Below are 288,358 nucleotides of genomic sequence, written 5' to 3' on the forward strand. Positions count from 1 at the left end.
ATTCATCCCCAATGAGGGCAGAGAGTTTTCTCTTTATGTAATCTTTTTTTTCCCCAAGACTTTATATTTTTCTTGATTCTCTGAAGGAGATTACCCCTTTTTAGTCCTCATACTGCATTTTCAGTTATTGGTCTTAATGTTTACTGGTTTTAAGTACAAGCAGCAATTTATTGTTCGCAGATTTTTAAAATAAAAATATATAAGTACATATTAAAATATATCATTATTATTGTATATATAATATTATGATATATACTTTATGTATATATCATATTATTACATGATATATACATAAAGTATATATCATACAAACACGTATTTAAACATGTATATATATTTGTAATTTTAAACAACAAATATGTATGTCTGTAAATATTTTGAGTGTAAGGCTACATGAGCCCCGAGACAAATCTCTATGTGTCTTTATATCATTTGATTAAAAGTCAAACCCCAAAATCAAAAATTCTTTCTGCACTCTATCCCCTCTAACATAAACCTTCATACAGAATTTTCTAATCTCATTTATTCTATTTACAAACCTGAATGTAAGCATGTCAGATAGCCTTAAGACTCACACAAATTTTTCCAGATCACATCTAAGTTCTGAATTAAAAGTGTCAGAACTCAGTGGAGAAACCACTCTTGATCTTTGGATACGGGACAGTGGGATTCAGTACAAGAAGGAGAAATGTTTTAAAATGTAACAAATCAATGTACTTTAAATGCCATTTTCCTCTGGAAATATCTGACTTTTTAAACTGTCCTGCTGTATCTTGTTTTGGATTTGCCTAGGTGGAGTTTGAGGGCTGTGGGTGGAGGTAAATCAAATCTGCACCAGCCAACAAGCCATAGTTAAATCACTGTAACATAAACCATAGCTATACTGACACACCTGCACATCCTGCATGTAGCATATGCTCCATGACAAGCCTTCTTCCTTCAAGTATTTCTTGGGAAACCCAAACAGCCCTTTTGCTTTCAAACTTGAATATTCATATGACTTCAAATCTGGTTATTGGCTCAAATAATGACAGTTTGTTGACAGAAATCCTCTCTAGTAATGTTTCATTAAAAAAAGGAAGCTGTACCACTATCACATCCAAACATAGCTGGCCTCAAATCTTACTGTTAGAAAGATAAGTATGGAGCAAAATATTTTCACCTCTTCACTGATTTTTCAGTATGCTGTTAAAACCTAGATTCAAAGAGCATAGGTGAGCTTGATAGCAAAAAGGCAATTTTTATTGTTCTCATTGGAGGGGCCATGTAAAATGGGGATTGTGATTTTGAGAGCTGCACAGTTTAATATTAACAAAAGTTTGTTACTTCCTCTTCTGTGAAAGTGACAAAATTACTTGAACACCATTCCCATTATAAAGAACAGGCAAAGACATCTCATATGAATAGTAATTCTGGTTCTTCTCTTTTCTGCTTGACACACAATTTTTAGGAAAGCTGTTTAAGTCAGTGGAAGCCTATTAACATAAGTGCATTGTGGAGAAAGATTCACAGTTTCTTTCAAGTTGCATTTCAATTCTTCACTTTCATTCTTTTGAGATCCAGTAGTAAAATTGTATGAACAGCACCTCTGTTTTGACTAAATTATCATGTCAAGTCAAGAATGGGAGGGGCGGAGAGGGGGGTTTTATAGTTTATATTTACCTATTCATTTATATTTTCATATCAATGAAAAAAAACCCAACAAACCACTTTGTTTTCTCGTCTTCCAAATGCTGTTTTCTCCATTATACAAGAGCAAACTCAGTTATACTAGAATATTCCCACTACTGATCTTCTGTCAAGATTCATGGGTTTTACCTTGCATTTGCTAATTCAAGAATTTTTCATCATCAAGTACCATTACTAGGTATTATATGGATAAACACGCATGAATCTATGACTAAATGCCATGAGAAGAAGCAAAAAGCAGGAAAGATGGCCTTATTAATAAATGAATAGCATTCAATTGAAAGACTATGCTTATGGAGAGCACATTGTAAAAAAGCAGAAATGGCAAAAAAAAAAAAAAGGCTATCAGGTCTTCTGCTGTTTTGAGTGCTTTTTGCAACATTGTGCAATCATGTTATTAAGTACTTTCTAGGTAAATCCTTGGCAAGCAAGTGTGGCAATGCTTGGCTTTTAGACATCCTCTACTTAATGAAGAGATACATGTGCATCTCTGAACAGTGTTGTGTGCTCCACTGAAGAATGACACCCATAGGTATGTTGATCTGGGGAGCCATTCCTAAGTGTTTATTTAAAGTCCTGAAATAAAATGTTGGGTAAAAATCTTTACTTTCTTGCAAATATAGCTACATCTGGAGAGACACACCTCTCTTGCATACACTACCACTGATGAAGTTGGAGCCTGTGCACCAAAAAATGCTCTACAGTCTTCATTATTTTTAATGGATTTGAAGTCAGTCTCTGCCACATGCTGATACCACAAATAGATATGACTGGATTTTCTTCTTAGAAAAAATATTTTTAAGAGAAAAACAACATATATTTTGAGGCTATGGAAGAAATCAGAAACTTCTGTATAGCAAACCAAAATGTCATTGACATTTCATCTAGAAGTTATTTCAATAAAGAAAGGTTGGGCACATCTATAGTGTTGCTAAGGAGAAATCAATCGTGGTATAACAACATGCCATCACATTGCCTGAATGCCTTCTGTCCTGAACTCATGCCCATCATCCAAGGGAGTTCATAGTGCAGAAGTCCACTCCCTCTCAGGTAAATCCTATTCTTTGTGTTATAGAAAAATACTTCTTCCAAAGCATCACTGTTGCCTGCAGAAATGAGCTTTTGATCTGTTTACAAAATCTGAGCAGGATGAAGAAGTGAATCCGTAAGACATTTGCATATAAAAATCCAAGAACCTGATTATTGAGAGCTGGATCATTTAAATGGGAACAATTCCAAATCTTAATAGAATGGGGGGAGATGGGGAAGAGGGAGGGGTGTAGAAGAAGAAGGAAGAAAGAAACAAAACTTTATTTACTTTCTTTTTCACCCTCTTTTCATTTTCTTTTTTTTCTATTTTTTTTTAATGCATATGTTCTTGGGTATGAAAGAGAAGAGTGTGTAAAACCAGATGTGGGACTACAAAGCCTCCCACAGACTCCTTGAGAAGGAAGATGTACATGAAGAGCAGTCTGTGTGGCCATTAATGCACAAACTGATTCAGGGAAAGGGCATGATAAATGTTACAGCAAGCACATAATTCTTTACAAAAGCTGAGATGTATATGACTATCCCAGGGAAGCAGGGAATCAGTGTTTCTTGCATGATTAAATACAGCTAGTGTTCACAAACATGAGGAAATCACTGCCTGTCTTATCTAGGGCACACAAAGTTTGTCAAGAGAAGTAGCACATTTCTGAGACAAATCTGATACAGCTGTAGCAGAATGAGACAAGCTGGTAGGCTAACTAGCAGCTAAAACTACACTATTATGACATTATTGATATATACATAAGACCTTCCTTTCATCTGAGAGTCTCATTCAATCTTTTAGCACAGAATGATGTGCAGTTTTTAATATTGTTTAAGGCAAATTCCTATGGTAGCTCATTCTCACTGTTGCAATTGCAGTAGCCTCTCTAAATGTCAAGGGCAGTTTCCTACCACAGTTCTGAATAACCTTAAGGAAAATGTCTTCATATTTTTCCTAAAAGATTTTCAAGGGTTGTAGAATTTTCCTCATGAATTTACAGTCTGAATTTTTTTTTTTTCATTTGTTTGGTGGTTTTGCTCTGCAGCACCATTCTCACTTTCACATTTGCAGTTCAAAAAATAAAGCTCCAAATATCCAAGGCTTTTACCACATCTAAATGGTCTAGTGGTCCTTCCGTTAGTTACTGCGTCTTATACAGTGCTTCTACTGAATTTCATGTTCTATTCCTCCTTTTTTTTTCATTTTTTTAATATCTTCTAACTCTGAAGATTGATGGATTTTATTAGTGAAAGGCACTAAAAACATACACATTAACTTTATAGTAAGTAAAAAGTGTGATTTGTGTCTGTCTTTTGACTGTTCATTCATTAACCATTATATCTATCACTGCTTATAATGCAGTGACTTTTTTATAAAGTTGTGGTTTTCATGTCATCTGCTGCTGCTGTGATCTCCTCACTCCCTATCATCCTCATAAGCTTCTGTTCATACCAGCCCATTTCAGTATGACATGAAATGTTTTGGTTATTTTCTGAATTTCCCTGACCAATACATCAGATTTACCTCTTCTTTACAGCATATATTGCCAAAAGCAGTTTCCCACTCACCATATCATCCCATAACTCAGAGTTCCCCATGTCATATTACAGGAGCATATGTTCTGAAATGCATTTCATGTTGAATTCATGTTAAATTCATTACTTCTTTCAAATATCCATACATTCAGCCCAAGAGGAATGCTGAATTGTGCGGTTTCTACTGCTTGTGGTAGAGGCAAGAGCAAAATGTCACTTGTGATTTCAACATCATTAAGTTCTTTATTCATAATGCAGAAGCAATTCTGAATTCCTCTCTAAGAGGTGTCAGGTGTTAACTCTTCTGTTGCCTATCACCATGCACAGAGCAGAGACAGAGCAAATCCCTATTCTGTCATCTCTTTCAACTGAAAAGCTCTAAGAAGTCTGTAGAGGCTTTGTATCAAGAATGACAGCAGTGTCTGTCCCTTAGGGAATACTTGTCTTTGCTTTCCTCCACATTTCAATGCTATATAATAAAAGTACAACCGAAATTAAGAGTGATAGCATTTTTGACTCAGACTGTCTTTATTTTCCAGACTAATTATACTACCTCACTCTCCTACTCAGACTGCCTTAAAGCTTCTCCAGCTGGCCATGTTCCTCATACACAGCATCAGACAATACTACTGTCTCCCAAACTGTTGGTGCTATTATTCACAGGGCAGCTTCCAAACCAAATGTAAAACCATGGCAGACTTCTCATTAATTATAGTAACAGTTTGAGTGGAATGCTGCTGTATATCACAACAGCACATGTGAACTAAAACACTGACAAAACACAGTTCTGTTTAGAGATTGGTAGGAGCAGATGGGTGCTCATGTGCAGCTATATCTTAACAAAAGGCTGAACCCTTTTCTGCTTTACATAGCAGAATTGCACACTACTTAAGCTGGAGCTGAACTTATTCACAATTCCAACCAGGTATCTGAACTGTTTGTGTCAAAGACCCTGAGGTAATTTTCACTCACTTATTCCCACATAGCTCTGCCAAAGCTAATAGAGTTTCATAGGTTTGATCAGAATTTGATTTCAGTTTTCTAAGCACATTTGTTTGTTTCATGACAGACATTTCTTTATTGGTTATGTTAGTTAGAACAGATGCTGATTCCTTTCATAAAGCAACTTATATTTTGAGGGATCCCACTGGTACCAGCACCTTGCTTTGACTAAAAAACAGCCAACTAGTGTGTGACAATGACTCACTATAGGTAAATGATCTAGTGCATTTAAATTACCTGTTCTTTCCACTTAGCCATCAAACACCTTGCCAGGTACAAACAGTGCCACTTGGCACCAGCTAAGTGCTATTGAATCCTGAGAGAAGGTGAGACACAGTTTACCTCTATGTTCAGATAAATCCTGTTTATATTGCTAGGTGCTCTTCAGTTATGTGCTGGCAAAGTAAGCTTCAACACCTGCCAGGAATTTATGGCAAATCTGGCAGAAATGGACAAACAGAAGATATTCTTAATCAATATACCCCTTTATTCAATTTCTTCCCTTGCTTCATAGACTCAGTAAGCCAACATCATCCACCTCTGCAGGTGACTGCAGAACTTCTGGCTCTGAAGGAGACACAGATGTCTTGAGCCACTAACTACCCCTTGGGTATTTTTTAAATGCTGAGGGCTCCATGCCTATGCACCTGGTTTGGGATAACACATTTTCATTCAGCTGTTGATAATTTTGAGTCCATTTGAGAAAACAGCTCATTTGAATTCTCCACAGCTTGTTTGATTCTACATCTAATTCATTACCTGATCACTTCTAATTAGAACATTGCAATGGAAGAGTTGTTTTGTTCTATGCAGTTAGCAATTATTTCTTCCCAGTCAGGACACAGGATCTCTCCTCACAGGGTGATCTGCAAGAGAATACTGAAAAATTTAGGTTTATTTGCAGATCAGAAGGAAAATGTTAATGTAAAAATCTTTCTGTCAGAGGCATTTTTCACAGTAGTCAGAAGATTTTACTTTTACATGTTCTTCTGGTGTTAGAAATTTCTATCTACACCCAGCACTTATTTTGCAAAATACATTTTTTGCTGTAATGATAACATACTACTTATCTTTTTTTTTTTTATGTCTGCTCTTTTTCTGTAATCATAGCCAAATTTGCCTACACATTCAGGATCTTTAGACCACCAAGATTTCTCAGTGAGAAAATGTTATTTTTGGCTTACAACAAAAACGTAGGAAGACAGATACTGTCATTAAACATAAGAACTGTTTGTGGCAAATATTCAGTATTTGGGCATTATGGTCATTTTACAAGGGCTCTTGCTGTTGCCATGGATGAAGATCAGTAGCACAGAGGAGGAATGAGGGCTTGTTGAGAAATTACATTGTTTGAAAGCATATATAGAAATGTGCACACAAGCAGGAGGCAAAATGAAACACTATATGTGGTTAAAAATACAATAAGAATAGTAGGTGTTTGAGTTCCACTAAGTGATAATAATTACATTTAAAGCACTCTGCAGACTACTGGCTTTGAAGAGTGTAGAAAGAAAAGTAATGACTGATAAGTGTTTGCCAGTGTTCAATTTTTAATGGTCAGAAGCAATAACAGCTCAGTTTGATACTAATTAAGGACTTGTTAACTCTCTTTCAGCTCTGCATCCAGTTGTACACTAAAATTATATATTTGACATAATTTTTTCTACTTGCATTATTGAGCATAATGAGTGAATGTTCACAATACCACAGTAATTTATGTATCATTATACAATTAGAAGTACTTGCTTCCATAATTGCAGTTCAGTTGTGTGGGTTTGAGTTGCATGTTGCACTTGTAACTGATTTGTGTCTGTAATACAGCCAAGATGTGAGACAGTGTCCCAGTTCTTTGCTCATCTCCTATTCGCTCTGAAACAAAATTAGATTTATAAGAAACAGTAGAATTAGGCTGCTTAATTAATCAAACTTGCTTAAAGTATCTGAAGCATTATTCATCTGGTAGATGTATTATGTGAATCAAGATAAATCTAACACCATAACTTTCAATTTGTATCACATGCCTTTCTGTTAGCCTGGCTCAGGTTTTAATTGAGATATGTATTAAAGATTCAAGCTCAAGTCACGTACAGCACTCTCCCTAAATCACCTGTATTGCGGCTGTCTCTGAGCAAGAGGATTCTCGTCTCCTGGGTTTGCTTCTGTAAGGCTCCTTTGGCTATTTTTCAGCTACACTTGCAAGTTTAGTCTCAGGTCCAAGAACCCATGGATTGGACCTCTTTATACCCCCCCATTATACTATTCAGGACATAGCAGGATTTAAAAATTAGCTCCCAAATTACGAATCTGAAAAGCTCCATTGAAGTGACTGGAGCAACACCTCCTTTCTCCAGCTGGTGACCTGGCCCTCAAGTTGTTTCTCAGTGTTTCTGTGCTCCTGGTCTATTTCACATAGCATCATATCCCCAGATTCACCTTAGGAGGGCCCAAGATCAGCTTTGAGCCTTGCCTCAGACCCCTGAGAGAAGTATCAGCCACATCCACCTCGCTGCCAAACAGTGGTTTCAGTGTGTAGCCCAACAGAATATGTGATGTACCTGAGTTTCCTGCTCAAATCACTGCATGAATGCAAGGAGATGCAGCTGTTTGTTTGGCCTGTTACAGCTGTTTGATGGGACCTTCACCCATGAAAGCCCCTGGTTCTGTACCCAGAGCACCAACATTGCTAGAAACTGACTCAAATGCAAGAGAAAGTGAGAGGATGTTTGAAGGTTTATGGATCAGCATCAAAATCTCCCACAGAGGTCTGTCCACATTAACAAGCAGTCCACACTGGAGCGATGGCTCACCCTGAGGGCTTCAGGGTGAGATTGCCTTTTGTTCCAGAACATTTCCCTTGCCATTCCAGACTAAATGCCAAGTCTTAGCAGAAGCGCAGGCAAGCAGTTAAATTATCTGTAAGTGATTGCACATTTAGTGTACTGTACAAAACAGGTAGCCAGCACAACATATCACCTCTGCTTCTCCTTTTCTCAGAAGAAAAGTGCTTTCTATAATTTAGACTAGCTGCCATGTGATTTTGATTCATATTAGTTATTTCTGGACCTACCAAGCAAGACCTAAAGACAGATAACATCAGCATATATTGCATGATAAGCACATTGGTTTTCAGGAGAATGCTACCTATGCTTTTAAATTCCACTCTTGAACTAAGAGCAACAAGAATTAGCATGAAAAAATATCTATATTTTCAGCATATTCATGTTTAAATTCCATGCAACCCTACCACTTAACAATATGTTTTTGCTGGATATGTCAGAAAATTATATGACTTTTCCTTGTTACCTTTACCCTTACCTTTTTCCTTTTCAATACTACTCTCTCTTTTCCCAAGAATCACCTCTTTTTTTTCTTTATTTAATGGATGAGGACAAAATCTGTGAAGTGGTTATTCTCCAAACTGGTCGTTTGTATCTGTATCTGTATCTGTATGGTACCTCTCTTTTTGTTCTCACAAGTTCCAAGAGACCTTGCCCTCATGGAGCCTTGCATAAGGGACTTATATATAAATTTTCTTCTTTCAAGTCCCTTGTCTCTCCTCGATAAATGAAGGGAGAGGCCTTCTGCTAGGGCTTCCTGCCCTAGAAAATTCTGAACATTGATTTGGACTATTTTCCCTTTTTTGAAACAAAATTCATGAATAGCAGCACACTATGTCTTCTTGTCAGTTTTATCTGTTGAAAACTTCCAATTTAGACTTCTTGATTCCTAAATAATGGAAAAAATAAATTTCAGTTTTAGAAAATGTGGTTTCTTTGGGAGGAAAAGAAGTTGCTTTTGTCCTGAGTTCAGAATAACCTGTGGGTGGCCCTGGATTCTCTCCATGATCTACTGGGGATGAGATAAAACGGCCTGACCACCGTGAGAAGAAGAAAGTGGGTGAGAGGAAAACATAAAATTGTGGGGTTTTTTTCACATATAATTCCTTCAGAAAAAAATAGAGCTAATCTTTGCCACTGATCTCCTTTGGCTGATTTGTCAAAGACAGTAGGTGTTACCAATTTAGCATTTCTTCTCTGCTATATGTACTTCATTAACTAAAACCTTGAAAACATAATAAAGCATTTCTCTTATTATTCAGATTTTTTAAACTTTTCTTATACAAATAGCCAGAATTAATTTAACTTTATTTATGTAATACTTCCCCAGCATGGAACAAGATTAATTTTGATTCCACAAACATTTGGTGCCTCACATCTAGATATTACAAAATCAAAGTAAGATGTGACCTAAGTCAACCCCTCTCTGTATTAATCCCTTCCACTTTCTACAGAAAGCCAGAGTAAAAAAAATACCAGATAAATACTTCTCACTTTGTTCCATGTGGGCTTTTGATGTCCCTTCAGAAAGTGTTTTTAAATTTAAAAATGGAACTTTTCCTCTGCCAACAGGATATTGTGCACAAAGACTCCAAATACATCTAAACACCATGTTTTCTGCTCAAAAGTGAAAGTGGCATCATTGATGACAGAAATACTATTTTCATTTTAATAAAGCCAGGATTTCTTCTGAATACAAAAACTTTGAATATGTGTTTTAATTTTCATGATTCCCCCTATGCACCAGAATCATATGATGCTACAGCTTCCCAAAATTTCATACCAAATAAAACTGGGTCATAGATATCTTACAACAGACAGCTTTATAATCTTCAGGTGCTAGAACAGGGGATCTACTCACTTAATAGGTCTCATTCAGCATTTTGAGTTAACTCTGATGCAAAATTCCACGTAATGGGACAATTTCTACAACAGGAACATATGTTCACGGTCCAGAGTATTTGTGATTTTAAGTCACCCAGATTGTGTTTCACAGTTTAGTCTCTCTTCACTCATCACACCTTTCTGCAGAGAGGCTCATGAAGAAATTTCATATGATCAAAAAAATATCGAAAAACCTACAGCCACTGAACCACTTTTCTCAGTGCTTGAATGCCACTTTGAGAGAGGCCCTTAGCATTTACTAACCCTCCTGCCACAGCAAGCTGGCTGCCTCATTGTCTCATCAAGTAAAATGAGCACTGGGAAAAGTGGATGTGGTGGAACAGAAAGAATACTAACACTTAAAAGTGGAACTTCATAAAAAGCAGGACCTCAGAAAGACCTGGAAATGCAAGTTACTTTAGAGTTATTTACAACACAAATATGAGAAGAATAAGCCTACAAGCACTTCTCACTAATAACTCATTACTTACCATTGGACATCCAAATCCTTCAGAAATTATGGGCTTGCAGGCAAACCTGGAGCCTTTGAGGAATGCTTAAAGATGTCTGAATTACACAAAATATCTTAAAATCTCATGTGGACAGAACTCTTCCCACTGAATGCCTAGGTATAAATTATTCGAACCCAGGCATAAATTATTCCAACAAATGTCAACTGCTGGAGACCACAGGGGATTATTTTTATGAAATATTAAGTGTCACTTAGTGTAACTGTGTGATCTTGGTGGCTTAACTGACTTCAAGGGATTAATTTCTGTTCAAAGATACTCTCTGGGATTGAGGAAAAGGCAGTCAATGGGCTAATATGTGGCACACTAGCAGGTCTAGGTTGGAAGGGTGAACTATCTGGGCTCAATGACATTTGAATAGACTTGACTGTGCAGTTCTGCAGGTCAATCAATCTTATTATGCCTTGTGGGCTGGTAGCCAGCATGTCAGGAAGGAACTTAATTACTTGAATGGGCTGACTAGAGAAACTTTAGACAATGGTATATGTAACAGTTATAAAATAAAGTGTCCTTTGCCCTGTGGGTGTTTGTACACTAAAATAAAGAAGTAATCGATAAGTAGACAAGGCTCTCTGATTCTGTGGCTCAGGGAAGAAATTATGTACCAGGCACAAAAGACTCCCAGTAGACTTTGACTCACTTCCTAAAAGCTGACCATTTTCCTAACAGGCTAAACCATGCTGAATGATATGTTTATTATTTTGGCTAGAGCTATTTTCTGTCCTATTTAAAGTAAAGGGTAATTGCGGTTAAAGTCTCTTAGAAAATCTGAATGCCTTCTCTCAACTAACAGAAGCTTTGCAGAATGCACTGTAAATCCAGCACAGCTAAGCACTCAAAAAGCATTGCAGAGCCCAGGTATCATCAGGAGTCTTGGGAATCATGTGAGAAGGGAGATGCTGCAGACAGGGAGCCTATGCACTGAGGATTACTGCCTGCACAAGACAGCCTCAACAGCACATGTGTGTAATAGTTAAGGCCCTCTTGAATATCTAGCCAGTGCTGTGACATACCTACAAATGCCTTTGTTGTTTTATTAACCACCCCTATCTTTAATTTAACTGTTTTTATAGGGGCAAGTATCCCTATAAAATGCATTTGATTATATTTTCAAGTTGGAGATCAAAATACTAAAAAAATCTAAAAGAAGTATTCTTTCCCAGTATGTAATGATTCTACCTATTTTAATTTTATAAGTGTAGGAAATCCCTACAAGCAAAATTTTACATAGAGTCACAATGTGTGAACAACTGGATTTAGCTGAGATAGATCACAGAGGACATTCTTGGGTTGTAAAATTCAAGAGAGGCTTTTTTATTCGCATCTTGTATTTCTTAAAGCTTTGTAAACATCCAAACTGTATTTTACTTCTGCTGACATGGTGGCCATATAATGCTTTTTATTTGAATATATTGCTCTTGCTGACACCAACGTGTTACCACCAGCATGCTGTTGACAGAGCTTGGTAAGTTGTTCGTAATAGCAGTTCTACTCTTCCTCTTGCTCCCTTAACACCCACTTATACATCGTAGCTATACTATACATCCAATATAACAAAATTGTTGCACTGAAGTCTGACAAGGAATAATGCATTTCATCTTCATAGCATATGTCAAACACATCGTACAGTGCAGCACACAACTGACAGGTATATGCCTACGCTCTCACATAGATCCACTCCTCACTAAAAACCTCTACTTACAGGAAAGAATTCCAGATTTAGTAAAAGTTTGTCAGAATTCCATTTGGTTTTGCCTACAAACTAACTCACACATTTTAAAAATTATTTTTGTATTCATAACTGTGCTTAAGTTTTATTATATGCAGGTCAGAAGGCAGTTTGATAAATATAGAAATGGTACATTTTGTACTCCTCCACTGCAACTATGGAAAAATGTTATCAGGCAATTAATTTTTTCATTAGGAAAGCCCTAAATATTTTTCCATTTTCATTATCAAGATATTGGGTTCCATAGCAAGGGAAAGTAATTTTTAAGTAATTTTTTATTGGTTGTGCAAAAGCAGGCTCGCTTGTTTATATTTACCTTTTCTTTAATATTTTATTTTTATTAATAAAAAGTCACTTTGACCTTATTAGAGAAACAAGGACTATCTACCTAGTGTTGCATGGCAGTAAACACATATGCAAGCTGAATCTGAAAACAGTCAGTGAGTGTGTGAGAAGCCTGTTTCTTTCTCAGCTTGTTCCAAGGCTGTGGAAGTTCCTTGCATCCATACACGCACGTGCAGACATCACAAACCCCCACGCACATGTGCTGATGCCTGAGCTCTGCAATGCCATTGCTATATCCCCCCTCAATTATCGCTAATCCTAAAGGCAAATCCCAATACTGGCTGGAAGCTAGATGTATTTCTATGCACCTTGAGATCCCAGAGAGGAATGTAAAGGCATGAACAAATTATGATGTGCTACAAGACTTAGCCCTGCGAAACAAACCAGGTACTTGAACCCCCAGACACGTTTGTCCCACAAATGCATCTGTTCTTTACCATAACAGCCACTACCCTCTGGAGAGGACGACTTGCTGGAGAAATTAGGCCCATTCAAACCCCTTCTACTGGGACCACATTCAGCTTCAGCAGAAAGAAGTAATTTTCAAAAAACTTTGGCACTATACCATGCTAATGGTAAAATATCAGAACCTTAATTCTGCTTTGACCTTTCCTGAGCACATTCCACAACTGTCTGGCCACTTCTAAGGAAATAATGCAATGCATTTATGTAGCAGATGTCAAAAACAACAATATTATCACTGATTCAGCATTTCTAGAGAGATCATGAAAGCATACATAAGTAAGACAAAGGATATCCTAATGTTCACCTCTTTAACCAGTCCAGAATGGAAGACTTTTTTGAAGCATGCAGAATTTTAAAGCTACGCTTTGAGAAAGTTTGGCCATCCAGATAAAAGTTTACAAATCAATTTAAAATGCAGTGGGGAGAAAAAGTACCAAGCACACAAACATAACACCCAAAGAGACCTGCACTTGTACACTGTTTGTCATTAATCTTGGTCAGCTCCTAAGCTGCACAGAGTTTGCCCTGGCTCTGCAACAGGACTAATCTCAGATGGCCAGAGTCTTCCAAAACTGCAGAGAATGTTCAGGGGGTGTCAGTTCAGCCACCCAACTGTTACCCTTTTCATCTCACTTCTCTGTTAGCACTGATATTGGTGTAACTAATGAAGCAAAAAATGTTAACGTTATGAAAGAAAGTATTAAAAATGCCAACATTCATATTTTCCATGAATTTTCTTTAGACCTGTGAATGACATTCTAATTTATTCTTTTTTAATAGCAGGAGATAAACTCTTCTAAAACAGAATTTCTGTTTTATTGAAACATTATACTGTATCTTGTTTGTTCTGTGTAAATATATATTTCAGCAACTTACTTTTTGTAAGTTAGGTTTACACAAAGAAAAACAATGTTCAGGTCTGTTCTGTATTTGCATGCTAATTTACACAAGAGGCATGGAAAAGCTTCCATTTGACCTTGAATCTAATTCATTGGTCAGAGCACATACTTTAGGGGTTTTTTTGCCATATTTCTTCCTAAATGCATACCTTAAAGTCATCATGATTCCTAATTAGATGAAATATAACAAGACATATAATTACTTTCTTTGCATCTGTTCATACATACACATTTCCTCATCAGTGGAGATTCCATTTCTTGGCCTTTAAATGTTGAAGTTTTTTAATTAGAAATGAAATGCTCTTTTTACTTCACTTACTTTTAGTTGCTTTTTTTAATGTACCACTCTGCCTTTGGTTTCTCATATCCATGTTCTTTCCTTTGATTTTTGAGGCCTGTGATTTTCTGTGGTGGTTTCTAAGATAAATACTCCCTTAGGAAAAGATGGTAAACACTGAAACACAGCACAGAAAATGTCAAAACCAGGCATTTCTCTGTGTCTGATCTGTTTGGTTTCCCACTTATAATCAATAAGAAGAGCTTGTGCTCCATTTCCAGTCAGTGTGAAATAGGGCAGATCCCACAGCACATTTTCCTTATATTTAACCAAAACCTGACATTTTAATAGAGATAATTCCTAAAGGTTTTATGTGTGAATACAGGAGGTATTTCACTTTATCTGCCATTCCTGACAGCTTCTTTAACTTCTCTTGAAACAGACTTTAACAGAAAACTTCCAATGTTCATGTGTTCCCTTGCCCTTTCATGCTTTTGTGTGCAATCACATTAAGAGCTGAATAAAGCATGAAAATCAACAGCATCCATGATTTCTGTGCCAGTTTTGACAGCATTCCAGCTCAAGCTAGAGTTTAACAAACCAACAAATGCCCTCTTCCTCTTTATTCCTTCAGTGTCCTCTGCTAGGGGAGGAAATTGATTTTCTAGTTTGGTAGTTATTCTGAAATGTAAAAAAATTTACTGGTCCAGGACAAAAATGGAATGTCCATTTTAAACTGAAAATAAAAAAAAAAATCTATGGCAGAAGCAAAGGAATTCTTGTTTTGATATTTAAGTATGATTTCAAATTAACAATTAATTAACAGAAAAACAAACAGAAATTTCAAATATATATATATTTTAAAATAGCAAAACTAATCTGATAAGAATTTTAGTGTGTAGAAAAAGATGATGCTTACAGCAAGTGTTTTAGGGTTGCCATATATATAATTTATTTGGACTTTTTTATCTACATTGTGTGACCTAACATATTTAACAAGAGCGTTGTGTCCTATTAAGATATTCCAATCCTCAGCTGCTTTCTTGCAAAATAAAATGGGTTTCTATATCACAGCTCAACCACTTTCTCCAACTGAAATATTAATTGAAAGTATGAGTGAAAACACTTTAGTTCTAATCACTGCAAAGCACTGATAGACTCAGTCTAAAGTGGTGCAAAGATTTCTGCTCAGGAGCATGGAGAGGAACTTTATTACCACAGTGACAAGGGCTTGGATGCCATTGAGTCACCTTCGTGGTGGAGGATGAGAGGGGAAAACAGGCAGCCAAGAGAGGAAATGACAAAAACCAGTAGAAGGGCCTGGCTACTCACTGCAGCAGCTGATGTTGACATTTCCTTCCAGAAGCAAGGTTTCTGCCATCATCTCCAAACTGTTTGAAGTAGGGCACCATGCCACAGCATCACCTGCCTCCGGAGCAACAGCAGCCACCAAATGGATTTTCCAGGACTGCTGCAGACCACAGCCATTTTGTTGCTGCCAGCTCTCTCCCTTCTCAGAAAACCACATAAACTTCTCTTTAGAGCTGGCTCTACTCCCTCTGCTTAGGGATTGGGAATGGGTCACTGAGGGGTAGGTAGACAGACAGAAAACACTAATTTCTTTAAATAAAGCAGCCATTTGCTTCAAAGCATCAGGCTCAGTCACCTTATAAACCCAATGCTGTTGTGAGTTCTAAATGATGCTTGCCTTTGTAGCCCATACCTGCTAAAGCTGATGTCTCCATTGCTGGATTTCAGTCCTCCATTCCCTAGCAAATGTGCTTGGCTCCACATTTCCATCTTCATTTTTCAGTGTACACTCATATTTGTTACCACCTGTGATAGAACTAGATTTCATTGCAAAGGACAATGACTGCCATAAAGTGGAAATATTTCTCAATTTGATTAATTATCTATTCACTCAGAGGCTTTTTCCAGATGGCCTCCAATCTGCAAGTTCATGAGCAGCTTTGCTTTTCAACCTGAAGTACACTGTAGCTAAGCAGGCAGTCTTCTTTCCCTAGAAATATCAGACCCACATTCCTACTTTTCTGGTACTCTTCCTGAAGTGTTACATAGTGGTTCTTGCTCACACTAATGATGCATGTCAGGCACACAGAGCTGCCAGCTTTAGAGCATTTAATGCAGCAATTCTGAAATGTTTGGCTTGCCAACCTCTTATCATTAGATCATGATAATTACATTTATGTGAAGAGTAAATCAGTTCTTCAGTCTTCACCACTTCATTACTAACCATTCTGTCTGTTTTCTTTCTGCTGCAGAAATGTAATTGATTCAGCAGAAATTGTTTCATTTTCCTGATGTGGGCCATTCTGTTTTATGGGTTCACATGCTCAGACTTATGGATATCTATATTGCTATGATCCATGTGAGTTGTGACCCTTAGTATTTCATGATGATGCCCTCAGTATTTTGAAGGTGAGATAAAGGGGCAGAGTATATAATCTAACTGCAGCCTAGAAGCAGAAGAAAATTGAGGAAGAAAATGGGTATTTCCCACTGATTATATCCCCTGAACTAACCATGGTTGCCAAATACACCCATCTTTGTAAATATTTTCCTATTTCTAGTACTGTTGAACACTTGGAGGTATTAGAAATAATAAAGATATGGGCACAGATCCACAAGAAACACTTCAGGCATGTCGACAGTTAAGATGATTTCTGTTGAGTACCAACAAAACAAGTTTTTTTTTATTAAGAACTATGTCTTTCTGGTACATTTCTTATTCAGTGTCCATTCTCGAATATTTAATTACACACACAAATGCAAATATTTTAAAAGAAACAGGAAAACAAAACACCTTTCTACTACTACACATCAACCAGCTGCTTCTCCATCTGGTGCATTCTCCATTCTCTCTGCTTCCTCATAGTCCCAGCCATATTTACCTGAGTCCTGACTTTACTGAGGCTCCTGATAACCTGTTTCTTACTGAGGAATTGTGCATGGAATTATCTCTATGTCTCCTTATGCTATACAATTTCTCAGATAAAATATGACTTTGAGCTCATGTAATGTTAGCTTAAGTGTATATTAGTCTGCTTTCCTAGATCAAACTCTCATACTATGATAAAACAAAAATCCCTCTGACACCCAGTCAGAAATATGCAATGAAAATTGCCATAACCATTTTTATATATTCTTTCACAGAAAAAATATGAGTTGATGCAAATATTAAGAATGCATCTTGAAAGCTGCAAGAAACTGTTAAAAGGCTGTGCAGTGTTAGAGGTGCTGAGATGGAAATGAGGATAGAGAAATGCTTTCAGAATCATGCTTCTGTGGCAGACACCACAGGGAACTTGGCACCTTGGACTCTGCCAACACACAAAAGCAGGACTCTGCTTTTCTACTCACCCTCCAGTGCTACAACCAAAATCAGATCTGAAGAAGTGGCAAAGGAATTTTAGGCAGCAGGCTGGCCAACCTGCTGAGGCAAGCTTTAAGCTGAAGGATTTCAGGGCAGTCTGCACCCACAGTGGTTTCACTTGTGCCACGTTCCAGCCTACTGGGGGATAAGCCAGGCCAACCAGAGCAGCAACAAATGTTCCTTAGCTGCTTCCCAGGTGAGGAGCAGAAAACATCCACCCCAAGTGTTGGTGTACAGTGCACACAGCACTTGGTGCACTGTTTGGGGACCAAACAGGAGGAACTGGAGCTCTGCAGCCACTCAAAGTCACACAACCATAGGAATAACTGAAGCAAGGTGGAACAACTCACATGACAGGAGGATCGTGAGGGATGGCCATAGGCCGTAAAGAGAGAAGGAAGAGGAGCAGGAGTCACTCTCTGCATTAAGGAGAACTTGACCGCATAACATTCAACAACGGCAATTTTGGAATTCCTATTAAATGCCTCTGAATCAAGATCAGAGAGGTTGTCTCCAAAGAAAAGGTAGATAGGCACCTGCCATGGATCTTGAAACCAAGATGAAAAGGCCAACATGGCAATATTTGGGTCTCTTAAGCAAGCTTCAAGTCAACAGAGCATGGTTCTTATAGGTAACTTTTTTTGGGAGAACAATACAGCAACTGACATGACATCCATCAAGATCCTGGAATGTGTAGAGGACTGCTTCCTCATACAGATGTACCAACCAGGAATGAGGCACTACTGTATTTGCTACTCACAAAACAAAGTGCACTGTTATTATGAATTTCCATGTCACATTCATCTCTTTTCATCAAAAAGGACACACTTGTATTGGAGGACATGTGTTAAACTCAACATCATCAATAGTAAACTGTTTCCACTGTAACATTTTTCTACTAAAATTTTAAAGAAACCTAATTGTCAACTCAGTTGAATTAATATTTGTCATCATTTTCTGATGGATCAGAAAATTTTCATTTTCTCATGGAATATATAGACTGAAGGTAGAACTGTAAACATTTGGTAGATTTGAAAACCTACAATTTTTTTAAATTAATACCTTTACAAAATATATGACTTACCAGTTAAACACATCTGTACTCTAATACACACTGAAATAACTAAAAATAGCTTGTAGTGATTTCAACAGTCTGATCTTTAATTGTTATCTGTGTATGTGCATGCATAGGTATATCTGTACAATTTTGTGTCTTAAAAAATATGTATATAAGGGCCAAACCAGTCTTCCATATCAATGATTATGATGAGTTTATTTTCCCAAACACATCTGAACTTGGCTTACTGAAAAAATGCAGACAGGACATACTATTCTAATGTTAAGTCTTCAAATCTACAGCTTGACAGATCTCCACAAAAAAATACATTAAATCCAAAGGATGAAGTGAATCCTCAAAAGGAAAATTTGAAAGACAAAACACCTCAGCAGATAATTGCTGTGCAGATTCTACATAAGAAATAAAATGTAATATAGGAAGATAAACCAAAGACTCACCCTGTAAAAATATGTATTGGTAGATTTTCTGTGGCAAAGGAATCAGTCAGAGAATGGTTGGGATCATTTTAAGAAAGCAAAGTTTAGCCCTGAGAATGAGTGTAGACTTGTGTTTATTGGTCTTGATCATACATAAGCCATATTTTTTTCTAATGAAGTTGAGATAAAAAATACATAAATACACTATGATATTGCATAAACTCCCTGCACATATTTACTGATGGAATTTACAGATTTTCCTCTCTCTTCCAATCTTCTTCAACCTTTTAGTGTTCATTATCTGGCATTTCATTTTCTCATGTGAAGTGTTTGTTAGGAGCACATAGACTTGCCCGTACCAAGAGGTTGAGCTGGGTTCAGTCTCCAAGAAAAATACATAGCAATTAACAGAAGATTAAAAATTTTGTTTTGTGACCTTTCACTATTCTTCAATAAGAAACAAACTTTACATGAATCCTCCCATTTTCCTCTGGATAGCTAGTAAAACCAACAATTAAACATCACATTTTTTGACTATTTCTCCAAAGTTCTTTCTTTGACTTTTGACATAAACTGTCTGTGGGCTCTTCAATGGTGAGGGAGACAAGGAAACTGTCACCAAGGTTGGCTAAAATTTTGAATAAATATAAGGAAAGAACTCCACATGAGCAGTATCATAAGAGAGAAAGGTAACTGGAGAAGGTGAATATTACACATATTTGCTTCCTCAGACCCTGTTAGCCATACTTATAGGGCTCTAACCCCAAAAATTCTCAGAAAGTTAGTACAGGAAATGTATCTCAAAAATACACCCAGAAATTGTTTTCTTCACCCTTATTTGCATCCCACATGGATTCTTCTAATACAATTACCTTTGTCCATTGGAGGTTAAAACATAGATCATTCTGTATGCATAATATTTTTATTCTTACTTCCTTTTCAAAAACTACCTTATTCTACAAGGCTTGTTACAATATTTTGAAAAATAAAGAAGCCCAGAAGAATAAAATAAATATTCATCTTTGAATGCATTGATTCCAAAATTCTAATACCTGGAAGATAGCAATCTGGTAAATGTGAAATCAGTTATATAAATGTATAATGAGTAACTGTAAAAAAAAGGCTGATATTTGTTTACTTTCATAGAAGAAAATCCATAGACAAAGGCGGAGATTAAAAATTTTACAAACTGAAAACTTTGGTTTGCTTAATTAATTTTCTTTAAATTTTTAAAACTTTTTCAAGGGATGGCCATTTTATCAGCAGATAAAAAAAGAAACCAATGTCCTTAGTTGTTCTATGGGTTTACCTGTAACACACGCCTTTTTTTTTTTCTGATAGCAATGTAAGCCAAAAAAAGTTATCAAATTGCCAGGATTCTTGGGTTAATGGAGGAAATAATGAAAACCTGCTGCTTCTACCTATGCACTAGATTCCAGACTGTGACTCCCTTCCAACATAACTGTCTATTATTGAAGTTTTTATGTTTTAATTTAATAAATTTTTTCTCACAGTTAATAGCATTAATATTAGACATCAAGATCTAGTCATCTCCCTCTTTTTAAAAAGGTTAAGTCGCCACAATATTAAATGTCAAAGTCTTTTCTTAGAATGACCTTGAAAGCTTGATCTTCAACTATACAAAATCAGAATAGGATCCTTACAATTTGCTTGTATTCCCATTAAACTGACAGATAATATTGAGATGGGAGCAGAGCCAGAGCATGAGGCATCTTTCTCTCTGCTTGGGAAATTGTCTTCTGCACATTTGCACTGCTGATATCCTCAAAAGGATGACTTGTAACCCAGCATGCAAAGGTGCAATCCTTTCAGCAAAATTACAGTCAAGGAGGTTCTTGTGTACTATTCATCAAGGGCAAATATTGAAAACACTTACCCTGGAGGTAACAGAAAGTTAGTGTGTATCTTAAACGACTCAAGAAGTGAGCAATAATGCCTAATAACGTTTGTAGTCTGTACCTGATCTCTTCAGAATAATTAGTTGGAAATTTTTCTCTGTCTTGAGCAGTACCGGTGCTGGGCCCTGCAGTTTCTAAATGAACCTGTGATAAAATAGTTCCTACCCTTTTCCTCATTAGTGAGAACACACAAATATTAAACCTGAATGTTTCACCTGAGTGATTTTGTTCAGTTCTACTACACTAAAAATAAATTAATTACTTATCTATGCAGTCAATCTATTGACTATCTCCAGCTGACAATCAGTTTTTAAAGGTGGAAGAACAGCTCATTATACAAATACAGTTGAACCTTTTAGGATCACACACCAATGGGTATCATGGGCTCTTACCCAAGAGCTTTATGCATGTAGGTTTGAAATCATTCCAATTTTTTTTTTTTTGACAACTGAAATGTGCATGCGCAAAGAGGATTCACAGAATAAACAAAATCCCAAAAACCAACCAAACAAAGAACAACAAAAAAAAGTGCATGTAAATGAACCCAGTGAGGGTGACATTCCCCAGAATAATACATGTTGTTCTGTCAGGGACTCCTTGTAAAATGGCTGCTCCAGGCATAAACCTGATGCAAAATAGATTCTATAATCCAGCCTGCATTAGTTAGATCATTAGCAGATTTTGTAAACACTAGCTGTAAGCATATTTATGAGTTCTTTATTCCCTTCTATTACTTAAAGAAAAAAAAAAAGAAAAAAATGAATGCATTCCACCAATAAACATATTTTTAAAACTAGGAAACTTCTGTTCTAAAGAAAATGCAAGTATTGCAAAAGCTTTTGTTAAGTTAGGCAATAACTAGCCTATTTAGCCCTATTTACACAGTTTCTTTTACTTAAAGCCAGGACCAAAATACTTGTGGTCTATACAAATGCTTTCAACATTTCACACTTAGCAAAATGGGGTGAGAATGTAAACAAGGATATCTAAATTAGTATTGTGAACTCACTAGTTTGTGTATTTTGCAAGTTTGTTTGAATTTGTTGCTTTGAACTAGAATGGCATGATTTATATTGAAGAACCCCCTCAGAAATATTCTTTGTGAAGTGCTTCCAGTTTAGGAAAAAAATACTCCCTTCCCTCTCACCCTTGTCTTAGATACATTACAATATTCTGTACCTTCTCCTCTTTATCCAGCTGATCTATTATCTTGAGGGATTTTGTATTTCTGAAAAGCTAAAAGAAACATTCATCCATCAGCCATAGATCACGAAGTTCACATTGAATGTACATGAAATGTTTAATTTTGTGCTCTACAAAATATCACAGCTTCCTTATCACCCTATTCCACCCTTTCCATCCCTGTTTCTTCTCTCACTGAGATATCTGCACAAGGTTAAAGAGACAAGGTCAAAAAGAACCAAACAGTAGACAATCCTCTACCAAACACTTAGAAAACAATCAGTCTTATCCCCAGTTAATTCTGAAATCTGGGCAGGTGGTTAGTCCTGTAAGGGGGCTGACCTGCAGAGAGTGCAAATCAGTGTCACTTCACTGGAATACAATTAGACCAACTTCACACCATCTAAGAATATGCTTTGGGATTTAGTTTAGCTAATGCCAGAGCTAAGAAAAAGCAATCCTTGATTCTTAAAACCAAGGTCAACTTAGGCAAGCGGTAAATTATTCCTTGCCTTCTTTGTTTATCATTCACAGTGTTGTTATTTTATCTTTTATTAAGAAAGGAAAGATAAGTGCTTTAAGGTGTATCTTTCAATGCTTTAAGCATTTTAAAGGTCTGTGTAGACAACTGATACTATCGTAAAAGTCAATAATAAGAAAATGTACTCTGTAGATTGCATTTTATTCTCACAGTTTAAGGATTTTAGGGGTTTTTTAATAGCTGCAGGGATTCATAATGCAGGTATATGAAAATTAGAATTTCTTCTTATTTTGCAAACTTTTTATTATTCATGCTATAGGCAAGCTAGAAAAGATAGGTACAGCAGTGATTAGGAAAGGATATATTATTGCCACATTATAACACACAAACAAGTTTATGTTTTTCTGCATTGTACTAGAAGTTCAAATTTATTGAGTCATCTATATGAGAATCTAATCATCACTCAGCTTTTAAATTAAGGCAGCATTCATTGATTTATGCCAGACATAAAGAAGTTCCCTTCTCACAATTCTTTCTGATACATGGGGCATAATTCTGATAAAGTATGAGAGTATGTAATAGGGCCATTAAGAATTATTTGCATGTATGTAAAAAGGAAAGCAAAATATGTTCATTTTTACTGCTGGCCTCTTCAAAGTGACAACTTCTTATTATCTTCTATTACATACTAAAAAATATTCAACAAATATGATTAAATTTTTTTTTACTTCATAGGGTTTACAGATAAAATGTAAATGCAATATATCTAAAAGTCAGAAATACATCTATGACAAAGGGATGCAATCATATCTTCTCTTTTTAAATGTGACAGGGTAAAGAAGATCATGAAGAGATACTTTAATAGCTAAAAGTTCACTTCACTTGTCTGGCTAGCATCTTAAACTATTTTCTAAAAGTCATTAACAAATTCCAAGGGAGTAAGTTAAAATATAGGTTAAAGTGTGTGGTTAAATAATTTTCACTTTTTTTGAAGCTGCAGGTTGTACATATGGGCATTCTTGTGAGATCTATTTGCCCCCATGAAGAAAGCTTGCAGATCATGGTTACTGTGTATATGCATAAATTCTTGGTTATAGTTTGTATTTACTGGGATCCTCATATTCACAAAGAATAGTGAACACTTTCAGAGGTGCTGTAGTAAATATCAACTGTAGAAAAGTGCCATTTTTTTTTGGCCCAATACTCATAATCCTCCTTCAACACCACCTCCCCCAACCCAAACTAACAATCAAAGCCAATCATTCATTTGAAACTATTCAGAATGTTGAAAAAGACCTCCAAGGTCATCAGGTCCAAGCTTTGACCAAAGACCACCGTGCCAACTACACCATTTTAGGAAGTGGCACTTGTCTTCTGAGCACTTCCAGGGATGGTGACTTCACTTCATTACCCTGTTCCAATGCTCAACCACTCTTTCAGCGAAGAGATTTTTCCTAACATCCAACCTGAACCACACCTTGGCTCAACTTGAGTCTCTTTCCCCTTGCCCTATGGCTAGTTGTCTGGGGGAAGAGGCTAATCCCCACCTCCAGCCTTGCCACAACCGCCTTTCTGTGATTCTACATTTTTTAAAACATTTTAACCAAGATACCCAAAAGAGAAATTAATCCTATATTTATTCCAGAACTTTATTAAACTAAATGCTTACTTCTGCAAACTACTGTTGATTGGGGAAGTTGAATTTAAAAACTATTTTTTCTTGTTCTTTGAGAAGATTATGGAGAAAGCACAGATCAGAATGATCAAAATTCAGAAAGTGACAATATTGGAAACATTCTGTACTATGGTATTTTACCCAGGCAGCTAATTTTAAAAATCACAGCCCATCAATGCTAAGATATTTCCTCATAATAAATAAAAGCTTCCTACAAAACAGAGTGCCCATTAATTAGATTCTAGTTTTTGAATAAAAAACTCAGATCAATATAGTATATGATTTTGATATTGCCTTTGTAAACTTTTGATATGAAGCCTACTGCTATTGTTTCAAATAACCCAGGTACCATATATGTAAATGTCATATAAAATAGACTCCAGCTAATTTCCAAGAGGGGCTAAAATACTCTCTCTGATTGAAGAAAAGTGCATGTGAAAAGAAACATACAAATTGGGGCGGTTTTTTCCCCTAGTAATTTGATTTGACATTGTGCTGTGTGCTTGCTATTATTTCTTATTTCAGTTGTCCCCAGTTTTCAGGAAGGAATTATCATCTCTGTCATTTAATGCATTGCAATTCCATAAATATGAATGGGGATAATTCAATGAATATTCTGATGCTAGGTGGATCTTAGTGGTGAAACTGAACTGAACAGAATAGGAATTAGATCAATAGACTTGCAAACATTAAAAAGAAGGAAATTGCTTGACAGTTATAGTACTAAGCTCTTCTAAGTCATATTTTGGTCTTGTAAAACACTCTTCATGCTATTTTAATTAATAAAACTGTTATCTACAGTATCATTAAATAAATCCATGTGTCTATTATGCAGCTTGAAAAATGGTGGAAATCCCTGAAATAATGGAACAACTTGATTAGAATAAGAAAAAAAACCAGAAATGCTCAATCTGTAATTACTCTTTCTTTTCAAGTCAGTTTAGTTAGTTTAGCCTGCATGGGAAAGAGTATTTAAATTAACTTTGCTGTCTTTGCATGAAAGATGCTATGAGATGATTATGTGAGCTCTCCAGCTTTCCAGCAGACTGGCAATAACAGCAGACCGGCAATAACAGCCACCTCATTTGTATCTTAATAATGACATATCTATTTCTGTAATCAATGATTGTGCATTACTTCCTTTCAAAAGAGCCCTGTTTCTTAGGATTGCTTAGAGATAAGTGGTGAAGGAGTTGGAGAGGTGCTATATTACACCAAAGGAGAGAGAGAGCTACACTATATTATACCTCAGATTCAGCTAAAATTGTCTTTTATGCTTTTTGGTGGAAGTTAAATTGCCGTGTTGTATAGTCTTGAACTATAAATTAGTATATGGGTGGTCTTTTACAGAAGATCTTTCTAACATTAAGACATTTGCATGTCACCTGGAGTCAAGCTGTATTTTGCTGGTTTTCCTCCAATAATCCGGATAAAATTCAAAGGACTTCACGATAAATTACAAAACTCCAAGGCTGAGTCTAAAGCAGAATTACTGGCAAATAGCATGGTGATTTACCTGACATTAAGATGAACATATGCAAAAAGATTATGAGAATAAAAACTTTTTTCATCACAAGGCTAACTCCTCCATTTGCTAACAGTCCTGGAATTTGACTGCCTTAGCTAATATACAGCATCTGGAAAACTTATCATCTAGGGTATAGAATTTTTCTATTGTACCTCATTTGAATTTTACTCTACCACATTCATTTGGAGACACTACTGGAAACCACACCCTTGACTTTATAGATGCTTTCCAATGCTTCTTAATAATGGTGTTTATTATTTTCAAATAAACCACTGCTGATCAAATTAGAAACAGATCTAATTTTACTTAAGAAATTTTTGACATTAAGAGAAAAATTATAGAATTATACCATAAATCTTTATTAAAATACATGATTTAAAGCAAGAACTTTATCCCATTGCTCTGTGCACCTATTTATATATATTATACTCATATTATATACTCATATTATACTCATATATATTACACTCATATATTTTCCAAGTTTTTATTGGAATTTCTTTCAAACCAGTTTTAACTCTGCATTTGTGTCTTCACCGACAGGACCTCAAAATGACAAAAAAACCCAAAATGCATAAAATTCATAAGCACTTTAAATTCTGATACAGTTCAAATACAGTAATGCCTGTATTTCCTGTCTCAAAATGTTTTTGCCTGCACTGAACCTTTTACTTACAGTTTTAAAGCTAGGATGTAGAGAATTAAGTATAATATATGCCTTAAAGCCCAATTCAATTTCCTAAGCTTCACAGAATATTACTCTATTTTTCAATGACACATCATATTGTTTGTCACAGGGAGCAGAATGATAGGAGAAATATTTTGTTTCATTTTCAGCACAGATCATACAAACCTAATTAGAATAAATATTCTTCTTAAATTAAGTTCATAACAGGATTTGTCACAGGCAGTTAAGAAAATTTGTAGACGGTACGTCTCACAGAAAACATTGCTGAAACTATTATAAGTTTTATTTATTTTTGCATAATTTACATATCGTTTAGTCTATGTTATGTTTGTATACATTAACAGGAATCCAAGCTATATTAGGGTTTACTCATCTAGTCATTTGTAGTTACTCTTCACATGGTGTATTCATCTGTTCATGTGAATTGTTCACTCAAGATTTATATCTGATAAAATATAGATTGGTAATTGACAACCATGACATGTCTTTCACATAAATTGGGTGACTCACCCATGGTAACAGTTTAAAGATAGCTAAAATGGAAAACACTCTGAAGAACTTCCAGAGTTTGTGGTTTGCACAAGAAATGCAAGTGAATATAACAGTTTGTAAACTTGAATTTTTTTACAACTTTTGGTGAATCACTGTATCACTCTAGGTGATTTAGTACACTTACTATAGGAATCAATAAATAATTTTAGCTATTTTCAGTATGGCAAAAAATCATTTTAACAGGAAACTTCTGTCAATGATAATAAAAGATTTTGTATTTAAGATTTCTCCTGATGACAGAATTATGTGTTTCCCATATTTTGAAATAAGTGAAACGTATTTCATAAATCCAAACAATTGAAAAAACCCTCCAAACCCTAACCCACTTTTATTTTAATGACTGCCTGGCAGGGTAGGAGATAAAAAGCAGGCATGATTTTTATTTCTCCTTGCTAGATACAATTGCAGATTTAGAGAACTGCATGCTTTCCATTTGGAGACAACATTTTTACTCTGTCAATACACAGAATTCTGAAAGTATTGAAAGAACTAAAAAAAAAGAGAGAGAAAGGAAACTGGACAGCTGTTATTTTTGGTTAAGGATATTATAGTTTATAAAGAAAGCTCCCAGAGAAGAATGTAATGTTTATGTGCACATTCCTTACAGATGATAGTCATTAAAGAGAGGCTTTGTGGTTAACCCCTGTCAATGGGAATGTATGGAATATGGTAGGAAAAAAAAATATATTACCACAATTTGTAGGAAAGTTTTATTTTTAAAGTATTGACTACATATTTATGAAAAAAGCTGTTTGAGGAGAGCAGTAGTGAAATGAAGATTTGCTCTTGCTCCTCCTTAAATCAGTAGCTGAAGTAAGCCCCTCTGATTTAATATAGGAAAATTTAGTTTGGAAAATTCTATGCTAAGGTAGACAGCCTTTTCTAATTTTATATTCAATTTACAGTACAGTTCTACAGATTGAACTTAGGACACCTTTTAAAAAATTAAATTCAATTAATTTTAAATATTTTACAGCAGCTTCTCTAGGTCAGAAAGATATTTTTGTAAATAGCTGATGTTTGACTGACTCAACTAGGGTTTACTTTGCATCAACAGCTCAATAAATTATTCTGTAAAAGAAGCTAAATAGTCACATGCAATTATTTAAAATTATAGAATAATAATCACTACTGTCTCAAATAAATCATAATTTTACAGAGAAAAAATTGATGGATTGACTTTCTGAAGAAAAAATAAAATCAGAATCACTGAATGAACGGATAGAATCATGAGAAGAAGTCCCTTTAGGGTTTTCATAAAAAATTTTACTTTCTAGCAGTCATATAGCCCTTCTGTCACTTCAGTTAGTATGAATCAATAGAAAATAATTTGCACTGTATTCCATATGTTACTGCATGTTGATACACCTCCCCCAGAAGTCTGAACACATACCTAATCTTAATCAGATGGTAATAAGCTTTAAAGAGAAAGAAGCTGAAATGCGAAGTTTAATCTCTTCTTATGTATTAAGAAGGACAATCAGGGCTAAGTTTCCAAAAGACATTTTAAAAAGCCATGCATTAAACTGTAATGTGGCAGAAACAGTCATTTTTGCAGACAAAAGGAACAAGCATATGAATGCAGAAATTCAACTATTTGTAGGAAAAAATAACTTCTCCGGTTTTAACTGCATTTGATATTTCTTACAGCAAAAATCATGAAGATCATGGAAAAATTAATCTACAGCAGAAAGCATGCATGAACAGAATTTTGAAAAAGCACATTCCAAAAGAAAAGCTGAAATTCTGATTTTAAAAATTATTAGAATATCTCTGAAGAATCATCTAATCCTCTAGGATTCTCATTAATTGAGTTACATTATGAATTCTTCCTAAGGTAATTGTCCCATTCTCATTTAAATCAAAGCCAACTCAACCAGAGTAGAAAAGACTCAACCAGATTTAAGCAATTTTTTGCTTTTTGTTTTTAGTGCTGTCTTCACTAAAAGGATAATTAAGCATTGGAATGGGCTGTCCAGGGAAGAGGTAGAGTCAGCATCCCTGGAATTCAAGAAATGACTGGATGTGGCACTTGGTGCCATGGCCTTGTTGACAAAGTGGTGATTGGTCTAAGACTGGACTCTGAGATTTGGGAGACTCTGTGATTCTATTCTGTGGTCTCCAATCTCCTAGTGCAGCATCTTAACCTGGCTATGGGAGGCACTGCTTTTTTTGTGTGAAGTTAACGGGGATACCTTCAATGACACATGGCACAGTGTGGTGTAGAAACATCCTGCTGAAAATCAGCAGTGGGGGAAGTGACCAGCTGCTGGGGCTGTCACTTGCTAGTGCTCTGGAGCGTGTTGGACAATAGATCTTCTCATTTTTGAAGATCAGAGCAAGTTAAACAAACTAAATACACAATGGGTTTCAATCCAGATACACCTTTGCACATAGGGTTGATACAGGCCCTGATCCTCAGCTGTTACCAGCGGCTGTCAGTAGAGAAATGTGAATTTGGAGCTGCCTTGATTTACATTTGAAGTATGTTTGGATTTGGGTTGATTGCTTAGGGGTTTTTGTTTGGTTTTTGGGGTTTTACTGTGTTATTTCTTGAGTTGGTATTTTTGGATTCTCTCTTCGTTTTTCTTCTTGTTTTGTTTTGGGGTTTTTTGGGGGTTGTTTTTTTTTGGGGGGGGGAAGTTGTCTTTCCGATTCTTTCCACATATTCTGTGTTTTTCATATCTTTGGTCTGCCTATCTGCCCAGCCTTCTGTTCACCCATTCACCTATGTTTGGACACTACAAGTTGTTGCAGGATGTGAATGAACTAAATATTTAAACCTCGAAAGGTAATAATCCCATTTTGCAAGACTTTGTTTACACCTCATCTAAAATCAGCAAGAACAGGATATGTAAGCCTGGAAAAAAAGATTTAATGAGAACAGACTTAATAATATACAGGTACATGAAGGGTTAGTGGGGGAAGTGAAGGTCTGAACCAAGAATGAACTTGCTTTCATTACTGTATTCAAATATAAATTGTTTCCATAAGCTAAAATGATGAACACATACATGAAAGGGGAAGAAAAAGGGGAGTGATTAAAGTTTGTTGAGACAGAAAGAGATGTCTGAAAATTTTGCATACAACACTTATTATTCTTATTCTAAACATAAAATAACTGTATTATATCAGTTCATTCTTACATTAAATAGGAAAATACTGAGAGATGGGAAGGCAAAGCCTGGTAAAAACATTCTTCAGTTACAAATGAAGCACTGTGTTACATGGTGTTGCTGCTTAAGACAAAAGAATTATTTCAAACCCTTTCTGCAGTTTCTAAAAGGCCCTTCTTTAACTGCATTAGCACCATCAGACAAATCACATCTCCTTCTTACTAACTGGAAGATGCAACTTTATAACTGAATTAAAAAGCTACTGTGAAACAATGATCCAGAGCACTGTCTAAGAGCATTTGTTAGGACAGTTTTTCATTCTGTGGTTGTACATGCTCAGGGCATAGTTTTTGACAGGGACTATTGGAAGATTGAATTTTGATGGCTAAAGATAGTTACAAAAACAGGACAGAAAAAATTGAAATGTCTTTTTTGTTTTTTTTCAATATATCACAGTGCTTTGTAGTGAGGAAAGAACAGCTTTTAAAATAGTTAGATGCAGATGAGGGTGTGAACTCTTACAACCTACTCGTTTAGAAGGCGGACCAGAATGATAGCAGGGAATTAGAAAACTTAAAAATCAGAGATTTTTCATCCTTTTAAGAAAGGATGAAGAAATGTTCTTCCCCAGAGAAAGCAGTCAGTGAAAAAGAAGATATCTGTCATTTTACAGCTGAGTAGTAATTAACCAGCTCTTAGTCCTTACAACCATACTTACAGGTTAATCAAACTTTTAAGTCCTGGACTTCCTGGGTTTTGCTAACTTCTTCTATAAGAAATGTTGCTACTAAGCAGAGATTCTTGGATTTGTTGTCTTTTTTAACTAACCTTTTATTTAATTTTTCACGAGATCTCTCTGGAAATACAAAGAACATGCCTTACATCTTTCCATCACGATGAACTTTATTTACTGTATGGAATTTCACCAGTGTTCACTTTCTGAAAAAAAAGAAATATACAAATATTTATATATCTATATAACTCTTTAGCTAAATATACACATATATGAAGATATATTTATACAGTAAAAGATATGCATAAAGCGTTTCTGGTAATTGAATATCAACTAGAAGAGGAGGAGATGCAACTAAAAGTGACAAAGCAGATCACTCACTTCACTTCTCATACTGAGGAATAACATGGTTTGATAACAACAGACAAATGGTGGAACTATACCCGAGAACATAGACTACAAATTAGACTGGAGTTTCAAAGGTGGGCAAGGGACTGGGCAGTAATCCAAATTTTGAAGTACCTGACCCATGCAGCCTCTCACAGGTCACAGCAGTGGAAAATGTTCCCATTTGGGGTCTCAGTGGCTTTTCATGCAGCTCAGATGCTGAAGAATATGAAATAGGACTAAGAGGTGCTTCTCCAGTTTTCTAATAGTTCTATTTTTATTTTTTTTCTCTCTTCTGAAGTCCCCAGAGAATTCAGGACATAAAGAAGTTTCCCACCCAGACCCATTGTGGAGAGACATTGTCTCAGAAGTTCAGCTACCACACATTGATCCTTTCTTTACTTATTGCAGTTTGAGATCACCATGGCAAATGTGGGAGATCTTGAGCACTGGAAAGAGTGCAGATAAAAAGAATGAGAGAAGACCCAGATGACACACAGAAATACCCATTAAATGAAAACTTTAATCTAAAAATCTCTAATGTAAAACTACATTATGCCACAGAGTTTAGGCATTTGAACATGAAGAAAAAGCAGAGAAAGGTCATCTAGAAACAGATGAAAATGGGAAACAAAACAAAAAAAAAAAAGCAAACAAAAAAATCCCTTATTAAGCCTTTTGTAAACAAGGTGAGACCAAATACAGTAAACTCTTGATTTTATTAACCTGAGCCACAAAATGAGGGCCAAGTTACTGGTATGTCACTTCTCTTTGAAATTAATTTTATTCTGCAGTTCAGGACAATTAAATCTTTGCCCTTAAGACATCAGTGGAAAGGAATGGGAGTTATTTGCTTTTTTTTCCTCCCCCCTCAATGACATCTCTTCAGTAGCAGACAGGAATTTGCCCTCTGTTTTCAGTTTGTATAACATCATACTGTGCTTAAATAACCTACAGGGTGAAATTCAACCTGATGTAGCTTCAGTTCCTTCAGGAAAATACAGCTATATTTTCCTTAGCAAGTTACTCTTCTGAGGTTTGGTATAACATCTGAAATATTGCATTTTAAGGATCAAAGGAAATGTCACCCATCGGGTACAGTGATGCTGAAAAATACAGAAACCACAGCTCCTCACAGAGGAACAAAGTTTAAATAAAGATACAACAAACCCAACAATGATGGGTCACAGTACACTGAGAAAAGTCAAGCAAATACAAATGGGTCATGCTTCACTTACAGTGCCACAAACTACACCCAGTAAACATCTTTTGAACAACAACAACTTTAGTCTACTTTTCTAAAAGTTCAATGCATGCATTTGCTTTAGACAGAAACATATAAACAGGGCACATTTTCTTCTCTTGAGAGTTGCTCTTTTCTGTCTATCTCTATCATTTCTATGCACTATGGAGCTCTGTTTCAGAATGAAATTCAAGTAATAAGGACTAATTAGTCAAATTTCTAAAAGGGTTAAGCCAATCCACATAAGTCTCAAGTACAGGCAGATAGGGCAGTCCTAGAATGTAGAGATGAAAATCAAATTTAAAAAAAATTACAGAAGATAACTTTTGAGACTTCTTATCTTAAAGTAACTGTACAAGTAGTACATAATTGCTATAAAAGTGGGGTTTTTTTCACAGCAAAGGATGTATCCAATGAATGCATCCTTACTTTGCCTTTTGTCCAATATCAAACATAACTTCTGCATCTGTATCCCTTATTTAGAGGAACAGTATGTGGATCTGTAGCCTGAAAAGAGTTGACCTAAGCAGAATGCTGTTTACAAGTCTGCTTGGTCAGTCTTCTCATATTATTCACAACAGGCACTTAGGTCACATGGTGCTTTTTTGCATCTCGCTGGATGATTTGAATTTATTTTAAACAGGAGGATAATAATAAACATCAGGCAGTAATTAAGAGCAAATGCTGTTGTATCTACTAGTTCTTTTAAATGTGAAAATCAGATATGTTTCAACTAATTTGTATTTTGAAGACTTAATAAGTTACTTGGATTCCAACTACACCTTTTCACCTGAGGAGAAAGAATATATTGTCTAGTATTTGGGAAATATTTATTTCTACTTAGAATTGAACTATAGATTGAAAGTCTACAGTATTTGTACTGGAGAAGCATTCATATTTCCAACATTCATTTTTCTCTTCAGAAATCTCATACTTGTTAGAATCATGTCCTCAAGACACTGTGAAGTCTGTGCTTCTCAGTGAGACTCTTCACCCTTCAAGATCTTCCTTCTAATTAAACTTCATATTAACAACTGAATACAGACAGGTTTTCCTGCTTCCAGTTAAATGAAGTTAGTAATTCACTGGCTATATGCACATTAATTTACCTAGAACTTAATGGAATTTGCCTACCCAGTTTCAATTGATACTCACATTCACAGAGCTATGCTGAAACTCCATTCACATTCCATATATTCTTGCCTGGTGAAAAAATAGTTGCACATGCATGTGATTGCCTCTTTGGATCCTTTTCAAAGCCTTCTTTAGGAATCTGAATACGCCCTTCTGTGGGAAAAACTGCAGAAACAAAAAAAAGGAATGAAAACTCTTTAAGACCATCCTTCCTCCCAGAAGTTTCTCAGAACCTGACTGAAGGCTTCAGATATAAGTGATTCTAAAAGAGCAGGAATGATCAAAGCCTCCAGCATCAAAACATTTTGGTTTCACCTTTCACTGCACCTCCTACTTACAGCTTTTGGTGTAGAAGGAGTAAAGCACAGAGATGGAGGAGATGCAGCTCTGGGAAAGGTGGTTAAATGGGTATTCCAGCCTGGAGGAAGCCTAGCAGAAAGGTTATCTAAGTTGTACTATTTTTCTACTTTGATCCCTGCTGGGAAAATACACACCTTTCACTTTCTCAACGCCTGTTGTCCAGAGAAGCTGCAAAGTATCTGTAGCTACAAAAGAATTGTATGTTCTATAGATGCATACACACAAACATTCTCTAACACACTGAGAGCATAAATCACAGTGATTCATTCACTGTGAAATCATACTCAGCCAAATCAATGAGTTACTGCACTGAGGGTAAACTTGGTAAACTTCACTCATTGTGTATGATTAATATCTATTGGGTTTGGCAGGATTATGTCAAAGAGTAATTGAAAAAAAAACTGTGTAGTATGCATGAATGGTATTGTAAACATCACAGGCTATATGGTGAAGAATATCTTAAAAAAATTAGTTCTGAACCATTGAATTTTGGAAACAGTGAAAGAAGTCAAAGCATTTGGTTACAAGAAAATTTTCATTAGAAAAGTAGTTTATTGCATACTTCCTTTTATACCTAGATCAAAGAAGCATGTGATATGCTTCTTGATTCTAAATAATATTACATTTGTCCCCAAGGTGGTCACTTATCCCAAGGGAACTGGCAATTTAAATCAATTGCTGTATAGATGTAAAGCATAATAAATGGATCTCGGTGTACCAACTATTATAAATTATTGCTCTGCATATTTTACTGACAGGGATGAGAACATCTATACGGACTTATACATGAGACTCAGGGAAGTGCATGTATGTTCTACCTGCTTAGGAGCTGAATTTGAAAAGCTTTTGTAAGAAGAGTGCTTCTCAGACCTGACATAGCATAAAGAGCTGTGAAGAGGTCAGACATTTAGGCTCTTTCCTGATGCTTGAACTGTAGGTGTCTGTGTTTTTGCATTTGGAAGGGATGAAGAAAAAACAAACAACAGTTCATCCATTGTTATTAATCATTTACAGTGAAGTAACTATCCCACATTTGTATGAGCTAAATCTAGGCAATGTGCAATTAATTAGATGTGAGGATCAAAGCTGCTTGTTCCTTCTGATGTATTATTTTTATAATATATTTTTAAATGTTCTGTCTTTTCTTTTTATGCCATCAAAGACTAATAGAATGGTATGTGACATGTGATCATTGATGTTCACACTGTTTCAATGCAGCACATGCAGAGGTTGAAGCTAACTAAGAAATTTTGTACTAATTTATTCCTTATGTAATTTACAGAAAATTCTGGTAAAGAAGGTCAATCAGAAGAACATAAATTTATTTCTATGAACTTAGCTCATAGGTTAGAATTTTCAAGGAGATTTAAAGGACAAAAGTTCTCAGCAGAAAAATTAAATAAACAACTGGATATTCATGAGATCGGGGTGGGGGTGTTGGGTTTTGTTTTTGGTGGGGGACAGCTTGTTTTTGTTTTAGGTTGTTTTAGTTTGGGGATTTTTTTGGCCAGGGAATCCAAAACATCACAGCTTTATTACTTTCCCATCTTTTTGATATCAAAGAAAGGGCACATTGGTCCAAGTGGTTCTCATTATGTGTTTGGAATATGATTACAGAAAATCCCTTCATGGCAGTTCTTGCTTTGCAGGCCTTGGGGGATGTTTGGGAGAGCAGATGATCTTGGGACTATCGGATTGAAGAACCATCTCCTTCTACCTTAGTTACTAACAGAATAATATAAGAATGGTCTTAATGGATCCATCTGGCCCAGCTGTCTGTAATCTAACTGTGAATAGAGATGCCAAGGGAAGAACTGATTAGAATGAATTAAAAGAATTAATATCAGGCAACAGCTGAACAGGTGGGCCCAGAGGGTTGTGAACAGCGGTACACTGTCCAGCTGGAGGTCAGTCAGGATACACCTGAGAGGCCGATACTGGGGCCATTGCTCTTTAACACGTTCATTAATGGCCTGGTCACTCCTCACGTGAGGAGAGGTTGAGAGCTGGGACTGCTCTGCCTGGAGAAGAGACAGCTCAGGGGGGATCTTACAAATGTGTGTAAATGTCATATGTTAGGGAAAGAAGATGAGGGAGCCTAATGAAGTACAAAAGGTAGTGGGCACAAAGTAAACACCTGAAGTGCCCTCTGAAAACAAGAAACACTTTTTTACTGTGACAATTGTCAAACACTGGCATAGATTACCCAAAGAGGTCATGGAATCTCCACTGTTGCAGATGTTCAAGACTCAGCTGCACACAGTGCTGGACAATCAGCTGCAGCTTGCCCTGCCTGGCCAGGAGGGTTAGACTAGGTGATTTCACATCCCCTTCCAACCACTCAGAGACTCTGTGCGATTCTGTGACAACAGAAATGTGTTGGGAAGAATATTAGTGCAAGGTAAGCATATAAAGATATTTCTCCTGACAGTCTATCTTAGGAATCTCTTTAAGGCAGAAGTGATGTTTTGATATATAATAGAACAGCCATAAATTTCATATGTTCCCAGAAAATTCTCTCTCTTTCTTTCTTCCACCATTCAAACAATGATTATTTAACAGTCTAAAAAGGCACTAATTTCAACCTACCTGCCGACTTGTAAGAACGACTCATTAATTTCAGTCTAGTATTTTTAACATTATCCCTGCAATCTGTAAGTATGTTTACAGTAGAATACAATTTATATATGTGTGTATGGATGAGTTCAGGGGCAAATCGCCATTTGCATTAACCTTTTGAACAAGGTAAATGCTTAATTTGCTATGGTACCTTTGGGTAACAATTCCTAATATCTTAGATAAGAGCATGCTAGAAAGCAACACATAGCAAACTGCACTTGCTTGCTGGCATAGCCTGTTTATTTAATACATATATTTGTGTCAAGAACACTTAATCTACTAGATCTGTTCAAGATCAGTTGTAGTAAAACCAAGCTTTACCAACCTGCAAGACTGCAAGATTTTTAAAAGTTCTTAGTTTGAGAAAATTTTCATGGAATCTAAAATATTCTCTAGGGATTAATACAGAGTTAGTCTGGAGTAATATCTTGAAGTGTAGGTGCTAAGAAGGCAGACAGTGTTTGATTCTTCCTCTTCATTCTTTGCTTTTTCTTGAATTATGTCACCCTTTAAGACTCCAGCCGCCAAACCATAAACCATCAGCAAAAAATGATGTTACTACACTGGAATAGCACATTACCTTCCTAAGTGATGGTAGTATGCTTTTCCAAACCATGAGAGAAAAGGTTTTTATTAAAAGTCATTCACAATTTTCACTCTTACATAAAAACATACAGAAACATGTAGTAGCTCCAATGTTGTCTCCCATAAATGTTAATTATTGTTGTTCTGACTTTTCTGAATTATTTTTGGTGTCTCAATATTTCACAACTAATAATTTAGGTTATGGCCCCTAGGTGCTTGAATATCAATAGTATTTAGTGACATTTTGGCATTGAAGCAATTGTAATATATGACCTGGGCATGCTAATAAAAGGTGTTCTTTGTATTTCTCTTTCTACAAAATTAATATACTGAAACCTTCTAACCACAAAATGTTATTACAAAAATAAACACGCTGAAATTGAGGAGTAAACAATGGTTACATGATATGTCAGACGGTAGTTACATAGACTCTTAGCACTGGATTTAGAGAGGGATCAATGATGTAGGATGGTTCCATGGTGAAAGGATTTATACTAGAAGGGTAGCTTTGCTACATTTTTTACTTTTCTTCTGCAAAGGAAAAGCAGAAGAAAAACTGCAAAGCTAAAGTGCCAATTTTCTAATTATCCAATGATCTAATTATCCACTATCTATTATTAGATATTGGATATTATCTATCTATTAGAATATTATCCAATTTTAATTTTTATTTATCCAAATTTAATATTATCTATCTATTAGAAAAAATTTAATATTATCTATCTATTAGAAAATTATCCAATTTTCTAATTATCCAATGAATTTAAAATTTCCATTCTTATATCTTGCTATTTTTAGTCAGATAAAGAAAATACTCAAATTGTAAGTTTCTCTTGCCCAGATAACTTTCTATCCCACATATTCCCTAAAGACATCCAGGAGCCTTGTATCATGCTCAGATAGTGATTTCATCTGGATTCAGGGAGCAATGAAGAAGTGTGTTTCATGGCCACAGATCTAGGAAAAACAATGTAATGAGAGAGAATTAATTAAAGCAGCAGGAACTGAGCTTCTCAAGAAATTGAGGGTCTTCTTGTTCAGATAGGTCACATAAAAAAACATCTTGTCAAAGCAGACAATATATCAACCCAGCTGTGATTAGAGGAGCCAAAGGAAAAACTTTTTACACAGACCAAACCATCCACTTCTCAATGGACACACCCAGGCCAATAGACACACCCAGGCCAACCATTAAATCCTTATCAATAACTACTTTTCCTATGAGGTCACTGAGCATTACAGTGGTAGCAGTAAATCCTTGTCCTTATTTCCTGCATGTTCCCTGGCATGAACAAAACCCATTTGTATTCTGGAATTAGTTGCAAAGCTTTCCTCACTGGCGTTGTCTTCCTCTCAGTTCCTCTCCTTTTAGTAATTTCTTCACCTTGATGACAGAAACATGGAGGAAATCATGGAGGGATCTCTTTTTAGCACTTTAGGATGAGGACGAATTGCAAATTCCATGTAATATATTGTTGCTTTTACAAACACTCTGTCATCTGGAAGGCAGCGCAGCACAACACAATGAAAAAATATTTCAAAGGATAAGCATCCCTCATGCAGTTTCTGGGGTGGTGGGGAAATAATTAAAGAAAGCAGGGGTTTGATTTTCTTAAAAAAAAAAAAAATCCTGACACTTGAACAGCAAGGAGGAGCATAATTGTGTCTGTCTTTCTGTTATTGTGTCAGGATATATATTAACTAGTGAAAGGGTCATCACGGCATTAAGAAGACAAACAAAATATTTCTTTAATAACTGGATGAACTGCATACACAAATAAACTATGGAGGTCTCACTTAGACTAGAACATATTACACAGACCAGCTTAAAGAAATATTTCAAGATCTTAACCAAACATGAAAAGGCAGTTAAATAAAGCTCAGTCATTGGCTAACTCTTTTTGTTTTTAATAATTCACAACTGGTAATCTTATAGATGTCATCTCAACAAATAAATCATGAAAAGATTTTCCTTGGGCTTGTATATGACATTTTTTCTGAATTTACTTTAATCAAGAAACATTGATTTTTCTATGGTTTAAGACCATAATGAACACTTTTTGATCTTGAATTTCATTTAGGGTCTAATTCTGCAAATGGATTTTTCTCATGGAAGGAGCATTGTCCAGTAATAGAAACAGAATTTCTCCTTACATTTAACCAGGTAAGTTTAAGAAAGGATCATTGTCTGTAATGATCTGCAAATAGTTTGAAAAACTCAAGTCCTCGATCTCCAAAGCAACACAGAGGCATGGCAGCACAGGCTTCACTCTATTGCTATTCCCCACTTATTTGCATTTTCAGCAAAAATTTTAGTCTTTTGATAAAGTCTCTAGAAGTATCCCTTTTTGTCTTCTAAAATGTTAAACATATATAAAGCCTTTTTTTTTTTTGCATCCTAAACACACATCTACACAAAACTAGATTAATTCACAAACAAATTTCTTACAGCCAGTGATGAGCTACCAAAAGGTCAGTATAGTCAGTCTGCACTGAAATGGGCCACATTCAAGCCAGTGACTTGGCTGTAAAAATTCCATTCTCACTCCCTGGTGTATCCTTCATCTCAGATAACCTTTTTACTATGTAATTATTTTTTTCCACTAAACTCTAAACTACTGAATGATGATTGGGAAGATACAGAAAATTTAACTTCTATATTTGATATTTCATCAAAATGCAGAAAAACTCTTCCATGATCAGAGCTTTCACTCTTCTGTGCAGTGATATTTGCAGTTAGAACACAATTGGAATAAATACAAAATAAGAAATACAGTCCACTGTGTTTGAAGATACTCTAGCAAAATATTTTAATCAAAACTGAAGAGAGAAGTCAGTGCTGTCAAATATTAAAAAGCATAAAATCTTCATAACATATTTTACAAACACAGTTAACATAATACAATCAAGTAGTGCTTTGTTATAGCCACTGAAATTTAATTATGTATAATCTTTTTTCAATGTGCCTGCCTGATTGAAAACATTTTCATCAGACAGAAGGACAAAACCAAACAAAATTTTAATAAGTACTTTTATATATGCAGTTAGATAGTTGTACAGCCCTTGTCACCACACAGACTAAGCAGTTAAACAATGTATTTTACTGTTTAAATCGTGCAAGATGAGAAGACTTGAAGACAAGAAGGCAGCAATACAGTTTCACATAATGTAGTTTCTGCCTGCTGCCTCTGGTAATGAAAGGAGATAGCCAGAATATTTCAAGCAGTTCGGTAAAAAACTTATCTCCTTCCAGCACAAACATAGTTACTTACTGAATAAACAAACTTTTTCCATTGCTGGGAAAGTAGCAAGTCTTTCCAGTCTGCATTTTACTTTCATTTTGCAAAGGACTATGAGAGCATTGTGGCAGTTATTTCTGACAGATAATCACTCAACTGCTTTTGACTTCCTGACATACTTCTACCCTGACATGAAAGTAAAGGTGATGATAAATTCTTGCATTTATTTTATATGGTTTTCTTTGGGTCACCAATTAGAAATGCTACTGTGAAAATGCTTCTAGCCAAACACATGCAATCCTTTCATGCATGAATTGTTTCATTTGAATGGTGTGTCGATAATGTAAACATAAAAATGGAAGTGATGGGCTTTACAGCTCAAAAATGTTAAAAAAATCAGAATTCAGTGCATTTGCAGGAAGTTTCAAAACCAACACCTCCTGTAACAGAGAGGCTCTTATTTATAATGAGGAAACACTTGATAAGATATTTTTCTGATCTCAGTTAGATTTTCAGAAAAAGTTCAAATGAAAGTGCAATGGAGTGCCCTATTCCTGAACACTTATGGTGGTAACAGTAATAGGAGAGAAAACTAAGCAGGAAGAAAAGTCAATAACTTGAGAGCAGAGAAGGAGTTATCATCAAAGCCAGCCTTCCATCGTGTACTCAGATTCCTATTACAGTTATAAAGTGATAAGTACACAGAAAAGTTGAGATAGACAGCATTAGCAGAAATGTCCTTAAAACCTGTTAGAATGGAAAGAAGGGTGGTTGAAGAGAAGAGAGAAAATACAATGCCAAGCCATGAAAAACAGGTTTAGGTATGAGTTTTCTTCAAAATCATTTTATTTTACACAATGCCTTGAAAATGTCAAATTTAAAGTTATCTTTTTCTTTATTACCCAGCTTTATTGGACTGATCTTGTTTAACTGAAATATATTTTATTATTATTATTAATTGATCAGCTTATGTTGGATAAAATACATGTGGAAGTACTCTTTCTTCCAAATTTTGGGCAGCACGGCAGCACTGTGATTTATTTGGAATATTGTGATGGGCCTGGTAGAGTATTTGACTCATCAGTCTTGAATAATATATCTAATGCTGCTTCCACAAGTCTGAAAAATTCCATCTGTGCAAGATGCATACAGAAGAATGAATCACCACAAGAATTTATTACTGGTTACATCTGCTTTCAAGGTACAAATCGACCTAATTACATTGGCTAGTTGAAATATCTCCATGAAATCTGCAAAAATTCCCTGGTACAAGGGTGAGTTCAAACATCTGAACTGAATGCCAGCTCTGTAGCTCACACAGTACCTTTTCTGAAAGTGAAAATATGTCCTTCTCTCTCTCCCAGGAGACTCATCTGTTGAACTCTACCCAGTCTACCTCACCAATCCAACTTCCTTCTTTCTGCTCCCTATGTAAGACCCTCTTGGCAGATATGTCTTTCTCTGTAGTTTGGACTAAAACAAGGACAATTTATTCTGAACTTAAAAAAACTGCTAAGGAGTTGTGTTTAGGTGGCATGCAAGTTTTATTGCACAGCTTCAGCTTCCAAGACACTAGCTTTATAAAGATTGTCAATATAAAATAATAGTACAATAGAATTTTATTTTAAGGGCAATTCATGCCTGAAGGCATGCTCTGTAACTCGCTGTGGGTAAGCAATGATGTTGCAATTACAAACAGAAAAGGACACAATATATTTCTTGTGACTGACACACTTATATACACTTATGTTGTGAAAATGGGATACATTGATATTGATTCTTAGTTAGATCCTATTTTGATATATGCATTTATTTAACAGGCATTGCCCTTTATGTGATCCCATTTATATGAGGGAATTTTTCCAGACATTCAAAGGGATACAATATTGGGCTGAATGAACACTTCTATGGCATTCATTATTCGGCTAATTTAAATACTAATAACCTATCTGATGTGCCCTAAGAGTACTAAAGATAGCACAGAGTACTAGAAATAGCATAAACTAGAACTTAAATATGGCATAGCTTTATTATGGAAGATGATGCCTTACATTGATTTTAGACATTCTGTGAGGCTTGTAATGATTTAGCTATTTAAAATACAGAACTTTGGGGAAAAAATGAAATTGTTGAGAAGGCAGCAAATTATATTCTCTTTTTTCATTATGAAAGAGAGACAGAAGGTTAATGTGTGCTGAAATATAAGAGAAAAAAAACCAACAGTTTGTCTAGTCCTACTGAATAATACAGAGCATATGAGACAATAGATAGTTTTTATATGGAATATAGATATTCATCCTTTTATTTTGAAATTTTGTTTTGGCAACACAATTCCTTTGCATATACCAGAAAAGAAATTACACTGCTCTATGACAAGAATTGTGATGGAAAGCCAAGTCAGGTAGAGTGGATAGACCAAGACTTTTTTCTTACACAGAGCTTCCAAAAATGGATAGTAAATTACCTTCAAATACAGGAAAAGTAGATTTTATTAGCTTTTAAAATAGAGCAGTTGACTTAATGGTGCCTAGGCAAGACAGAAAACAAATAAAAAGAGTTCGTAAAAGATTCTTTCTCTGCCCATTGTCTGCTCTTGTCTCAAGGAGAGGTTCTTGTTTCACAGGCTGGATTTATTTCAGCTGGAGGAGCAATGTTTTGAGAAGTAGAGAACCGCCCTCAGTACTCCTGGAGCCATTATTCTTTCTATGAGTCATGATGGGTAACTGTGTATCCTTTGGATAAACCATCTTTACAGCATGGTTTATCTTCTCCTTGCTATGACACTCTGCTTGAACTAGAAAGCTAAAAGGAAGGGGACTTGTCCTGCTGAGCACCTTGTTTTTGTCCCTTAAATATTCAGGTACTTCCAAGATCCAATAGCCTTTCATTGGACTCAGATTATTTTCATTGATTTAAGTTGGATTTTGATTAATAACATAGAGAAGAACACCATATAAGCAAAGGAAGAATGGATTTTTTAACATATACACTCTTTCTGGGCCAGACAACTCAGTTTACAGTAGATAGGATATCATGTGGAATGGGAATGTCTAGTTAGGAGAGTCCTCTGTTACACTGGATGAAATAATATTCCCAAATACATTGAACTTTAGAAACTGGATACACATACCCAAAGCTTTATCAGAAATTAATCCTAATATTAATAAAATGGGATAACAACTACCAGTAAAGACCTGGAATCTTAATCTTGATTAAATCTAAGGGCTCTTAGGTGTATGTCCAGATTAATTGTAGCATACAATAGTCTATTCTGTGGAAAAAACATTGAGCCTTAGTGACAACAGAAAACAGCTACCTTTCTATCAGCTTTTCAAAATTCTGAAGTTATCTAGGTTTTAACTATTTGGATTTGCAAATCCTAAACCAAACCTTAACCTAAGATTAATTAAATTTGGACAAATAAGTTATCTAGACTTAAAAAACCATGAAGTTTGTGACATGGTGGATGCCAGCACAATTAAAATCTCTTTGAGACACACAGTAAACTGAAGTCAATTGGATTCTAGATATACATACTGTATATTCTAAAGCTATAGATTAAAAGCTGTAAGCCTACAGCTAGTCTATTAAAAAGGACTGATGACCAAAATAAGAGACATGACGACTTGGTCTCAGTAGAGACCTATGCCTTTCCTTTTTCTTAAAACCTGAAAAATTTTGAAGATATTCAGAGTAATACATTCCACTATTAATCATCCTATGCTAAATTAAAGCCATCCTACCAACGAAGGAACTTTAGGTAAATCCATCGCTTATGCAGAGTCCAAAATAATTTCAGATGTTTATGAGTACCAGTCACTTTGTTTCTCTACTTTTCTCCATAGTTCTTCACACCCTGATTTTGTATTTAGGAGCAAATTTATTTTAGGACCAAAATCTTTTAAGTTTAATTTTTTTTCCTCTGTTGCATTGCTCCAGGTTTACTTTAATAGTGCATATATGTGTATTTAACACATATCCATAAATAGTTCTAGCTTGTAGGTTTAATGATTGAGTAATCTCAGTAAACTCCTCTTCAGGTTCACAGGGCACACAATAGATTGTCAAGTAGCTGAGATTGCTTAGCATTTCATTATACCAAAGCTGATATATGACTATTATTTTGACATTGGTGCCTTGGAAGTCTTGAATAGCACTGTGAAAGACTACCTAATCAAACAGTCAGTGATATTTTACGGAGTAATAATTCTCTAGGGTGAAAGAAAGTCAATAAAAATAATTAAAATATGAAAAGTTAAATATCCTTGCACAAATTCTGTCAGATAAAGAGATGTATGCTAAGGTAATCCTAAAGATTGTAAGGGGTTTTTAAAAAGTTTGGTTTATGTAAGAAAATGTCAGCACTCTCTCAAATGTATGTTTCACAGAATTTGCCCCCTTTCCTCCTGTAAATGGCAGATGGGGGGAAGGGAAGGGAAATCGACATTTGTAGTTCAATTCAAGTTTTCAAAGAGTAGACAACAACAGCCAGAAAGACAAAATTAGTTTTTATTGCCCAGGTCTGCATTTACTAGACAGGAAACAAACTTGAGTGGTAAAGGAGTACATACCATTGACTGCAGGCCAGGGAAAGGATAATTATGAAGTTTTGGGAAGTTGTTTTTGTTTTGCCTTCCAAAGGCTACAGCTAATTGAGGTCTGGGGAGTTCTTCCTAAAACCAGAAAAGGAAAAGAACCAGAACAGAAGTGTTACCAAACAGCCTCCTCCTTGTATAAATGCAGTTCAGATAGAGTACAGGTTTTGTGCTGGCCTTTTGTACTGTACAGAATTTAGTTCTTACTGTAAAACTAATCAGGTCAGTTCATATTTAACTGACAGAGAACTCACTGGAAACTGTGTCTGACCTCTTTCCTGAAAAGATGTTTTTGCCCTCTGTCACAGACAATCGATGTTTATGGCCCCTTTATTGCCCCTGAGTCACAGGCTGTTTTGTGTTCAAAAGTGCTTTTTTTTTTTTTTTTTTTTTTGAAGCTGCACTTTGTGTAGCAATTGCAAGTGGTTTACCCTCACAGAAACCAAGAGAGAGTTATCCTTGCCTTGGCCATCTCTGAGCCGGTGCAATTCCAAGTGCCAGTTTTGATCTTCAAAGGTTTATGCAGCTGAAGTCACAACAACTTAAAATTATCTTCTCTTTAACAAAATGGGAGCTGAGAAATCAGTCCAAAGTACTTCAGATATCACTCTCCAAGTGCATAACTTGGGCTGGGAGCAGGAAAATTTCTCTGGAGGACACTTGAGTTTGGTGTTTACTTCCGATCTCACCCAGTTAACAATCAGCGCCTCTTGGTTAAATATACAGCAAACAAGAGTTTAAATCTGCTAGGTTTTAAGATACATTAGTGAGAAGAGTGTTAGTGCCATAATGCCTTAGAAGAATATGGTAATGGCTATAAATATGATTATGGGGAAATGTAATTTCTGTTTCAGTGTTTGGGAAATTCCTAAGTTGAAGGATTCATATTTCTCTTGAAAGAAAACAGTCAAGTCCAGATAACTCTTTTTTTTTTAATTGACAGCTGAGCTGAAACTTGTTTCATCTTAGGCAATTTGATAAGGACAGACAAATGTTAATACATGACAGGGAGAACCAAACATATTTTGCTACAATGGTTATAGGACTGGAGGATTTTCAGCAATGTGGATGGTGTCCTACACACCCAAGTGTGATTTCAAGTATTGTCTTTAGTACCTTTCCTATAGGTTAGCAAAATATAACAGAATATATGAATTTTCTTTGGGATAACATATCACAAAATACCCTTTCTCATTATAGTGAAAGTAAATGATAATTATAAGAGGTTTATTGACACTATTTGTAAGAAAAAAAAAACTAAAGGGCAGAGAAAACATAAAATGAAAATTGAATATTCAGTAAGTATCAAAATGGCTTTGTCAATATTATTTAAGATGTTAGAAACCTGTTTTAGAAGGTAAACCTATATATATTAAGCAGACTTATGAATATGCTTGCCTGGACATCATGGCTCCATGACTTTATCTGAAGTGCTCAGCACCATTACCCACAATTGGACAAGGATGGCACATCCCTTTATTCATCTTCTCAATTTCTTACTGTCAGCATAGCATGTCTAGTAGGAGATCCAAATCAGAAACCTCTATTTTTTTGTTATCTTTACCAGATACTTTTCACAGATGTTCCTGTCCAACTTTCAGGACATTTTTGCAATTCTACCACTTCTACGGGCATTAAGAATTAAAGTTTAGACCAAAATGTAAGCAATCTGTGGTCCTGACCTTTTATTACTTAACTCAGCAATCAACCACAATATGGTAATGAATCTGAAAGGTAGGAAATTTCATACTCCAAAATTAGAAAATATTTGCAAATGTAGGGAGTAGAAGTGTAGTTTACATTTGTTTCTAGCCCTTAGCTATAATAGTCTAAAGTGTTTCCCTTTTAGTCCTTTTCTGGAATGCTATTTTCAATGCAGTTTATTTTATGCAACTCACTTTGAAGCAGTTTTCACAGAAGAAAAGGTCATTTGGCCCAGTGGCACTTGGATAAAGACTCAGTATAATTCCATTTAGGGTCTTTAGAAAGAAGATGAGATGCTAAATAAATCAGTCAGCTGGGTCTGTTGTGGAAATCTATAAGGACAGAGAATTTTGACATTAAACTTTCCAGAGGTTTGCTCAAAGTGAACATTCCTAGACTGAAATGGCATGTATGCGCTATTTGGAAATGTACTTAATATTTATATACTGCAGTTTGTATCTGCTCTTCCTATCCTAGAATCCTGCATGATCATTTGGCTGATAGATTTTAGTGGTCTATCTTATAGGAAATAATGATCCAATGTCTTCAGAAGTCAATTTGACTTCTGGAACAAAGCCATGACTTTAAAGTCCTTAGGGATAAATCGTTTAGAAAAAGAATATTTTACCTTGTGAGAATCTCAGAGTGCTTTACAAATCTACTGTTACTCTCTCAGACAAATACCTTTTAAAGCATTTTCTGTAGTTTTCCCAAAATTTCATAAACCATTCAGGACCTACTGAGGCTGCTCCTTTCAGGTGATCCCTGCCACTAGGCAGTGCAGCATCTCCTGAACTTTGTCGAGGAAGAGTAATTGGTTGGGGCTGACTTTGGATGAGGGAGAACCACACTATAAATACACCTTGCTGGCTTGTGATGCATTATTTTAGGGAAGGAGCTGCCATTCTGCACTGTTTTTTTTGCTGTGCTTTGAGAAATACACCTCCCTTGAAGAAAAGAGAAAGGAAAAATAAGAAGAAAGGGGGAGGGGGGGAAGAAAAAAGAAGGGAGGAGAGGAGAGGAGAGGAGAGGAGAGGAGAGGAGAGGAGAGGAGAGGAGAGGAGAGGAGAGGAGAGGAGAGGAGAGGAGAGGAGAGGAGAGGAGAGGAGAGGAGAGGAGAGGAGAGGAGAGGAGAGGAGAGGAGAGGAGAGGAGAGGAGAGGAGAGGAGAGGAGAGGAGAGGAGAGGAGAGGAGAGGAGAGGAGAGGAGAGGAGAGGAGAGGAGAGGAGAGGAGAGGAGAGGAGAGGAGAGGAGAGGAGAGACTATTCTTGACTTAACGTGGCTGGGAGAAAGTGGGAAATTCCCGTGCTCGGAGCCTCCCGGGTGAGCTGGCGGCTGTGCCCCGCCGAGAAGGAGCCGCCGGGCGCAGCTCGGGCGCCCGCAGCGAGCGGCGGGGGCAGCGCGGTCCCGCCGAGCCGAGCGGCGCTGCGGCGGCGGAGCCAGCGGGGCCCCCGAGCGGCGGCGGCCGCGGAGAGCTGGGGCGGCGGGGCCGTGCCGGGCACAGCGCGGCGCCTCACCTGCGGGAGGGAGGCGGGCAGGGAAGGAAGGAGGGAAGGAGAGAAGGAGGGAGAGAAGGAGGCAGGGCGGCCGAGGCAGAGCCCGCGCGGAGCCGCGCAGAGCTGCGCGCTGCTCCCTCTCGCCCCGACTGCAGCGGCGAGGGCAGGGAGGGGGTGGTGCTGCCGTGAGCTCGGTCCGAGGGGGACGGACAGAGTGCGAAAGAAGACGGAGAGAGAGGGAGGGAAGGAGGGAGGGAGGGAGGCGGGGGAAGGAGAGAGGGAGGGAAGGAGTCGGCGATCCGGCACAGCGTCTCCACTCTCACTCTCTCCGCTGCTGTAACTCCTCAACTCTGCCCGTTCTTTGCCTGGACATGTCTTAAGAAAGTTGGATCTCTCCCCCCCTCTCGCCTTTATTCTTCTTCTTTTTCTTTTTATATTTTTTCTTTTTTTTCTTCTTCTCCTCCCACTCCCCGTGTATTTTTCCTTCCTCCCTCGTTCAAGTTTCAAGCAGCGGATGGGTCGGAGCCGACATGCCGCGCTGTGGCGGCGGGGCCGGGCGCCGCGCTGGCTGCGCGCCGGGGCCGCGCTGAGCGCCAGGGCCACCGCGGGGTTCACGCTCTAGAGGCGTGTGGGCACCGGAGCATTGCTCGTGCTTTCTCCAGAGGACAAAAAAGAAAGCGGGAGGAGGAAGCGTGCGGACATGAACTGAGCTGGAGCGGACTTTGTGAGAAGAGTGCCGAGTCCAGCTGGTCTGGTGAGTTCTTTGTTTAATGAGTTTATTATCAGCAGGGTGCTGAGAGGGATGATTCCCTTGAGAGTTCTAGTGCTCTAATTTGCTGCGTTATTGAAAACAGTAGGGTCTGCGATTCAACCCGTGGTTTTTAACTGTGTAGAGTCGGTATGTTTATGTATATATCAGTACGTGTATATATACCCGCACATCGACTCTGTGCAAAGCTACGTGTTCCTTGGAGCGGAGGTACCCAAGCTTTACCTCCCCCTTCACTTGAGCGAGGCTCAAGTTTCCCGACGCGGACCCGCAGCCGGAGCCGGGCTCTCCGCTCCGGGCTCGGCTGTGCTCCCTCCGGCGGAGCCGGGGCCGCAGCCGTGCCCGCCGCCCGTGCGCTGTGGCGCGGCGCCCCCTGCCGGCCGCCGCGGAACTGCACCGCCGCCGCCGCCGGGGGCAGCCGGGGCCGGGGGCTGCGGGGCCGGCCCGGGCAGGGGGCGCGGGGCTGCGGGGCGGAGCCGCCCGGCTGCGGGCTGTGACCCTGAGAGCCAGCGCTTTCTGACCGCGTTGGCTTCTCCTGACCTGCAGCCCTGGGCGCGTGAGGCTGTGCTTGGAGAGGGGCTCCCTCCGCCGCTGGCTGTATTTATTTATGTGGCTAATAAAAGACTTGGCGGGGCTAATGCGTGGTAAATGCGCCCCCGCTGGCGGCTCCTACCTGCAACCCGGCTTCGTCGTGAGTCCACTGGGACAGGATTCCCCAGACTAACATTTGATAGTTATTAAGTGTGATCACTTATTAATGAGCGGGGAATCCTTCAAGGACTTTTTCGGAGTATTAATCTTTAATGGGGGGCTGACAGCCTGCCAGATAACCCTTCAGCATGAATCCGGCAGGGCGCTTTTCCCTTACCGTCTCCGCGGGCCGCAGGGTAGTCGCCCCAGCGCTCCCCCCGCTGCATACCGGCTCCGCTGGTAGCCCTCTCACTGCCGCCGCTTTTCCCGACGCCGGAGCAGGGCGCCGTTCCTTACAGCGGTGCCGGGGAACCGCGAGAGACGCCAATGGCTTTTGGCCCCTGCTGAGACCTCCCTGCTCCGCCCGGCCGTTCAGCGGCGGCTCGCCCAGCCCAGCCCAGCCCAGCCCAGCGTGAGCCCGGCCGCCTGTGGGAAGGGCAGCAGTCGCCGAGGCGCTGCGGTCGCCGCTGGGCGCTCCTGGGTACCAGCGGTGCGGGCGGGCACCGGGGGACTTGTCCGGGCCACCCGCTACTCCTGGGACAGCAGAGGACCGCGTGTTCCCGCGGGCTCTGATGGTCTCCCTTGCCATCCCCGTAAGACACCCCCGGCAGCAGCTTTCCAAAGTTTCTGAGTAGCCTTTCTACTCAGAAAGTACGCGAAGTCGCCCCCGTCCCTGGACCGGCATTCGATTCTCTGCCGCTCCCGTCGTGCAGGAGCGAATGCGGCGGAGGTGAGGCGTTCCCCGACCTCGGGCCACCGGGAGGAGCAGCTCGTGGTTGTGGTTCGCCCTTCCCCCGCTGCTCTGTTCCGCGGCTGGTCCTTCCACGGCGGGGCCGGGCAGGGTGCGAGGGCTGCCGCCGCTCCAGCCGAGCGCTGCAGAAACAAGTTCCGGAGGGGCGGCCGTCCAGCGCCGCGGAGGAATCCGGCGGCGGGGGGCGCCGCGGCCCGCGGGGGGTGGGGAGGCACCGGCGAGGCGCGCTGGTGGCCGGGGAAGAAAGGGGCAGCGGCGCGGCGGGCACCGTGCGGGGCTGGCCCCGGCCCGCGCCCTCTCCCGCAGGCAGCGAGCCGCACAGAGGTGAGCGCTGGGCCGGCCGGAAAGTTGGGAGAAGTTCTGGCCGTGGGGGAGGGCTCTGGGCGGCGCGGACCCCGGAGAAAGTTGAGCTCCGAGGCGAGGCCGGGACGGGGGCGAGCGGCCGCCTCGTGCTGGGCCCCACTGGGACGGGCTGCGAGCGGCGCCGGCCCCTGCCCTGCTGCCCACCCTGCCCGCTGCCCGGCTCCTGCCCTGCTGCCCACCCTGCCCCTGCCACCTGCCCCCTGCCCACCCTGCCCCCCTGCCGGCTCCTGCCCGCTGCCCGCCCTGCCCTGCCGGCTCCTGCCCCGCTGCCCGGCTCCTGCCCCGCTGCCCGGCTCCTGCCCCGCTGCCCACCCTGCCCGCTGCCCGGCTCCTGCCCCGCTGCCCGCCCTGCCCCCTGCCCACCCTGCTCGCTGCCCGGCTCCTGCCCCGCTGCCCACCCTGCCCGCTGCCCACCCTGCCCGCTGCCCGGCTCCTGCCCCGCTGCCCACCCTGCCCGCTGCCCGGCTCATGCCCCGCTGCCCGCCCTGCCCCGCCGCGCATCGCATCGCGGGCCCGGCGCCCCGTTCCCCCGCGGCTGGCGGCGGCCGGCCGGGCTGCAGCGGGGGCCCCACTCCCCGGAGAGCCAGCAGGACTCTAGCGGGCAGGGTCCGCCTGAGCTGGGCAGAGGAAGAGCTGGCGGTGGTGCTGTTCCCTGAGGCAAGGTGTCTGAGTGCGTCTGATGGGCCATTGCAAACTTCATTCCCGGGTGAGCCGGCAGGGGCGGTTCGCGGCGGGTGAGAAGTACCTTAGGATGATTTCTTCCTTTGTTCGCACTTCCACACCGCGTCCCTCGTTGCGTTCCTCGCCGAGTTGCTCCGAAAGGTAAAGGGCAGTGCCCGCCAGGACCCGGCGTTTGGCAGCGGCTCCCCGGAAGAGCCCGGCCGCAGTCATCAGTCGGCTCCTGCTGCTGCTTTTATTCTTCGTTAGGGCAGTTGGAGCAGAACAAAGTTATGTTTGAAAGAGGCACTTTTTAATCTCTCTCGTCAGTAAGTGACGCCGTGTTTTAGCGCTGTTAGTATCCCCCTGTTGAAAACTTTTTTTCGGAAAAGCATTAGTAAGTTAAAGAATTGCTGCCTTCTAGCAGCAGGTTTTCCTGCGGTTTAAATACTTGCATACAAGTTGTTCCTAGGGAGTGGCATAGGAAATACTACCTGTATTCTTTTACCACCTCTGCTGTCTCTATGTAAAAGAAAAGAACGTTGTATAATAGATGTATATTTCCTATTTACTTTTCTAACTGTGTGGAAGTAATTCCACAGTATTCAGTGAGTAAATATCTTACTTGCACGCTGTAAATAATTTTAAAACTTTTTGTTTTATTCACTGTGAAATCCTAAAATCTCATTTAGGAGAATGAAAGGTGTGCCTTAGTAGTCATCCCAGAAGAACTATGATCTGATTTTTTTAAATTAGGCATGCTGTTTTTCACAGAGATTGGAGGTTTGCTTTTCCTTGAACAGTTGATGAGTTCATATTAGATACACCAGTAAGTAACTGCCTACAGATAAACAGTTGAAATTCTTCATGTGAATCTTTGTTTCATTCTGGTTTCAGAATCTTCGCCTGCTGCTGGAGTATAGCTGCTGCATTTTCCTTTTAGCAGTTAATACTTGAAAGCATGAATCGAAGTATCTCATGAGATTAACTCATGATGTGGGGAATACAAACATAAAACTTACTGGACTTTAGTCACAAGTTGAAACTGTTATGTTAATCTCTGCGACAATGTACATTTTTTGAATAACTCACCAGCTTTACTAAAGTAACACTACCATACACTCTCATCATGTGTTTTCTGAATACCAAAACAGACACCTTCCCCCTCTGAAAAGCAAAAGACACTGTTAATTTGTTTGATTGGAAAGTTATGCATGTTGAAACAGCTAAACCTGGTGTTTCTTTTTTCCCATCAGACTACGTGAATAATTCCTTTTAAACAATTGAAAGGGTAGGTGTAACGACAATTAGTGCAGCTTGCAAAGTCTCACGATCTCTCATGGACTGCTACACTAGAAATCCTGTCATGACAGTTTAATTTCACAGTGCGTTTCTGTCAGACAGCATCAGTTGGGTGTGCTGATCAAAACTGACCTTTGTGGTAAATAAATATGGTTAATGTTTTGCTTGGCAGATAGGTTATTCTGGACTTAATTGATAGAGCTTGCATGTAGAAAAAGAAGAGCAATGAGACTAAGACTAACTTGGGTATATTGCCTGATTTAGGTAGTTTTTCTACCTGTGACTTCCATTGGTGGGGGAGTCAATATCTCAGTGTATGCTGCCTATGGATAACTTATGTATCTGTGTGTGGTAAGTTGGTTCAATGTATCTATGGTAAGCAAGATAAGCTTGATTTGGTCTTTTTTTTGCTTGCTTGGCATTGAAATTTTTCCTTACTAAGTTTTGTATTTTATGCTTTAAACTTTAAAATCTCAAACTATAAACTTTGAAATCTAAGTACTGTAAACTTTGTGCTAGGAGAAACAGTCTTTCTTGTGAGTGCTATCTTATCCAGTCATCTTAATTTGTAACTTATCACTTTGAGCTCTGCTTGCTCCAAAATTATGTTTAGGCCTTTAATGCAAAGATAGTTCATATTTCTAAGTTGCATTAATACTTTTTTCCATGTACAAATTATGTTAATGTTTTAATACGTTAATAGTTTTGATGATGTTCTAACTAATTAGTAAAACTGTCTTACATATCCCAGTGCTGAATTTGCATATAAATAAAAATGACCTGGATATGCATAGAAATAAAAATTATCTGAATAATAATTTCTAGATAGGAAATCACAGTTTGTTTGAAAGTAGCTTTTCAGAATAATATGGTGTGCACTTAGGAGGTTAGGGCTGTGATGTTTTGCTAAGCAAACTGTTGCCTTGTGTATTGAACATGGATACAGAAAATCCTGAACTGGTTGTATTCCAAAGATAATAAAAATTTAGGAGTTCAAAGTGTAGCCTTTGGCTAAAATGTTTCTGAAATTCAGTCATTTTGGCACGCTGTAATGAGCCATCTGAGTTTATATCTAACACATTATCACTTTATCTTAATGCTTTCATACTTTCTCTTAGTAGTTAATAGTTTTTATTACTGGAGCTGCTTAATACTTTAGATATTTTCCAAGAATATGCTATGTTGATTTTTGGATAATCCTAGTCAATGTTTTTTAGTTTCTAGTAACTGTGTAAATTGTGACAAGATGGAAATAGTTTTGTGTAAAAGAAATTGCTAACTTTTTATGTGATGTGGTTAAGTGTTCACTTGAGAGAGACTTTTACATTCTTGTTTGTAACTCAGCAAGTCATAGGGGTTAGTGCTGGGGAGGGGATTCTCTTACTGTGGTTGTGTTATTGTTTGTAATGGGCAGCCTGTTGCTGGTTCTGAGCAGATTTGAAGGTGCTACAAAAGAGCAGCAAAAAGTGCTCAAGGTATTATGGCACAGAAAAATATTGCAGTTATAGTAAAACGTACAGGTGTTCAACTTTGAATATTAATGAGAAGTTTGGATATCTTAATGCATCTTAGTGGTGTACCTGTCCTGTCTAATGTGCCTGAGATGTGAGCAGCAAAGGATAAGAGATACAAACAGATACAATGTTTTACATTACAAATCCACCACTTCAAAAAGCCTGTTGCCAAACATAAGCATAGGCCGCGAGTTAGATGCTGCAGCATCAGAAGTAAAGCTGGGTTTTGGACTTCAGTATAAATTAAAAATAATAGCAATAAAAAATCCTAGTGTAACTGAGGGAGAAAACAGGGAAGCATCTGATCAGATCAACATAAAATTTGATCACTGAGTAATAGATCATTAGTAATAGATGGCTACCAAATTCCAGCAAGATGAAGGAAAAGCTGGGTTTGTTGATTGCTTAAAAATGATGTTTTAAGCAATCTTCTTAACATTGCCTTTTAGGCCAGTCTGGTGGCTTTTTAAAATTTTCAGAGTTTTGGAGTTGGTGATATCAGTTATTTGTTGCAAAGATTTGGTTGTGTGTAAGAGTTTTTGTTTGTTTGGGGTTTTTTTTTTTTTGGCTTTAAGCAAATATTTGTTAACTTGGCAGTATACTGGGACATAAAGCCCTGGAGACCCAAGTGCCTCTGTATTCCTAGGACATATCATAGCCTGGGAAGGAAAGCAGACAGGACAGGAATAATACTTTTAGTCATTGAAATGGTGACTGTTTAGCCAATACATTTAGCCATTGAAATGGTGACTGTTCCAACCTCACTCGTTTGCCCTCCCAACCTTTTCTTCATTCAGTGTTAAGAACTTGTAAGTATTGGTTCCAGCTAGTGACTAACTTCAAAGAGCTTTAATGCTTTTTATTGTTTGCTTATTCACTTTTTGTTTGCTATGTTTATAGTTTTAATTGTGCAACTTAATGCCTAGATTTGGAAGACAGACACACTTTTTTTTTTCTCCTTCCAAAAGGATATTCCTTTTCAGTACTCCTCTACAATACTTTGTATGGTTTGTGTGAATCTGAGTCTTAAATTCCTGTCAAAATCATTGACTTAGGAATATCTGTGACTGAATTCCTTCTGAGGTTTTGAAGTGAACTGTTGACACAAGCAGATTAATTTGCTCTGATGTTTGCTAATGGGCAGAGCCAGTCCATGGAATGTCAGCCAGTGTGATCTTTTACATATCTACCTGAGCAGGTTGGAAATAGGGAAGAGAAAAATTACTGTAAGACAAAATATGAGTGGAGAAAGGAGACAACATGTGATATTATTTTAGAAGAGGTGAACAGAGCTAGCATGAACATAGGCGCTTAGAGATTGACATCCAAAGAATAGGATGAGGGCAAACCGGGGCTTAAATGTGGGGAGAAAAAGGTCAGGAACAATAAAAAAAATGACATAGTGAGTAATTAGTTTGATTTGTATAGCAGATTGGCCAGGGAAGAAAACTCAGAATGAGAGGTAAGGGAAAAAATAAAGCATAAATAGTGAAAGGAGAAATAAATGAATGTGTACTACTTAATCAAAGTAATTAAGAAAATGTTAGATTGCTTTCTACTTGCTGGGAAGAAATTTTGCCCCCAGGTTCTTGTTGAAAGCTTAGGCTTGTCAAGGGAGCCTTCTGAGGCTTTAATTTGCTGTACTGTGAGACTTGAAGGAATGAAGACAGTTGCTGTAAACCCAGATGAAGAAGGTGGTCCCAGATGTCTTGTTCCCGAGGTTTCTGCCCTTCTTCCTGCTGCAATCTTGTCTAGATTTAGCTAGCTGAAATATTATACTGACTTCAAAAGGCAAATCCAGTGAAGGTGTGCCTTTACGACTGTCTTGCTGTTCCAGGCTCTTTCTCTGTCGTTTCTAGAGTGTGTTGGAGAAGCCCAAGTGAAATGTTCCTCCAGTAATTTTGATAGATTCTTATTCTTATAGCTCTTGATACTTATTTGTTTCAGATCTGTTCTGAGAGGGGAATAAAGGAATATGTCTTATTCTTTATGGGCTTTACACCTTAGTGGTGCTTGACTTTTTTTTGTTTTTTAATGATAAGCACTACTCTTGCAAGGGCAGTCAGAGCTGCAGGGAATACAATACAGAATTATTCTCTGTTCTGTTAATAATATTTATAATTCTTGTAAAGAATTGATGGTGATACCCAGCCAACTCTTGTAGTTTACTTCCACATAGTTGCATATCAGTCATTTTACAATCTAAATTAAATGAGGGAGGAGAATTTTCTACTGGACATAATTGTCATATATGAAGTAGAGAACTGGAGTGAATGTTCACTACTCCAGATTAGTTCTGACCTACTTTGTTTGCTCATAGCAGACAGCATTGATATATTTCTTCTAGCATGTTGCTTCATGGGAATGTTCATTTGAACTTAGCTCTGTGTTCCTCTCGTGTTGTGTTAGTAATTCCTAGAATTTGATGTAATGGATTCTTGGCATTTTGTAGGAGTTTTTAATTTATCTGTGTTTCTATTATTGCAAATAATTTTGACACTTTCTTTAAGAAAATTATATAGTCTAAATGTGTAACCTACAGTTTTCTTTCAAGCATGAATTCTGAACTAAGCATCATTGTTTATTTGATAAACTTTTGAACAATCCTAAGCCTTACTACATCTGTTTCTCGTTTCAGGGTTTCTTTGTAATTGCTGCCATGGGAAGATACTTGACTATGCTGCTGCTGCTGATGCTGCTGGTGCAGCATTTTGGAAACTGTGAAGGAAATCAAAGGCCACATCATGCTCCATCAATGCAATTTACAGAAATACAGTATAATGCCACTGTGTATGAGAATTCTGCAGCCAAGACTTACGTTGGGCATCCAGTGAAAATGGGCATTTACATTACAAATCCACTGTGGGACATAAGATACAAAATTATTTCTGGTGACAGTGAGAACTTGTTCAAAGCTGAAGAGTATGTTCTTGGAAACTTTTGCTTTTTGAGAATACGGACCAAGGGAGGCAACACAGCTATCCTTAACAGAGAGGTGAAGGACCATTATATGCTGACTGTTAAAGCAGTTGAAAAAAATACAAATGCTGAAACGCGCACGAAGGTCAGGATACAGGTACTGGATACAAATGACTTGCGGCCTTTGTTTTCTCCAACATCGTACAGCGTTTCTTTGCCTGAGAACACAGCAATAAGGACCAGCATCGCAAGAGTCAGCGCGACAGATGCAGATATAGGAACAAATGGAGAGTTCTACTACAGCTTTAAAGAAAGAACGGATGTGTTTGCCATACATCCAACTAGTGGAGTGGTAGTTCTGACTGGTAGACTTGACTACTCAGACACAAAGCGTTATGAGATGGAAATTCTTGCAGTGGACCGTGGGCTGAAGCTGTATGGTAGCAGCGGCATAAGCAGTATGGCAAAACTAACGGTTCACGTGGAGCAAGCAAATGAACATGCCCCTGTCATTACAGCTGTTCCATTGACTCCATCAGAGTCAGACCCAGATCCCACGTATGCAATTGTAACCGTAGAGGACAATGACCAGGGTTCGAACGGGGAAATAGCATCATTAAATATTGTTGCAGGAGATGCGCTTCAACAGTTCAAAACAGTGAGGTCTGTTCCAGGTGGCAAAGAATACAGAATAAAAGCCATTGGTCCCATTGACTGGGAGAGTCACCCTTTTGGATACAACCTTACCCTTCAAGCTAAAGACAAAGGGAATCCCCCACAATTTTCTTCTGTAAAAGTTGTTCATGTGACATCACCACAATTTAAATCTGGTCCTGTCAGATTTGAAAAAGAGATATATAGAGCTGAAATAAGTGAATTTGCTCCACCAAACACACCTGTGATAATGGTGAAAGCTGTGCCTAGTTACCCACATTTAAAATATGTATTTAAAAACACACCAGGAAAAGTAAAATTCAATTTAAACGCTCACACTGGTCTTATTACCACATTAGAACCCATAAAAGCACAATATGCATCCCATTTTGAACTTGAAGTTGTGACAAGTGACAGAAGAGCTTCTGCAAAAGTATTAATTAAGGTACTAGGCATGAATAGCAATCCTCCTGAGTTTACTCAGACATCCTATAAGGCCTCCTTCGATGAAAATGTGCCAATAGGTACAAGTGTCATGAGAGTGAGTGCAAAAGACCCTGATGAAGGGGAAAATGGTTATGTGACCTATAGCATTGCCAACCTAAATCCTTTGCCATTTGTGATTAACCATTTCAGTGGGATTATTAGTACCTCAGAAGAATTGGATTATGAATTGATGCCAAGGGTTTACAATTTAAGGATTCGAGCCTCTGATTGGGGTATACCGTATCGCCGAGAAGTTGAAGTTCCTGTTACTATTATTTTAAATAACTTGAATGACAATATACCTCTGTTTGAGAAAATAAATTGTGAGGGAATAATCCCCAGGGACCTTGGTGTTGGAGAGCAAATAACAACCGTATCTGCTATCGATGCTGATGAGCTCCAGTTGGTGAGATACCAAATTGAATCTGGAAATGAACTGGATTTATTTAGCCTAAACCCAAATTCTGGAGTACTTTCTCTCAAACAATCACTAATAGATGGCCTAGGTGCTAAAATGTCTTTTTACAGTTTGAAAATTACAGCTACAGATGGAGAGAACTTTGCACAGCCATTGTATATCAACATAACTGTAGCTAATAGTCGCAAACCAGTGAACTTGCAGTGTGAAGAAACTGGTGTTGCCAAAATGCTTGCAGAGAAACTCTTACAAGCAAATAAGTTGCACAATCGTGGAGAAGTTGAGGATGCTTTCTTTGATACTCACTCTGTGAATCTGCATGCACCTCAGTTTAGAAGTACTCTTCCCAGTAGCATTGAGATAAAAGAAGACCAACCTGTGGGCTCTAGCATAATATCTGTGAATGCTGCTGATCTTGATACCGGCTTCAATGGAAAGCTAGTGTATGTTATTTCTGGAGGTAATGAGGACAGTAGTTTCATTGTTGATATGGAAAGAGGAGTGCTGAAAATTCTATCTCCCCTTGACCGAGAACTAAAAGATAAATATACTCTCAATATTACTGTCTATGATCTTGGAATACCACAGAAGTCTGCCTGGACCCTTTTAGATATAAAAATTTTGGATGCTAATGACAACCCACCGGAGTTCCTCCAAGACAGCTATTTTGTTGAAGTAAGTGAAAACAAAGAGCCCAACAGTGAAATAATTCAAGTTGGAGCTACTGATAAAGATTTAGGGGCTAATGGAGAAGTGAAATACTCTCTTCTTACAGATACAGACAAGTTTACTATTAATTCTGTGACAGGAGTTGTGAAAGTTGTAGGGGTCCTGGATCGGGAGGAACAGCACATTTATTTGTTGAAAATTGAGGCTAGGGACCAATCTACTGAAGAACCTCAATTATTTTCAACAGTTATTCTGAAAGTGGCTGTGGAAGATGTAAATGACAATCCTCCCAAATTTATTCCTTCAAATTATCATGTGAAAATTCGAGAAGATCTTCCTGAGGGAACAATTATTACATGGCTAGAAGCCTACGATCCTGATTTGGGCCAGTCAAGTCAAGTACGGTACAGTCTTTTGGACAGTGGAGATGGCACCTTTGATGTTGACAAAATAAGTGGGGCAATACGTGTTGTACAAAGACTGGATTATGAAAAGAGACAATTTTATAACTTGACCGTGCGGGCCAAGGACAAGGGAAAACCCGTTTCATTGTCGTCTACCTGTTACGTTGAGGTTGAGGTAGTTGATGTGAATGAAAACTTGCACCCCCCACAGTTCTCCATATTTGCAGATAAAGGCTTCATAAAGGAAGATGCTCCTGTTGGCTCCTCAGTAATGACAGTTTCTGCTTATGATGAAGATGCAGGACGAGATGGGGAGATCAGATATTCCATCCGAGATGGATCGGGTTTAGGAGTTTTTCGAATTGATGAGGAAAAAGGTAAGGTGGCTTTCTGTTACTTTTCTACACTAAACAAAATCAAATGCCAGGAAAGAGAGAAGAAAGAGAAGCATTGTCACAGTTGATGTAGGTGTTCTTGTTTGGACTAAAAGATGCCACCAACAATATGTATAGTTCTGTCTGCTACTTAAGTGAAATTATTTTTATACATTTAATAAGTAATTTCTCTCTAATACTCCCACTTCCATTCAGCCTACCCAGAGCCATGCTTAAGTCTTAAAATCTATACCACCCAGAAAAAGTAGGAATACTCTTGGTGTAAAATGGAGGTCTGCCTCATGTGAGTGCATACTCTGTCTTGTGGACAGTGGGGCTGTTATACTCTCCAATTAAATTACATTCAATTAAATAACATTATCTTTTGCTCCTTTTACTGGAGGTATGCATGGGTGTGATACTGCCATAGTGCTGGTTTAGGCAGTTACTTTCAGAGTATACGGGTACTCATGTGGAATTCAGTAAGCAGTGCCATCTTCATTGGAAGGCTTCTGCCAAAGAGAGCATTGATGCAACCTTAGAAAAACTTCATGTGAATCAAGCAGACTGAACTGTTGACTTATTGCATAAATAATCCATACATTGATGAGCAGTGTGAGAATTTTTCCAGTCTCATGTGTTCAGAAGAAACATAATTTTATTTTCAGTAAAATTCTAGTGCTGACTTTTAACATTTTGATTTGATTTCTATGTATCTGTTAAATTTATGTCTTTGATAAAGAGAGAGTATCGATATTCTGCAGTTATCTAAGCATCTTGAAATAAATTGAGGAGGAGTCTGGTGCACAATTTGTCTACAGGTTACATATAGGTAAATGATGTCATATGTGATCGATGTCTTAAAGGAAAAAAAGCTTGTAACTGAGAATAAAAAGTGGGAATTATGTCTGATTCATCCAGTAGTCATTCGGTGTGTTCTCTGTGCTTCCCACATTTGTGAATGTGGGTAATAGAGACTTATGAAGTCACTTTGCTCTGTAGGGTTTGGGTGAACAAACTGTTGCTCACTATTTTTCTTCTCTAGAAAGTCTGTTATTAAATTATGTGGTTTGTGGCTAAAGAACCAGCTCTACAGGTTGAAATGTATCAATGCTTCTCTTAGCTTTGCTTTTAACAAAGCACATAGTTAAGGCAGTGAAACAGATTTTGTAGAAGTGGAGAATTTAATACTTTCTTTCCAAGACCTTGTAGTTTCACTTTTGGCCATTTGGTATGTGTGCAGAATATTAATTTGTGTATCATTATGCATTTCTTTTTACATAAGTGTATTAAAGTTAACTGTGTGTTATGGTATTTTAGAGGTGTCTCTTGTTGTCCTATAGAATGAGTCTGAGTTGGGCAATGTGTTATATGTGTGACAGGGAACAGTAAGTGAGAATGAACCTGTTTATGGGTATGTGGACAGGTGTGTGTGTTTTTGTGATGGTACTACCATGGCACAATTAGTTGTCTGCGTGTGTTGCCTCTACTTTTTTGGCACAAAGCTAGTTTACTTGACTAACAAATTGGTGTGAGTTTAAGTTGCTTTTTATCAGCTGGGTTTACAAAGCAGAGCTTGGGGCAAAGCCAGCTTCTGTTCAATAATATTGTCCAGAACAGTGGCTCTGTATTTTCAAGGCATGGGAGAGGCATTGTCTCTATTCATATCTGGTATCTAGTGTTTGCACTTCTTTGGGGATGAATATAGAAGGATTTGGTGGGAATGGGATGGTGGTGGAGAAAGGGTTGCTAGTTTTTGATATTATTGAACAAATTCCATTTATGACACTGGTGTGGGGAAGAAAGTGTTTATTTTGGGTTGCTTGATGTGTTTATTCCATCAAATGGTGAGCTAAAGGAAAGAACATTGAGTATGTACAAACTTAACAATGTAGCTTAAATTTTGGATTGACCATTTTATTTTGGTGAAAAGCCATCAGAATTATTCTTGAAGGACTCTTTATACTGCAGTGTCTGAATATTTGTCATATTTTTCAAAAGGGACTGGCCTTGATACAGGGAGCAGACTGATTATCAGCAAACAAAGTACATTGAAGAATTTGTGAAAGAGAAATTCTTTAAGCAACTTGCTAACTCTTTCAGCTTGCTGAAAAGTTCTTTTGACTTTACCCCTGAGCTACATGTCTCATCCTGCTGTCTTTGAAGAGCATCATACTACACTGTCAGTTCAAAGACAGATAAATCAGATTTAAGAACTTATTTCAAGTCAACATGAAACTATTCAGTGGTTCAGAGGGGCTCTTTTATCCCTTGCTTATAAGAAATTAAGGACAACAATCATATTTGCAGATAGACTAGATGATGATAGAAGCATTGAATAGCTAGTTCCATGCATTGATTTTTGTTGACTTTTAGGTTGTCTTTCCTATGTTAAGTTTGTTTTAATTTTACAGTTCAAAAGGTAGGAAATAGTATTGGCATTTGATATTTGTACCTGTAATTCTGGTATTTTCACAAGGGACCTTAATACATTTTTGCCATGAAGTCTTGAGTTCTGTTTTCCAAGACTTACCTTTATTTTCAGTCATTGGTTTTCATAGGTTCTGTTTTCTGCAGTTGTGCCCAAATCATTAGCAGTCAATGTCTTAACAGGGAGCACCAAACACCAATATTTCCAAACTCAGGAGCTGCTTTGAATACTTAGTTCCCTGACTGCTCTGTTGCTTTTCAACTAGACATAGAAAAAAAGATATGTTAGGGGTGAATTTGGTAGTCAGTCGTATTTTAGCTTTCTTAGTATTCTTAAGCCTGAAAAGGCAATAATGGTCAGAAAAGGAGTAGAATAAGATGATAAAAGTCTAGAAAATTGCAATAGTTTCTGTAGCACCTATATCACTGTCTGTTTTTTGTAATGTAAAAAATAGGGCACACACAGTTAACAGGTTTTAAAGTATTCTTTCTTTCCTAAGCTAAAAGGAAGTATTTTTCACATGAAGTGTAATAAAGTCGTGAAACCCATTTCCTCAGGAAGTTATAGAGATTTATAAAGTATGACTAAAGAAAATAAATGATACTAATGAGATTACTTTGAGGTTCAGCCTCACGCTTTCTTCAGCTCATAAACTGTTAACTGGAAGCCAAGGGGGTAAGGGAGAGAGTTCAGAGGTCATCGCTCAATGTATGATTCAGAAGTACAGCAGTGCATTGTGCCTGATATTGTACAGAAATAAAATTTAAATTGCGTGGTAAATGAAGACTTTGGGATATTATATGAGAGGAAAAATGTTAAAATGAGATTTTTGTGCTGTGAATTTATATAACAAAGCCATTTGTTTATCCTTCTAGGTACGTGTTCAGGAAAACTTGGAATTTAAGATAGCTTTTTATTTGTGAGTGGAGCTGAAGGCTGTAAATTGAGGTGATCAATTGGCTATATAAATTGCCTGCTAAAGCAGCAGTAAAATATTTTCTCAAAGAACTTGACAAGGAGTTGAGCACATCGGTGTGTATTAATAACAGAAGGCATTGTGTTGATGCAGATCTCAGTGTGCCACAGGAAAAACCCATGCACCATCTAAATCCCATTAGTACTGAACAGTAAAAGTGAGATAAATCATGTCAGTACCATGCTGCTACTTCGATTGAGAAAAACTCTAAAGAATTACAGAAGCAATTGCTGGAGCAGAACTAAAGCAGAGGCTCTGTGGGACCAAGGCAATACTGAAATTTCCTTGTCCCAGTTTTTATTCCAGTGGGCAAGGAGGGAAAAAGAATAATGTTTTCCTGTTTACTTTTTGGTTTTCAAATACAAGAACAGAGCCTTTTGGTTGAGTATTGGCACTCCTCTAAGGTTAACTGAAAGATGGAAGCTATAGTTTGTAAAAACTGTGTTGGGAAGAGCTCATAGTACTTCTTCCAGTTGTTTAGGCATGTGAACAGTGGCTTTCACTGGGCTGGATGGGACATTATCATGGGAGCACCAGCATGTGCTGAGCAAGTGTCCACACTGATTTTCAGCTGTAAAAATGAGGCTGGGAAAAACTCATAGTGGTTATCTGGCCTTCTCCAAAGAATTTTTCCAAGCAGATTGCTCTTTTTCTTGGGATATCAGGACTTCTAGCTTATGACTGAGTGCTGTTCTTACCATATTTCAAGGTTGATTTTTATGGTTTTACTTTTCTTTCTAGTGCTCAAAATTTAGATAGCTAAGGGAGCCAGCAGACTCTGGATGTGTAGATGCCATGGGTTATTTTGCCTAAGAAAGGTCTCATTGAAATGCTTAGGGAAGTTGGAAGCCCATCCTGGAAACGGAGGTTCAGAAGTGAAGGAAGGTTTAAGTAATGAATTCCATGGTGTCTGTTATAACTAAGCAGTTGCATTTACAATCCTTATACATGCAGAGGCTGGATGTTAGATGTAGGCCCTGTACAGTAAGCTTTCAAGACGCAGTGAATTTTATAAACTGATTATCAGAAACTTAGCAAGTAGTTCAACTTGCAAGGCTACCAGCAGGTGATTTCTAAACTTCTGCAATTGAGGAAATTTCACAGTAGGTACCCTAGTTCCAGAATGGTGTGAAGGATGAAGTGATAGTCGGAACCTTATACATGATAACCTTGTGTACTGTTGCCTTGTTTTTACAGTATGTAGTTACTTGTTACCAGGAATCTTCCTGCTCTTTCATTAACCTGATTTTGAGTTATTAGGCCATAAGTGTTACAGAATAACAGTAATTCTGCTTTAACAATATGGACAAAGTTTAAGGTGATTAAACTAATTTGCTGACTTAAAAAGATGTATGACTGTGATTTTTTAAAACAAAGATCTGTCTAGCTTGAGATACTGTCTTCAGTAGCACAGGCAGGGCAGGGAGATAATGCTTTCTTCTAATACTTTCCCAGTCTCTGGTTATTTTGTATTTGGGGAATTTTGAGGTCACATAGTTGGTAACATTCACATGCTTATCTTTCGTGTGTAGTCTTCCCTTGGAACCATATAACTTTGAAGTGTAACCTTGCTACTGTGATAAGGAAAAATGAATCGTTTTGGTAAAGAATATTAAAGGAACAAGTAAAAAAAAATTAGCAGGGGCATATGGAGGAAAATTATTTTTATTGCACTATCTCTGTATGCATAAAATAGTGTCAATAAAGCTTAATGGCCATAGGATGCTATTTTTAATATTACTAAAACTATTTCCAGCTGGGAAGGCATTCATTAAGAAGAGTGAATAGGATTTTAACTGTGTGAAGCAAAGTACAGAATTATAGTCAGAAAAGGAACAGAGCATGGCTAACATGTAATAAGTATGTCAACGTTGCTTTGTAGAGTTCATGTAAATCCATTAACTTAAATACAGGATATCATTAACATTTGTACATAAGGGATAGCTTCAGGCTCCATTTCTTCGGTGGTCCGTGGCTTTTGAGCTTTTCAAAGACTGGCATTAGCAGAGTTTAAATGCCATGATCATCAGTGGAGCAGAACACATGAGCATCCAGTGGATAGCTGTTAAACCAGCACCATTTTCTGGAACAGGAACCAACTGGCCTGCATCTACACCAACAACTCTTGTACCTTTAGGAAGGGTGACTGTACCCAGATCATCTATTGGGGGTCCTAATCCTCAATTCACTCCTAGCTGTGACCCCTGCTCTTTGAAAAATGGTACAAACCAAAAGTAGTTTAACAGTACACAATTTCAAAAGCTTGGGAATGTTTTCTGTCTGTTTCTTGTAAAGATACAGTCATAAAATACTTGGAGATAGGGGAGATGTTTCTAATCAAAACTGAGATAAGTATGATTTGGTTTTAAGTTAATTGTAGTTAAGCAACCTTACAAATACAGGACTTTCTTCACATTCTCATGTTGAATGCTTCATCTTGAAGTTGCTCCTTCTGTATACTTTGTCACTCTTATTGCATAAACCATGGATATAAACATTAGGATGTGCAAAAACTTAGTTTCAGTTTAAATTTAAAAAAAGGGAAAAAAGACATCAAGAAGTTCTTAATAATTTCCATTCTACTATACAAATTCCATGTTATATGTTGACTTACTGTTTATTCTGATTCTTTGAAGATCTGTCAGATTGTAGTCACTGAAAACTATGAACAGAAAAATATGTTGAGCAAATCTTATTGTAAGAAAGCAATGAAACATTAAAAATAGTAATTGATCAAGTGATGTTGATACTAGGGAAAGAATATTCTAGGTGGTTTTAATATGATTGACTAATTCTTAGAGTATCTTCACATCATAGACTAAGTTTGTTTACTAACATTGTGACAATGGCCTTTCTGCCTGGCTTCTGCCCACCGATGCAGTCTCATTAGCACACAGGATTTGCAATTAAAATTCCTTGTGTGAATAGTTTGACCAGTTAAAAGTGAGAAGTAACTAAGAAGAAGACCTCATAGAATGGGGTCCTCAGATAGCATTTTTTTTCCTGCAGAGCACAGTAGTTCTTCCCAGTAGAAGAGAGAGAAGGGTTGACGGGGTCTCTAGTTCTGCAAAATGCTAGGTGGCTGCAGCTTTTTGCACAATGAAGTTTTACCCTAGCTAGCTCAGGTACATTATGAGTAAAGCTCAGAGCACAGACTAATCTTCCAGGTATCTAATTAGCTTTTCAGGCACATTTCTTTCGTCCTGCATTGCATTCTGTACAGCTGCATTACATTGTACTGAAGTTAATGATTTGCCCATGTAGCTGTAGCAGTTAAATTTCTTCAGTAGCTGAGGCATACGTGTCCTAGAGTAAGAATTTAGATTATTCTGATGCAGTTTGAAGAAAACCCACAAAACCAACCCAAACTAAAAAAATTCCCAAGAAACCAAACCCCAAACCTAAAACAACAACAAAAAATAACCTGAACAACCCTCAGCATGCAAAACAACCAAAACAAAAAAAAAAACAAACCCAGAATGATTACTAGGTTCTGTAAACTCCAAGTTAGAATTAAATTCTTAAGCTTATAAATGTTAATTTGGAAGGTTAATCGTTTAAATGAGGGGTTGCATCAGCACTTCAGTTTGCAATTAAGAGAAGACCTAATTCTAATGTATGCTGGAGATTTGAATGACATTTTAGTCAGCAGATGGGAGTTTTTTCGTAATCAAAAGACTCACACAGATTATTTTTGGATTCTGGAGTTGGTGGTTAGTTGTCACACTGACATCTGGAACAGAATTTCAGGTCAACACCTGGAATTTGAGCACAAGCTGTTAAACTTATTTCTTTGGGAAATTGAGAAACAGTACAAGGGCAAGGATCTATTTGTTTGAATACTATGTAATTAAAGCTCTTGAAAGAGTTTGAGAGATGTATTTTTGTGTGTATCTCTGTAAAAGTGAATGTGGAATTGGGGGTTTTTTTTGTGTTTTGAGAAAGTTTGGGAACATACCTGTTCAAGAAATTTTAGTTTATCTGTCCTAAATAATAAAAAATGCCACTGTTCTGGAAGCATTAAGCAGTGTAGATCAGAGATGCAGAAATAGTAGTTTCTTTAGCCCTCTCTGTGAGGCTAGTTTTGTAAAAATAGCACTACTTAAAAAAAGGGGGCAGGGCAAGTAAGGATTACTTTAGTAGTTAAGTGCTCTGGAAAGATACTTTAATGCTGATACATGTTAAGGATTTTTTTCTAGTGGTATATTTTGTTCTTTGTCTGGGCATTCTCTCCTTTTGGTGTTGAATTGAGAAAAATGAGCAGCATGAGAACATCTCCACTGACTCTAGACCAGGTCTGCACATTTCAACTCTCCTGCTGACACTTTTGTGAATCCTTGGCAGGAGAGTCCTTATCAAGCTTCTCCAGAACTACCAGAAAAAAAGGTTTTGTTGTGACTATAAATAATGAGGCCACTTATGGTACTGTGCCCACCCAAACACTATGACCTGTTTTTTAAAGCATTTATCCAATGTTTTTATGACCTCTGTTCCCTACCATAATTTTCAGTGGTAGTCAAGCATGCTATATATGGAGCAGAGGTTAAATTCTAGCTTAGTCTGCAAGATGGGACAGACAACCATATCTGTGTGGGACATTTAAATTGAGGAGGCATACTTGTGGTTGTTAATTACAGATACTGAAAACTTGGGTAGACTATTTCTAAAATGGGGTATTATTTTCTGCTTTCTAATTAAGGATAACCCAGTGGGTTTGTGTTGTGTTCAGTATGATGTTGAAAAGAGAGTGAAGCTGATGCAGAAGATGGTCTGTTTCATTTTGTTTTTATGTATTTTTCTTCAGTGGCATTAAAGCAAACTTGTGCCATTATGCAAGAAAAAATCAGTTATGTTTTTAAAAAGTGCCTAAAGTGAGTAGTATTTTGAGTTTAAAAAACATTTGCTTAAAATTTCATGCAACTAAAATATATTTTCCGCCAATTTGTTATGGTTTTAAAAATTAGTCCTTTGGCACATAGATTCTCTTTTATGAGACAGTACAAATAGTTGCAACACCAGCTTAATAATAATGATTTTTGAACTTGTAGATCTCCTCTAGTATTAGGAGAAATCTAAGAACTTTTAAGAGTATAGACCGAATTTAATACAATTTGTGTCTGAAATAAAAGAAATACAGAAATAAAAGACCAAGGGATGCACTATCTGTAGACTGAGGACAAGGCCTGAATTTGCTGCTATTCATAGAAAGCAATACAGAAAGTATATTACTAGAAGATGACGAAATCCAGGTGTCAGATAGCCATGGTACCAGCAATCAAATAAAGTATCTCACATTCAGAAGTTAGTTTAAGTGCGTGTTAATACTCCAGTTCAGAAGAGGTTACATGGTTAATCTGTCAGGGACCATCTGCTTTTGACTGCAGTGTGCAGTTTTCTACTACTCCACTGAGGGTGTGATTATGTGCATTCTAAGGTCTAGAACTAATGGTGCCACTAGGTTAAACTGTGATATGATGCTGTTGCATTTGTGTTTCCTTTTAGATGCATAAAACTAAGCCTGGCCTTTGGAACTAATGTTGAGTTTCAGTTTGGCAGGGGTTGAGGAGGCCTGGGTTTGGACCAAGGTCCTGAGCAGCCTGGAGCTAGGGAATTACTTTTCTTTCTTAGGCTTGAAGAAAACCATGTAATTTGCATTTGTGATGGTGGCAACTCCCAAAGTGCTATTAGGTTGTTAATGCAGCTTTTAGAATGTGTCTTTGGAAAAAGCTGAATTAGTTTTAGACAAACATATTCATCTTATGTTCTCTGTTGGCAGGGGCATCTTCCAAAGTAGTTTGAGTTTTCTTAGGTATCCTACTGAGTAAAACATCACCTTAGCTGCCAAATAGGGATCCCACACAAAAGCTGAGGCTCCCCTGCTCTGCTGCAGGCATGCTGAAAGTAAGGGATTGTTCCTTTCTGAAAGGTGTTGATTGGGTTACAGCTTGGTTTGATGAAAACAGAGCTGCCTGGGGGCTGTGTCGCTGTAGGAGATGAACTGGGGCTGAGCCACATGTGGTCCCAAAGATTTACCTTATGAACAGCAATCAGTTCGGGCAGCAGAATAGATACTAAGGGCCTATTAAGTTACTTGGGTCTCTCTTTGACTTGAAAAATACTTGTGAGCCGAGGAATAATAAATAAAAGGGAAGGGTCGCCAAAAGCTATGGAAGGTGCATCTTGCTATATCACTCTTGGGACATCTGTTAAATTGGGCATTTATTTCCTACTAAGCATCTGCTGAGCTTTTGAAGTACATATTAAGGTCAAAGGAGGGGAGCTTGAAATGATTGCATAATGTTTATTCTTTTCTTTGAAGATTTTAGACTTTAATCATACAGCATTTGGACATATTTAACAAAGGACAAACCTACATGAGCATTTGGCAAGCTTCCAGAACTTATTACATGCAGTAGTTACGGCTTTAGAACTTGGATTTAAAAATACTTTGGGCTTTGCTGAAGCTAGGTTTTGCAGGTCCATTTTTTAATCTGTCTGTGCATCTGTGACTTTATTACACTGGACATCTGAATGTGACCAAAAATGAATTTTCAATTCATCACTCTCCATGAGGCTCAAGAAAAAAAAAATCTCTAGCATTCCAGTGCCATCAGAGAGGGATTTTTGGAAAAACTGAAGTATCCAAAGAATCTAGCAGCAGGAGTGCAAGAAATCGTTTCCATGTTCAGAAATGAGGTTTCCCCAGGCTCCTTGTGTTCTATTCATGATTCTAATTGCAGCTTCTTTTTAATTTAAAATCATTTGTGAACAAGGATAGTCAATATGTTAATGGTTCTTATAAGTAGTTGCATAGTTTGGATTGGCATTAGGGTTACAGAGCAAACTGCTGGGTTAGTGGCTATAAATTGACTTGACCTACTAGTAGTGGTGGTCATTAATAGTTCGTTTGGCTCAGAGTTCTGTCTTTGCAAACTTGTCAGTGTGGTATTGCTGATAACAGAACTGAATAGCTGCTGTATGTTGGGAAGGTTACACATAGAAAATACAGTAGTTGCATTGCTTTGTTGACTAATCTTCTACCAAGAATAATCCTTTCTGACATGAATCATTTCCAAAATCTGCATGTATCTTGAATCAATAATTTTGGGTGTTTGTAATAAAGACAGTATTTTATTGTGCTGATGCAAAAAGCCTGATACCACCTCTATACACCAGAAAGTGAAAATGACTGAGTTTTGGTTTTGAAGTTGCTGATCATGGAGTGCTTGTTCATATTTTTTGTAGGATTTAAGGCTTAAAAGGTTATTATATTACAAATTTCAAAATACAAGAAACATAATTATGGAATAGCCTTCTAATTTTAGTATTACTGGTAATGTACATGAGCATTGACAGAAGTGGTACAGTCGTGTGAGTGAAAAAATGAAGATTCCAGTAACATAATATGCTGTAAGTGAATAAGAGTGAACAAATAATATGCTAAAAATTGAATACAGACTTCTGTATGTGTTGCCTGTAGTTCTGGTTGTATTTATGATAGAGAATGAGTTTGGTAGTTCAGCTTGAAAGACTTTCACTGCCAAGAAGTTTATGATGGAGTTATGGATTATGGAATTATGAATGTGATTTTAATGTTGGTATGTTGTCCCCTCCATTTCTCTAAACCTGTGAGAGTGGCATGTATAGCTCTTTCGCAGGGAATACATCTCCATTCTGCAGGGGGTTTGTATTTATTTTTTTTAATCCTCCTCCCCCCTTTGCCTGTAGATTTGCCATGACAGGGTATATCCTGTCTCTATGAAAATTAGAGATTGCTGTGTAATGATAAGGGTTTAATCTGCAACGAATCAGACATGTGGAAACTTCTGTCTGTGGAATTTTCTGTTTGATCTGAGAGGAATGCCCTTGCTGTGCCCTTCCTGTAATGAAAGCAAGGTATAGTGAATCAAAGTGATTCTAGATAAGATTGGAATGTGTGCATTGGTTATGCCTCTATTATATTTGGTGTTGCAATTCTGGCCATATGTATTATCTTATTATTCAAGATATTAGCAGCATAGTTCATCTTCTTCAAAGATATCTCTCTCTGTTTTAGCTAAAAGTGCTATAATTTTATTGATGAAATTTGAGTTAATTACTTAGGTTTGAACACCGAAATTCTTGCTTGCGACAACTAATACTGTCAGCAAGATATTGAATGAGCTATGATAATACAGCATCTTTTTCTTACCGTAAATAATTTTACAGTATTCACTTAATCTTCTGTTTTCAAGATTTTGTTGGTGTGCCGTTGTGAGAAATAGCTAAAGTTTCCCTCCATCATTATTTCAAAACCAGTTAATGATTAACAAATGTGCAGCTGCCTGTGCAAGGAATGTTACTTACTTTGGGAGGGGGGAAGGAAAGATTATTTCTTCACATAAGAAGTCTGGTGTGATAGTTCACTTTAAAGGTAATTTAAATATTACAGGATCAATTTCAGCAGATTAATCAGAAATGGGAAAATGACCTGTGCCTTTCTTTGATTTTTGCTTATATCTATGTTGTTTCTACCTGTACTATTAGTTGGTTTAGTAATATTTTGTGTTGCCTATGTTTGTCCAGACAGTAGTTTTAAAGTAAAAAACTATGTAAGAAGACATGGCAATTTATTCTTAAGTGTATGGATATGGGCAGAACATGGCTTAAAAAAAAAAAAAGTGATAACATTTAAGCAGTTCATAGTCCAAACTATTTTACACCATTCCTAATCAGATTTCTGAGTTGGGCCTTGTCTGTTAAGTACAGAGACCAACAGATCAGGAACTGTGCTTGTAAATGTAAAAACAAAAACTATCATAGAATTTGGGCTTTTCAATTAGCTTTTTGCTTGCTTCAGAATGTTCATACTGAATGGTGAAATTCTGTACTGAAATTTTGAACTGACTTGAATCTGTACAGTTAAGGTAGAGCAGGAAAGTGTTCAAAAATTGTTAGTGAAAAATGAGTTGTCAAGTTGCCATTGACTCAAATGACACATCAGCTTTAATGTGCATTGTTTAATAAGAAGTTAAGGGAGTGACAGAGTGAGAGCAAGATTACTGCTGATTATTGGAGTAAATGTTTGAGTGAATATTGATTCAGTATGTGATGATGGGAGGAAATGGAATAAGACATACATGCCATTCTATTTCTGTAATTCCAGGAATGATAAAAAATACTTTGGAAACTGAGTCATTCAGTCTAGTCAAACACAAGAATGACCAACATTTGAGAGTCTCTTTTTGACAACAGCTATGCACAGATACAGAGATTTGAGGAGGTCTCCTGGTGCAGTTGCTGTGTATTCTGTGAATTTCTTAAACAAGGAAGAAAATCCTCAGTGGTTAGGACTACAATGCATTTTGTGTCTAAATAGTCTACTAATTACCTACAATATCATATTTTTCATTTACACTGTTCTAGTGTTGACAGAGTTGATCTACTTCTTTATGACAAATTATTGGTTTATGAAGCAATTATTCATCACACTAATTTTCTTTGGTATTGTTTTGAAGGGTGCAGTTATCTTCAGCAAAAAACGTTTCTGTGGAGAATAACTAAAAGCTTTTTCAATGGAAATTCTCTCAGAGAGACTCTGTGGTCTTTGTTCATCCAAATGCTTGCAGGTTTGCCTAGTAAGCAATAAAATGAATTAAATTTATAGATTTTTATACTTTTTAACTGTAGCTTGCATGAATTTCTACTACCATTAGTAATTTTTTATTCTGGAGAGTGTTGATTAAGACTGCATGTGCAGTTGTCCATTGTTTTTATGAGAAAAACTGAAACTATTTCCCAGCAAGCGTCCAGGGCTCCCACAAATAAGTATGCTTGACATCTGATAAATGATCTCTAGTTTTCTAGTTACAAGTCTTCTTTTTAGATGTTATGTATTGGTTCTTCAGTGTGCTCTAAGAATTTGCTTGCAAATGGAAGATTTCTCATTTGCTTGATACAGTAATCCTAACCAAAGAGAATAAGCATCATTTTATGATACCAAAACTCTTTGCTTTCAGGATTCCTCTGGCTTTAAAATTTTAGTCAAAACCAGAGAAGTTCAGGAATGTTTCTCTGTATGGCCTTGTGTTTAATTTGATTCATATGCAAAGGCAAATAAGGCTAATTAAAAATTAGTTTAACAGGTACTGATCAATGTAGAATCCCCTCTGGAAACAGGACCAGAAATAAAGTCTGAATAAATAAATGGATGCTTTGTAGGTTAATACATCTGACTTTGTCAGAGCAAGGATGAAAATGTCTTTTGATGTCACTGAATCCCAGATGCTTTCATTCCATGACTTTGTCAATTTGCTTTGTTCCCCTTGCATTAGCATGCCCAGAGGTGTATCAGATCTTCTTTGTACACAGAAATCTGCTTGGGAGCAGCATTTCTGTTGGCAGTAATTAAGTGCTTTTGTGTCTATAGCTACCTGGTGCAGTAATATGAACAGCAGTAATAGTCTGATTTCCAGTATTCCTCAACATGATACCTCCTTTTTGATAGATACCAGTATCTTTTCTTGCTCAGAGCTGATCTGGAAACTATCATTGCTAACCAGCAGTTTCTGCAACTGAAAATATTTTGGAGACTGAAAGCTTGAAGCAAAATTGCAGTAGTCCAAACCACAGCCATGCATAAATAACACACACATGTGCTAAACAACAGTTTTTTTGTGGTGGGTTACTCATGAGCCAGAGTTGTTGTGGAACACAGCTGTAACAGCTTCTTTCTGAAGGATAGGACTGCTCTGTTTGACTTGCTGGGCCTTCAGTGTTTCACAGAAGTAATAAGGGGTAAGCTGCAGTTTCAAATTTCCACCAAAAAGGGAATCTGAGAGAAATGCAGTGTGTACAGGAAAAGTATTCCTGGGATACATGGAACAATTTTTCCTTATTTAAGATGGTCACTAACCCCTGAAATTTACAGAAAAAAAACCCCTGTAATCTGTTAAGTTTAATAGTTTCAAAGCATAGTTGTTGCAGAACTGTCCAGGTTTTAATAGTTTGCAGAGGTCTAAACAGCTAGATCCTTCTGGATCAACAAACCAGTTTCTGAACAATTAAATGTGTTGCTCTTGTGCATAATTGGCTTCCCGTGCGTCTCATTATTTTCCTTGTAGACTCTTCTTCTGCCTAAGGGGGACCAAGGTTAATCTGTCAACTCCAGTTAGTTTTGAAATTCCTGGGGCCATTTGCAGAGGAATTTCCCCTTCAGAGGCTCCCCATTTCCCAGCTAAATTATGAGACTTACCACACTCATTGTCAACAATTCCTTAGTAGTAAGAAGACTAATAGAGAAGTTAAGAGGGATTTCGCAGTCACTGGTGAAGCCAGAGTTCTAAAGAGCATATATTTTTTTCATTTGTGTGTTTAAGAAATTCTTATAAACTTTAACAAAGAATATAGAAATTCATCCTTTGCGTTTCTCATGCAGAGGCAAGTACACATTCTTTATAAAAAAATTGATTAATTAATTTCCTTCTTTGTCCTTGATGTTCATAAGTAAACAAACAGTGGACCTGTAAAAGCCTTTGCTTGTTTGTGAATCACCTACATTTTAGTAGAAATTTTCTTGGTCATGAAGGTAACTTAGCTTAAAACAGCTCAGCAATATTATCCCAAAATGTTTTGCTTAAATAGTTTCTTATTCTAATTTTATTTCTTGGGACATAGAAACTTGTTAGATCTTTATCTGAAGACAAAAAGCTGTCCTGAATAAGCAGGGTGGGTGGCCAGAGCAATGGCTTGCCTCATATCCTACAAACCTTGCTTGTGTAATGCAGAAGCTGCTTTTGTGGGTTCTGAAATCCCACGTGCTGGCCCAGAACCTGCTGGCAGTTTGTCCTGCTTTCTCTGGTATTTTGTGAACCTGCTGTAATGTTGATGTTGAAGTGCAGTCATGTTTTCTTCAACAGGTTTTCTCTCAAATCGTGAATGACTGATCATGTTAACAGCAAAGCATGCTTTGCTTGCTGTCTCTTCAAGGCAGTGTAGATCCTATGTGGTTGTATTACAATAATTTTTGCTATTGGCAGAGGAGTTAACATTACATTTCCCTAATGTGGACGCATCAGGGGGTTTTTGTGTCTCTCCATATCGAGCTTTAGCAACATGGTACTGTTCCTCTGTATAGCAATTATATTGCCTGTCCAAAAGCTTGACATACAAGCCGCCTAGCTGACAGAAATAAGCTGGAACTATTAAAATAACCATAAATGAGGCTGACAATGGGAGCTGTCTGCCATTGTCCCAAAAGATTTTTTGAACTGGAAGTAATCAGTTGAGTTCTAAGGCAGCGCCATCACGGATCTTCTAATTGCAAAAATTCCCCCTCGCCAACCCCCAACTTCCTGAAAGGAAGTTCACAATCTCTGTGGACCTTAGGAGATTTATTGCTTGTAGCCCAGACTACCTAGTACCAAATCATAATTTCTGGGCATAATATTTTATGTAGACAATTTTAGGAACATACATAAAAACTATTTTTCTTTTATAAATGGTCTGAACACTGTGTTTTTGCTGTTCATTTGACTTTTTTTTTGTAGAGATGTGCAGGAACTAGAAGTTAAAATGTCACAGCGTTTAATTATTTACAATTCTCTTTTTGATAATTTCTTATTTGACTTTACCCATTTACATGATAATGGTTTTTTTACATGATAATCTGTTTTTTCAATGCTTTAAAATATAGTCTCTTTTTGGCGTAGAGCTTTAACTATGCACATCTTTACTTCTAGGTCTTTGTACAATCTCTACATGCTTATTTAAGGGATAGCTGCACTTACCCGATGAACATTCTGTATTTCTTCAAATCTGTCTACCTACCTGGTTTGTGAGCTTGCATAGCAGAGGGCAGTAGTGACCCTTTGTCTCTCTCCACTTGAGCACTGTTCAAGTTGCTGCTGTTCACTCATAGCACAGAAGGGATGCATTAACTGTTCTGTGTTTGTAAGTTTTATGTCAGGGTTTGGATTTGACCACATGCTGAGGCTCTTTGGATGCCAAGTTTTTGTCCCCAAAAAATATTTCAAAAGACAGCTTTGATAATTTCTATGGGCTTGGAAAAGTGAGACAGGTTTCACTGGACACTGATAGTGTCTGATTGTTTCACTGACTGCTCTTGCTGTTGTTCCATTGGTGTCATAGAAATTCTTTAATTTCAAATACAGTCGTTTTGTAATGAAATCTGGGGGGTTTGAGAGCTTGTACTAATATCACATTTACTTAAGCTACTGCTACAAAACTAGATTTGGCTATATATTTTGCCATATCTAATCAGTGCAGTGAAGTTGAATTTGAGAAATAAAACATCATTTTATTATGATTGAGGTTTTGCTCTGCTTGTGATGGTTCCTTTACTCTGCTTAAGGGTGGGTTCTGTGTGCCTTGCAGTGATATTCTTCCTCTTCCATCTCTCAGAACTTGCAATAACTGGTCCCTGGAAAGAAAGAAAGCAGTGGTGAACTCTACACATTTCAGGTCTTGCTACTGCTGCAGTTCCATCAACTTACTGATATTGATTGTGATTTTATTTGAAACTTTCCAGGCCTTGATTTGAGTAATTGGTCCTTGAAATAGCAAGAGGAGTTGCTTTCCATTCAACAGTTTTAGCTAAGCATGATTTCTCAACTGGTAGTACACAAAGCACAACCTGAAATATGTATAGCTTTCTATGTCAAAGAGCTATAAACAAAATTTAATTACATTTGATGGGATCTGCCCTTATACATGCTGAGAAAAACTTGTAGTTCCAGTATGATATTTTCAGCTTAAGTACTTTTTTTTTTGGTAGCTTTTCCAGAGAGAAATTTTTCAGTGCATTCTCTGAAGCTGAAATTGTGAAGTTTAGATTTTTTCATTGCCTTTCTTATAAAGAAGAAATTTATTTATGATAAAAAAGAAATGTTATAAACATATAAAAGCAAATCAAACCCACTGTATAGTAACTTACTGAATATTTAAAGAAATGAATGTGTAAAATCTGTAAAATATATGTGGCAAGCGTTAACTTTAAGAACAAACTAAATAATTTATATTGATTATGTTGTTTATATTGTATGCTAGACAATATTATCTTGGAGTACATGAGAAACTCTTAGGTTGGTTGGTTGATTTTTGGTGTTTTTTTTTTTTTTCCCATAACATTAAAATGCAATTAGCGAGGATGCATGTAAAAGGTAAAGCACCAAATTATTTAAAAAATAAATCAGAATGTGTTAATTTGCATTTCAGGTTAGGCCAACCAGAAGAATTTCTGAGTGGTTGAAAAGGGAAAAATGAACTATTTCAAACTAGACTGAATCATTAGTTTTGCACATTGATATTCCTCAGATGTGTTTGCAGACAAGTCACCTCACTTTGAGGTATGGAAAACACAGTATCGATGGTTTGTTGCCAGGTTACAGACTTTCTGTCTTTGCCTAATTAATGCTTCTGGAGAAGAGGTGAGTGAAAAGCAGTGAACATCTCTTGTTCATGTGTGGTTCAAAGGCAAGCAATAGTTGCTACAACTTTTCACTCTCCTTCAGAGCTGCAAGAAAGGATTATTTATATTCTGAGACAGTACTGTTTAGTCTGTGTGAATCTTCAGATGCAAGAAGTCTGAGTAGCTTGCATTGTCCCTGATAAGTTTTAAATTGCTATGGAGGTGAAAAGCAAATTGTATTTCTCTGGGTGGCTTTTGCACCTTGTTCCGTAGAGGCATAATCATGTAATGCTTCCTGTTCAGAGTGCACAAACAATAAAAGTAAGGAACTTTTCCAGCTCAGCTTATTTGTCAAAAATAATACTTTTCTTAAAAGAAGAGATTGTATGTACTTTTAAGAAGTTCACACTGCCTGCCACAAGTCTTTAATATTTCAGGAGTTAGATTGCTGTGCCTTTCGTGGTATTCTGCTGTGTTTATAGGGTGGATGAGCTGACATTTCACTTTTGCAAGAGGAATCTCTTGCCATTCCTTCTTTAGAGGGAGATTGTTTCATGGACTTACCAGGATGGAGATTTTGGGCTTTTCATATGATGTTTCATGTACTGAAGTGTTTGTTGTCTTTGTGGCAGGACATAAGTAAAATTTTCAGTGCTTAAGGATAGATGGTTTGTGTAAAATTAGGGCTGATGTGATACTGTGCTGTCTTTGTTTTGGTTTTACTAAGTGGTTATTTATTACACTTGAGTGATCAAATACTATTAAATTTTGTTGACATTAGCATTGGCTGCTATTTTAGAAGCATGGTAGGCTTAAGGTTTTCTTGTCTCTAACACACTGGTGCTTGGTAGAGGCCTGAGTTAAAGTAGCACAGTGGCCTGGGGGAAAGAATAATTTTTTTTCTTCAGAGTTCAATAGGTTACATGTTTCAAAACCTTCAAATTATAAAACATTTTCTGGTATGTAGGGTTGTGACTGCTGCTTCAAGGCATTTCCCAATGTCAGATTACAGTCATGACCAGAAGCTTCGGTAGTTATCAGAAGGAAGTTGGGAAGTTAACAGAAACACAGATAGAGGGTTTTTTTTTAATTGCTGTAAAAGTGGAAAGAATCTGAACTATGATACTGGCCACAATTAGTATTACAGATGGATGTAATACTTGTAAATCGTGCAGTATACTCTGCTGTAGTCTGTTTTATCTTGCATAGGTAGATACCATAACTATTAATGAATGCACTTTTTTTTCCAAGTCACCTTCCTACTTCTTAGCATTTCTGACAGGGATCATAAAGTGGAGGGAAAAGAAACCAAGTGAAAAACCCATCTGTGTAACACACAGGAGCACGCAGGGTTGCACTTGCCAACTGTCCTGGTTTGGCTGTGCCTCTGGGAGTTACTCAAGGGGAAAAGGAGGGTAACACAGTGTGGATGTGTTCCTCTTCAAGGCCTCTGGGGTCTGCTGAGAAGCCGACAAGCACTGCATCTTTTCCTAGGCCAGATGCTCTTTCCTGGTTTCTTGTGGGTGCCAGTTTTTGAGGGGAGGGACTGTTTGTTTTCTGGATTTTTAATCCTGTCGTCTCTGCTGTAGCCTCTGTGTTTATACAGCTCAGGAAAATGCTAATCACATCATGATAGGTAATAAGTAGGAAAAAAATCTAAGAAAAATAGAGCATATAAGAAGAGATGAATGGGAAGTAATTTGTTTTCATCTGTGTTTGATCTGGATGTGTTTGAAGAACTGCACTGTCATTAACAAAGTTATTGGTTAGAAGAGATGCTATTTCAAATAAAATGACCAGTGCAAAAAAACAGAAGTTGAAAATACCAACTTTATAAAATATCTTTGTTCTTCTGGCCTATTCTAGCCATGTAATTGTGGAAATTTTAGTAACAACCTGAAAACTGTCTGTTTTGAATTGGATAACATTAGAAGCTAAAATATAATAATATTTTATTAAATAAGACTTGACTTAGGAAGGTAGCCAAACCACTAACAAATTCTTTGTTTTAACAACAACTTAAGCAAATTTTCTCAGCAAGTAAACTTCTGGGAGCTGGGATCCTTTAGACCCTTGTTCACATAGTAACTTCTGAAAAATATATGTTGCCTATCTTGAGGTAGCAGAGATTCACAAAGTAAACTGCAGAATGTGCTGAGCAGCTTTATCTCTAGTTTAAAAGAGTGTGCAGGCCTTAGTGGTAATTTACCCTGCAGTGACTCGTTGTTTGTTTAGAATTCAGGACAGTTGCAGTCTGGGTTGGTGTGCTGGCACTCTGGTGCCATTGAGGACAGCGTGTCTCCGTGTTTATAACAGGCTTAATCCACTGGCTTTTGAAACTTAGAGTTGAATTGGTTGTTTGTTGAAGGTCATATTTGATCAAAACTTTTGTTCGTGCAATTTGTAAAATACTGCTTTCCCCCTAGCCCTCAGAATGGCTTTTAAAGCAGCTGAAGAAGCTTTTTGATTTACCCAACTTATTAGAACTTAGATTAATTGAGTTTGTAATCAGATTTCAAGCATCGTGTTCCAGGCCAGGGATTTCTTAGTTTGCTTCAAATGTCATGCTGGGGGCAAATTCTGCTAAACTGCATTTTCATGCTTTGCTGAGAAATGATTGCAGGTTTTGATTTCCATTATGGAATCATTAATATTGTTAATTAGACTTCTTATGGATAAGCACACTTAAGGAGGATCATCCCTGGGAATTGGGAGTATTATAGTTTGAGCATTTTTTAATTAGATAAAATTGGCATATGTAAGAGTATCAGATTTGAGGTGTATTTTATGCTTATTTTTTTTAAAGAATGACTTTGGTTGTAGTGATTTGTCTTGTGGGATTTAAACTGGGGGAAGTGTTGCTTCTTGTTACCAATGCAGTTACTCTTTCAACTTTTTCCTCAGTTGCTGTATTCATATATCATCCTATTCCTCCACATTAAATTCTGTCTAAATTATATTCTGCAGTAGTCACTTAGGACTTTTGCCTTCCTTTAATGAAATTGATGGAAAAGTCCTACTGCATCAAGTGGGAAGAATATCTAGTCTAAAATTTCAGAATATGAATATTGTAAAATCAGTTCTGATGTCCTCTTGCAGATGACTGAGAAACATTTCATCAGAGCTCTTTTGTGCTCCCCTCTGGTGGTTAGTGACTGAATTTAAATTTCTTTTTATCCTGACCACCTGGAAGGTTTCACGATTGCACAGCCAGTCAAGTGAAAAATGCTTTTTGAATCCTCACTTCACCTTATGTTTTGAATAACAATGTTTGCAAGTGTTTGGGATTACCATACATGTGAAAGACTCATTAGCAGATTTCTCAACTTGTCTTGCTACATAAAAAGCAAATGGTTTGTAAAAGTCAAAATTAGCTAACTGTCTTAGCATAAAGGATGGATGGGAAATCTGCTGATTAAAGATATTCTGTGAATGGGGAAGAGTTAGAACAGAGATGGAGCTTTTACAGCATTGAAGATACAGTAAAGGCACTTCAGGTGTATTCCTGAAATGTGCCTTGTACCACTTGAAGAGAAAAGGAAAAATTCTGTCTAGGAGCCAAAACATGCTCTTGAAACTGATAATATGATCAATATCTTACTGATGCTTAATGGATCTAGATGTTTTCAAGATTAAAACAAATTAATTCTTATTAGATTGTTTTATTATTTCTGTTTGATAGAGGAGTCCTGATCAGTTTTTTCTCTGTTACCTTGAGAACCACTGGAACTAGAAACCAGTGAATTTATTAACACCTTAAATGCTGAGTGCTGGCTTTCAGGCAGCATACAGTCTTGTGCTGCCCTAAAATGTGAAATAGGCTACTGTAGTCAATATTTGCAAAAGTAGAAAACTGATGTGCTTAAAGGACTGGTTCTTGACTTGTGATTTGATAGGAGAATGATTGTTATCATTGTTAACAAAAGTAATCAGTCATTTTTTTTAAGCTTCTGTTCCTTAGAAGGTGTAGTAGGCTACTGAAGTTTTCATGCAATTTTATTCATTATTGTTCAATAGAAATTAAAAATGAAGCTATTAGTGTTCTCATAGGCAAAATCAGGAAGGATTTAGTGTTAAACTTTTAGAAGCAGGAGCAATTTCAACTAGAGTAACGACAATAGGATTGTGTTTTGTAATTACTGGTGTAAGATCAGATTGTTGAGGGGGCAGAGAAAAAATTGAAGTACTCCTTATAGTTATGTGTGTTTAGTTTTTTTTGTACTTTGTGACATAAAAGCTGACATAGAACCAAAAGAAATTCAAGTTTTGATTGTCTGAGCCTGCCCCCACCCCTAGATGTGTGCTGGATTAGTATATCTGTTCCATTTTATTGCCGGGTTCAAACATCATGAAGAAAGCTGAGTCATATTAATAAACCAGCCATCCCTTCCTTTGCTATATTGCCTGCAGCTTTGAGCAATGAGCAGAGCTAGGTGTGGTGGCCTTTCCTCCACAGCTCTCAATATGTGAAGGTTGAAGGGAAATTTTTGTTCTGTACCTTCCTGTTCCCTTTTTCATAGCTTTTATGATGCAGGAATGTTATTTTGAGTCTTCATTTTTGATATTGTCAAAGTAATTAATCCACTTACCTGCAATGCCTGTCTCTAGTAATCATGGAATTGTAGAATGGTTTGAGCTGGAAAGAGCCTTTAAGTTCATCTGGTTCCAACTCTGTGCCCATGGGCAGAGACACCTTTCACTTTCAGAGACCAGGTTGTTTAAAGACCCATCCAAGCTGGCCTTGAATGCTTCCAGGGGTAGGACATCCACAAGCATCTGCTTCCCAACTTGCACATTCGTACCTGTCTATTGCATCTATTTTAAACTGTGTCCTTTGTACCTTAAAAAAAAAAATCACTCAGGAATTAACCCGTTTATTAGTGTTAAACAGTTAGGTGACTGATCATAAAATTGTTTTTGTGGATGCTTTTTATTTCAGATTGGAATTATAAGAGCCACATAAAGAAAAAAATGTTCATCCTCAAATTCAGGATCCGTTTAGTGAGAAACATGAGGAAAATGAAAAACCAATGAAATTCCCCGTTACTTTGAGTAATGCATGCTCAGAGTTTATGTGAGTGCCCCTGTAGGAAATTGGGACATTCTAATGAAAGCAGAGCTATCCTATTGGGGAACCTGTGTTAGATGGTGCATCCAGTGGTCAGATCATCAGACAGATTCTGAGCCTTTCTCTACAATGTTTATGTAAAATACAGAAGTAACATTATAAATGCAGATCTAAATTGAAATTAAAAATTAACCAAAAGACAAAGTTGCCCATGTGCGCTGTATCATACTGTAAGTTTTCCCACATATTTCTTTTTGAGATAGTAATTTTTTGGGTATGGTACTGTTTTTTCCCTCTTCATCTCATCTGATGGATGTGACTTAAGGGAATGGACATTTGAGAACTAATACACTACAAAAGTAGAATAGGTTTAGTCATCCTTTTATCTGAGGAGGGCTTTGATAACTAGGGAGGTAGAATTTGTAGATGTTAGGTGAGCATATTGCAGGAAGTGAGCTTCATTTCCACAAGAGTGTCTTTTTATCTTTCTTTAGAATCAGTCAAAGCAGTTTTAAATTAATATGCCTGTTCTGGTGCAGCTACTGTTTAGAAAGTGGGATGTGTAAAATGAAAACAGTTGCTCTTTTCAGCACGAAACACAAATAAAAAAGCAGCATTGCTGGAACCTTTGCTAGAATGGAGTTAATACAATCCAGTCTTCTCTTTGGTAGGACATGAAGGACTTACAGAACTTTCCAAGGCATGCATAGAGTCCATGCAGATTTAAGTTAAGTGTTTGTATGCTACATCCAGCATTTAGATTTAGAAGTGAGGCCACAGTAAGTAACAAATTTCATTACTCTCAAGCAAGTCTCCTGGCTGAGGTAGAGTCACACAAAAAGTGTGCCATAAGTTACAAAATAGAATCTGGGTAACTGAGTGCTCAAGGCTGTGTCCATTATTAAGAGGAAATTTGTGCAGAAACTGTTCAGGTAACCAGGGCACAAATCCAATGACTACTGGATAGTATTACCTTTTTGTTGTAGTAGTAAAACTGTCATCAAACAAAATGTAAATACTGAGGCAGAGGGACCAGAAATGTGAAATATCAGTATTAATTAACACCTAAACTTAGTTGTTGATGATGTTGTTCTGCAAAAAGATAAAAAAGGAAATTATAAAGCCAGTAGTTTACTTTCAGGAAAACTTTTATAGACTGCACGTAATGCATGCCTATTTTGAGATTGCAGTGCCCCTCCATTTTACCCCATTTCTGTAGCCTTTGGCGCTATGTTAAACCAATTTCCACACTGACATCTGGTGGTAGTTCTGAAGTGCTGTGTTTCTTGAAATGCTATATATGGGAGTTTGCAGATCTAAGCATCAGTTTCAATCCCCTCCAGCTCTTCTGAAGTGATCTTATTGACATCCTAAAATTTTAACCTGCCATGGTCAGACCAGCTTCTCACAAGGCAAACAAAGTAATGAATAAATAAGTAATTCATTAATATTTTGCTCAGTCAGTATAATGTATCCAAGAAAATGTCTGTTGTATGTGAAGCACACAATACTTAGAGTTAATTCCTTTCCCAAAGAATTCCTGTGAAAACAGTGGCATAGTTTTATTGAGATCCTGTTTGACTGGTGGTGTGTATATGTAAGTATATAGAGATATATGTATCTATGTGAAGTAAATGAGCTCAGTAGAAGTGCCACATCATGCATACTCACATTATGTGGCTTTATCCAAAGTCCAAAACTGGCTGTCACGGTGATAATTTGACTCATCTTGGCTCCAGTTCCGATTAGTCCTGGTGTGTGAGTGTACAACAAATAGTAAGAGCCGTGACAAAGCCCTTCAAAATTTCCACTGAAATGGTTTCAAGGGCTTACTCGGTTCCTCATCCTGACATGTATCAGGTTGATCTTAAGTTCTCTTAAGAAAATATCTCAAATCAGACACCCTGTAGGAGTGATTGGATCAGGAAAAGGAAAGTGCGAAGTTTTATTCTGCCATGGTTCCATGACTCTATTTAATATTCATCCCCCATGGGTTACACCATAGCACATAGCCTTGTGACACATGCATAGCGTGGCTGTACATGTAGATTAAGCTGCTTGTAAAAATAAAGTTGTATTTCTTCATGCTGTAAATTCTTTAGTCATTTCTGCCCTAGACAATCTCCTGTAGGCTCAGCAGACAGCTTTTTATTAAGTTTGCAAATTACAGAGTAGCTCCTTATTTGGTAATTCATTTTATGTTTGTAAGATTGAGCAGATTTTTGCCCCTATTTTTACTTCCTTCCATTTCCAGAGTAATGGCAACCATTGGTTAGTCCTAATGTGGCAAAAGTTACCTTTGGTATAACGTTTGGTTTTTTTTCTGTGGCATGTCTGTCTGAATATAAATCAGCATATAAAGGAAGTTCAGTCAAACAATTCATTTGGGCACAGAGATAAAAATGTTTCACATTTAAATAGTTATTCATTAATATAAATAATAGTAAAGAGGTCAAGAATTTGGCATCTAAACCAGATAGTTTAATGTGGTATACGGTTTACCGTAATGAGTACAGAGGGTCATTCAAGTCCCAAAAGATTGTGAATTACATATTTAATTTAATCTTTTAGGCAAAACCAATTTTATGAACAGTGCTGACTGGTCTGATGTATTTCAAAAGATGTTGGAAAGGAAATAAAGTAATATATTGTTTTAGTAAGTGATGCATAATTGCTTAAAACTCTTACAGTGATTTTATTTTTTGTGGTTTCAGAGTAGTCTTAATGTGTGTATGTATATTAGCACACACTGTGGAATCAATGTTGGTTGTTTAGAACTTGTATTCATTTTGATTTATTAATTTACTTAAACTTGTTGCTTACTGTATTTTTACACATTTCTGCATACTTATTGAGCATTTTCTATTTATCTTTCTTCCTATTAAACAGGCATTATTGAGACTGCAGACCACCTGGATCGTGAGACTACTTCGCATTACTGGCTTACTGTTTATGCAACAGACCAAGGCGTTGTGCCTTTATCATCTTTCATTGAAATCTACATAGAAGTTGGGGATGTTAATGATAATGCTCCTCAGACCACGGAACCAGTTTATTACCCAGAGGTCATGGAAAACTCACCTAAAGATGTGTCTGTCATTCAGATTGAGGCATTTGATCCAGATTCGAGCTCAAGTGAAAAACTAACCTACAAGATTACAAGTGGAAATCCACAGGGATTCTTCTCAATAAACCCCAAAACTGGTAAGTACAATACAGTGTTTTATTTTAGGTATTAATAAATTAATGTGTTTGCATAATTGCATAAACCAGGTGAAATCAAAATCTTTGGTTTAATGTTGAAAACATGCTTTCACAATAGCTGGAGTTAAGCTGATGTCTTGGGCCATGTCAGTATTAGTAAGTTATATAAACATGTAGAAAAAGAGCTATTAGAGTGGAGCACTTGGTTCCAAGTACTTGACATCCACATCAGGCTTGTTTTCTGAAGGCTTACTTCTGAGTAGCTCCTCTCTAGACTGGTAAATGTCCATGCATTTTTATAGTGCAGTAACTATACAGTAAAACCCCATATTTTAATTTAGTTTCATCCAAATTGTTTTTAGTTGTCTTCATAGTTTGTTTTTTTTTGTCAGACCTGTTTTTAAAATTATTTTTTGGTGGCCAGAGGGAGGGTGTCATGTTTGTCTAAGCAAAATAAGCCACTTACTCCCTGCAGACTCACTTGTCTCACAGTCAGAAGATACTTTCTTTGTAATTAACTGTTGCTGCTGTTAGAAATGCAATAATCTGGAGGATTATTTTCAGCTGTGGTTTTTGTGCACTGAAAATAAAGAGTCTGAGTTCACTGGTTATTTGGAAAGCTTCAGAAAAAAGCACTGAGGTTTTAGCAGGGGAGTACAAACAAAGAACCAGGTAACCTTTTAGGAACTGAATTGCAGGTACTGAAAGGTGTGTAGAACAGACAGATGGGAAGCAAAATAATCAATCTTAACTAAAGCCACCTAGTAATTTTGAAAATATTTTAAGTGTTGCCTATCATCCCTTTCTTCTGAATGTGGAGAAAATAATACACATACTGGATGTTTTTCCCACAATTTATGCCTAGAGAAGAACTTGGGGTTTTTTTGCAAGGTTGTGCCCAGCTCAGCTTTTCATATGTTGTGTTTAGGTATTATTTCACAGCAAAAATTATGAGAGATGCTTTTGGTTCACTGAGCCATTTTTTTTTTTAATCACAATTCAGAGAGTTTAAGATTAGAGGTCCTGCAGAGGCGCAGTGAGAGACTTTAATCTATTACAAACCCATTAAGTACAAGGGAGAAGTACAGACTTTATTAATTTAGCTCTTGCCCATTCATGGAAGCAATTTCAGGGTACTTAAAGGAGCGAAAATGGAGTGAAAAAAATGTTTTGAAGGCTATGGCCTTCATTTTGTTCTGTAGTTATTTTAGCTCAGGGTATGAAAGACTTGTGTGCTTTATCAATTGCAATTGCTGTGTCAGCAAAGCTCTGAGTGCAAACACAGATATGTTATTTGGGTTATTTCTGCCAATAACTTCTTTGTCAACATGTGCTGCATCTGTGAAAACACTGCCAAGAGGGGCATATGGAATAGCTATAGCAACAGAAGATACTTAGTATAGTTAAAGCCTTCATCTAAACACTGTACTTGCAAAATGTTGGTTTTAGAGAAAAGGGAGCCTGAAAAGTAAAGCAAGAGAAATTCAACCACAGTCTTCTGAAGTGAATGCAGAAAGTGTTTGTATGCTTTATTTCTATTTGCTTTGCTCTGTGTCTTTTTTCTCATTTTACATGATGCAAAAGGAAAAAAAAAATCTGCTTTTTTATCTACTTCCTTGTGCTTTATGATTTTGAAAAAGTTCTATTGCCTGCCACTTTGATTTTTTTTGTTGTCTCAGTATAATACTGAGAAAATGGAAATAAAATTGCATGTGAGTTGGGTGGAAAAAAAGTGAGTGACTGCAGTATTCAAATTGCAAAGGAATATAAATTCTACCTCCATTCTTTTCATCATTACTCTATAATTGGCCAGTTATTTTTGGTTATTGTTTCCTTAAATATTCCTGCAAAATATACAGGATACAAAACTACAGGTCATTTTCTCTTTCTTCTGTTCTTTTCCTCCTCTTTCAGCCCCCTGTATAATCAAGTGGCATTTTCCAAACTGTGTTTTGAAAAAAGACACTACTGTACCTCCCTTGCTGAAGTTTTGACATAAAGAAATATCTTTATTCCTATTTAATGGGTAGAATTAGGGCACTGGGAGGTTGTGACTTGTCTTTGGACAGAGTTTGCAGTTTTCTATGTCAGTAGCTTACTGTGATCTCATTTATGTTACAAAGGGACCTTGAGTGAGAGAGCTCAGCACAATAGATGGTGAAGTGATAAGGAGCACTTAATAGAAAAGGAATAAAGATTTTCTGTCAAGAGATCTTCTTACCTGCCTCTATTGTAGCACACATACACTAGAAGCAAGCAGTTCAATCCACAGTCCTCAGTTTGGTGTTAAAGAATAAAAAGCAAAAGAGCAACTGGAAATTATTAAATCATTATATTTCAGAACACAAGCACTGTGAATAAAAGAATCTCCCTCTGATTTACATTCAGCTGAAGAAATTTTTTTTTCCCTCAATATAATTAGAGGCCCAGGCTTAGGTGTTCACCTGTCATGTGCCATTCATGCTATTACTGTTAAAATTGTAATGCTAAATAGACATGCTTCTAGACAGACATCTTAAACATAGTGAAAGGAAAAAGGTGGGCAGAGCAGAGAAGGGAAGCTTGTTCCTAGAGTGCACTCAAATAATTCAATGGAGAAATTGTAAAGCTAACTCATATATATATTGTCTTCCCATTTTATGTGCTCTAATGGGACATACTGCCTATCCTGTACATGACCAGTCTGCAGTGGGCACTAACATAGGGGCTGGGTTTTGACTAAGATTATCAAGTTCTTAAGTTCTCAAGTCTCTCTTCTATCTATAAGAAATTGAATGTATTTAATCTGAATAGATCTTACTTGATGTGAAAGTGTTTTCAATGGAATTGACATGCTGAGGAGTTGAAAAAACTTTAAAAGACACTGGTTATTGTTCTAGTTATAACACAGTGCATTCTATCTTCCCAATAACTTAAAAGAGGGCTCAGCTGAAGAATACATTTGACTAGAACGGGAGAGATCAAGTCTTGTCTTGTTTGCTTATGTGTATGTATTATCCTTGTTATCACACTGAAGTTATCACACAGTAAGGTATTTGTCCAAGGAAGAGAAACCTTCCCCAGGGCCCTCAGTTTCCTTTCAACCACAGGGGAGATGGGGCTGGAATATTAATCAAATCTTTTTAACTGTATCCTGTTGAAACATTTACAGTGACAGTATGAGTTTAATATCTGCTGGTGTGCATCCCCAAAGGTGAATTGAAGACTGTAATGACATTCAGTTCAAGTCAACTAAAAGCTAGTGTTGGGATTCTTAAAATATGTGGTGACTGTTAAAATACAGCTCAGGTGGTAGTGTGTTATTATCTCTTATCCTGGTCAAGGATCCATTGTTTCCTTTCTCTTTATAAAATTAAATGCTATGGTACTGTGGTCCATGGCTGAAATTCCCACACGTAGTAGTAATACAGATTATAAATAGAAACAACCTACATGTAACATGTATCAAGTGAAACACTGCATTCTGTTCTCCTGATGTAGCTAATGCATTTCTAGAACTTTGTGGGCTCCAGACTGAAATTGTCTTAATGCAATAATCCTGAATTTTTAGAAACTTGCTGACATGGATCTTTGTAGGATATACTTCTTTATTCACAAAAAGAAGAAATTTCTTTTCATGACAAGAGCTATTGACTGAGTGATTAGTTTCTCAGAAATGCTACTGGCTTACGGAGTACCTGATGCTTCTTACTGCAATCTGTTTCCAAGCACCCCCTTCAGTATATCTTCACTGACACTTAAAAATGTCTTTTATATTTCAAATAAATTATAAAATAACTTAAGGAAACACTGCTAAGTTTTTCTTCGCATGCCATTTCACTTCTTGGAACAGGATATATAGCAAGGTACATCACAGGACATTTTTTAATCTTTTCATGTACATTTAGTCTTTCACTAAAGCAAATGAAATAACATTTTGTTTACCTTTGGAGTTTCCATGCAATGAGAAGAAAGTGTTTTACGTATGAGCTGTCCAGCTGTCCAGAAGAAAAATAGTTGTCATAATATTATTAGCCAGAAAGAATGAGAACAGAGACTTAATTCCACAACTTTCATGCTCAATCTGAGCACAACTGTAGACAGACCTGCAAATTATGATAACAACTTTTTATCTGCTGAACTTCTTGCAACATAGCTTGTAATTAAATACAGAAGTAATTGACAAAGTGGAAAAGTTGCAACTCGTGTTAATACATTGAGGTGGAGAGAGTTGAAGTTGCACGATTTGGTGGCTGTTTTGAGTGCATGTCCTGGGACTCTGTGGTTAATCTCAGCACTTAACTCTAGAGCTATTGCACTGAGGCTCAGAAAAGATTTGCACACTTACCAACACTCATGTACAGCAGAGGATTGTATAGCAGTAAACAAGTTCTGAGATTGGTGCCTGGAGCTTAAAATACATATACAATGCTTTTATAAGCACATGTAATACATATGGTGTGTATAATAGTGCTTTAGTACTATTTCTGTTTCTTGCAGGTGTAGTTTATTTGCTTGTGAGCTATTTGGGTACTTGTAGAACTGAAAAGTTTCATGTATCATAGATGTAAGCTCCATGTTTGTATTTACAAAATACAATTTATTATTTTAATGCTTGGAGTAAACTACTCAATGCTTCTATTTTACATGAACACAGTCCTGTTGAGTAGAAAAACTTCTGGTTTTCCTCATCTTTGTGCCTTTCATGTTAAAATATCTTAATTTGCTTTTTTGCTTTTGAGAAGTGTTGGAAGGATGACACGTGATAGCAGGATTGCTTTCTTAGAGAAAGTGGAACAGATAATTAGTATGGTATCTACAGGTAGTAGCTGATGATACCATTGCATATAAGTGTACATTTATGAGTCAATGAATTATGATTTTATAATTTATAATCTATTTGGATTTAGAAATTATATATTTAGAAACTGATCTGCTGGTTCCTCTTTAAAAGAGTTATTGTAATAATTTTACTAAAAGCTTTCAATCAAACCATTTAATTTTTTTCTGTCTGAGGAGGGTAGGACATGAATGCAATAGGAGCTTTTTGTTGCACTCAGTAGGAATTGTAAGGGTGGTTTGCAAACAAGCTCTCCAACTGAAAATGTGTGCTGACAGTTCCCCAGAATGACATTGTCAACCAAATTCTTTTCCTGTCATTGTTTCTCATTTTTCCATTTCATATTTTTCTTCTAGCTTTACTTTTTAAATTAAGGGATGGCAAACATCATGTGAAATTAGAAGAAAGGTAGTAACTTTTAGATGACTAACAATAACTCAGCAAGTCATATGTAAAACATGAAAATTGAAGAGCTAGGGAGACTAGCTCTAAATTCCTAAATTGCTGTAGAACTAGGCATAAGACTGAATTCTCTCTTAACAAAAAAAGCTCACCAAATTCCCTAAACTCTGTATCAGTTTCCATATGGATGAAATAGTTTTGCTATGCCATGTTTTTTAAATATGGCTGCTGCTCAGTGTTACAGGCTCTCTATGATTAATATCTCAAACATTGCTGAGTTAAGGTGCCTGAAAGAAGGTTATATTGCTTTATAAGTGCAGCATGCACACAAGAAGGGCAAAATCTGCATTTGCTTAGAGAAAGGAGTTCCAGCTCCCTCTAGCATTACTGAGCAAGATAATTGAATCCTAACCAGGTATCCATACAGGGCCCTTATAATCATTTTGTATTACCTTCACATATATTCAGGCTAGAAATAATTTCTGAACTTTTGCCCAATTAGTATGCTTCTTTGCACTTCCCTAGGACTTCTGTTACATTTGTTATGCCAACCAGATTTGGCTTGGGGAGGGAATCAGGGCTGGGTAACAATAAAACACTTTCTTGACAAATCATGCCTTACCTCAGAAATTTAAAGCAATAATAGCAAATGAGGAAGAGAGGTACCAAATATTGTGCCATGTAACAATTTTGTTTCAGATTGGCAGAAATGCTGATCACAAAAGTATAGCTTTCTATGCTTTTAATGAAACCTGGTATGAAAGTGATGCATACCTCTGAAAACTAGACTTGGGTTCACAACCTGGACTGGAGAATGCCAAAATAAATTTTGAGTTGTTATTTTTCGCATACTTAGGTTTTGCAGGTGTAAAATAGAAATAACTGTGTGATCTAATTACTTGGGAGTGTTGTAAAGCTATAAATATTTATATATTATAAAAATAATAATTTATATATTAAGCAGTTTGGTATTTATTATGAGAATATTATGGACGTACCTTTGAGGAAATTAGTAATCCTATGGTGTAGGAGATAGTCCATTTAGATAAGGATATTAGTTAGGGAATTCAGCAGAAGCTTTGAGTAATTGCCCATTTCAGAACATAACTGTGTCCTGTGCATTTGACACAGTAACCTTTGATGGAGAGAGTGTGTGTGTGTGTCTGTTGGTCTGTCTGATTTGGAGACCGAAGTGGAACGGGAAATGGGTACAGCTGCAAACAACTTCCATGGGTTCCGATAACACTGGAGAATTACTTAGCGAGGAAATGAAGGGTCAGTGACCACAGAGGAGTATTGGCTTCATTTTAACAAAGGAAATCTTTGTTGTTTAACTACTTGTGGGTTTTAATCCCAATTGACGTAATATTTTGGAACTTGGATAAAACCAGTGTTAGTATATTGCACGCTTATGTGATTTAAAATTAAATAAAGATCAAAATGTTGAATTCTTTCATGTAACTTCTGTAGCTGGTAAGCAATGCCAGGCTGAATTATTGTTCACTTATGTCACACAGCTCAATGTGTATGTAGCAGCTCAAGTGTTTACCTGTGACAGGCAGAGAAAGTAAAGTATTTGATTATACTGTCTCTAGAACAGATTTTCTTCTTTATGAAAATGTAACCAGAATTAGCCCAAATGTTTTTAAAAAGAGTTTAATTCTGCAAAAAGCTACTTTGATTTGTCTTTTTAAAAGCACTTGAAGTGCTAGGTCTTTTTTGTAACTGAGAAAACAAGTTAATATCTGAAATTTCTAATAATATTTTCATATCCACTCACTCTACACTATTTAGAGAGTATCTGCAAATATAGAAATTTTGCTATAATAGAGGCAGCTATTTTTAAAATTACTTGAAAGCATTTACCTAGAGAGCATTTCTTTTAACTGTTAGGTAGTGGTGTTCAGGCTTTATTTATTTCTTTTATTTGTTCTCTTACGTCTCTTTGGAAGAAGAAAAACTGTTAGTAAATCCAGATTAAAAATAATGTAGTCAGTGGCTAATTAGGGGATACAAAACTACATGGTTTACTTTTAGTTAGATACATTTGTGGAATTTTCTACAATTATATGATCAATAAACACTAATTTTACACTTTATTTGAAATTTAGTTGAAATTGAAGTTGTGCCGTGTTTGTCATATTGGATGGCTTAGCTGTTTATGGAAATTATTTATTTTTTCCTTATGCTGTACATAAATAATCTTTGGAGAGTTGCTTGTCATTGCTTCATGCTCAGATCACAAATATGATTAATGAGTATTCTGCTCAGCAAATTCCAGGTTGCTGTAGAAATAGTTCAGGTAAGTGACTCAACTGAAGATGTGCACCTTGCAGTTATACTTTATGGCAGTAGGATTGAGTAGTTAAATTGCCTGGTTACAGACAAACATGGTGCCTCATGGTATGAAATATTAGCCATAGTTTTTGATGCTGTATACAAAACTTGCAGTCTGTCTTGGTAACAAGCAGCAAGCTCATAAACACTGAGATGGACTTGATGATCCCTGTGTGTCCCTTCCAACTCAGCATATTCTGTGATATTACTGTACTTCAGTAAAAGTGCTGCACAAATACGCCCTTATGGACAGGGTGTTACCCCTCGTTTGATACAGTCCTGGCTTGGGTAGGACTGAGATCTCAATTATTGCTTGACTTTTCATGGAGTACTATTCAAAGAGCGAGAAGTGTTCATCTGGGACAAATGTGCCAATGTTTTTTTGTGGATGAAATCCGGAGCATATGCACTAGCATTTGAAACAGGAATAAGGAAATATCTAAGTAAAAAGAAAAGGTGATCTGAAGAGCAAACACAATGTAGTTCTTAATGTGTTTCAGACTTTTCAGTCTGGAGTTTACTTAGGTGTCTGTACACTGTGGGAGTGTCCTGTTGGCTTTTGCTTGAATGGCTACACATGGGAATTGAAGGGGAAAAGGCACCAAAACTGTGAAAGACTGTACTAGTTGAGTGCCATCATGCTATACTTAACAAAAAGGGAACAGTGACTTCATCAGAGTGTACTGCAGTAGGTTTCCATTTAAATTTTTTTAAAGCTAGGGTGTTGTAACTCATTTGTGTAATTACCCTCATCAGGAAGTAGAAAATAAGTCCTTTAGCCCCAAAAGTGCATTTAGGCAATCCAGGAAAGTCTCCTAGCCACAGGCTGTGCACTCTGCTAGGCAGAATGAATCTTTGTTCTACCTAAAGAACTGCATAGCAAAAAAAGGTAAAATTCAAGAGGCCAGAGAGAGCAAGCAAAGAACAGCAGAGCTAAAGAAGAGAGTATATGGCTAGGTGAATGGAAAGAGGAACCCAGACGCTCAATTCTTGTTGAAAAGTGGTACTATTTTTGAGATCTTTGTTGAAAGAACTGTAATGATTGCTTTTAAGTGTTGTACTTGAGCAGAAGAGGCATTTGCAGCCATTTAAGGTGCTTTTAAATTATAATCCTAGTTTCACTTGGGACTGTATATTTACAATCATATTTTGGCATTAGAAACTTACTGGTGACAATTCTGTTGCTGGTTTCGATGAAAGTTATTAAGGTGTGTAGAACAAGGAAGAGTTTAGGAATGAAAAGCAAGTGAAATTGCTAAGGAATTATCTTTAAGACTATGTAAACCAAAGTTCAGTTTCTTTATGATATATTTGCTCCAGTATGATAGCTTGTTAGCACTATGTTGTATCTTTTTTAACTCAGCAGTCTGCCTTCATGGTGATGTAGGACAGTGGTGATATGTTAGACTTTGTATCTTATAATAGTCGTCATTAGTCATTACATGGCTCATAAGACAGTTTATTTTTTGCCAGCTGCAAAGCTGGAATCTTGTCTTCAATCCTCTGCTATTAATTTTTATTGACCTGCTTTTATTAACCTGTTCATTTGGTTTGGTTATGAAGAGGATTTTTGGCTTATGTAGAAAACAAGTTTTGACTGTAGTCTTCCCAGAAACTTACCTGAACATCTTCAGAAAGAAAGTGTGGGCCTTTTCTGATGGTCATTGATTGTATGATAAGTTACATGTAAAGCGCAGTTAACTTTTAATCAGTTGAAAGAAGACTGAATAAAAAGTCATCTTTATGTGTCAAGTGATGAAATAATCATGGATTATTGTTTTATCGGTTATTTTCTTTGTATTTTGGAAAGTGCTGAGATATCAGAAGAAGTTTAAAATGATCTCATAAGAGATCTTTCAGACAGTGAGAGACTCAATGTATTATGAGAGATGTCTGAGACATGATTTGATCACACCTAGTACTTCTGGGAGGAGGAAACTGCTGATTTCTGTGAACTTCTTAGTCTGTCATACAAAAGAAAGATATATTCCTCTGTCTAGAAGGGAAAGCTGTCTTGAATTGGATATAATGAACTACTTCTTAAATGACAAAGATTAGTAGGAAACCCTGCCTTGAAGTGAGACAGTATCTCTATCACTTGAAGAGACATAATTGGTGTTCAATTTACAGAATATTTTTTTTGCTGTAATTTGCTCAGTGCTTTTGGGCTGTGTTATGCAGTAGTTAACATGATTACCATTACAGCCACATGTGAGTTTAAAATTCATGCTTCCTTCAAATCTTAAACTGATTTACATATTAAGACCTTGTAAACAGATCTGAAGGCATTACAATATGTTAAAAAAAGAAAACCTTTAACATTCACTAGTAATTTGTTGGTTTGGAGGTTGAAATGGGGGAACGAGAGCTAAAATAATAATTGACTAAGTTGCAGTAATCATAACTGAGAGTTTAAGTGATAATTGACTGATGCAATCCAGAGCAACCATTTCTGCTGGTTAGTTATGGTTTGCATTTGACACAGAGGACAAAAGCCACATTGACCAAATATGTCCTCCCTCATATTTAGTTTATGACCTGTATCTGTTGAAGTTAGTGATAAAAAAATTTGTAGCTGCCTCCTTAATTCTTCAATGCCAATGCATTCAAAGATCAGAGAAACTGTATTTATTTTTGTATGCCGCAATGCAAATAATGTTATGCTAATTCAAATCAAGCCTATCAGTTTGAACTCATTGGAGGCAGCATAGTACACTTGGCATCTGCTTTAGTCTTGGTTCATTGTGGGGGTTAGCCTAACAGGCAAACTCCCTCCCATCTCCAGAATCTTCATCCTCTCAATCTGAATGTGCAGTTGGAAAGTCTCCAGGTATTTGTGAAAGCACAAATGCATGGGGATGCATGATGTATACACAGCAAAAAAAAAAACTTTGAGCCTTCCTCCTCCCCCTGCAAAGACCACTTTTTCTGATGCCACTTCTTTCATCACTGAGATCATCCATGCCATAAAGATAGCTAATAGGTAATTCTTAACACAATGCCCACCTAATATTCTATGGTTTTTTTAAGGATATTGTCATTTTGGCATTGAATGAAAATTCTTGATGTGTTAGTCTTCAGAAACCGAGATAGTGTGATGTAGCTGTGAACCAGTGTGAAATAAATCCCTGCTAATATCTGATCTCTGGTACTAATTTCTACTCCAAATGTAGAGTTTTATTCAGATTTGCATAATTGTACGTTGCAGTTGCATTTCTGTATATTTGTTTTGCTGTTATTTAAAATGGAAATCTTAAGTAAGTTTTATCTGAATGCAGCTGTAATTCTCTTAGTTTTTGGGTAGACATCAAATAGACAGCAGGTATCCCCAGAATGTAAACTCAGATACAGAATGAAGAGAGAATAGAGTTGTATTTGCTACTCGTGTGTTTTGTTTTGTTTTATTTGTTACAGATGTTTACAGTTAGTATCAGTTGATTCTAGTCACTCTCCAGCTAGTGAGGCAGAGCAGCTATGATTTATCCAAAGACTCTAAATTATTGCGCTGCTGTTCTGAAAATGTTTCTGATGAGGCAAGTTTTTAAATGTTACTAAATACAAAAATGGCACCAATTCACTAGAGATACCATTTCCTCATTATCTTAGAAATGTTTTTATGAACTTGCATTTCTCAAGAATGCTTGACCTATCTTGCCATAATGACATTGATTTCAGGTGAAATAAAAGTCAGTGATGTAACTTACTGGAGCTTACTGTTCCTGTTGGTTTTGGGAGAGGGGAGCTGATAAAAGGATGCAGAAGCAAAATGCAGGAATATGGCTACAAAACAATGCTCTGAGTCAGTTTTGCTTTGAAATAGAATGGTTTGTCACAAGTGACCTGTTTCTCACACATGCTGTTATTTCATTCAGTAATAAACACATTCTCCCCACCTTGTAACAAAGATTTCAAAACTGAATGTTTTACAGACTTCTTCAGAGCTTAATTGAAATGTTTTACTTGCCACTCCTTTGGGGATGTGGCATGTGCAAAAATGTGATCATGAATTTATTTTTGTACAGGGAGGGGCACAGCAAGGATATATACAAAGTGTTACAGAAAATGGAAGGAGTTCCATCTAAAAACCTTAAGAACAGAGCAAAGTGGTGACTATTGTTGCAGTGAGCTAACTTACATTAGGCCCAAAGATTGTCCCCAACCCTCTTAACAGGCAGTTACAGTGCATAGGAACACTTGACCTTATTATCACAGCGGTAGTTCTGGAAAGCTCTTCAACAATGGATAAAATCTGTTGGTGCAGCATTAAACATTCTGTAATATAGAAAAAACTGGCAAAAGTAGAAAAATGTAGTGATCGCAATAATCAAACCTTTTATAGTCTTAAGCTGAAGCGAGACACTTCACTGAAGCTAAATTTGCACTTTGGAAAGTGTCTATCAGTAAAGAGTTAAATAAAAAGAATGTCATGCATGCGTATGTGATTCTAAATCCAGAAGTGTTACATTTCCTTTGTTGGCATTAGTTTCTGCTGAATATACAGGATATATATGGTGAAGACTAAGCCCTTCTGTTATTGGTCTGAAGTGTTTTAACAGAAGTGTGGCATGCTTGGCTGAAAAGACTGGAAGTTTTAACAGATCAAAGCATGTATATTTTGTTCTTGCTGGATATTTTTCTGCTTACCTATTTATGTTGTATTGACCAGCTTCATTAGCAGGAATTTTATCTGGAGCAAGACTTCCTTTAAGAATCATTAGTGTCTAAAGTAGTGGTGCGTGGTAGAATTTTGTTTTGAGTGCTTAAAGCAAAAGCTTTTGAATGGTCTTTTGATTGATATTTGGTTTTCTCCAGGTATTAATTGCCATTTTTAGGATGGCTCCAGTCTTCATGGCTCTTGATGAAAAATAAAATGGATAGGAAGCTATTGAAACATGCCATTTTTCTGATCTCATGTAATCCTCTACTTGCTGCTGTTGTGAGAGATGGAGTCGTTTATTGTCAGAGGATGTAGACTAAGTGTTGAATATTCAGGGAAATGGAAGCATCATGAGGTATTTCTGCTAGGTTGCTTTATTTTTCCTGTGTTTTTTTTTTAGGTTTTCCCCATTTTCAACTCAGCTAGTCCGACAGTAGTTCAACAAAGCTTTTAGTGGCTGTGCTGCAGTGTACCCTTTTCTCTTGTAACTGTGGTGAGCCTTGAGATTAATGCTTCATGGGAGGGCTTGTGCTGGCTTTTTACAGAGGTACTCAGTAAAAGAGATTTTAGGAGAACTTGTGTTTCCTGAAGTGACCCGCAAGTCCCTTTGCTGGAAGGCAGCAGATGAGGTGGCAGCTGTGCCACTTGTGCCCTTCCAACTAACAGTCCTATTCTGTTTCCCATAGTGCCTGTAAAAAGAAAATGTGTTATCTAGACTTGGGCAGAAAAGCAAAGCTTTTTAGAATGTGTGACAATAAATATTTTCAGTTGTCATTGTTCACAGCTCTGTAATATCCATGTAGACATATTACCTCCAGAAGGTTAATAGACAACTGTCACATCATATTCTCTTTCTTCCCTTACCCCTTCCTAAATTCACAGTAATTATGCAACCTTTTTCCTTGTAGTTTGGTTTGTTTGTTTTAGGGTTTTGTATGTTTTAATTTTCATCCCCCCTTTCTTTGTAACAATGGACAATTCATAATACCAAAAGATATACCCTAACAATAGCAAAGGTATCTTCTATGTGCTGTAAAAGCATAAAAATAAAGCAGGAGAAGATGACATATCATTGTCAAGAATACTAGATAAATAATACATTTGATATGATGGCAAACAAAATTGCAGGAAAAACAAGGGCAGATTTGACCATAATTGGAACAGCTGTTATTTGCACTGTCTGTTTTTTGCAGGATAGTTGTTTGAACAGTTGACAGCTGTAATATCGCCTTATATAGGTTTTGTTCATATTATTTAGTGTGGGCTGTCTGTTTTGTTGGTCTAAGTAGACTACAGCTGTTTTTGTCAGAAGCACTGAGTAGCTATTCACCTGGTATACAATCCTGTTTCTCTTGGCCTTTCTTGATTGCTTTTCTTACAAACTCTGCTTTTTATCAGCCAAGAGAAAATTGAAGGCTTTTTTATTGTAGCAGACAAGCTTTGAAAATTTTTAAGTGGATTTTAATTTTCCTTATGTAAGGTCATATTAATAAAGAACTTATTCTCTAGTTAGAAAATGGAACATGAAGTATGCCACTTGTATTTTGATCTATTTCATTCTTCATTGGGTAATTGCTTTTCTGTTTTCCAGTTTGACATTATGGATCAAGGTGGCAATGCTTTCCTCTCACAAAAGCTGAGATAGTTGCATAAAATGTCTTCTGACATTGCGTTTTCCTCTGCGTTGCTGCTTCAGAGAATATGGAATGCTTTGCTCAGTAGTTGCTTAAGCTGGGCAAATCCAAATCTTGGAGTTTGCTTCATGAAAGCCCAGGTTGGGTCTAGCAAGATTTACTAGCACAGGCTCAGTACCATGTGAACACAGCAATGGTATTTGTGGGGCCAACTTTTACCTCTGAAAATGTTAATGCTCTTTGCTTTTGTGCACTAAAGAAACTGAATTCTCATGTAGCTGCACCCGTTGCACTGTTAACTCCCCCAACAGCAAATCATTCTGCTATAACTGAGAGTTGAGCAAGGTTACTTTTTGTGAAACTCAATAGTTAAAATTCTGAACTAACTGTTAGGGAGAATGAACTCAAATAAGATCCTTCTGTATTAAGTTTTACTGTCTTTTTGTTACTTCTTTCTCTGTGATTTCCTTCATTTAAAGAAAAACCATCATGCCTTCCTAATCTTGCATCAGGAGTGTATCAGAGTCTTGTGATAAAATGTAGCATCATGCATCAAAAGCTTGTGGTTCTTCTCTGCTATTGTCAAGGGCAACTGTTTGACTGCTTGTCATTGTGAAATTAAGTGAACAAATTGCTCTGTTTTTTTCAATTATTATTGCATCTCTTCAGGTTATCCTTCTTTTGCCTTTATCACTAATATTACAAATAGGTGTTTCTCCACAAGAGATAGGTAATTAATTCAGTTAATGTCCCTCAGCACCCTTTGAAAAAGGCATTTAAAAACAAGATTTCATGTGGGAAAATTGCATTCATTACTCTGTCAGAAACATAACACACACAGGTGTGTTGGAACACTGAACTGTGTTTGTCTTAAGTGTTAAAACAGCTTAGTTTTCAGATTGCAAAGAATATTTTCACAGCTTTTAAGGATTGGAAACCCCTCACCCCTTCCCTTAATGAAAGCATAAATTCTACAAAAATGGAAGTGGCCACCTAAGAAGAAATTGATATTGAGGATACCAGTAACTGCTGATTTAACCTAACCTTCATTCAGATGATTTTCTTGAAGGATCTGATTAATTATTCTCTTACATTTGCAGGGCTAATTACAACCACATCCAGAAAACTAGACCGAGAGCAGCAGGGAGAGCACATACTGGAGGTAAATAATTTATTTAGATTGCCGAGAAACAGTGACTGTGAGTTCGTTGCTCTTTTACAGAGAATTAAGTTTGCCATGAAGAATTCAAACAACTGGATTTCAGAAGTAATTTCCTTCTGTGCTCATTATGTTGCAGTGCAGATAACCACCTATCTTATAAAAACTGTGTGTTGAGGCTTTTTGCTAAAAAAGAGTAAAGGTACAGATTGAATGCAATTTTTTTTCTGTATCTCAAAACAAAGATTTACATTCAAATGGTACAAAGGCATGATTGTTAAAAGGAGTGTGATTCCTCTTTTTATCTTCCTGTGTAATTATTGGAATAGCTATTTCAGCCTAACTTTTGCTGAGTATAGGCGTCTGCAAAAGAAGTGCAGAATGTTTTTGTAATACAGAGAATGCAAGAGGATAGTATATGAGTAGCCTTATTTTTCTGCATAACATTTTTACCAGTCTCATCAGTTGCAAGACATGCATTGTAGAGCCCGAATCCAAGAGCATGAAACTTGAGACATAATGCTTTTATTTAACTACATTTAATCAATTGCCTGGAGCTTATTTAAGAGCTTTTGTCATTGTCTGTCAAACAACCTGAAAGGAAAACACATAGAGAACTTTGTCATCCAGTTTCACAATGTTGTCAAGCAGTGTAATGGTGTGGTACTTCTCCTGTAATGAAGACTTAATATTCACAGTGATCCTTATGTCCTAAGATTTATCTGGAATGTTTATTGTGCCTCTTGTCCTGGATGACAGATAAAAAACTATAATGGGAGTTGGCCAAATTAGTGTTAAAGACAGAGAAGCACCTCTAGACTTACTCAAAACTTCCAATAGGAGACAAATGACTGCAGAGGCGTGGAGATGAATGTATTTATTCCCTGACAGCACAAACTATCCTTTTGCATAATTGCAGTATATGTGCAGTATATGTGCAGTCTTCCTGGGCCTTTTGTATCCCTTTGGTGCATTGTGAGCTGGATTAATGCAGCTGTTGGACCAATTTTTTTATCGTTATTTAAATTTCTGTATCAGCTTTGAAAAGAATGCTTTGTACCTAAGTAGCAGTGGGGCAGAATTTCTTCTGCAGTGTGTTTCTAGAAGTAATAGTAACAAAATTAATTAAATGGCAAATCTGATATAGTACTAGACATACTATTCCTGTATATTTTAAAGTAATTATATAATTCTCTTTTCCAATTTGCCTCCTCAGATCGGGTTGTCTCAGTTTCCCAAAACACTCCATGTCCATTATGTTTTATTTCTTGACCACTGCTATGTATATTGGTTGTAAAATTGGTAAATCATTATTTTTACTTCTCTATATATTATACTGTATTTTTTAAATTAGATTTTTTCAGTAAATAAAATGAGCTGTGGATTGTTTTCTGATCCTGAGGCGACATGGCCCATATGGCTTTGATTGCTTATACCTTATCCTTGGAACAGAGTGACCACATGTTGAAAATTGTGTCTGAATTGTGTGAATTCTCAGGCTGCAGCTAAACAACATGTGTGTGCTACTTGTTCTGGGCCAAAACTTATGCCAGAAGTCACACTCATGGTGTACTGTTATGGGCAGTTGTCTGCTTGCAGTCATGCTAATTTAAGCTTAACTTTATAACCTTAAGCTAACATGTACAGAACTCAGAAACTTTATTTTTAGGATTACAATGTTACTTAACGGTACCTAAATCCTCCTGCTTTCATCATTCGGTATAAAATAGCAATTTAAGCTCATTGCTCTTTAGTTTGGAACATTGTTTATTGCCTACTGGTGTAATTTATAATTCTTTATTCTTTGTTAGTTTTGAATCCCAACTGGTTGCTAAAGTTTTAACTAAAAGTCTGTGAAATATGTGACAGAAGAGCTCTTAACTACAGAGCCACACTGACAGACAGCCTGGCCTAAAGTAACCATTTTCCCATGTGTTAGTTTTATGTTTACAACTCTGATAATAGGTTGGAAAGAAAGCTGGAAATGCACAGAATGGTGGACAGACTCAAGTGCTAAGCTAATTAATTGAGCATTGAAATGTTGACCAGATGGGTTGGTGGTTTTATTCCTTTTTAGTATTAAATTTGATCTTTGATTGAACTTCTACTTACATAATAGTAACTAATATGCCCCATTTTTTTATTCCCAGTTTGTGTTTTTTGAGTTCCAATTCACACTTTCTTATGCATTTATTTTAGCTTAGCTTCATGTTATTCTCTCATATCTTAGTGTACTCTAGGTCGTCAGTAATGCCTTCAAAACTGATGTTGCATTCAAATCAAATAGATGTTTCTCAAATTTGCCTTTGTTATTTGCTTGGTTCAGGGCAATGCTAATTTTATGTTAATTGCCATATTATCCCATTCGCCTTGTAATATCCTCATTTGGGATATGCTTTGATTTTCTCATCGGGTGTGGTTGGGTTTTTTTTGTGAACTGAAAGGTATGTGGTGGTGTTCCATTACAAGTCCTAAAGGGAACAGATATTCAAATATGTGGAAATCACCATCTGTTAGAGATGAGCATGAATATTTGCGTTTCATGTTGCATTAAACGTGTCAAAATATTAGGATAATAGTTGAATATACTTTTGAGTACCTTTTGTAAATACTTAATAGCTTTAGGCAAGTGCTTTAACTGAAGTTAGGGGATAACTGTACAGTTGTTTAGGCAGCTGTAGGAAAACCTCATTTATGGAGGAGCATTGTTGAAGGAGCAAGTTTGAGCTCTAACTTTACCCTTGTTAATAAAAACAGGTAACAGTAACAGACAATGGTACTCCCGCAAAATCAACAATTGCACGGGTGATTGTGAAGGTCTTAGATGAGAATGACAACAAGCCTCAATTCTTGCAAAAATTCTACAAAATTCGGCTTCCGGAGCGTGGTAAGCCTGAGCGAGAGAGAGCTGCCAGGAGAGAGCCAATCTATCGAGTTATTGCTGCAGATAAAGATGAAGGCCCCAATGCAGAGATCTCCTACAGCATTGAAGATGGTGATGAACATGGCAAATTCTTTATTGAACCAAAAACTGGAGTGGTTTCATCAAAGAAGTTTTCTGCAGCAAGGGACTACGATATCCTTTCAGTGAGTGAAAATCCTGTATATCATGAATATGTAACATGTTCTTTTATCTGTTCATTTCTTATTCAGTAGCTGACAGGTGAGTGACTGCAGTATCTGAAGGAAGAAAGCTTCTACAAATCCAGAAGTATTGTTTTGTGTGTTTGTTTGGTTTTTATTGAGGGATGATTTGAGATGTTTATATTGTGTATTAAGAACTGCCGTTCTTTCCCAGAACTTGGCAGATAATTTATGTGATGAGGGAACATAAGCAGTCAGTTTGACTCACCTTCAGGAAGAAAGCAAAATAAAAGTGAATTTATGGTAACAGTTTGTGCTGCTATCAGGTGCTGCATACTTTTTCTCCATTTGCTGCCCAGATAATGAAGGGCAAGTGGCACTTTGAGAGACACTTAACCTTTGTGGAAATATCTCACACGAGCAAACATGCTTGGAGCTTATTACTGCTTTCTATTTATGTGACATAATGATTTATGTGATCCTGTGGCCTAAAAGATGTGTCTGTTTCGCAGATTAAAGCTGTAGATAATGGTCGCCCACAAAAATCTTCGACTACGCGGCTTCACATAGAATGGATTCCAAAGCCCGTCCCACCCACAGAGCCTATTTATTTTGAGGAATCATTTTTTTCTTTTACGGTGATGGAAAGTGACCCAGTTGCTCACATGATTGGTGTAATAGCTGTTGAACCTCTTGGAACACCACTTTGGTTTGACATAACGGGTAAGGATGCCTTAAGGGCCTTTATTATTAGAAACAAATGCATGGAGTCTGAGATACTGGAGGGCTCATTGCAGCTTGATTTTAATCACTCTTCAAATAAATAATGCAAGGTTTTGACATTCCTTAAGTGCAAATGTGGATTTTATAAGTCAAAATTATTTCATTTTTATCAATGCCACTCTGTATCAAAGATTAAAATTAAGTTGCAAAATATCTGCTGTGTTGCAGTTTTAAAATTGATTTCTGAATATTGAGTCGCTTCAATGAAAACTAATGAAGTCAATCTCATAGACTGTATGATAGGAAAGGAAGTAAGAGGCTAATTTTCTGCAAAGCAGGATAGTACGCTCAAAAAGAAATTTTACTCATCACATGGATTTCTTCTCCTCTGGGCTGCTACTCAGTTTGCTGTCCTTTGATTCAGTACTAAAAGGAAAGCTTGCAATGTTCCTAACCCCAGCAATCTTCTTCTTGTACATATTCTTTCTACTAAATTATATCTTAACCTCTACTACTGAAAGGTGATTTCTAACCAGTAATAATGACTACATGTTGATTTCAAGGTAACAAAATGAACAGTACTTTTCTGAAGTTCAGACCTAGTCACTAGACTTATGAGCACCAGTAATACACAGTGTTCACTGCATAGCTGATAGTAAAACCAAGTTCTGTTCTGTGCTAAGTGTGTTAGAATCAAGGAGAATGGCATAGCTTTGTTTCAGGAGAGGTGCCTTGTAATGAACTGCTTCTAGTCTTAAGTGAACTCTTTCTCTCAGTCTGCCAGACTCTTGATAGATTTGTGATTTTTCTACTACATTCACAAGAGAAGGATCCTTTTCATCTTGGTTATTACTGAGAACTTCAGCCATTATTATGATGTTAAGCTGCTGGGAAGAGCATATTTTAAATTAATTAATTTATTGTTTTAATTTATTTCTCAATAATTTAAGTATTTTAAACATCTGTTTTGCTGGTATGTATTTCCTGAGGTGTACTGAGAACAGCAACAGTTAAAAATAAGGTTTATGAAACTAACACATGTATCAGGAATATACAAATGCCAAATTTCAAAAAATTTTCAAGGACATGCAAACAGATACAATTCTTCCCTAAAATCATGCTTCATGCATGAACAATCTGTAATGAAAGTGATAATCATTGCCAATGCATTAAATACTTACAGAATTACAATATAAATTTTAAATGGTTCTTTTAAATGTATTCTTGAAAAAAAAAAAGTTCCTGTCCAAATAGATTATAATTGATAAAAAGTGTTGGTGTTTAGACAAACCTAGATCTGTACAGCTCTCTAGAGGGACTAAAAAGTGAGGATGCTTTCTTGCATTCTTATAGGAGCAAAGTTCTGCATTCGATGTATTTTGGAACTGAGGCTACTTTTTCATTGTTCTCCCAAACACACTCAGGGATGTGGGAGTAGAAAAGCAGAAAGTATAAAAATAACTGAGCAGGAGAAATGAGAAGGTATTGTGTACTCCAATTCGAATTAGGGAATCCATAGCAAACAAATATCTGTGGACCGAAATGAGTCCATTAAAGGAAAGGTTAAGAAAGTGACATTGTCAGAGAAAGGTGAGCAGTTCATGGAGATGAAAGAGAGTAGATAGAATAGGCCTCAGAGGTTTCTTGGAATCTGAACGCAGTACAGCAGTGATTTTTTTTCTGGAGCCTTTTATTAGCAAAATTTGTTAATTAAATTGGGGATGTACTTTGCTATTGTTCTTAGCATGCCTCAGTTGTTAAGCACTGTGAACAGTGTGTACATCTGAATAGAATTCTAATTGATAGTATTATTTTGATCTTCTCCTTCTAAGTGTGCAGCACAGTTGGACATTTACATATTCTTATTGTATGCCAAATGCAGAAAATGAATGATCTTTTCCTGCTCTTTTTAGAAAGACATATACAGAAAACTCCATGGGGAAAGAGCATAACTTGTCCAAACATTGTTAAATAAACCATTTTATTTTGACAGTTTTCTTAGTATAAGTGTTTTGGAAAATTTGATATATGATCATATTGTGAAGTTATGGGCTACTCTTACAGGTGGTCACTTTACCACCCTCTTTTACTGTTTCTAATAGCATGAATGAATTTGATTGACAGCTTTCCTTTGTGTTCTGTGCTTGCTTTCCATGCTTTCTTTCTTTTTGGCTGAGCCAGGAGACAAGCTTGCTAGTGAAGTATTTTACATCTTACAGATGGCTTGTGACCTGAACTGTACAGCAGAAGGTATCTGCTGAGATCACATAATTTATTACCAGATTATGAGATCTGAAATGAAAGCGTACATTTATAAACTATTTATTTTATTAACCCTTCGGAAATCAAAGTGCTCACGGTTGCATTTGTGACAGGTTCGTTTTTGTTTTGTTTTGTCATCATTACATTTATACAGCATCAATTCTGAGCATCCAGTTTTGGCTTTGGCCAAAATTGTTGCTGTTACACTTCCAGTGTACTAGATGCAGAAGTTTGGGTTGAGTTCTGCTTCAGCGGATCACCAGATATCACTGCTAATACAAATACAGGCAAGGCCCTGGTGATTTTCTTGGTAAGGAAGGGAAAAATGTTGGTTAGAGAGCTTGTCCTTGTGTCGGGAAAAGTGGCTGAACCAATTCATGCTCACTCACTTTACTCTTCCCTTAAAATGTAGAGGACTTCATTGAGACATCTGAGAAAATGATTTTGCCTGCCAGCTATGAAAGGAAAAACTAGATTCACCTTCTAAAACTGACATACTACACAAATACCATTAGAAAAATTCATGTTAAGAAAAAAGCTGCTGCCTTTCATCATGTCCAGTTTCTATCCATTTGAGTGATTCAGAAACTGCTGCTGGACCAGAAAGAGGAGTTGGCTTTCAATTGAACTAGAAAAATTATGTGATGTTGGTCATTACCAAATATCTCAAATCCAGTGAAGCAGAATCCAGCCCATCTTTCCTAAACTGATATGTTTGTCATGCAGTGGAACCTTCTAAAAGTGAAATCCGTTTTACATGTGAATGGAGGCTCATTTCAGTATTTACTGTTTTTTTCTTGGACTAAGTTCAAATTTGCAACCTTTGGAACTTCACCCTCTCAGTTCTAAGCTTGGCTTTTCATAAAACGCATTTAGTGATTTGCAAAGCTTAGCATGTATAATCTTGTTAAAGGAAAAAAAGCACTCAGATGATATCTGAATGCTATCTGCTAGCCTTGTAAAATATAATTAGAAAAACACATGCCCATAATTAGGAAAAACTGGTTTGCCATATCTAGCACTGGCTTGACCAAAATAAGAATTGATTCTTCCATTTTAGGCAGTTTATTGAGAGGTCTAAAGCAATTGTAGTTAAATGGCAGTATTCATCATCCCTAATAGTATTTGGACTTAATGGACATTGCATTCTCAGGGCAGTCTGCTCCAAGTGGCAAGATGATGATCAATTAAATGTTTAAACAACTGAGTGTAGCTATTGATCTACACAGTTATTTAACTATATTTCAAAGAGTAATTTGAAAGTTTCACAAGGGAAATTAAGATAATTAGTTTCAGAAAAGGAACTTGACCATATTTAAACATTGGACATTTAAACATTTAGTACTATTCTATCTCAGTAAGACTGAGATAGTGAATTCCTTAGATGCTCAACATTAAGATGATAATCCTTTGGAGGTACTGCAGCTTTTTCAGCCTTATCTATAATCATATATGAATATAATAATATGTATTTTGCTCCAAAAGACAAAAATTTGACTGTATGTCAAATGGGATTTTAATATATTTTGATAAAAAGTATGTTTTTCACTTATTAGCTGATAATCTTCCCAAAAGAAACTATTGCATTTGATGTAGTAATTCTCAATTTCCTGCTGTATGGAATCATTAAATTCCATGGTTTTGGTTTTTTTTTATAAGTAGAGAATCTTGCTAATAAGAATGTCCCTTGACATTCTTATTAGCAAGAGCTGGGCAAGTCAGCTTTGTCCAATACTCTCAGTTTTAAATATCTATTAGCAGCATATCATGTTACCAGGAAAAAAACCTAAAGTATTTAAACTAAATGTATGCATAAATATATGTATATATATTTCCACCTTCATTAAGCATTGGAAGACAGAACATGATCATACATAAAAATGATGATACAATAATGCATTTTATTAACTTCTCCCTCTCACAATTTCCTGAACAAGGTGGCAACTATGACAGTCGATTTGATGTGGACAAGGGCACAGGAACTATCATTGTTGCAAGACCCCTTGATGCAGAACAGAAATCAAATTACAACTTGACAGTAGAAGCAACAGATGGAACCAGATCTATCAGCACTCAGGTAATAAACTTTCTGACGAAGCACTTATAAAAAGAGTATGTAGCTGGAGAGTGGGGAAGCTGTTGGGTTTTCTTCTCACCATTTTTTTAATCCTAGGCAATGAACATGGTTTGTTCAAATTAGGGACTTTGTCTAAAATAGAAGTGAATTCTGATATTCACAGACCCATGTTGTTTGGTGGCTTAGGTGTAAAGGTGGTGTGTTACTATACTGTAGTCTGAACCAACAGTTTTTAAGTTATAACATGTTCCTGCAGCTAAATAAATGAGAACAAAAACTAAGCCCCTGCATGCATGACTCTCTTACAAGAAAAGGATTTATACTACTCATCTGAATTACTCCTCCTTACAAGCTTCTCCAAAATCACCACATGAAGTGATTACTGTACTTGAAATTTAAAGACAACTATTTTAAAATTTTGTGGTTCCCCTTCCCCGGAAGATCTGTGGATGACCAGTTGTACAATATCCAAGAAACTAAGCTGCTTTTTCTGCATAATGTACATATAGAAACAAGGTTTAGATTATAACATCTCTTTGTATTCTCCCAAATACTTTATTTTAGTTTTGGTGAAAGTAGAGATTGCTTAGCAATTTCCAAAAAAGCAGCAACCTCAGACAAACCAATGTTTTTAAATTACCTTTTTACTGAAGCTCTCTCTGAAGGTGGCAATTCTTTGCAGTTGGACTAATAAGTTCACTTAAAGCTGCAGAAGCCTTTTGTGACAGTATTGTCTAATTCATAGTAATGTAGTTTATGAATGTATATCCCACCTGTTTTTGCCATCTAGTGTCTTTCCCCATCCCAGAACCTGAATATATTTGAGAATACAGCTTAGCTGAGGTTGGTGTGAGTAGAGGCATGATTAAAGAGGAGCTTCTCTTTTCTTCCAGATAGAAAGGCAAGGTTTTATTTACTGATTAAAGACTGTTGGGCTTGGACAGTGATGTGTCTGTATTACCTACCCCTATCATTGACCTTCCCTTCAGGCACTCAAAGAGCAATAAGTGGGTTGCTGCTGTCTTTCCTGTACATGGAGATCTGTGCTACAAATACAATTTCTTCTTGTTCAGCTTCTGTGCAGTGCATATGTTTTTCTGTAATGTTTTCTAATGTCTTATATGTTGTCTTCTGCTTTTAGCCAGAAGATGTTTTTTGTCAATGTTAAGGATTTTAAACAGAATCTTTATTGAGGTGGCTGCATGTCTGGAGGCTTGATAGGTGAAATAGAGTAAATTTGATAGTAGAAGGTGACTAAGTTTAGCAATTTCCTTTAAGAAATGCCTTCTCTTAAGAGGTGACAATTGTGAGTGATTTTTCTAGACCATGACTCTTCAAAGACAGCAATGTGTTTCCCAGTAGGAGCTTTCTGTAATCATAACTGTGGTGCCATTGCCTCTGGTGCTGATAACCACCATAAACAGTTTGGAGAAGAATCCTGCTGTAAATTTATTAAATTCGCCTACTTGTAGTAAAAATATTGAGCAGATTCTTTTCCAGTGATTACAGGATGCTGGAGAGAAGGCAGGAATTTCTCAGAACAAAAAAATAGAGGAAACACAAATTCAGCTAACATTCAAAAAGACAGCAAGAGGCTTCTCCATACACACTTTACCCCCACTACCAAAAATGCATTCAAAGATGCCATCATACAGGGTGTTGGGGTAGCCTGGGGACTAGGCAAGGCTTAATGTAGGGCCTTGGTGAATGCAGATAGCCTGTCCAGTGCTGCTGCTGGCATAGCTGAATTTATGTACGTGTCCTGGGCTGTCACAGTTGAACCATAACCTGCGTTGTCTTTTAGAACAACCAAGAATGGGAAGGTCAGAAAATTACTTTAACCCTCACCCCTTCTTTTCCTCTGAGTTATGTGATTCATTAAGTTCTTTTTGGGGAATGCACAGTGTACTTTTTGTTCCTTAAAGGAATTTTTTATTTTAACATTTTGTAAAGCTAAGTGATCATTATAAACATTTACTCCACAGCACTCTTCTCCAGAAGAACTGGAGTAGTAGTCTCACATTTGTAATTTCTGTGACTGCTTTTTCTGTGATTGTTTTTCATGTCTTTCTCTTCCTCTCTCAGGCTTGGCAGGATCAGGGTCTGTGGTTTCTGTTACAAACAAGCACAAAGGCTTCCTTTGCCTTGTCTTTCTTTTGCCCTACTCGTGGGATAAGCACAAGTTATACTGTTGTTGCTGGAGTCTCAGTGTGGTGTATTAGATTGAGGTGTGGATTTATTCAAACTCTGCAACTGTTGGTGCATGATCCTGATTTTAATTGATTCTCTTATCTCCCCCATAACTCCTGGCCCACCCAAATGCACTAATCTGTTAAAATAATGTTGGAGATTTTTTCAGAGATGGCCTAGAAGGCAGCTGTGAGGAGCAGGTTCTCACAGCCTGTTTCTGTGAACAGCAGAGGTTCTCAGGTTATTTTTAATTACAAGTAAAGGTGACAAACATGAAGGCCTTGAGAGCCTTGCACATCAGAGTTCTCAGGCAGCTTTCTCATAACAAGTGGATGTTCTATCTTTGGCTGTTTTGGGAAAGCAAGAATAATTTTGAGAACCCAAATCTTGGTATTGGAAACATAAGGTGGAGTTGGTATGTTATCTCTGACCTATTGTGAGCTCAGATTTTGCAATATGCATGAACTTGATTAACACTGTTATAAAAAGTGATTGATGGATGAATAAAGGGGAGTCGATGCTGACCAACGCAAGGTGGGTCGTCTCCCCTCCAACTTCAATAAAATAATCCTCAGGACTATTCCTCAAAAGATGCATTTCAGATCAGGCTTAAATTAGGGGATTAAAAATGTTGATACAAAATCAAATTTGAAGGTGTGATTTATGGCTGCCAGTGTGTAAACTCCATTACTCACTGCAAAAATACTGATGATTGAAATTTAAGTGCTGATGTGGCATTGGATTCTTCTAAGAGCTGATGAACAGTTAAAATGGAGTGACAGGCAAAAGAAATTCTGAATTCTGAGTGCATACATGAGGAACAACAATATGCCATACAGAGCTTTTAGCTTACAAAGTAATTGCTATAAACACTGGATATAACCAATTTAACAGATCTTGATTAACAGCAGAGTAAGTAATTTTACATTTAATTTGAAAAAGGAAATGGCATTTGCAAGAAATTGGGGAGGGGCACAAGAAATGAAAACCTTACTGTGTAAAAGCAGTGTATTGAATCTGACTTTAAACTGGAAGGCATTTGCTGGCCTCAGGCCATTAACATCTGTAGAGCATTTGACTCTTTCAGGACTTCAGTTAAATAGCTTTTTTGAAAAATAAAGCTATAGTAGGCGTGGAGTCTATTAGAATTTTGCATGCATCTAAATGCCAAATGCATGAGGCAAAACAAGGACAAACAAATTCCAGGCCTACAGTAGTGGTGTTTGACATGATGTTAGAAAATACTAGTGTCAGGCTTGGGAGGATTATGATTAAAAATAAAATAAAAATACAGAAACTAAATAACTAAATCCCACAAGTCAGCGTACCTATGTACTGAAGCAGAAAATGTTATTCACAGGCTCTAAGTAGTGATAAATGAACTATTGAATTGATTTTTGGGGGAAAACCAAAAGAAATGGTCCTGTTTCTAGCTATAGCCACTTGCAGTCATTGCTATATATATCGATTTCTTTCATTGAAAGTAATATTTCAGATGGTTTACAGCTAATTGCAGCATTTTACCTATTGCTTTGCTATTGCAGAATATTTAATGTTACTTTTTTGCAAATCTATATGGACATGATATTTTGGGAATGAAGTATAGAATAATCTTCATTTACTACATCTTTGCTTGTAATTTTGCTTGCAATTACATTGCTCTACAGAGACAGAGCTGGAATGAAGTTATATCATCTCTGGATAATACAACTTTCTATATATGAAAATTTATATAAACATGCCAATGTAACTGTAAGGTAATTGTGGGACAGGAGTAGATTTTAAACTCCACACAGAATCAGTAAATGAAAAATGATATTAAAGTAACCTAAAATCCAAACATTATGTTTAAATAGTGCACATTGAGTGTGTTTTGTCAATCGCACATATCTCCTCTTACTAGCAATCAGTACATCCCTATGCAAATTTAGGTTTCACCTGTCAGATTATTAATAGATTTTTAAGTCCTTCCTCAAAGTAATCCTTCTTTGTTCTCTTATAACCAGTGTACATAGCTCTCAGTGGGATCTGTGGGCAGAAGGCAGCTGTGCAACACAGCCCTTGCATATTTTTGCAAAATAAATGAAGCTTCTTTAGTTCCAGAGCATTTTGTTTCAAAGATCACGTTGTGGTCTGCTGATGTTAAGCTTTTCTATATTGTGCCTCTTTAATGTGCAACTCTTTCTTAAGAGATAATATTAGCATATTTCATTTGAATTGAATCTTGTCATTTCATTGAGAAATGTTCAAAAGTTAGTTTTATTTTATACTGCATGTTATGTTAGAATAACACAAGTTCTTTGTGTGTTCAGACACACTAAACCATATTTTTCTGTATGGGTCTTTAAAACTGCACTCACAGTTATTTCTGCAAGTGCTTTCCATTTAACTTCAATGTCTTAACAGTTTACATGAAAATTTGGTCCTCTTACAATTAAAAGGTAATTGCACATCTAGCACCTGTCACTTAGCCTCAGTAAGAACTCCTGAATTGAAAATAGGGTTTCCTTACTAAATTTATTAAATATTTATTTAATAGTTCACATTGGAAAGAACCCTGGAGTTCTTGTTAAAACTCCTGGTCAAAGCAGATCCAACTGCAAAGTTGCCTAGTTTTTCAGTGACTTGCTGTAACTGCCTGGGTTGACTTAGCACAACACCTCTCCCTTGGACTTGCTTTTATACTGATGTTTAACCACTCTCCTTGAAAAAATAGTTCTCTTAAGTCTAGTTGTATTTTCTCTTATTGGAGCTTGTGGGTATCACCTCCTGTCCTTTCACTGAGCACCTCTGAGGAGAGTCTGGCTCTCTTTCCTGCGCCCCCCCGTGGAGAGATTGCTTTTCAATCCCCACTGATTTTAATGACCTCTCTCTCATTGGATTTGTTTCCTTTTGTCAAGGTGTCTCTCCTGTACTGCAGGAGTGGAGGTAGTGAATCTACCTTCCCACCAGTGAGTGTCAAACAGAAGGGGGTAATTCCTTCCCCCTGCCCTCATTAAAGCAGCCCAGTGTGCCAAGTTAGACGAGTTACCAAAAGGGAGCCCATCGGGTCACATCATGCTTGTCCACCAGAATTTGTGCAGGGGCATAAAGTAATAACGTCACTGAGAGAAAAAGGAATCCTAGAGTGTGTAGATAAAACTCTCGAGTTTGAAAGAAACTTTGGGTTTTGCATACATTTAAAATGACTGCACTAATATATGAAGTTGTGTATTTGTGGTGTTTGTCAGTGTGGAGAAAACTGCAACTAGTGTGACAAGTAATGGAATACCTGAGCTAAACATTTGTAGTGACTGAGTCACTATGTGTATTTCTTAGCAATATTTTTTTTAATAATTCATATTTAATAATGTTGTACATTTTGAGGAGCTAACTCCTTATCTGTTTACCCCAACAGTACTTTCTGGAGGATTTCTCCTTATGTGTCATTTTAATTGCTTCCCTAGCTAATACCAGATTTGATGCCAAATCCTGATCAACAACTCACTTTTCAGTTAAGCTGGTTCATTGGATATATGGCTAGTCCTGTAGGTACTGATGCTGCTTTTAGAGTCACTACATTCCTGGCATTTAACTTAGTTGTTTGCATGGGGATTTTGTGGTGCTCCATTCTAGTAATGCTATTTTTCTTTATTTGTTTTGTGTACTACCAACAGCACAGGTGGCCATGTCTTCTGCTCCAAAGATTTGCTTAACAGAATTGCTCTGTAGTTGCAAACCTTCTCAGTTCCAATTTTAACCTATGTTTCTGTGTTTCCTCATTTGGGAGTGGAAATAGACATGAAATTAAATAGAGATTTTAATTTAAATTCATTGCATTTGACACTTCATCTTTTCACATTGGTGGGGTTTTTTTTATGAGTCTGGCCTTAATAGTTTCTTGGTGATGGAAAGTTAATAAAATAATTGGTGATGAGTTCATTTTGAAAGCACATTATCCATTAATGAAGTGTTGTAATTGTATATGGCCTTTAAAACTTTCATTTATGCAGAAGTTTTTTTATAGTTTGACTTGTATTGAGTGTTGGGGCTTTATATTTTTTCAAATTGTTTGTTCATCTTCATTTGGTATAATTTTTAATTTTCCTGAGCACAGTTTTTTCAGTGAGCAGCTATTTTTACTCAAATACTTTGTAAGTGTATTAGAACTTTTTGTCTTCTTCCACAAGGCATTATAATGTATTTCATTTATACAAGGTTTTGGTTTATTGCATCCTGTTTAATCATGACAATGTAAAAAGATCACATTTTTTATGTAATACTTACTCTTCATTTTCCAATTTAATTTGTTAGTTAATGTATTTAAAAACTTGTCCTAATATGTATCCTGGGTCATGTACCATTAATATTTCTCCCCACTGAAAGTCAATATTTAGTCTAACTCTTTGTTTCTTTTCTTTAATCTGTTTCTAATCTGTGACAAAACCAAACTCCTTAGTCTCCATAGCAACATCTTGCAAGTGATTTTATCAGTGTGCCAAACTATTCTGTTTTAGAGTAAGATGCTGGTTTTGCAAGGTTGACATTTCTTCTTCCTGTAGCAAGAGCCTTAGCATTTCCTAATTATTTGACACTCTCAGGATTCATCTAATTTAGTTTCTTCTGCATGCGGTTTGATACCTTGTCTAAATTACACCTGCAGACTCCACCAGTTAGCAATGGAAAGCAGTAAGTGTCTCCAAAGAGTAATTTAACCCACTTACAGAATTGAAGGTCCCTATTTTAAAAACCTGTTTATATATAGCCCTTAACAAATGTGTACAAAGCTCCTAGCCTTTGGATGGATAGAAGCATGGCTGTACGTGCAGCACATAAAGAACCCGAATTTAGCTGTGTGTTGCTGGAGCTTTGCTGTCTACTTGCCAACTCCTTTGCATTCATGTTGTCTGATGTTATTACTGTAGAAGGAACAGGATGATGGCTGTCTGTCTCACCCTTTTCATACAAAACTTTGGTGCTGTGTAATGCAAGTGGGGCTGCAGGGATCTCGTGTGGTTCCAGTGAGCAATATTATACAAAGATGCAAATTGAAGCATCAGATTTAATTTAACTGTAACTTCAGAGAAATCGTGTCGGTGACCAATGAGCTATGCTGAAATTGGGCTACATTGCTAGAGAATAGTAAACAAAACCACCTGCAGTTCTTCAAAATAATGCACTTCTATGGCAATTCCACCACTTCTCTATACTTGCCTTGATTTGCAGATGTGAGGGGCTGAAAGAGGACTGGTTTCATGTGAGGGCAAGAAGGAGTACTTGCATGCACTGCCTTGAGAAAACATCACTTAAAATTGTAAATTTGCACCCCAAAGCAGTACTTTTACCTACTCTAGGATCCATATTGTATATTTTAAATTTTTAATTCCAAAATTAGCAAGGAATTTTGTTTTTTGTCTTCCTTTGGACAAATATGATTCCCTTTAAGATGTCTTATCTAAGATGCTTCTGGTTGTATAGATTTCTTGTTTGACTTCGGGGAAGGTGAGGCAGATTTGGCTTTAGTGACATTCTTCTTCCCTACACATCTTGAATGTCTCCTCCTCTCAGCAAAATAAAATTGTCTTGAGTTGTTATTACTTCAGTATCATGGTCTAATTTTTAATAAAATATCCTCCTTTCATTTATTTTTACCAAATATCATCAATGTTTTCCCTTTCCCATTGTATCATTTCAGGTGTACATCAAAGTTATAGACACAAATAATCACAGGCCTCAGTTTTCTGCTTCAAAATATGAAGTTGTTATTCCTGAGGATACCTTACCAGAGACAGAAATTCTGCAAGTCAGTGCCACAGACAGGGATGAGAAGAATAAACTGATTTACACTATGCAAGGCAGCACTGATCCCGTTAGTCTTAAGAAATTTCGTCTGGACCCTGCAACTGGCTCCCTTTATACCTCAGAAAAACTGGATCATGAGACCATGAACCAGCATATTCTCACAATAATGGTGAGTATGCATGAGATTTCTTCTGTTGTGAGTTACACGCAGATACTTTTTAATGTCCTTTTAGTTTGTCCCCATAATTCAAACGCTTATTTGTACCTTCAATTTTTGCGCAATCTTTGACTCTGTGGCTGATTGCACCATGAATTACTGCTAGTATCTGGTGAACTACTGAAATTCCAGTGGTAATTCCTGGTGATGTGCTGACTGTTGCAGGTCCGAGATCAAGATGTTCCTGTGAAGCGCAACTACGCCAGGGTGGTGGTCAATGTCAGCGACACGAACGATCACGCCCCGTGGTTCACCAGCCCTGCCTATGAAGGACGAGTGTATGAGTCAGCAGCTGTGGGATCAGCAGTGCTCCAGGTTACAGCATTAGATAAGGACAAAGGAAAAAATGCAGAAATTGTGTACTCCATTGAATCAGGTATAGTCACTTTCGTACATTTCCAGTCTGTTGAACTCGCTGGTAGTTTTTCAACTGTAGACGTGTGGAAACATATCTGTGAAAAAGGGGAGACAGTTTGTGTGGCAGGTTTATGTGCCATATTCTGAGAGATGTATTGAAGACACAGCCTCAGAGTATTTAAAAGAAAATTAAAAATATTCATCTACATCCTTTAGCTATTTATGTTATCCTCTCAATACATTTGGCATATTTTAGTAGTAGGGGAAGAAAAAGCCATCTTGGGATGCTCAAAAGGAGTAATTTCTTTAGAAATTACAGAATCTGTAATTTCTGTAAGAAATCATTCCATTCAGGTCTAAAATTGCATTCTATTTTGATATTGTCGGTCTTATTTTCTGTGGCTTAGGCAAAGCAAGGATTTGATGAATAGAGTAAGAGCTTGAGATAAGTGCTTTTGTGTTTAATATAATGCAGAGGTAAGAAGCTCAAAAATAACTTAAATATGCATGTACCAAACTCCTAATTAATCCCAGCTTTTAAGGTAATTTTTTTAATAGATGCAGCAAAGAAGCGGTTGCTTTCTGTACTTTCCTGTGGCTGATTTTAGTAGTGGGACTGCTATTTAAGAAATTCCTTAATAGTTGGTCAGTTTGGCATCAAGACTCCTTCCAGATTGCAGGCCAGAAGAGAACTGCTCCTTATTTTTAACCTCAGTACATCATTCTGAACTTGCCTACAATAATGTGGTTCAAATTGTGGCAATTTTTAATATTAGAAATCAGGATGACATGGATTGAGTTCTCTTACCAGACAGAAGTAGATTTTGATTCAGTCCATTAAATCTGAATTAATACATGTTTGCCATTATCAAGGTCCTGAGTTTTGTAGATACCATGACTATAAAAAAAGAGTTATTTAAATTTCATTCCTTATGTGAAATACTATTTTCAAGGTAAAAAATAATTTAAATAAAAAATCCCAGTAAAAAGCATAAGAGACTATATATTAAAGAGGACAACAAAAGGCAAAAGGTTATTCACTTTCTGTTACATGCAAAGTGATATGTGCTTTTTTTTTAATTTTACATAAATTGCTCTGTAAAGGATAGGAATTATTTACTATAAATATTTTCCTTTATTTCCTCAAAGTGCTGTTTTCATGTGAAAGCACACTTCAACACTGTATTAAAACAAAGCTGTGGTTATGATACTCTGACAAGAATGAATGGTTTTGAGTGTCTCATAACTTGCTTAAATTACATGAGATTTTTCTGTCATTTCTAGAAATACGTTTCTAGAAAGACATTTACTAAGCAAGGCACCAACATCCATGAAATTTTCTCTTTCCTTCCCATTTTGTTAGTCTTGTTTTCTGAATGCCAAACAATGGCAAGAAAAAATGTGTGTGCCTGCAGTCTAGAATGAAGTGACATGCTGTTCTGTTCCTTCCTTCTAGGTTTTTGTAGGAGTAAATGTAAGACCTGTAAGTTTTATTTTATAGGATGGTGATCTACTGGGAGGTTAAAGAATTTAATTACTATTCTAAGCAAATGGAAGGAACATTCCTTAAATGCTTGTAATGGCTGCTTAGATATGTAATGGGATATTCTAAGAATGCCATTGTGTTTAGAGTCTGCTCTAAAAAACCCGAAAATACCCAACCAAAAAGAACCAACAGTGAAAAAAACTCAAACAAAACACAAAACCTCCTTCTTGCCTATTTGTGTGCAGAACTGAGAAGTTTTTAAAGATTTTTTTTCATGCTGAGATCATGGCTTTGATAATGTCATTTTTTAGGTTAGTAAAATGTTAAATCTTAGCATATTTTATACATAAGCAGGGTCTTGTATGCAGTGTAGTTCATCTGTATATTTCAAAATTTGAAGCAAACAAGTGTTTATGTTAAATGGCAGCTGGTTCTTCTCAGCAGGCATTATTTTTCTTCTGATACAGTCCCAGGGAATAACTTGTCTGTGTATCAATAGGAAATTAAGAGAGAGGTAACTGTTTGTCCAATTTAAAAAGTTTGGTTTTGAATCAGTCATTTAAACAATACTTGTATAAACAATTAAGATTCACAATTGTTTGTTACAACCCTTCTTTTTTTCTTGTCCAAAACATTCCAGTTGTTTTAGATTATAAAATGTAACTTTTATTCCACTAATGTTAACTTCTGAATATAAGTTCCTTTCAGCTACAGTTGATATTTAAGTTTGCTAAAGGAAAATTTTTGCATTAATTTTCAAGTCCTGGATGGCTTTGCTAACTATATTTTACGCAGTATTCCCACAAGTAAAGTTAGAAGTACTGCCAGCTCTTGATTACAGAAAACTTTCCAGACAGGCTAACAAGTGTTTATCAAGCAAAACTAAGAAATTTTCATAGTCTCTGTTCTGTCTGCTCATAGTCTCTGTTCCATCTATGTCTTTTTAAGTATAGAGCTAAATAAGCAGTCATCCCTTAAATTCTGTATTCCTCTTTTTAATTGCTTTTTCTTTCTCCACAGGGAATATTGGAAATTCCTTCCTTATTGATCCCATTTTGGGTATGATTAAAATTGCAAAGGAATTAGATCGTAGTAACCAGGAAGAATACAACCTGATGGTAAAAGCTACAGATAAAGGACATCCTCCAATGAGTGAAGTGACCTCTGTGCGCATATTTGTTACAGTTTCTGATAATGCCTCACCAAAATTCACAGCCAAAGAATATTCTACAGAAATCAGTGAAAGTGCCAACATTGGCAGTTTTGTTGGAATGGTTACAGCATACAGTCAGTCTTCTGTAGTTTATGAAATAAAAGACGGTAATTCAGATGATGCCTTTGCTATCAACCCCAACTCAGGTGTCATCATTACTCAGAAGATACTTGATTTTGAGACTTTGCCTTCTTATGCTCTTACTGTGCAAGGAACAAACATGGCTGGCTTGTCCAGTAATGCAACAGTTTTGGTACATCTTCGGGATGAGAATGACAATGCACCAATTTTCATGCAGGCTGAATATACAGGACTCATCAGTGAATCAGCTTCAATTAACAGTGTGGTTCTGACTGACAAGAATATCCCATTAGTAATTCGAGCTACAGATGCTGATAAAGAATCTAATGCTTTGCTTGTTTATCAAATTGTTGAACCATCTGTCCGCCAGTATTTTGCCATTGATTCTAGCACTGGTGCCATTCGGACAGTAATGAGTCTGGACTATGAGGAGACAAATATTTTCCACTTTTCAGTGCAAGTACATGATACAGGCATACCACGTCTATATGCGGAATACGCAGCTAATGTTACTATTTATGTGATTGACATCAATGATTGCCCTCCTGTGTTTTCAAGAGAGCTATATGAGACATCCCTTCTGGTTCCAACTTATAAAGGCGTGAAAGTCATCAGTGTAAATGCCACTGATGCAGATTCAGGCATTTTTTCCCAATTAATTTATTCCATTATTGAAGGCAACATTGGAGAAAAATTTTCAATAAACCCTAAGACTGGCGATATAACAGTACAAAACACAACTCAGTTAAGAAGCAGATATGAATTAACTGTGAGAGCATCTGATGGCAGATTTGCAAGCACTGCATCTGTAAAAATTAATGTGAAAGAAAGCAAAGCAAGCCAGCTGAAGTTCACACAGAGTTCTTACTCTGCAACAGTGCAGGAGAATTCCACAGAGGCAAAAACAATAGCTGTTGTTACTGCTATAGGGAATCAAATGAATAAGCCTTTGTTTTACCATATTCTAAATCCAGACAGCAGATTTAAAATAAGCCAAACTTCAGGAGTCCTTTCCACAACAGGAATACCATTTGATCGTGAACAGCAAGAATCTTTTGATGTGGTCGTGGAAGTGACAGAGGAAAATAAACCATCAGTTGTTGCACACATTGTAGTTAAAGTCACAGTAGAAGATGTAAATGATAACGTTCCATTTTTTGTCAATCTTCCGTATTATGCTGCTGTTAAAGTAGACTCGGAAGCAGGCCATGTTATTCAACGTGTGACAGCAGTAGATAAAGATACAGGCAAAAATGGAGAGGTGCGTTACTATCTCAAAGAACATCATGAACATTTCCAAATTGATCCTACTGGTGAAATCTCCCTGAAGAAGAAGTTTGAACCAGACACACTAAATAAGGAGTATCTGGTCACAGTAGTGGCAAAAGATGGAGGAGACCCTGCATTTTCAGCTGAAGTTACAGTCCCAATTACAGTTATGAGTAAAGCTATGCCGGTGTTTGAAAAGCCTTTCTACAGTGCAGAGATACCAGAAAACGTTCAGCTCCACAGTCCTGTGGTACACGTACAAGCAAACAGCCCTGAAGGACTCAAGGTGTTTTACAGCATCACAGGTGGAGATCCTTTCAATCAGTTCACTATCAACTTCAACACTGGAGTTATAAATGTTGTTGCCCCTCTTGACTTTGAGTCTCATCCAGCCTATAAACTGAGTGTTCGAGCAACTGACTCCCTAAATGGGGCACATGCTGATGTGTTTGTAGACATAATAGTGGAAGACATCAATGATAATCCTCCTGTGTTCACAGAGCAGTCTTACATTGCAACACTTTCTGAAGCATCTGTTGTTGGAACATCTGTTGCACAAGTGAGCGCTACAGATGCCGATTCTGGAACCAATAGGGGAATTTCCTATCACTTGGTTGAGGATAATAGTGAAAGTCATGACTACTTTCACATAGATAGCAGCACTGGACTCATTCTTACAGCAAAAACTTTAGACTACGAACAAATTAAGCAACACAAGTTACTAATAAGGGCCATAGATGGTGGCATGCTGCCCTTGAGTAGTGATACTATTGTAACTGTGGATGTAACTGATCTCAATGATAACCCCCCTCTTTTTAGCCAATTGCTTTATGAAGCCAAAATTAGTGAACTGGCTCCTCGAGGACATTTTGTGACATGTGTGCAAGCCTCAGATGCTGATAGTACAGATGTTGGCAAGCTGGAGTACTCCATTCTGACAGGCAATGATCAGAAGAATTTTGTGATTGATAGTAAAACTGGCATTATCACCATCTCAAACCTACGCAGACAGACACTGAAGTCACATTATAATCTTAATGTGTCGGTTTCTGATGGTGTCTTCAGAAGCTCAGCCCAAGTCCATATAAGTGTAATCAGTGCCAACATGCACAGTCCTGTTTTCGGCCAGAATGAGTATGAGGTTGAACTAGCTGAAAATGCTCCACTGCATACTTTGGTTACTGAGGTTAAAGCAACAGATGAAGACTCTGGTACACATGGCCACATCACTTACCACATTGTAAATGACTTTGCCAAAGACAGATTTTATACAAATGAGAGAGGGCAGATATTTACCTCTGAAAAGCTTGATCGTGAAACTCCAGCAGAAAAAGTAATTGCCATTAGTTTAATGGCCAAAGATTCAGGAGGGAAAGTTGCTTTCTGTACTGTTAATGTAATACTTACAGATGACAATGATAATGCTCCTCAATTCCGGGCAACAGAGTATGAAGTAAACATCGGGACTGATGTTCCACGGGGTACTTCGGTCATTAAAGTCTGGGCATCTGATGCTGATGAAGGTACAAATGCAGACATCACATATTCTATTGAAGCAGAGTCTGAAAACGTAGAAGAGAATTTAGAAATTGATTCATTGTCTGGTATAATCACTACAAAAGAAAGGTTAATTGGTTTGGAAAATGAGTTTCTTACTTTCCTTGTTAGAGCAATTGATGGTGGGTCCCCCCCGAAAGAGTCAGTTGTTCCTGTCTATGCTAGAATACTCCCACCAGAAGTGCCTACACCAAAATTTTCAGAACCATTTTATTCTTATACTGTCTCTGAGGACATTCCAATTGGAACTGTGATAGATGTTATCAAAGCAGAGCATAATCAGACTTTGGTATATAGTCTGATTAAAGGGAACACTCCTGAAAGCAACAGAGATGACTTTTTTGTGATTGACCGACAGACTGGAGAGTTGAAACTTGAGAAGAACCTTGATCATGAAACAACTAAGTGGTACCAGTTCTCAGTTCAAGCACAGTATGCAAATGAAGATTATAATGTTGTTTCCTCAGTAGAGGTTAGCATTCAAGTAAAAGACACAAATGATAACAAACCCATTTTGGAATCCAACCCATATGAAGCATTCGTTGTAGAAAACACACCAGCTGGAACACGAGTCATACAGGTTAAAGGAACTGACTTAGATTCAGGACTCAATGGGCAGGTTACTTACAGCTTGGATCCTTCTCAAGAGCTTGACATTATAGAATCTTTTACCATAAACATGGAAAATGGCTGGATTACCACTCTGAAAGAACTTGATCATGAGAAACGAGACAAATACAAGATCACAGTGGTTGCATCTGACCGGGGTGAAAAAATCCAGCTGTCTTCTATGGCTGTGGTTGAAGTTACTGTCACAGACGTGAATGACAATCCTCCTCGGTTCACTGCAGAGATTTATAAGGGAACAGTCAGTGAAGATGACCCTCCTGGTGGGGTAATTGCCATCCTGAGTACAACAGATGCTGATACAGAAGAAACCAATAGACAAGTCTTTTATTACATCACAGGTAAGTCTTTTTGGGTAATGTCAGAATAACTGTTTGAGTGGTGCTGGAACGATGAGAGATACTGCTTAATCGTTGAAGAGATTGGAAAGTGTTTGAAACCATAGAGCTGCAAAGAAAGAATGGATGTGTCTTAATATGAATATTAAAAACTTCAGTGGAAAAATGAATTTTAGTTGGCTGTGTTTCATGTGTGCCTTGCTTAAGATGCCTTTCTCTATATATTATTTATATATCAAATTTTATTTAAAAAACTATGTAGATTAGAGATGCAGTTAAATTCACATAATAATAGGCTATTAATTTCCAGTGGAATATTTTATTATTTATTTATTTATTATCTAGTGTATGTCATGATATGATGTTTTCTATAATGCCACATTAATTTCTAAATTAATTTTTATGGATTTTGTTGGCCACAGCTGAATTGGTTGTATGAGCATCTACTGACAATTTCTACCTGGGAAATGAAGCTGTTTCCTCATAAAGCCACAGAAAATGCCTGCTTTTTTCTTTCTTTTTTTTTTTTTGCTATACCTTAATTTTGATAGAGTAATAGTATTTCTTTTTATATTTCAGGAGGTGATCCTTTGGGACAGTTTGCTATTGAAAATTTACAAAATGAATGGAAGGTCTATGTCAAAAAGCCTCTGGACAGGGAAGAAAAGGATAATTATCTTCTAAATATTACAGCTACTGATGGGACCTTTGCAGCTAAAGCTGTGGTGGAGGTTAAAGTCCTTGATGCTAATGATAATAGCCCTGTTTGTGAAAAGGTAGGCAGAGTCTTGTATCTTCCATTACCAGCTGCTTTCATACATAAAATTTACATTTTCTCTGAAATTGCTTCTCAGGAGACTGACAAATAGCTGTTCCTTTTAAACCAAGTAACAAAATTTGGACTACTAAGATAGATTGCTGTTAAATAAAAGATACTTCACAGACAGATTCTTTAAAAATCCAAAGACAATTCATTGACACTCAGTGGGTATTTGAGAGATACAAGAAGAATTGTAGTACATTTCTCCTATGTTAATTTTTTTTCCAAAAAGAATTATTTTTAGCTGTAGCCATAATTGTTTATATGCTCTGTTTTATGAAAGAAGCAAAGTTTTAAAGAAAGCTGAATCCCATTTCTTAGTTGAAATATGTGAGTATTTCCTGTGATAAAAGAGTTGAAAATAGTGGAACATTACTCTGCAATTGCAGTCAACAACACCAAAAATCTGTAAGCCATAAATGTTTTCTTATTACAAAGCTGTCTACCGTACCAGATTTTTATAGTCTGCAAAAATGGACATGAAAAATAAGGAATGGAAAAACTCAGTAAGATAACCCCTGCAAAATATGTTGCTGCCTCTATTGTATTTTTCATAGTTGAACACAGATTTCATATTACTGGGTTGAAATCTTCACTTGTACTAGGAAGGACAAGTACACAGTGATATAGGATTCTCTTTCTTACTTGATGTTTATGTTGGTTACTTCTGTGTAAATGGTTGCAGTTATACACAGACTGGCAAGTTAGTATTTTTAGCTTTTTTTTTTTTTATTTTCCCCTTTGTTAATATTGTTGTTACAAGGCTTAGTGCTTCTAATGTAATGCACATTCCTGACATGGTTGGGCTAAGCACTAAGAGTGCTTAGTGCCAATAAATTCTGAATCCTTTTTCTTATTTTTAATTTAATCTAGAAGCTTTTGTCTCATTAAAAGGGCAGCTATCAATTTCTTGTAGATTGGGACAGACCTAGAAAAGATGATCCACCAAAAGGGAGAAAAATGAAATTAGCAAAAATTTGTAACTCATATTTTGGGAACACATTTCATTATTAGTTTATTTATTTCATTATTAGTTACAAGTGTTTCAAGATCTGAGCAATGCACTAATGTTCAAAAATCCCTATAGCTGCAGTATTAAATACCTTTCTGAATAATCGAATAGATGTGAAGTAATTAATTAGAAAATCATAAGTTCTTTTAATTTTAAGTTATTTCCTCCTCTGGTTCGCATGATATGTTACCAGACATTCAAACAGAATATTATTTCCTCTATCATTCCTTCTTCCCCTCCCCTTTCCAAGTTTTGCTTACTTCATATGTTTAGTTTTTCACTGTAACTTTGAAATCTTGCAGACTTTATATGCTGATTCAGTTCCTGAAGATGCCCTTCCTGGCAAGCTGATAATGCAGGTGTCTGCTACAGATGCAGATATTCGTTCCAATGCAGAAATTACTTACACACTGCATGGCACAGGAGCAGAAAAATTCAGACTTGCTCCAGACACAGGTAATAATACTTTATACATTATACAAGACTCCAGTCACCTCATTTTATAAAATGCTTTGCTATTGCATGAAGATATAAATGTCAGTTGTTATAACTTTCCACTAAGGGTTGGTTTACTGTACATTGGTTTATGTGAATTTCTACTACACAAGTACTAATAATATATTGAATAAACTCAGGCAAAAGGCAAGTGTTTTAATTTATGAGGAACTAAAGCATAAACAGAGTAATTGCCCTGAAGCCAGAAACTTCCATGCTGAAGTGACTGGAATAAAAGTAGGCCATAAATTTTGCTCTTTTTATACTCACTGTAGTAGCAGCAATAATGGTTTGTAGCTGTGAAATATCTTAATTCAGATTCTCTTTGCCATCTTTTGTTTTGGAAGATTAAATGGGATGAGGTTAGATGGAGCAACAAATTTCCTTTCCATAGCAAACACCAGAAGTGCCCCCAGCTTTATTGGAATGAGATTAACTGAAAAGTATAAATGAGATCAACTTTTAACTTGCTTCACTTTGGTCTTCATGGCATTTGTGTGTTTTGTATTACACTATTGCCAAAATCCTGTACTGTGCAGGCTGTAGTAGACAAGCAGTAGGAAGGTAAACAGTGTAGAAAAAATAGAATAAGATGAATACAAAAATGTAATGCAAGTAGAAGAGATTAGAAAACTTCAGTGACAAAATAAATGAGAAGGACCTTATTTCTTAGGTTTGACGTGTATTTTTGGCTTTGAATGTCACCTGTGTGATGTGCTACTGTGTTACATAAATTGAGAATTGATAGGGCTAGAATACTCATAAAAAGTGTTTCATAATGCTTTTTTGACCTGTTTATAAGGTGACAACGATTACACATAGTAGTGGCCTCTCATGTTTTCTGTCACTTTAGAAAGAAAGTATGTGTTAGAGGTCTACAGATTTGTCTGTAGTAGCAGTTAAGATCTCATTGTGAATAGCTGCATTTATGCATGAAATGTTAGAGGAGGAATTACCAATACCTATGGAAGGAATACAACTAAATAGCTGAGAAAAACCAGACATGGATTTAACCTTGCATTTTTTTAATCCCAGAGTTCTAAAATTCACTTTGCACAAACACACATGGATTTTTGCATGTATACACATTGTCTCTCTGCACTATCAGAGAGTTTAGCTAATTTCTATTTCAAGAGCAGTAGGAAAAAATAAAGTGTTTTAGTTCTTAATCTTTTCAAACTCACAAGGCAGGTCACTTATATGTTTTGCCCAAAGTGGAGTTCATTAATACAGTACAGCTGTTGATTTAGCCAGTGATGAAATTACTGTAAACAAGAAAATTGTTGTTTAGCTATTCTGATTTTAAGGGAAAACATGTTTAGGGGTACTTAAGCCTTGCAATTTGCATCAACTTAATGTGTTATGCTGTTTGTAGGTGAACTGAAAACATTAATGGCACTTGATCGTGAGCAGCAAGCAGTTTATCATCTTCTAGTGAAAGCCACAGATGGAGGAGGAAGATTCTGCCAAGCTAACATTATCCTAACTCTGGAAGATGTGAATGATAATGCCCCAGAATTTACAACTGACAGTTACTCCATTACAGTATTTGAGAACACAGAGCCTGGAACCCTTTTGACAAGAGTGCAGGCAACAGATGCAGATGCAGGTATGCATTCTTTGACTGATACTTTTGTCATGTTCTCAGAGTTACAGTATTATTTCTTTAGTTTTATCCTGAGAGGTGTCAAGTGTTTCAGTAGAGCTGACAGATGTTCAATACCATTCAGGATTAGACTCCTGAAAGATATATTTTGGTCTACTAAATCATTTAACACCTGACTTTCATGTGTGAATAGCTTGGGAGACATCCCTATGGTGTCTTTGTAAAAAAGAGGAGAGGGGAGAGAGACAAAATGTAGAGAATTTTAACTGTCATAAGGTGTTAATGCTATGATCGATTAGGTTCATCCTTTTACTCCTGATGAAGTAATAGGACTATCAAGCCACGTCTGTTTGTGTAAATGGGCATTCATGGATTTTTGTGCTTCTCAGGCCAGCCACTGATGACTATACCATCAAGAGAACACTGGTCAACTGTGGCTTTATGTATATGGTGTTGATTTTTACTGTCTCTTTGCCGTCATTGTTCAGTTCCAAATATTAAGTGAACATGAACTAAAAATGATGTCAGAAGGAGTTTGCTCATAGGCTTTGTTGTAAGGAACAAAACAGCATTTAAGGATGTGATTTCCACATTTTATCAGTTTCTTAATCAAATAGTATTAATGAATAGTTGTCTCAGTTTTCTAAAACAGCTTACCTGCTCTGTGCTATGATAAAGTTCGGTTGCTCATTTGAAAGGTAACAGATAGTTGTTTTCATACTTCACCAGTGTTTGAGGCAGGGGGACCAAAATACTTGCCCCTAAAATCTATAAGGTTTTTGTTTGTTTTATAAAGAAATGGTGCTAGAAATTATGCTCTTGTTAGTTTTGGGGCACGATTCCTAAATAAAGAGTTTGGAGTCTAGTTAATTGATGTAACCTAACTCTCCCATATCCTCCTCTGTTATTATAAGCTTGGTAAGCAGATTCTTTTGTTCTAAAGTTATAATTACATTTATACTAACAATTGTTTCGTATTAACTAGTGTTACAACTGAAGCAGAACCATGGTTCATGTTTTCTGTATGACAGAAAATCGTTTCAGTGAAGTGTTAGCTTAATGATTTTTTGGAAGTAATTCTACCCCTCACAAAAGACTTTACCTCTTTCTGAAATGCACTTTTAACATGAATGATAATATTTAGCATGCATGTCTTATTTTCATAGCTATCAGATGGATTATTCTGTTGTTGTGTATTTTAATGGCTGCTTCATACTTGAAATTTTCTTTCAAAATGCAGGGTTGAACCGTAAAATCCATTATGCGCTGGTGAACTCTGCAGAGGGGCAGTTCTCTATTGATGAATTCTCTGGAATCATTCGTTTGGAGAAGCCTTTGGATCGGGAATTACAAGCCGTGTACACATTAACTTTGAAGGCCACAGATGAAGGCTTACCTAGAAGGCTGTCTTCAACAAGTAGTCTTATAGTTTCTGTTTTGGATATTAATGACAATCCACCTGTATTTGAGCATAGGGAGTATAGTGCAAGTGTGTCAGAGGACACTCTGGTTGGAACTGAAGTTCTCCAGATCTATGCTGCAAGCAGAGACATTGAAGCCAACGCTGAAATCACATACTCAATAGTCAGTGGGAACGAACATGGAAAATTCAGCATCGATTCAACAACAGGTAACAGGCTGCAACTGTGAATATTACTTGTGGCCAAGCAAGCACCATGCCATACTGACTTCCTCCATAGTTGAGCCAGGTTATGTGCAGTCTGTGTGCTTCATCCCAGCTGAGAAGTTGCTGCTGCTGTCTTTCACCCATTTTACCAGCAAGCTTACTAGAGGAATGCAGTAAAATGTAGAATAGGAACTTTATTTGTTGCTTCTATTTATTGAATTATTACTTGGATTAGGTTCATTTATAAGGGTTTCCTAACTGGAAATTCCCTACTCTGGGGGCAGGCAGGTGGAAAGACATAGATCTGTAATGAGAAACGTAATAGTCTTTCCACAAAAGGTATGTAATCAGAAGGAATGGCCAGGCTTGGCAAAAGAAGGATTAGAAATAAAATTGGTTGGGAAGACTAGTCATTGGTCCACAAAGGCAGTAATCCCAGAGAAGTTTGATATGGCATTAAAGAGAGCTTGGAATTGGAATATTATGTTCAACCATATGTCCAGCATGACAGTGGAGATTTTAGGCTTGTATGATAGTCAGATTTAGTCTCAGGGACTATTTAGGTTATGTTGAGAATTTTTTCCTATTATTGACAATTCTTTGTTAAAAATCAATAAACACCTCAATTTTAGTTTTGTTTACTTATATAGTTCTTTTTCTAGAGCTAATTTCTTGCAAAGTTGCTTGGGTTTGGGTTTTTTATCTTTGGTTTTGTTTTTAATAAGATTTCTACCTGAAAGGTAATTTTAATTGACTTTTAGTCGTTAGTTAAATAGTTTAGTAGTTAATTGTACTAGTGTAGTGGAAATTACAATTCTGCTTTTTCCAGTGGACATGCTGGTACTAAGATATGGAAGATAAACTTCGTATATTTGAAAGGAATAAAAAGGTTCCAGAAAAACTTATCCAGCAAACCAATTTGTATGCTAGGGACTGCACTATCTTAACTAGTCAGTTAAAAACTCACATTACAAAAGGTAAGCCTGGTTGTTTTACACTGTGAATCTTTTGTGGTAATGGCAGGAACTTTACTTACATGTGTAAAGCATTATCATTTCACGGGTAGCTCTAGCTTTATAGTGACAAATCAAGCCCTGAAGAAGCTGAGTTTTTTTCAGGTCAAAATAAAAATTTACAACACATAATAGTACAGAAGTAGCAGAGTTTGAGGCTTTTTTTCTTCTTCTTCCCTAGGAGCCATTTTTATCATTGAGAGTTTGGATTATGAAAGTTCTCATGAGTACTACCTGACAGTGGAAGCCACAGATGGAGGCACACCTTCATTAAGTGATGTTGTAACAGTGAATATTAATGTCACGGATATCAATGACAATTCTCCAGTGTTTAGCCAAGACACTTACACTGCAGTAATCAGTGAAGATGCTATGCTTGAACAATCAGTTATTACAGTACGTATTGGTTTCTCACTTTGAAATACTCTGCCATGATGGACATGCTTTCATTCTTGAAGGAATAAGTATTGATTTGAAGGTTAACATCAATGAATAGATGTTTGCCACTGAATGAATGGAAAATTTACTTTGAAAAAGTTTCAGAAGTAGGGACTTGAGATGCTGTGGGAAAGTAGATAATATTTTGTGATATATTTATGTTCTCCTCATGAGACCATGACTTAACTTTCAGAAGAAATTCAGGAAATTAAATGATGTTGGTATAATGTATTGAGATGGCATTTCTCTTGTGAACTATGAAATTTGTTAGACCAAAAGAGCTCATCTTCAGAGTGAGTTTATCTGAGAGATGCTAGAGTCTCTTTCAACCTGTTTTAACTGAGACTGTAATGTCCCTTAGGTTATGGCAGATGATGCTGATGGACCTTCCAACAACCACATTCACTACACAATCATAGATGGGAATCAAGGAAATCCTTTTACAATTGACCCTACCAGAGGTGAAATAAAAGTGACTAAGCTTCTAGACAGAGAAAAGGTGAGTTTTTTGTGGTTTTAAGGCAGCTGGGATTAATTTACCTATACATAATTGATGACCACCATTTTCTTACTCTATTTCTAAATTACTGTTTCATGTTCCAAAATTAATATTTCTATAGTAAAGTGCAAGCATCTGTTTACATCAGTACTTCTGGGAGGAAAAGAAAGGATTAAATATATGAAGGAAAGCTTTACTGGGGGTTGTGCTAAAATAATTCTTCCATAAAACAAAATGTGAGTTTGTTACTTTATTCCTCTTCAGTAAATGTTTTTAAATTTTTTTTATTCATTTTTTTAGATTTCAGGATATACCTTGACAGTTCAAGCTTCAGATAATGGAAGTCCACCTAAACTTAACACAACTACAGTAAACATTGATGTTTCTGATGTAAATGATAATCCTCCAGTGTTCTCAAAAGGAAACTATAGTGTTATCATCCAGGTAAATGCAACTAGTGAAGTAATTAAATCAGTGTTACTGGACTGCAGATTTGTGACTTGAATTTTTCTGTATTTTTAATTATTTAAGGTCTCCAGTGAGACTGCTTATCAAATAAGTGTTGAGAGTTTTAAAATTCCTGTTTGCATGTTATGTAGAAACTTACATTGCAAGTTGTGAGAATCACAGAATGGGTGAGGTTGGAAGGGACCACAGTGAGTCATGTGGTCCAACCTCCCTGCTAAAGCAGGCTCATCCTAGAGCACGTGATTGAGTCCAGTCCTGGACACAGGATTGAGTCCAGAATGTTCTTGAATATTTACAGTGAGGGAAACTGCATAACCTCTCTAGGTTCTTTTTCTGATTCCTTGTGTGTGTACGTGTCTGTGTATTATAAATTCCTTTTATGCACAGAACAATCTTAGAATCATGCAGGGATGTTAAAATACATTATAGTTTTCCTATTTCATTTTAGTCTTAAGAGTTACTGCTTAGAGAAAGATCCTTTAGGTCCTTGTTACTATGAAGGTAGTGCTCTGCACCATGGCATCAGGTTAAGACCTAATTCCCACTGGCCTCCTCTGGGATCAGCAGCAGTTAGAGCAAGAGTGGAATTTCATATGGCTGCATACCAGTCCTTTGACTAATTTTACACTGTCGGATGGTAGCCGTAGGCCACATTGCCAAGGGTCTGGCATGTACTTGCCTGATCCAGAAAACTGCTAAAGCAAAGACAGCAGGATCAGCATCTATACTTCTTGTCTTCCTGAATCCAAGAAGAAATAAATGGAAGTCAACAAAGGAATTGCACTAAGACCTTTGTAGACTAGTAATGTAAATGAGCTCAGTCCCTTGTGTCCCTCTGCTGTTTCCTGGCCTGGTGCAGTAGATCTGTGAGGATCACACAATGTTGCCTGATGCACTGTGCCATCCTAACATACCACTTGTGTTTGAGACAAGTGTGCATCATTTGTAAAGGCAGCTTTCCAAAACAGGACAAAGTGAATATGTACAATATGCACCCAGTATGCAAATAAGATGTCCTGGATCTTGTTCTTAAAAAACCCAGCCAACCAAAAAAAAAAAAAAATAAAAGCCCCAAAAAAACAAAGCAAAACAAACAAAACAACCCACAAAAAAAAAAAAAACACCAAATAAAAAACCAAACCCGAACCAACAGATTCCAGATTCATGTTTGTGTGCTGCCAAATGAATCTTCTTTTCCCCTATTATAGTCTTTCTTGAAATAAATGTTATTTAATATGTCACTTAAACTTCAGACTGTGTAGCCAATGTTTGTACTATGTCCCTTACTCAATTAAAGAGGAAGATCTCTTGTTTTATAGTTCATTCGTATGGGCCTGCCCTAGTTGAAGGTAGCAGAGAAAAAGCTGGAGGAGTTGCCCAAGAATGCTGATGTACATTTCCTCTTGTATTTGAGATGGATATATTTGGACACAGTAGAAAATGTGCTTAGCTTTTAGGAAAGTCAAATTACTTTGGATGTCCAGCTGTAAATATTTGTATTTTAAAGCAATGGTCTTTGTTTTGCTGAAAGGGAAAAAGCTTCAGCTTTTTGCAGTATCTGATAGCTAAATTGACTTACTCTCTCAGAAACAGAGTATTGTTATCAGGAGTTTTTAGGTTTGTGAAAGGGATAGCATTTTGTTATTGTTGTACTTCAAAATAAGTTTTCTACTTTTCTTGCTTTTCTAATAAGTATGTATATAGAGAAATCTGGCTGATACAGTAGAGCACAAGTATTCTGGGAGAGGAATTACAAGTGTCAGATAAGGTTATATGTGTGTGTGTAACGTATGTGATAAACCAACATATGTGAAGTGTCTTTGAAACCTCAGACATCCGCGTGATGCAAACTTGAAGGGATTTTATGATGCAAATTTTAAAACCTGGGTTTCATATTTTAACTGGATAGTGCCTTTAGCAGCCACAGCTGTAGGCAGAACTCTTAATTAGTGGCACAAGGGGTCAGATGGAGGCATGTATTTTTCTAGTCCTCCCTACAAAGGCATTAGATTGTTCTTAACAGGTGTTTCCTCTAAATTTCAAATCTTTGATGACTTGGTAATTAGGCTACAGTAATACTAATTCAGACCAGAAGTGGAAAATGTAAAGTGTCAAGGCTGAGCTACCTTTAAAAATACAATACTAAGTTAAAAAAAGAATGCCTTTCTCCTCTTACTGTTTTTGAGTCTTAATCTCAGAGGGTAGTAGTTTCCCTGAAGCAGTATTGTCTTTCTGATTTCTCTTGTACCGATTAACTGGTTTGACAGTAATTTTTTGGGGTTTCTGTTGCAAGGAAGAAATCAGCATCAGACCATAGCCTCAATTATAACAAAACCAATGTGTGTTATATATCTATAGGAGAATAAACCTATTGGATTCAGTGTGCTGCAGCTAGTGGTGACAGACAGGGATTCTTCTCACAACGGCCCTCCTTTTCTCTTCACCATCCTGTCTGGAAATGAAGAGAGAACTTTTCAGATTACCCAGCAGGGAGTTCTGACCACAAGCGCTGCGCTGAATCGCAAAGTGAGAGATCACTATTTGCTTCATGTCAAGGTAAGATGCTTCTGTCATGTTCCTCTTACTGTTTTCCATTGTAAGTATTTGATTAACTTTTCCCACTTGTGTTCACTCCACCACTTGTCATTCTGTTAGGAGATCCTGACATGCCAAGTAGTCATTTGAGGCATGTCCCATTTTGTCCATTTCTTCATAGACAAAATCTGTTGGTTTAAATACTAATCTACACAGATGTAATGGGAAGATCAGTTAAACTCACATTTAGAAGTAAGGTGAAGTGAAATGTTAACTGGGTGAGTGGTCTTAATAAGCCCTTTGCCTCCTGGTTGGAATGTTGAAAAACCAGCAGGGGACAGGTCCCTTGAGCCATTTTCTATTGCCTGCAGAATTCCTCTTGCTGCTATCGTTTCGACCCTTGAAGCTGTGTGCTGGACTAAACTCACATGATGAAAGCAGGGATGTTGCACAACTCAGCAGTAATGGAAAATTTTCCTGTAGTGCCACATTCTTTTTTCAATGGCAATTGAAAACATCTTTTTTTGAGTTTGGACCTTTTTTCATACTATTTTCGGTAGATGTTTTTTCATAGAATTGAGACTTGCAGTGCAGTTGTTTGTGATCTCAGGATCCTGCAGTGGAAGCCACAGTATAAAACTCAAAAAATAACCCTGATGTGCTGTAATATTTGCTACATGTGCCATTGTTGTGCAAAAAGACCAGACCATGTCCAAGGTTACATTAAACTAGCTAAGTTCTCTCAAATACTTTTTGTAACCTAGCGTGAGAAAAGTTCAAACCAATTGTTTTAATCTTATCTAGTCCTTTTAAATTCAGTTATAAATTAAGCAGCTAGGAAGAGAGGACTAAAGATTAATAGGCTAAAGGTAGATGCTCTTAATTCTTAAACTTCATTTCCAGATTCAGGTTTTAAGAAAAATTCTTACCTTCATTTTCACATAAGGATTTTATTTTAATTTCCACATTATTCTTATGCATACTATTGCAGATAATTTATGAATAAGCATTCAGTTGCAGTATTTTCAAGTAATACTGTTTATAAGAGTGCATGCTGAATTCTGTCCACATTGGGATAGTTGTAACATATTTACACAAAGTCTATTTTCTTTGGGGAAAGAAGAAAAAATTCACAGAGATATTGTAATTTGCTGTTTGAGTCGCTGAAATGTTAGTATCCAGGAGCCATCAATATAAGGACAGATATAGTTTCGTAGTTTAGTTTAGGGTTTAAGAATAGGGTTGAAAATGGGGGAAGGTATATTATTCCTCTGTCAGCCATTTTTTCCTCAATAGTGATATGCCAATTCCCCCAAAGTCACCTTTTTGTTTGTGGGTATTTTTCCTGTATGTGGTATCAGTGTAGTGCAAGAGTCATGTGTTTTCCTTTAGATCTTCTCTAACGGTAACTAATTTCTATTTATTTTGCTTTTTAAATGTATTCTTATAAATGCATGTACATTTGTTCTGTATTAAATTTGTTCTGTATAGACTGTAACACTGACTTTGTTGCATTTCATGATTTAACTGCAGCTTTGGCCCTTCCTGATGTGCCTAGCTTTTTTTAAGTGTGAGATGCCTGTCTAACATCTTCCTCTGGGTGTAATCTTGCAATTCTTTTTTTTCTAAGACACTTTCTGGTGTCTAGTCTGCTTGTAAACAGCCTGTCAGTACTTCAGCTATCTTGTCTTCAGCACAGTAGCTGAAAAGTGCTTTTTTATTAGGAAATGAATATGGGCTCTTTCAATGGCATCCAGTAGCTAAACAAGTGTCTTAAAACAAATGTACTCATTTAGAGCAAAGACTTCTCAGAGACTGTAAATCATTAAAGCAGACTTTACTAATGTGCCTCTTTTTGTCAGTATTTTGGACCTGTCTAATCAGTTGATTTCCAAGCTTCTTGACTGGATTCTTGAATATCACTGTCTTTTAATTGCCATTTGTCATTTTACACTTTGCTAGCTTTTTTTAATAGACATACTGCTATTATTTGCTATTATCTTACAACATATGGGTATGAAGGTATCCAAGACTAAAACTAGCATTTCCCTATCACAAGACTCTAGTTCCAGTGATACACACAAAATTATAGACAAGGCTGTTGAGGAAAACTATTCTTCCTCTCTTCCTTTAAAATAATACTCTTTAAAGTCTGTAGGAAGGCATTTTCTCAAGCTTGCATTATGTTTTATTTCTGCATTTTGATCTTGCAAATCACAAGTTAATGGCTGTGTATAAACTCTTGATACCCATTATCAGTTTTTAGCTGACCTTTACTGGTGTGCTTTTCAGTATTGACAGCTTTCACCTTAGTTGCTTTTTGAATGGATTGCAGAACTAGTGATGTTTTTAATTTACAGGCATACTTTCATTTGAAAAAACTCATAACTAAAAAAAACCCCACTAAAACTACACAAACTTTCCCCATATGCACTCTACTCACTCACTACCTCTAAAAGACTTTACTTTTGTCATTTTAATAGAAATAAGGATTTTTTTCCCCCCAGTGGTCACCTTATATGGACATGCCAGTTGTATTTGCTTGTGCTCTCTCCAAAGGAAATAGATTATCCATTAACAAATGTCTCACAGCATTAGTGTGCGAAATCTTCAGCTATGAGTCATGCAGTCCTTTGTGCCACACTCTGAAGTCTTCAGTTTAAAACCACAGCACATTTTTAAATATCTGCACTCTTGAAAAACCATTTCTCCTGGGGCTCTTCTTTTCTACTTGCTGTCCATTTGTTATAATTTTGCTTGTCTGGTTTTTTTTTGAGCCTTTTCTGGTTTCCCTTGGCATTTCTTCTGTAGCTAAACTGCCTGCCTTGTCTTGTTTCCAGGCAGAGATCTAGGCAAAACAAAACTTTGCCAACTTGAGCTAAAGCTCTCGTTATTTATTTGGGTAACTGGAGGACAAGTTTCTAGCCATGCCTGTCTTTTGGAGTTAACAGAAACAGATGAAGACGTAGTTCTAGGAGACACACATTACCTTTTAAAAATGCCACGTTTATGTGCCCATCCACAGATAATCTTGTGCCTGGAGTTACTCCTCTTGCTTGAATTTGTATTAAAAAAAACCAAAGCAGCCTCTCCACATAGATCTTCAAAGTGTACTCTGTAAAATTATTGCAAAATCTTTTAAACAATGCAGAATATCTTCTACTTTCTGAGCCCAGTATATCCTCTCTGTACCTTCACATCTCTGATTCTTCTTTAACTAATTTCTTCAGTGTCACTTTCAGTAACTGAGAGTGCGTTCTGGAAAAAGTAGTGGGAAATAAGAGGTGAGAAATAGAAAGAAAAACGTGAACCCAAGGGAATGCTCTTAGCTCACTTTTCCACTCTTCTTTTTTTACTGTCCTTGTACACCAGCAGTGTATGTCTTTGTCCAAAAGGGGTGGAGAATAGGGTGTTCAAAAGGATTTAAAATTGAATTAGGCTGATACAGTTAAAGACAGTTGATTAACTGTCTGAAGCAAATAGCACTACAGATACCCACCTCTTGTTTTCCTGTGACCAAAAATCATGAAAGGCAACATAATTAATTTTCTGCATGCATTTTTTTCCTTTTGAAGTTCTGTTTGGCACGGTACATTTACTTTGTCTTCCAGATTACCTCCTAATTGTAGTGAAGCATGTTGTACATTTCTAGTGCATGACTCATTTCAAGTTTGTAAAGTGTTTCTGTGCTTGATATTAAAAAGCTTCAAGCACCATCTGCTGTCTGAAATCAGCTACTGTGCATTTCCTCTGTATTTGCTACCAGTGTTAATAGCTTCCTGGCATTTCCAGGTAATAAGAGCACTGTAGGCTTTTAATCTTGGGAGAAATGAAAACATGTTTGTGTGTGCCTGCTTATATAAGCTTTTTAAACTTTTATGTTAGGAATTGTGTTACAGAATTTATGTAAAGCATTTTCCTATAGGACTTCTTGATGGGGTTTTTATGGGTACAAAAATACAGCTCAACTATATATAGGATAAATATCTGCAGTAGAATTTGAGATAAAGCAAAAATGTAAATCTGTCCTCGTCTTTCCTTTAGGTGTCAGATAATGGAAAACCACCGTTGTCATCTTTGACTTACATTGATATTAGAGTTATTGAGGAAAGCATTTATTCTCCAGCAATACTGCCTCTGGAAATCTTTATCACAGCCTTTGGGGAAGAATATCCAGGTGGTGTCATTGGAAAAATTCACGCAACCGATCAAGATGTTTATGATACCTTGACATACAGTCTGGACCCCAAAATGGAATCCTTGTTCTCTGTTTCCAGTACTGGTGGCAAACTAATAGCACACAAAAGGTTAGATGTAGGACAGTACCTCCTAAATGTCACTGTTACAGATGGAAAATTTACAGCTGCAGCTGATATTACTGTACACATCAGGCAAATCACACAAGAGGTATTAAATAATAGTATCACAATACGCTTTGCAAACCTGTCCCCTGAAGAATTCATCGGTGATTACTGGCGCAATTTCCAGAGAGCATTGAGAAACATCTTGGGCGTGAGGAGAAATGACATCCAGATTGTTAGTTTGCAGCCTTCTGAGCCTCCTTCTAATCTGGATGTCCTCCTGAATATTGAAAAGTCTGGTAGCTCTCACCACCCAATGAGAATTTTGCTCCACAAGATAAACTCTTCTGTGCCTGACCTAGAGGAGATTTTAGGTGTCCGGATAATTGATGTGTTTCATAAGCTCTGTGCCGGCCTAGATTGTCCTTTGAAATTTTGTGAAGAAAAAGTAACAGTGGATGAGAACACCATGTCAACGCACAGCACAGCCAGGCTGAGCTTCGTCACTCCCCGTCATCACAGAACAGCAGTTTGCCTTTGTAAAGGTAAGAAACACTGTAAGGGAAATGGTATCCTTGAAAAGATTGTTCTGGTTTTAAAAAGCAGTAGTCCTCAGATGGAAATTTATATTACAGAACAAGATCAGGAATATTCAGTAACTCTCTCTATACTATTTGCCTAATTTTATTTGTAGTATGGAGTAATTCTTTCTTATCTCATTACCTCACTTCAAGAATTTACATAGTACAAGTTTATAGGAGTGTGTATTTATTTTCTTTATAGCTATACATTCATTTTCCATTTTATGAAAAAAGTAAATTTTTTGTTGTTGTTGCCTATCCTATTTTGATGGCCATTTTCTGTCTTGTGTGCACAAAAGTAAGTTCCTGCAAAGTACCTGAATACTTCCCTGTTTCTTCTTAGAGGAGTAGCCCACACAATTTCCAAATTTGTTTGGGAATGAGAGGGTAATGTGGGAAATAAATATTCATTAAAATATATGTAAGTATAAAGATTTCTGACAGAAGGTTTATTTATCTTTATCTCTGAGTAAAAAACATTGCTTTTTAAAATCAGGACTTAACATTGCTGGGTGAACCTGCACATATGAAGTAAATATTTAAAGCCCATTCCTTTTCTGTCTTAAATACAGACATGTTTTTCTCTGCTCTTCCCAACCTACTCTGTCTGTGCTTATAGCTACATGTTGAATTTTTGTGGTGAATGATTCTAATGATAAGCCTTAAACCACAACACCAGTTTGCCAATTTTACCAATTGAATTGAGTAATCAAGATAAGGCTGAGCATCTGCCACTCTATATTCTGTTTGTCTAGAATAGAATGTCTGTGCCAGTCATGCCCCATAACTGTTATTCACTTCCTTGTCTGATAGTCAGGAATATCATTTGGGGCACTTTAACCTATTGTACTTAGCAGTCCCTTTTCACAAAATACCATCATCACCAACAAATAAGAAATAATGGATTTGGTTTCACAGAAGGGAAATGCCCCCTGGTGAACAGTGTGTGTGAAGGAAATCCATGTCCTGAAGGTACTGAATGTTTAGGAGATCCAAAGGAAGGAAAATACACCTGTGTTTGCCAAGACAGCAAAGCTGGACAATGTCCTGGTAAGGAATTAACTTTAAAAAACTCTCTAAAACTATATTACTTTCAATCAAGTATAAATTTTATTCCAGTCCTGTGCTAATACTTTTTATGCTTTTCTGTATTCCTAAGCATCAGCTGGCTCCGCTGTGACATTTACTGGGAGCAGCTATGTGAAATATCGTCTCATGGAAAATGAGAACAAAGAGGAAATGAAGCTGACAATGAGACTTAGAACTTACTCTGCTCATGCAGTTGTTATGTATGCTCGAGGAACAGACTACAGTATCTTAGAGGTATATTGAAATCTCCTAGTGCATACCTCCTCCTTTCTTTGTACCATCTTCTTACTATTTTTGTGTCAGATTAAAAGATTGAGTCATAACATCTATGTAGAATGGTTGTAACTGAAAATTGCTTTAAAGGTAGGTCGGGTGTGTTACACATCCAGGTGAAAAACTTGTACAGAAATTTTTACATTTGTAAACAAACAAAGCTTCCTGAATCCTGAATATGCTTCCTGCATATTTTTAGCAACTTTAAATTTATTTGCTTAAAATAGTGTAGTTCATACAGGAAAAGTTACTTAAAACACAAGATGAAAGATATTGAAGTATTGTAATATTTTGATTATGATCTGTGATTGCTTTACTAGAGGAACAAAATGTACAAAGTGTACGTTTCAATTAAAAGAACCATATAGAATAAATCACAGTTGCTGTGACTGGAAAACAGTGTTATTAAACTGCTTTTTATGAACACCACCATCATCCTGTCTCTCCAGAAAACATAAACTTTTATAGGCATCAATATTTTAAACTCTTTAAGTGTGCAGACCATTTATTGATATTGTGGCTTTCCTCTGTAGATCCATCATGGAAGACTGCAATATAAATTTGATTGTGGCAGTGGACCCGGGATTGTCTCTGTTCAGAGCACTCAGATAAACGATGGCCAGTGGCATTCCGTATCTCTTGAGGTGGATGGAAACTATGCTCGCCTTGTTCTGGACAGGGTGCATACTGCATCTGGTACTGCTCCTGGTACGCTTAGGACACTCAACCTGGACAATCACGTGTTCTTTGGTGGTCATATTCGTCAGCAAGGTACAAGACACGGTAGAAGTCCTCAGGTTAGCAATGGTTTCAGAGGCTGTATGGATTCCATTGTACTAAATGGACAAGAGCTGCCTCTAAACAGCAAGCCTCGAAATTATGCACACATGGAGGAATCTGTAGATGTCACTCCTGGGTGCTTACTGACTGCCACAGATGGATGTTCAAGCAGCCCCTGTCAGAATGGAGGAATCTGCAACGCACTGTCAAATGGAGGTAAGCTGCTCTTTATTCTTCTGCTTTTAGCTTTCAAAACTGCTTTTCAACTTCTCTGCTTTGAGGGACGAAACAACTTCATGCATAATTCTTGGTTTCCCAGAGTTGTAGAAAGTCAGTTGTTGAATAGGTAGGAAGGGTGTGTGTGCCTTCTAGATTCAACTGCTTGGGGGTATGAGATAGACAAAGTCCATCCGCCAAAGTGGGGATTTAATCTTCAGTGCTAACATCTAAGGTCCATCCTCTTAACAGCCTACTTTGGAGTTTTTCTTTAAAGATTCTGAAATCATTGGGACAACTTGTGTTTTGTAAGAAAAATGTTTAAGAAAACTCTTACTGTTAGACTTTTCCTCACCTGTCGATAAAAACATTTCTATCTTTTCCCATCCTTTCTCTCATGTAGCGGCTTGGTGGGTAGGGAGGAATTTATTTTAAATCTGTAGGTGGGCAGGGAGGATTTTATCTCAAATCCAGTAAAGCCGTATGCACCTTTCAAAAAGACTGTATTTGATTTCAGGTTACTACTGCAAGTGTGCACCTTTGTTTATGGGAACTCACTGCGATGTAAGTGTCAACCCATGTGCCTCCAACCCCTGCCTTTATGGTGGGACTTGCATCCCAGTCAGTGATGATTTTATCTGCCAGTGCCGAGGACAATATACAGGTCAAAGGTATGTTTCTGTGGTTCCTTGTATCAATGAACCCCTTGGAAAACAGGATATAAGTGTAACACTTTTTCTGGATTTTTTTAATGTGTTTCCTACTTTAAGCTCAGATTTGAGACATACTGGTGGTGGTTGAAGTTAACAGCAGCCCCAGTGTTACAGCTCTATATCCCACATTATGAAATCGCTTGCAGTAAGGTAATGTTCAGCTGGTTTTGTTTGTTTTGCCTTTGCAGATGCCAGCTGGGTCCATATTGCAAAGACAATCCTTGCAAAAACAGTGGCAAGTGTATTGACAGTTTGGATGGACCTGTTTGTGAGTGTGAAGCAGGCTTTCGTGGAGAAAGGTAGGTAGCATTCCACATACATTGAATTGTAGTAGTATTAAGAGATTAACAGTTCAAACTGGTTGAAATCTGGGATGTTGATAAAACAGTAAAATGCATGTTAGTGTGCAGTATCTTATAATAAACAGATCTAAAATTGTTGAGAACAAGATTACAACAAAGACTGCTGATGTAAACCAAACATCACTGCTGTGCTCTGTTTCTGATAGGTGCCTGACTGATGTCGATGAATGCGTAGAAAACCCATGTCTCAATGGTGCCCTTTGTGAGAATACTTATGGTTCATACCACTGCAACTGTAGTCGTGGATTTGGAGGCAAACACTGCACAGACATTGTTCTCAATAAATATGTTTCGACATCTTGGAACATTGGCTTAGCTGAAGTGATTGGGATTATTGTTTTCGTCGCAGGAATCTTCTTGTTAGTTGTGATTTTTGTTGTTTGCCGCAAAGTGGTTGGTAGGAAGAAGAAGCACCAGCCAGAACCTGAAGACAAGCAACTGGGAGCTACGACAGCCTTCTTGCAAAGACCGTGTTTTGATGCAAAATTGAATAAGAACATCTATTCTGACATCCCACCACAGGTTCCTGTTCGTCCCATTTCATACACTCCAAGCATTCCAAGCGACTCCAGGAACAATCTTGACAGGAATTCTTTTGAAGGGTCTGCTATCCCTGAGCACCCTGAGTTTAGTACTTTTAACCCAGATTCTGTACATGGTCACCGGAAAGCTGTAGCTGTTTGCAGTGTTGCACCAAACTTGCCGCCTCCACCTCCCTCCAACTCACCTTCAGACAGTGATTCAATACAGAAACCCAGCTGGGATTTTGACTATGACAGTAAGAGACATTCCTATTTTTCCTTTCCTGTTAAATGGGTATGCTGGTACAATTTTAATATGAGTGCAAAGTCTCTGTCCGCACTTCTTAGAGTACAAAAGGCATTATGTCTTCACGGGGTTTTGTCTCTGATCAGCCTTCATGCTCTACTAAGTTTTGTAAAAATGTGCAGACTTCAGCTTTAAGTAGTATTGATTCTTTAATCTAGAATCTATTCATTGTCTCACTCGAAACTTTTTCTTTCAGCTAAAGTAGTAGATCTTGACCCCTGCCTTTCTAAGAAGCCTCTGGATGAAAAGAACTCCCATCCTTACAGTGCAAGAGAAAGCATGTCTGAGGTCCAGTCTCTCAGCTCCTTCCAGTCTGAATCCTGTGATGACAATGGTACGTAAAATGCAACCATTCTGTACCGCTGCTGATGTTCATTTGTTCTGTCTTTGCATCTGTATCTCTCAGTAACAATAGGATTTACATATATTGAATATATATTAAATAGTAGCTTATTTAATATATATTTGCATTTACTTATGTTAATGCCCAAATCTGTTAATTTTAAAAAAAATATTTTTCTCTATGCCAACTGTTAATTACTTTACTTTAAAATTATAATCATTCTGCTGTTAGAATATTACAGTGAAAATGCAGCTCAAGTTGCTCAGAGCCTGTGTTTAAAACATATTAGAATTTGGTAAACTCTTCTAGGTTATCCTTAGTTATCATCTTATACAAGAATACAGTGAATTTTAAAAAATGGCCTCTGCACAAATATAACTTTCACTTTGCTGTTCAGCTCTCAGTAAAAAGCTTTCTGGTGTTACAGTTTCATTTGTTTCCTTCTCTTTTTCTTGCTGCGACCTCAGCTCCCATATGGATCAGATCAGTTCTGAGTGAGAGCAGAGTTTAAGGGACTGCTTGTAAGTTTGATTACTTTAGTAATGAAGGAAAATTCACAAAAAGGACTTTTGTTATAATAGAACAGTATATTTGGCTTTCACCATGATTGAAATGAATTCATAAAAACATTTCATACATTGAAAAAAGCCAATATAAAAATATAAATATTTTGATCACATCTCAAGTCCATCAAAATATAATCAGCAGACATACTTGTGGGTTTGATTATTATTAATTGGATGTCTTTTCCATTGTGATGACAGATGCTTTTGTAGTTGATATGAATGCATCTGTGTATTCAGAAGCATGTCATACTGATTGGACAAAGCCACAGTTTTCTCATAACTTAATTTGCTAAGTTAAGGTGTGCTTTGACTCTTTATTCCGCTTTCTGCTTTTGTCTCTGCCTGGTGAAAAAGAACTTGAAATTTCTTAAGTTTAGGAATAAAGAACATTCTGCTTCTTAATGAAGTAGAGTAATTTGTTATTAACAGCATGAAAGAAAACTATGTGATTTAATGATTGGTGAAAGTAAAATGGTATGCTTGCAGTCCTCATCATTTTATCAGTAGACCTGATGCCAACTTGCAACTTTTTTCCCTGTGGTTTTAAGTGTCGTGTTGTACGTGTTGTTCTCCCCTCCTCACTGTCTTATATGTCTAGTATATTCTTTTTCCCATTTCCTGTCATGTGTTGATTACTCATTAATACATCATTTTAAGAGAAGTAGCTGTAGCATCATAGATACTGTTCCTTCCTTCCATTTTGGTAGATTCAGAATTTAATAGCTTGATATTTAATCCCTGAGCTGTGCAAAACAGTTGCATGTGCTTACTTCATTTTTACCTTATAAGAATAAATCCTTCTCCATTCCAAAACTATCTTGAGGGGAAGTGAAGACATAAAAAAATACATTCAAGTTTGGTTTTTTTAAAATAAGTATGTAACAGCCTGAATTTGGTATTCCTCTACTTTATACAAAACTTAAGTAGATGAGTAACAGAAATTTTCAGTAGGTATTTTTCATATTCTATCCTTTTAGTTCATTTCAGAGAAAATTTCTTTCCCGTATCTTTCATTGGTAGGGAGGCAACATAGTTTACATCTTTAAGGGAGAAGTCTAATGAAACAATCCTTAATTCACTCAACGCAAGCCTTGAGAAAAGTCTAGTTTGTTGCTATATAGATAAAGTATGATGCAAATGAGTATATTTAGGCAACATTTCAGAAATTCTAAAACAACTTAAGCAGCCTTGTGCTCATGCAAAATGTACTTCATGAGTAGTTACTTTTGTATGTTTAGCAATAATAAAATTGAGCATTAAATATGTGTTTTATGTGTTACATGCAACTACTCTCTAGATTGAGAGTGAATGTGCATGTACACTAATAATGTTGCTCTATAAAACAGTAACAAACTGCAATTTCACAGTGTTGATGGGGGTTTTTATGTGTATCTGTCTGCTGTTTAAAGTGATACTAACTATAGGTTTGTTTTAATTTGCTCCTTTTATACCTTTTACAAGCTTCCGTAGTGACTGTAATACACCTTGTCAATGCTGTTGTTGACTCGGTGGAAAAAGAAGGTATATACATGTTTTCATATTTATTTACTGCTTTGGCAGCATAATGCATGTTTGTTGTCTTACATTGTCTTCTAGTAATGTAGAAGCCAGATGTGAGTTATAGAATATTATTTACTCAGACTTTCTGATAAGTTATAGCAAAAAATATATTTATCTTGTAGATCTGTTAATGTTTTCTTGAGTATGGTATGGATGCCTTGTCAACAGGTTTCAAAGTGTATTTTCTTGGGAAAAAAGGGATTAGCATAAAAAGATCTGGGTGCTTACTCTCTTCTGAAAATATTAATACTAAAGCTGCCAGAAGAATTGAGACAACATCAAAGGCAAATACATGCAGTACTGTAGATGACTGCAGCAGCCTCTGCTTTCTTTTCTTCTCCCACCCACACCTGTTGACACCTTGTCCAGCTGAGCAGAATCAAAATAGTCTGGTATCAGTACTCACTTCCTTGGTCTTCAGATCAATCTCTCTCTTAAGTAGAAAAAAAATAGTTCTGTCTGCAGCTGAGATGTAGGCATATACATCCTCCTCACTTTAGCTAGCTTGTTACTATGCAGCCTTACAACAGTACCTAAAACGTGCATTTGGGTATATGTACATACACATATTTTTGTGTGTATGTGTGTAGTATGTATTTGGAAGTTAGAAGGAGGTAAGGTAGGCATTTTCAATGGTATGTTATTTTATTTCTCCTAACATTTAAGAACTAACCACTCTGGGAAATACAAACTCTTTACAAAATAATAAGAGTAATAAAAGTGCCAGTGAGTCTACACAAATGCTAACTGTTGTTTCAATTGATTAAATACTACTTTAAGTAAGTTCCAGTAAAAGGCAAATGATTCACTCCATGACCATGAGTTTGCAAAGGTTTCTTCTGAAATAGATCCAGTCTATGCTTCCTATTTCGAAATACAGACTGGGAAACATAATGTTTTTTACTAAGTCCTACTTAAAATGAAGCCATTGTAAGAACATAAAATCTATTAGAGTAGCTGAAGTTTCACTTTAGTTTGTTATCTGAAGTGCACCCTTTTTAATTTACACAGGCACACAAAAAGTAGACAAATACAAGGACTTACAATTACTTGAGAGTATTTCATTAATGAGGGTGCCATTTCATTAATGTGTACCTATAGACAATAGCCTGTGCAAAAAAAAATTGCAATGCACAGTACTTGGGAATGGGAGAATTACAGGACTAAAAGAGGCCAGATGTACCAGGGGAAATATTTAATAACTGACTCAGATTTTCTCTAAGATTTTAATTGGTAGAATCTGAAAGTTATAGATGTAGTTTTCAAGTCAAAGATAAAAATATTGCCTGGTGTTTTAGTATCACCGTAAGATAAATACAGACATTGTGTGTGTTGCAATTGTTGAGAGATTAAATATGTCCTACTCCAGCTGCTTCTTAAAATTTGAGAGTTTCTGCTCTTAATAAGCATTTCCTCTTGATAAGCATCTTAGGTAAGGAGTTGTGCTTTTGAGCACCCTCAGGGAGGGTGTCAGTTCAAGCAGCAGAGATCCTTACTCAAGCCTGCAGCAAGAGCGTGTTCTGGGACAGATGGTCCATACCTTTAGTGTCCCCAAGTGTTTCTGTCCAACAGCCATCCTGGAAGCATGAACTGTAGCTAATCTCATCTAGGACAGTTTTGGGCCTGTATTCTCTGCACTGCTCCTCAGATTGTAGCAATGCTGAGTGCAAGAGAAAATACAGCTCCAATCCAGCAGATTGTCACATAAAGATGAGCACGTCCAGTTCTAGTTTGTGTTTCTGCTATTTACATTAAAGAGTCTTTGCCTCAGAAGAAGAGGAAAACCTAGATGTCTCCATTCCTTGGTGAAAGTGCTCTAAATCATAGTGCCTATTGGCTTTAGTTTTGCACCCAATTTCCCAGGAAAAATAAAGAATGTTGTCTTCTAAGTGGACTAACGATCAGAACCTTCTCCTGAAGTTAAGGCCAGAGATGTTTTAAGAGTCTCAGAGCTCAGACTGACATCTCCATTAGTCTGAACAGTATGTCTGGGCTAGGCAAGCTAAAAAATAAAGGAACTTCTCTCTGAAGAGTCCTCTGTCTCTTCAGTCTTCCAACAGATGAAAGTATGAATTCTTAGGAGAAGATTCTGCCATTAGGATAGTCATCACTCATCCATAGAGCCTTTAATAGGGAATATAGATTCCTGAATAGACAAAGGTTTAATATTTGTCAGGGCAGTTCTCTGCTGAGTGTGAGTTGTTGGAATTGCTGTACAAAGGGGGAGGCAGGTTTCCCACTGCTTATGTATGGAAGCCAGACGCTAAAGGAAGAGTTACCCTGATACTCAAGAGATACTTCTAAGTGTAAGCACCAATAGATGGATCCCTGTATGAAAACACAACGGTAGATACAAGGAAAGAAAAAATCAGATCAAGTCCTACTACCTTGTGTAGCATAAGTCCTGTATATACTGATCAGTATATACTGATACAAGGATTTCAGTAAACTCCAGACTGCAGATTTTACCACAAGACAACCATGTCCCAGTTGGGCTGTACATGAATTCAGTAGCTGTCCTACCATTCAAGTCTTAACAAATAAGGAGCTCAGGAGAAAATTTAAAAAAATTTTAGTATTGCTAATTAAACTGGACAAAACCAGTGTGAATTTCATAGTGACTAGTCATTGTTTGTCTTCATATTGGTTCTACTATTTGATTCCTAACTACAGATGTTTTCTCCTTTTTCTTCTTATTCTGCCATCTAAAGAATCTTTTGCTGTTCCTGACCTCAGCAATTCAAGAGGTGACTTCTGCATGCAGTTCATTGATGTTCACCAAAATTTCTGTTAATATTTGGTTTTAACACAGACTTAATATTAGTTGCTTGCTGTGCATTTGTTTGCAGTGATTTCTTTTTACTAGATTTGTACTATATCACAACATTGTATTTTTTTATTGGTGTTCAGATGAGAGAAATTATTGGGTTTTAGTTAGTTTAGGTTTATATCTAGTTTCCAGCAAATACAAACTTATTCAAAGGGAGCTTGCAAGAGAGGATCAAGTCCAGTCATTTTTGCATGATTAAGCTTGATTTTCCTGGTTTGTTCTTGTAGTTGAATGTCAAATGTCTTTACTAATAACATAAGATTTTTATCAGAGGTGTTCCTGTAGAGCTAACAGCATTTTGTGAAACTAACTTTATAATGTGCTTGAGCGGCAGAGTCACTTTAAATGGTCTGAAATACTTTACCAAATAGGAATTGCTTCTTTTATCTAAGAAAGTAATGGTTTATATATGCTAACTATATTCTTAAGAAAAATAGGCCATTGTTATCACCCTAACTAATTACTCAGCAACAATTAAGTATTTAGCTGCACCAGGTAGGGTGTTGATTCTTTGCTATCCATTGAACAACTATGTATTGTGACAGCACATTCCATAGGTGACTACAGCTCTTCCCATGTTAGGTGTGATGTGTGGGAAAATGTAAAAGTTCAAGTTGTGAATGATGCACTATCTCATGCATGGCATGAAGTGAAGTTGTGTTGAATGTCTTTGTGCAACCAGGGCAAACTGCTGATTAACAAGTGGTGTCCTAATCACAGTGATTGTGTTGTCTTAATACATGTGTTGATTTCTCAGTTCAGACTGACATGAATACAAGACAATAATACTATTTTTTTCTTTAATTAACTTTTCAGGTTATCACTGGGATACATCAGATTGGATGCCAAGTGTTCAGTTGCCAGGTATCCAAGAGTATCCAAATTACGAAGTGGTGGAGGAGTCAGCTCCCCTCTACACAGATCCAAATGCCATCGATACAGACTATTACCCTGGTGGTTATGACATAGAGAGTGATTTTCCACCTCCACCTGATGATTTCCATGCACCTGATGAGCTTCCACCATTACCACCTGAATACAGCGACCAGTTTGAGTCAATACAGCCACCCAGAGACATGCCAGCCGTAGGTAGCTTGGGTTCTTCCACAAGGAGCAGGCAGAGATTTAACCTTAACCAGTACCTTCCCCATCACTACCCTGCAGACATGTCAGAACCTCAGACCGCCCCCGGCGGCGGCGGCAGCTACAGAGAGCCGTTCGCTCCGTACTCGCTGGGGTTCAATCCAGACTTTGAGGCACCCCCTGCAGACAACATGTCCATGTCTGTGTACGCTTCCACAGCCTCCTGCTCGGATGTGTCGGCATGCTGTGAAATGGAGTCTGAAGTCATGATGAGTGACTATGAGAGTGGAGATGATGCTCACTTCGAAGATGTGAAAATTCCTCCGCTTGATTCCCAGCAACATACAGAAGTCTGACACACTCAACAAAAGTGCCTGGACTCTAACAAACTTTATCAAATCTAGAACAATTTCAAGAGCTTTTTTATATTTTCTTTTTTTTTTTTTCCCAACCACAGTGAATGCTTTTGTTTCAGTGAGCTAAACTGGCATGGCAGCATTGGATCATGCAATTCATTTCACTAAATGAACCTCTTTCCATTTCCTGACCTACTGTATTTGGAAAGTTCTAAGATTTCCATTGGCTGTGCCATTTCTGAACATCCTTTATGTACTTACATTTTCTATGTTAAAAAAAAATCACATACCACTTCTCCATGTTAGCATGATGCTTATATTTATATAGTTCTAATGCAATTAATTTTCTCCTATTTTTTGTAAATTTTATGTACAGTTTTGATTTTAATAGTTTTAACTAGATTTTGTAGATATTTTGTGAATTTGTTTTCCACTGAAACTAGTGGTGTTAGTGTGCCATTAAAAATGAGCACCCTGACTTATTATAATCAGGGCATCACTGTATGTATTCCCCTGAAAAACTAAGGTTTGACATTTCATTGTAAAACATTCAACATATTCACACAATTTCAATTGTACATACATTAGGTCTGATATTTTTCTGGGTCAGCTATATGGAAATGTCTTAAATGGGTTGCTGTATTTTAGAACTGTAAACATTTTTTTCCCTTCTTGGAAAGTGTGTTGGGGACCCTCTGCATACCAGTTTAGAACCAAAACCACCATGACACAGTTTTTATAGTGTCTGTATATTTGTGATCCAATGGTCTTGTAAAGGTTTTTACTGAAAATTACCATTAGCCAGTCTTTCTTACTGACAATAAATTATTAATAAAATACTTTAGCTTTGCTCTGTGTATCTCTATTATATAATATACCATTGACAAAGCATTCAGTGCAGCATTTTTTAAGTCTGTATATGTTTTGTACTGTATTAAGTTACTTGCTCCAAGCAACTCCTTTTCCTCTCCTCTGAAATCAGCCTGCAGCTGTGTTAGCGATGCTCACAAGATGGCAGTGTGTGTCTGCTTAATGGTGTTTTTAAAAGTAATCGGGCCAGTCTGAATAAAGATTGATGGGTATCAAACTGCAGCAGCCTTCTCGGTAGTTTGCATTTTTCTTTAAACATATAATATCAGCTATGTAAGTTGCTGAATATTTTTTCTCAAGTCACAAAAATATATATAAAGAAAATCCCCAAGATCTTTAAAGCAATTTCTCCCCTCCTTTATCACCTGAATACTTATTTTCATGACTAGTTACCCTTTGATGGTGCACCTGCATGCTGAAATGGCCATGCCATTGTCTGACTTTGTGCTAAATAGTTGGTGGTTTCCTGCAATTATGTTTCAGTTGCAGTTTCTTACATTAAGTTCACACTAGAATTTCACCTTGAAGAAGCAAAGGTGGAATATTGTTTTCCTGTGTATTATCCAGCTGCTTTTCTGACTAGAAAAAAACAAAGCCTTTAACAGAGTTCTCTAGCATAAATTTGGCCTGATGGCAAGCTAAAGGAATAATGTAACTGTCTTCTGCCTCTTGCTTGAGGGATGCTTTTTAAGTTCAGAACAGATTTCTTGGCACATTAGTGAATTTTTAATATAGCCTGGAATCCTTTCAGCTCCACCTCCATTTTGTTCCTACTGTCATAAAGTTCTGTAGCCTAGGAATATACAATATTAGATTCTCCCCCATCATGAGAGCTAAGCCTCAGCCTTCTACCATCTAGGGGAACAGGGTACTGTATTTGGAGTGCTATTTATATACAAAATGGAACAACTCCCAGCTTGGCAGCTGTATAATGGAAATTGGGTGGATTACAGGGCACAGCCAGGCACTGACATTCCTGTGTTAACTTGCCTATATACAGGTTAAGAATCCCACGACTTATGTAAAAAGACTAAAAAAGTAATTTTAAACCCACATTCTGGCTGTGCACTGCAATATTCACCCTGATAACTAAGAGCATTTTGTACTGTTAGAATGTTCTTAATAGCTGTAGAAGAATCTTACAGAACTGTAAGCAGAGGGTGTCACACACTGTAGTAGTTCACATCACTGCTTAAGGCCCATCTTGAGTGAGGAAGGTTAAACTTACTCGAAGTTTTGCTCAAGATTTCTTAATATCTGCTACTTGGTAGGAATGACTCTTAGGTGACAGCAAGAGGAAGATGCTGCACAAATTTGCATTATTTCTCAGTTGATAAGGATTCCCAGAAAAGATGAAACCCTGCCCTACAAATACATTTTATAAAGTTACTCATTTACAGAAGGGCTTGAAGACAGATTTTTAAAATTGAGACATGAAGAACAGGAATATCAACACTTAAATATACTTTTATTTGTAGTACTACAAACTGAAGGCTAACACAGAGCATCCAAACTAAAAAGGAGCAATGTCACATTATTCTACAATGAAATTCCATGTCAGTGTAAGAGAATGCTTTGTTGAAAGTATCAGAATATATATACATATACATATTTTTTTACGTTTTCACAAGAATAGTGCTGCTAGGCAACACACAACACCGAGGTTCTACTTCACAGCAGAAAACAAGGCTGCATCATAAGGCTCACTTATGGAAATAGCAGGCATTTTCAACTCCACAGCTTTCAACAGCTTTGTTGTTGGTGTGTAAAGCAAGGACACGTTGGACAAATGCTCCCTTTGTGGGGAGCTCTTACTGCCTAATTCAGGCCCCGTAAGTGCAATCAAACCTATTTTGCCACACAGAGCTACAGCAATACACCAGATGAAGCTGGTGACATTTTAAACCCAATTAAAACTGATACAGCAGAGCTTAGCTGTTTGACTCAACAGTAGTCCAGCGCATTCAAAAACACTGCCCATGTGATTTACTTTACAAGCCAAACATTTTAAAGTCGGGGATTTCAGTGAAGTCACACATTCACTATAGTGCTGTTGTATCTTTCCTCATGTTGTCACAGCAAGAGGTTTAAGTTGAGATGTAGTTTCATGTGCTTCAATTTGTGCCCATTCCAAAGGGTACCACTGAGAAGAGCCTCTCTGTCTTTACAGCTTCACATCAGGTATTTATAAACAGCATCAAGTTCCCCACTGAGCCTTCTTTTTTCCCCAGATTGATCAGCCTCAGTTCTCTCAGTCTCTCACCTGAAAGCAGCTCCAGTCTCTTAATCATCTTACCAGCCCTTTGCTGAACTGTAGTTAAGTCCCCCATGGAAGTATTTTTTTTCGATTTTAAAATACTTATGAGCTAGTAGAACTTAAAGTTTTATTGAGCAGATTTGAGTCAAGCTCATTGCAGCTTTGTCCATTCTACATTTTGAATGAATGAAATGTCACTTAGTCTTGAAGCAGAGAACAAACTGCAATTCTACCTGATTAAGAGTAATTGAGGCAGAAACAACAACAGACAACCCTATGAAACTTCTTTTATTCAATATTTAACAGACATGGTCTGAGAACTCCAGGATGCAGACATATACACTTAGTAGAAGGAACATGACCAGATTACCGGATTTGGACTCCTTGCCCAAGGATATTTACTCAGATGTTTTTAACACTGTTCCTGTTCTACCCATGGCCTCCATGAAATAAGTAGTCCCAAGAAACCACAGGAGATGCACCCAAGGGATGAATCCAGCCCTTGGTGGATCCCACAAATCTGAATCCACTAAAGCCAAAGAAGATATGAAATCTCTCTCTAACTGCAAGCTCCATTTTGAAGTAGAGGGGTAAGAAGAAATGCTCTATTCCCACTTTGAATCTGCCTGTTAAGCCCTTGAGGGAAGAGAGCTGTAGGAATTAGTCTGTGTTGTATGAAGGGGTCATGACTGACGCCTGTCTGCAGACAGACCATTGCTGAATATGTTCACAGAGTGCCTCACATGACTTTGCCCTGGAGAAGCCATGCTGATTGCCTTGAATCACCTTCCTGAGCCTTTAGCACAGCTTCTAGGATGATCTCTTCCATGACTTTCCCAGACACAGAGGTGAGGCTGACATGTTGGTCATTCCCAGGGTCCTTCTTTCTATCCTTTCTAAAGATGAGCACTATTGTTTCCCTTTTTCTAGTCACCTGGGACTTGACCTGGCTGCCATGCCTTTTTAAATGTCATGGAAAGTGCCTTGGCAACTACATCACCCAATTTCCTCAGGACTCTGGGATGTACCTCATTTGGTCCTACAGACTTTAATACTTTCAGGTTCCTCAGAAGGTCATGAACTTGATCTTTACTTACAGTTGGAGGGGCTTTGCTCCTCCAGTCTCCATCCTGCTGTCCATCCTCTTGAGAGGTGTAAGAAAACACGTTCTCATTGAAGACTGAGGCAAAACTGCTCTGAGTAACTCAGCCTTTTCTTCATCCTTTTGTGCTGGACTGACTGTCAATGGACAAGGCAAGAGCTACAGCTGTCACTTATCTGGATTTCTGTAAAGCCTCTGACAGGGTCCCCCACAAAATCTGTCTACATTGGAGAGAGATGGATTTGATGGGTGGGCTGTCAGGTGGATAAGGAATTGGCTGGATGGTCACATCCAGGGGGTAGTGGTCAACAACTCAGAGTCATGAAGGACATTAGAAGTGGTGTCCCTCAGGGGCCCATACTGGGACCAGTGCTATTTAATATTTAAGTAATAAATAATAATGCAATACTTAACATTCAATAACTCTTTATATTTAAATACTTTAATATTTAAATATTAATTATTTAAAAATATTATTAATATTTTCATGACATGGATAAAGGGACCAAGTTCACTCTCAGAAAGCTGAGTGGTGCTGTTCACACACCTGAGGGATGGGATGCCATCCAGAGGGACCTGGACATGTTCCAGAAGTGGAGCCGTGGGAATTTCATGAGGTTTAAGAAGACCAAGTGCAAGGTGCTGCACTTGGGTTGGGGCAACCCCCAGTATCAACACAGCTGGGTGGGGATGAACAGATCAAGAGCAGCCCTACCAAGGAGGACTTGGGGGTGCTGGGGGATCAGAAGCTGGATATGAGCCATCCATGTATGCACCTGTAGCCCAGGAAGCTACACAGGTCCTGGGCTGCATCCAAAGCAGCGTGGGCAGCAGGGCAAGGGAGGGTATTCTGCCCCTCTGCTGTGCTCTGGTGAGACCCTCCCTGTGTCCAGCTCTGGGGTCCAAAGCACATGAAGGACTTCAGCCTGCTGGAGCAAGTCCAGAGGAAGCCACCAATTTGATCAGAGGGATGGAGCACCTCTTCTATGAGGAAAGGCTGAGAGAATGTGGATTGTTTAGCCTGTAAAAAGAGAAGGCTTTGGGGTGACCTATCTAAGGTCTTCCAGCACCTGAAGGGGGCCTACAAGGAAGATGGAGAGAGACTATTTACAAGAGCCTGTAGTGACAGGACAAGAGGAAATGGCTTCAAATTGAAAGAGAGTAGGCTTAGATGAATTATTAGAAAACAATTTTATTTTCTTTTCCTACTGTGAGTATGATAACAGACTGGAAGGGGTTGTCCAGAGAAGTTGTGGATGCCCCATGTCTGGATGTGTTCAAAGCCAGACTGGATGGGCTCTGAGCAACCTGGTCTAGTGAAAAGTGTCCCAGCCCATGGCAAGGGCTTGTAACTGGATTATCTTTTAGGTGTCTTCCAACTCAAGCCATTCTGTCATTCTATGATTCACAAGCACTGTCTGGATCACTGCTCTGCACACATCATCTGTGAACATCCGCACCAAGGTACCTGCAGGCTCCACATGAGGAGTCACACGTTTCACTGAAAGCTCTGCGCACGCTCCACACATGTCAGACAACCAAGAGCTGGGTGCCTCAATTTCTTTAGAGCTCTTGCCAATAGCTCTTGCCAATTTTTAGTATTAAATGGCTTTCAAGCCCATACAAGCCTTCATAAAAATACTAAATAGGGGAAGCCCCCATTAAACCAAGCATGCTGAAGCAGACATAAATTCTGGCAGCATTATTCATTCTTCCACAGCTGCGCTAGGGCTGAATGAAAATCAGAGAAGCACAGTGCAATATCCAATGAAGTTGCAAAGCAGGAAAATGTGATCTTTGCTTTGATCTTACAAAGATTTAAGAGAAAGAGAATTACAATCATTCCCCCTCACATAAGAGGGAAACTTGCTGATAATCAAAAGCTTATTAATTACCAATGCCCAACACCCACTGCTAAACCTGGTAACACACATCTAAACCTTCACACACACACAAATTAGGCACTAGAAGCAGTCACCCAGGAGTCAAGGCTATCAGTAGGAACATGACCTTAGAACAAGAGCAAACACTCTCATTTAGCATTATCAAAGCTGAGCCACATGCCTTTCTAGACTTTTTGCTGCAGATGGTCACTTCTCAGTTTCTTATATTCTTACATGCTTTGAGTTGAAACCTTCAATGTGAGGAAAAAGCACTGAGAAGCCCAATTATGTGAATGAGTCATTCTATCCTTAATCCCCAGGGTCCCAATTGGAAAACATGCTAAGCAAGATGAATTGCTTTCAGAGCTTGAATTTAACTTTGAAGACATACACAGGGAAAGATTATGCTGCTGCATCAAAAAAAAAAAAAAAAATTTGCATTTTCATCTTTTTCTAGAGAACTTGAAGCACCGACAGTAATTTATAGCATAAAATATTAAGGGCCTCCTTTTTAAACAACTAATACTTCATGATGGCGATTTAGGTGACAAAAACTTCTGCTTTAATTTTCACTGGGGAAAAAATACCTCAAGTCCCAGAGAAAAAGGCTAAAAATATAATTAGCCTTACAACTGGAGCCTGATTGTATGCATTGAGCTTTTTTTGGTTGAAACACAAACATTGTTCAGTACCACTTGTGTAAAATTTCACAGAACTCACCTCCAAAAACTTAGTCTAGCTGCTCAGAAACACCTAGAAAGTGTAAGAACAAAGTCACTTTGGCTGAGTTGGACTAGACACTTGAAATGTTTAAATCCACCTCAAGAGCTGGAGGAGGCTGAGGAAGCCAGAAAGCCATCTAACCTGGGCAACAGAAAAGATAAAGACAAAAGATGCACCTGATGTCCCAAGGAAACAAAAGCGACTACAGAAAAAGAAACCACCAAAACCATGCAAACACGCACACAACAACAACGGGAACTTACCAGCTCAGAGTCAGGCATGCATAGAAGCAAAATGTGAGGAATTTTGAAAATCAGAGGAAGATGGCTACTAAAAGTAGAGAGCAGCTGGGGGGAAGAAAGGTTTTGCTTTAAGTCCAAGAAAGCACATCCTAATAAAGGTTTCAAAATCTTTTAGTAGACCATGTCTTACATATTTTAGACACTTATATTCATAGCCTCAAGGCTTCCTTTGATTCAGTGTAGGCTAATTCTTGCTCAGTGTGGAAGCTTTTCCAACAGCTAGATGTGAAGCTATGTTCCTCAAGTTACAGTCCTGTCTTACTTGGGAGACAACAAACTTTTCGAAGCTGTCCTCAACAGCCTTCCTAAAGGAAAATATTTCCCTCCTTAAAAGGCTACTAGAATCCATATGCATTACTATTGCTGCCAGAATTTTCTATTGGCCACCATAAAAATCCCACAATCAATATTTTAACACTATGGGGAAGTGAGGGAGACTCAAAATTAAGCCTCCTCAGCCCCACAGGGACAGTAGCTCATTCCCCCTCCATTTCTTCAGCTCCAGTTGAGGTTAAAAAAATTCTGTTGCCAAAGCCCTGTAAATAGCCTACAGCCACTCTGTCCCACAGCACAAGCACACAGGAACGAGGGCTGGATTTGTATCTCCAGAAGGCAATGGCATTCACAGTTATGGTTGAAACAAATGGAGAAAAGGTCTTGCATGAAGGGGTAGACATTCAGGTCCAGCTGTATCTGAATTCAGATATTACTGAGTCACCCCTCAAACAAGGAAAATATACAGTTATGCTGTGTTTTAAATGCTAAAGATTATTTCCCTGTACCTGGAGTGAAGCATGTTCTTTTAAGCACCCCTGAGGTTTAGAGGTTTTTTTTGGGGATTCTGTTGCAGGGTTTTGGCTACAAGTAGTCAATTTTCTTGTGAAAAGGCAGAAATATCTTCCCCCTATTCATATTTGCTTTAACCCCTCTGCCAAAAATTTGTTCAACATTTATCTGAATGATCTTCAGGTAAAATACTCAGGAGCGTCTTATTTAGCCAACCTCTTACAAGAGGGTTAGAGTCTAAAGGAAAGAAAAAACCTGTTTGTTACAAGGTACCACTTTGTACAGAGTTAAAAAGATGCTCCATGCATGAAGGGTATATTGAACAGTTCCATCTGGGGACCAGTGTAAAAAGTTAAAAACTATTTCATTCCTACATTGTGTTTAAGCAGGCTTTGCATCTGAGGGTGGCTGGATCTATTGATATCCATTAACAGACACACATACAGATTCTCAAAGATGACAAAATTTAAGGAATCCTCCAAACAGAACTTTTCAGGATCATACAAAATTAATGGTTTTGTTTCTCCATATTTCCCTTGTATTGCTCATCTCCCACAAGCTTAACTCCACAGTAGCTTGCCTCAGGCTCAGCAGGGTCCCTATGGTCTCCCCTGTTCCCAGCTGTGTGGGTATTTCATGCCCATCCACATGATGTACCACACCTTTCAGCAGCTCCTTCATTGCAGAAATCACTTTGTGAGCCCCTAAGAGCCAAATCAGCTTTTTAACTTGGGGTTCACAGTACCCAATGACTACTGACACTGACCAAGAAGCAGCATTTAACAAAAGAGCTTAAAAATGAAGCTTTGAAGGAGCATCAAAAGCCAGAACTTGTAACTGCCATGATCAAAACCACCTAAACAACACAGAAGTGAACAAACTTTTTAAAGAGAGCCAAGAGAGGCAGCTAAAAAGGCAATTCTTAGAATGGAGCACAAAGTGTACAAAGATGTCATATTGGCAAGATTGTACCATTTATTTCAGCAAAAGCTGAAAGACAAAAAGGAGAATAGCACAGTACAACAGGAAAGCAAGGGAGGCTGAAATTGTACAAAAATGAGGAAAAGAAGGAGCAAACTCCAGCAAGTAAGATTACCCAGATGTGTTTGAGGACCAATTTGCAAACATCAAAAATTGAAGTTTATTTTAAAATACATTAAAAGCAGAAAATTTTGCTGGAGAAACTATAAATATGAAACTAGAGGAAGATCAAGGTGTAACAGGAACCTTGGAGAATTCAGGACTAGCAGATATCCTCCCCACCAGGTCTGTACCCACTGAGGGAAAAGTTGAGATGTTTCACTGCTTTCCAAATGACTTAACATGTAACTCACACAATAAAAAGGTATTAGTGAAAAGAAATAAACAGTATCCAAGTCAATATGGCACTGTCTCAGCAATTCTAATCACTTAAGGATCAGAGACCCAGGTGTTGCAGCATATGTCATAGTTGAGACAGCCACAACACACAAAATACCATCCACCATTCAATTCAGAAAGCCTCAACCCATGCAGAGTAACACCATTCCACTTCAGGAGGCTTCAAGCACCAAGCTCATGAAGAGCAACATCATCCCACTTCAGAAGGCTGCCAGCATCTGCCCTTCTTGTCCTTCAGCCCAGCCTTTTATCCCCTCATGCTGATGCACTGCCCCTGTGTGCCCTCTGCTCCCTTTGGTGGTTGGTCAGTGCCCTGGGCACTCCAGGGCTCATTGCTGTCACTGCTGCTCACCTGCTGCTCACAGCTGCACCCATGGGGATTGAGGCTCGGCCACAGCCCCACTCCCATTCACCACAAACTGTGCACCCACACCCAGGTCTTCAGAGTCACAGTCAGATAAAACCTCTTCAGGCCCACATGACTAAAAACTGGCAAAAACACGATCCTGGGCAAGATGAACCAAGTAGCAGCTTCTCACAGATGCATACTCTCTTAAGAAAGAATGAAAGCACTCATAGCAGAAGCAGCAGCAAGCAATTGAGACAATTGAGACTGTTAAACTGAGATTGTTAAACCATCAGTGTGGTCCACTGCTTGTAAAATGAGAACTGAATCATATCACATGGCTCCAGTTTGGGCATTCATGCATTCTCTGTACAATCTTTTAATGTTTTCTTTGTTCCCAAACGTAAGAGACAAGAGAGCACCTGCCAACATGACCATTATCAAAAATATTCATCCAAACAAGATGAATAAGCTTGGTCTTATCTAAGAAAAAAAGCAGATCTCCCATGGGCACTGTGACATTAGGAATATAATCAACATCAAGGGACAAAAGCTATTAATTTCTGCTGTCAACCAGACAGTTATGGAACAGGGACAGAAATTCAGGTAGAAAAAGCAGATTAGAATTACTGCCTAAACATAACCAGATTAGTATTTCCTGAAAGACAGGTTTGCGCAGCAGCCAGTTCTAGAAAAAAAAAAAGGGGGGGGGGTGGAAGTCTCCTTTATGTAAAACAGATTTTTAACCAAGATTTCCCACTAAAAGGAAAACCATTTTAGCAATTTGGAGCTGTCAATAAAGGTGTAGAGGAGCTGTACTAATGCCTTCTCTCAATTTTTATGAATTATTTTAGTTCTGCTCCTTCACTGCTTTATTAAATAAATGAAAATAGATGTTTTCAAGATGGACTTAAATTTCATGTGACCCATGGGTGTTTTGGATTGGCTTTTTCCCGTGTTCATTTCAGCAAGATACAGGAGCTTTCTTACAGCTGCACCGAAGGAAGTTTTCAGTTTGGTGTTTGAACAAGGGAGAAGTTATTTTTACTGCCCTGTTTCTGAAACTGCTCTTCATCTTTTTTACTATAAGGCAGTGCTGTCAGCTGTGTCCTACAATGAAGTTCATTCCATGCTTTTTTAAGCAAAGGCAACCAAACACTGAAGAAGTGTTATTTTCTACAGTAGAAATCACTGCTGCTGGAGCACTCTGGCATAGTTTCCTCAATGTGTTAATTTGCACTGTCAAGTTTTAAAAGAAAGTCATGGGCAGCAAAGTATTGGTTGTAATTGAAAACCTCTGTTAGTACTTCAAGGCTCTAATCACACCTTCTACTACCCCTCCTTTGTCTAATTTTAAATATAAAAAATTACATGGGCAAAAAACAGGTGAAGTTGATATCAAATTACAGCCTGAATTTATTAATTCAGTCTCTCAAAAGCATATGGACTATGAGGATGCATAAAATAAAACTGAATTATGTCTGCTTCCCCTTTCAGGGAATGTCATGGGTGAAAGGAAGAGTTTTCCTCCTCATCATAATCCTTCTAAGTATTTCTATTTCTACACAGCAGAAATTAATCCATACTCAGCAAAGTGTCTTTTCATTGGGATTTACAAAAAGCCAAATCTACCTTCTATTCTATACTAGCAATAAATAACTATGTTAGATACACTTATGACTCGGTAAGACCTTATCTATCAACATCTTTGTATTTCAGCTCCACTTTTATTCAAAGGAATGATGTGACAAATGCAGATCAACACACAACAGCTGCACAGGGCAATGGAGCAGCACTGACAGCACAGGTTTGGAAACCACTGGCAACCCTAATACTGGCACTCAAGACCTTCCCACCTTTTCAAATTCCCTTTCTTTTGTGATCTGTTGATACTGCTTCATCCTGAGTATTTCAGAAGAATCTCACACAGCACAAAACACACAGTATGTGGAAAAATATTATTTCACTTGGTAAGGTGGAACATTTCTCCAACACCATCTTCATTTGATACAGAAGTGCTACAGAATACACTACTGGACCAGCAAATCCACCAACAAAAGAGCCTAACAGGAATCTCGGAGATTTTTCAAGAGTTCAGTGCCAGGTGTGACACTAACTGTGCATGTTCCTGGAGGGGTCAGGCCAGTCACTGCCTCCCAAAACATGTCCCTTTGTGACACTAGAGAATCATAGAAGGAAGGAGGATAGATTTACACTAAATACCGGTTAGAAATTTACGGTGAAGGTGGAAATTTACATTGGAACAGGTTGCCCAGAGAGGCTGGAGATGTTCCAGAACAGGCTGGATGGTGCTCTGTGTAACCTAGTCCAGTGGAAGATTTCCTGCCCGTGGAAAGGAGGTTAGAACTACATGACCTTTAAGCTCCCTTCCAAATTAAACTATTCTATTACACTTATTCCCTCTAGAACTCCAGGTCAGTCCCTCCTTCAGGTATTTCACTTCCCTAGTTATACTTCTAGGCTGTTTTCCAGAGCAGATCAGCGTGTGGGGCACACCTGGGGGTCTGGCATTGACATAATCCCTTCCCTTCCCACTCTGACCCACACCGCTGCCCTAACGGAGCTGTGGATCTCGCACACAGCAACAAGAGCCGTCTCCCCGAGCCCATCGTGCTCTCCATCCCGCAGCATCAGGGAGCCCGTTTAACCAGCGCTGCCCCTATGAGAGCACGAGTGCCAAAATCTCCTCTCGCAGTCACACGGGGCCGCTGTTCGCTGCTGCAAGCCGGGCAGGAGAGCCTGGGAAGCCTCCCATGCATGGGCACCAAGGAAAATTCTCAGAGCAATGAAACCGAGCGTTCAAAGATGCAGGAACAGCTCCTGAACTAGAAGACATATAGGTTTCTTCCAGGCGAGAAATGTCCTTTTTTGCTTATTTTGGTACAGGATTTAGATTACTGCTACTGTTATCAGGGAGTGGAACCGGTGTACCACTGCGCTGCTTCTTCAGAAGCCACAGAATTACAATACTTGAACTGACCTTTAGATAGTGCAGATGGCATGCCAGGCTGCATTAGTGAAACTGGATATTGTCGTGGTTGCCCAATATACAAATTAGTGAGGAAAACTATTCCCTGGGGAAATCAAGCACATAAAGACTTTAAAGTAATGTGCATGCAAGCTCCAGTCATAGCCAAAATATAGGATATGATGCTGAATGACACTGGACATACAAAAGAAATCCAGGGGACTGCTGTATTTCAGATCTTAGGATGGCATCAAACTGTACAGCTGAGAAATCATCACACCTAGAGCAATACTACCTTTATGATTATTTGTATTTACTAAAGCAGTCAGACAGTAAGGGAACGTCAGTCTGAACCTGATTCATCATTATTCTCTGGAGCATCTAAAAAAAGTATGTATTCCTAGCTCAAATTAAAATATAAATGGATTTTAAAATGACTGCAATTTCTCTTCAGCTTGTGATCACAACAACAGCCTGGTTTCTTGCACTTAAAGGATCTCTTCAAAAATGTCTCTGCTATTCTGGTTATACTATTAGCTTCAGAACTTGCCCAAATGAACTGCCAGCCTCTCAGGCTGAAGGAGCCTGCACCCAGCCTTTTGGAATACATTTCTGGTTGTGCTCACTCTTGCTTGGTTAGAAGAAACACCCAAGATGGCACTCACAATGAACTAGGATTACAGAACATTGTTTGGTTTGAACTTCAGTGCATGGTGCTGCTCCCATATCAGTAAACTTCTGGTTTCAGCTGCAGAGAGGGGTCCCTCCTCCTACTTTAGAACCAGGCATCAGTAAGGGTGAAACAAGTGATCACATTATTCCTCTGAGGTAACAAGGATCTAAACTGAAAATCAAATTAGTAAAGACTTGTCTTATATAAAATTGCCACACAGTCCTGACTGCTGCACAGGCTGAGTGGAGGTGGGCATTACAAGGAGCAGTCCAGAATCTGCATTAGTGAACAATATCCAAAAATGTGGCGAATTTTCTTCTCCAGGACAATAATAAAACCAATACAAGGAAATCACAGTGAGACCTGGACAAATATCTGTTCTTTCATCATGCTTACACACATCTTCTCCACCTCCTTTACAGGAAACTTATTAGAATATAGAGATTTTTATCCCTTGGTCAGTCCGGCCTCTCATACAGGCTCATGATCCTTCAAGTCAGCACCCAAAGCAGCTCAGCTCTTGGCAGGGTTCCCACTTCCCACACAGCTCCAGCCAGACACACAGCCCTTTTGCAGCTCACCTCTGGCTGGAGGCATTACCCCCAACAAAATTTCTCCTCTCTGCCTGCTCCCAAATGAAGGCTGTGCCAACCTTCCCATATCCTCACTTTGATCCTGCCCAGCCTCAGGGGCAATGCAGGACACTGAGGACAGACACACTTATTAACCCTTCATACCAACCTGCAGGACTTCATGCAAAGATTCATAGGAATAAATTTTCAGCAAGGGTCTGAAGAAAATTCACATGACAATCTGGATGGGGGCAAGAAAGGCAAACAAGGGTTTCAGGAGTTTGTGGCTTCAATTACAAAGGGAAGAAATAAGAGGCCTTTTACAATTAGGATTGTGCACAAGCAGATCAAGAACAACTGTAAGATAAAAGTGTAGCCCTTTGCTTTATTAGTCATCTAAACAGACAGAAGCTGATGTCAGAATGAGACAGACTAATTCCCTTCCAAATATATGCGCTGCAGCTTGCTTAAAGCCTCTGTGCATTCCCTTTAACCATGACCCCTCTGCTGGAATTCCCACTCCGGCTAATCTCCAGCTTGAGCACATCCTTCTTGCCGCTGTGTATTTGCAGTCTTCACAGAACAATAAGCAACATCACATTATCCTAGAAGATTTACCCCCTGGTAAATCCCCTTGTTAGACTCATCTAGCTTGTTACAGAAATTTTCTTCCTACATTAACTGCAGAAAAATTTTTTGGGTCAACAATAACAACATATTTTATGTACATATTTGTTTGTTTAGAATTCCTTTTCTTAAAATGTTCACCTTTGTCCTTGTTTACTCATCACCATATATGCTGGCTCTTACCATCAGGTTGAAAGTTCACAGTTTTCCAGTTCTGTCAGCCAGCAAATAAACCTCCAAAATCTTAATACCAATTCTCTTGTGACTGATTCAGCTTCTGAAACATACAGTTCATTGGGTTTAACAGCACATTTTCTTTCACACCAGATATGCTGTGCAGTTGCACATGACACTAAATGCAGAACAGTTTTCCTGAAATAGCAAAATAACAGTTGTAAACAACATAGTATTTGTATAGTATGTGCTCTGAAGTTGTTGCTTTATTTAGAAGACGAAAAATACACAAAATCTTTCTGGAGGTCTTTTCTTGTCCATGCATATTTGTGTGTGCGTGCATAAGGGCATTTCTTTGGTCTGTAAATTGTTTATTTGTCCATATCATTTTCTAAACATGCTGCATTGCTGAGTGAGAGGCACCTCAGGGTTTCATCAGCTCTTTGCTGTAATTGCTGTAATTGCTAATACTCTGCTCCACCACGAAGGATATCTGTTTACTGTATTGTAACAGCATCCTTAAGGGTGCACAGTGAATACATATTTAGAGAGAGAGAAAATTACCTTGAAAAGCAAATACAAAGAGGGAGGTGGACAAAAGGCTACAGTAATAAGACAGTCCACTAAAAGCACAGTTAAATCAATAAAAAAAGGCAGAAAAATGGGATAAGTTTCTAGAGCATCCACCAACACATAATAATGTGTGCTTGCAGGGGACACCTACATCAACTAGGGAAAAACATCTTTTTTTTTTAAGCTTTTCACTATTATGTAACTTCTTTGCAGTTAAGTTGTGCCCAAAGGGCTTTGCCTGTAAGAAAGGATGCAGAACTATTCTAGGAGACAGTCTTGCAAGACACATGGATGCTACATTTTCAGGGACACCTTAAAGCCAGTAAAAAAACCCCATAATTGACAAAAAAAAAAAAACCTCCAAAGAAACAAACCTACAAACAAAATAAACCAAAGAAAAAAACAACCACCCAAACAAGCAAAAAGCCAACCAAAAAAACCCAAACAACAAAATGACAAACAAAACAAGAAAAAACCAACCAAACAAAAACCCAAACAAAACAAAATCCCACAAAAAAAACCCTAAAAAAAAAACCTAAACTAGAAAAACCCAACAAAGAAAAATCCCCAGTTCTGAATGTGTTCAGCCAATGTAATCAAGAAGAGCAGACATGTGCAGTGGGCTGTGCTGGAGTACCAACAGTGTGTCCTGGCCAGCTCTGCTGCCCTTTCCCTCACCTTCCCCTGGGAAATCCAGCTCCCCAGCTCTCCGCTACCTTCTGCTTGTACAGCCTCTAGAACCAAACCAAGGAGTCCATGTGAGACAGCAGCTGAACTTGCCCACAAAAAACAAGTACTACACAGGGCTGAACAAATGAGATTGATTAGAGGGCCAAAAGTTAATTCCCATTTTTCTTTATGAAGAGCAACAAAGTGGTTTTGGCACACTCTAAACCATCGAAGCATTGCTACGATTCAATAACACACTGAGTTTTTTTTACCTTTCATAAGTATTTGATCAGAAAAGACACATTCTCTTCTCCACCCCACATCTGCCTTGTTTCAAGCACTCATTCCTCCTTCTGACTTGTACCTACTGAGAGGTCTTTGTCACACTATTCTACTGTGGAGGACGAGATCTTCTTCCTCCTTTCACACAGCATCTGCAAATCATGGGTTGCTTCATCTCTCCAAGAAATAGTGTGTCTTCTAGTACATGTCATAATAGAACTAAGGCTCAATTTAAGAATTTTTCTCAAGAATACTGTTGTGTGTATTGATCCAAGCTTTAAGGTTCTTCTGGTGTACTTTAAATTTTCTTCCTTAGCCCTGGAGAAAAATGCAAAGCTAACAACATCCAGGGTAATAAGAGATGGACAATGCTTTCCTTACGATTAAATATATGTTTAAGCTAGGGCTTATCTCCCTGATTCAGCTGTTTTCTTGGTTTAAGCAGGAAGTTATTTTTGTTGATTCATCTACTTTTTTTTAAATTTTTCTTTCTCCGGGACTTAAGAAATCATAAAAGAATAGGTGTCCAGAGTGAGATACATAAATGCATCTAGTATTTAAACTGTCTCTCACACAGCACAGGATTTGCTTTTCCAACTCAGCTATCTGCTTCTTTGTTTTTCAGTTCCCAAAGCACAAGAGGGACGTAAGAGGAGATGATTACAAGATCCATGTTCCCAGTATATCCAAATGCCACTTTAAATCCAGTTTCCATTTTAAAACTCCTTCATTCTAGTCAAAATCAGAACACAACTAGCTTACTAAGGAAGAGCCATAACAAGGCTCTCACAATGGTACCAAGAACATTTTATTGCTATTAAAGCCATAACTCATCACACAGAAGATGAACTTCATGTTGATTACTTCATTTGCTATTACCTAAACTAACAGGACAGGTGTTGGGAATAATACAACAGAAAGGCAAAAAGAGCAAAAAGGATGTGACATCTATACACGGCTTATCCTTCCTCTTCTACCTCACGGGGTGGTTTCCCTTGCAATGCTGACATCAGGACAATTGAGTCCCTGATGGAGTTGTGTCAGGGTCTCCAACACTGCTCCTGTCCAAATAGATCCTACTCCTTGAAGTATGACAGGAATTGCATATTTTGACAGTAGATCTGCCTCCTTTCCGTCTAGAGTAGATTTTTCCAGAAGCAGTGCCCACAGAAAAGTCACCTTAAGGTCCAGTCACCTAAACCATATTACTTTATACTTTTTTTTTAGGTACCTGCTTTTACTGAGCTTAGCTTTACACTCATTCAAACACAACAGGAACATGCAGCACAGCTGGCAAGTTTGAAGAGGCTACAGTAATCAAAAAGGAGTGAAAGAAGAAAGAAAGAAAGAAAGAGCTGGATCTTGTATAGCCAATGACAAAGACGGTTTTGTTACATAATTGAGCACTCTCTTTTTCATTTGAAAAGAGTATTTCTCTCCCAAAAGAAAATTATTGTACATCAGAATGATTTCAACACAAGGCATATGACACAGGGACAAAGGGCTCATGTGAGAGGAAAGCTCTCCCAGACTTTTTAACCTGCCTCTCCTGACAGACTTTAAAAAGCAGAAAGGATCTTAAAAAGAGAATTCACCTTGATTTGGTGCTATCTCATGTCCATGAACTCTATATGTGAAATGAGAAGATTGACGCAAAACTTCCAGGCTCTGACATCTTGGTCTAGAATAGACTTTGCCTAGAAGCACAAGCAAAGCATCTGGAAATGTAGGTTCTCTATTTTCACACAAAATCTCATTTAAGAGTTCATTAAGCATAAAATGTAATTAATTAATTAATTCATTCATTCATTTATTAAGAATAAAAGATGCACTCCTCAAGAAATCTTGACAAAACTCAGATACCCTTTCCTAGAATGGGGACACCAGCCATTGCGTCAGTGTGGGCTGAGTCACCTCTCACAGGAAGGATAGGGTTGTGGAGTTCAGGGTCTCAGAGCTCCCATGCAATCCTACAGCTGCCCTAGGAAGCTCCATAAACACTGTTTTGCTCATTAACAGGGTAGGGCACCAGGCTTTACACTCACCCAGCAGTGCAGGGTTGTCTGCTCCTTGACCCTGGTTTTATCTGCAGGGGACAGCAACTCCTTGTAGCCCGGTCTCCAACCAACAGCAGGCTCCACACCCTGCTCTGCACAACACCAGGGATCCTTTCTGTTTGCTGTTCTACATGTATGCCTAAATCCCAGTTGCCCACTGTGTTCTTAATGCCTAAACTCAGAATGGAATCTGTAGAAAACAAACATGCACAAAGCAATAACCAGCCCCTCCTCTCCCGGTAGTAGCACCCACTGCAGACAGTGTGTGTGCCTCCTTGGCTTTTCAGCAGACTGGGAATATGTGTAACCATCTTCATTCTTAATTCTACTACACTGAAGTTCACCTTGCACTTCAATGGCAACATATTTTCTGGGTTGTGTCCTCCAGCTTTGCTCTGAAATAAGCCAGTGTGGTGCAACTACAGCTCACATTGCATGCTATTTAAAGGCAATGCTGCACATGCACCTGACATGGTCGTGCAAATGCAGGCTAACCTGAACAATCACATGGAAAAGAGACATTAAACAGCTCAAAGAAAAACAAAAAGAAAGAAAAGGAAAAAAACCAACTTATTTTCAAGTGTGGAGTTTGATCACATGTTGGAACATGTTTTACAATACTGGAAAATACACACACGACTTCACTAGACAGTCCTCTAAATTTAGGTTGTCTCTTCTATGCACAGAATAAAATAAGGCACAAATTCTCTCTGGAATCATCAGTGGCATGTATGCCTGTGAGGAAAGTCTAATAATTTAATTTTGCCCTGTTTTCTCAAGACTTTTCCATTTCCTATTTCTGTGCTGCAGTGCAGACCTGTACCTTACATTCAGTGATTGCCATTGCTGCAAAAAACACATGGGGAAGAACACAGAGGGGGAAAATGGCTCTGCTCTCTTCCTTAAGGGTCACCCACGTTTTAGCCCCACTTCTGTGATGTAGTGATCAATTCCATCAGATGTATTGGTATTTTTTATGCAGACTTCACTAGATTGGAAACAGATTACACTTAAGCTTTCAGATTCAAAAATGTTTAAATAAAAATGTTCTTCTTCTGCCCATATTTTTATTTGCCATCAAAAAGATGCATGACAATGGAACACACCTGAAAACAATTTGGAATCTTCCTTTGAAGAAAATCACATTATAGATGACAAAACCCACTGAAATAAGAAAAAACACTATAAAATCAAATGCATTTCATTTTATTTTACTCTCAATATACTTGTTGCTTACATGCAACAGGCATCCAACAATGAAGTAAGAAAATCCAAAACTGTGCCGAGGATTTAATGAGTAATTTAAATTACAGATCTGTTTCCACCGTTTCTTTGGTTTAGTCTTCAAAAACTTTTAAATATCAAAAGATCTGGCAGTCCATACAGTAAGATAGCTCAGCATTACATAGTGAATTCTCTTAGTGATTATGGAGGCTTTAGTAGCACTGACAAAAAATTTACTAACACTGCATATGACAAATGCATCATAAACAAAACCTGACACTTGTTTTATTTGCAGACCACAGAGCTATATCAAATTAAGGTAAAATAATATACAGTAGAAAAACCTCAGCCCATAACTTGGTGAACATTGTTGTTCTTAGTACATACATGGAAAAAAGAGTACCTTCAACCTACTATATAACTTACAAATTATTTCAGCAGGTTAATCAGTAAGAGAAACAAAAGACCATCATTTTACTAACTATGGATCCTTTCTCTGTACTGGCAGTTACAGGTAGTTACAACAGTTTAGAATTTTTTTGTTCATTTTCTTATCTGGGATACTTTGCTACATGCAAACAAAACGCATCATAAAACACATGCCCATGCCAAGAAACACCACTCAGACCAAGGCCTAAATGTCTGGAGAGAATCAAAGCAAGAGATACAAATATATCCTCTTGTATGAAAGGAGAGACAGTTCTTCATAACTAACAATCCACATGACAGGCAAAATGACAGATATATTTCTGTATGATAGGGCAACCTGGCAATCTGTTTTCTCATGTAAGGAAAAACCTTCAGCACCTGAAAAATGACAGACAAAAATAGAAGGGATAATTAATAGCAGTGAAAGAAGCTCATTTTTTATGAGATTATATACAAAGATAAATGAACACATCATGCAAGACTTTAAAATTGTGATTTAAAAAACAACAAACAAACCTTTTGCAAACTTCTCTCAGAAAATAAAAGAAGAAAATAAAATCCACACAAATTTCCAAACTTGTACTGGAAGATTTTGTATATTTTTTTAATTTATTTTATTTTACTGTGTTCAGCAGACAGCTTTTTTTGCTGCTTTGTATTATAGGTCATTTCCTCCAGATATATATTTTAAAATGTACTCTAATTGAAAAAAACCTGTCAATAATGCTACATAAATTTTGCCAAGAAAAATTGTATTGTGTTCAAATTATCCCACATCATTTAATAGGTAAAAAACTCAGAAGCTGGCTTTTAGATTACTTCTTCCCCATAAAATCACAAGAGTTCTTCAGTTATAATGAAATAGCTGCAAGTTCAACCATCTCAATTAAAACATTTTAAGTATTATATCTGGATTCTTTATTAGTCAGATAGTTGTTCACCAAAAACCATTTTAAGTGGATTCAGATTACAAATAAATTGTTGGGTCACTAGCTATAGAATAGAAAATTTCTCAACTGACTAATTAAAAATATTAATAACTACCACTCACACATGCTAGCTCCAACCTTGAGTTACACTCAAGGATAAAAGAGCAAGTAATTTTCCACCTCTATTGCTTTCTTATTGTGTCAGCTGAATTTCCTACAAAATGCTAATAAAAGGAGTTTTTCTTCTTTGAACATTGCTTTGATCCATTAACTAGGTGAAAAGCACTAGTTTATTTCATATAAAATGCTGAATGGTGAACATTTATCAAATAAGTCAGATAGAAGATAAGGAAAATAAGTCTTTTTAGGGGATGATACATTTTTATGATGTCACAACTACTGAAGTTCAGAAAAAGCTTCAGGGTTTAATGCCACTGAGGTGTTATTTTGTATTCCCCCCACTTTATAAATTATTAAAAAATATACAACTTTGGAAATCTTCTTTCTTATTAATAGCTCCACTGTTTCCTCCTCTCTTGAAGAAATAATAAATATGATTGGCATCACTGGCATTTATCTCTTACAATAGGCTGCAGACCAGTTCCTCACACATAAACAGGGGAATATCACAGGAATCACAGTCAAAATGTCGGTCACCCAGTTTCAGCAATGAAATTACACATTTTTTCCAAAATAAATCCAAAGGATTTGTGCACCTAAGAAATCATAATGACACAAATATAGCTGAAATCTGATATGAAATTCTAAATCCAAAAAGCTTCTCTGAAATGGATCACTATATCAATTTCAGTAATAATTCAGATAAATTCAACAAAGTCAATGCACAGCATCAAAGTGACAGTCTTTATTCTATGTCCCAGATCACATAAAAAGTATATGACAACTTTATATGACGTTTTACTATATTTAGATTTAAAAACAAGCCTAAAAGGATCATGTCTCTTCATAATGGAGATCAAAGTTATATGAAAAGTTCTAGAGATTTTATCAATGGCAGAAAACTCAAACTTTAGAGACAACATACCTTCAGCAGTCCTTGTAGCAAAACACTCCTGAAATTAATCACTCATGTCAACAAAGAAGATGTGGATCTAATCAACATTATTGAAATTGATGGTACTAAAAATTGCTGGCTAATATATAACTTTACCTAGCATAGCTGACTTTTGAACACGTCTGCACTTTCATACGTAGGTTATTGCTGCAGAATTTTTCACAGTTGAAGTCCCAGAAGGTAAAAAATGTAGATAAGGTGAAACTGGCAACACAAAACTGATCAAACACTTCTCTCCCCAGTACATCACAAAATGGTTTGGCAGGGACTTAAAGATCATTCAGTTCCAGTTCCCCACCATGGGCAGGGACACCTTCCACTAGACCCCATCCAGTTTGGCCTTGAGCACTTCCAGGGATGGGGTATCCACAACTTCCCTGGGCATCCTGTGCCAGTGCCTCACTACCCTCATAGTGAAGAAAATTACTAAGAAATCCTTCATTAGTACTTTATTTATGTGCATGCTCTGAATTTAAGCAATTCCCTAAGTTTTTTAGTAACTTTGAGGTTTTCCACCAAGACTGAAGTGACTGTTCATACCTGTTTTTCAAGAGCTGTAAAAAAACATCATTTTGACCACATCAGACTAATAGGTATTAAATCACAGGTTTAGTTACAAATATTATAAATTCTGATTTTATATAAAAGTTTAAAAGAACTTAGCCCAGAAGCCTGGTGCATATAAATAATTATATTCTTGTGAATAGTTTCTAGCATTTTCATGTCTAGAAGCTAACTGGGCACCCTTTTTTAAGAAACTAGTGAGAATAAATACACGTTATGGTAACCATCACAATTCTCAAGGAATAAAGACATTTATACTACTTTTGACTCTTTCATTATGCATGATGTCTTCTCATGCAGTTTTGATTTGCATTTTGTCACTTTTTCCATTTTGTTTTAGAATGCTAAAGTTTCAGCAAAACGAGAATTTTTATTTTCAAAAATTAATCATCGATTAATGATGTCAGATTTCTGAGCCAATAGATTTAAATGTATCCCCTTAGTGAGTGTGTGTACTACAAGTGGTGCTTATTCACTGATTAATCATCAGATTTATTTTATTCTGTTTTACTGTCTTCCCATTTTTCTTAATCTTTTCTAAGAGACATGGGAAGGTTCTTGTTGAAAGAGGGGAGTAATTACCAGGAAAGAGCATGCTCTGAAGAAGTTGAGAGCACAAAATAATAAATACCTTTGTCTTACTGTCCCAGGCTGAGAATTCAAGGACTTAAGTGAAATGAAATCTGTAAGAGCAGAAGTTAAATGTTAGGATGAAACTGCCTCAGAACTGAAGAGAAATTCTGTGGCTGAGCTTGAGGATTGTGACTAAGTCAGACAAACAAACTGGATTTCTCAGCAAGAGGATGGGACCTGTAGAGGGAGATAACACAAATACTAAAAAAAGCTACAAGATTACTAGGAGTTAGATAAGCACAAGCCCACACAAATATCTTGACATGAGGATGCAAAACCAGCAGATGAAATGAATACAACCAGCCCTGAATAGGACTTGTGAGGAATCACAAGACACAGGTCATGCTACCTGGAACAAGCTGGACCAAGTGACAGTGATGTAGTGCTGATCACTGACTTCAAAAATATTTTACAGCCTCCCATCACCACTTCAGATTTTCCTGAGAGATACAGGAATAGAGACATGTCTTACATGTTCGGTATAATATTAAATATCTCAATATAGCAGGTACCCTGGTTGCAGTTTCAAAAAAAATAGCAAGTTCTTCCTCTGAAGGCAGAATTGTCCTCTCACGCCTCATTGCCTCTGAAATATATATTCAGGTACAAGAGTAATAGAGATGGCTTTTCTATTCCCTGGATGTATAGTACATTTTCCACACAGAGGAAACATTTCTCAGAGCTGTTACTCGTCCCTTTGAAGAGCACTGTATTGAAAACACAAAAGAGTTTTTTGATTACTGAGCAATACTAAATGTGTCCAATCCTTTCTAAAGAACCTCTGATGTGTCACTTGTTTTGTCTTTGAGGAAAACATCAAGCTTTGAGATCCCTGAGAAGATTAAGTAACCTTTGTTGAACTCGTGGTTTATTTTGTGACTAGGTTTTATATTGACACAACTCTTAACTACCCGAGGAGTTACTGATACTAATATGGATGAAGTCTAGTGTAGCACATTGACAGGGAATTAAAAGGTTACAGCAGAAATTGTCACAAAATCCATTTTTTTGATTAGTAAAATGAAAAGAGTAGAAAATAAAAATAAATAAGATAAAGTATGATATAACCTGTTGAAAGAAGTAAGGAAAATTAATATAAAGAGCTGCTGAGCAGTACACAATTGCCAGCTCAGAAAAATTATTTGCTTGGCTTTTCTAGCCTCCATTTCTTCATAAACATTTTCTCCTCCTAGATTCAAGTTTAGAAACTGCTCACAGTGGCATGTCATCTGGATGATTTAGTGAGACTTTTGTAATTTTCATAGGCAAATGGAGAAGGTAAATCACTGTCATGAACCCTATTATCATCTACAAACTGCATCCAAGCCTACCCTGGGAATACTGGGGGGATGTCTCTATATATGTGTGTGTGTGTGTGTGTGTGTGTGAGAGCAGGGGAAGAAGGGGGTGTGTGCAAACAGAAACAAACAAATTAAAAGCCCCCAAACCTAGAAGTTGTTATTTGCAGACTCAAGCCTGAAAAGATTTCTGGAAACACTCCAGACTAGGCAAACTATTTAAAAATCTCTTCCTGGATTCACTGATGGTACTCTAATTGAAGAAAATGGCTCAGCCCATATTTGCTGAATAAAAAAAAATTGTTGCTGATTTTTTTTTTGTGAGATTCTATAGTAACAAACCCATTCAATAGTTAGTACAGCATCTGAGGATTTTGATTCAGATTAAGTCTTTGTGTTTTCCCATCAATTCTAATTGCAAATGATTCCACATTTCTTAAAGGACCCATTGTGAAGTGCTCCTTAGCATTACATCATGGAATTGTGTCATCACTGTTTCAACCAAGTTTTATTCCATGATTTCAGTTCATTAATAACAGCCTAAAACTAGAATATTGACTATGCACAACAATCTTATGCTTCTCCATTTTTAGCATTTTGAGCTCTTCCAATCTCCCAGAGTCAGCACCCATCCTACCCCACCCTTGGCTCATTCTCATCTAGCTTCATGTCAAAGACTACCAATTTCAAGACTACCAATTTCAATTTTTCCCATTCATTTCAACCATTTCCATTGTAACTTCTCCATGCCTTCTCTGAGGCTGTAAGCATTTTTCTGCTTTTCTACACTTGGTAAGAACCGCACTGGCTGGATTTTAATACTTTAGCTTTACTACAGTCAATTCTTTTTGTAGTCCCTTTCCAGTTCAGTGATTTCAATTCAAGACATGTTCCCTCTATTCCCCATATTTAAACAAAAGGAAAGCCAAAGAAAACATTCACTCAGACTGACAAAAGAGTCATATAAAAGAATATGAGAAGATATTGAAAGGTTTTAAAGTCACTGCCAAGGATGAAAAAAATAAACACACAATGGCAGAATATTCAAAGGTAAATACAAAAATATACAACAAGAAAGTGAATGTGATTTCTATTTTAAACCATTCTGTATGCTTTGTTAAAGGAATATGATATTTCCTTGACTGTGATAGATTCCTATGCAGAAAAAAAAAATACAAATCAAATTTCAGTGTTAAGTAGACAGTGTTAAGTAGAATTTGGTCAGCATAGTGAAAACACCAGAGAAATGGGTGGGCTGGAGTCGGTGCAGATTTCTGAGTTTGCTTAATAAAAAAGCACTGTAACAGCATACAAAAACAGGCTACAGCCTTGCAAGAAAAGAATACCAGCTAACAATCTGAATGTGCAGGTACATTCTGGCTTTTGGCAGAGCTTTTATTTTTTCACAGGAGTATTTAAACCTCTATAGTTAATGCAAGTAAACACATTACCAGGAACTGTGAATCTGTGCTCAGAGGGCAGGGCAGAAGAGTGACATGTTGTCATGACACCATAAAATGCTAGTGCCATGGAAATCCTTATTCTTAACATTTTAAATGCAGACTTGAGGGAAGCAGAAGGCAACCACAAATAATAGGACGGCTCTGTTCCCTCCGTGCACACAGAGTGCCCTCTCTCCAGCAGCCTTGCTTGTTGCTGGACTGCTCACATTGTGGAACAATCTGCGTCAATCATCTCTCAAAAGCAGTGGCTGGGGACCAATGTCCTGAAGAATCACAGGACAAAGAAATGGACATGGCAAGCAAATAGACCAGAAGAACAGTCTGAGGGAAGCAACCTCACTCCATGTGTAGCAAGGTACACATCTGCCACTAGATGCACTGATTTAGAAGTCTTGGAGCCACTGAAGATGAATCTGAGTATTAACTCACCTATCTCAGTAACTGTGGTGTGTGACTGAGCTTCAAAAAGTACCAGTTCTGATCAGGATTTATAGCCCTGAACCTTACCCACTGTCATCCCCCCCAACTTCAAAATCAGCTCCAAAATAATCTTTAAAATCAAAATTATGAGGTAGCATGCTTAAAACTGTCAATTACAGCATTTCACTTTCCTACCCTAAAATACAGATAAGCTGAGATTAGTTATCTTTTCTGCTTTCAAACTTTCAAAGATAATTTTCTAATCATCCTGGAGAATGCTTTAACAATGATATAATATGCCATTCTAAAGTGAGAAGCTACTATTTCTTCCTTTTGAGGCCATTTCATATTGGAGGAGAAGAGAGTATTAATGCAGAGAAGAGTCCTAGGATGTAGTTCCATTTCTAAATGCAATTCCCTGTCCCAGCCATGTGGTGAATAGCATCTCACCTTAGAAACACCAAAGCCAGAAGCAAAAGCAGACGGTGTTGCCCAAGAATTGTCATAACAGCACTCTGAATACAAAACCTCTGCTCTAAGGCAGTGCTGAATGAAGAATTAAAGAGCTGGCACATTTCCCATCAATCTCTTGCATCATCTGCCCAAACCCGATACTCATAGAGAGGATGGGATTTACAGAGCTAGTTTATGACTTAAAACATGTAGGTAGGAGATGCCACAGATTGTAACTATGAAAAAAACCCTGAAATAAAAGACTTGTCAGTGAAGGAAAGCTGCACATCACAAAATAAAACATGGCAAAATTTCAGCACTCTGAATCACTCCTCTAAAAGACAGAAGGAACAACAGCCAGCTTTTTTTTTTTTTTTTTTTTTTTTTTTTTTTTTTTTTTTTTTTTTGTAGTGCAGCATCACAACCAATGGTCTGATGATGTAATGAAGAGTAGATACCTCCTACCACAGGCTGAGCTGTAACAAGCCTGCTGCCACAGCAGTTCTTTAACTGTTGGGGAAGTGAAACTGCCCCAAAGGTGTATCAGCAAGATCTGTGTACTGAACAACAGCTGTCAGGGCAGGGCTATGGGGAGAACTAAGTGACTGTGCCAGTGTGCTGGGCGAGCAGCCCAAGAGGCTGGCAAATGTAAAGGTGAAAATACCTCTGAGCACCATAGTGGAGAGGAGCTGTGGGTTTCCTTTCTTTCCTAGAGTGCTCAAGAACCATCAGCATCATAACTGTTCTTCAGCATTACAGGGGAATTACGAAGGTCTCAAAATAGTAAGGAACAGCACCAGACAGAATCTGTACCCACTTAATTTAATGCTAAGCATTCAAATGAGCAGCTGCTCCTACTCTCCGCACTATTGCTCATCACAGAAACACACTGCCAGTTGGCTTACCTCATTTTTTTCCACCTCAGTTCTAAGATAGTTTCAGCTTTTCACTTCAGAAATACCTATTGTGATTGAGGAGAATAGAGTCTGCATTTATATATTTTTCTCTTGGGTTTTTCTGAAGGAGAGAAGGGCACCAAAACATAAAGTATGTCAGAAGCTGCTGCTTCTCTGCCACAGGCACAACAACTTCCTTACCTCACTGTTCCAGTGCAGCCCTCCAAGGCCTTCCTCCCATATTTGTATTCTAGTCAGCCCCTTCCAAGATATCTTATCTGCTATCAGCTTCCACAGCTATTTTCTCTGATGTAAGAAAACCACACTGTCCCATGGTGAAAACTTCTCCTCAAGGAGACAAATGTTCTGCCTTTTGCCCTCCCACCCCATTCTCTGCCAGGCACCCGCACCAGCGTGCTCTCAGTACCTGCCCCTGTAACTGATCATCTCAGCCACATCTGCCAGGCAGTCTCCATTCTCTTACTCAGAGAACCAGCTGAATTGTTGATGTCTTCTCATGTTTTCTATATTTCCATCTATGTTTTCAGGTGGGCAGTGCTCCTTCAACCCATCTAATGTCATTGCTGTGTAGTTTTAAGAGCGTCTCCATAGGAAAGCCAACCAGGAGCCAAGGAAAACCTGGCCCAGGCTGTGGCCAGACCACAGTCTCACAGGACCTAAGAGCAGAAGGCAGAGCCAGATGCTGACAACAGGCTCAACTGCCAGCCCTAGAGAGGACAAAAGGAAGACTCAGGGCTTGCACTCATCCGGAGAGACCAGGTTGCAGCAACAGGAGACAGGACCAAAACCAAGACTTCAACATCAGTTCAAGATCCACCAGGAAACTTGGCTGGAGACAGACTGAGCAACAGGCATGTCCCAAACAACTCAAGTAAAACCAAATCAGGACTCTCTTATGACAGATCAGACATTTTCCGTATTTCTTCATGTAATAAGATCTCGGCCGATGTTGTTCACTACAGTGAAGTCAACTCTGATTTAAATTATAATATGGGGTGATGGCCCAAGTGATTTGCTTCTTCTTCTGCCCTGATCTTATCTTACGCTGCTTTCATGCAAAGCATCATTTAACTTCACTCAGTTGTACTTTAAAAATGAATATGTAGAAAAAGGGTAGAAAATGTGAGGGCAGAGAGACCAGCCTCAGAGAATGTAACAAACAATACCAAACTGCCTCTAAGATTGTCTGACTGACTCTGAATGTTGATCAGTGTGAAGGAGCCTGATGTTGTTAGATCTGCTCCTCTGCAGTTTTCACAGCTTGCTTGTTTTGGGTGGCATCTTAGAGTCTCTAACTCTCCAGAATGTGAGTAAACACATGCAAAACCTTAAAGAGCAGCATTTTATAGTATGAGATGTCTCTGTCAAGGTGAGAGGGAGGAAAGAGAATGCTGTCCCACTCCTTGGTGGGGAATGGGAAGGTGGTTCTTGTTGGAGCCTGACCCACATCCTGATGCCCATCTCCCACTCTGCAGGAAGCGAATCCAACGCACAGAGCAGCAGCACGAGGCTTCTCAATGTATCATGGCCCTTGCTGGTGCTTGAGTTACCCTTAGCTCTCGTACAGCTCTCGTTTCTGGTAGGGATGCCTGAGGACATCTTCAGTCCCCTTTTCAAGAAGTATTCCCTTCCCACCACACAAGCAGCCTTGGTCCAGAGCACGCTCTTTTCACTGATAGCTCCATTCCCTTGTGGATCAAAATTGCAAATATGTCACTGAACATCCCAGGAATGAGACAAATAACAACAGTTCCTGCATGGACCAGATTCCCTTCCTTTGAAGCAAAATCCTGGGCTGATCCTCATCGCTGCTCTACCTTCTGGTTAAAAATACCTGACCTTGTGAAACTTCGCAGCTGTCTCTGGGCAGCCAGCCCCTCCCCGTCCAGTCAAACACCCGTGGAGGTCTACTGAGGACCAGGCAGTTCTGCCTGTCTCCACGTGTGCCTGCCCTTGATCTGATATCCCCCAGATACTGGCTCCTCCTATTTTTAATCTTCTCCCACAGCTTGATAACCTACTTGTTATGCACCTACACGGACACAGCACTAACGGGCCGGGGGATGGAGGGCGGGGGCTGGCGCTGGGTGGATGCGGCTGCCATGGGCGGCTGTGTGCTCACCACCACCCTCTCCCTGCCCAGGGGCTGCGGCGCCGCGCTGAGGGGCTCCTCCTCTTGTAGCGCGGGCTGCTGCTCTCCATCTCCAGTGATGGATGGGCTTTGGATGCTGCTCGGGAAGCCGTGGGAAGGAATGCTGTGTGGTGCCGACACATCTCCCCGGGACTGCTGTTTATCGGGGCGGCGGGAAACACGCTGCCGGAATATCGAGCATTTAATAAGTCAGTAAGTGATCAAATAAATCAGCACTTCCCGCACCGAACACAAGCGGTCTCGTTCACCAGCGGGAGGCTGAGCGGCGGCGCTCCTCGCTCCGCTGCCCGCGGTGGTGTAAGAAAATCGTGGGTGAATGGGAAGCTCGGGGTTTCCCTGGCACTCAGCCGTGCAGGCTGGGACTGCGGCTCCTGCCAGGGCGGGGGTGCCGCTGCTGCCTCCACCGCCACCGCCCCGCCCGTCCGCGCCCCTCCGCGGCTGCGGGCCGGCCGCACCCGCGGTGTCCGGTCACACCCGCCGCGTTACGTAACCGCTGGTGACAACGGTGGCTTTGGTTATCCCTCACCTCGGGCTGCCACGGGACAGCGCCGTCAGCCCGGGGCTGGGCGCAGGCTGCGCCGCATGAGCGCCCCGCGCACCGGCAGGGGAGCCCCGCGCAGCCCCGCGCACCGGCAGAGCAGCCCCGCGCTCCCGCCGCGGACCCCGCTTGCTCCCCGCAGTGCAGCAGCGCCGAGAGCGGAGGCTCCGCGCCGGACGGCGGTGGGTGCGCGGGGCCGCCCTGGCCGCGCCCAGCCCTGCGCTCCGCGGAGCACAGCGCGCACTGCCGCCCGCACTCGCAGCCCGTTGTCCTGAATGGGAGAGTGATTCCCACGCCCAGTTTGCTCCGAGATTTTCAACAGCTCTATGCCATACAAGCGAGAAGATTCAGTCAGAAGAAAGTGCCTTTTTTTTTTTTTTTTTAAATTAATTTAGTTTATTTACCAGTGCGCCCACCGCACGAGAGGGTGAAGGGGTACCCTATTCAGTCAACTGGGTCCTCCTCACGGCTGGGCAATGGCTCCCTGTTCCCTCCTTTCTTTGAAGCAAACGCTGCTTTTGGGGAACAGGCGATCCAGACTTCACCGGGCTCGCAGGGGTGGCACGGGGCATCCCCGCTACCTTTCTCTCCGTCTTCCCTGTGCAGACCGCCCCCGCTGCCCCGGGTGCGGGGGAGGAAGAAAGGCTGCAGGGGAGGAAGGCGGGGGGGCAGCCGAGGCGGTGCGTGTCCCCCCCGCCGCCCCCTCGCTGCGGCAGCACGTGGTGCTCCCGGGACGCGGGTCCTCAGACGCCCCCCCTGCCCAGCCAGCCAGTCTCCTTCGCGAGGAGCTTTTTATAGCAGCCCCGACCCGCTCCCCGATGGGAGGTTTCTCGCCGCGCTCACGTTACCGTGCGGGTGCGATGTTAAATAAAGGAGGGGGGAAGGAGGGGAGGGGAGTTCGGCGGGCGCCTAATTAAGAGCCGGCGTTAACCAGGAGGGCTAAAAATAGCGCCGAGCGCCGCAAACCACCCAACCGCAGACAGCAAGCCCCGTCGATCCCTGCCGCGCCTCCGCCGGTGAATGGAGCGGCCGGCGCTGAATGGAGCGGCCGGGAGCATGAATGGGGAAGCGCAGCGCGCCGTGAATGGGGCGGGCGGCGGCCGCGGGGGGGCGCTGTGGCGCCGCGCGGCAGCAGCTGGAGCCCCGGCCGCGCACGTGCCGGCGCGGGGGCGGCTCGGTGTCACCTGGCGGCAGCGGTGGCGGCGGGCGGGGCGGCGGCGCGGGCGGGCTATAAAAGTGTCCCGCCGCGGCACATGCACACTTCGGGGAAACTTCCTGCCGGAGTGCCGGCCGCCATGGGAGGCGCGCCCGCTCCCGCCTGCCCCGCTCCGCCCTAGGGCGGGCAGTCCCGCGGCGCAGGGCGGCCGCCGCCGAGACCCCCGCCCCGACCTGAGCTGCCCCCGCCGGACGCAGCGCGGGCGGGTCCCGCCGGTACCCGGTAGTGCCCTGGGAGGTTCGGCGGCAGGATGAGAGTGAACGAGAGCGAGCTGAACAGCTCCGTCCTCCCGCGGGACCCGCCGGCCGAGGGCGCCCCGCGCCGCCAGCCCTGGGTGACCTCCACTTTGGCCGCCATCCTCATCTTCACCATCGCGGTGGACCTGCTGGGCAACCTCTTGGTCATCCTGTCCGTGTACCGCAACAAGAAGCTGCGAAACGCGGGTAAGGGGCGGCGGGGAGGCCCGGGGGCGCCGCCCGGGCTGGGGGGGGGGGGGGTCCCGTGTGCCCGGGGGGCAGCGCCGCGGCCGCTCCGTCTGCCGGAGAAACTTTCCCCGAGCGCGGAACTCCGGGCTGGGCTCCGAGTCTGCATCCCCAGCTGGCGGCTACAGGCTGTGGCAGATGCCAAGAGCTCCGTCTTCCCTGCCGAGTCGGTAATCGAGCGGGAAAGGGTATTTTTAGCTCCCGCCACTGAATCCTGGCGCTATTTTTAGCTCTCGGCAGTTCCCACCTAGCAAAAGAGGATGGCAAGTAAGTCGCATTTAAGAATGAGATTGAGACACGGTACCGGGGATGCTGCCTTGGCATACAGTGTGTGTCTGTGCATGCTGGATGCTATTCTTCTGATTGATTTTCTTTGAGTTACAGAAATGTCTTCAGTAACAAATTCTATGGTTGGAGCTTCAAATCAAGCGAATGCGAAGTTATAAACATTGCAGGATTCAGACAGTTCCCTCCCCCCACCTTTGTTCGCCTCCTACTTGCTGTCTAGGTCTTTGGGGAATGGAAAGCATCTAACAGAAAACAGCTTTAGGCACTTTTAAAAAAAATCAGTCTCTAATTTTGACAGGATAGAATCTGTGCTGGTCTGTTGAGTAAATCCCTCTTAGTTCATGGATTATTGGTCAGACAGGCAGGAACTTCTTCAGATTCATTCTGCTTTATCATGTCAGACCAGCTGCTGCGCACGTGTACCAAATCTGTGCACTCCAAACCCTATGCATCTTTCATTGAAAAAAATACAGGAGCATGGCAAGAGAGCTGTATTGGTAATGAAAGCAGAATTTCACTCCATGACAACTGAGAAGCTGCTTTTATTTTTTTCGCAACTGGGCTGTCAAGGTCTCCATTACTACTGCACTGAGTTCATTAGTTAATGGCTTAAAATTCATCTGAGGGGGAACTTGAGCCTGGGCTTTGAGCTAGCCTAAGAAAGGTATCTAGTACTGGACTCTGGGAGACAGTGGCATGCTTGTCTTTCTGAGGTTAATTCAGGTAATTCTAGTGGATTGTCTGCTTCAGTTTCATTCAGCCACAGTGGAATGCCACACACAAGATCAAAATGAAGAATAACAGATTTTAATTTTTTTCCTCTCTACAATTGCCACTGTTGTAAATTCTGAAAGCTCTGTTATCTTCATGCTTTCATTGGCAGAAATTCCATTCACTGGAGTTTGCAGGGCAACACGTGCCTGTAATTGAGAGGAGGCTCCAACTCCATAAGTCCACTTGAGCACTTGACTACCCTTGTTCCTTGGAAGACTTTTAGATGGAGGGAGAAAGGGTTGAGACAGGCATATTACTTGGGTTACTCTAGGGGAATGGGTGATATTCTCCACTTCTTTAATTAATAAATCTGTGCCTTGGCACTTCTGTGGGTAGTTTGCAATACGGACAAGTCTGAAATAAACGTGGTGTCTTTTTTCTGGAGACATAACTGAACGCTTGGGCTCTGTGTGTGCCTATCTCTGCTGTAGATGTCATGTAATCCCTCCTGAATCTCAACATGTGCTCACTTTTGCTGCATTTCTTGTTCTTGCCTTTTCTGTCAATAGTGACTGTTAAGAGCTGCAATAAACTGGCAACAGCTAGGAGAGTAGAGCATTCTTCTGAACATAAATTGTTTGAGACTGGAACATGAACTAGATACTGCTTGACCCTCTGAAACTAAGGATTAATTAAAACAAGTACATACTCGGTACAATGTGTTGATTAGTTTATAGTGTTGATTTAGGAGAAAAATAGGAGCAAGCTTTTAAGGCTCTTAAGTTTGAGGGGTTTTCTCTTTAAAATATGCGGGGGGGTTTAGTAAATGGGTTAAAGGAATCTTTGGAAATAACACAAGTTTTAAAAAGGTGTTGTAATTGTTCTTGACTAATCCTGCAAAAACCTGTGCCTGGGAATAACTATTTGTGTAAGCACCACCATTTAATTGGGCCTTCAATTAGGACTTGCTCAGGCAAATAAATTTGTAACAGGAAGTAAGACCCTGGCCTAATATTGTTAAGTTTGAAGACTAAAGTCTCCCAAGTCTTGTTTTTCCTAATTCAGATTATTCAGGAAGAGATTACATTGAAAATAATCTGATTTATCCATACAACTATTTTGTAACTTGGTAATGCCAAAGGCAGTTACGACTTTTTACAGAAATGTAATAAGAAAGAAACTTCTACTTTTGCAACAACTTTTATTAATTAAGTCTTGCTGGCACATTTATTGAGGAAAAAGGACACAGGATGAAAATTCCACTGGAAAAAGGTCAGGGAGGAACAGAAGATACCTCCTGAAGAAAATGTATCTCACTGAAGATTTTCTTCCCTCTTTGCAAGAGAGAACTAACAGAAATAAAGAGTATTTAACCCTTTCACAAAAAGGTGGATTTGGTGGGGGAAATCATCTTTCATCTCTGTCCTACTCTCTATTATATACATATGTATTGGAAGATACTACAAATTGAACCTGTGGACTTACAATTTAAAAAGTGCATTGGGGAATAGTAGGAAGGCCTAGAAAAACCTTCTCAACAAGTGGTGTAACCTTCCTGACAGTCAGAAGGTTAGTAAAAGACACTGATCAAAGCAGAGAAGTCAGTAACTCAAAGAAGTTTGTCTCAGCAAGCGAGGAGTGTCTGATACTACAGACTCCTTCATAGGCACAAGCATGGCTTCAATAGATGCTCTTCTAGACACAGAAGCTGATGATGCAACTGGTAGGATCCTCTTTTATTTAATGTACTTGACTTGTAATAAGTTTCATAGTTCTGGTCTGTTATTTCTTTTATGGTGGCTTGTAATCCAAGAGGTGCCTGACACCAATTCAGTCCTGATGGGAACAGCTGCAATTTAAAGCTGACCTACACAAAGACTGAATTTGGTTTATGATATCTGTAATCTTTTAACTTTGAAACAAAGTTCAAGGGAAACATTCAAGGCATAAGGATTTTAATGACCATATCTTGGTAGCGTATTCATGCAGCTTGAACTTTAAACTGATGTGCCTTCTTTAATAGCCAATTTTCAAAAAGAATGAGAACAGATCATTTTAAAAAGAAGTTTTGTGTAAATCCTTGTCTCATTTACCCTTATAAATATTCATAGATCAGAAATAAGGTCATTCAACAGATCCACCCTCGGAAGATGCAATAACTAGCCTTAGGGAAGGTGTATTAAGAACTGTTGGTACTTTTAACGAGTGGAATTTTTACTTGAAACTGTCAACATCAAATCAGAGCATCTCAGAAAACTGAGGAGATAATTTAAGTGATCTATGTAATACTACAGACAAATTTGTTGATTGCTGGTATCCTTATGCCTTTGTTGTTACCCACACCAAGAAAAACAATGCATCAAGAACAAGGTGAGGGAGCAGTTCTAAGCCTTTGACTATGGAAATTAGTTTTCTGCTAGTGACATTAAGATGTCAACGCACACCTGTTCTTTTGGTGACAGGTAGATTTGGGTATTCAGTGACTGCAGGACTGGACCATTCTTAAAGTCAGTGAGGAAAGTTTTCTTGAATGATATTATACCTCTTGCTCTTCTTGCTCTTCCTTTTGAAGCCGCTCTCTTGGCCTGGCGGGTTGCTTTTTTTCTGGGTGTTTGGTGTGCTGAGGTCCAGAGGCTCCCTGGCTGCCCCCTCCAGTGGAGTGCAGTGCGGGAAGGGAGGCCCAGCAGCCTCACTCCTGTGTGCCTGTCCTGTCTGCTCACACTTGCCATGGGCTGGGATGATCCAGGGACTGGTGCCAAGCTGGTGGCTAGCACCTACTGAATCAGGGCAGAAAGCTGCTTCTCACCAATCTCTGTTCTGTGCTAGGTGTAGTTGGGTTTTTGTACATTTTTCTAGTTTTCCATGTCCTTGGCCCAAGTGTTTTGTTGCTAAAACTTTGTTACTAGTGAAGAAGGCATAGAGGAAGTTGGACATTGCTGAGGCCCCGGGGCCCTGGGCAGCAAGATGCAGTTAATTTCACTAGGACTGCACACGTGCTTAAACTTACCTACGTGTGGTAAGTGCTTTTCTGAATGAGATGGCAGTAACAAAGGGAAAAACCCCAATGTTTGCATGCTCAATCTGCCTCACCTGCTTTAGATCCCAAGAGTTCTGTGAAGACAGCTCAAAGAGTGCTCAAAAGAATACAATGAACTCAAGGGTAATATTGAGTAAGGGTAATCTCTCTAAAATCTCTTCAGATCAGCGAAGTCACTCTTGAAAGAACTAACTAACACAGCTACTTATGATTTTTTTTTTTCATTCTTTGCTGAATACTACAACCATTGCAGAATTAGGGTTGGGAATCTATCAGTTAGAATTTAATTTAATTTTGGAGGCTTTTCAAACTGGCCCTGGATTTTGATTCAAGCGGTGTAAGAATCTAGTTGAAGATTGCTCCTCTCTTAATGCATTTTCTAGAATAAAAATTTTAAAAATAAGGATGGAGCTATCTTTTGATAACCAGATTGGAGATATCATCAGCCTTTTCAGAAAAATGTTGTTCTTGATGATGTTTTGTTTTTTAGTTTTAAAATTATAATATTAAATGCTCTAGTAAAGATTTTTTTATCTAATAAATGAAATTCCTTTTGTGAATTGAGACTAATGAAATCCTTCTTTTTGTCACAGGTGAACCTTGGACTTCATTTTGTGCCCTGAGAGACTGTGGGTAGCCCAACAAATCCTTGACACAAGGAAGAGAGCTTAGAAGATCAAGTTATAGCAAAAATTCAGGGTTCTGATAAAAACTGAGATATTGATGGCAATGAACATTATTTCAGAAATTAATAACTTCCAGTATTAAAAATGGTAAGCTGGTTGGGAGAAGGGGAAAATGTCTAGAGGAGATGCTGAATTTTGCCAATTGTTTAACAGAAGTGAGCATAAAAATACAGTTTCAATAAAGTTGTTCCTCAGACCGGTTTTGATTGAATAATTTACTGAATCAAAAATTTACTTCAAAGGCTTGTTTAAATGATACTGTGCTGTTAGTGACCTAAAGGTAGAGGTGAGTATTCCAAATAATTAATAATTTATTCTTACTAACGTGTCTGCCAAGCTCAGGTATTTATTCTTTTTGCAAGATTCTGCATTTTGAAGTTTTTAGAGACATTGCTTTTTCTAGTGTAGCTGCTGCCAGTGGGCAGTGATACTCATATGCTCTACTCTTTGCTGTCTCTTTTAGGTTATTTTTGAGGAGTTTTTCCTTTTCTCATAAAGTTTTTTTATCTTTAGTTTTTTCATTAGCAATATCCAATTTGCTTCTGCTCTTCTCTCTTTCCTATTTCTTTTCATGCTATCCAACTTCTTTCATAACACAGATACTTCATGTCTTTCCAGCGGTCAGACATCAGCAAGTCTAGGTTAGTGACAGAAAATGCTACCAAGAGAAGGCATCCATTGCTGGGGTGGCAATGTCCATTCTGTTTCTCAGGTCAGGCCTGCTTTCCTAGGGCAGTAAAAACTTTGTGGTGTCAATGCAATGCTAGGCATCACAGTTTAGTTTTGCTATGTCAATAAGGACTTGTTCCCTTTGCTGCTGGCAGTTTTTCTCTTCTAGTCACATCTCTGAGCTGTCTTAAATACCATGTTTCCATTCCTGAGAAACAATTACAGACCTCTGTTTCAGGAGGACAGGTGTTACTAAGACTTCCTCAAGATAACAGAAAACATATTGCTAACAATGCAGAAAATGTTTGCTTATTGAATGAACAAATGAACATGTATTTAATGTGTGTAGTTAAATAAAGCTTGGGACTATAATATAAGTGCTGCTACTAAAAAATCCAAAATTCTTTCCAAATCTAGCCCTCCTAAAGTCACAGGTAGACAGGTGGGATGATCAAGGTTTCAAGTAGAACAGCATCTGAAAGTAATCAGCAAAGCTGTTTACAACATTTAGATGGTAACTTCTGTAGTTTTGTGGTAGTCACTGACCAGCATGTGTAAAAAGTTTCATGTTCTATAGGTTAATGAGGAGACAGACTTCCCTTCCTTGAAGAAACACTTAACACCAGAAGTAAAAATTTTCAGCTCATTCTTTTAATTTTATGAATTTCCTAATACAGTACCAGGTTGTATAGTTAGATATGCTTTTTGAAGAATAGGTGTTAGACTACTGGTCTTCATAAAAATTCAGGTCTTGATTATATCAGAGAATCCTGTACTTGAGTTGGGAACTTGAATTTGTTTGGGTTTTGGGCAGGATGGTGGGTTGGGTTTTCTTGGGGGTGGAAGACTCATCTTTTCCATTGCAAGAATTCCACTAAAGTCCTTCAATGCTTCATATGGACTCTGTGTCCTTCCTGAGAACCCCTGTTCTCTAAAATGAGAGACAATAGAACCAGCCAATTTTAGACACTTATGTGCATGACCAAGAACTGAAATTCTCTAGTCAAACACAGACTAAGCAGCTGGAAAGGTTTATGGATGTTTTCAGATAAATTATATTTTCAGTTAACGCCTTTAAACTGACTGTTCAGTTACCTTTATTGTGAAAGTTGGACTGCATACATACTTTTTTCATCTAGGCCTACAGAAACCCCATTCAGCGTGATGTGTACATGGTATTCTGCTCATGGTGCTGAAGTATAAGGGCTGTTTTTGTCATATCACATGGGGTTGTTTGGGGTTTGGTTTTGGCTGCAGATGCAAAGTTAGCAAAATTGATTTGTATTCAGGGAGAGGTCACCAAGCAGAGGTGGTTTGCCCCTATGCTGACAGAGGTCAGCTCCATGCTTGATTTTGAGGTCAGTGTGACTTCTTTTTTAGTCAGCTGTTTCAGCTGCACCAAGTAAAAGCCTATTGAGGTTCTGGTGCAGCTGCCAGAACTTTGTTACTCAGCCAGACAAGTGGCTAGCTCTGTGGAGATGAACCAAAGTGGTGAGTGGGCATGAGTACAGGGATCAGCTTTGAAAATTGATATCCAGTCACACCATGCAGAAGTTCCACCAAGTCTTTGCATGCTGGCAAAAAATGATGAGTATTCTTTTTCCCCAGTAGTGACTACAGGTTTCATTTTATGTTTCTGTTTTCCAGAATGACTGATAAACAGTTTTCTACTCCTTAGTTTAATTTGATTTTTAAGGATGTTGTCATCTCCCTGTCTGTATTTGGGAGACATTTTTCATTTTCACAGGTGAAGGAGTCTAGTACAGCTAGGGTGTGACGTTTTTATTAGGAGTACTTTGAAAATATGGGAGTTGCATACTATGAAGATTCAAAGTTTGCATAAATGCAAACTAATAATTTACTTCAGTTGTATTTTTCTTTTGGATGAAGAATTCATGCTCTTTATTTAAAGTTAAGGCATATTAATGTAAAATACACAATCTTAATTATAGTAATTATTTACATTAAAGATGTCTCCAGATTATCTCTGACAGTGTAATACTGAGGTCTGCCTTCTGGAATTTGAGTATTGCAATGTGCACCAACTAACATGCAGGTTCACATAATATTAATCTACTTTTTAAAACCTAGGTTCTTCCCCACATTACCATTATTCCATATTACATCTCTGAACCTTCCCTGAATCTGTCACTGAATTAGCTCTCACTTTGAACACAGGATTGAATGGGACCTTTTCAGTCATCAAATACAACTTTCAGGTGTTGTGGGTGTTCATAGAAATCCTTTTGGAATCACCTTGCCCCAGCTGAAGAAGTGTTGATACATTGGATGATGGCTTAGTGAGGTTTTGGATGCTGCATGAAGTGTTCAAGGCCACGTTCAGTGATGCTTTGAGAAACCTGGTATAGTGGAAAGTGTCCCTGCCCATACCAGGGCATAGGAACTAAATGATCTTTAAGGTCCCTTTCAGCCCAACCTATTCTATGATTCCCATTGCCTGGGTGTTTTCTGTCAGTTTACATGCTTTTGCCTTTGTACCAATATTACATAGCATTGCTATTCCTGTAACGAGAATAAAAGTATCACCTCTTGGCTGTTGCTTTGCAAGTCAAAGGAAGGTTGATAGATTAACTGAATGTGATTTCTACAAATCACCTTTATCCTTTGCAAGGAAGCACCATCTCCAGAAGTATGCCTGATCTCTGGAAATAACTTCCCTAAAAGTGAAATCCTGGTTTTACTGAAATCAATAGCAAATCTTCTGCCAAGGTCCTGTCTTGCTTCACTTTTTGTCTCTGCAGTACTTGCCCAGTAAGTAAGAAGGCTGATGTACTGCTCATAGCCCTAAACCTTAAGTCTGGTAAGCAGAGAAGTCTTCCATAACTCTGGAGCTGGAATAGGATTTTTGTTGGATCACTGATAGGGTTGTAATAAAGTTGAATACTGGTAAGGGTCATGAGTGCCTGACCTATATGTCCTGAGGCGGGTGCATTGTAGGAAGCCACTTACAATTTCATGTATAGTAGGTATGCAAGCTTTTAAGTCTGGAAATTGATGCTTCAAGAGCACACTTGGGAATAAAGAAAACATGAGAGACCACCAATGATTGCTACTTTGCAGGGTAACAAATGGGAATTATTACTTAGGACAAAGATAGTTTTACGTGTACTAGAGTTGTCTGGTCAGATCACCCAAGTACATTCTTGATATATTTGTCCTTTTCTACTTTCTAGGAACTCTTTATTACATTCATTAATCTGAGTAAATTGGGGGTTTGCTGTTGTATAGATGGGTGTTTCTGTTGTGAATCATATCATATGTGTATGATGTTCCTTTGGAAATTTCTCAGTCTGGCTGTCTGTGACCACTAATTTTTCAGTTGGTTTTTTTTTTTTTTTTTCCCCTTGTCTGAAGAACTGTACTGTTGAGAATCTCTTCAGTGCTTGTAAACCCATCTTATTCTCCGTTCCTGATGAGGTAACACATTCCAACATCTGTCACTAAGGATTGTCATGGCATTGGCTGTGTCTTGTCTTGGGTATGTACAAAACCACATTTGTATTAAAGCACATGTAAATCCTACTGATTTTTACCATGTTGCAGAAGTTATTCAAACCAAAGGTTACTTAATTTTGTGTAGTTTAGGTTTATGAATTTACAGATACTCATACATCCAGAAATATTTCCTCTAATTTGGTGGTTTTTGTAGAAAGACCTTTTCATTTAACCTTTTTTTTTTCCTACTGCAGCCTCTGCTGGCACATTTTAACTCATAATTTTGTGTATTACTTGTGGATATACACACTCCAGAAATTAGTCTCTCATACACAGGAGAACAATATTCAGCATTTCTGAGGGGAGGGAGGACAGTAATCTTTACCTTTGCAGCACTTAGACACAGGTGGTGGCTTTAATTCTTAGGATAAATTAGAAGAATTTTGTTTTTTTTTTTTTTTTTTTTTTTAATTCATGGTTGTTGAGACAGCTTCCCATGGGAATTTTTGTATTCATGAGTGTCATGTACACATAATCTTCATTGGACAAGCTCATTCTAACTGTTCTGGATGCAAACTTTCAGGACTACAGAGTTAACAAAGTAATCCTCGTCAAGCTCAGTAAAAGAGCTTTTCATCTCCTCTGTATACTGGTAAGTATGGAGAAAACAACAACTTATGTTTTAGCATATATTAAATATCTAATGTAGAGCTCAAAATGTGTCAGATTTTCTTGCTCTTGCAGCAAAGGTTTTTGAACAATTTTTTGGCAGATAATTGGACATTTTGTTTTCACTTACAAATTTGTGTACATACTGGTTTTTTTGCAGGTGTTCTTATTTCTCTTGCCCCTTTAGTGCATCCCACTACTGCAGTGCCTGATAATGACTATGAACATTTTGTTGGTTGGTGGGAAACTGCCTTGATTTTCTTAATTTTTGTGGCACAGTAATTGTCTCCTTTGTAGGCAATTTCCAAAAATATTTTGTATTTACCTAACATATCCACTTTTGTTCCTGTGAATTTGACATGCTTTGCTCATCATACATTTGCATTTTTTCTTTGGATGATCCATACCCGTTGTGCTGAAGATGACCACTCCTTTATTGAAGAACAATTTTTCACTAGCTTGCTAAATTGTTTTCTGCTGGGTTTTTTGTTTTCCTTTGTTTTTTTTTTTTTTTCCCTACATTTTTCCACTGAGTGTGGATGTCAGGTTTTTTTCTGAAAGGCTCTTATTTTAGAGTTGTTGTTGACTCTGGTCTCTCCCTCATGGTCTCCTTCATACGTTCTGTCAAAACTGATATTTATACACTCTGTAAAAATAGCATTCTGAGATGCTGCAGAATTCTTGGGGGCATTAGGAATACTATCATTTTAAATGAACTGCTGCTTTTTTAATTATTCCTGCTAAGAATTTCTAATGCATAATTTGTGACAGTCTACAGGCGATTATACAGTTGTGCAAAGCTTGCACTTGTACCTTGTTAATACCACTTGTAGCTGTTCTTATCTGCAACATGACCTAAAGCTGTGGCTGAATCTTACAAACGTGGACATGCAGAAGTATGAATGGAAAAAAAATGAGGCATACAAGATAAGTTTAAGCAACCTAGTGGGCGTAGAATTTGCAGTCAGCCTGTTATTGGTGCTTGTTTTCTACTGGGATGTCCCATCTGTCACAAGAGTGATGCATCTTTTCATTGCAAGCTTTTTTCATTGCTAGTGGGTGTTTTGTTTTCCTTTTCTCAAGCTATTGCAGTGGCAGGCCTTTGCTGCCAGAGTGTTTCCTGGGGTAAAGCTGCCTGAGCATGTCTTTCTAGTGCAGACACAACTATCACCAAAGCAGTGAATTGATTTCTAAGATGATCTGCTTACATAGGTATTCATATACCCCATCTGAGAAATCTGAAAAATTTCTTGATCAAATTCAAATTTCACAGAAATTTCACCTGTTTCTCTCTTTTGAATTGCTGATCATTTGTTGTGATGACTGGACAGAATATTTGCTTACTTTACTCAAAAGCAAGAAACTTGCTTGTCTTGCAAATAAATCTCCAAATCATAGATTTGCTTGTGTTGTTTTTGGTCTACTCTCTTATATAGGTATTCCAATGAAGTAAATGAAATTTTCAATAGTAGCATTGCGAGGCAGCTCCAGTATGTTTCATTTAAGCTAATAACCTATTCTGAAGACATATTTACAGCATTATTTTAAGGATTTATTTTGTTGGAACATTTTTACATATTCTTTTGAGAAGTACAAATGCAGTATGTGATCAAATACTTTTTTATAAAAACACAAAATGTTGACTTTTAGTGCACTGGAAATAAATTACTGTCTAATGATCATGTGTAAAGTAAAATTATTTTGTGACTTCTATATTCAGAAACTCTGAGCCTATACTGAGGAAAGAAGAGTCATATGAGCTGACAAATTAGGAATGCAGTGTAACTGCAAAAATTGGATTACTATGTCAGCTATAGTAGGGCACTCATTAGTCTGTAATCCTAAACCCAGCCTTCCTCTCACAGGTCTGATTATTGAGTTGGTTATTAAAAGTAAGGTTCTACTCTCTGCATGGGTACCTGGATGATTGCTTGGGGCTGGAGTCTCTCTGTTTTAGCAGAGACTGCTCTCAGGATTAAAGGCCCCAGCCCACACCCAGTGATTAGAGCTGCAGTAATTTTGGTGCTCCTGGTGGACAGAAAGGGCCCCGCTGCAAACTCTCGTTCTTGCAAGGTGATTCCAGTCCATAGGGTGCCATTCAGGTGGCAGCCTCAAAATGGTGCTGTTCTTTAGTGCTTTAATTTCTCTTGCTTCTGGAAAAGAAATGGGACTCTTCAGAGTCCAGAATATTTCAGGACGAGTTTTTTGCTATTAGTGTCATTTGATAAGTACAGTTGGTAAGTACTGATATGGTTGATAAGTACCCTGACTCATTTGCCCTGAACTTAATTATTCACCTTAGTTTTTAACTCCAGCCTGGAATTCTTCTTGGCCACCATGCAGAACAGTACATCTACTCAAGGATACTCTGCACCATCTGCAAAATGGATGTGCATGGAGCTAGATGCCAACATAAAAAAACCTTGTTACAAAGAGGCTTTCCAGACGGGTCTTCACTTTTGTTCACAACATCTGGCTTCCACCAGGTTTCTGATCATCTTAGATTGCACTGTTAGAGGAATGCATTTGATTCAGTTCTTGTACTTGATCATTATCTGACAGGGATAATGAAACATTTTGTTGCTCATAAGTAAAACAAAACAGCATGTTATCCAGCATGCCCTAAAGGTTTATATAATACATACAAGTAGGCATAGTTAATTTTGTCTTTTCTTCTTGCTGTTTTTTTTCTCTGGGGTGTTCAGCAGCTTTAGGTTGTTTTTCCAGCTCTTCATCAACAAATGGCAACAGTCTCTCCAATGCTGTTATTTTTTCTCCTTTGGAGGAGCAGACTTTAAAAAATCTTCTATTGAAATCCTAATGTAATGAAAGGGCATTAGTTGCCCTTTTCCTTACTGTCTTCCAGAACCATCTTTGCAATCCTCTGTAGACTTCATTGACTCCATATCCAAACTCAAAGTTCAGATGTGACCTTTTTCTTCCAATCTCTGTCCATATGTTGAATACTAAATTTCTGAGCACTGGCATGCATGTCACCTCTGTCTTGTTCTCCCTGAGATTTTTGCTTTTAGGACTGTCCTTTTTGTTCTCCTATCTGTCATGAACAATTTTCCATATTTGTTCCCAGCCAAAGCTTATAATTCATTACATTTCATTTTATATTCTCATTGATCTTGCTTTATGCCATGATTTTCAGGCTATCAGTGTAGAAAATATAAATCCATTGGCTTCTATTGCTTTTTGCAGTCCCTAGACAATTTTTTCCCACATGTGTTTTCTATATCGAACCCTGTTTAGTTTTGTTTTAGACTGTAACTATGTTTAGGAAACAATGACTTTAAAAATTACACTTTATCACTTCATATATTCTTCATCTACATCAAATACCTTCAGTTTACAAATCATTGTGAAACATGAGGAATGTTCAGTATGAAATCTTTTCTACATGTACAGATAGGCTTGATAGCATTCCAGTTAATGACTACTACTAGTAGTATCTGGAAGAAAGTACAGCTGCAATGCAACTTCAGTCAAAACAATTTCCAAAGATAGAAATTTTTTAGTAAGTTAGAGAAAAAGAGTTGAACAATCTGAAATACAGCATTTAGGATTTACTGGTAAGTATTTGTTGATTCTTGCTGTTCAGCTCTTTTTTTTTGGATTATGGACACTGGACAATAGAGTTTGCTGGGAGTTAAGCTGTTTAAATCAGTACCTATTGCTTTGTTTATTGTCCAGACAGATGGCTTGTTTTGGTGGACCGGCATTGCCTTCAAAATTTCATGTACTGGCACTGTTCAGAAAGGAGGGGCTATGGAGAAGAGAATTAATAGGAATTTTGAAATTAATCTCAATGAAGTGAAGCAAATAGTAGAATAATTTTGAATATGACATTCCCATTTTCTAGTTTTGGGAATTCAGAAAAAAAATCACTGCGTGTTTTTTCTGTCACTAGTGACTTTTACTGATACAGTTAACTATTGCTTGGATCTATTGATTTCCCTGATAACACTGTAAAGCCCTTCAAGCAGCAGTAGTGTATGCATTGTGCAGACCATTGACACCAAAAAAAGATAACAGAAGTATGTAATAAAAAAATAAGAGTAAGTCCTTTCTAAGTATGGAACAAAATTTTCCAACCACATGATTTATTTTCAGAATTCTATCATTAGCTTGGGAAGCATTTTCCAAGAAAATTAAATACTATCTGGAACTGACATCAGTCTGTTTTATTTGAACCCATGCTGTTTATATGTTTGTTGACCTTTTTTTGAGGCATGTGCAATGCTAAGTAATTTCTTATCAGCTGAGAATGAATTTCCCTCTTATTTTACAGCTGTCTGTCTCCGGTTACATCCACTGCTATAATACTGTAAAAGCCCAGTTTTTACGCCATTTTTGGTCTTCACTGTTTGGGTGATAGTGGCTTGTCTGTAGCATCCCAGTTGTGCTACTAAATCTACTTGTTCCAATACTTTATGTTCTCATGAACATTTCTCAGCTTCATTCTTTTGTCTTGAACAGTCTTTTGTCCCAGTATGACAGCCATAGTTCTTTATCCTAAATAACTGCAGAAGATACCATCTTTCATAGCCATAAAGAAACCTTGTACCAAACTATAACTTCAGCTTTTCTTCCAACTTGGTTTTTCATAGAATGAACATATAGTGAATGCATTTAATTTCTTTTACTACATTCCCAATTTTATCTGATCCATCTTTCTGCTTTCTGTCACTTACTTTCTTCAGTGTCTCCTCATATTCTCTTTGAATTTGTATCTTTTAGCTATTGCATGGATGCCTGTAGTGTCCATCCTGTTTCTTTTGTCAGTGTTGCACTAATCCACCGTTGATTTTATCCCCAAAAAGGAAAAAAAAATTATATTGTGTGTCTAGCATGCACATTTTAGCTGAGTATTTTTTAAATATCCTTTTTCTTTCTTTCAGAACACCTAATTTTTTGCATCACTTATTTGGTCATCTGATTCTAAATGTTGCTTGTTATTTCTTAATAGTTGTGTTAGGATCTTCAAGATCAATAGAATGCCCACAGCCTCATAAGGAATTTCAGGCGCTGCATAGTGAGATTTATTTGAGTGATGGATGCATATTCTGACCATGCCTAGCATGGTTTGTTTAGCATATTTCGGTATAGCAAAAAGGAAGCTTTTCAACTTCAATGGTGCTGTAATACTTTTTGAGAGAAACTATTAAGATCTATCCTTATTCTGGACTGTTGCTTCACTAAGGTCATTTCACCTTGGGCTTTTTGGGTCCTTTCTCATCTTACATGTGTCAGACTGTCTTACCTGAGTGAGACCTACTATCTCTGTAAAGTGAGTGTCCATAATAATGCAGTATGTTGACTTCAGTCACGTTAAAAAGCTTGAGAGAACCTCTAAATACTGTGAAGGATACTAAGTTTCTCTGAATCCCAAGCCTTATATGCTATTTATTCTGTAGCACTTTAGAGATGAGGCAGAGATTTGTGGATTTGTGTTTGGGGTAAGTCACCTGTTCTGAATATGGGAAATTGTGACCCATTACTTCAAAACTTGTGGCTTTATATAGAGTGCAGACTGTTGTCCTGTGTGGGGCCAGGAGTTGGACTCAATGATCCTTGTGAGTCCCTTTCAACTCAGTATATTCTGTGATTATGTGATATGTCATTGCACATATTAATTTCTGAACTTCATGTTTTATACTGTCCCTGCTCTTTTGTTAGTGTTCTATGAGTCTGTCAGTGTGCAAATCAGTCTTGATATTCCCATACATTTTGAAACAATTTTTATGGAGCTTGTGAAATTCTGTAAATGTACCTTGTATGATGCATAAACAACTTTGGGACACTTGAATTTTTCTCCAAACATCCTTTATTATAAATTCCTTTTCCTTACAAAAGTCAATGAATATAAATAATCGATGAATATGTCCAATACACCTTCAAATAATGAAATTATTCATGCAATTAGATGATTTTTTTATAATCATGTACTGACACAACTGAAGTTGCCCAGCTGGTTTTGGGTGAAGTGATGAAATGAAGATAAACAGTAGGGGATGTTTGCTTTATTTTTTTTCTTTGATTATTCCAAAATGTGTTATTTTGAGAACATCAGTTAGAAGGCAAGGCTAGGGTAATTCATGAGACTGTGATTCAGCTGATCCTTGTCTCGGCTACATCATAGTCTTTCCAGTACAGCTGTAACTAAACATTTGTTACTGGATTGCAGGTACTGGATACTGTGGCCTCCCTCTAAAACATCTTAATTTCCAGCATTTTCATATAATACTATTTAAAACTCCTGTGTCCATTTGTCTTTTTGATCTGGTATGTCATGAAGATCATTCACTAGTGATACAAGTCCTGTAGGCCATGGGAATTCTTTTAACTTTATGTCAGCCCTTTTAACCACACTGTTTAATTGACTTTTCTGCCTCATATTGCCTATATTCAATGAAAATAGAGCTTTTAGAATTTTTACCCTAAATGACAGTTCAAGTAACATCTAATATGTTCCAGAATATATTTTCTGTCACTTTTTGCATCAGTACCTAAAGCTTGTGCTATTCTTCACTGAGCTGGCCCTAAAATCTTCATTTTACCACATGGAGTGTCATCTCTTCCACTACACTTCCAGGGCCTTTCATACTGTTGAAAACAGAAACTTCACAGAAGATACTGTACTCTGCCATAAGCAGTAGATGGGCTTGAGTTGTATATCCTTCCTTGCTAGATTGCTCCCATCAGAGAAGTTGCCATTGTTTTAAAGTGTTTATCCAAAAAAAGAGCACTCTTCTGTACTTGCTGGGAAACCTACAGTGCTGCTTATCTACAGGCAGTTCTGTCTGTTTTCTCTTAAGACCAGCATGTCTGATGATCACGTTCAGAAGACTGCAGGATATCTGTGAATAGATTTACTGTAAAATTTTACAGGTCTCCTTTAGCTTGTGAATTTTTAAACTTCTAACAAAATTGTTTATGTCCTTGTAAACAAGGTGAAATACCAGTCAATGGTGACTATGCATGTGTGAAAATTCTACTGACAGTCATAAAGTAGTCATAAAATATAGGCTTGGAATAGCTTTAAAACCACTACAAGAAAAGCTAATACTGTTTGCCACTCTATCTATGGTCTTTGCCTCTTAAATTGCAGGCTTCAGAACTTTCTGGAAAGTTTCTGTTCTGCTGACACTGATGTTTATATGTTGATGTTAATTCTAAGGGCTAATGAGTGACTTTGACTTAGAAGTATTATCATCAGAGAGAATTAACAAGCTTTTTTTACATTAAAACATTAGTCTGGCTCTAGCAGCCAAATGTTCTCTCTCATAAAAGCTAAGTTAATCAGAGAAGACTCCTGAAAAATCTCGTCCCTGAAGAAGATAAGTAGCAGAGCTGAGGTCACAGAGTAAACCACAAATCAAGCCCCTTGCATGGCTCAAAGATTTGGTAGCACAGCTGTAAACTGTAAACAGAAATTTTCTAAGAAGCATTTCAGTGACCCCTCTGTTTATAGTGCAGTGATTAAAAAATTGAAACTCCCATGACCAGTTTAAAGGGAAAGACAAATATGGAAAGAGTCTTGTTTTCATTTCCACATGCCTTACCTGCCAATTTGAAAAAGTATCTTTTAAACCAGAAGAAAAAGATGAAAGAGGCTTTTGTTTATGGCAGGAGAAATTAAAGTACATAGCAGTAGGAATAATATTACCCATTTCATGTTTTTATCTATATCGCTCATCATGGACTGAGCTTCTATGTAATAAATACTGCAAAAGCACCAAAAGCAGACTTCCCTCTTAAAAGGGTTACAATTAAGCCATTATGAACTCAGTTTGTGCAATTTATCAGTTTATTATTTGAAGTCTGATCAAAGCAGTATTCCAGAATTCTCTGCTAATCATTCATTCCAGATGTGTGTCAGAGCTATAACCTGTATTACAATTGGACAAGACACGTGGCAGACTGAAAGACTGTTTGGTGTTTATGTACTGTGTATATCATATACTAAGGGAAATATATCCCTATTATGTCATATCTTTTGTATTGCTCAGAGCAGCACCCCTTACAATAATAATTTCATTTATAATTAATATCTCTATAGCTCTGACTGCACATTTTCTGCCCTCTCTGTATATGAGAATACACCTAATGATAATTCAAACTTAATTTCGGATGGACTGAGTATCTCAAACTGTTCTGATCAATTCAGTGTCATATTTCATCTATTGTATGAAAATCCAGAGCCATCTGCTTCCTTGAATTTGGCTGTGAGGATTTTTTACCTTGAACTGAGATTCTCAGGGGATCTTAATAGCTGTGGTGTTGCCCACATTTTGTTGTGTGAAAGTAGGGTGTCTGTGCCACTACAGAGTTTACCAGTTTTCTCCTTAATCTGCTTTAAATCAAAAAACCACATTCTTAACTCCTGTTAGTTCCCTCAGCTTTAGGTACTGGAAGCCTGTTCTAAGGTCTCATCAGACTCTTCTCCAGGCTGAGCAGCTCCAACTCTGTCAGTCTGCCTGCTAGGAGAGGTCTCCAGCCCTCTGATCAGCTTTGTGGCCCTCCTTTGTTCCTACACTGGGACCCAGAGCTGGATGGAGTATTCCAAATGGGATCTCACCAGAGCAGAGCAGAGGGACACAATGCCCTGCCTGTCCCTGCTGGCCACGCTGCTGTGGATGCACAAGCCCAGGACACGTTTGGCTTTCTGGGCTGGGAGCGCTCATCGCTGGGTCGTGTTGAGCTTTGTGTCAACAACAGCCCCAAGTAATGCTCCCCAAGTCAAGGTATTGACACTGCAAGACTGCAGTTCAGAAACACTGAGAGATGGAAAGCAAGTACCAGCTTCTCTACCCTGACTTTGGAGTAGGGAAAACAGCAGGGAAGTTGGACTCACAGGAGCATTGTTGAGGTAAAACTTTCCAGCTGAAGAGCGTACAGTGTACATCCCTCCTGTACTGTTATGGGCAAGCATAGAGTTTGTGAACATCTGTAAGTGTTGGAGGTTTTCTATTTCTCTCACTGAGATAAAGGATTTTTTTGTGTTTTGGGAGCTACTGACTGGGAAAAAGTTCATTCTGTCCTCTTCAGAAAAACCTGCACAGGTAGGCAAGGCTTTACAGTTCACTGTCAGGATTTTTTAGAAATTCAGTTCCTGCTGTCTTTCAAATATAGTCACCCCACAGAGAACTCACATTGTTTCTTCTTTTCACATGACCGTTCTTGTACAAGTGAAGAGGACAGAAGGTGGTCACTGATGGGTTGTTGTGGTTTGGTTATTTTCCAGATAGCATTCTTTTCCAGGGCAGTTCCGTTTAAACACGTAAACGCGTTAAAGATATTGAATGCCCCAGTCAAACAATGCTTATCCCTGAAGCTAACATATGTTGAAATGCTTTTGCAGTGCTTAGCTATGCATGCCACTACTGAAGTGTCTGGAACTGAAAGCCATTATGAAGATTGTTTTGTTTTGTTTTTCTTTTTTTTTTCTTTCATGTCCAAACTGAATTTAAGATTGAAATGTAAACAAACAGAATGCTGACACTAAATTTGCAATAAGTCCCAGGAATACTTCAGTTATTTCAGATAGTTCTGTCTTCATCTTATTGCAACACCTCCACAAAAGCAGATCATGATTGATGTATTAAACATCTAGAGGGAAAAATAGCTTCAGTGCCAGTTACACTTGAGAAGAAGAGGCAAAAGTATTTTGTTTTCTATCCAGATACTCAAGGTACTTTCTGCTCAAATGACTCAACTCTTCTTGTGGTAAATGAAGTATTCAAGATGAAGTTCCTAAGACATGTTTTCTAGCAATAGTCACTGAAAGATTTCTTATGTCACTGTATCTACATGCCTCCTATGCCCGTGCTCCAGTCACTCAGATACATGGATTTTATCTAAAATCAAAATCTATTCCAACACACTGCATTCCCCTTTGGCTTATCCTTAGCTGCTTGAATTGTCACAAAAATCATATTAATAAAGGCAGCTGCTTTCCATCAAAATAAAGCTTGTGATGCTGTTTTATGAGTACTGATAATCCAAAGCTGTGCACATCGATTGCAGTCCAAAATTCAGAAGGAAATTTCAGCTAAATTTTTTAGGCCATATATATTTTTGGGTTTTTTAAGTTAATTCCCAGGTGGTTCTACATATTACCCCAACGTTCAATATTTTTCAAATGAAAGATGTTGTGAATGCTATGAAACAGCCAGGGGGTTTCCTGGTTTCTAAAGGCAAATGGATGGTTTGAAAGTGGCAAATTTGACCATTTCTAGTAATTAAACATTTCAAGAAAATGTTGACTATTTTATGTCAGTGATTTCTTGCCCTAATCACATCTTTTAAGATAAATGGCACTTTTTGCAAGTTTTCTTTTTTTCTCCCAAAATTTCAAAGAGCGTGACTGTCATAAGGGAACATCATTTCTCTTTAGAAACGAGATGAGGTTGCTACCTCAGAGACTGTCAAGCCAAATCTGCCTGATGTATATGCTTTGTGAATAATATCATTAGCAACTGCATGAAGCAGAAAGTCTCTTTAGACTCCATCTGCATTGTAGTTATCCAGCATGGAAAAACATCTCACAGCAGTATTTTCAACATTTTAGAAATTATATAGCCACAGTGATTGCTGTCTGATTTTTGCCTGGCATATAGTAGTGACTAAAAAATGATCTCTCACATTACAATGGCTTTTGAATACTGAATGTGATGTATAAACATGACCTGAAAAAGAAAATATAAAACATTTGGGTACTTTCTATATATATATATATATATATATATATGTATATATATATATATTTTCACACTTTTGTTTGTAATTGGAAATTTTGCTTTGTTCCACTATGTGTCTCTTCAGCCCTTTAGTCTTTGGGGAATTTAGAAAGCAGCATTAATAACTCCCAAAATACTGGATGTGTCAAATTCTATAGTGATGAGAGAAAACAGCTGTAGGAAAAAGTCAAGGAATCAATCTGCCTCTTGTCCTACCTAACACGGGATCAGCTGTACTAATATGACCCTAAAAAAGGATCTCCTCAGCCAATTCATTACTGGATTTCAGAATCTTTCTGTTTAATTCTGTGCTGTAAGGTTATGGAGTAAAAACTGAGTTTTACATCTATGCATGCAGAAACTCCTTTCTCATTCTCTTCAGAGTTGTTTCTCTTGCTGCTTCCAATGACATGTGAAATTGACGAAGAGAACTCAAAAGTGTCCCCATCAATTTGTGGGGAGCCTATCTTTGTCACATGTCTGTGAGGCAGACAAAGACTAAAAATACATAATCATTTTCCAATAACATAATAGGAGAAATATTCAACTGCCCTTTATCCTTCACCCAGGACTTTATGAAAAAAATTCTCAAAAGATTTTGACCAGATAGAAATCTCCTTTGGGTCCTGTCTTATTGAGATGTATGGCAAAAATGTCTACATGTGTTGAAATGTTTAAAGTTTTTGAAGTCAAAATCTTTAATTTTAAATTATATTAGGTTTTGGTTTTGCTTCAAGATAGATTATAACTTTGTGAGAAAGAAAAAAACAGCTTTTAATATTTTTTAAATTAAAAAATAAGGGTTTTTTTCTGTAGCTTGACAGTAGCAAGGTATGGTTTAACAATGAAGTTTCCATACTTGTGTATTGAAAACAATATTTATCTTCTTACAGAAGTTTAGTTTGGTTTTTTTTTCCCGGAAAGTTTGTTTCCAGCACCCTACTGATGTTAATGATCCATTACTCTTTCAGAATTCTGAGAGCCTAATTATGAAAGCTTGGTAAGTTTGATATGTTGCCAAATTCACTTTCAGCTTCTGTTTCCTTTTTCCTGGTTTGGTCTTGTAGAATTTATTTGTTTTTTGTAAACATGTACAAAAAAGCTTAGTCTGATGATATTTGAGTAATGGTAAGAGCACCCCACCTTGGATGATACACAATTCACTGTCTAGAGCAGTTCAGTGTGCTTTTTGCAGGCAACATCTAAACAAATTACATAAAAAAGGGGAAAAAATATCTTTTTGATTGCTTTTCATTCTGCTGAGGATAGGAAGGGTAAATGGCGCAATTCTGTTGCAATTTCTGAGAGATTTAGTCCGTTTTGTGCATAAAATAAACAAATTAATATCTCTAGAAGCAAAACTTTCTCTTCTGCCTATCAAGTACTAAATATATTTTTACTGATTAGAGGCTTGAAAAAAGTCTTCCAACCTTTTCACATGTCTTGCCACCTTTCTTACATAAAGTCCTCATTTTATCAGCCACGATTTTAATGACAATTCTTCTGGAAGAAAAACTAGGTAACAATTCCTCGGTAGATATCTCTAATATTATTTAATCTTTTTTCATCTTCTGAAATCTAATTTCAGGTATTCTCTTTTGAAGAAGTTTTCCATCAAATTATGAAATAATAACTCTATATGTAATTGAATCTGAATTCATTTCAAAGGCAGTATTAAGATGATGAAGTAAATGTTGGTTGACCCTTCATATTTGGAAAAGAAGAATGAATGGCAATATTAGAAGAATCATGAATTATGCACCAAGTCATGATAGTGCTGCAAAACTTCAGATGCTTGAATTTCACTAACACACCAATCATTATTAGAGAAACTGGACCTCTGCAGTTCAACCCCCAAGTCAAATTCTTCCTTTTGATCCATTTTTGGGGGGTAATTTCCTGAAGCCTTAACCTTAATCATCTTCTGCTTTACAGTCAGTGGACAGCTCTGCCCATTATCATTGCACCATTCAGCCTGTCAGAATTCATTAGCATGCCATCTACAGAGAACTCCCTCTGCAACCAACTCTTTGTTAATTCATCTACAGAAAACTCTGAGGAATTTTGTTAAAGAGCCATTTTAGGCAAAATATTTGACTTATCCTTCCTTTGGCACTATTTAGCCAAAGGTTCAACAAACGTCAGATTTTTACAGCTCACCCACACTTGGTAAGATTTTTTCTTCTTGAGATTTTGAAAGTAAACTGCTTTGTTAGCAATGATTCTGGCAGTGGGCAGATACTAAAATAAAAATCATGCAATATTATTGCATCAAGCTGTTTAGAACTCTCTTCTTCCCTGTAGGGAATTTATCTTCAGTTAAGTACACTAAAAATAATAAGTTGCAGTATCTTTCAATCTGGAAGTTCCATTATTACTTGATGTACCTAAAGCATATCTTTCTGAGATTGCTACAGGGCGTTGAAACTCTTCTTTTGGAATGAAATTTATTAATTTTTGTTAAGTTCAACATACTTTTATAAGAATGTTTCCATGACAATGACCAGCGTCTTCTTTAACTGAAATGAGCTACTTGATTTCATTCTTATATTGCAGTGCCAAATAATTTAAATAATAATGGACTTCAGTATTGTATTTAAGTTTATTAATAAAATTCCTATAAAATTTTTTCATCTTTTCTTTTTGCCTTCATAGGAGTGTGAAAATAAAACAGTCTGTCATATGCAGGAGTTTTCTCCTTAGAAAATGAATATTTTTCTAAGCCAAAAATGCCTAGGCAATTTCCTGAACAGGAGGTACACTGTATTGTGTCAAAGAACTAGACACCAAAATTTCTACAGATTAAAGTACCAACCAAATTTGCTGTAAAGCAGCAATCAAAATACTTCAGTTAGGAGTAGAGTATCAGAGGCATCTCTGATCTCTGGAGTAGAGTATCTATAAAATCAATGGAAATGCCTCAAGGAAGCTGGTCAGCTGAGGCAGAATTCCCCATCGAGTTTTTTCACAAAGTGCCAATAGAGAAGGTTGATAATAATGAGCACTATTATTAATTTTCTGAGACGTGTCATTTTTCTCATTAATCAAACATCTGGTTGCTATTTGCTCCATTCCCCTAGTAACTCGTTCTGGGTTTCAGTTTGGTTACTGGGATAACTACTCATTCTTAAAAACATCCAGTGTGTCTGAATCACTGAGAGGAAGAGAGAGGCCTATTAATTATCACAGAGAAGGAACAACGTGAGCGGTTTCATTGAAAGGTATGAAGTTTAATTTTCCCCAATAAATACACAGCCGTGTGGAACATCATGATGGAGACACCAGAAGCCAAAACAATGAATGTATGTCTTTGCAAGTTGGAACAGAGATACAGAGGATTAAGAAAAGCAAGACACAATTTCTTGCTTCTCTTTACTTCTTTTTTTTAAAAAAGCTTGATTAGAAAATAAAATAATCAAAACTGTCATGCTTATTTTTTGCCTGTGGAATCTGGATGTGCAGGAGTTAGCTTGCTCTCCTTTACACTTAGCAAATCTTTTGGAAAAAACCCAATAAACCAACACAGAAATAAACAAAGGAAAAAAAATCCCCATACCCAACTCCAAAAAACCAAACTCCAAGGGAAACCATGTTCAAAATCTGCCATTTCTAACCAATTTGGAAAAGTTACAGAAATTTATTTATCTGAGTTAAATTTTGTCCAAAGGGATAACTTTCACTAAAATAATGCCTGGACAAAACAGACAGAATTCCAAATGTAGACTCGTCTAATGAGAACTGAGATAAACCAGCAAAATCCAGATAAGTCCCATGCACACACAAAGACTTTTATTTTAATATAATTGTACAATAGATTGTAGACTCTGTGGGAACGTACATTCAGTGCAGAAGATTAGAAACATTCCATTGCTTAATCTGATTTAATAATATTTACCACTTGCTGGGTTCCTTCAGAGAATGGACTCTCAGGCCTGTGAGAAAATCTGGTCACTGTAGTGACGCTGGAAATAGCAATGAATGGTCCTGTCTGTTGCCCAGAGCAGCCCCCCACAGGAAAAGGCCACATGTGCAACATCTGCTCTCAGCCCCCTGAGCAGGTGCCTGCTCTTCTCTGCTGGCTCTGCAGGACTCACCTGGGATGGGTACAGATCGCAGTCACCTTCAATTGCTCTTCTCCATTCATTGAATTTAGAATTTTTGGCAGCTCTAGAAAATGCCAGGATCAATTTCTGGCTTCACTGTATTAATTATATAAAGATTAGAGGCAAGCTTGGAAGGGGCAGATCAGGCGCTGACTGCAAGGTAACAGATCCTGGCTATTCCCAGAATCTCTTACTCTGTAGTGAAGATCTTATTGATAGAACTGAAGTTTTAGAGCTTTTCCAAAATTTAAAGGTTCACATTATCAATACAAGTTCCAATCTACATCTGCTCTGATTGTTTTTAACTCAGTACTATGATGTGAGTTTAAATAATCTGGAATTTCTGAAGATTCATGTTTTCCCCACTCTCTTATTTTAAAAAGGAATTAAAAGCTCATTGACATCAACAATAAAACTTTTGTAAAAATTTCAGTATGAGTTGGATCTGATATTAATTATTCATTAGAAAATTATTTCAAAATAATGGATTAGGTTAGACTTTAACATGTTCATATAAAAAAAAAGGGAGTGTAAAAAAAATATAGTTTTTAAAATAAAAAAATGCATTCAACTCGTTGTCATTTCCACTACCAGACACTAGAGGGGAAAAATGTTCCATGTTTTTAGACCATTAAGATGCAAACTAAGCTGTAATGTATTCCATTTTATGCATCACTTCTCAGAATAAGAATGCAGAGTACAATACATTTGTTATAGATTTTCTATTTGTAGCAGGAAATGATTAATTATACTGTATTCATATTGTTATTGATTCACTGAATTAGCACTCAGACATGGGGTTCATAACAGCATTTGTTACTAAATAGTAAGCTGGCATCAAGATGTGATACAGTCTGATTATTTAATCCTTACAGAGTATGAAAATCCATTAAAATACAATGTATTTTAATTAAAATGTAACAACTTTGTCCAGTTGATGGTAGCTTGTTCCTTTACTTTCTATGTATGGATAAGTTCTTGTGAACATGTTCATTCATGGAAACTGCATGTTTTCTTTTCTATGAAATATATCCACATTTTCATGAGCACAAAGAATTCTTCCATACTTGTAATTGTGTTTCTTAAAACAAGTCTGACAGTTTTTGTTTTCTTGAACTCTATACTCTCTGCCTTCTGCTTTACCACAAAAATAAATTTAAAAATTGGAATACTTAGAGCTTTGCAAAATCTAAATACTTTGAATATTCATATCAAAATATATTTCACTGTCCATTTTACCAGAAATAAACAGACATTTAGAAAATTCAGTGGTGTTTTCTCCTAGACAGGCACAGAAAGCAGAAATGTTAAATTGTGATGGGTAGCAGGTAGAACAACAGATGTGTGCAAGTGTGCTGCACAAACTAAGCCAAAAACAGTTCTAACCCAGGTGTTGGAATATCTTTAGTACTGTAGGGCAGGATTAGAATCAGGGAGTTGTTACCTGCTTCTTTTCCCTATGTTTCTGGTACAACTCCTTAATACAACTGCTGTTTGTATTGCTGACAAATGTGATTGAATTTCTCAAAGAAGCCCAAAGAAACTAGATTTCTGCTTGCCCCTGGACCTGAGCTCTGGGCATCCGAGTCCCTGTGGTCCATTTTAGAAGCTCAGACCAGGTTATCCTGTGAAGATAGGATCTCTTACCTTATTTCCTTTGCTGACTCTCAACAGGCTAGTTTTGGCAGAAGGTGTAGGGCAGAGATGTGTGGTGTTCTGTTTCATCTTGATAGATGCAAGAAACAGAGTAAAAGGGAGGAAAGATAAATTGGAGTGTCAGCCAGGAGAATTACTCAATATAATTGGTTACCCCTTGTCTGAGTGCTACAGTACAGTGAGAAATGATGCTGTGCTAGTTCTACTAGGTGACAAAAGATGAATTGACAAGTAAAGAATAATATGAACTCCTATTTGATACTCATTTGGTAGGTGAGAAGACAAGGCTGCAAGTACACTTGGGGGCCATGAAGGTAGAAAAAGGTGATCATAACAAGCAAAAGAGTGACACCTTTCTCCAAAATTATTTGACTGGTTTGTTGTTTATCAGGGGTCCCCAAATTTTTCATGAGATTATATTCTAAAGTGTAAGTATATCTGAACATGAAGGAAAAGACCTCTAAAACCACATTGGTTTGTTTAGTCATCTGGAAATAGTCAATTTTATAGAGAGACAGCCAAATGCAGAGTTTGGATGGGATTCCATACAGCTAAACTGAATAACTGAGAAGGTTTAATACTTTAATTTATTCTTCTACAAACGTAAATTTTTAGAGATTTTTCTGGAAATTATCTTAGCATTGCTTCAAAATTCCTATGCCTCTTTCAAATTAAGGGCTTTATTTTTAATCAAAATGTGCAATTAATTAGATAAACCAAAGCAACACATATATAAAAGTAATACATCTATAATGGAATGATAGGTTTGATATGTGATATGTGATAGATGAATGATAAAGAGAGCACTTCATGTGTTTTGGAGAGTTTTCATTCACAATTTATAGCAAATGTGGCTACTTAGCGAAGCTGAAGCAATTTCCAGACAATGATTTTTAAAAATGAGTAGTTGGATTATCTGAAAACATATCCATTGCTGATGCAGTTATTAAATGTCATCTTCAGTTTTAAAGAAGATTAAATCACTCCTGCTAATATCAATGAGGCTGATGTATGTTCAACAAGGGGAAAACATATCCCTAATGAATGAGAGTTGTCACTGAGATTTCTGATTGTGTTAACTAGTAGTTATGTCTGCTATTCTGTCACATTGCATTCTAACATTATTAGTCAACAACTTTGTCTATACTATGAGTTATCAAGAAAATGCACCTAAAAAATCAATTTTGTACCAGAGTCAGACTTCTGCCATAAACTGACTTAGTAAAAACTTAAACTCCTCTGATACTCTTAGAGGCCTTTATCACAGCTACCTCCATTCGATTTTGCTTTCTTCATGTAGATGGAAAAATATTTTTTCCTCTATTCTGTCTTGTACTGTCATTTTAGTTCTAGGCCAACAACCCCGGGTAGTGCCTAGTGTAACAATTGGGACATTTTTGTACTAGCTGCTGATAGAGTAAAATGGTAATTGGCTGGTAATATTTGTAAAGCCACCTCAAGCTGCTAGATGGCCAATTCCAGTTTCAATTGGTACCAAATGTGAATTTAAACATTAAATGCAGCTTTAAAAACCTGAATTAAAGTTATTTAAAGAGGCTATGATTGAATTTGCTGCAGCTTCTTATTCATGTTGTCTCTATTGTCAAGTCATTACTAAACACACTTTTCAAATGGTTGTGTTGTACACATTGTGTACATACACAACCAGTTCCGTATGAACAAAATTAAAGCCTACATTATGCAATTCCTAGCACAGCTGGATGGTCTTTGCTGGGGTCCGTGTTGCACATTTGGGCCATTTCAGATGCAGCTAAATTGACTGCAGACACTTTTCTAGCCAGTTCCCCACAGAGTAGTAAGAATCAAAGTCACCTCTGTGTCTTGACTAGCAAGTAGATTGGAAAGTAGATTGGAAAGATTATTTAATATATATACATCTTTCCACTGCAACTCAGTGCAGGAAACATGTTGGCTTGTTCCTTAGAATAGACCACTGTCAAATATTATAGACAGCTTTCATAATATCCTAGTTTAAAAAATGACAGTAAAGATTTACTACTGCCATGCACTGGGTTGCTAGCTTGTGCACTTCTTTGGTCAGTTTTGGAATATTACAAAAGAGTTCTCTCTAGTAATTTTTTTAAGCAGTTTTTACTTAAGTTAAATTTTTGTTTTGAAAGGGAAGACTGGTGACTATGTGATCAGCTGATTACTTATCCAGTAATCATTTATCTTATAAAAATCAAAAATGTTCAGTTACTTACTTCTGCATATTCCCAAGTTATCTCTCCTAACTGAGATATTTTCATGGAATCATGGGACACAATGTTGGAAGGGACCTCAAGGGGGACTAATCTACTAATCGTTTTTGGCAAGATTAATCTTTATTAGTAAAACCACAGTCTGGGCAAGATGTCTCAGCACCGTGTGCAGTTGAACCTTAAAAATGTCCAGTGCTGGGGTATCACACACTTACCTGGGGAGATTATTCCTGTCCAGATTGTTCTCATTGTGAAAATTCTTGTGTCCGGTTGGAATCTTCCCAGGAGTAACTTCTAGCCATCACCCCTCATATTTTCCATGTGACTGCTTGTAAAAAGTGAGTTATCTTAGCCTTTAAATACAGGAACATGGTGATAAGGTCTTTCCACGCCTTCTTCTCTGAAGACTGAACAAAACCAGTTTCTCTCAGGCTTTCCTCACAACCTTACAGTCATTTGATCACCTTAGTGGCCCTTCTGTGAACTGTCTCCAGCCTGTACACTTCTTATTTGTGTAGTGGGGACCAAAACTGAACAGAGCATTCCAGGGGTGGCCCGACAAGCACTGAGCACAATGATTTCTCTCTGCCTGCTGGTGATGCCCGCTTGGTGGTGCCCAGCATCCTTTCTCTGCTGCAGCAGCAAACTGTTCACTCATGTTGAGCTTGTTGTCCACCAGACTTCAAAGGAACAAAAGCAAAGCAACCATTGCAATCATCAATCCAATGCTGATTAACTTTTGAAGATGGGCTCCATGTAGACTGTCCATGTAGACAGACGCAAGCATTAGGAGAGAGCTGCGCTGCATTCAAATCCTTAATATTTAACTAAGATATTTTTTGTGGACTAATTCATGGAAACACATATGAAATGCTAAATATACAGATTATTGGCTCAGATTCTTGGATACCCATCTGTTTTTCCAAAAAAAAATTTTAAAGATGTCATCAGAACTTTATACTTGACTTTTATTTGAGTATTGAATTTTGGGAACAGATTGGTTTTTAATATAATTTGAAATGAGTGGATCTTGACAGGCGTGTAAACACTATGTGTAGTTTATTGCATGAAAAATACCCAGTATATGGTTCTCTCAATATGTTTTAATCCACACTTGAAATCTATCTAAAATATTTCAAAAACATATTTCAAATGTAAATGTTAACTTTGTGAAGCAACAGGAATCTTCTCTATGCCCATATTATTCACTGGATTAATGGCATCCTTTAATTAAACAAGCATATTCCTAGTGATGGCTCTGGCTGGCTCTTTGCAGAGTTTTTCGCAAGTAGTATTATCATAGCTCTCAAAAACTCAGTGGGCAGAATTATGGTGTCCAATATGGAAATTCAGATTGATTTGATAATTTTGTCTCAGAAAAACTTAGAAATAACTGAGGATCTTGAGAAGTTACTCTCCTTAGATGTGACTGATTGCAGAGCCATATTTTGCATACAGATATGATCTGGACCTGGGCCAAAGCTTTTATCTGTACATTTTCTAGCTTAATGGAAGCTTAAGAAAGTTTCCTCCAAGTCTGATCCCTGTCTATATCAAATATTTGGGCATATTGGCTCATAGACTCAGGACTCTGAAAAACTTACCATTTCATTCTATGCAGATCTTACACTCAGTGATTCTGATTTATCTGCCTACAAGAGCTGCCTGTTATTTTCAGTGTTTAGCTCTGTTCAAGTTCAGTTATCTATCCAGAAAAATATTAATGATTAGCAATAATAGCTGAGAAAATAAAAGTTTTTGTCTAAATTACATTTAATTCAAATGTACAGAGTAAGATCTGAACCAAAATAGAATGTTGCTAACAAACAGAGTGCTGACTGGTGACAATTACAATATCCCCTGAAATACTATAGTATTTTGAATAGGTATGGGGAATAACTAAAAATTTTTTTTCTCAGACCTGTAGTTCAAAAGCTGGCCAGAAATTAAATATATATGGTGAACTGTTGTGTACCCAAATAGAATGAGATTTGTGAATAGGAGAAATAAATAGACCTCTAAAAGCTCAACGTCTCATAAAATTTATATCTGTTCAGATTATGGAACAGAAATCTGTTCCTGTGGTAAACATTGCAACTTCTGATTACAGTAGATAGTATACATCATTATGAATTGAGAATTACACATGCTTCATTTTTTAGTCCTTTTTTTGTTTGTGCATATTGTTCAAATGATCTGAAAGCCAGAAATGTGGATATCTTGCATAATGATGGATGAGATGATTTAAAGAACATCCTCAGCCTTCACATACAAAGAGCAGTACAGATGAGAAACAGGCCATAGAACCAGTGGATTATTTATATTCTGTCAGCTTTCTGAAAATGCTCCTGCTATGTGATATTAAAACTGATTTTTTTTATTAAATAAAAGTTAAAAACTAACCTTGTTAAGGATATGATCATCATTTTTAGTAAGAGTTTCTATTTTTACCAAGACATTACGCTGAAATTATTGAATAGATTTCAATATAATAAAATTGGGGTTATTTAAAAGCCCATGGAAGAGTAATGATTGATTTTAGGCCTTGATAAGGACACATTGTCAAATGTATAAGACTTTGAAATTGAGAAACCCCTAAATGGATTTATTCTCAGTGCCTGCAACTGTGTATGGTTTCCTCAAAGCTGCTGTGATTATGTTGATTAACTTAAGCAAACATATTTGGACCTAGAAGTTTTCCTCCAATACAATCAGAAGAAAATGCAGAGAAATTACACATAGGAGTCATCACCCTTTGTCTTCCATCTACCAGAAGGTGAACACAAGTCCAGGAGCAGTACTTTTCCTACAATGATCATTGCAGTTACAATTTCTCTCAAACCCAGAACCTTTTTTAGAGGTGGTAAGATGAATGCATATTAGCACAAACACTGGCCCTTTCCCTTTTCATGTTCTTTTATAGCCAGCCTTTGCCAAAGGAATACAGGGCTATAACTGGAAGATTCATTCAGGCTACTAAATCTAATGTGTACCTTGCATTCATTCTTAAACACAACACAACTAAGAGCAAAGAAGACAATTCTATTCCCAGAACAGTTAACTTTGCAGGAGAAAATGTCAGATTTGATGGATTTGTTAACTTCAGTGGCTGCACCAACATTTAATGACACAAAAAGTATTCACCAGTTAGAATAAAAAATTACCTGAAAGATTGAAAGTAGGTTTAATGATAAAGTTTTGATAAAGAACATAAGCAATTTTTTTCATTTTTTCAAATATTTAATGGTTCTGATAGTTTTTTATAGAAATTCTAGTACAACCTCCATGAGACATTGCCATGTGTTTATAATGTCAAGATCACCAGGATAGGGTATTTTTATTATAATTTCTGAAGACTTCCAGTAGCTAGATAAGAAACACATTCAAATCCATTTTAGTTTACACTTGCCACTGCAAAGGCACCAATTTTTTATTAACTTCATGGCATAAAAACTTCAGGACAAAAAGCTGTCCATCATTTAATGATGGGCACTGTGATATCCTTTCATGTATCTACAAGACTAAGGAATATGAAACATTTTTCTTCAGAGGCTGTCTTTTCCCATATGCCATCCAACATCAATATATCTTTATGAGAAAAAAAAGCAAAAGGATTGGTCCTAAAGTGATTAAATTATCTTCAAATGCCTCATCCTTTTTTTTTTTTTGGAGCATCCATGCACTGAAAGCAGAGCTTGTCATATTGAGCTATCATGTCCTCCACTATTTGTTCCTCAAACTGTGGGTAGAAGAAGGGGAGAAGAAAATCAAAGAACAGAGAAGGAAGCAGAATAATAAAAATAATAATAGCCAGTATAATTTTGGAAGTGATCCATCAATTTGCTGTCTAAAGAAGCGACATATCTTCAATATCTTCTGCTGGCTCAGGTCAGGCTGGACATGACCACACTGCAGCCGTTTTAAGATTACTGGAATTAGCTACAGCCCTGTCCGAATGAAGGCAGCCATTCTTTTGAAAATAGAAATTTTGCTTTTCCGAGCTTTTAGCAAAATCTATAACATACAAAGTGGTCTCTACTAGGTGCTAGGGTTTTTAAAATTAAACTCTTGATCCAGCCTCATAACCATGAGATTTTTAAAAAATAATCTCTTTGCTCAGAAAATGAAGGTAAGACTCTACAGCAAACACTGATACTATAGTATAGTAAGGCAAAGCATCTCCCATCAGCCTAAAAGACACTTAAGAACTTAATTAATGATTTTTTTCTCTGAAACATCTTGCAGACTGAGGGACGTCTCCATAATTAATTTCTCTGGTATGTTGTATGAGAATTTTCTACACAGAATTTCAGTTTATTTCTATACACAGTATTCAGTCCAGATAGTGAAATATTTCTGCTTTCTGTGAAAATCATTATTTTCTTTTCTTTAATCTTTGTCAGGAAAACCAAAGCATTGAGATATCTGGTTTCTTACCCTTGAATTTACTTCAAAGGATTATTCATACCCTTATATGAATGAATCTATTGGGGTATTTTATTCATTCTTAAAAACACTTGAGTGCAAAGAAATTAATTCAGTCTTCAGAATAGTTAACTTTACAAGGAAATAGGTTATACCTGATTTTTGAATTTTGGAAATTGAATCATAATGAATTCGTAAATAGAAACATAAAGAGATACTTTGTGAAAATAAAAACCCAATCTACTAAGCCCACATTACACTTTTTATAATTATGCTGCTTTTTCTGGATACAATTTCTTTTAAAAATTATTTCTATTGCTTTTTGGAATTTTCTTCTAGAAAATCATTGCTTTGATATCACTACACTCCAGGGATTTTTGGGGGAGAGAGTGAAATGACAAAAATAATAAATGCAGTAATAGCTGCTACTGTAAGTTTCCTGAAGGGCTTGATTGTGTCCAATAATAATAAGTTTGAATAATATACAATACAGGATGTATTTATGTTTGGTTTGATAATTCTGCTAGATTTCTGTCATTGGCTCTTTTGGGGATTTGGATTTCTCATTTCTGTGAAGTTCAATAATCTCAGTGAGCAAGGTTCTGTAGGGAGCACTAGAAGGTCACTATATAATAATGTGTTCTCAGTGAATCATTTTATGTATGAACAATGTGCTTATAAATGATAAAATACTAATGCAGTCATTTAATACTATAAACCCTAGTCCCAATACTCTATATTTGTGCAATTAACTGAAATAGATGTGAGGTTGATTTGTAATTTGAAGCCATGTATACCATGATTTTTGAAACTTAAGTCTTGAATTGACTGTAATCAAATTTACATCAACATCTAAATTTTTATTATGAGCTAGGGACAACAGTGATTTCAAATAATCTTCCCTATTTATAGAAACACAAATCCATGGCAGTCACTACTTTTTTCCACCATATAGCTAAGATTTTTTTCTGGCCTTGTGTAGCCTATATTTGTTCTTTTTGGGGACTTCAGCTTGCTAGATGTCTGCTGGAAATACAGCACAGCAGAGAAGAGGCAATCTAGAAGGTTCCTGGAGAGTGCTAAGTGACCCAGCCAGTGGAGGTGCCCCAGCAGCAGGTGCTGGGTATGAGCCCAGGAACAGGAGCTGGCCATGTGCCCAGGCCGCCCTGGCCATGGTGTCCTGGCCTGTGTCAGCAGCAGCGTGGCCAGCGGGACCAGGACAGGGATTGTCCCCCTGTACTCAGCACTGGCGAGGATGCTCCCTGAATCCTGTGTCTGGTTTTAGGCCACGCAGTGCAAACAACACATGGAGGGGCTGGAGCCAGTCCAGAGAAGGGCAACAGAGCTGGAGAAGGGCTGAGGTACAAGTTCTACAGGAGAGGCTGAAGGAACTGGGATTGTTCAGTCTGGAGAAAAGGTGGCTCAGAGACAACTTCACTGCTCCCTACAGGCACCCAAAAGGAGGTTGTGGTAAAGTGGGGATTGATTCCTTCTGCCAAGTCTCAAGTGAAAGGATGAGAGAAACTGGCCTTAAGCTGTGCAGGGGAGGTTCACAAAACAACAAGCCACTGATGAAGGGTTGGGCTTGGAATAAGTTGCCCAGGGAGGTAGTGGGTTCACCATCTCTGGAAATATTCAAGAGACATCAGGATGTGGCGCTTGGGGATACAGTTTAGGGGTTATTATGGTGGTGTTGGGTTGATGATTGGACAAGTTGAATTTGAAGGTTTCTTCCAGCCTTGATGATTCTGTGATCTGGGTGAGCAAAAATAGGCTAAGATGCACAGGATATTAATTAAAGGACATCGAAGGTATACCTCTGCAGTTTATGGTAAAAATCACAATTGCAGTACCAACTAATTGCATGAACATTTGTTCAACAACCATTTTACTGTTGAGATATGGTAGAATCCAAGCATGAGAAGATGCATTTCACAGTGCACCTGTTCTGCTCTCATGCTTCACCTGTGGAGAGACTTTCCAAAATGCAGTTCCCTGGGGCAGAAGGGAAGTGGAGCAAGTGTCTCCCCATCATGTTATCAAAAGTGCATTCGTTTCTCTGCCCATCTCCCAAGGCTGTCAAGGTCCTTCTGAAGGGCTGCACGGCACTCTGTGTTGTCAGCCACTCCTCCCAGCTTCGTGTTCACTGAGCTTGTGAGGAGGCATCTGCTTCTTCATCCAAATCACTGATGGATATGCTAAACAATACCTTGGTTTGTTTCTTTGATACTGGTCCTGCTTTTTACATCTTCTCACTTTTATCCCACTGCTGAAAAACTCACATAACTATTTGCTTATGTGAATAAAGTTCGATGTATTTGTTCCTTTGTTTGACTTAGTGGTTTGGCATAGACTTTTAATTCCTTGCAGACTTGCAAGAGACATTTTCAGGGACTGTCTTTAGAATGAAAAGTTTAACTACTGTTCTTCTCTCCCTTAAGTCTGAATAAGGGTATTTGTTACCTTTCCCCTCACTCTGCTTGCCACATGTTGTTAGTAAAGGCATATGTGGGTGAGGTTTATCTCCCAGAATAAAGGGGGAATTACTGTCCTCAGAAGCAGCTGAGCAGGGTCAATAAAAGCAAGCACCAGCCAACAGGAAGGCATTGAGAACAAAGCTTGCAGCTACAGCAGGAATTGGGATGGCTGAGAAGAACAGAAAACTCATCAGGCCTAAGAAACGAGAAGAGGACCACAGGAGACCTTCAAAGTATGGAACTGACAGAAAACAATTCTGGAAGAAAGGAGATGCCTTAAAAATACAGGGAGAAACTGGTTTGGTTTTTTTGTTCTCTCTCTTACGTGGTTTTCTTCACTGAGCTTGCTATAAGAAGGTTGATTGATCTGTTTTAAAGCTTTGACCAGATCAACATTCTTTCAGAACAAACTTACAGAAAGTAAGCTTGTTAACAAAATATATCTAAAAGTAGTGTTAAGAAGTGACAGATGCTAGAATTTATGAACAAAAAAATCCTTTCCTAAATGTGAAGTCCTAAAATCTTTCCTAAAATGTGAAGTCAAGTCTATCAGGAAGTGACTATAATGCCAAGAAATTCTACTATTGCCTATCAATGGTTTCAGCTGACACACACAGTTTCAATAAAAGGTTTAGAAGGAGATTTTTTTACCTGTTACCAAAATAATTAACTTCTGATTCATGAGCTGACCAGTTTTACACAACACAAATGAAAACTGTTATTCAGATCTTTAGGGAAAGCTTTTCTGCTATTAGTTTAAAAAATACATTAATGTGCCAGAGCAGACATTTTTGTGTTCATTCATGGAAAAGGCTGAAGTGGTTCTCTGAGGAAAGAGAGCTCAAGCTGTCTTATAAAAATTTTGAAGAAATATTTTCTCCTACAAAGCTGAATGCCAATCTTTCTGAAGCTAAAGTAAGAAAATCTAAGCAGTTTTAGATGAGGTGTGAAAGACACTTTCCCCCACCCCCACCTTTTTTTAGCATTGTCACCTGTAGAACATTTTACAAAGACATTGTTTTAAAAATGAGATGGTTATTCCCTAATAGAACAAAGTAAAGAAATGTGAAGCTACTGTTCAGTGCTGTTTGAAGCTAAAGCTTCCTTACCACCCATTCTTCTTGACAATAAACTTTGAGTCAGGTTTTGTAACACAATATAAGTACATGGCATCTTTGACATACACTAATTGTACAGAACTTCTACTCTTTTGGCATCCTTTCAGCATAGAAATAATTTTTATTAATATTCATTGAGATAGTTATCCCACATTTCCCTGGGTTTCTTATTTTTAGTTTCATAAGTAGTAGTGTTGACTTCTGGTTTGCTAAATTTTGTTAAATAATGAATTATGTTGGCACACAGAAAGCTTGTGCCTAAAAAAAGATGAAGAACTGAGCAGTAAGGTTCAGAGGGAGAACTGGAAATGTTTTTACTGAATATTTAAAAGGATACTATCTTTAGCTGTCTATATATAGCTTTTCAGCTTGCTTAAAAGCTTTTTTTTTCTGTAAGATTCTTGCTAACATTTAAACAAAGATAGAAAGGCGTATAAGAGAAAAAAATGGTATTATAAAAGGAAAGGAGCTCCACAGCTAAGATATTATATACATAACATTATGAGATTAAGTTTATAATGGTGGTATAATTTTCCAGATTTGTTTTGTTTTCACACAGTGAAAGGGTTCACATTTTTACACTGGTGATATTGAACTTAATTTTACAAATTGTGTTTGGTTTCTCAAAGAGCTCAGTTAGGGTATTTCTGAGTCATAACAAAAATCAATGGGTACAAATAATTTGGATGAGATATCATAGCACAGCTTTTAAATGCACCCACACTGAAATTACTGTAATACAAAATCCAATACTTTTGACAGCAAGTGTAGGTTTCAGCAGTTTTGTATTATTGTGCTGGACAGTCTTGTGCAACATGTTAAGTAACAGCACTGAGTGTTAAGTTCTGAAGACATATGTAGGTACTGCAAGTCAACACCATTTATATATTTCTTTCATATTATCGAGTGCCATAGACTCTTAGTTTTTTGAACTGCATACATTGATAAACAAGCAGTTTGGTCTTAAGCAATTAAAAAAAAAGCTTCCTTAGAAATTCTACACCACTCTTCATGAAAGTAAAACCCAGAGAAAAGGCAAATTACTAAAACAAGATGGAGGGGAATAACAATGCAATAATGCAACGACCCACTTATTTGCTCACTTACACTGCTTCAACTTGTCAGGAGAGTTAGCTGAATCATTATTTTAGTCTTTTTTTTTTCTTTTCTGAAGCCTACTTCTAAGGATTCAATGGTCTGGCAAATTCATCTGTATGCTGAATTAGATGTCTCTCTGTAAGGGAGAGAACTTCATTTAACACTGTTAAGATAAAAGGCACAAATCCAAACCCCATTTTATTTCTAATAAGCATTAAATGTAAAAGTCCTGTATTTTCTAATTAAATAATCAAGAGGATATTGAAAAAATTTTGACTTCTATATCAGTAGTTACTAAAGAGAAGAAAAATCCTTCAAGTTGACCTCACTTATGTAAGGCACATTGTGGGAATACCTGAAATCTTCTATGATGTCAAAGGCTAATCATACCTCACTCTTTGTCTAACAAGTTTTCTCTAAAATTATTACTGCTTGAAAATTTTATTCGGTTCTTTATGAAAACTCCCATTATAAGGGAAAAAACCTAAAACCAACCACAAAGATACAGGCAATAAATGAAGTCTCCTTATTATGATTTCCAGAGATCTGGTCAACCCCGACCCATATTCTGTGGAAGTCTCATCATTCAGACCAATAGCAAAAAATAGATAATTCAGTTACAATTTAAGTGGAGATATGTTGATTATCTACAAGTATAATAGTGCATCCATTTGCAGAGTAACTGGGTGACATACATGAGCATCAGTACTTCTCAAATAATTGTATACTGTAAAGATATTGGCATGAATTTAGGATAGCTTAGTCTTTTTGCCTGCAGTGAAGTCACCGTGTCTAATTTAGACCATCTAGAAGAAATACTGAAAAAATTTCATATCTTTGTCTGAAGAATTACAAGAAAGAATACTTAAGACTATTTTTAAAGTTCTGTTCCTGTTGTTTTGTCTATTCTGACAGTTGCTTTTGTAATGAAGAAACTAAATACTGCAAAGATGAGAATGCCAGGGAGCCTTAGCAGAAATGAAAATAATTTATGATCCTTCAAATGTCACAAGTGTTAAGCTTTATCTTAAATTCTTTATAGACTGTTGCTACTAGCAATGAGGATGACATTAGAAAGCTTAGAATTCTTTTCCTTCGTAACTATTTTAGTTCTATGACAGATTAAAAGTTAGATATTTAGATAAAAGAAAAAAAAAACCACAAGGGGATTTAGGTGCACATAAAGTGTCTGTTTCCTGCAACTTTTTTGATACAAATTAAAATACAGATTTTACTTAAGATAGTGCAACATCTTCATTCTTTCTCCTCTAATACAAGATTGCAATTGTACATTTCGTCAGCAATGTATTTTAAAGTATGAGCAAACAAACATTGCTTTCGAGTCAATTACACTGTGCAGGAGCTAAAAATTATGATTAATGAATCAGGGCAATAATAAATAAACTACCTTCTTCCTTAATTTCTTATAGATTTCTTTTTTTAATATCTAATACTTAGTCTTCTTAATTCTTCCTTAATAAATTAATTTCTTATAAATCTACCGTATATCTAAATCCATTTTTTTGGATAATACAAGGGGCAGAAATATACCCCTCTAAGCTTTTGACTGATTTAAATTGCCAGGGCTATCATTTCATTGCTGGCTGCAACAATCCAGAGTATCTGCTCTAAGAAAGTTGTCTGCTCTGTTTTGTCAGATTTTGAATTTGCCTGAAACTCAGTGTAGCCAGTTTAAGATGGAATTTGTATTTCTTGCCTCATTTTTACCCCGCTGTGGATGGTGCAGGACCCTGCAGCTGGTGTGGGTTCCCACCAAATTACAAAAGAATGTCTTAAGTAAAGGTTTCTCCTGGCAGTTTGTGGACATATACAAACAACAGAAAAATTAGTATAGTATAGGTGTCTAGTGGGGCTGGAAGAGTGTCTTTTGGTCCAATAGCTGGAGCAAATTTCACAAGGTTTTAAAATCTTTTTACAGAAGAAAAGAACTGCACATCTTGGGGTCTTTACTCTCTTTTAATCCAGAGTTGTTTTTCCATACCCTGTTTCCTTGATTTGTTTGTCCATAATAAAGAGGAAAAGACAAACAGGAGAGATGATGGAAATTAAGATCCTTCACCTTGCTGCCATGTATATGGAAGTTACACTTATTTGCCTTTTTTCAGTTTCCAGTGGTAATACATTATAGAACAGCAAGAATTCTTGCTATCATCAGTTACTTTCATAAAAAGCCCCACTAATATTGCAATTAAAATATCACTTATTCTGGTGAATTCCCCATAATACTTGATACCATTTCACTTGCTCCACTCTGCTGTGGGACCATTCAACTTGACTTTTGCTGCATCAAGTAGAGAAAATGAAGAACTGAAAGGAGGGGAGGAAGAATTGAAGTCACCTGGCTCTGTGATACACTCTAAAAATCATCAAACTGATAATCATCTATCTTTTCTTTTCTAAGAAACGCGGGACAACAAAGAGAAAAGGAAAATGTAGATGAAAAAGGCTTCTGTCAGAAACAAAAATTTTGGGTTGTAAGTCAGTGAGGAGAGAAAAAACATGGTGATGGAAAAAAACATGGAAAGAAGGAAAAGAATACAGAAACAGAGAATGGATAGAGGAGGGGAGACTAACCACATGTGTAACTCTATAGAAGTGACTTTTTCTGTAATGCTGTTTTCGAATTTCTTGGCAGGTGTCTTACCACTGCTGATTTTAAGAGAAAGAACTGGGAAGACTATTTTATAAACTCATTTTACTAGCTTTGCTGTCTACTGTCTACGTTAGCTGAATGATCAGCTATACAATTATTAGTCATAACTAAAAAGAAAATGGATTATTTTATCCTCTTGAGAATTTTTAAACTTCTTTTTCATCCCATGAAAAATTCTGGACAAATTCAACCACAAAATCCTGTTACATAAAAGTGTGATTTTCAAAGAGATTCAGGAAAGTGATTTTGTGTTTGCAATGTTTTATGCAGTATAGAAGCCTTTTCTGTCAGCCTCTCCTGTCAGTTATGTGGTTGCAACTTCACTCCCCTGTTTTCACCAACTTGTTTTCTCAAAATACACATTAGAATTTGGAAGGGAATAGATTGCATCTTCACATTATCTAGTCCTGACAGATCTGTGAGATTTTGTAAAGACACAAAACATAATTATATTTCATAAGCATCCATCTCTGCCTATGTTCAAACTATATATTACTTTTATTTATCTGAGCTCTGATATTACTGTGAACAGTATAATTTTTGTCTTTCCATATATTTCCAGTGTCTAGTGCAAATAGAGTTGAAGAGGGGAGAAGTACTCCCACATTGACTCCACTGGGATGCAGTTCAGTTGCGTGATCCTCTGACATCAGCAGTATCGTTATTCTAATCGGTTTCATACAGCTTGCTGAGCCTCAGTGTTCTGTGACATCTAGGCAATACCTTGTTGGAGAACAAGCTGTCCACAGGATTTTTTTCCTCCCAAATGAATCATAGAAATTAGAGATAGAAAAGATCAAGTCAGAAGTGGTGATATAATTCCCTTCTGTAAAAGTGGATAAGTTATTCAGGCAAATCTATTTGATCTCTGAAATATGGCCATCATGATAGAAGAAGCTGATGTTCAAGGGGGATAGATGTTCCGACACACCCACCCAGTGAACTGTAGAAGGAACAGGCCAGGCAGATATCAGAGCCAAAACCAGGGTCACAGAACTTGAGACATTCACCTGTATGTCTGCCTGCCCTGGTTTCTAACTTTCATCTGTAAGACAGCAGGACTTGTTGATTCACATCAGTGTCAATACAAGCCTTCTTGATATTTTATCTTAGGTCTTGGCTGGGTGAAAAGGGTCACTTTTATCTTTTATTTCTATGTTTTAAAAGTATAAAACTCTATGAAAGTGCCAGTTTAATACAATCTTGTTACCAAGGTAAATAGCTGTGATAAAATTTTAGAAATTTCTGTAAAAGGACAGAAGTCTTGTTCAATTTGCTGCTCCTTCTAAAGCAAAATATCGTGGACATGAACCTATTGTGGAGAATCTCAAAGCAAATTATTTCATACCACTGCATAATATAACAGAAAAATGAGCATATCCTGAGGTGCACTCTGCGAGCTATCTGAAGTGCTTTTTAAAATGGAATTTCTTAAAAGCGTTTAAAAAAGATCCAGACCCTGACCACTTTTAGATTTAAGTTCAGTTTCACAAGAGATCTTCAGTCAATACCAACTCCATTTTATTCCTGTGTTAGGTACCTAAATAGGCAATGGTTGTCTAGGTCTTTTCTTTAGTGCTGCTTTCCTCAGGTGCTTTATATTTCATGTCAGGTAAATTCATCCAGTAGATAGTGCTGTCCTTCTTGGCACAGCCAGAAATACCTCAGTCCTATCAGTACTGAGGTATTCAACATCCCATGCACCTCCTAAACCTGCCACATTGTCCAAACTAAGTATGCGTCTCATGTGAGAGGTCCAATATAAGAGACATTTTCAAAGCAGCCCTGGCCTGTCATACAAAACTGCCAGAGGCAAGGAACTTCCCCAGGTCTGTAGCACTCATCCAGCATATGGATTCAATTCCCTTCTGTGCCTGAGAGTAAACTCACATCACTTTCCTCTCATGACTGAACCACCAAAAATAGCAACAACAAATATTTTTAGACTGTGTGAAGGAGAGCAGGAGCCATGGGATTGCAGCCAAAGATGGTAGGTAATAAAACCACAGAAAACTCTATGTTGTTTGGCATATCTGTAAAAACAGTCATCTCATCTGCATACTCTTTGGCTACAGTCAACTTGGACCTGATACACAGCCATTCCTTTGGTCTGAATACTACATAATTTGTCACTGCCATTTTCTGCCAATTACACTTTCATGCATCTGAATTTCTTGGCCAGAAGATGGCATAGGCATTTCAAATTTAATTGTTGCTGCAGCCTCGCTGGAAGGTTCTGTGTGATAATTAATCTAAATACAGTATAGCATTTTCTTTTCTGAATGCATCAGTAATCTTTCATTTATGCTGTGCTGATTATGTAAATTTTTCTTCAACTTTCAGCACAGTAAAACAAAACATTACAATATGGATTATTCGGATAGCTCTTTAACAAATCTATTCTTCAATATTTCTCTAATATACTGTTATGTAGTTCTCCAGCTGTCGAGACCTGTAAGAAGACCTGTAAGACCTGGATTTCTATAAACTGGAGTTAAATGTTGAGGTTACTTAGGTCATTTCAGTATCTGAACTTACCTGGCACTAAGTATGTCTACTTTAGTAAGAATATAAATTTGTTTAAACCTCAAATATTTAATACTCTCCCCAGTGCTACCAGGTTACCTGCCCATCATCATTACTTTTGTAGGCAGTGGCAATGTCTTTAATTGTCCTGTTGGTTTCATTAGCATCCCAACGAGATCATAGGTCTGAAATTCCCTTCTATGAGGTGACAGAAGTGCACATGGAATGAGGTTTGATGAAAATGACAAAGTAATACAAGGTCTTTTCTCAACTTGAAAGAGAGAGGTTTTCTTACATATGCTTAAGGCTACAAGGTTGACTATGGGCTTTAAATCTTTCACATTTCCCTGCATCACCACCTGCAGCATCAGGGTTAACATGCGAATGAGAAGAAAAACCCACAGGCCCATCACGCTATTCAAATTTAATGTGCACGTGGACTTCTTGATTCAGGACAGGTTTATAAATAGTGCCTTTAGTTTAAAAATAGGCTTTTCAGATCTAGGGGAGTTGATATTATGATCTGTAAAGTGAATGAAGCTCCCAGGAGTAACTAGAGCTTATGTAATATTTATTCCTACATTTTTGCTCAGCTGTTTTGTGCCATTTTGATGCTGAGCTGCAAGGACTGTTGCTTTCTTAGACATTTCAAATCTTTCTTCAGTGAAGCTAGGACTGCACACTTGCTTGTCTAGGTAACCTTACTTGACTTTGGGATTTTTCCTAAGAAACCATGGTCATTGTCCCCACTCAAAACTATTTTAATTTACCAATTTATGTTGTGCATTACCTCTGTGAAAAACCAAACTCTGCTGCTAGGTGCAACAAATTTCCAGTATTAATTTAATGCTAGAAAGATTATGAACTGATCTTTTTCTTGAAACATTCTAACTGGTTTTTCTCACAGGTAGAGGAAACACTGAGTAGACCTCAGATCTGTTTCTGGATACATGTAAAAGAAAAAGTTCTTGTATTTGTATTAGGTACTCACAAAAGCAGCCTTCACTTCTTGATTTTGTAGCTGTTTATGATGTTTTGTGAGTGAAATATTGGTGCTAATGGAATAACATTCAGGGCAAAAATGTTGGTGGAATATGAAACAAATCTAGCTTTAATACTTGTCATTGGGACAAAATTTGTGCATGGAAGTACCCTTAAATAAGCATAGGCCTGAAAAAATACCTCTCTAAGGAAGAAGTTGATCTCTCTGATGCTGTACTCAGTTATGAGATATCACATTTAAAGTTTCTGATGCTGCAGGCATTCACTGATGAGCATCTATCATAGTCTTATTTTCAGTTTGGAGCACAAGCTCTCAAATTAACATCCTGAGCAAAGGCTAGAATAATCAGAAAAATTTCATAATGCCAAAAAATCTGTAAGCTATCCTAGAGAAAAATTGGTAGAAGTATTAGAATTATCAGAAACCAGTGCTTAAAAATGTAAATAAGTTTTTTGTGCCATTAGATGTGTAAAAAATATGTACGTAACAAACTTGTATGATATTTGTATGATATGATACTTTCATGATATTTAAATACTATTTAATGCCTACAAAACATGATCCAAATTTATAGGAAAGCATCCATTTAAATAAAGCTAGTTATGAAACAATTGGAAATGACTGGCAATAGCTTACAAGTGGTGAAAAGACAGTAAATAAGAATGACATTAATCTGGTCATTAGAAACTAAGTTTTATCTTCTAAATTTAACAGTGTTCAACCAATTACACTATCTTCTTTCCTTAAAGATATGTTTAGCAAGTAAACATCAGAGGTCTGAGACAACAGCCACTGAAAAAATATCCTTTCATGTGACTTCAATGACTGCTGCACGTACTGTTTAGTCTTACCTAAAAGATAAAGCAACTCCAGTTGCCATAAAGACAAAACCCTCACCTAAAATTGGTCCAGCTTGATGAAGCAATAATGGAAATGTGATGGTATGTGTTTCAAAATGCAACTACAGGATGAAAACATGAGGTCTTGTGGAGAGCATTTCTTGTAAGAAGCCAAAGCATTATTTATCCAGGAAAAGCTTTGAAAAAGGTGAATAGAATAGTGACTTGGCAACCAGTATTAAAAGGTATAGAAATAACTTGTGAAAAAAGAAAATGTTGCCATACTGATGTTGCCAGCAATATAAGATCTTTTCTAAAATTCAGTCAGATTTTCTGAGTACCAAATATTCTAGCTGGAATCCCCCTAATGCTTTAAAATATTGTTGTTTTTTCCATACATAAGATATTTCCCTTTTTTACAGTAGGTTATTTTCCCCAGACTAAATATTTTAGAAGAGTACTTCACAGCCCTAACACTTGAGGAAAGAGCTCTGTAGACCACATCACCCTCAGTTCTCCTAAAACTGCCAGAAGTGATTTCTGACCTGCTGGCAAAGTGTTCATCCCTCCATTCTAATTCTAGGGCAGGCATTCAGAACTACCCAATCTATGTAACTTTAATCTTTTTTCCATTAATATCCTGTTCATGTTTAAGTTGCTAGAAATTTCTGGAAGCTTTCTAATTATCATTCAGGACATACTTAGCACTAAATCTAGGGATTAACAACCCACAGAGTAATTTGTATATGTTCTGCAAATACAAGTTGCTACTGATACAATGACATCATGTAGTTCTTATTGAGGCTCTTATATTCATTTTGGTATCTTGGCAATCCCATAAGCATTTTTTCTTATAATCTGTGAGGGTCACAAGTTTTACACTCAGTTAATGTTGTATTGTGCTCTTGGAAAAGTCAAATTTCTTAAGAAAACACTTGTTTGTTTTGTGTTGCATTAATGCAGCCTTATATTCGGCAGGTAGATCTGATGTTGCTATGTGTTTGCTGAGCAGAAAGGCTTCTTTTTCAGTAAGAGTGGTGAAAATATTTAGTGGAACATTGCTTTAGACAGCATCGAAAAACATAACTTGCTCAAGCTGGTTACCAATAGATTATCTTTCTTCCCACATACATCTACTGCACAACATTTGCTTAAATTTATTAAAGCTTATTTGGCTTATGTCAAAGTCAAGAAATTCAACCTCTGCCTTCTCAGTTCAGCCTGCTGGTGTTAATGCATAATAATATATTCTTTAGGTACACAAATCACATTTTTTCACAGTTACGTGATCTTACTCTCTAAAGAGAATGAATATTTTTTCTTCAAGGAAGAGTTATTCAAGATTTCGATTTTGTGACCTTTATGAAGGGTTCATTTATAGAGCTTCAGGCTTCATTTGTAGCATTCTATTCAAACCTAACTCTGAAGATAAAAATTAGCCCTTTCCTATATACATTTTTAGGATGCTCACCTCTAAAATACCAATTGTGCTACAAACATAAGAGTTTAATTTCACAATATGGTATTATAATATGGGAATTTTATGAATTAGCAACATTTTCCAGTGATTGTGGTACCTAAAGCTAGGATCATGTTTTTAAATTGTTTATTATATAACATATGAAAGCTCAAATTCATTTCAGATCAACCTTCAGAGTCTGAAACAATGAACCCCAAAATATTCAACAATCATACTAATGCCAATTTTTTTTTTACTTAAATTCTCTGTCTTAGCAAAAAAATTTCCATGCTCATAGCAAAAATTTATCTGAACTCAAGCTTTAAAATAACCCTTCCTGAAAGGCAAATTAAAAGTACTGTCTGCAAACAGGTACCTGGTTTCCAAGCAGTTTCCACCCCCAACACTTTACTCATTCAGCTGACATGCTAACCATGAGCTGGCAGCTTGTGGCCTGATTTCCAAACTCATGATTTCTTTTTTTTTTTTTCTTCAAGATAGACTACTAGCATATCCTCCTATCCTCATGCTGGCCTCCAATTTTCACATGAAACAGCTTGTGTTTCCAAGATTTCAGTTTGTCATTCTACAGCAGCCCGCTGAAAAAACCTGGAACAACCATGGTGCATGAGTTTATGGAAGCCTGAAATTTGGCTGATTCAGAGAAAGACTGCCTACTCTTCCTAAACTCGTTTTTTCCAAAGCTAAAACCATTCAGAGAAATGTATACCATCTGTCACCTTTCAATACAGCACTTTTTAAAGGAGAAAAAACCCTTTAAACTTGTCCTTATCATTTGGCTAAAGTGGGTAAATGATGGCAATGTTAGCAATAGTAATGGTGAGCAGTAGCAGAAGTTTTAGTGGGTGGCAGAGAAAAACGTTTAGGATGGGCAGTCTCCAGCTAAGCAGGGTATTAATAAGAAAATATAAATAGAATTCTTTCAAATATTACATTTTAATAAGTATCTAGGGTTTATATGTTACCATTTCATCAATCCTGCAATATTCTGGACGGGGGGAAAGAAACCTGGCAGCAGCAGCTTTTCATTTACTTTCCACTTTTTGATTCATCAGATAAACAAGGAGCTCTCAGTTCCATACAATCTCTTGTTCTTGTATCAGTTGCCACTACGTCAAAGATAAATTCTGAAAGCAGTGCTTTTTTTCCCTGTGTCATCTTCTGCTTAAAGATGCTCTGATGTTTGTGCTGAAATGATCTGGAATTCTGCCAAAGGCTTCAGGATAAGCATATTTCAGTCTGGCAGTGAATTCCCAGTCAAAGACGAAACAGCTACAGACACCATCACAAGAAAGTTATTTATAAATCCAGATACTAAATCAAGAAAAACTAGTGCAGCAGTCTTTTAATGGAGGCCATTTGTTCCAGGTGCCATTAGTATAAATATCAAATGTGGTACTTTGTGCATGTGTCAAAATTTAAACACAACAGCGTAGGTAGCATCCAGAGAAAGAGAATTTCTGTTTTTCTCTGGCAGTATTATTTGCAGATTGAGCATTTCTAACTGGACATTTAAAGCCTGAGATTGGTAAGAGACTATGCATTTGAAGATATTTGAAATAATATATTTAAAAAGTAGTTTTGAGAATTTTAGCAGCTAAAACACCCTATTGGTCCATAGAAACTTTTGCCTTTCCTACTAACCTGCTATTATCTGTTTATATTTTATATGCTGAGAATAAATGCATAGAACAGTTCACCAAGCCCATCTTGGATTAGCACTGAAATTGTACATAATCTGAAACTAATAATATATTTTATTACAGGTTGGAATAGAATCTTCATATTTCTTCCATGAATAATCTCAGAACTACAAAGTAGAATATCAAATGTCTACGTACATATGTATTTATTTACCTACAAACACCCATGTAAAGATAAAATTGAAAGCTTTCTGTACTTATGGACATGAATAACTAGGCCTTTACATGTAATAGTTGTTTTAAAGAAATGAATAAAAGTGACATCAGTGTTTCTTGTGAGCCTCTTCTTAGAAATTAGAATGGTTGGGAGGTATTCAGATGGGTTATCATTTAAGCAACTAAAAAAAAAAATATAGTCTCTTCTCAAAACATGAATTCAAAATCTGATGGATTCTATTGTCTTTGAAGAATATCATCTCCCTTTGTTTAAAAGTTATTCAGCAGAATGTTCCATTTCTTAATTTTCCAGCTTGGAAGTAGAGAAAAATGGGGCATCAGCGCTGTCTGGGAACTGTCTAGGCCACTCCACAGCATCTCTTTTTTACTGAAGAGCATGTCTTTAGGAAAGACAACTGAGTCGGTGTTCAACAAGACTCTTAGAAGTTAGGGTTATTTAAGTACTTGCCAGCAGATTCAAAGAGAATAATGTAAAAGTCATACTAAAGTCATGGGAGCTTGAAATATAAATGGGAGAAAAGAGATTTTAATTTCAAGACTGGACAAGCTAAGGGCTAGTTAATGTACTGAAAGGAAGTTAAATAAAGAAGGTAAATTTGAGTTTGGAAATTTATTAGAAATATTATTTTTGCTGAATTTTCAAGAGAGACTATTTAAAACCAAAGCAAGCCTTAAAGTTATGAATATTTTGATTTGATATGTATTCTAAGTCTGTGTGATTGAAAAAATCCAAACAAATGGCATGATAAAAATAATAGATCATGGTAGATAACCTTAAAGCAGTTTACTTTCAAATTGTTCATCTTTAAGTTAAGCTACATTTTTAAACTAAAAATGAGTCTCTTATTTCTGATATATGACAATGAATTTTGAGACAGAAAGTAGAAACTAATTACATTTAAAGTGTTCCACTGAGGCTGCTCATTAATATAACGAGAGCAGAAATGATAGAAGGGAGCAAAGGAAAAACTAATACTTGCCTTTTTATATTTATTTTACAGGAAATGTGTTTGTTGTAAGCCTGGCAGTTGCAGACTTGATAGTAGCTATCTACCCTTATCCACTGGTCCTCACATCTGTGTTTCACAACGGATGGAAACTGGGATACCTACACTGCCAGATTAGTGGCTTCTTGATGGGCCTAAGTGTCATTGGATCAATCTTCAATATTACAGGCATCGCTATCAATCGGTACTGCTATATCTGCCACAGCCTCAAATATGACAAGCTGTACAGCGACAGGAATTCACTGTGCTATATTGTCCTCATTTGGGTCCTGACATTTGTCGCTATCGTGCCCAATCTGTTTGTGGGATCACTGCAGTACGACCCCAGGATTTACTCCTGTACATTTGCACAGTCTGTGAGCCCAGCATATACTATAGCAGTTGTGTTTTTCCATTTCCTGCTCCCCATAGCCGTGGTTACTTTCTGTTACTTGCGAATATGGATCCTCGTTATCCAGGTAAGGCGAAGGGTTAAACCGGATAACAACCCGAGGCTGAAACCACATGACTTCAGAAACTTTGTAACCATGTTTGTAGTATTTGTACTGTTTGCAGTCTGCTGGGCTCCCTTGAACTTTATAGGCATTGCAGTGGCTGTCAACCCAAAAACTGTAATCCCTAGGATTCCAGAGTGGTTGTTTGTGTCTAGTTATTACATGGCATATTTCAACAGCTGCCTTAATGCTATAGTATATGGACTCCTGAACCAGAACTTCAGAAGAGAATACAAGAGAATTATTGTCAGTTTTTGTACAGCAAAAGTTTTTTTCCAGGATAGTTCTAATGATGCTGGAGACAGAATGAGGAGCAAACCTTCTCCACTGATAACAAACAACAATCAAGTGAAGGTGGACTCTGTCTGAAAATGGGAATCTTACTATTATCACTCAACAGCATCCAAAAAAAAAGTGTCCATTTTATTAGACCTCCTGTTAAATGTCATAGTGAAATATACCTTCTACACAGAAAGCACTTTGATCAAATCCCTCGCATGATGTTTGGAAGCTTGTTACAGAGCCTTGACATATAGATCCTATTATACAATGGTATATCCATTGTATAATGACATAGTGATATCGTTGAAGGAATAAAAAGGTATGAATGACTACTTTTTTTTCTTAGATAGAGATAAGCACCTAGAAAGAGATTGAATCAGAAGTATCCATATTGCCTGGTTCAATAAAACAAATCATAAAACTATTCCTGTCACTTTCCACATGCTCTTTCTGTCCATGTTACAGTCCTGATTCTAAAATCTCTGAAAACTTCTTAAAAAAAAGAAAGAAATCAGACCTTTATGAAATATATTACAAGATGTGAAGTCAAAAATCAAGGTAACTGAAAATTCATTAGGCTTTTTAAAAAAAGTACCTCTATCTATATTTCTTTGCTACTAACACAAATATAATTTTTTGGATATTAAACCTCACCAGCCTTCCTAGAGATGGCATTCTCAATTGACTTTTCAATTTTAAAATAGCTTTTAGCAGGAGAAACAAGCCTGAATGATTATCTTCAAAGCTCCAAGGGCAGGAGGATAAACAGCAAGGAAGGAAAAGAGCCATGATTCATCAGCGCAAGCCATTTCAACATAAAAAAGAGGTGTAGGAGGGTTGGGAAGAGAAATTTAAATTGCCATTATTTCTGAAGAGACGGTAACTCATGAAATCAGGAAGAGTCCCAGAGGAGTTTCTGGGGAAACACCTTCTAGAAACATAAGTGAGGAAGAACTGTTTTATCTCACTTGTATACAAGGCAGAAGTTCTAAATCTCTGTGAGAAAAAGATTAATGTGTTTAATAGGAGTGATAGTTGAGTATGACAGTTTTGTCTGGTTAGTGGAATCTTAAACCCATGAAACACTGGAAAATAAGACATGTATACAGAATGAGTATTTAACATCTTTCTGAACTGATCCCCTGAGAATAACTTGAGGCTAGCAGTTATTTTTTAATCTGTCACAGATAAAATTTTCAAATTAAAAATTAGGTGTTTACCACAGTTATGAACATAGTGTAATAGCCTAGAAATTAGACACCTTTAAATAACAGAAAAGAGAAGATACTACTTATAACAGTGGTACAAAGAGGAACATGTGATTCTCAGGACTTTCCACAGACAGCAGGGACCTCTTCAGTAAGGGGAAGTACAGTGTGAAGTGAGGAAAAATAGCAAGACAGGCTGTCTCCTGCAACAATGAATCTCTCTTTATAATGAAGTCCTCTGGCAGAGAAAAGTAATTCACAACAATAGGATTCACCTTCAAATTGACCTTAAAAAGAAAGAGCATTTAGTTCCAGAAAGAAACTCCAACTGTCATACCTTTTAATGCTCAATTGTTTATACCTACAGTGATTTCTAAGTACACTTGGGCTTTTCCAAGCCAATTCCAACAATGTCAGTGGGACAAAGAGCTTCTGAATAGCTATCAGACTTTTGTTAATCTATGTTAACATTTTACTTACACTGCTATTTTAAAATATTATTTACTTAACTGGAGATTTTCGTTCAGAAAACAACTGTCATTCTGTCATAGAGCTCCTTAAGCTGCATTTAAACCTAACAGCATTCCATCTTTCTTGGATCATAGATTAGTATACCCTTGGTTTACTAATGAACTAAAGGGAATCAATTCATATTTGCTTGAAAGCCCCACTGACACTTCATCATCTGACCAGTTTCTTCCCTTAAAAACAGGTGCCTCATGTCAAGTTATCAACAGAACTAAATAAACAACATTGTAAAACCTTGGATATGAACTGGCAAGTCAATGCATTGCTGAGGTGCTTGACTCATCTTTGTTTACATTTTCCAGTCAGAACCACTGTGTAAATAACCAGCTCTCTTCTATTCTGGTATCATCATATGATATGATACAACATGATTTACAGCATAAAGTATATCACAGCTTTCTTCACTGTGATTTCATCCTTGGAGGATGCTTAGCTCTGTAATTTTATTGCTTTGCGTGTAGTGATTTTAGAATAGCAAGGGAGGCATGACCACCTTACAAGTAAATGAGTTTTTAATGCAAGAAAAATACTATTTAAGTTCTTACAAAAATTGCCTTATTAAAGCATATTTTCAATGAAAATAATGTCTTATTATATATCTATGAGAGTAGCATAAAAACAGTTAAAGTAGCTTAATTATTACTAAGTTTAGAATTCTCAAAGACCTTTCACTTTCCATTTCCTACAGAAAATGTACATCTGTACCATGTCTACATATTTATGAGCTGGTTCAAGATATTGTATCCAATATGTGGGTTATCTGAGGAATTAAGGTCCCCTGTAATTCGCAAGTGCTAAAATATATTTTTGATGACAATGAAAATGGTTTCCTATATACAACAGAACATATTATACCAAAGGTATATATTTTATTGAATAGGCCTGTAATAAAAATGGAGAGCATTTTTCAGATCTGTATTTTGAAATATTTGTATTAAATCTAAATCACAGAAATGTGCATGTTGGTAATGTTATGAGCTGCTAAATATAGCAATAATTTTAAGAAATTTATCTCTTGTTCTTCTTTGTGGGGAGAATTGATAATTTTGTTTAAATTCCTATGGATGAAAACTTTGGATATTATCTACTGCCCTCTGAAGTATGTTTTAGGTAACGATTGCAAAAGTAGAAGAATAATGAATGATGCTTAACTCTGCAGTAATGGTTACTTTTAATTCCAGTCTATTGCTTCAAAAAAGTCAAAGTGATTCATGCAAGACAATCAGCAGCCTTGCCAGCTGCTCAATGACAATGAGCATGACAATGTAAGTCAGCCCCTCACAAGATCTGAGTCTTTATGGTCAACATAAAATGAATGGTGAAAATAATAATGATTTCTGTCCATTCTAAGGAGATACAGTTTGAAACATCTGAGATTGCTTGCTTCTGTGAAAGTGGATGAGCTATGGTATGCTTTTTTATATTTCAAGTCATTAAATTTTCTCCTGTATGAAAGGTTAGCATAGCACAACTGCATTGTTAAGAGTTCAGTCTGGGTGGTTGAGGTAGTGTACTCATCCTGTAGCAGTCATCAGCCCTGGATAGATTTAGTCCTAAAATGTGAGTCTTACTCTGTGGCATCTGAAAATGCCGTTTCCAACTTCCCATCCATTTCTGATCTGAGCTCCAGTGAAGCCAAAGGACCTCTGTGAAGGAGCAGTGAAGCACCTCTGTCCCCCTCCCTGTATGCAACACACTTACAGCCTTATTGAATGCTACCTAATCCTGCAAGAATTCCTTTCCTATATCACAATCTTGATTATGTTGACAATCTGAATATGATCTTATCAACACACCTTGAACCCTTACAGATAGATAGTTTTATTGGTGGTCATCTACATTGCAAACTTCACGTTTACAAAGAAGCTTGGCATTATTAAATATTTACCAGCAAAGAAAGTCTTAAGGAATATATTAATATCAAACAGGGTAATCATTGTATTTAAACTGTAACTGTATGCAACAATGTAGTTTCATTTGGAGTAGCTTTGCACATTTTCTCTTTGCACATTTTCTTCTACCACTAAGCTAGTGCAAGTGCATTGATATGAAACAAGCATATGTTATTTCAATAGACACAATATGTAGCAATGATTTTACTTCTCTTTCTTCTAATTTGTTTTAGAAGGCAGGTATATGAATCATCCATAATAAAGAGACTATAATGAACAATCTGTATCAGTGTTTAGTGCATCCTTATATAATCGTCACATCTTTTTCTTCTTTTTGACCACTTTTTAAATTTTATTATGTTAGATCTGATTAATTATGATGAACTGAAGGGAACTGTAATTTCCCTTACATGACACTGAAAAAATAATCGTTAAAAAATCCTTAAAATGTAATACACAATTACATAAATATATGTGGTGATCCAATTTGAAATATAATCTCAAAAACTCCTTTTATTTGAACAATTTGTTCATAAACTGTAGTAATGTTATTCTTTAATTATTTTCTAATAAATGCACTTTCTAAGTATAATTAAAGTGGTTTATGAATAATTAAGAACTACAAATGTCTGTCATTTTGTCACTGAGGCTTGGGAAATCACATATGCTAAAGCCAACTTTCTTAGCAGAAAAAATATTCAAGTAGTGGCCTGGCATATAGCCCATGTACTGTTTCTCAAATTTTTGCCTGTAATAAGAATTCCATTATGTGGTTTTATGAATTTACTTATTAAAAATATTATTCCTACCTCAAATACGTGTCTGAGAGATTGCAATGTGTTCACGGTGGAAAAGACTCACAGTATAAGTGAATAGCCTTTACAGTTTTTAATAGAAACAAAAGTAAATCCAGCAAAGTACATATATTAATGATGGTTATAGAAATATTTTCCAAATTGAATGAAATACTCATCACTCAAAATATCCCAGCTACCAAATATTGACCAATGTTATTGAACCATGTTATTCATAAAAGTATATACATTATTCCAAAAGTTATATTCAAATACCCTTTGAGACACACTGTCTTTTTCATCTCACATAAAACAATACAACTTCATGTCAGCTGAGGATTTTGGTGTATTAGAGTTCATAAATCTAAAAACTAGCTATTTTACACTATTGCAAAAGCAATATATACTTTATTTCTGTGAAATTCCCCAACTGTCAGATGTCCAGGTTGTAGGAGAATGTGAATCTTCCTGCTAATGATCTGCAAAATTAACCTAATCCAACCGACCTCTTTCTGTGATTTGCCATTTTTATAAACAAATAAAAAAAATGTCAGAAATCTTTTATGTAGCTTCAGTCTTAATTGTATAAGTAGCAACTATTTAGCAGAAAATTATACCAAGCTTAAGAGATTTAGAGACATGAAGTCTACTTGCCATTATTCTTTCTGCTTGTATTGCATGTGTGCATATGGATTTCATTTCATTGCACCAAGAATTTTACTTTGCATGTTTGTTTCCAGATTCTAAAAGTTTTTATACTAATGTACATACTCTTCTTCAATATATACAAATATCCAGCTAGTTGATAAAAGTCAGAGAAATGCAATTACATTATCAGGTGTTTGTCTCAGACCAACAAGTATTTTTCCATACAACTTAGGGTGTGAATTGTTCTGCCACAGAGCACTGCCTACATGAAAGATTCTGTTTACTTTTTAATCATACAGATGCTTAAAAATTGATATGGAAAAACCTCATAAAGCCCTTTGTGATGGTTTTTAAAGTAACATAAAAGTATTGTGTAGATGTATGGACTACATATACATGCTTTACAAATCTCAACTCATGTAAAAATACATGTCCCCCATATATTATATTATATTATATTATATTATATTATATTATATTATATTATATTATATTATATTATATTATATTATATTATATTATATTATATTATATTATATTATATTATATTATATTATATTATATTATATTATATTATATTATATTATATTATATTATATTATATTATATTATATCATATCATATCATATCATATCATATCACATTGCATTACATTACATTATATTGAAGTTTCAAGATGTTTACGTCCTGAATAAATAAACACAGCTACTACAAGCACATTTAACCATCTACATATCACTTAGATCCCCAAACTTCTTTCAGACTGTCTGAATAGCTAATATGCAAATAATTTGCTCACTCTATTCTAGCCTTTCCTGATAGTTTATTAACATGCAATATCTCTCTTACCACTAGCTTGAAAGCAGAAATATTAACTGTTTCATTAATATTTATGTTCATACCAGTCATCCCTCCCAACAAATTTTGCTGCTGATTCAATATTTCAGAACAACTATTAGAAATACGTCTCCTTCAAAAAATATTCCCTTCTCTTCTGAATCCCAGGTAACATGTTTTTCTTCCTCGGCTCTGACCATGGTATCAGCTTGGCTGTGCCTTCTCCAGCTGTTCATACCAGAGAACATATGCCATAGTGCTCTTGACTCTGCAATCTCCCTGTCCTATTGTGATCTATTATGACCACTTGTGTGTTTTAACAGTAGTTTGATATCAATTAAATATCCTTTTAAAGACACTCTGAAAAATCTCTGACTTAATACAAGCATACATTTTTACAGCATGAATCCCCAAGGGGTTCTATTCTTTAAATACAAACTTTGATTTATAACCTTTATAGTAATTATTTTTTCTTTTAAGTGCTCATTAATCCCATTTATCCCTTATCTTTTTCCACACATGTCAAGAACTCAGCTTCTGTGCTGAGGGAGGAATTAAATAGCTGCTAGAATAAGGGTTGCACTTGAAGTCTCCTATGGACTGTGTCAGGAATAGAAATCAAATTCAGAATAGGCAACACTAAGTATTGAAGCATTTGACAATAACTGTCTGTTCCCAAAGATTTTAAAGAAAGAAAATAGACCTTGTTTCAAGAGGAGCTCAGCAATAAAGAATAGTAAGTAAGAAATCACCCCTGAAATCATCATCAAAAGACTGTTAGGGGAAAAAAGGAGCCTGTGTTATAAATAAATAAATCAAGATTTTACTTTCAGTCTAACTAATGTTTTATTGGCCTATTTAAAAAGCTGAAGTTTTTCCTAGTTCAGTTACAAATAAATTAACACTTGAAGTATAAACCTTTTAAGTATTGTAGAAAATATTTATTTATTTATTTATTACAAAATTCAAGTCATTTATGTGACTACATGTGAAGTATAGTTCTATACATAGAATCTAACATTTAGCCCTTCTTCCTTTCTTAACACTCACCCTTTATAAGTACTTTTGCATTATTTTTATGCTCCTATTTGTTAAGATGATAAAGAAACTGCAAAGCTGTAAAGCAATAAAGCCACCAAAAACCTCCAAGCCTGAAGGAAAGGACCAGCATGGATGGAGTTTTTGTTTGTGTAAATTTGTTTATAACATTCTTCTCTTTTGATTCTTAACAGCATATCTGACAGGAGTAGTGGAACAGTCGCTCCCTCATCCTATGGGAAGCAACATGTAAAACACAAGAGCCCGTAGAGGAAAATCTTCCTTTCACTGGGATATTTTTTTGTCATGGAAAGCCCAAGAAACATGGACACAGAGGATAGGTGTTTTGTCATCCCAAACAGACTTGAAGGTCTGCTAGACAGATATCTGCAGTTAGCTGGGCCAGGCAGTCAGACTGATCCTAAACACGACTCCCCTACTTCCTTCTAAAATTGTTTCTGGATTATTTTTTCTAGGCAGAACTTGCATTTGATTCACATACTCCTAGAATGCTGATGCCCAGGAAAGCAGTAATCAAAAGACACAATCAATCTTATGTAACATTCTATTGAAATTTGAAATAAAAAAAGTTGAAACCTTCAGTGTAGCTTTCAAAAATATTTTTTCATGCTCTTCTTAGGATATTGCTGGCAGTTAAAAACCAATACCCTTATTAAAAAGAAAAAAAGCAACCAACAAACCCCCCCCCCCAAAAAAAATAAAACAAACTCGCTGTTTTTTGTAGATAAGTATGTCTATTCAGGAAGACAAGCCAAGAGACTGTTGAATGTTCTCCTGAATAACTGCAGTGCAGGGTCACATCGAAAGATGAATATTAGGTAGTGACAACTCACCATCTAATCATCGTTAAGGGCAGGATGATGCCAGTGTGGCATCATGCATTGAAAAACATTCCATTCCTTGCAAAAATACACAAATAAGGATATTAGAAGTAGTGACTGTAGCCACATGAAAGCATTCTTTAAAAGGGGGTTCAGTTTCAGCCTCATCAGTTACTTTATTTTTTAGTTTCATTCTTCAGCACCACAACCTTTGGACAGTGTCCCACAATGCTGAGAAGAGCTGTTTATCATCTCTCCATGACTTGCTTGGTTTCAGTTCTTCTATTTTGGGAAAAACTAAAACCAAAACATTTAAGTAGTCAGGTATGAAAATTAAGTTTGCCTTCAGTAAGGAATGTAACAGTTGTAGGGAATGACTAAGGCTTTTGAAAATCATATGTATTACATTTGTTTTGCCAACACCAAATGTCAACAAAGTGAGCTATACTGAACCATTGGATTTGCATTTCCCTTGTTATCCTACTTTTCATTTAATTTCATTTAACCATCATGTTTTCTAAGTGGTGGAGATGCCAACAGAAAATTTGGGAGCTCACTCTACACATGTCTGTGTGTGGGGGAATGAATGGCTACTCTGTTCTAAATCACTCTGCAGTGGGGTCTTTTCTCTTAGCCTGATTTTCTGTATGTTGGCCTCTGCCAGCTCTAGACCACCCCTCTGCAGGCAGAGCGAAGTTCCCACTCCAGGGCACACCTCCTGATGTGATGCTCAGCTGTGCTGGCCTTGAGGCTGGCAGCAGCATCACTCACAAGTCCTGCAAGAGGGAAACATCTCTGAAAGGTTTTGCTGGTGTTTATGAAGATCTGGTGGGAATGGACCACAGTAGTAAAAGCCATTACTGCTTCATTTTACTGCCCACTAGTCCTTAATTGTTCCTCCCTAGGCAACAGAGAGCACAGTTGCTAATACCAGGGATCAAGGTATTAATGGATTTCAACCGAGTTGTGACGGAAGGTTCTGTGAAGTTTTTTCTGATATTCAAAGCTTGCAGCAACAGAAAGTGAATTGAATTGGCAGTATTTTTTTTAACTTTCATACATTGAAATCTAGAATTTTCTGAGTTTGCTGCTTCTAAAAAAGCAAGTATTTTAACTCTGGTGATAAAATGAAATAGCATGCAAGTAATTTATATTAAAACAACAAACTCCTTTTGTTAAAAATTTTCCTCTCACATTTATGTCGGCATATCTTGCAGGTAAAGACAGTGTGAATTGGTTGGTGTTTGAACTGGACATCTGAACTTTTCAAGTGTTACCAGTGAATTTTATGCACTTGTGATAGTCAATACTAGGTCAATTTTATTATGGAAAATTAGAGAACATTGTGATCTCATTTAGATGAAATGTATCATCATGACACCACTCTGTCTTTTTTAAAAGGACAATGAAGGAAAGGTAAGTTTTGTGCAAATTCAAGGCAGAGTTATTATGATCTTTCTGGTTAAGTGCCCCTTCTATGTTTTAGAGCTAGCCCAGTATATTTTTCGTTTCATATCCTAAAATTTGTCTAACATTGATATGCATTGCTACTCCATGGCAACAGGAATTATACTCCCAGTGTGGTTATACTTCTGTAATAAAGGACAGAGGCAGCACAAACCGTTCCTTTAAACAACCATCAAACACATGTATGCTTTACTTGCAAATAATATAGGATAAATTCTCCCCACTCAAGTCCACACCATGAATTTGATTTTCTTTCTGGAATAAGAGTGAGACATGTTTAGAATTAAAAGAAAAAGACTGAAATTGTTTCCCTGGATCACTTTGAAAGTTGTCATTTCCAGCCTTAATCCTTCACAAACCATGAATCAAGCACACAAAAACCTGAGAATGGAATTAAATAAAAATGTGATTTCAAATAATAATAATAAAGTACTTTATTTTGCCTTACATTTTCATGTCTTAAAAATGTAATTATATTAATATATTTGATTCTTCTTTAAAATAAGGAATTTTTCCAAATAAGAGAGAGATATTCTCCTGTAACTCTAAATGAAAATCACCAAATATCATAATCAAGAGGAAATTAGAAGGTGAATAGTAAGATATATATTTGAAAACCAGCAAAAGCTGTCTCCATGTACTTCTCCCATGCTCAACAGCACAAGGAACTTTGATATGCTTTGGTATTCCTCTATCACTTGAATGCAAAAATAGCTTGTGAAAAATTGGGAGGATAAATCACCCAACTATTATTTAACACCTCCACTCTGTCAGTCTTTTCCTCTATTATTTGCAAGTAATCCTAGGAAGGATCAGGCAGTGTGAAGAAAGCACAGTAAAAGAACTGCATGTGTAATATCTTTACTGAGATTTTTATTGCTATGCAGTACTGAGGAAAATTTGTATATTAAAATATACTTTAAAGAAATAATTCATATTACTGCTGAAATGGTGACCTAAGAATCAGGTCACATATTCCAAAAACATATTTTCATAAAAAATAAACACAGAAGCTAATTCTTCCAAGTATTCAGGGCTTTTTTTCCCCTTGGATGATTTTCTAATCCTTTTTTTTCCTTGCTCTAAATGTTTTTAATGCTTAAAAATGAGACAATTGTACAACAAAATTCACTCATTTTGATTGTTGATCCTATAGATCCTATAAGGCTTTCAAGGCATCATAAGTGCATGCCAGCTGGAAGACCTGGGGAAAGGCTTCGGTTCAGCTGCCTTATACATCACTTCCAACATGTGCATATCTGGATGAGCAAATAGTGATGAATACATGCACTCCTTTTGTGCATATCTGTACAACCTTTTGTACAAATCTAGAGCAGCAGCTAGGGACAGCTGGCTAAATTCCCTCTCAGGAAGGATTTATTGCAAGTCAAACCCAGAGGTCTGACTGCAGAAGCATGAGGGTACCTCAGGACTCCACACGGCAAGTCTATAGCGGCAACCAGCAGAGAAGATGCATGTGCCAGTAGAATAAGCTAATCTTGTGGATTTGGTTTAAGAACATCATTCAGGATTTTACAGCAGCATACAACTCTTGACAATTCCGTCTGTACTTACATAACCATTTCAGGATTGGGAATTGTTTCAAAAAGTTTCAGTATTTTGATTGCCATTAAATTGTCTCCAAATAATTGTTTTGAAGATTAAAACCGAATTAACCTAATAATACACAGCCATTTCAAATATGTATAAAAATCACTGGTTAAACATTTGAAATCCTAAAAAAAACCCCACATTTAAAAGAAATAACTTTATAAATAGAGGAACTGAAGCAAGAATTCAAAGCAAAATAAACCAAAGTCAGGATGCTTTAATGAATAAAAAAAAATACCATTTTGCTCAGTTTGGTTTTGGCAAAAATTAATTCTGTTATGGGGCAGTGTAACCTGCTTAAGATATACAATTTTAGGTTAATTCTTGAGAACTAAGGTGCAGCTGCCCGTATTCATGAGGCAGCATAATTTTTTCCTAGCCTTAAGCAAATTCTCAAATAATTTTCTTATTCCTTTTGTTTTCCTTTATGGGAAGCATTCCACACTACTTTTACCCAATCAAATTCCAATGGATAATTGTATCCTGTGCCTCTTGCAGATGAGAAGCCTCCAAGCTCTTTTGTAGGACCTTTCCAGAAATAACAGGGAAGTAAGCCATGGTGCTGAGTCAGTCGTTCTGGCAAATGGCCCACAAGTGCAGCCTCTCCAGTATGGAATTGCACATGAAATTATTATGTGACTCATGGGCAGTCATCCTTTTACCTGACAAATGTGTATCTACTCACACAATGCAGTAAACATTAAACTCAGATTCTTGCACTGTAAATCTACCTAATCGAGGCTGGAGGCATCCAAGGTACAAGGAATTTGGAAGTCTAACTTTTCTAAGACAACCACACAAATAGAATGTATCCTAGACCTATTGGTATTAAACTAAAAACTTTTTTATTGTTTGTTTTTTCTTTTTGTTAACAAACCAATGAATTCTGCAGCATACTTAAACAAAGGTGCATATCATTGTCCACTTTTTTTCACTAAAGCATCAATCTGAAAATATGCATTTAACTGTAGGTATCCAAAAGATGTTAATAGGTCATAAAATGTTAAGATGTCATGAAAGATATCATATAAGCTATCTAACACTCATTCAAAACTTTACAAAATAAATGAAAATTTAAAACTTTAGCATGATTAGCATAAAATTATAATTTTTGAAATCTTAGTTTTCCTTGCACATACTTAACCATCTGCCTTCCTGTCACACTGTAACAGGTCACAAGATCAGCTATGATTTGGTCACAAGATCAGCTATGATTTTTTTATTTATTTTCTGAGTCCTTAGAATAACATGCAGGACTCCAAGCTGGTTTATGTGAAAACTGAGGTATAGGTTTGTCAGGTTCTTGAGAGGGGAAAAATTTTGGCTTACTGGAACACCACTGTGATTACATGAAAACACATGATTTTTTAAAAGTTTCTTGGATTTCATAGTGCCTGCATAAGTTGAGTATTCATAATCTAAAAAAGGGTAGAGACTTGTCTCAGGGAGAAATTTTACATACTGGACTTGAGAAAATGTCTGTTAATTTATATTTGAAACTTAATTCTTATAAACCTGTCATGTAAGTTGCATTCTGTTCCCTATTTTAATTCAAGTGGTTTTTGTTAGTTTAATGTATTAGGCCAGTGTGCAATTATAAAACTTGTAGCCCATATTTCCAGCACAATATGATGTACAGACTAGAACACAGAGGACAATGTGTATGAAATTTTGATTGTTATTTAATTCTATTTTTTTAATGTAACACAAGAAATGTTATCATATGAGATTATTTGAGTTACAGTAAAAATGTTTTGTGATAAATTTAAATACAAGGTTCAAAATTTTCTGGTCTTAATTTCCTGGAAAACTAGCTAAATTCAAATAATAAACATAGGAATGACTTTTTTTTTTAAAGATATATGGAACAAAAATAAAATTCTTTAAAAAGTTTAGATAGTTCAGTTTATGTTTTCTACAAGTTACTTTAAAAATGAAATTTCCTCCTCAGAATGAATAATGCAATTCTTTCTGTTTCAGTCCAGGGATGAGTTATTTTGATTTCAGAATGCACTTTTATCTAATGGATAGCAATTATGTTGTATAATAGTTTTTAATTCCAGGGAGCTAATTTCAAAGGAGTGCTGGAAAGATCCCAGCCAGCTAAATTGCTGGAGCTCTTTTCAGAGGCCGCAGAAAATGTTGCCACCACCAGGCTGCCTGTAACTGCATATATTTGCTTCCAGATTTGTGATACTTATGACAATAGTAAGGTTTGATGAGCTTGCCCCTCTCAAGGAACAAAACGTGGATAAGATGTCACAGAAACTTATTTATAGCTAACTTATTTTCAGTCATAAGGTGAAACACACATAGAAACTGCAGGAAACAATGTAATAAAACACAGTAGGAAGGAATGCTCTGCAATTGTGTTATTTTGAAATGTCCCTTGCTTTAATATCAAAGCAATGCTAAGGTAGCAGAAGAGGCCAAATTCAGTCACAGGGTAGGTAATTAATGGCACTTTCGACCCCAGCAGAATATAAATTTTTGCCATTATCTAAGTTTTCCCATCACTTTGTGTCACCACCTCTACAGAGAGCAGTTGGTGCCTTGGCTGTGTGGATTCAATTCCCTCCACCCCCTGAGGCAGAAGCACATGGCCACCATCAGGTGAGATGTTCCACCTGCCAGGCTCTCTGCCACTGTGGCAATTAGAGGAACAGCAAAATGTCTTCCCTCAGAGGACTTGGGGCCAGCCCTTCCTTGGCAGCCCTTCCTTGGCAGCTTCCAGGCAGATGTCCTTAAACAGCACCTCCCCACCCCTGTCCCAGGGGCCTGGTTCCCCTGTCCAGCCAAACACCTGGGCTTCAGCTAGAAAGCCATGACTGCACCAGGCCTTGGCCTTTTTCAAGGCAGCTGCAAAAGGCTCATGTGTGGTGCCTGGTACATCCACCACCTGCATGCAGTGGGAGACTATGTGGAGGTTAAAATCACTGGCCAAGGCTCTTTTGCAGAGTGCTGTAGCAGGTGCATATTACCCAAAAGGCAAAGTACAGTGCACATCCATGAAGGCTTGCTGAAGAGAAGCAGCAAGTGAGGAACGTGGTGCAAGGAGAGGTGGGTTTCAGACTGATCAAAGTCACAGGCCAGGCGTAATGTTAATTATAGATATTTTCTGTGGAGTGCAGTATGTGTGTGTGTGTGCTTAAGAGAATGAGGATCACAGAAAAATGGGCAAGTTCTATCTGTTACAGGAAGGTAATTTTCAATTAAAGTTCAGCATATTCTTTCAGGCAAAACATGGCAGGCCGAGCGGAGCACCTGCTGCTGCAGCCCAGAGGCACTCTGATGAGCCAGCTGTGACCGACGTCACCTTGGCTAAAGCAGGATCTGAGGCTAGATTAGAAACAGAAATGTCACTGCTGGGAGCCAGGCACAGATCTCTCAGCGCTGGGAAGCGATGCCACTGAGAGTGTCCCTGGTGTGTGTGCTGACGTCAGCACCAAGGTGAGGGTGTCACTATTTGTGTGCTTAGCAGAGCTTCTCACCTGAGCAGAAGCTTGGCTAAATTTCAGACTAACTGCTGAAATTTAGCCAGACAGTGATGGCACGCAAGGATGACTGGATATGGACTGGAGAAAAGTATTGGTAAGGTCCTGGACCTGTGTGAGATGGACAGTTTGGACGGCGAGGGACCTTTAAGCCTTAAAATTTGTTCACTTCAATTTAGCTATTTGCTAGTGTGGAGTAAACATGGGTGAGTTTATAGGAGCTGCAGTGTGGGAAATAGTTGCTCAAACATAAGGCAGATGGTTAGTTTACCTGTGGCTAACTTGTTTTATTTCTGAAAAAAAAAAAAAAAAAGAAGCATGCACTCAGCATACGTTTATTATTAGCCTGCTTGTATTATCAATCCTATACCAACATTTAAAAATCTGCGATGAAAAAAATTCACATGAAAACAACCCCAAATTTATAAACACGAATTTTTAAATAGCATAAACATATTTTATAAAGTGGGAAGAGAGACTGAGATCCTATCTAACACCTTGGAGAGCCTACCATGTCACAGAATTTGTACAAATATTTTGTGGTGGGAATGGCTCTGGTAGAGCATCAGTGATTGCTTCCATGAGTTTTAGCCCTTGCTTCCTTGTGTAGATTATCACCATTACTACTAGCAAAAAGCTGTTGTATTTTTTGCAACCTCAAAACCATCATTATAATAAAATGGACCATCTGTAGAAGACACATAAGGATACATCTCTGGACTTTACATGATAATTTGGAAGTTTGTGCTTGCAGGCATTTGTGAAAATTCATGCATTCTATCTTCCTTTTAAAAAAGCAATTCCTGTTATATCAGGAAAGACTATTGCTGTTCAAAATGTATAGCTGTGCACTGCTCTAAAAAAGGAATTTTTAATATACTCTGTAATGCAATATACCTGGGAGGAAAACCATTCAAAACAAATATCACAATTAATTCAAAGCAAACAAGCTTATTCTTCAACAGGTACCTGCAGATCTGTGCTGCATGCCAACTAAAATGTATTTTTAGATTTTTCGGTCTTTCTATCTGGCAAACTTATCAAGGGGACATCTGGAAATAAGTATCACATGGAAATAAGTATCACACTGCAATTACTGTTATTGTAACCTACAAAAATACTTTCTGGAGGCCATAGAGCCCCTACTGCATTTGATGAAATAACATGGTCATGCATTCTGATTTTGAATGAGTTGAATGAGAGGATGACTTCAATGCCTCACAGATACGTCTGTAATTTCTGTAATGCTTTCCATATCAGGTTGCTCTTGATATTTATTTTATTTGGGTTTCTGACACAGCATGAGGATTACTACAATGAAACAACAGCTGCATTTAATTAAGGCATGACTGATGTATCTGCAATTAATCTTAACTGAGAATTTAATTTTTCATTTGGAACTGTTGCAGACAGAACATGATTTCCTTTGGCTTGTTTTTTCTTATATTGTTTAATATTCTACTGAGTTTTCTACAGCTTAAGGAAAAATAGTGCTGCATCTCAAATCAAATAGTTAAGATATCAAGTGTTATCAAATAGCAACTTTTGGTTGACACATGAAATTGATCTGATCAGTCACATCTTGGTGTTGCTCATCCTGGACTCTGCATGCAGGCAATCCTAACAAAAATATTCCTTGTGTACATTAAAAAAAAAAGTTATTTTCAGGAGCTTTAGCTGTGTATTTCTCTATGAGCTGCTTGTAAACATTCTCACTAATAGACTCCGGTCAGAGGACACTTGAGGAAATAAATAGAAATGGAATATGGCCACAGCTGAACAGAATTCACTTAAATATTCAGGAAACTATTGATAGCAAATGCTGGTGAAATCTGTTCAGCTCTAACATCTGGATGGCTTGAGTAAAAACAATAAAATTAAATGCCACTTTGAAATAAATATATTAAAGTTACCACGGTATTCTGGGAGCTTGTGTCAGTTATTTCAGAAATCCAATTTGTTGCAGATATATTGGAGGTTCGAAAGAGGTAAACAGTTGTTGTGCTGAAAAATTCTATGGGAGTAAGTAGGTAGAGGATGGGAAAGTTATTTGTTCATATTATTTGCTCTAGGATATTAATTTCATGTCCAAATTAAAACTGGGCAGTGATATTTTCATTAGCTATGCTTTAGTGCAAAAACAAATCACTTTGTTGTTATGAGTTAGCAGTTTTTCTTCTTAGAGGAAAAAATGAAAAGCCCTATTTCTTGGACATATAAGCAGATGAGCCATCGCCATAGCAACGAAAGGACGTATCCATCGCGTCATTCTGTCAAACAGCCCCTGCATGTGACTCCAAGCTCACATTCCTTACTTCCATCTGAAAGTAGGTTTTAGTCCTGCCATCCAATAAAATCAATACCCAGTAGGATGTTTTCTGTCTGTCATAGTTTCAAAATGAAAAGCTACTTACAGTAGCCTTTCTTGTCCTAAAGGAAAAGTAAAGGCTGTTTATCTATCATATACTAGAGTTAATGAGAAATAGAATTAGTAGAAAAGAGATAATTAGTTTCCAGGAATGATAAGTTTGCTCTTGCTCTTTATTATGTTTAGTGATTCAGCTATGTCTTTGTTACAGAGTATTATGACAGGTTCTTTAGACAGCTTCCAGCAGTGAGTCTCCTTTAAGAGAAACACTATGCTCTCTCCCAGAGTTATGAAAGAGGCTTTGATTTCTCCACCAAAAGGAAGAGAATCACATTGCAAACAGGACTTACAAATCAATCAACAGAAGCCAAACACAAATACACAATGTTAATTGATCATCCATTTCCCTTGCAAAAAAGGGATTTTATCCAAAGCAGGATTTAATTTTCATGTTCTTGCCCTCTTCAAAATTGTTTTCCGGCTTCTCTCTCACGCTCTAGAAGGTTGTTTTCACCTTGCCTCATCTTTCCTCTTCATCAGATTAGATTTTAACCTTCTCTACACCTGCAGTGTGATAAGAACCAACACCTTTGGCCTTTGCTTTCCTGATCTAATTCCCAGAAGCCTTCCCAAATATTGCAAAAGCAATGGTGACTTGCACTTGTGTGGGTTCTGCATTTTACCTCAACAAAGTCAACTCAGGTTCAGTTTCCATGTGTGAAAGGGAAGAGACAACAATGAACTGCAACAACAGCCTCAGGGAGAAAAGAAATAACAGTTGCCTCATTAGGTAGATCTTGAGGCAGCCTTGCTTCTTATGCTTTGTGCTCTTTGTTTGCTGAATGGTTTGCGATGAATACCAGTCGTACCTATGTGCAACACAAACCTTCACTGGAATTAAAGCTTTAGTTTAACTACAGAGTGATCATACCTTAGAATCCATGCACCAGCATGATAGTTATGGAAGATATGGAATGTAAGAGATGGAAAAAATTATGATGATGAGAAAGAACCCTATCTCTGTATCACTACATTAAAGTAATGAATGATATAACCTACACAAGAAGGTATGGCTCCAGAACCTGAACTTTTTTTCCCTCAATAATGCTTTCTTCAGTTTTATCTAAGTAAGACTGAAGGAAGTATATAAAAACTGCTCTCTCTATCTCTCTCTCTCTTTGAAACACACATTTTAGATGTATGAAAATGTAAAATGCATGAAAATATATATGAGGAGAGCCTATACTCAAGTGAATTAACAGATATATGGGAAAGTGATTTGCAAAATGTCAACTTTCCATATCAAATTAGTGGTCTTGAAATGCTATCTATGCAACTTCTGTCAGTTTCAGTCAAGCCAGACCAGCTGATAGTTTCCAAAACAGATTGCCAGAATCAAGGCAGTGAAACTGGTTCCTGTAGAAGTGGGAAGTGAGTTTGGCAATCTCCTCCTGGTGGTTTTGTCTGGTATTAAGCTAATTTTCTTCACAGTCAGTAGTATGGGCTATGTTTTGGATTTATGCTGGAAACAGTGTAGACAACACAGGGATGGTTTTGTTCTCACTGGGAAATGCTTACCCAAAGCCAAGGCGTTTCTGTTCCTCCCCTCTCCCCTCCAGGGAGGAGGCTGGAGGTGCACTGTGGGTCTCAAGGGAACGCAGCCACGACAGCTGAGCACAAACGACATCAGGGCATCAGGCTCAGCCTACAGAGCTGGGGGAAGAAGGAGGAAAGGGGGGCATTCACAGCTATGGGGCTTGACTTCACAAGTTAGCAGTGCATATGATGGGCCCTGCTCTCTCCAAGGGTGAGCACCTGCTTGCCTATGGGAACCAGTGAATAGTTTTGCTTTGCTTGCGTGTGTGGCGTTTGCTTCATCTTTACCTGTGTTTATCTCAATCCATGAGTATTCACACTTTTAGCCTTTGAGTTCTCTCCTCAAACCCACTGTGGGGGAGTGAGTGAATGACTGGGTGGGGCTTGCAGATTTGGGTTAAATTATGACACATCAGAAGAAATCAAGCACACCCCTTTTTTTATTGGGTGTCATAAGAAGCTGTCCAAGTATTATGTCTAGCAGTTCCTTTTTTTTTCCAAATGAAACAAAATATTTGAGTTTTAATCCGAAGACAGAAACTCTTCAGTGCTTGGAACTTCAACTCTTAATCCAAAGTTTGAATGTTTTGTTCTTACTTTCAAACTAGTTAGTATTTCCCGGAAAGATGAACACCACACTGAGGAGTAGGGCATAAATACTGTTCTCAGAAATCAGTAAGGTTTAAAACAATAGGTGACAAGTCTGTACAGTTTGTGCTGGCTCTACTACTTCACATATAGTGTTCACTCACACAGGACTCCTTTATGAATTTAATTAGACTGCTTCTGCCACCAAATTTCATTCTCCTTAGCTGCCATCAGACAGGTCGACACAAATCGATGTTTGTGTCAACAGATACACTGTATTTCTTTCTAGTCTTGAAAAGTTTTCACCTGACACTAGAGGGACACTAGTCCTTCATCAGAGATACCAGCCTTATTAGTTCTACAGTTTTACAAATGCTGTCATTACCTACTGACCTAAAGTTTGTTCCACCTGATTTCTCACTGACAAGTACGGTTCAACAGATCTATTTTGCCTCATTTGATGAGCTCCTGTTTTTTCTGCATTAGACTTTTCAATGTCCTGTTCCAAGTGGGAAGCTGGGCTATTATTAGGTCCTAAATGGACTTCTCAGTTTAAGTCCATGCACATGAACAGATTGCTTGCTTTCCAAGGCTCCTATTAATCAGCTTCCCTATAATTTCAAAACTGTTACCTTAGCTAAAACAGAAAAAAAATTATCTATAACCACCATGCCTTGAGGGACTGCTAAGTCATCTTTTTAATCCAAAATCTTTAGGCTTAGGAAAAAAAAAGCCAACAAAGATAATTAGAAAAAATATTGTCATTTTGAAGGCCACACAGTATCTTTATTTTGAATTTTTTTTTTTTCTGTAAGAGGTATTCTATTAGCTTTAAATGCAAGTGTAGAATCTGTAGCTGATGTAATACTAAGAAAATAGATCTGTGTTTGTTTTAAAACAAAAATCAATATTACAATTTGATTCAGATATGCCATTGTTTCCCTTTATTTCATAAATCTGTGGATATTAAATTATGTCAGTTTCCATTTGTGAGAATCTTGCTGATATGTATACTTGGATTTATTCTATAATTTATTATAGTTTTATATTTAGAATTTGGTATCTTCCAATGCCCCTGGTTCAAGCTGTGGCTTCTCAGGAGCAAGTGCAAAATCTCCAGAGGTAAATGCAGCCTGAGTGCCAGAGATTCCCAAAGGGTACCCTGTGGTGTATGGGGTGCCATAAGAACAGCAGCACCTTGGCAGCACCCTGCTTGCTCTGCCATTTGTTTTTAGCACCTGATCTAAAGAGCCTGCTTTATTCCTGTGACCCAAGAATAAGAACAAGATAGATTGAGTTAAGATTTTTATCCATCACCATTAATTCAAAGGCCTGGTTTTGGTGGCTGAGGATCTCAGAGCTATCAATTCCCCTGTTGTGCAAGCCTTGGGTCTGCTGGCACTGATGGTGGGATTGGGTGTGTGTATCCAACTTCTGACGGAGAATTCCAGCTACACTTTCCGTGCGACTTACATAAGTTGGATTCTCATCAAAGATGGTATAAAATATTCTGAAACCTTACAGATGCTGTACTGGAATCATGATACTTAAAGTCACTTACAGCCATCAAGTATTTCCCCACCACATCATCTCAAGACTCAGTCCCAGCCGTAAGAGTCCAGTGGCCTCCACTACCAGTGAAAGGAGCAGCCTGATGATTGTCATGATTTTATTTTGTTTGTCATCTTTCATCACTGCCTGTCATTACTCATACATGGGGATGGAAATGCTGGCAGTGTAGTGCAGAGGGAAACAATTTATACACCCTATAGAAATACTTTGTATTAATGTAGACTTTTCCATTTTACTTTAAAAATGTATAATGCAGCTTAAATGAATGAACAATGGTTAGTCATACTGATACTCCTCAAGGTTGTCACTAATAGCAAGAAATTATATAGCCTGGATATTACAAATCATTTAATCAAGAACTGTTCATCATAACAAATATTTAGACACATAACCAAACATGGAATGTAGGTAAACTAATTCCTCACATTTAACCCCTCCAACTAAATTACTCTTTCTAAATACAGTTCCTTCATAAATTTAGGGGAAGAGGAAAACAAACAGCTCCATAGGAAACCAGGAAAGCCAAGAAGATCTGAAACATTTAGCATTGCATCTTTAATCACAATTTAAAAACATTTTTTTCAGCATTTGTTAAAAAAAAAAAAAAGAACTTACACACAAGAACCGCAAGAACTGAGGAACAAAAGGAACAAAAACTAGGCATATTGCTAGTACTACATAAAGAGCACCTGGTCTCATTAGGATGGTATTTCATTTTTATTTCATTTTCTTCACAGTATACCACTTTAATGGATCCAGCAGGGAAATAGCAACAAAAACTAAGCAACTAGAATGACAGTGTCATCTCTGTGGAAACACCAGCACTTATTCATCATCATCTTCAGTGCTATAAGACATCACCAAGAGAATTCCTTCTGAGATTTTTCTTTTTCCAACAAGGGTTTAGCTTCATTTATATTCCCTACGTCTAAAACGCAGCTTTATTGTTTTAAATTACATGACTTCTGTATCTCTGCACAAAAGCCCTTTTTAAGAGAAACAAAATATTCTGTTGCCTTGATCACAGGTCTTTGGCCTGAAAGAAAAAAACCCCATTCTTTATAGTTTCTCCAACTTGTCTTGAATGTCAGAAAATAATGACATTATTAGTGCTTTTCTCTCCGCCCTTGGGTTCCTGTAGTTCTTATATGAAAAACCTCAATATTTCATTTAGGCAGATTTAGTATTAAATCCTCTATAAAGTCATAGAGCACATTAGCATTTCCAGTGCCTTTATGTGATATATATCATGCAGTTTTCACCTATCTTTAAGTTTTGGTTTTTAATTGAACTGATAATCTTTTCCAGTTTATTATGCAGTCTGGTTAAGGCAAGAAATCATTGCCTAATAAAAGTGGACCATGGACTGGTAGTAGTGCTTAGAGGACAATGGCTCACAGATCACCAGCTAGAGTGGTGAGGAATTTCAGGATTTCAGGAATTTTGGCAGTGACTACGAAATTGCTCTTATACTGGATCATAAAAAGCAAGAATTTGTTGTGGTTAAAGGACAGTTTTAACCATATATTTCTTTATAACTAGCCATAACATGATATTAATGAAGAAAAAACCATGTCATCCTTGTGCCTAGAGGGCCTAATAGGGTATCAGTCATCCTTTTAGTTTGTCCCTTACCTAAAAGATCATAAGTTGTGAAATGCTATCAACAGCCATATAAGCAGACTCAAAAAGAAAGTGATAAATATTCTAGGCTGGGACAGTGAATAGAAAAGTATCCTGTTTTGAAGTGTGTATGTGTATTTACCACTGCTATAAAGTGCTAAATATTAGGTATACAAGCAACAAAAATTTATCCAATAGAGTATCACAAATAGTTTTAGAAAATCTTATCTCCTTACAGCCATATTCTGTGGTGTGGTGTTTCTCTTGGGCCTCTGCAACTATAGAAGCAGGCTCCAGCAAAATGAACTTAACAGCAATGTGTGGGATACAAATTTCATATGCTCATTAAAAATGGGGTGTATTAGGTGGCTATGGAGAAATGAGTGAAATAGTTTATTTTTATTTCAGATCTTATGTTGAATAGGGAGCATTTTTTAAAGTTAAGTTTTAATTATTCTTATATTTAAATGTATTGTGTGATTGATTGAATGAATGAATGAAGATTGATTGATTGATTGATTGATTGAAAGGAATGGGCATTTTACCAGACAGGGAACTCAATGGCTTTTCAGGTTCAATAACTTTCTCTTTGGGCTCCTGAGATCTTGGTACTCTTGATTGTCTCCACTCTGATATTATGTCACCTGCCTTCCACCCCCAGCTCCCAATCACATCAAATTGCATCCCATGTACTTTAGGAATGTACAATATACTATAGCAAAAATAGTCAGAAACATAATGGAAGAGCCAATTAAAGCACAAGTTTAAAAATAATTCATTTGCTGTTGCACCCTGTATATTCTTTACAAGGTAAAGCACATGGGTTGCAACAACTTTGCTATGACTCAAGGTACTTTGCTTATTGAATAATTTTTGTATATGACATAAATGGATGGGTGGCTATGATAACTTTTGAGAGGTGAGAAGTAGCAAGAGCACTGCAAGGGGTTTCCAGAGCCAGGGAAGCCCAAGCAAGAGCTGAGAGACTGAGCAGGAATCTGCCAGGAAATCACCAGGAACAGGCAGCCCTTGCAAGCAGGACTGACCTAGCAATGGATGTTGCAGTGGCAGATTTCAATGAGCTGAAACTGAAATGCCCAGTTTGGTGAGGCTGAAAGCTTCAGTCAGCTGGCGACAGCAGCAGTGCCTATGGTAAACTCTGTGGGGATGAGCACTAGAATGAGTGTTGCAATTTGTGCAGCAGTTTGCAAGGACGGATGCACAGGGAGGGTGCAGGAAAGGCTCTCCTCCTTAGGAAGGCCAACAGAGTAGCAGAGCCAGAGAGGGGCAGACAGGAGCAGCAGTCAATGCTGAGGGAGGCAAAAGAGCAGGCTTCTTCTCTCCAGCCTTAGTATGAACTTGCAAAGTTATGATTGTTGTGCACCATGGAGTTCATTAGCCAGCAGTGTTGAAATTGCTGCAGCAGCAATGTCTGTTCAGCCAAACAGACCTGACTGTAGGTGTAGCTCTGCAGGACTCTGGCTGTAAGGAGTGCCTGGTGCCTGTACAGGGCTGACAGTTATCTCTTCTGCAGAAAGTGTGTCCCTGCCAAGGACCTATGTCACCAGGTCAAGTGTTACACAGGGAAGTAGGATGAGCAGCATTCCTGAGTATGGGAAAGAAATAAATTGGATATTCAAAGAGATATTATGGACACAGGAGTCCCAACCCCCATCTACCTCTGAGTTGTAGGCAGCCTCTGCATCTGATCTCACAAGGAGTGAATAAAAGAGGAAGACTAGAAACTGCTCACTCTCCATGCAAGGAGGAGGACTTGGCATTAGCAAGCCAAGTTTAGTGCCCTCCAAACCATGATGAGGTGGTGGAGGCCTCAAGTAAGGCAATTGAGTCATCAGAGATTGAGATGGGTGACTCCCTGCCACAGCAGGCAGAGACATCTATCTGTTGACCTCACCAGCTGTCCAAAGAAGTTTTTGCCAGCAGGGGCTTGAATCAGAGATGTCCTGGAAAGACTGCCAAGGCTTGTCAACACATCTGGCTGTTACTCCCTGCTGGTCTTTCTTGTGAGCACTAATGATACCAAAGGTAACTTGAACACAATGAAACAGTTTTCTGGTCTCTGGGGAGTTCAGTTTGAGTGCACAGGTAGTTTTCTCCTTAATATTGCCAGTTAGAGTAAATGACGAGAATAATTAAATGGACTTATCAAGTAAACAACTGGGTATGTCTTTGGTACTGTCAGTAGTGTTTGATTTTTTTAACTATGGGACCCTGGTTTCTGAGATTGACAACTGTTTGGAAGAGATGGGATCCACCTCACTAAGTTGAGCACACATGTTTTTTGTCAGTAAAATGGAAAACCTGGTAAAGTGAGCTTTACACTAGGAAAGGTGGGGGAAGGTGAAAGCTTAGTGGCAACCTAAATGGTTTAAGAGGAGATACATCCAGCACATGCAAGCAGCCAAAAATATAATTACAAGACAGGACTATGGTGCATCCCTTTGCACTCTTCCTGGGATATTGACACAAATACTTCTATAAAGTGCCTTTTTACCAATGCATGCACTATGGGGAACAAACAGGAGGAGCTGTAAATCTGTGTGCTATCACAGGGCTTTGACCTCTTTGCAATTACAGAAACATGATGAGATAGCTCTCATGAATGGAACATTGTTGTGAAAGACCCCCACTGTTCAGGGAAAACAGACCAGGAGGACACTGGGGTGGAGTTGCCCTCTGCATGAGACAACACCTGGAGTGTATGGAGCTGGGTCTTGAAGTGCATGATGAGCATGTCGAGGGCTGGTGTGCCAGGATAACAGATCAGACTAGTGAAGGTGACTCTGTTGTGGAGGTTTGCTACTGGTCACCACAGATTGAGATAAGGAAGTGGATGAGAACTTCTACAGGCAGCTTGAAGCCGCCTCACAGCCAGAGACCCTGGTTCTTATGCAGGACTTGAACTTCCCTGACACCTGCTGGAGAAGAAACACAGCAAACCACACAGTCCAGGATGTTCCTGGAAAGTGTTGATGACAACTTCCTGGCACAGGCGGTGGACAGTCCCACAAGGAATGGTGTGCTGCTTGACCTCATTATAACAAACAGGGAAGGTCTTGTTGGAGATGCAGAGGATGAGGGCAGCCTTGGCTGTAGTCACCATGAGATTATGTAGCTCAGTATCAGATGAGGAGAAAGCAAGGCAGGGCAGCAAGTAAGACTCCAACCACGGACTTCAGGAGACCTAAGTAAACCTCTTCAGGGCTCTCCTTGGATTCCATGGGAATGGGCCCTGCAGGCAAGAAGGCTCAAAGTGAGCTGGTTGATATTCAAGGATCACTTTTCCCAAGGTCAAGAACAATGCATCCTAGTAAGCAAGTAATCAGACAAAGAAGGCAAGAGATTTTCATGGATGAACAAGGAACTTCTGTCATTGCTCAAGTGTAAGCAGGAAATACACAGGAGGTGGAGGCAGGGTCCGGCCACTTGGAAAGAATATAGACAGATTGTCAAAGTAGAAATAAGATGAGGAAGGCCAAGGCCCATCTGGAAATGTATCTGGCCAAAGATGTTAGGGAAAATGAAAAGGGCTTGTTTGAATTCATCAACAACAAAAGCAAAACTATGGATAATATGGGCCCATTACTAAATGGAGAGGGGACCTGGTAACAGAGGATGTAGAGTTACTGAATGCCTTCTTTGCATAATCCACCTTGTCTCAGAAATTTTATTGTTTACTTGTCATTTAAGTTTCATGGGAGTTTTCAGAGGCCCCATTTTGTAAAAGACTCAAAGACTTTGGAATGCACCTACACATCTGCTAATCTTCAGGACTTTCTCTCATGTCACTAAGTAGGCAACTTCACAAGTACTGTAATTCAAATCTATCTTTCCATTATGCATGTTTTATATTGCAGCTGTAAAGGTTTTTTGTAATTTGCTTTGTACTGGAATCGAATTTTTGTTTGATTTTTATCAGTATTTTCCGCTTCCATGCCTATGGAATTTACTAATTATATTTTGAATCATTCAGTGAACAGCATTTTAGACATGGTTTCTCCATGTTTATGGCATAATATAATGAAGTGCAATTCCTTCCTTACTCTGGTTTGGGTTTTTTTGTCACAACTCGAGAATAGATTTTGACTTTCCTTTCCAGCTTCTAAAGAGATCTGGAGAGTTAAAATAGATGGAAATTTCAAATCACATTTGAATTACAAATTCAATTACAAAACCAAAATATTTAAAATTTCTTTCTTGTCAAGGACTTCAGAAGGAAGGCCTCTACTGCAAATACCTCTGCCTTGGAGTTCAAAGCAGTCGGCACTTAAATGCATATATACCTCTAAACATGCCATCTAAAATGGGCTTGTCCTGCAGCAAGCATGATATCTGGACGGAATTATACAATGTCCCGGGTTTCTCACAGGGCTTCATCCTTTTATCATGCAGCCTCATTTTCATAGCTCCACCTTTTCTGGGAAAAAAATTAATTTTATTTACAACACAAAGCATCCCTTTTCTGCTAACAATAGTACCAGCTTCCAGAGCTTTTCTGTTTCCAGGCATCATGCTCCATTGATATTTCAGAACACATCTACATTACAAGGCCAATTCTAGCACAGCCACACTGGCAGAGCTCCTGCTAGAGATGCAGCATAGGCTGACAGGAGAACCTTTTCAGCTGTCATAGCAACACTACCTACCCTGCATAACATAACCTAAAATGGCAAAGGCACTTCTGTATCAGCACGGCTGTGACAGACACCGGGGGATGTTGATACACCGTGTTTGCTGAATACTCTGATATGATGCACAATATCCTATTTTTCTGTGTGGTGGTACTTTAACATCATAATTCAGAATATTCTTAATCAGCACTGCGAAATTTAGTCCTTATTAGAGAATCACAGAATGGGTGAGGCTGAAGGGGACTTCTGGAGCTTATTTGGTCACTTATATTAGGAATCAGACTCAGTCAGAAAGGAGCAGGTTCCTGTCTGGATCACAGGCCTGCAATTAGACCTTTGAAGCTAAGGGAATGTACAGTATTAAGATGGAAATGTCAACTAAAGGAATCAACTAAACAGATTCATTCCATATATAAGATTCCCTGTAGAGAAAGCAGATACAAAGAGATGTCCTTTTCACACAGAGCAGGCTTTCAGGAGGGCACGTTTGGTGTCATGAGAAAAGTGTAGGCTGCAGTCTGCCCTGCATATTCCTGCTACCAGAAAAAAATGGAAAAGGCTGAGATTTCGCACAGACTTGAGAGGTGGAAAAAATTCCACCCTACTTTTTCAATCACAAGGATATGGTTTGCTCTCTGAGGCTTTCAGAAAGTTGCAAACAAGTAACAAACAAGCTGAAAGTAGTGTGTGGAGTCTCAGAGTGTGATGTCTAGAGAAATATGTGCAAACACCTTGTAAAAGAAACAAAGGTTTCAGCTGTCCTATCCACGACGTGTGACTTGGTAGATGTGGAATTTTTCTCCATTTATAATATCAAGTCTGGAGAAGACTGAGGGAAGACCTCGTTGCAGTCATTGCTTCAACGTCATCACAAAGGGAAGCAGAGGGGCAGGCAGCAATCGCTGCGCCTTTGTGACCAGTGCCTGAAGGAAAGGGCACAAAGCTGGGCTAGGGAAGCTTTAGGAAAAGGAAGGTTCAGGAAAAGGTTTTTCACCCAGAAGGTGGTTGGGCACTGGAACAGGCTCCCCAGGGAACTGATCACAGCACCAACCTCACAGAGTTCAGGAAGTGTTTGGACAATGCTCTCAGGCATTTGATGTGAGTTTTGGGGGCTGTCCTGTGCAGGGCCAAGAGTTGGACTTGATGATCCTTGTGGGTCCCTTCCAGCTCTGCATAATCTATGATTCTATGATGTCCTTATAACTATGTAAACTGGGGCCAAATTTGCCTGAGCCTTATGTGTAAAATTCTAAATAGGTGAGAGTATTGAGAGAAAAGTAATTCATACAATGCCAGACTCAGTTGGATAATTCTTTTGAACCTGTCACTAAGCCCCTTGTAAAATAATATTGTTTTCACAGTTCTGAAATTAACACTGAAGCAGAAACTTTGCTGTAAAGCATTTAATTTCTAAAATGTAGAAATATTTTACAACCGCAGTATCTGGCGTGTATCTGGCTTGCATTTACAAAGACATATTTAATCACAACCTTCATGAATATGTCTTGCTACTAGACTTCAGATTGTATAATCCTGAAAATTTCTCAAAGTATAAGAACTTGCTCATGGAGACTATTTTAAAATTTCTGTCACAAAAAGAGGCCAATAAAGTTGTCTTTCTGGCAATGGAGGAAGCTATTAACCATACACAGAGAATCCCCAGCTGGGCAGAATGTGAAGAAAAGGAGTTCAGAGACTACTGCTCTGAAGAGTTAAAGAAGATCATAGCCAATCAGGATGGAGTTAATTAAATGATGCAGCTATTAAAAAAAAAAAAAGAGGGTAACAGTACTAACAAAATGTTGTTTCGGTCTTTAAATTACACAGGTCAGGTAGATGTTTCTTGTATTTGTGATATGTAGACAAAGTGTTGTTGGACAGGTTAAAATGAATGATGTGTTCTTTTGGATATTTGTGGTGTTTGGTTTTTTTGATTGCTTTAAATACTATTCTGCTCAGTAATGCCTGTGCTAGCATCTGGTATTTGAAGAGAACAAGAAGGTTCTCTTTCATAGAAATAAAAGAGGGATTTAAAATGTGGTTTTTGATCACTGTAGTTCTGAAGTGTATGTGAAGCCTAAACTAGGCAAACTAGAAGTAAAGACAAGCCTGTCCATAAAGGTAATTATTTCTCAGTCATTGCACAAGTCAGTTCACTTGATTTTTTTATTGATGGGAATTGCACACTTAATACAGATTTATACTGTGTGTGGATGTGCTTTGTTTTGGATTGTAAAAGAAGATTGAACTGATCTTGCTATCAAGGGCGCCAACGGTTCTAGGAAATTATCCAACCTCCTGAGGAATATTTTGGCAGCAGTCTTAATTGGACCTGTGGTCTCAGCACTGTCATTGTACAGCTCTGTTTTAGCAGTTATTTCTTATTTTCTTTTTTTTGCTCTGCCACTTTTGATGCTCTGTCAGTCAGAGTCCGCGCTGAGATCAGCCAGAAACTTGCTGTACCAAGAATCATTTGATGTAACCCTTATTGCATATTACATGCTGAGCAAGAGAGGGCTCTGCCAGAGTGAGACATGAGATGTTGCTTTCTGAAACTTTAAAAAATAGAGATTGCCTACTTTGTCTTCCAGTTGGATGCGTCATTCAAGGCAATTTGGTTCTACATTTTAATTTAAATATGCCTCTGTTTTTTGGAGAAGAGTTAGTGGCATATGACACTTTTGCAATGTAGAAACATTCTTTTTTATTTTTGTTGCACTAAATTTTAAGGTTTATTATTTTACAGAAAAAATACATAGCATTTTTCTCTGTTGTCCCTCTTCCTGTTGCATATGATTCAGGGATTAAATCTGCACAACACGTATTTTTGGTGTCTCTGCTATGTAAGTAAGATATCAACACAGCGCAGTAGTAAAATATAGTATCTATTGCCTACACCAAATCTCATGCTTTTATTTTTTACTACATAATTTATAAATTGATTTTCTAGATTTAGGATGTTAAATTCCTTCAGCTATCAAGACCATAATGCTTCACAAACCTGTCTTGTTCTCATAACTGGCAGGACACTGAACATATCTGTAAGTCACAATTTTAAAAGAAAAAAGAAGGGAAGGACAAACCATAAGAGAAAGGCCACTTGAAAATGTTATAACTTGTGAATAAATACAGTAGCATTCATCCCCTCTCTTGCATCATGGAATCATTTTGATTCTTTTGTGACTGTATTTCAGGAAAAAGTATTTTCTATTTAAAAAACAGTGAAGTAATCCTATGTCAAATTCACATACAAATGTAGAATCCTCAGTGAGCTCAGTGTAAGGTTACTGTGTAAGATGAAAATGCAAATGGCCTATTTTATACTTACATGATTTCTAGGACTTTTAATTGAACTAACCCAGTTTTCCAGGATATGTGTTGGATCATGTATATATGTTTATATAGATCTCACAGTGCTTACAGTCATATTCTTGACAACTTAATCAAGTTAACTTATATGTAATTGCAGGACCTCAGACCGAGGATGCCAGAGTCGTGTCTATTGCAACCTAATTAATATTTATTCTGCACTCTTGATCACTGTGTGACAAGGGTACATCCCAGTTTAGCATGGAGTTTGAGTTCCCAGCAGAGAAAAGTCTGGATGATCAGCTACAAAGCACTGATATACACACTGAGTCTGACTCAGGGACCATGGAACAAACCTGCATCTATATGCCCACAGGAGGCTGGTCTTGCCATCTCACATAATTACCTAATAAGGCAATGTGATTTGGTATGAGTTAGGCCATCACAGCCAGATTGTTTGACAGTGCCAATATGTCTGGAGAGAGCAGGGCTCCCATGCTAAGCCACCTTCTGTGCTCAGAGCCCGGCCAGGTCCCTCCCTGTCACTTCTCCTCTCCAGGGGCTCCCAGGGAATACAATGGCACGCAGGCATGGAGGCCATCAGTGGGGGCTGCCTCTGAACCTTGTCTATCCATTGCAGGCAAACAACACACAGATGGGCCCTCATGGTCAGTCTTTGTTTGGGATGCAATTGTGGTCAAAGCAACTTCCTCCGACTTCCTTTGCTCATTTCTCACCACTGGACCTAGATATTTAGGCACCCATTTCTCTGCAGTTACTCTATGATTTATGGAAGTATGTCTAATACAGATACTGTTAAGGCTGGTGCCAAGGAGAAAACCTTACCTAACAAATACATTGGTATAAATGCTCCAAAATTACTCTCCAGAAGGGAAACCAAATGCTCTTGCCACCAAAAAAAAAAAAAAGCCAAGCTAATTTGAATTCATGAGAAACAGTGGATATTAATGACACATTTTTAACTAACAACTACTCACCCAAAGATTAATTAAGAAAAATTATTCTGAGTAAGAAACAAATGTGTGAAAGTGGCAATCTGTTCCTAGACAAATCTAAGAAAGGAGCAAGGAAGTTAGTTAATTAAATCTCTTGTTGTAAATAATTCATTGAGTCTTTTCCTTTTTTATTAGTAGTATATATTAGTATGCTTAAGGGCATACTAATAGAGTAGTATGATTACTAATAATATCTATTGCTTTGGTGAACCCCTGAATCCCATTTACAACAAGGGCCAACTAGCGTTAGGAGGGCAGAATTTTTTTTTTTCCCTGTGTTAGACAGATTCACATTTATATGTCTTTATAGGATAAAAAGATCCTAGGACAGTTTTCAGTTTGTCTGTGCTGACATGGGAATAGATATTGTCCCTAGAACACATATCCTTTCCCTCATGCTCTGAGACTGGGCTTCATTTTGTGCATTGAAGAGTCTTTATTATCTGGTGGGGAAAGACATGCGATTTAAGCTGTCAGATCTTTCAGCCTGTGAAACTGGAGTTAAATGGAAAAAGGTTTTTGCCTTTAATTGTGTACCTGTACTAAAATACTGGAAAGAATTCAAAAACTTATGAAAAAAATAATAAAATTAATAACTCCCTAAAACAATTATATTGTTTCTCTTCCTTCCCTTTTTTTTTTTTTTTTTTTTTGTTTTTTTGTTTTAATGAGGAGAAAGGCAAGGAAGAAATCACAAGAGGAACTGTGAGGATTTGAATGATTTAAAACTTATTAGGGTCATAAAATTAAGTTTTTGAAAACATTAGGTTATTTAATTTCTTTATGAAAAACAAATGCAAGATATATTTTAGTTCAAAGCTCTGAAAATGTAAATAAATAGACCAGTCATGGTTTAATGTGCAAAGCAAATGTATACACATTGCATTCTAGTCTCTCATTGCAAGATTTATCTGAAGTTAATATGTCCAGTAAGCAGATAAAAATTTGGTATGGAAGGTTGGGAAAGGTTTCAGAAGGAGAAGTGACTATGGACAGGAAGAAAGAAAAAATAATATTGACTAAAATATTGTTTACATTTCTCTTTTTAAAATTGTCATATTTGAGGACCTGTTCTGAGTTACCTGGATCTTGAATAGAATGCATAAAACATGCAATCTTTATGAAAACCATTTTGAATGGATATTTTTCATCTCTTTTGATTGCTGCTGGAGGTCTTATGGAACGCATATGGACTTGAGCCAGATGTAGCTGTTTATTATTATTCTCTGAATTAAAAATTAAATTGTTCTGATGAATATTTTTGTTCTTGGATGGTCATAACTATATTTTTACTGTGAAGTACTGATATCAAATATGCTAAAAATATTTCAGGAGCTGTGACGTTTATTCTGTATAATGTGTGTTCTGTTACAATGTTTTTTTATGGAAATATGGAATTGTTCTCAGAGGATTGTTTTTTAGTGAGAAGAGGCAATTTAGATGTAACATGTGGTAGTAGAATATAAATTATCTGATTACCTAGCTCAAAACATAATTTGTGGCTGCAAGCAGGTCTGGTAAAAGTTTATCAATGGAATGTAATGGGACTATGCACAGAAAATGGAAGATAATAAAACACATAATTAAGGACCAGGGAATTCCAGCCACCCATCAGTTCTGGATAACTGCATTTTGGCTAGGATTACTGCTTTTGCACAACCAATATAAAAAATTCTACAGCTCATCTAATACTGGAAATTATGAAAATCTAGACGTGTAAATAATGGGGCAACTTAACTATTCTAGTAACATACATTGATTGCTAGCAATGAAAGAGAAAGCTTTTGTAATTTTTTTCTTTTTTACTCTTAATGAGTGGTAGCATTTTCTAGCAGGAATATTGATATTATTAAAGATATATTTTTTCTGAACATTTCTTCTTATATCTTATTACTGAAGGTTAGTCAACCTCACTGAGGTAGGTGCGGCTGAAAATCAAGAAACAGATCACTGTAATGCATGAACATGTGTTGCTATTTTGCATATTTGTTCCTTCCATGTGGTTTGCATTTAAATTCAGGTACAGCCATTACTCAAATGTGTCATGAAGTGTTAGGATACAGTTTTTCCCCTTAGCCTTTTCCAGAGGTTTTTGCTCACCTTTTGATTCATTTTTGTGCCAAAAATGAATCAAACCCTGTAGGTTTGGACTCAGTAAGATTACTGGAATACAGCACACTATCCTCAGAAAGGTTGTGTTGGCATTCAGCAGCCTTGGAGGGCAAATAATTGCATCAAACCTTCCCCAGGGATTTTGGTAGTGTTTCCTTGCTGGCCAGAGTCAGATCTGTGATTGCTCTTAAAGCTCAACATTTATTGTTCAAAAATAAGCTTATATGGCACATGGAGGCCACAACTTATGCGGGGGTTGAATGACTTTCAGAGATCATATCATAAGATATGTTATTTTGACAACTATAAAACTTTTATACTCATAAATTCTCTGGAAACAGAGTAACTAAGTTGTAATGTCTGAAATAATAGAGATGCAGTAATCATGTAAAAAATATCTTGCTAGGCTTTTTCAATTGCAGTGTGATTGTGGTATGCTTGAGTGCTGAGATCAGAGATGAATCAGCTCCTGAGATGAAGTGAGGGTCTTTGTGAGAAACATTTGACCTTGCTGCTGCTCCTTTTTAGCTTTTGTGACAACGTAAAGGAATATGTTTAAACGCAGATAATACAGGGACACTACAGAGGAGGAGAAAAAGAAACATCTTCATATTTTTCATGAGTTTCTGTTGAGAGAAAAAATAGACATTTTACAAGTGGTTTTATCAACTTGTGCAAACTGTTTTTGCCTTTCTCCTGATATGTGCATTTCTGCAGTGGCATTTTATTCTGATGGTAGAAGCTGATGTAATTGAAAACAGTACTAGGAAGTGAAAAATCCTTTAGGAAAATAATTCTTCCTTTCGCACTCTGCTTCATAATGGCGTACACAGAGAGAAGTCACCAGTTTGAGAATTTCCTTACCAAAGAGGTACAAAGCTCAAGTGTGCCAAGAACTTTTAAAAGCAGAATTGAAAGTCATATAGTGATGCTGATGATCAGTAAAAATAACATGAACCTCCTTAAACACTTGTACTTATTTTAGTTGACAGGTTTAGAAGATATTACTACAAAAAATGACTGAAGTGATATTTTTCATTTTATTCCCCCTAGAGTTTAGTTCTCGCCTAAGTTTTCTTTTCTTTAAGATATTGAAAAGCAGCTGATAGCTAATTGATCCTGCAAAATAATTGTCTTTGACATAACTCTCACAGAATATTCATCAGAGGCATTGCAGATATTAAGAAGATATGTTACACAGACTAAAGCTTAACTTCTCAGCAGTTCATTAGTTTCCTGTCCAATAAAATGTACATTCAGAAGTTGTATATTGAATTTATACAATTATCTACTGTTATATTCTAAAATTTACCTAATGACCTGAGTCCTTTCTCTAAAAATTTACCAGGAAGATTTGTTGTTTGATTTATTAAAAACAGATTAATCGGATTCACAAAAATGAACATAATTTTCCTGTACTTTTATAACAGTCCTTAATTATGAAATAAAAATTTAAGTAATGCATTTTTCTGATCCATGTAGATAGAATAATAACAAAAGTACCTATCAAAAAAGCTGAAGTTCTAAGTGTGGCACTCGTGTCTTGAAGTGACAGAACTGATGCTTTCCTTGCTTGTCACAAAAGGGGCCATGAATGTCTGTTTTAAATATTTTTCTACTTTGATCATAATTGTGTATAATCTGTATTATTTCCTGTGAAGATCCATTCCTGTGCTACCTAGATGTCTGCCTTCTTTCCTGTGCTGCTTTTGTGAATTTAGTGTTCTGTCATGAACAGGTTATAATACAAATTTCTAGGGTATTTACTTCTTACCTTTTTGTGGCAGTATGAACTTTCCTTAAAACAAGATATTAAAGTTCCCATAGATTACTGCAGATTATCTTCAATATCAACCCCAAAGCTTTTAATTGGCTGAATATCTGGACAGATTTTATCTGCTGTTGTTTGGGGATGACCATAAATGAATTTAAACTTTTTTCTTCCTCTTTTTCCTTAAGTTCAAGTCTAAGTAAAGGACCTACATGTTTGCAACAAGCTCCATGTGGCTATGCAACTGACTGTGCTCAAAAATACTCATTCAAATATATTGCTTGTATGCATATTTGCTGTAGTATGGAACAAAATTCTCAGGAATCAGAAAATCAGAAAGCTTGTTAATAATAATTTTCATTACTATTATTTAAAAAGCAATGTTTTCTTTGAGATGCAGAGAGATTTTTGTCTGTATGCTTGCAAGTACTTAGAAGCTTACTGCATAGAGTTAGAAATTAGACACAGTTAACAGCCTGAAAAACAAATCAAATTTATGTCTTAAATATAAATTCTTCAAAAAGTGGGGAAGGGCAGAAGGAATTGGTTAATGAAATACAAACCCATGCAGATCAGTACATGAAAATTATATTGATCTTGTAAATATTTATAAATCCCCTCTAAAAATGTATTAGAAGGTCCTTTTAATACCAATATCATGTTCTCTTGCTTACTTTTTTTCTTTTTTCTAAAAGACTTTTGCACAAATCTCGATTCAAAATTTACATAAAATTATACTGGACATTTTAAATGTATTTGAAGGAATTTTTCTCTGCAAAATCTATTTTTTGTTGTGTTTTTACTTAATTTTATGTGGTACCATTTTGTTATCTTACTTGTTAGTTTGTTTATTTCTTCTGATTTCTGTTATTCTTGATCACTGTTTTGGGGAAAAATATTTACCAAAAGTATGTTCTCTTACTAGAAATTCTAGTTAAAAATCATTATTTCATACTGAAGGTGTTTATAACTGTATTTCAAATTTCTTAATGTATTGCAGTTGCACTTAATACATCAAATCCCTATATTTTTGCAGAATTTGAAGTAATTTATTTCTTCACCTTTTTCTTGAAGTTCAAGTGTAAGTAAAGGACCTACTCTGGAAGAAGCACAGTTCTTGGACACAGTGTGCGTCTGTCTATCTACATCTGTCTATCTGTCTATCTATCTATCTGTCTATCTAGATATAAATGATGTAGATGAAGACAGATCAGCATGGACGTGGATAGTACAGGTATAGGTGTAGGTGATACAGATAAAGATATTTCACAGTGAGCAACAGATCAGTCTGAGCATATTGCTCTCCTGAAGGGCTTACAATCTGAACAAAGGAGACAGGATGGAAGAATAAAAGAACACTTATTATCTCATATTTGTAGTTACCAAAGTGATGCAGAAAAAAATTTGCTACAAGAAATTGCCAGTAGGAATCCTGGAGGAGAGCTTGATCTCCTGGATACCATTGTGCTTCTGCTTTCCTTTCAACTGGTACATTAATTCAGCCTGTGAGACAATGCAGCCATAGAACTGTTTCAAAATATGCAGCAATACCTGCTGATCTGCATGACTATGTAAATCCATCACTATTACCAGATTATTCTGCCTGAAAGGCAGTGCCCAATTAGGAATTATTTCTTACAGATGAAAGCATCACCCATGGATTTTTGTTGTTTTAAATGAACTAAAAACAGATCACTTTTATTGCTGCATGGTACCCACAAAATCTACATTTTTTGGCCAAGGATAGGGCTGCTCTGCAGCAGTTAAGAAGTCTTCTAAAATGAATGGGAGGGTGAAAAGCTTATGAACCACAAAGTTGATCATGTGCGTGTGGAAAATGTTCATCAAATTCACAAATGAGTCTCACATGATCTCTTCATGTTCATTATTATGCACTACAGTACTGTGCTTATATTGATGGATTAGAAGTGAATGCTTTTCCCTAATAAACTTCATCAGATCTTTGATTTGATACAGCTTGTTTTGAAAGCCACTGCTTCTGGCATTGGGAAAAAAAATAGGTCACAGCTCATTTAAATTCCAAAATGCCATTAACTACTATTTCAAAGCCTGTATCAACTACTTTGGAGATGAAACATTTAAAAAGACAGCAAGTTTAACATTATGTAAGTGTAAGACAGGCACAAAAAATTCGATTGGAGATGTATTTAAAGCTGGTAATAGTTAAAAATGATTCCCTCAATTCTGTTTTACTTTTGCTTTAAAATTTCCTGCAGACAAATGTGGGAAAAAAAAGTCTAAAGCACAATTGGAAGAGAGAAAAACAATTTTTGTCCAGTTTGAAATGGGAAACAGTAATTTAAAATTTTTTCAGATCCACTACTGCAGATTTAGCTGAAGATGTTTCCTTGCCCTTCTGCCAGAGATCACCACCACCTCAGTAGCTACAGTAGGACAGATTTCTTGTCAGCTGCTGCACTTTGACATATTAATAAATAGTTCCTTTTATTAGGAGCTGGAGTGTCACAGCCAGACTGTGAAGCAAAGCAACTGTAAGAACACTCAGTCTGTTCTGTGCTTCTCTACAGGGCAACCTTTGGTAGAGAGATAAGTCCAGATAGGTTAGGGCAGTACTGTAATAAAGCACTTTCAGAAGTGCTGAAAACCTATCACAGATTGTCAAGGTATCAATTTTCCTTCCCTCCTCATGGATTCAGTTAAGTTTTCTTAGATTCAAATTTATCTGAATTGCTAATCAATCATTGCCTAAATCAAAAATATATATGCTTTGTTGTACCAAAAAAAATCACTTAAGCTTTCTAAATCTTAAGATGTGATTCAGTAACTCATCTTCATTTGATCACAGTATATGGTTTTTTCTCCCATTATACTTTGCAGAAAATATAAACAACACAACTCACTTGGAGTTGTAGACATGAGTCTTTGATTATGCTGCTACAACTTTTTGTCCCTCTGAACACTCGGCATCCCAAATGTTCTTCATATGATGAGAAGTGTTCCTAGTGCTTAGCAATGCTTCATGACATTTAGAGTAAAGATTTGGGGGACACATCTGAAGCTTATCTAAATTAATTACATATATAAGAAAATTTGCAGTTGCCTTTCATACCCTTGCCATTGTCAAGTCCACTGCTGCCAATCTAGGTGATGTTTTTTCATTTCACATTGGTAGCCTGTCCCCTTTTCTACCTTTCATGTAGGATATTTTTATTTTTTAGTTCAGTCAGCAATTCCTTATTTAACCAGTTGGGCCACCTGCCATGCCTATTCAGCTTCTTGCACACTGGAATAGACCATTAAAGAGTTCTTTGTGAAGGTTGTCCTAGAAAATGAAATGACTGTTACTGGACCCCTTTCTCTGGCCGGCCAGCATCCCATCGCTTCCTGCCTATCAGTGCATTGCCAATGCCAAAGCCTTCTGTCCTGAAGTGTCTGGTCTCACATTCCCAGTTGTTAAATCTCTACTGTCTCACAGTCCCTTCAGAAAAAGCTTTCATCAATTATTATGCATCTGACAATTTCATCTTTGATATTAAGGAGCAAAGAACCTTTCAGATTGTTGTGTCCAACCTGCATCAAAAATTGTCCCTAGCAATTTACTGGCTATGACATGCTCATTAGGTAACTTAAAAAACAGATATTAGAGCTCAAAAGCTCAGCAGGCAGTTAGGAGTTGTAAGCTGACATAAGTCAATACAACCGTTCTGTATAGGACAAACGGCACAAAACAGTGGATTGGTCAATTTTAATGAATGTTGTCATCCATCGTAGCGTAGAATAAATGTTAATACAGCATTCAGTATTTATCACCTTTAAATTTGTGCTGCCTGGTTCCTGGCTGCATTTGTCTCACACTGTTTACCCTCAACACTAGGTCTACAGCCCTTCATTTCATCCTGTCCTGTGATCACCACCTACTGTAGCTTTGTTGATGATTGTTCTAAAAACACGCAGATAATTCCTTGAAATTTATATGGTACCTATGTGCTTCATCTTTGATCCAATAATAGAAAAGGGTTAATCTGAGAGCTGAGACAAAGGAAGCATTACTATCAATAATCCAAGGAGTTATTTTTTATGACTAAACAATTTTAATAATCCCTTTTAAGTGATATTTTCACCTACAGGGTTGATAGCCTCAGCTTCTGTTACTCTCTTTGGGTGTACAATTGACTGCCTTGATTTTTATTTTTTCTTTTAAAATTACTTGAACCCATCAGACACTTTGAAGGGTGTCAGGGTCTATGAGAAGGAGAACTTCTTTAATTATTACTGCTTTATACTCTACTGAAAAAAATATTATTTTTATCCAGAGTTCATTTCTCTGCAAATCTTTCTCTTCAAGTATTTTTAAAACATTCAGGTTTTATGTTTTAAAAGCTGTCCACACAATTTTTACTAGAAATATCTAGGCTTTTTTAATATAGATTTTTAAAGTGATATACAGACAAAATCATTATGGTTAACACTGTTTATGTTACAGACAGGGAATATGAGACACAGAAAGGGTTTCCACTCTTCAGTGCAGAAGATCTCGCTATATTAGCTTTTCGAAGCATAGTACTTATTATTATTTTGAATTTTTTCCAGACATGATTTAATTTTTCTGGAAGCCAATTCTGAAACACTTTGTGTTCTTTAAGTTAGTTCAGGATACTCTACAGGGTTACAGAAGCTCTAGTTGATGTTCCAACCTAATGATTGTTTTTTGCTCACCAGGACAGTATATCTGTCCCAGAATTTTCTATGCTACCTCAGTATTTTCTAAATAATCGTCAAGGCTGTTTCCATTTTCTTGCATTTTTATCGCCTCTTTATTCCCATTATTTATTATAATTCAATGTATGTTATAGATTTCTTTTCAATTCTAATTAAGTACTTCACAAATCCCTGAGGTTACGTTTTGTTTATTACATGCGCACTGTTGATTAAACTTGTTTTGAAGATGCTTTTCAATTCATCTCTTCAACATAAAAACTAAGTGATTGAAGGCTGTTCAAAGACTGTAGTGATCTTTGAGACAATTGTTTGTTTTGTCTTAAGCATGTTCATTAATTAAATTTCCTTTTGTATTTTAAAAAAGTCACAAACTGGAGAACACAAGCAAAGTATTCTGCAGTCAGTCTCCTAACAGGTCTGTTTGAATCTTGTTATTTTGATGAGCCTAGATCTAGAATATTTTAAATATCTTTCACTGACTTTGCAGTATCTAAAGGCTAAAACTTTTGTGATCTTCAGTTTCTCATACTTCAATAGTGAACAGTGACAACTGAAATCATTATTTACTATACTAAGTTCAGCAAAACCATAAGAACAAAACCAAATTTTCCCTTTTGAGGATGCAAGTAATCTTTGTACAACTGTACAATTGCAGTTTGTTATAAAGTTTAATGGCGGCAAATACTGGATGCTATATTATCAATTATTCTATGCTACCATTGCTTATAGTATTTAATAAAATTCACCAATCCTCTGTGTTATACCATTTATCCTATATAATATAGTTTCATGTGGCTTTAGTCACCTGCCAATTAAATAATGTTAGTGATTTAAGGAAAGTAACTAGCAGACTTAGCATGTGCTTATCTCAGAGACAGTGTCTGCCAATAATTTAGGTATTTGGTTTATGGTAAAAAGATCTAAAACATCTAAGATTATATATCTGGTTGGGATCATTAAAATCAGATGCTAAGGGATTGCTTGTAGGATAATTTCCAGAAGTAAGGACTTGCAAAGGTTATGTAAATCGAAAAGAGCCTGGATGTATCATTGTCCTTCATGGAATAAAAATATTTCTTGGTTTATTTTTTATAAGCTTTGAAAGAGGCTAGGGGCTTTCTATATTTTATAAATTGACAGCTGAAGAACAGTTTATATTACTCTGATTTAACTGAATAAATTGATTTTTATTTTCTCTTACTGCTTCTGCACTTGAAAAAATATTTAATTAAGGTATTCTACTGAAAAATCATGACATTTCTGAATTTTTGTTTCTAGATATTATAATACACATAAGAACCTGGAGGGAGGTTGGAGACTAAAACATGCATTATATTAAAAACCCCAGCAATCTCAAAAAAAAAAAAAAAAAGCTAGAAATCCAGAGAGACTTGGCTATATCTGCTTTTTTTTAAAAGGGAATGTCAGATTACAGATGTTCTGGAAGAACAAATAAAACCAGTGACTTGGGTTGGTTCATACATCAATTAGTTGCCTTCACCTCAATCCATTAATGAAGAAGAGAGTACCAGGGTTTTTTGATGTCTGACTTTGATAATGTGATTATTTCATCAGCTTGAAGCACTGGTACATTATGAACTACTTGAATGAGGAGTGATACTTTATGCTTACTGTTTATTGCTGAAAAATTACTAGATAATGTGTAGTATGCCAAGGTTACATATGCCTCAGAGCTCCATGCATAATGCAATTATGTGGAGAATCAGAAAAACCTATAAATCTCTACTTGGTTGTTTTGTTTGAATGTGCAGAATAATTCTGCCCTAGTCTCTAAAGTCTGGTTCTGTTCTTCCACATCTCTAAGCAAGTGGTTTTGAACAAAAAGGTGCAAAAGCTGAACTACAGTTAAATCAAAAATTGGTATTTTCCCTTTCAAGAAAGCAGCTGCGAACAGAATTATGAAATGTATGAATTTGATCTTCTATTCTTGTCATAGGATTTCCCCTTAACTACTAACATGAATCCCCTTAACTACTAACATATATAAACTCCTCCCTGTATAGTCCAGTAAACACCACTACCAGGAGAATGTGCCAGGCTTTACACTGTGCAGTGCAGAATCTAAGCACTTGCCTTTGGCCCTAGCATTTACATTCCTCTCTATTTTCTATTCTCATTTGCTAATGATTTATCAAGTACTTATCTCTGAATTTTGAATATTTCTAAAAATGAAAATATAATATTTAAAATCTACAGATAAAAAACAAGGAGATTTAGTGGGTTTTAACAAATTAAAGTTGGTCTTATTTGAAATGTCCTGCAGTTTCATAGCATTTAGATTAGGAAGATAATTATGTTCATTGACTGTGTCTAGATTATTTTTGAATCTACAAGGAGCAATTTCTTAGATAGAATATAGGTTCAGACCTTTTCACATGAAGTTTTATGTGACTTTAGTCTCAAACCATATCAATCATACCTCTGCAGATGACAGTGTTTTACGTTATGATGTAAGAGCATGTCTTACTTTATTACTGCAGTGTAATGACATATATTTGATGATATTAGTCCATCATCATGCTGTAGGAATGTGTGAGAATTTCAAATAGAAAAAGTGCTTCATCTTGTTACTATAACTATATCCTAATACTGCATTATATATTGTCCTTTGTGACTGTGTATTTCAATTGCTTGCCTAAAATTTTGGGTAGATACCTATCTTCGGAGAGAGAAATATTTTTAAGAAGTTTAGTCTCACGTTATCAAAACTGTTGCTGCAATTTCTGGGACAAAATTACTGAACAATGAGACCTTTTGATATAGTCTTTTTTATTCGAAGTAGTTGACTGGAAAGATTGATGCAAATTTGTTATCTGAGAGTCAGTGGAAGAGAAAGACACTTCTGAAAAACAATCCAAACTCTCCCATAGGATTTCAGTGCTGAATAATGGAGATTACAATGCTCTTTGGTCTCCTCAGTTGGGGTGTATTCTGTTCAAATGTAAGCAATCCCTATCTCAATGAAGAAAACATACATCCCTATACTTATCACCATGCAGTATAATTTTCAAATTAGATTTATACCTTGTAATTTCATAATGAGATAGACTTTCAATTAACTGGCCACCTATTAACAGAAGACCAGTTACTCATCAATAGATGCTTTTTAGTTTTTACAATTGTTCTTACGAAGAAGTCTTTGTGCTGCTGTCCTGCAACACATCCTGTTCCTTGTGACTTTTGACACAAATAAAAACTACTATCAAATAGTACTTTGGAATTTTTAGCAACTGGCTTTTCTTGACTCTCCTCAGTTTTTATATTTCCTATCTTGCTTGAACAATTGCTTGAAAAAGAATACATCTTTGTGGAAGATCACGGAGCTGCAGGAGCTGAGCTGGGCAGCACCGGAGACCTCCTGGCCCTGGTGCAGTGGAAGCTGTGGGAGAGATAAACTCAAGGCAAGAACAAAAGTGAAGACATCATGTCTGGTCACTCTGACCCCTCTGACGAGAGAAGATGTAACAAGGACCTTGCTGGCGCAAAAGAATGTAACAGGGACTTGATAACCGAAAAGATTTTGTTGCTAAGGGAACAGAGGCAAAGGGGTCCGAGTGGAAAATTTTGTACGGACGTTGGAGAACTATAAATACTGGTGATTAGTGTAATAAACTGGCTTGGCTTGGCTTGCATAGCATGGTCCTGTCCCTCAATCACCACACATCCTCTTTGCAGTACTGTATAATTTTTCATATACCCATATAACCACCATAGCTCTTGGTGCCACTGTCCCACACAACATATTCTCTAACTTAATTCTGTATTTTGCTTTAACTTTGAATGATGAATCTGAGACTTTTCTTCTATTTTCATTTCATGGATTTAACCAAATTCTGATTTCTCAAACTATTGTATTCTAATTTCATTTACTTCAACACAGTTTCTTCTTAATTACCGTCCCTGAGGAAAGATACAACTCATGTTCCACCAACTGTATTCTTTACTTTTGACTGTGTTTAAAACTCTAGAGGTTATTTTCCCACTTAATTTTGTCATTTTATCATTTTAGCACCTTATCATTTTAGCATTTTGGCATTTCAGTTACTATAACTGAAAATGGATAGAGTTATTCTACATGAAGACATACCTTTAATAAGTAATTCTGTGGAATAGCATTAAGTTCTTAATACAGAACAATTAAGACATATTAGGAAATAAATTATTCAGAAAAAGAAGCAAGCATTGTTGCTTGCTAATAATCTGTATCACTGTGTAGATAGCTCTCAGCAGGCTGACATCTTTGTAGTTTCCAACACTGGTAGCATCAGAAAGGAGGTTCAACTGTTTTAAAAGTGCACCCTGTTCCTGGATACTGGGTTTGAGATTGTCTTTAACAGAAGGGGATCTATATAGGGACACGGAGGGATTCTTTAAACTCCCACATGTGGGCACTCTTTCAAAGTTCCTTTTGAGAAATCTCTGGAAGATCTTGGTCTGAATGTCAAGGGGACTTTAGCGATTTCTTTGGGTAAAGTTGTTGCCGTTTCCCAGCTCCTCTAGTGTAAATTTGCACAGTTTAATCATAGAGCATCCATCAACAAATTAATCATCTACAGCAAATTAATCATAGAGCATCCACCAACTGCTTTCTGTTGTGCTTGTTTCTATCCATAGCATCACATTATAGAAATTTGCCAAATATATTCATATTATGAACTAATGATTTAAAGTTGTTCTCACACTTGTCAGCGCCTGTTTCCAAAAGTTTCTTAATCTTAACTAATCAGGATTCACTAATAGAGATTTTACAAATTATGATGAGGTGACCTCAGATATAAAAATATATAGGAATGTATACTAAAAAATGCAAAGGCAAAAATTAATATTTAGGGATGAATAGCAATATGCAAAATTTGCAAAATAGTAAAATTTGTTTAAATTTTTAATATGTGCACTATAAATTATCATTCTAGATATTTGGTATTCCCCCTATTTATTATAGTTTTATATATATAAATTTAAACTGTATTTGACTAAGTGATATAGTCTCAAATTTCATTAGAAACCTTAGGGGAACTATTGTAAGAAGTGACACCTTTTTATTCAATAGGCATTTTCCCTCTGAGAGAACTTCTGAACTCTGTCTGTGAGTAAGTGAATTCTGTAATAAAGTCCCTGAGTTTGAGGGGAAGTATCTCTCTTGGGCTACTAATAAGAAAAAAACACCGCAGTATTTGTTGCCATATGTCAATGACATAACCCCTGCAGTGAGCTGTATTTATCCATACTGAATAACTAGTAAGCAAATTCTATATAAAGCTACTTCTTTTTTTCCCTTTATTTTTTCTCTCATAGGAAAGAGGTTTGACCCACAATATGCATTTTCTGTCTAAAAAGATAAATATTCTGAGTATGTGTTTGACATAATCTTTTCTTAATTTTAATAAGGTGAGACAGTTCTTCTATAGAAAGAAACAAGTATTCTGGGCAGCAGTTTAAGAACTTGCTAGGAGCAGTCCAGTTAAAGCAAAGCCTGTTTAGTGAGTGGGAAAAGGTAGTAAATTCCTGTAAAAATTTTACACCCACATTTTTCCAGCAGCAGTTCAGATGAAAAATAGCCCAACTTTTCGAGTGCTATGATGGGGAAAATACTGACTGGGTCTTCCACCGATTCATTTTTTCGTACTCTTACATCACTAGGTGTAAAATGGTGCTGTCATAAACCATTAAAGTTATTAATAATACTATCACAAGAATAATAAAGACAGGAAGTTATTTAGATACTACAGGGGACTAAACATCTGAACAAGGCGAAGCATAAAAGCTTCTTATATGATTGTTCCAATAACAAGAGTGTGGTTCCCCTACTGTATCATTCTCTCCAAAAAAATTGGTTCTGTTATAAATTAAGCATCTGGAACCATTTTTCCTGAGGAACTCATCAATGATGAAGGCATTATGTTCCTGTGGTACTGAATGTTAAAAATATCACTGTGTGGGTGGTACTTTGGCACGTTACTTTTACAACTCTTACAAGTCCTTCTGATTAAAAAAACCAACAAAACTTAGAGTGAAATTAAAAATTCATTTTCTGTTTACAAGTTCAGATTTCACTCTTAAAAAATCATATATTTCAAATCAATATAAACTGTATTAACCCACCTCATATAATTCTATTTATATACTTTGCTTGATGATTAATCTACAATTGATTTAAGGATTAAGCAGAACAAAGGCAGGATATGAAATGCTGCAGCAAAATGGCTCAGTTCTTATTTTATATCTTTGAGTGTGTAGACTACAAGTATTGCCTAGGGCAAAGTTCCTAACAGGTTGTAAAATGATTATGTGGCTCTTGGAAAGCATGTTTTAGAGGTTATATCTATATCTCTCTGCATGACTGTGTCTGTTTAAGTATAAACATATTTCAAGCACAATATTGCTCTACATCCCTCTCCCCTCTAAATGGAATGATCTGTTGCTATGACCACTGTTGCGATGAGTCAACATCTATTTAAGTCTAGTAAGTTAGCAACATGCAGTCAATCACTGCATTTCATTGGCTGAATATTCCCATGGGCTTTCCAATTAATAGAGTATTCCTCTCCATATAATTTTTTCAGCCACATAATACTAATTTAGGGCATTCTGTCTCTATCTCATTCTTTAGAGAATAATTTCCTCTAATGTCAGGGATGTTGTTAAATAAAGAGCCCACATGAATATTTCAGTTGGTGAAATATAGGTAAAAAATTATATTTTTAAGACAAACACACTATGAAACCAAGTGCAGATCAGCTAAAGATCTCATCTTTATCCCATGCTCAGAGAAATGGGCTTGAAAGAGACATGACACAGCTAAATCAACCAAACTCTCTTCCAGGCAGCTTGATCAATTATCATTTAAGGACACTTGAGATTATTTAACTGACTCTCCAGCAATACACCAGAGAAAATTTAATATTATTTTAATTAAATATAGTGGTGCAGTGGTACAGACAAGGAAGCAGTGTTCTTATAGAGGCCAAAAGATCTTTTTATCTCAGTCATCATAGATCTTTTATTAACTCATTGCACACTTAAGTTCTCACCAATGTCTGCCAACATTCTATCAAACTCAGCTGGGAGAAAGTCCCCAGAAAATTTTGTCAGAATTTCAATGAGGCACCATCAAACAGATGGAATTGCAAAGTGGTGAAGTGGCTTCTTTTAGGACAGATGAGCTATATTTAGAGTACAATCCATGAGCACATTTTAGTACCTAGGCCCCTGCAAGTGCTCCAAGCTTATTTTAATCTGATATCAGAATGAAATCAGATGCACAAAAGTTCCCATCCATACATTCTTTTCCCTAGCAAGAACAGCACTTTGTGTAAACTCCAAGAGGACCGCAGCAAGCTGCAGCTAACTCTCAAAGACCAAGATCTGCTTAGTGTGATGGCTGTCTTTCATGGCCAGAAAATCTTTTAAAGATTCTTAACCTCTTTGTCCTAATTTTCAGCATGGGAACCTTTATTTAAAAGAGCAATTATAGGTTTTACATTGATCAATTATGTATAGCATTGTTACGTGCAGCATTGAAAATGCAGTAATATACTTCCCAAAAAATCAGATCAATTCAATGTATCTTAAACAGCAATGGAGACATCACTAAAATGAGAATAGAGTCACATTTAAAAATGTAGTCCACAGTTGTTACCTGTCTGTTTTTGAATCATTCTTGGTTTATTTCTTACCACTAGGGAAGAAATAGATGACCTTTTAGGCTCTTTCCCAACCCAAACCTTTCTATGATCCTATGATCTTCATGGCCCTCTTCTGGATGTGCTCCAGCAGATCCATGCCTTTCTTGTGCTGAGGAGCCCAGAGCTGGATGCAGCACTTCAGGCAGGGTTTCACCTGTCTCGACTTGCTGGTCATTTATGTTGATGCAGCCCAGAATACGATTGTCCTTCTGGGCTGTGAGCACTCATTGCTGGCTAATGTCCAGTCAAATAAAGCTGGCCAGTGAACAGGCCTGTATCACACATCTGATAACTTACATCAGATTTACATATTTTGGATTTTAAAACTGACAAAAATCAAATTATGTAATCATTAATAAGAAAAAAGTTGACTCCAGCTCATGACAGTATTTAAGCAAATTATTCACAAAGGTTTTCTGTACACAGAATTACATTTTACTTCTCCTAAGACACCAGCTGTCCTGAACAAAAAATGAAGACTTCAAGGGAATGAAAAAATATTCCAGCTTCCATCTGAGTGAAAGGTAGCCTTTGGAGTCAGAGAATATAAGTGAGAAAACACTTCAGTGAAGGTGTGAATCCCCCATGTCCAGAAAAGTGATAGAGTTATTTAAATGTGACTGCTACACTGAGGGTGGGAAAAAGCAGAGTAAAATGCCCAAATACTCTATCCTACAATAATAATACATAGGCTTATGTGTTTTTCTATCTGTCTATGAAGCTGGCTGATGTGTCAGTATTGTTTTTTCCTTGCTTAATTGCTCAGGTGAGCTGACATATCAAGTCTTCCTATTCCTTCTTTTTCCCCTCTGCATGTCTTCTAAATTCCACACTTGGCTACATGGTTTTTTTGTTCTAAGGTTTAATTATTATTTTAGTGCTTTGATAGTATGTTCTAACATCTTGGTTGTACAAAAACTTCACAGTCTTCTAGCATCCTGAGATATTACAGAACATAAGCATTTTTGTTAATAACATCAGTTACATCCTTTAACTTATATTTTTTGAATACATTTAAAAGAATTAAGTATTATCTTCCTTCTTCAGCAAGTAGATTTTGAGAATATAAACTAGAAAAGCACTAACCTTTATCATAAGCTGAATTTCCAAAGGATTTGTAGACTTATTTGTCTTATTTATTTGTCTTATGGACAGGGTTATGCAAGCCATGATTTAAAATAAGTTAACTCTTTTAGCCAAGAGAATGAAAATTGAAGGCTTTTCCAAGTGCCTTTTAAATTTAAGGATGTGTGAGCGGTCAGACAACATAGTATGCAGCTGCTAATCAGAAACTTCTCGTCTGCTTATTTCTTCTGTAGATGAGATAGCCATAGGCTAACTCTTTACACATAAAAAATTGTGGTAAATGGCTATTGCATTATTAATTTTCAGCTGACTGTAAACTAGACCCTAGGCTACTAAATTACTATAGCAAAAATGGAATTAACATTAATGTAGTAAAAAAATCGCAACTCCCCAAATTCCAAAAGAGGTAACAAACACAGGACATAATATTTGCTACTGAAACCAGCAGTTAGAAAATGCTGTTTTAATTCTCAACTCTGCCATAAGCTAAGCAAGCCATTTATCCACATAGTGCCCCAGTTTCTCTGACTGTAAAAATCTGGATAATCTTATTTATACACTCCAGTAATTTCAGATCCTAAACATGAAAGGAATGTCAGAGAAGTGCGAAGAATCTTTTTTTAGGAGAAAACAATGTTTGTCCGAACAGACAGAATCTGAATTTCCAGTCCAATATGATGGCTCCAAAGCTTACAATTACCCCAACATCTGTTAATACACACGCATTACTATGCTGTTTCTAAAAACTAACTAGTACTGGATTCTTACACAGTAAGGTCTTCAATAAACATTATGTTTCCAGAACTCCAATACTCTGTGATATGAGAGGAGAAGATTCTTCTGTGGCAATAAGAGAAAGCCAGTAAGAGTTATTTAAGTCATCACAAGTTAGAAGTCTGTTGAGTCCTCAAGGTCACTCAGAGTCCCTGTTGCTATTCCTCCAGTGATTACGCTGTCGTCACAGAGGTCTTTCAAAAGAATAATCATGGAGGGTGTTAGTGGCTCCTGGGATCTATATTTTCCTTTTACCTTAAAATGACAGCCATCTGAAAAAGTGTTGTTGGCACATACTCTGCTGTCAGTGATTAGTATAAACATTAAGATGTATGTGGGAAGAGTGTGGGAGATACACTTTCCTATCCTGAGGAAAATGAGGGGTTGATTTCTGTATAAAGTATTTTAACTAATCTAAAACCAGGATAATATTAAATCATAAAGACTTCAAGCTTGCAATTGTCTTTCTTAAAGATTTCAAACTTGTTATTGTCTTTCAATTGGAAATATCAAAATATTACAAATATTAATATTTATTGTAAAAGTCTTCCCTTCCAACATATTGTCCATAAACCTGTCTGTGTATGAAAGAAGAGATCCTCTATAAAAAAAAGAAAGCAAACTCAAAGCAAAGCCCACCCCCCCAAACAAACTAAAACAAAACTGACTTTGCCTCTTTAGCATGTGATATATTGTAATATTGCTTATTAGAAATTGCTACAGGAAGCTGTCTAATTTCCTATTAATTTTCCTGGACTATAAAATATTTATAATAAATTCCTGAGATGACCAGCCTTTCATCATGACCGCAGGATTTTCAGGTATATGTGGATATATGTAGATACGTATATATCTAAAACTTTCAGCTGGAAATTCCAAACTTGCTTGCTATAGGATAGAATTTGCTCTTTTCTTTGTACACTCCAAAAAATTGAATCAACTAATGTCTCAGACTAACTAGAACATTCTCTACATAATAAAAGATCAAACGGCTATAGTCTGAAAAAAGATATGTGTATCACAATGCAGAGAATTTAAAGATGTAATTTTAAAATTTCTGCTTCTTCAAGTAGAATACAGACTAGTGTGTTAGGGATAAAACCCCTCAGTGTGATGCCTGAAGAAAGTTAAATACTGGACTGCCTAGGTATTGGGTGTCTCGAGGCAGAAAAGCTGAAATAAGGTTCTACAAGTTTTCTCTTTAGAACTAGGGTGCTTTATTTCACCAAGGTGAACACTTCCTTGCAGGACTGTCTGCATTAACTTCTTCATTAGACTAAGGTCTGTGACTTTTTCTGAAAAACAAAATGTGCTGTTCTTTGTTTTCAGGACATGGTTGAGAGAAAGAAAAGAGCCATAGAACTTACAACTCATGCTAAAGCTACTGTGGTCTGAGCTTCCTTCAGGAGACTGCCATAGGGATTAAAAAACAGAGAACAGTTCTCCTGGCCCAACAGGCTTTTCTTTGGATTAGATGGCTTCAACAGGAGGAGTTTACTTTCTGATCAGGGAGGCAGGTGATTTGAAGTCACATCCCCAGGAAAAGGGGAAAACTAAACCTTGGTCTTGTGGTCTTGAGTGAGAGCTGTAGTTACCGAGATGCCAATAGTTTAACATAAATCCTTTAAATTCCATGAGAACTACATTCCATCCAACAGCAAGTGCAACTACTGGTTCTACTGTCCTTTGGTATATAGGCACTGTCCCATTCAGTTTGTAGCTGTATATTTAGACACCATCTAGGAGATGGTGCCTAAATATCCCCACAGAGTCAGGTCTGGAATATTAGGGTCATTTATACTAATGGAACACAGATGCTAAGGGAAACTGAGCCATTATTTGAGTTTCTGGATCTCAAGAACTAGTCAGGAATTCAACAGAGAATTAGGAATCACACTTCAGACTTTTGACATCTGCCAAAATCCAAGGCTGCTTTTGATGATCTATCGGACCTTTTATTTTCACTACCCGTGTTAAAATTTGGCAGAGGAAATTTCCACTGGCTGGACCCAGAGTTGTCACAGCCTTATATGAAGTGGGAACTGGCTCCTAAATCCACCAGATTATATCCTCTGACCACCTAAATCACAGAAAAACAAACAGAATAACATAAATATAAAAAAGCTGATCATGATAGGGTGTCCTTTTCTCAAAAAGAGAAACTCAAAAAAGTGCACTTAGGGTTGCAGGGAACTACCCACATATCTCACTGTTCCAGGGAAACTAAATTGTTTCACAGATTACAGACTGCAGATATTTCAGCTGAAGTCTGAAGACTTTACATCTCCTGACTAGGTTTTGTATGCTTTCCAAGGGTAAAACTCCCTGTGAAGCTACCTTAGATGTTTAGTGGAGAATTCATTGTGTCCATGTGTTGCACGCAGAAAAAATGCATAAATCAGTCTGAAATAAGCATTAAGTACAATAAAAGTTGGCAGGATGGATTACCAGACTTGGTTTTCATGATATTCAATAGCTATAGCCAGGAAAAGAGAATTGTTTCCTTGAAGTCTCTTCCACTAAAGAAAATGTCTGCCTGTAGACATAACAGCTTATATAAACATCAATATGCTCCCTAAGGAAACAATTAGTGGAATTTCTAGGAGAAGCCATTTTTAATCTGTAGATGCATTGGAGAACTAGATTTACTTGTGACTAGAGTTTTACTTAACTTAGAATATTCAAATTGTGCCCAAGGCATGGACCCAACATATTTAATTTGACTTGTTTCCTCCTTGGTATTAATTCCTAGCTTGTTGCTATTACTTCTGGGCTCCTATCTTTTTAACTTCTCAAGAATCAAATAATCTAGAAGCAGTAACCCTGAGTTACTGAAAGCTTTTCTAAAATTAGCAGACTAATATGATTGCATGAAGATACAGATTAATATAGATTTTTTGCAAAAAATGGGCTATGAATAGGAGTACTTCATAAAGAAAAAAAACTACTTTAAAAAAGGTTTATAAAGGCTGTGTTGGAGGCTAGAGTGGCTCAGAGATCTTTCCTAAAAGAGGGCAAAGCAAGACAGCTAGTGCACACACACATGATATAATGGTAATGGCAGAAAAGCATTAAGACAAGCCAAAGTACATAGCATACAACTGATATCCCCCAGAGAAGTCTGGGAATGTTGTTTGAAATGATTCCCTGATAGGCAATATTTATTTGTGTGGAAAAATTTTGTATACATCTTTGCTGAACCACTTCTTTGTGTCTGGAAACAGATGGATGTTGAGTATTATCATTTATTGAACTGATTATAAATTTTCAGTTTGAAACCATTTAGTTATTAAGAGTGCTCCTCACTTTAATGGCAAAGAGTCTTTGGAAAATTGTGGCTTACAACAATTTTCTCATGAGCTTTTTAGGATGACCTTTTCTTCTAAATCACAGTAACTTTTTTTTTTTTTGGATAAAGAACCATAGTGAGTTTTGAAAAGTATAATTCAGTAAAGGACTGAAGAATTTAGAGAACAGAAGACACATTCCCTAAATGATGATTGTCGGGGTGTCATAGAAAATTATAGCTTAATCTTGAATTGAATCAAAGTGAAAGATTTGGGTTTTTTCTTATATTAATTTAGTGTCATTTATTGATTTCACAATTTTGCAACTCCTTTTTTATAATTATTTTTTAATTCAATTTAGCCCAACAACAAGTGCTAGTAAAATGGGGAAATTTCAGTATTTGTTAAATTTATCAGTGTCTTTTGTAGATTTTCAATTGGGTTAAAAAATATCATGGTGTAATTATGATCTTGAAGGTACAAGCATCAACGCAATTGAAAAATACAGTTTCAAGATGAAGGACCAGGAATTAGTGGCGCCACTACCATCTAGTGGGGATTTTTTTTCCTGCACTGTGACCACAGTGGTGCTATGGATTGGCAAAGGCAGGTAAGTGCCTGCTGATAGAAACCTGAATGAGTTCAACATTCAAAGTTTCTCTCTAAAATATTTAGTGAGCACTTTCTTTTATTATATTAATTAATTTATAATCCCAGTGACCAAAACATTTTTTAGTACATCAGTGAACGTCTCCCTCTGTGTAAATTCCTTGTTTCTCCTCTAAATTCATCCTGACTCAACATTGTGAAGTCAATACATAGATTAATTTGCTTTTTTTTCATTAGAAGCATGTTATTTTGCACACTATTTCTGAAAAGGAGGAAAAAAAGCTGTGAGAGTTATGACCTATGATCATGCGTCCTAAATCCTATTTGATGACCTCTATCAATAGCTTAAACTGTCTTTTAAAAATACTTCAAAAAATTTCTTGAAATATAGGACAAAAGTATGACAAAAAAACATCAGTAATTCTTTTGAACAGAGTGTATAACTTTTCTGACAGTTTTTCTATAGGACTTTGGTGTTGCATAGAAAAGCAACCTTTGCCAATCAGCTGTCACACAGTATGGATAGAAATATGTGTATCTTCCAACTCCACTACTGGACAAGCTGGCTTTGTTTGTTCTTGTCATAAAAAATCCATCAAAAAATAGCTTTAGATGAGAATCAGACTCAGCATAGAAATAGCATGACCTCATGAGGTTCACTTACTCCACAGCACAGTTGATTCCCCCCTTTCAAAAAGTAATGCAGCCACAGATTGCAACAGACTTTTTAGATCACTTCAGATAATTTCCTAAAACCCTGTATAATTCTTCTGAATTGTTTTTACTTATAGTTAGCTACTAAACTCAGTTAATTGAACAACTCTGGGTTTCAATTAGATAGGATAAATTGAAAAAAAATAGGAAAAAAGTAAATTTTTTATCCTCATTTGCAGTTCAGGAAAAAAATCATCAAGCACAAAAAACTATTCTTCTAAACATAGAATATTTGATATATAATCTGGACAGCATTTAGAAATATTAAAAATGTTTGAACATATTTCAGTAGTTTTCCTTTTGAAAACAAAAACTTTCCCATAATTTACCATAAATTACACTTCTGACTCATAGTGGTATTTCGTACTGCCTTCTAAATATATTCTTTTCTGGTTTTCTTTCTTAAAGCAAAAATAAGGTAGCAAATCATTAACTTAACAGAGCATATACAAATTTTAGACTGAAGTTACAGTCTTCTTTAAAATGGTAATATCATAATTCCTGGCATAAGAATTTAATTAATCTCTCTAAAGAGAGATCTCTGGTAGTATGCATATACTTTTTAGAATGTATTTTTTTGCTTGTAAATATTTCCAGCTATCAGCTTGATATGAGTAAGTGCAAGTTAAAATAAAATTCAGGACCCTCTTCTATAAGTTGACAAATTCCCATTTATTTTAAATGTTGTGATTAAGAGTCTCATTCAAGTTTTTGTCCTGGTGCTGTCCTGGATTCCTGCACTGGACTTCTAGCAGTGACAGTAAGTCAGTTAACAGTGATGGGACTGCTGTCTCTAGAGGTTGTCAGAGAGGATGATGAACATCCACAAATAAACGTGCAAACCTTGCACCTGAAATAAAGTACCTCTCTTCAGAGACTTACAACACTAGAAAGGAAAAATATTTGAGACAAAGAAGAAAGACACGAAGAGCTGCTGAAGACCTCTAAAAACAGAGGTTAATTCAAGGAAGGAGTGCAGGATTTTTTCCTGGCAGAGAGGAAATCTTTAGTTGCCACATCAGCTGAAGCTGAGAGGAAATTGCAGTACAGGTCAGAGATGAGACTGTATTATCTGTAAGAGGTAACTAAATTAGGAAATTAAATCAGGTTCAGGAGAGAAGACTGTAAAAGAATGGTGTTCCATTTCTCATTTCTAGAATACCTAAGAACACCAAGGATATCAAGGTACACAGTTGCACTGCCAGATTTTCAGAAATTCAGTACTGTCCCCTGGTATGGGTGTGTCAATTAGCAGCAGGGACCTTAAATCATTAGAGTCCACGTCTGGTGGACTTCAGGGCTCAAGTGAGCCTCTCAGGTCCCAGCCTCACAGACATGGGGCTGATGTGGCTCCATGTCCCCAGATTTAGCACTGTCAAGCATTCCTGCTAGCACACCCACACTGCTGACCCAGCTTGCTGCACAGATTAACACAGAGAGAAAACAGTACCTTGGAGGGCACCCATGTTCACACAAACTAGAACAGCAAGAACTTGAAATATACAGTTTCTCTGGCTGCTCAGTAATGAAGGTTGCCTGTGGACGAAGAAAAGAGAAAACCTTAATGCTGCGAGAGCACTGCTCTGAAGTAGCCAAAACTCCTGTGTTTTATCAGTGCTCTTATTTGTCCCAAAAGCCAGCCACAGCACTGTATGGGCCACTACAGAGGAAGCTAAATACAGTCCAGCCAGCCCAAACACAGAATCCCATAACAAGTTTTTCTTATTCCCATAGCCCCTTTAAGCCATATCAGAAGTTAAAGCTTCTGATATGGCTTAAAGGGGCTATGGGAATAAGAAATATTCCCCAAATATTCCCCAGATATTCCCCAAAATAC

General features: G+C 37.3%; 2 protein-coding genes across 6 annotated transcripts; both read left to right on the top strand.

Annotated features, from left to right (window-relative positions):
* Positions 1-49,016: 49,016 nt before the first annotated feature.
* Positions 49,017-152,161, top strand: FAT1 (FAT atypical cadherin 1). 5 transcript variants are annotated; one of them, XR_010439837.1, is made up of 31 exons: positions 49,017-49,103; positions 57,034-60,322; positions 86,091-86,405; positions 101,355-101,416; positions 104,171-104,500; positions 105,010-105,220; positions 107,402-107,470; positions 109,420-109,559; positions 117,424-117,699; positions 117,913-118,123; positions 120,611-124,678; positions 125,255-125,451; positions 126,810-126,963; positions 128,378-128,611; positions 129,849-130,238; positions 131,430-131,644; positions 132,048-132,185; positions 132,486-132,629; positions 135,012-135,209; positions 139,233-140,034; positions 140,989-141,120; positions 141,230-141,393; positions 141,966-142,428; positions 142,946-143,099; positions 143,330-143,440; positions 143,650-144,281; positions 144,528-144,665; positions 145,142-145,195; positions 146,702-146,761; positions 149,512-149,547; positions 150,447-150,480. XR_010439837.1 is itself a non-coding variant. In XM_064710488.1 (30 exons), the coding sequence occupies exons 2-30, from the start codon at positions 57,055-57,057 to the stop codon at positions 151,067-151,069; spliced, it is 13,935 nt and encodes a 4,644-aa protein (XP_064566558.1). In that variant the 5' UTR covers positions 49,017-49,103; positions 57,034-57,054; the 3' UTR covers positions 151,070-152,161. The 5 variants fall into 5 exon arrangements, 4 of the variants coding, with proteins under 4 accessions (XP_064566558.1, XP_064566560.1, XP_064566561.1 ...); XM_064710488.1 differs by lacking the exon at positions 145,142-145,195 and having other exon boundaries at positions 150,447-152,161; XM_064710490.1 differs by lacking the exons at positions 107,402-107,470; positions 145,142-145,195 and having other exon boundaries at positions 150,447-152,161.
* Positions 152,162-182,652: 30,491 nt separating this feature from the next.
* On the top strand, positions 182,653-235,374 carry MTNR1A (melatonin receptor 1A). Its single transcript, XM_064710493.1, has 2 exons — positions 182,653-183,088; positions 231,897-235,374. The coding sequence occupies exons 1-2, from the start codon at positions 182,896-182,898 to the stop codon at positions 232,763-232,765; spliced, it is 1,062 nt and encodes a 353-aa protein (XP_064566563.1). The 5' UTR covers positions 182,653-182,895; the 3' UTR covers positions 232,766-235,374.
* The last annotated feature ends 52,984 nt before the right edge of the window (positions 235,375-288,358 follow it).

This window comes from Zonotrichia leucophrys, chromosome 4 (assembly GCF_028769735.1).
Source record: "Zonotrichia leucophrys gambelii isolate GWCS_2022_RI chromosome 4, RI_Zleu_2.0, whole genome shotgun sequence".
NCBI lineage: Eukaryota > Metazoa > Chordata > Aves > Passeriformes > Passerellidae > Zonotrichia > Zonotrichia leucophrys.

Excerpts from the sequence above, each read along its gene's own strand:
- FAT1 (XM_064710488.1), top strand. The coding sequence starts at position 57,055 with ATGGGAAGATACTTGACTATGCTGCTGCTGCTGATGCTGCTGGTGCAG. Across the intron at positions 101,417-104,170 it reads AGGGAGAGCACATACTGGAG|GTAACAGTAACAGACAATGG; the intron begins GTAAATAATTTA and ends TAATAAAAACAG. Across the intron at positions 131,645-132,047 it reads TTGAACAATCAGTTATTACA|GTTATGGCAGATGATGCTGA; the intron begins GTACGTATTGGT and ends AATGTCCCTTAG.
- MTNR1A (XM_064710493.1), top strand. The coding sequence starts at position 182,896 with ATGAGAGTGAACGAGAGCGAGCTGAACAGCTCCGTCCTCCCGCGGGAC. Across the intron at positions 183,089-231,896 it reads CAAGAAGCTGCGAAACGCGG|GAAATGTGTTTGTTGTAAGC; the intron begins GTAAGGGGCGGC and ends TTTATTTTACAG.